The sequence below is a fragment of the Bubalus bubalis genome, chromosome 16, assembly GCF_019923935.1.
Source record: "Bubalus bubalis isolate 160015118507 breed Murrah chromosome 16, NDDB_SH_1, whole genome shotgun sequence".
In the NCBI taxonomy this organism is placed as follows: domain Eukaryota; kingdom Metazoa; phylum Chordata; class Mammalia; order Artiodactyla; family Bovidae; genus Bubalus; species Bubalus bubalis.
The window spans coordinates 52,706,127-52,994,484 of record NC_059172.1 but is presented as its reverse complement, the minus strand read 5'-3'; the positions used below and the strand labels follow the sequence as shown (position 1 = coordinate 52,994,484).

The following is a 288,358-nucleotide window of genomic DNA, read 5'->3' as shown; positions in this document are numbered from 1 at the left end:
TTATCTAAGAACCAAGTACACTGGAAAGAGGCTAGGGAAGGTTAAAACATAATCTTTTACTATTATATTTTTATAAAATATATTAATATACATAATTTATTCCTTTTTGTTGGAGAGGTAAATCTGAATGGGTTTTTCTGTAACTGGTCTCTGTGTAAGGTTGTTCAGTCATTAAATCATGTCCAACTTTTTGGGACCTCATGAACTGCAGCACGCCAGGCTTCCCTGTCTTTCACTGTGTCCCTGAGTTTGCTCAAATGCATGCCTACTGAGTCAGTGATGCCATTCCACCATCTCGTCCCCTCTCCTCTACTTCTCCTGCCCCCAGTCTTTCCCAGCATCAGGATCTTTTCCAGTGAGTCAGCTCTTCACATCAGGTGGCCAAAGTATTATTGGTATAAAGTTGAATTTTCTTTTCATCCTGGATAGTGACCCACTAAATGTTATCTTGGCCTTTCTCTAGCCTCTTCTGCTTTTGGATATATACATGGTTTGATATCTGTTGCTGAGATGCAGTACTTTCATCTTAAAACTTCCATCTCATAGTCTATCCAGAGTGGTCTTTTCTTTTCCACCTAGTGCTGGGACTTCACTGTCTTGGAGGAAGGTTGAGGGTGAGGGTTGTATGGCCTGGCTCTCAGGTAGCTCTACCTTTTTCCTACTCCTGGCAATGGTTTCTCAGGTGTTGGCATAGGAGAAAGAGAAAAAGAAGATAACTTTGTTCTTTGACTGGGCAGTGTTGCAGTCCTGCCCTTGGGTGATCTTGATTCCTATTCTAGCTCCTTGTCTGGGAACTCTAAGTACATGGATGGTTGCTCTCACAGGCCTTACTGACGAACTCCTCCCAAAGCAGCTTCCCTAGTCATTGGTGATGTCTTGTAGGACTTGGCTGTATCTTCCTGCTGACTCCCAGGAGGTGGTCCCATGCTTCACTTCCCTGCTGTTCTGCGGTCGTCAACCTGCTGTGTCAGTTGTAGGGAGATTGTAGCACTTAATCTCTCCAGCTCACTGTGGCCCTCAGACATGTGGGATTATTGTTTGAATCTCTTCAAAACTGACAACAAAGGATGCCACTTCTGTCCCCACTCACTGCTAGTCTCCTGCCTTGTCATCTCTCCAGAGTTCTTGTTTCCACTACATCCAGGAGGCCAACCCACATCTTCTGGTGAGGCAGATGTCAAGAAATGGAATCATTAAATACTTGTCATCTTTTACGGATACCTTCAAACTTTGCAAAGTGATCCTTTCCTGGCTATGGGGAAAAATTCCTCTAAGATGAGGCAGGGAATAGCTCCTCTTCAAAAGCCTAGCAATGACCCTGAACAACTTCTTTCATCAAGTTCTCTCCTCTTATTGACGGGGCTTGACAGGGACACTAATCTGTGGCAGGGCCTCTGAATCATGGTAGCAATGAGATTGAATTACTTTTTCCCCCTTTTTTAGCCATTACTTAACCATTGGTGATGTAGAGCACTTTTGTGGTTCCAGATAATCTAGATAACTCTGACCTGAGAATAGACAAGTATAAACTGCTGAGTACAGGCTAATTCATTACACATTTCTTTGAACTCAATTTAGTGTAACATTACAGCTTTTCTACTGCATACAAGTGCTGCAGGGTGACAAAGGGTCATTATTCCAAGCTTCAAGGTGCTCTAGGCAGGTAGAAATAAGTTTTATAAATATGTAATTTATTGTGGACTGTAGCCCACCAGGGTTCTCTGTCCATGGAATTCTCTAGGCAACAATACTGATGTGGGTAGCCATTCCCTTCTCCAGGGGAATCTTCCAAACCCAGGGAGTCTCTCACATTGCAGGCAGAGTCTTACCATCTGAGCCACCAGGGAAGCCCAGGTCATTATTTTTGGAAAAGTCATTAGATAGGTAGTCAGAAAATTTCTTTTTGGAAGGCCTTGCCACAAATGTTGAGTCTGTACAACGTTTAGCAAGTTGCCTTAGCTCTCTTTGTCTCAACTTTCTTGTTTCTAAAACTAGGATACTGGGCAAGTTGATCTCCAAGGGCTCAGTTCTGATTTTCCTTAACAATATGAATCATAGATATCTGTTTCTTCCTGTTCATGTCCTGTGGCATTAAGGATACCCTCCCTAGTTACTTTCTGCTTTAAATATTTTACCCTTTTCTTGAAAGATATGTAACTCCCCAAAGTTTAAGAATTACTGCAGTGAACATTCTCCCTGATCAGTGAAAGGAAATGATGTCCTGAAGATGTATGAATAGTGCTGAATCTAGACAACCAAGGAGAATTAAAATCTTAACAATACAGGTTTTCCAACCCATGAATATGATATACATCTCCATTTATTTAGATCTTTGATTTCTTTCACAATATTTTTCAATTTTCAGTATTCAGAGTTAGCACATATTTTTAGAAACACTTATACCCAATATTTGGCTTCCTAGGTGATGCTAGCGGTAAAGAACCTACCTGCCAAAGCAGGAAACTTAAGAGATGCAGGTTCAATCCCTGGGTTGGGAAGATGGGAAGATGCCCTGGAGAAGGAAATGGCAACCCACTCCAGTATTCTTGCCTAGAGAATCCCATGGACAGAGGAGCCTGGAGGGCTACAGTCCATGGGGTTTCAAAGAGTCAGATACGACTGAAGTGACTTAGCATGCATACATCCACCCCCAGTGTTACATGGTGTTTGTTTTTTTGGTGATTTTGTAAATGGTATTTTGAAAATATTCAATTTCCAATTATCTGTTAGTGGTATGTAGACATAAAAATGTTTTTTTATATTAATCTGAAACCTTCCTAAACTCACATATTGATTCTAGTAGCTTTTTAAAAAATATATCATCTGTGAATAGAAATAGTTCTTTCCAATATTTTACAACTTTTATTTATTTTTCTCATCTATTGACGGGCTAAGACCTTCGGTATGATGTTGAATACGAGTAGTGAGAGAAGACATCCTTCAGTTCAGTTCAGTCGCTCAGTTGTGTCCGACTCTTTGCGACCCCATGAATTGCAGCACGCCAGGCCTCCCTGTCCATCACCAACTCCCGGAAAGTCTAACACTGTTTCCACTGTTTCCCCATCTATTTCCCATGAAGTGATGGGACCAGATGCCATGATTTTTGTTTTCTGAACGTTGAGCTTTAAGCCAACTTTTTCACTCTCCACTGTCACTTTCATCAAGAGGCTTTTGAGTTCCTCTTCACTTTCTGCCATAAGGGTGGTGTCATCTGCATATCTGAGGTTATTGATATTTCTCCCGGCAATCTTGATTCCAGCTTGTGTTTCTTCCAGTCCAGCATTTCTCATGATGTACTCTGCATATAAGTTAAATAAGCAGGGTGATAATATACAGCCTTGATGTACTCCTTTTCCTATTTGGAACTAGTCTGTTGTTCCATGTCCAGTTCTAACGGTTGCTTCCTGACCTGCTTACAAATTTCTCAAGAGGCAGGTCAGGTGGTCTGGTATTCCCATCTCTTTCAGAATTTTCCACAGTTTCTTGTGATCCACACAGTCAAAGGCTTTGGCATAGTCAATAAAGCAGAAATAGATGTTTTTCTGGAACTCTCTTGCGTTTTCGATGATCCAGTGGATGTTACCTTGTCCCAAAATGTAGGAAGAAAGCATTCAGCCTAATACCTTTAAAGTTTTGTATATAAATTCTTGAGAATTTGTATTATGAAAGAATGTTGCATTTTGTTAAGTACCTTTTGTACACATGTTGAGGTCATCATATTTTTTCCACTTTAGTCTGTTGTTATAGTGAATTACACTGACTTATATTTGACTATTGAGCCAGCTTGGGATTTCTAAGATAAACCTCTCTTGATCATGATATATTATCCTTTTTACATATTGTCATATTTGATTTATTCACATTTTTAAAGGATTTTTGCAACTTGTTCATGGGATCCATTGTACTATAGTTATCTTGTAATGTTTTTGTTTTGAAACAAGAGTAATGCTGTCTTCATGCAGTGAGTTGGAGAGTATTTCAATTGCTTCTATTTTTTGGAAGAACTTGAGTAGAGTTTATGTTATTTCTTTTTTATTAAAATTTATTTATAAGTAATAATACCATTTAAGAATGTTAAAAATATAGACTTCATCACTTTTTCATGCTTTATGGCCTTAGTTCTAATATTTCAGAAATATGTCAAATACTTGTGTAGTTTCTTTATTCTTCTTTTAATGAGTGCCTCTAGTATTTCACCATTAAGTATATTGAAATTTGATATTAGTTTGATATGTTTATTGTGTTAATGAATTAAGTCTTACCTTGCAAAGGTTTGTTTCTATCATAGATTTAGAAGTTTATCAAATTACTTTTCAACATTTATATCTAACAGCTTTATTGAAATGCAATTCATATACTATACTATTTACTATTTAAACTGTAGAATTCAATGGTTTTCAGTATACTCACAGAGTTCTAAAACCACTGCCAGAATCTAATTTTAAAGTTTTTTATCATTCCAAAAAGAAACCCCATGCTCATTAGTGGTCACTCCACATCTCCGTCTCCCATATCCTCTGACAATAATTAATCAACTTTCTGTCTTTATAGATTTGCCTATTCTGGGAATTTAATATAAATGGACTCACATAATATACATTTTTTGTGTGTCTGGCTTATTTCACTTGGCGTGATGTTTTTAAGGTTCATTCATGTTGCAACATGTAACAGTATTTCACTTCCTTTTGTTCTCAAATGATATTTCATTGGATAGATATACTACAGTTTGTTTATTCATTTATCAGCTAATGGACGTTTGGGTTATTTCTACTTTTGTGTATGCTGTTTTGATATGCATGTATACACATACATTTTTCTTTCTCTTGAGTATATACCTAGGAGTTGAAGTAGTGCTAGGTCATATGGTAACTGTATGTTTAATATCTTTGGAGATTTCTAGACCAAAGCATCCTTCCTATTTAAAATTCTGACCAGCAATGGATGAGAGCTTCAATCTAATTCACATTCTTGTCTGTCTTTCTGATTTAGCCATCATGTGGATATCCAGTGGTAGTCGCTTATCAAATATCTGATTTGCAAATATTTTCCCCCATTCTGTGGGTTTGTCTTTTCAGTCTTTTGATGATTTCATTTGCAGCACAAAGGTTTCTTAAAAATATCTATCAAGTCCAATCTATCTAATTTTTTCTTTTTTTTTTTTTCTTTTTTGTTTTTGGTGTTGTATCTGAAAAATCATTGCCTAACCAAAAATCAGATTGATTATATTCTTTGCAGTCAAAGATGGAGAAGCTCTATACAGTCAGCAAAAATAAGACTGGGAACTGACTGTGGCTCAGATCATGAACTCCTTATTGCCAAATTCAGACTTAAATTGAAGAAAGTGGAGAAAACCAGTAGACCATTCAGGTATGACCTAAATCAAATCCCTTATGACTATACAGTGGCAGTAGGAAATAGATTTAAGGGACTAGATCTGATAAAGTGCCTGATGAACTATGGATGGAGGTGCCTGACATTGTACAGGAGACAGGAATCAAGACCATCCATGAGAAAAAGAAATGCAAAAAAGCAAAATGGCTGTCTGAGGAGGCCTTATAAATAGCTGTGAAAAGAAGGGAAGTGAAAAGCAAAGGAGAAAAGGAAAGATAAACCCATTTGAATGCAGAGTTCCAAAGAATAGCAAGGAGAGACAAGAAACCCTTCCTCAGCGATCAATGCAAAGAAATAGAGGAAAATAATAGAATGGGAAAGACTAGAGATCTCTTCAAGAAAATTAGAGATACCAAGGGAACATTTCATGCAAAGATGGGCTCGATAAAGGACAGAAATGGTATGGACCTAACAGAAGCAGAAGATATTAAGAGGTGGCAAGAATACACAGAAGAACTGTACAAAAAAGATCTTCATGACCTAGATAATCATGATGGTATGATCACTGACCTAGAGCCAGATATCCTGGAATGTGAAGTCAAGTGGGCCTCAGGAAGCATCACTACGAACAAAGCTAGTGGAGGTGATGGAATTCCAGTTGAGCTCTTTCAAATCCTGAAAGATGATGCTGTGAAAGTGCTGCACTCAATATGCCAGCAAATTAGGAAAACTCAGCAGTGACCACAGGACTGGAAAAGGTCAGTTTTCATTCCAGTCCCAAAGAAAGGCAATGCCAAAGAATGCTCAAACTACTGCACAGTTGAACTCATCTCACATGCTGGTAAAGTAATGCTTAAAATTCTCCAAGCCAGGTTTCAGTAATACGTGAACCGTGAACTTCCAGATGTTCAAGCTGGTTTTAGAAAAGGCAGAGGAACTAGAGATCAAATTGCCAACATCTGCTGGATCATGGAAAAAGCAAGAGAGTTCCAGAAAAACATCTATTTCCATTTTATTGACTATGCCAAAGCCTTTGACTGTGTGGATCACAATAAACTGTGGAAAATTCTGAAAGAGATGGGAATACCAGACCACCTGAGCTACCTCTTGGGAAACCTATATGCAGGCAGGAAGCAACAGTTAGAACTGGACATGGAACAACAGACTGGTTCCAAATAGGAAAAGGGCATGTCAAGGCTATATATTGTCACCCTGCTTATTTAACTTACATGCAGAGTACATCATGAGAAACGGTGGGCTGAAGGAAGCACAAGCTGGAATCAAGATTGCCGGGAGAAATATCAATAACCTCAAATATGTAGATGACACCACCCTTATGGCAGAAAGAGAAGAAGAACTAAAGAGCCTCTTGATGAAAGTAAAAGAGGAGAGCGAAAAAGTTGGCTTAAAGCTCAACATTCAGAAAACGGAGATCATGGCATCTGGTCCCATCACTTCATGGCAAATAGATGGGGAAACAGTGGAAACAGTGTCAGACTTTATTTTTTGGAGCTCCAAAATCACTGCAGATGGTGATTGCTGCCATGAAATTAAAAGACACTTACTCCTTGGACAGAAAGTTATGACCGACCTAGATAGCATATTCAAAAGCAGAGACATTACTTTGCCAACAAAGTTCCATCTAGTCAAGGCTATGGTTTTTCCAGTGGTCATGTATGGATGTGAGAGTTGGACTGTAAAGAAAGCTGAGAGCCAAAGAATTGATGCTTTTGAACTGTGGTGTTGGAGAAGACTCTTGAGAGTCCCTTGGATAGCAAGGAGATCCAACCAGTCCATCCTAAAGGAGATGAGTCCTGGGTGTTCATTGGAAGGACTGATGCTGAAGCTGAAACTCCAGTACTTTGGCCACCTGATGCGAAGAGCTGACTCATTTGAAAAGACCCTGATGCTGGGAAAGATTGAGGGCAGGAGGAGAAGGGGACGACAGAGGATGAGATGGTTGGATGGCATCACTGACTCGATGCACATGGGTTTGGGTAGACTCCGGGAGTTGGTGATGGACAGGGAGGCCTGGCGTGCTGCAGTTCATGGGGTTGCAAAGAGTCAGACATGACTGAGCGACTGAACTGAAGTGAACTGAACCAAAGGTCATGAAGATTTTCTCTCTTTTATAAAAAATTTTATAGTTTCAGTTCTAACATTCTTGTCTATAATCTATTTTGAGTTAATTTTTTACATAGTGTAAGGAAGAGGTCCAATTTTATTCTCTTAAATGTAGATATTAATTTTTTCCAGTACCATTTGTTGAAAAGACCATTCGTTCTCCATTTAAATCTTGGCATCCTTGTCTAAAATCAATTGGCCTTAACTTTAAGGGTGTACTTCCAGCCTAATTCTATTCCATTGGTTTATATATCTATTTTTATTCCATTAGCACACTATTTTGATTACTGTAGCTTTGTAGTATACTTTGGAATCAAGAAATGCTGTTATTCAGTTGCTCAGTTGTGTCCAGCTCTTTGAAACTCCTGGACTGAAGCAAGCCAGGCTTCCCTGTCCTTCACCATCTCCTGAAGTTTGCTGAAACTCATGTTCACTGAGCTGGTGATGCCATCCAACCATCTTGTCCTCTGTCATCGCCTTCTCCTCCTGCCTTCAATCTTTCCCAGCATCGGGGTCTTTTCCAATGAGTCAGCTCTTTGCATCAGGTGGCTTAAGTATTGGAGCTTCACATCAGTTCTCCCAATGAATATTCAGGGTTGATTTCCTTTAGGATTGACTGGTTTGATCTCCTTGCTGTCCAAGGGACTCTCAAAAGTCTTCTTCAGCATCACAGTTCAATTGTGATGCTGGCATCAATTCTTTGGCCCTCAGCCTCTTTAATTGTCCAGCTCTCACATCCATACATGACTACTGGAAAAACCATAGCTTTGACTATACAGACCTTTGTAGGCAAAGTAATATATCTGCATTTTAATACATTGTCTAATTTTGTCATTGCTTTTCTTCCAAGGAGCACGCATCTTTTAATTTCATGGCTCTAGTCACCATCCACAGTGATTTTGGAGCCCAAGAAAATAAAGTCTGTCACTGCTTTCATTGTTTCCCCATCTATTTGCATTGAAGTGATGCGACCGGAAGCCATGATCTATTTAAGCTTTCTCACTCTCCTCTTTCACCTTCATCAAGAGGCTCTTTAGTTCCTCTTTGCTTTCTGCCATAGGGTGGTGTCATCTGCATATCTGAGGTTACTGATATTTCTCCCGGCAATCTTGATTCCAGCTTGTGATTCATCCAGCGTGGCATTTCGCATGTGTAGTCTTCACATAAGTTAAATAAGCAGGGTGACACTATACAGCCTTGACGTACTTCTTTCCCAATTGTTCCCAACTCCTTTCCCAGTCCATTGTTCCATGTCTGGTTCTAACTGTTGCTTCTTGACTGCATACAGATTTCATAGGAGACAGGTAAAGTGGTAGTCCCATCTCTTTCAGAATTTTTCACAGTTTGTTGTGATCCACCCAGTCAAAGGCTTTAGTTAGTCAATGAAGCTGAAATAGATTTTTTCTGGAATTCTCTAGATTTTTCTATGATCCAGTGCTGGCAATTTGGTCTCTGGTTCCTGTGCCTTTTCTAAATCCAGCTTGAACATCTGGAAGTTTTTGGTTCACATACTGTTGAAGCCTAGCTTGAAGGATTTTGAGCATTACTTTGCTATCATGTGAAATGAGTACAATTGTACAGTAGTTTCAACATTCTTTGGCATTGCCTTTCTTTGGGATGGAATTGAAAACTGACCTTTTCCTCTCCTGTGGCCACTGCTGAGTTTTTCAAATTTGCTGGTATATTGCATGCAGCACTTTAACAGTATCATCTTTTAGGATTTGAAATAACTCAGCTGGAATTCCATCACCTTCACTAGCTTTGTTAGTAGTGATGCTTCCTAAGGCCCACTTGACGTCACACTAGAAGATGTCTGGCTCTAGGTGAGTGATCATACAATTGTGGTTATCTGGATCATTAAGATCCTTTTCTGAGTAGTTCTGTGTATTCTTGCCACCACTTCATAACATCTTCTGCTTCTGTTAGGTCCATATGCTTTCTGTCCTTTATTCTGTCCTTTATCTTTGCATGAAATGTTCCCTTGGTATCTCTAATTTTCTTAAAGAGATCTCTAGTGTTTCCCATTCTATTGTTTTCCTCTTTGCATTTATTTGCATTGTTCACTCAAAAAGGCTTTCTCATCTTTCCTCACTAATCTCTGGAACTCTGTGTTCAGATGGGTATATCTTTCCTTTTCCTCTTTGCCTTTCTCTTCTCTTCTTTTCTCAGCTATTTGTAAGGCCTCTTCATACAACCATTTTGCCTCTTTGCTTTTCTTTTTCTTGGGGATGGTTTTGATCACTACCTCCTGCACAAAGTTATGAACCTCCATCCTTAGTTCTTCAGGCACTCTGTATCAGATCTAATCGCTTGAATCTATTTGTCACTTCCCCTATATAATAGTAAGGGATTTGATTTAGGTCATACCTAAATGGTGTAATGGAATCAAGAAATATAGGTCCGTCAATGTTCTTTTCTCAAGATTGTTTTTGTCTGTTCTTGATCTTCAAAAATTATTGATGTAATAATTTATATAGTGACTGTTCTGATAATCATCATTATTGATCATCATTTTTGAAACCATAAAGGAAAAAATAAGGATATTTGACCAAAAAACTCTATATGTGACAAAGTATTGTAAATCAGTCTGAAAGGCAAACAAAGTATAAAAATATTTGCAAATTATGTGAAAGCCAATGCATCAATATGCTTTATAAAGCATTGCAGTAAGTTAACTAGTAAAGTTAATGTAGTAAGGAACAAGATAAACATTCAAATTTAGAAATGGCACAGGAAGTGAACAGATAATTTATGAGAGAAATTCCAATGGCTACTTGCTCATTGGAATAAGCAATTAGATAAGCTAATTGCTTATCTCAGCTTATTGCTTAGATAAAAAGTTCAAGTTCATAATAATGAAAGAAATTGGTATTAAAACAACAAAATATTTCTTTTTCTCACTTTCCTAATAAGTGTATATATTTTTCAGTGACAATAATCAGTGCTGGTAAAGATTATTTAAACAGAAACTCAGGTCTTATTTCTGGCAAGTGAAACTGGAGCCACCTCACTGGAGGGTGATTTGGCAGTGCTTGTTGAGGGTCATATATGCTCACATTCCTTGATCAAGTAATCTCATTTCAAGATTTGCTTATTGAACAAAAAATCAGAGAATTTTGCAGAGATTTATATACAAACACACCACAGTATTTGTTATTGTAGGGAAAAACTGGGAAATACAGTGGTTGACTAAAGGTGAATAATTAAATAATTGTGGTTTAGTTATATAAGTAGATACCATAGAGACATTAAAAATAAATAATTCAAAGTAAAGTTATGAGACAAATGCTCCTGACAATAAATTTTTAGGAGCATTTTGTCTCATCTGTAGTATTTGGTGGCACACAACTATAAATGCTTTCATTTTCCTCCATTTATTATTAAAAATGGACAGAACTACTAGGAGAAATCAGCAAGCCTATAATTAGAAAGATTTTAACTCTTCATTTTCAGTCATTAAACAATTAGAAAACATGCTCACTTATCTGAAGGGTACCATTGAGCACAGGGTTCTTTAGATTTAGATGAAAATACATTTTATCAATTGAGAGGGAGAAAAATGAAAATTCTAATCAAGTTTAGAAGAAAGATGTGCATTTCTGAGAGTAGTCAGAGACTCAAAAGCTTTCATAACACTTCAGAGGGCGGGTTTTGTGTTATAGTTGGGGTGCCTGAGAATTGTTATCAGTGACATCCATGGTGGCAAGATTTCTTCCCAGCCAGGATCTCTGGTTATAAGGAACCATGGTTAGCTACAGTGTCCTGCTTCATGGGTAGGCAAACTCAAATAACTGTCTTCCTTGAATGATGGTCTATCTCTTAATCATAGGAAAATATTAAATGAAGGATAGAAATATTTAAGAGACTAAAAACCATAATATTAATAATTTTATAATAATAAAGGACCTGCATACATAATATATTTCATATACTTTAAATGTTTTATAGAACATATCTCTTAGATTCATTGCATTATAACTTCAATTTGAATAATATGATTGAGTAATTAATTTAGACTTGCAGGTTTGAGTTGAAATGTTATGCAAAGTATTAGACTATATAGGAAGATTTTAGGGTCACCATATTTTTAAATTATAAGAATTATTTAATATACATAAGAATTATTTAGTACTCATAAAGGTTCTGTTTGTGGAGTCACAGAACTGAATATTAGAAAGGAATCAGAATATATTACATCTACAAATTTAGCTTAACATAGTTGAAGTGCCTAATTAACTATAGTCATAAGTGGGAGCAAACATTATTTATAGATCCTTAAAAATTATTGTTAAACTTATCAGACATATAAATGACTATAAGATTTGTAATTTGCACTTAATGGGGTGTTTGAATTTATAAGTTAAGTAAATTGAATATCAGTCAAACCTTTTAAACCAAAAATAATCTTTTCTATGGGCAGAAGCTCCCTCAAGAGCATTAAAACCCTTCATGTGAAAATGTTCAAACTTCTCTTTTTTGCCTCTTCACAATGTCTTGGGCAGATACTGCTCCTATTCATTTTCAGTTACTAGCAAGTGCAGTCCCATCCAGGGAATTTAATTTGTTTTAAAATTTCAATTTAATTTCCAATTTAATGCTCATCTCCAATCTTCCTTCACCCCAGCAATTGCAAAGCTTTAGCCCAAAGCACTGTTTTTTTCCTTCTTGCTCCATGCATGCCATTTGGAGCTTCTTCCTGCACTGGCCTGGTGGGAGAACTAGGTCTTCTATCTCAAAGGAAAGGATGAGAAAATGCCACACACTCCCCATGAGGCTTGTGAATCATATTTCTAGTCAATTCTTTGACTTCTAACCCAAATCCTTCTTTCTGTTAGTAATCTTTTTATGCACCCACCAGTCTATACAGCATGTTTTTGTGTGTATGTGTGCCTGTTACATGATTGGGGCAGAGAACCGTGAGGAGGTACCTCACTCCTAACAATTTCAGCTTTTATTTGGGGGTGGGGGTAGGGGATGGGTGGGAACTTGGGGTACTTGATTGGCCTTTGTCCTCAGCATAAGTTTCCAGCTGCCAATTACAGGGTAATAGGAAGAAAAGAGAAACCGAGCAATGGTTAACTATCTCTGAAGGGTGGGATCATTGATCTTGTTTATCTTTATGTTAAGAAAAAGTTTTAAATGGCATCCAAAAAGAGATATGAAACTTGAGCTCTTTTTGTAATAGTTATAGAAATTGTACACATATTGGGTAAAGTATGAAAGCATTTTTAACTTGAAGAGGAACTGTGTTTTGTATACTTTGAAGTTAAGAGATGTCTTCTCTTGAGTATCTTCTCAAGAGACTCTTGTGATTTGGGTCTTAGCACTCGGTATTCAGACATTCCCAAGTGTCTAGAGTGCCTTTCAGGCATCTGAGGTGATTACCTTGAGAAGGAACCTGTGAGGGGAAACTTCTAATGGGAGACAACGAAGCAAAGTAATGACTTCCTGAATGAAGGGCTAGCAGGTTGGAGGCAAAGGCTGACGTGTCCTTGAAAAGAGCAGAAAGCCAGCTTCTCCAGGATTCTCTTCATCAGCCAAAGGGTGTGGGGGAATCAAATACATGGGCTGAGAAACTTGAAAGCAGGAGAGGATGGGATGAGGACACTTAGAACACCTAGTATTACCCCACAAATTACTCATCTCCTGTGGATGGTCTCTATGACGCAAGCGTTACTTCCTGTCTTGTTTTTTAAGCGCCTGGTGATCCACAATGAGGGTTGTTGGAGGAAAGACACAGCAGACTGGCTGATGTCAGAGGAATGAAAGAGGATGACCTGTCAGCAACACAAACATTAGTTTCTGTGTCTGACTGGCTCTGAGTGTGAAAATGTCAGAACTGGGCTCTGCCCCGAGATGCTGAGGAGGTGTGATGTTAGTGCCGATGACACAGACGAAGTCAGCAAGCGGATTTGGCAGCAGACTCTCCAGTGCAGCTCCAGCCTTCTTCTGGGGTCCGGTGGTGGCTTGAGTAGCTGTTACAGAGACGTCTGAATGAAATTTCACCCCTAATCTTGTGGTTTCCAGTTGCAGATCCAACTGTTCAAGGAGCTGGTGTGAGCTGATTCCTGAACTGAGAATTTGTCCAATGCTTTGAAGGGGTGTTGGGTTGTGGTGGGGCAAGTACTCAGTTCTGAATTAGAATTGTCTGGTTACTTTACCATCTTCTTCTTCACACTATGAACTTCTTGAGGCAAGAATAACATTCATTATCTTCATATCACCTGGCACAAAATAAGTGATCAGTGACAGTTTAAAAAAACAAAACAAAAACGAATAACCTTCCTAAGAGGTGACAATGGTTGAAGTGTTGGCTTTCAGCTTTGTTCCAGGCAGCATCTGTGGCATCTCTATTTTTCCTTTCTTCTTTGACCATCTCTTGGGGACATCATTTGGTATTATCAAAATTTCAGGGCAAATGTGATATATTTGGGGTCTTCCATGTTAGTCACTTACCAGAGTCAGAAAATTGGCTCATTCTAAGAACATGGGCTTCCCTGATAGCTCAGTTGGCAAAGAATCCACCTGCAATGCAGGAGACTACTCCAGTTCGATTCCTGGGTCGGGAAGATCCACTGGAGAAGGCATAGGCTAACCACTCCAGTATTGTTAGGCTTCCCTTGTGGTTCAGCTGGTAAAGAATCTGCCTGCAATGTGGGAGACCTGGGTTTGCTCTCTGAGTTGGGAAGATCTTCTGGAGACGGGAAAGGCTTCCCACTCCAGTATTCTGGCCTAGAGAATTCCATGGACTGTATAGTCCAGGGGTCACAAAGAGTTGGACACGACTGAGCGACTTTCACTTCAAGAATAAGTGTTAGTCTGTTTTTTATTTCGCACTGACAGTGTAAGGGGTGGGCCAGTTCATCAGCTTTAAACTAACAATAGACCAGGCAGTCCAACTTGTCAACATTAATGTGTATCAGAAGTCACATTCAGAAAATTTTTCATTGGGGGAATTTGAAAACTGACTTCTTTCAGCCAAGAAACTATTCATTGGTATTGGAGAGGATGGAAATGAAATTAATGCCACTGGGCTGGTATTACTTTGCACACCTCTGCTCCATTCTCAAGAGCTGGAAGCTAACACTTCCCAAAGGACTAAAAAAACCTTTTTTTTGTGGGAGGACAACATCAATAATTGCTGACTAGGAGAAACTCTTGTCTTCTCCCTCTTCGTGTGACTAACTTTGGAAATAGGTGTATTTCCTCCTGAATAATCTCAAATGATTTGGTCACCATTTTTTAAATTTAATTTTTATTTTATGTTAGAGTATAGTTGATTTCAATGTGTATTAGTTTCAGGTGTGCAGCAAAATATATACATCCATCCATTTCTTTCAGATTCTTTTCCCATTTAAGATATTACAGAATATTGAGTACAGTTCTCTGTGCTATACAGTAGGTCTTTGTTGATTATTTAATATATAGTAGTGTGTATATGCTAATCTCAAACACCTAATTTATCCCTGCCCCCAACTGTCCTCATTTGGTAACCATAAGTTTGTTTCCAGAGTCTGTGAGTCTATTTACATTTTGTAGATAAGTTCATTTGCAACACATTTTTAGATTTTACATGTAAATGATACCATATGACATCTTTGATATCGTATGAAATGTCTTTCTCAGTCTGACTTACACTTTTAGTATGATAATCTGTAGGTCTACCCATGTTGCTATAAATGAGTTGCTTCTTTTTTATGGCTGAGTAATATTCCATTGTATATACGTACCACATCTTTTTTATCCATTCCTCCATCGATGGACACTTAGGATGCTTCCCTGTCTTGACTACTGTAGATAGCACTGCAATACATATTGGGGTGCATGTATCTTTTGAATTGTGGTTTTCTCTGGATACATGCCCAGGAGTGGGCATATGCTGGATCATATATGTCACCATTAATAGTATCATGTTATGGTTTCTCAGGAACACCACGGACTGGCACTCATAGGTAGAGTTGTCAGCAACTTCATAATGCCTTTGGTCTTGAAGTGAGTCTTCAGCCTTGGACAGACAAAGCTGATGAACTGTGCCAAGGAGTTGCTCCTTTAACTGTATGCTGGTTACAAAGTGTGACTGGGAAGAGATGATGATGATTCAGGAGAAGTGGTGTTGCAAGTCCAAGAGTGGATGAAATTCTGGAAGCCAAGGCTTCAAGGAGAAAAAAAACTGGGGGAGAAACCCTTCTCATCCCAGGGTTCCACTGACCCTAGCCCCTGGAATGTTGCTTCCTCCCTGTGGGTTACAGAGACATTCTCTCTCCCAAACTCTAGCCTGAGATGGAAACCTTTCCCTCACATTCCACTCAGTCCCATTTTTTCATGCTATGAAAACTGTTTAATCCTCTCCTACACAGCACTCTTTGCTGCCTTGCCTTTATCTGCCACGGTAACGTGTCAAGATAAATCTTAACACAATTTCTTTTCTTTTTTGTGTGTGATTTTATATCCTTGACATTAGGGTGAAGATATTTTTCTTTTAAACAACTCCTGGCAATTCTCTGCCCTTTTGTTCTGCTTGGATCTGAGCACCCTGTCATTTCTTTGCGGTCCTCGGTTTTATTTTTGCTCTGGCAGCCCTGGAAATCATGGCATCTCGTTCAGTCATGTCAGCTATGAAACTCTCATGAGCCACTTTATCCTTCTTCCACAAACTGCAGAAGAAACTCGAATTCCTCTGATGTTGCTGCATTTGGGCAGATCTTTGCAGCAGTGGAGGTTACTGAATGGATTCCAGTGATGTTCCCTCTCCATGTTTTCACCAACAAGGCTTTTCTTGCATTTTACTTCACCTGGACAGTCTCTTGGCTTTGTGCATCCCAGTTTAACATTCCTCAGTAACTGCTTAATTGTTTCTAAAGCAACAGCCAGCTCAGCCCTCCTCAGTAGACCTTTTGGGTTCAGCATCCTGGGCTCCTTGATTCCCCTTGACCTGGCTCTTCTTCCTTCCCGTGAGCCCATAGCATGGAGCCCTGGAGCAGTTGAAGGAGTATTATTATTATTATAATAGAAGGAGAAGACCTTTCATGCTCGGTAGTAAACATGTGACTTTGGGCAAGTTATAGCACTTCCCTTGGCATTTGTTTTTTCCTTCTAAACACGTGACCTAGATCAGATTATCTTTAAGGTGACTTCCCTACTGGGGAGACATGTTGTGAAATGTTGGGGTCTCTCGAAAACCATACACTGCTCAGTGGGAAGTTAGTTGAATCAGTTGGCAGTAGTCCATGATGATAACAATTACAATTACCTCAATTTCTGATCCAATGGGTTAACGATTTTCTACAACACTCTACTTAATACCACCTTAAGATACACTGAGTGATTTAACCAGTTTTGTTTACTACCATCTCCAACCAGTTCATATTGTTTGGCCCATCCCTGACTAATGAAAAAAAGCTTCATTTAAAAAATAAAATAAGCCATCATTCATTTACCTATTCCCTAATTTGTTCACCAAAGGACCATGCTAGACACTTTGCATGCCTCAAAGAATGTACACTCAAGCTAACTTAATTTCATTGGTTAAACTCTGTCTAGAAACAGGGTTAAAAAAAAAAATAACAGTTCTTGTGTTATTTTAAGCAGCAGAAATTTTGAAACTCATGAAAGATTAATTCAACTTGGAATGATTCTGTCAGGCTGGCCCTGGTTTCCCTTGAAATTCTGTGCATGCTCACTCACTAAGTTGTGTCCAACTCTTTGCAACCCCGTGGACTATAGCCTACCACGCTCCATGGAATTTTCCAGGCAAGAATACTGGTGTGGGTTGCCATGCCCTCCTTCAGAGGATCTTCCTGACCCAGGGATCAAACTCAAGTCTCTTGAGTTTCCTGCATTGGCGGGTGGGTTCTTTACCACTGCACCACCTGGGAAGCCCTCCCTTGTAATTTGGTGAAGTGAAAGTCACTCAGTCATGTCTGCCTCTTTGCGACCCAATGGACTGCAATCCATGGAATCCTCCAGGCCAGAATACTGGAGAGGGTAGCCTATCCCTTCTCTAGAGGATCTTTCCAACCCAGGAATCGAACCGAGGTCTCCTGCATTGTAGGCAGATTCTTTACCAACTGAGCTATGAGGGAAGCCCTTGTAATTGGTGTGATCCAATTCATTGGGATCGGAGAAGGCAATGGCACCCCACTCCAGTACTCTTGCCTGGAAAATCCCATGGACGGAGGAGCCTGGTCGGCTGCAGTCCATGGGGTCGCTAAGAGTAGGACACGACTGAGCGTCTTCACTTTCACTTTTCACTTTCCTGCATTGGAGAAGGAAATGGCAACCCACTCCAGTGTTCTTGCCTGGAGAATCCCAGGGTTGGGGAGCCTGGTGGGCTGCCGTCTATGGGGTCGCACAGAGTCGGACACAACTGAAGCGACTTAGCAGCAGCAGCAGCAGCAGCAGCAATTCATTGGGATCAATATTAGGGGGTTGCTGGGAGACACTGGCTTCACTAACATCTCAATATGCTTTGAGAATGTTACTTTTTATTACTGATATGATGAGTTGGCTATGAATAGATTTGTAATTCTGACACTAAGGAATAGAAAATATTTACATTTCAGGTAGATTTTTCTTAGCCCTCTTCATAAACAGAAAGGGGAATTCAATAGGAAATATATGTGAAAATGTGCATTGATGGTAAAGTATCATCATTATTACCATCTAAGTTGCCAAAATTTGGTAATGGGGGCGGGGTAAATATGTCAGATATGCCTGAAGAGTGTTAGATAATCAATTATACAACTGTTGGGATTGCCCCATGCATGCATCTCCTGATTCAAAAAGATAGCCTTCTCCCCTTGCATAAAGGAGAACTACTTAGTGTGGTGACTTATATTGTAGAATTTGAGATCCAATGTGATTTTTATGGGTCAAGAGCACATTTTCAGGGGATGTAACTTTGACTTTGAAGGAAATGATCCAAACGAGAGAGAAATGAAATAAGATAGTCAGAAAGACATCAGGTGAAAATACTCCTTGCCTAAGTAGAGAGTAAGAAAATAACCATAATTATCATCTACTTGCAAAAATAAAGCAAGGTTAAACCCCCACATGTGTCTCTTTTCACCACCACCTCCTCCTCTCCTGTGCGTATCTTGCCATAATCCCAGGCTAGGATTTCTCCACTCCAGCTGCACACCGATAGCTAATTTTGTTGACTTCCACTTCTGAGTCTGCATCTCCATCTTTCCTCAACAGCTGGAATGTTCTCCTTGTTTCTAGTCATGTCTCCACAATGCACCCTTTCCTACAAAACTTCTGCAGGATACCCCTCCAAACCATTGCTTTCTTTGGACTTTGAAGCATCCTTCACATATCCTTGGCTCCTCTTGCCCCTAGACTTTAAGTTCTTAGAGAGAATCATCACATTTCTTTGTCTTTCCTTACCATACTTAGTGCTGCCTGTTGAGTCATTTGAGCAGTTAGTGGGCAATGTTTTGGACAGAGAAACAATCTTAGAGTAGAGCAGTTAAGTGTCAGCAAGATACAATCCCAGGCTATGTAATGCCTTGCAATGCCTGCTGTTGAAAGGAAAAGACATTTTGGGGTGACATCTGATCCCCTCATCCCCTAAAAAACACAAAGGGGTCTAAACGTCAGCCAGGTTTTATGTTACTGACAGGCAAGCTTTCTACTTCAGTGATTTCAGAAATCGTGTGGATTGTTCTTTGTCTCAGAAAGAATTCATTTTCAAAATGCTGATGGCCTCAGCTCTGGCTGGTGGCCAGCTTCAGGAAGTGTGGTTCACAAGTCATCAAGGACTGTGCATACTCCACATTCCTTGGGTAATGCAATTCTGGACCCAAATCGATTCCAGAAGTCTGATCTTCCAAAAGGGGCCAAGGCTCTGAGCTTGGTGAACAGTCTCCCTCCAGGAGCCCTCGTGCCCACCACCCCAATCAGGCTGGAGGGGTTAAATCAGCCAATCAAGGGGCTAAGCGAGCAGTTTGGTGAGACCAAAGTTGCAGGGATCTGAACAAGCTGATGAGCTTGGCAGCTCGTGTTTGAAGAATTTGTTTCATGTTTTGGATAAAGTCTGGGAATTTATCCTTCAAAATTCCTCAGATTTAGTAACATGTCAATGCACTGTGTTAATGCAAGGAGTTTTTCTTTTTCTTTTCTTCTTCTTCTTTTTTTTTTCTTTTTAAGGTTAAAAGCCGCCTTCCTTTTTAAGTATGAGTAATCCATCCAAATCCTGCCTAAGGGAACAAAAGGGGTGCCGGTAATTTTCTCTTTCACAAAATGCAGAGACTTCCTCTCTGTCTTCTCCAAGTACTATTCTATGAACTGAAGGGAAATTACACTTCTCAGCATTGAAAAAGAGATTATGCAAAATGAGAAGGTAAAGCCAATCACCATAATACAAATACCAGCTTAATTCTTGCATCGAGGAGCGCCTGTGCCTTTTCTTTCCAGATGTGGGTGTACATAGACGTCTACCTTTTTTTTTTTTTTTGAAGTTGTATTATCTGGTTATTTTTTAGAGCTCACACTAAACAGAAACCTCAGTAGGACACCATGAGGTCCAGCTCTGTACTTGAGATCTTAGAAAACTCTCTTCCTTCTCTTAAATAGGGAGCATCTCTCCTGAATCTCCTCACTGGGTACATCAAAACTCAAAGGTTTCTATTTTAGGTAGAAATTAACCAAACAGAAAATGGTGAGAGACAGAGGCTGAGCAGACCATGCCAAAGAAAAGAATGTGTTGGCCAAAAAATTTGTTCGTTTTGCTACGGAAAACCTCGAATGAACTTTTTGGCCAACCCAATAATAGTAGGATAACATTGGATTTGGAGAATGATAAGCAGCTCAAAATGATTCGATATCTAATGGTTACCACTCACAAACTACTATGTGCCAAGCCCTGGGCAAAGGGCATTGTGTATATTTTCTCCTTTAAGCTTACAGACTCTGTGAAGATAGTTATCTCTGGTTATAAATATGGACACTGAAATTGAGAGTGGGTAAATCATTTGCTCAAAGTCCAGACATTTAGTGAGGGATAGACATGGCATTCAAACCCAGGTATATCTGGTTTCAACACTACTGGGGGTGAGGATTCTACCTGTGGAGTTCTGCAGAAGTCAGATGCCAGACAAGGGAATGTGGAATTTATCCTGTAGACAGTATGTGATGGGAAGAGAATAAAGTTATTTGGGAGGAAAGATTACTTTGTTGGCCATGTGTAGGAGAAATTGAAGGGCAGTGAGGTGAGTTCATATTTTAATTTAGTACTCACATCATTCTGCTTTATATTAAAGTCAGCCGTTTTTGCAATTACTTTCCTGGTGGATAGGGGCTATATTTAATTCTTTATCCCTCTCAGAGCATATCGTAGTGAATGAATGAATAAATGAATGCAGTTGTAACTTAAAGTTTCTGTATATGGCAAGGAGACCAAATGAAGTCACCTACTCCATTTGCTAATCCCTAAAATGTCAATATAAGTAAACAATTGGCATTAACTTCGGGAAGACATGAAGTATGAATATGCAGCTAATAATAGGAGAAAGATCCCTAACATGGAAAAAAACCTCAGTCTTTAGGAGACTCAGATTTGAACACCAGCTCTACCATTTGTTATGTGTGGTTAGGCAAATCTCTCCACCTTTCTGAGCTAGAGTTTTCTCATCTCTATAATGAGAGTAATCTTTTAAGAAAACACCAGTGATTCAGACAAAGCATAACAAGAAATTCTGGATACTAGTCATGTTTGATTTATTGATCTAGACAATGGTTATATGAGTGTGTTCATTCTTTATATATCCTGGAAACCATTGTTAGACATACGATTTGTAAATATTTTCTTCTTATTTATGATTTGTTTTTTCATACTCTTAAGAGGTCTTCCAAAGAGCAAATATTTTAAATTTTGATGAAGTCCAATTTATTGACTTTTCTTTTATGGGTCATGGCTTTGGTATTATGTCTAAGAAGTCTTTGCCTAATCCTTCATCATAAAGATTTTCTTCAGCATTTCTCTCTAAAAGTGTTATAGTTTTAGGTGTTGCACGTAGATAAATGATCCATTTTGGGTAATTTCTGCATAAGGTGTGAATGTTTTGTTTTGCCTATGAATGTTTAATTATTCCAACATTTACTGAAAATGTATCCTTCCTTTATTGAAATGCTTTTGCATTTTGTTAAAAACTAGTTGGCCATGTAAGTGTGGGTCTAATTTGGATTCTTTACTTTGCTCCATTAATCTATGTGACTATCCCTTTGCCAATACCACACTGTTTTGATTATTTTATCTACATATTAAGCCAAAATCAGGTCATGTTATTCCTCTGTATTCACTCTCAAATATTGCTTTTGTTGTTGTAGTTTGTTTGCTGTTGCTGTCACTTCAGTCGTGTCCGACTCTGTGTGACCCCATAGACGGCAGCCCACCAGGCTCCCCGTCCCTGGGATTCTCCAGGCAAGAACACTGGAGTGGGTTGCCATTTCCTTCTCCAATGCATGAAAGTGAAAAGTCAAAGGGAAGTCACTCAGTCGTGTCTGACTCTTAGCAACCCCATGGACTGCAGCCTTCCAGGCTCCTCCGTCCATGAGATTTTCCAGGCTATCTTTTATATAAATTTTAGCATCAGCTTATTTATATCTTCTGGATCTTTGATAGAAATTGTGTTAAGTCCATAGATAAATTTAGGGAAAATTGATACGTTTATTATGTTGAGTCTTCTCATTGCTGAATATAGTGAAACTTTTCATTTATTTAAATATTTATTGACTTCTTTCATTTAGCATTTCCTAGATTTTAACTTAGAGATTCTACATATGTTTTACTAGATTTATAACTTCATATTTCATTTGGTGGTGACTGTAATTGTTTGATATTTTAAATTTTATTTTCCAATTTTTCATTGCCAAGATCGGATTCTTTACCAGCTGAGCCACTTCCATTAACATGGAAACCCATGTTAATATCTAAATATGTTGAATTTGTGTGTTGACCTTAGCCCTGTGACTTTATGAAACTCTTTAGTTCCGTGAGTTGGTTTTTGGGGTTTTTTTTGGTAGATTATTGGAGTTTTCTATGTAGAAAATCATGTCATCTGAAAATAGAAAAAAATATTATTTCTTCCTTCCTTTCATTTCCTTTTCCTGCTTGACTGTATTGGCTAAAACTTTTAGTACTATGTTAAATAGAAGTGATGAGAACAGACTTTATAGTTGATCATAATTGGTGAAAGCATTCTTTCACCATTAAGTATGATATTAATTTCAGGTTAACATCAAGTCTTTATCAGATTGAGAAAGTTTTATTCTATTCCTACTTTTGTGAGAATTTTTATTATGAATGTTATTAAAATTTCTCAAATGCTTTTTTCTGAATCAACTGATACAATCGTATTATTTTTCTCCTTTATAGAGTATTAAATGCTGGATTATACTGGCTGATTATTCAATACTAAATCGATCTTGGATTTCAGGACTATACCCCTCTTGGTCATCATGTGAAAGTCACAAAGTCATTTCCAGCTCTTTGTGACCCCATGGACTGTAGTCCATGGAATTCTCCAGGCCAGAATACTGGAGTGGGTAGCCTTTCCATTCTCCAGGGAATCTTCCCAACCCAGGGATCAAACCCAGGTCTCCCACATTGCAGGTAGATTCTTTTTTTTTTTTTGGCCTTTAACTTTTTAAAATTAATTTATTTTTTAATTGAAGGATAACTGCTTTATAGAATTTTGTTGTTTTCTGTCAAACCTCAACATGAATCAGCCATAGGTATACATATATCCCCTCCGTTTTGAACCTCCCTCCCATCTCTCTCCCCATCCCACCCCTCTAGGTTGATACAGAGCCCCTGTTTGAGTTTCCTGAGCCATACAGCAAATTCCCGCTGGCTTATCTATTTTACATATGGTGATATAAGTTTCCATGTTACACTTTCCATCCATCTCACCCTCTCTTCCCCTCTCCCCATGTCCATAAGTCTATTCTCTATGTCTGTTTCTCCATTGCTGCCCTGTAAATAAATTCTTCAGTATCATTTTTCTAGATTCTATATATATGCATTAGAATACAATATTTACCTTTCTCTTTCTGACTCACTTCACTCTGTATAACAGGTTCTAGGTTCATCCACCTCATCAGAACTGACTCAAATGCATTTCTTCTTATGCTTGATTACACAGTATCCCACTGTATATGTACCACAGCTTTTTTATCCATTCATCTGTTGATGGACATCTAGGTTGCTTCCATGTTCTAGCTATTGTAAATAGTGCTGCAATGAACAATGGGATACATGTGTCTTTTCCAGTTTTGGTTTGCTCAGGGTATATGCCTAGGAGTGGGATTGCTGGATCATATGGTGGTTTTATTCCTAGATTTTAAGGAATCTCCATACTGTCTTCCATAGTGGCTGTATCAGTTTACATTCCCACCAACAGTGCAAGAGTGTTCTCTTTTCTCCACAACATCTCCAGCATTTATTATTTGTAGACTTTTTGATGATAGCCTTTTTGACTGGTGTGAGGTGATATCTCGTTGTAGTTTTGATTTGCATTTCTCTAATAATGAGCAATGTTGAGCATCTTTTCATGTGTTTGTTATCCATCTATATGTCTTCTTTCGAGAAATGTCTGTTTAGGTCTTTTTCCCACTTTGGGGTTGGGTTGTTTGTTTTTCTGGCATTTAGTTGTATGAGCTGCTTGTATATTTTGGAAATTAATCCTTTGTCAGTTGTTTCATTTGCTATTATTTTCTCCCATTCTGAGGGTTGTCTTTTTTCACCTTGCTTATAGTTTCCTTTGCTGTGCAAAAGCTTTTAAGTTTAATCAGGTCCCACTTGTTTACTTTTGTTTTTATTTCCATTACTCTAGGAGGTGAGTCATAGAGGATCTTGCTTTGATTTATCTCATTGAGTGTTCTGCCTATGTTTTCCTCTAAGAGTTTTATAGTTTCTGGTCTTACATTTATGTCTTTAATCCATTTTGAGTTTATCTTTGTGTATGGTGTTAGAAAGTGTGCTAATTTCATTCTTTTACATGTAGCTGTCCACTCTTCCCAGCACCATTTATTAAAGAGGCTGTCTTTGCCCCATTGTATATTCTTGCCTCCTTTGTCAAAAATAAGGTACCCATTGGTGCATGGGTTTATTTCTGGGCTTTCTATCTTGTTCCATTGGCCTATATTTCTGTTTTTGTGCCAGTACCATACTGTCTTGATGACTGTAGCTTTGTAGTGTAATCTGAAGTCAGGATGGCTGATTCCTCCAGCTTCATTCTTCTTTCTCAAGACTGCTTTGGCTATTTGAGGTCTTTTATGTTTCCATATGAATTGTGAAATTTTTTGCTCTAGTTCTGTGAAAAATGCTATTGGAAATTTGATAGGGATCACATTGAATCTGTAGATTGAATTTGGTAATATAGTCATTTTCACAATATTGATTCTTCCTACCCAGGAACATGGAGTATCTCTCCATCTGTTTATGTCATCTTTGATTTCTTTTATTAGTGTTTTATAATTTTCTGTGTACAGTTTGTCTTCTTAGGTAAGTTTATTCCTAGATAATTAATTCTTTTTGTTGCAGTGGTGAATAGGATTGACTCCTTAATTTCTCTTTCTGATTTTTCATTGTTAGTATATATAAATGCAAAGAATTTCTGTGTATTGATTTTGTATCCTGCAACTTTGCTAAATTCACTGATTAGCTCTAGAAATTTTTGATACTATCTTTAGGGTTTTCTATGTACAGTATCATGTCATCTGCAAACAGAACTTTACTTCTTCTTTTCTGATCTGGATTTCTTTTATTTCTTTTTCTTCTCTGATTGCTGTAGCTAGGACTTCCAGAACTATGTTGAATAATAGTGGTGAAAGTGGACACCCTTGTCTTCTTCCTGATCTAAGGGGAAATGTTTTCAGTTTTTCACCATTGACAATGATGTTGCTGTAGGCTTATTATATAATGCCTTTACTATGTTGAAGTAAGTTCCTTTTATGCACTTTTTTTTTGAAGAGTTTTAATCATAAATGGGTACTGAATTTTGTGAAATGCTTTTTCTGTATCTATTGAGATTATCATATGGTTTTTATCTTTCAATTTGTTAATATGGTGTATCACATTGATTGATTTGTGTATATTGAAGAATCCTTGCATTTCTGGAATAAACCCAACTTGATCATGGTGTATGAGCTTTTTGATGTGTTGCTGAACTCTGTTTGCTAAAATGTGTTGAGGATTTTTGCATGTATGTTCATTAGTGATATTGGCCTGTAGTTTTTTGTGTGTGTGTGTGTTGTCTTTGTCTGGTTTTGGTATCAGGGTGATGGTGGCCTCATAGAATGAGTTTGGAAGTGTTCCTTCCTCTGCAATTTTTTGAAAGGGTTTTAGAAGGATAGGGATTATCTCTTCTCTAAATGCTTGATAGAATTCTCCTGTGAAGCCATCTGGTTCTGGGCTTTTGTTTTTTTGGGAGATTTTTGATCGCAGCTTCAATTTTAGTGCCTGTAATTGGGTTGTTCATAATTTCTATTTCTTCCTGGTTCAGTCTTGGAAGATTGAACTTTTCTAAGAATCTGTCCATTTCTTCCAGGTTATCCATTTTATTGCCATGTAGTTGTTCATAATAGTCTCTTATAATCCTTTGTATTTCTGCATTGTCTGTTGTAACTTCTCCTTTTTCATTTTTAATTTTGTTGATTTGATTCTTCTCTCTTTTTTTCTTGATGAGTCTGGTCAAAGGTTTGTCAATTTTGTTTATCTTCTCAAAGAAATAGCTTTTAGTTTTATTAATCTTCACTATTGTTTTTCATTTCTTTTTCATTTATTTCTGCTCAGATCTTTATGATTTCTTTCCTTCTACTAATTTTGGGGTTTTTCTGTTCTTCTTTTTCCAGTTGTTTTAGGTGTAAAGTTAGGTTGTCTATTCGATGTTTTTCTTGTTTCTTGAGGTAGGATTGTATATTTACCAGTTAAGAACAAAACTAACTAAAGCACAAATTGGAAAACAAAACTAAAGCGAGGTACCAAGGGGGGAATAAAGCAATGAAAACAAAATTAACAAATGTGTTGAGAGGAGAGAAAAGAAAGACAGACTAGATATGCAAAGTTAAATAGAGGTAGATGAAGATTTATATACATTAAAGATTAACTGCAAGGGGAAAAGAAGAGTAGGGAAGGCAGACAAAGGAATAAATGTAGAAAATATATAATATGTTTAAAAAAATTAAAAATTAAAATTATAAAAAAGAGGGAAAAAATGGAAGAAGAAAGAAAAGGGGTGGGGGGAGGGGGAGGAAAACTGCAGAACTGCAAAAGCCCAATGTAGAGGCAGCAGTTTATAACAACAATAAAAAGTGTGATTGAATATACACATATACATATACGTCCATAAGCAAAATCAAAACAGTCCAACAAAAATAAAGTACAATAGATTGACCCAGTGAACAAAGGAAACCAAAAATTATATCTACTAGAACAAAACTAACTAAAGCACAAAATGGAAAACAAAACGAAAGCAAGGTGCCAATTGGGGAATAAAGCAATGAAAACAAAACTAACATATGTTGAGAGGAAAGGAAAGAAAGAACAGATATGAAAAGTTAAATAGAGGTAGATAAAGAAGATTTATATACATTAAAGATTATCTGCAAGGGGAAAAGAACAGTAGGAAAAGCAAACAAAGGAATACAATAAAAAATAATAATAGGTTTAAAAAATTAAAATTGAAAAAAGAGAAAAGTAAAAAGGGGGGGAGGGGAACTCCACAAAATTGCAAAAGCCCAACGTAGAGGCAGAGGTTTTTAACAACAATAAAAAATGTGACTGAGGAAAAAAAAAAAGCTCAAAAGCTTAATTAGATTTCGTAGTGCTAATAAAAATGACAACTACAACCGGGATGGGGGCAGGGGGAGGAAAGAAAAGAAAAAAGCCCAAAAGAATCTACAGAACAAGTCAAAACATGAGAATAATAACTGTTTTTCTTGAGGCACTGCTGTCAGAGTCTTTCCCTCGCTTGGAGTCACAGTCCACCTCGCCTCCCTAGGATGCCCTCTAATGCTGTGCTGATCTCTGGACCTGTGGGGGCAACTCAGATTCTAATCTGGTCCTACTCCTGTGTGTTCTTATCTCCAATGTCCACAGCTATCAAAGCTAGTGCATTTTCTTTTGTGGGAGCTCTCAATGACCTTTTATATATTGCACAGACAGAGTCTGCCTAGTTGATCATGTGGATTTAATCTATAGTTTATACAGCTGGTGGGAAGGTTTTGGATCTTCTTCCTTAGCCACACTGCCCCTGGGTTTCAGTTGTGGTTTTATTTTTACCTCTGCATGTGGGTCGTCCACTGGGTTTTGCTCCTGAGGCTGCCCTGGAGGACTTGGGTTTGCCCCTGTGCAGGCCAGGTGTAGAGGTGGTGCAGCTGCTTGGGTCACAGGGGTTCTGGCAGCACCAGGTACTCAGGGGAGTTGGTGGTTAGGGCAGCAGGAAATATAGTGCTCTAGAAGGGTATGGCAACCAGTATTGGCCAATACGCTCCAGTATGCTTCCCTGGAAAACACCCTCCCTGACAGAGAAACCTGCAGTCTGTAGGGTCGCAAAGAGTCAGACACTACTACACTACTGAGAGAGTCACTTCCTAGGCAGGTTGATAAGAAGTCTGGGGTCCTCGAGGAGAGAGGGGTCTGGGGCTCTTGAAGAGGAGATTGGGGTCTGGAATTCTCGAGGAGGAAAGGACAAACTTTTTTTTTTTTCTCTACATTCCTTAGTCTTAGTCACATAAAACATTTTTTCTTTAAGCCTGGAACTGATGATTATACAACAAACAACTCAGTTTAAACTCTGCACTAGGGATTATATAACAACAATGTATCCTACTTGAGGACAGTTTCTCCTTGCTGAGAACCTTCTGGCTAATCCTGTTATCTTAAAATGTAAATTATGGGAGTGGGTCTAGTAAGATCTTTACAATCTTGACAGGTTCTTTTGATTTATTATAATAACTAATTTAAAAAGTATATAACTTCCTTGCTAAAGACTAGCAGGGGGGCACTCTCCACCCCCCTTCTGATGTCTATGTCATAAGCTTTCTCTGTCACTTTTTCACTTTAATAAAACTCTACTACACAAAAGCTCTTGAGTGATCAAGCCTGGTCCTTGCTCCAGAGTTAAATCTTTGGAGATCCAACACCATTCACCATAAGCTATCACCTTGGGGGCTTGTCTGGGACCTTCAGGATAAGGTAAGAACACTCAGAGCTCCAGCCTCTCTGCTTTTTCAGTATGCATGTTTTCTACTTTACTTTACTAACTCTATGGTGTGCTTGTGTGTGACCCTATGCACATAGATGCAAGACTTTTTGCCTGTGGCAGCTCTGCCCCAGTGAGAGTTGAATGTGAAGGTGGCGCAGCTGCTTGGCTTGCAGGGACCCTGGCAGCACCAAGTGTGCAGGGACACAGACTGCCTCCGCCACAGGAGTTATGGCCCTATCAGAGTCTTTTCTCCGGCCTGTTGTAGCTGGCGATCAGAAGGCCTCTTGGGCCAGTCTTTCTCCCTAGCTCTGCCTGTTCAGGCACTTAAAAGGCTCCCTTGCCTGGGGTCCTTCTCTGTTGTTCCACGTGTCAGGCACATAGAGGGGCCCCCCTGGCTGGGGTCCTACTCTGTAGTTTGGCATATCAGTCACTTAAAGGGGCACCCTGGGTGGGGTCCTGCTCTGTAGTTCAGTGTGTCAGGCGTTTGATGGGCCAGCCTCTCTATTGTTCAGCTGCCGATGCTGGTGAGTGGGGAGAAAGAGGCTATGGTGACGGCTCCATCCCTTAAGTGTGACTCAGCAGTATCACCTTGCTTCCAGGGCTGCCCAGCTTTCCTCCACAGACACGTCCCTCCACAATCTCCTTCCTCACCTCCTCTCCATCTGTCTCTCCACAGTCAACAGCAGCCCTTGCCCTGGGATTGCTCCACAATCCCTAAACTCCAGCTCCCAGCCACTGCACCTTCCAGGGGACCTGTATCTGTGTCCGGGGTATGTGTGGCTGTGGCAAGGACTGTCTGATTCTCATTCCATCTAGGCTGCCACAGCTCAACTCTTTCACTCTCAGCCTTAAATGTTTCTCGTCTGACTCAGACAATTGCCCCTAATGTGGGGATCAGACCCCTGCTTCAGTTCCCCCACCTGCCGAGGGCAGGTCTAGTCCTACTAACACCCCTATTCCCCCCCTAGTTCATCCTACCGAGTTTTGTGTGGTTCTATATATTCTTTGGCCTTCCCTGGTGGCTCAGATGGTAAAGCGTCTGCCTACAATGCGGGAGACCTGGGTTCGACCCCTGGGTCAGGAAGATCCCCTGAAGAAGGAAATGGCAGCCCACTCCAGTATTCTTGCCTGGAAAATCCCACGGACGGAGGAGCTTGGTTGGCTACTGTCCATGGGGTCGCAAAGAGTCGGACACGGCTGAGCGACTTCACTATCACTATCACTATATATTCTTTTCCTCTGGTCAGTTACACCCGTCCCCTCTCAGCTGGTGTTCTACATGCACTTCTGTGTCTGAAGGTGTATTCCTGACGTATCCGTGGAGAGAGATATACTCCACGTCCACCTACTCCTCCGCCATCTTGCTCTCCCTTCAGGTAGATTCTTTACCAGCTGAGCCACAAGGGAAGCCCCATAGTATAGTACTATACTATATTATTATTATATGTTTCTGGATTTGCCAATATTTTGATGAGGATTTTTTGCATCTTTGTTTAGAGGGATATTATCTGTAATTTTCCTTTTTATAAATTATGAATTCAATTTCTTTAATGTTATAGGACTGTACAGGTTGTCTGTTTTGTTTTAGGTGAGTTTGGCATAGTGTATGATTTTTGAGGTATCAGATAAGTTTATCTAAACTGTCAAATTTATGTGTGTGGAGATATTTTAATGTTCTGTTAACCTTTCAATGTCTGTGAGAACTATAGTGATAGTCCCTCTTTTATTCCAAATATTGGTAATGTATGTTTTTTGTCAGGTTTACAGTTTAACTAATTTTTAAAAAAGAGTTCCATTTTAGATTTGATTGATTTTTCTCTATTGTTTTAAATTTTATTGATTTCTTCACTTTATTATCCCCTCTGTTCTTTTGCTTTGGGCTCTTTTTTTTTTTACTTTTTTGAGGTGGATTTTTCAGAATATTATTTGATACATTTTTATTTTGCAATGTAATCCTTTGGTGCTATAAATTTTCATTAAGGAGTAGTTTAGCTGCTTCCCGTGTATTTTAATGTGTCATATTTTCATTTAAATTCAGTTCAATATATTTTAAAATTTGTTTTGAGATTTCCTGTTTGAGCCTTGATTTATTTAGAAATATGTTATTTAATTTCCAAGTGTTTGGACTTTTCTATTATATTTCTTGCATTGATTTCTGGTTTGATTCTATGACAGTAATATAGTTTGCATTATTTCAGTTCTTTAAAATTTATTAATGTTCATTTTATGACTCAGGGTATGGAGGATCAGACATTAAAGAGTCTGCCTGCAGTGCAGGAGACTTGGGTTCAATTTCTGGGTTGGGAAGATCCCCTGGAGAAGGAAATGGCAACCCACTCCAGTATTCTTGCCTGGAGGATTCCTTGAATGGAGGAGCCTGGCAGGCTACAGTCTATGGGGTGGCAAAGAGTCAGATGTGACAGAAAATTTTACTTCTCTTCAAGTACATGATCTATGGTAATAACTATAGGCCAATATCACTGATGAACATAGATGCAAAAATCCTCAACAAAATTCTAGAAGACAGAATCCAACAACATATTAAAAAGATCATATATCACGACCAAGTGGGCTTTATCCCAGGGATGCAAGGATTCTTCAATATTCATAAATCAATCAATGTGATACACCACATTAACAAATTGAAAGATAAAAACCATGATTATCTCAATAGATGCAGAGGAAGCCTTTGACAAAATTCACCATCCATTTATGATAAAAAATAAAACACCCTCCAGAAAGCAGGCATAGAAGGAATATACCTCAACATAATAAAAGCCATATATGATAAACCCACAGCAAGCATTATCCTTAATGGTGAAAAATTGAAAGCATTTCCCCTAAAGTCAGGAACAAGACAAGAGTGCCCACTTTCACCACTATTATTCAACATAGTTTTGGAAGTTTTAGACACAGCAATCAGAGAAGAAAAAGAAATAAAAGGAATCCAGATTGGAAAAGAAGAAGTAAAACTTCTCACTGTTTGCAGATGACATGATCCTCTACTTAGAAAACCCTAGATACCACCAGAAAATTACTAAAGCTAATCAATAAATATAGTCAAGTTGCATGATATAAAATTAACACACAGAAATCCCTTGCATTCCTATACACTAACAATGAGAAAACAGAAAGAGAAATTAAGGAAACAACTCCATTCACCATTGCAAGGAAAAGAATAAAATACTTAGGAACATATCTACCTAAAGAAACAAAGACCTATATATATAAAACTATAAAACACTGATGAAAGAAATCAAAGATGACATGAATAGATGGAGAAATAGACCATGTTCATGGATCGGAAGAGTCAATATAGTGAAAATTGGTATACTACCCAAAGTGAAGTCGCTCAGTCGTGTCCAACTCTTTGTGACCCCATGGACTGTAGCCTATCAGGCTCCTCTGTCCATGGGATTTTCCAGGCAAGAGTGCTGGAGTGGATTGCTGTTTCCTTCTCCAGCAATCTATAGATTTAATGCAATCCCTATCAAGCTGCCACTGATATTTTTCAGAGGACTACAACAAATAATTTCACAATTTGTATGGAAATACAAAAAACCTCAAATAGCCAAAGCAATCTTGAGAAAGAAGAATGGAACTGAAGGAATCAACCTGCCTGACTTCAGACTATACTACAAAGCTACAGTCATCAAGACAGTATGGTACTGGCACAAAGACAGAAATATAGATCAATGGAACAAAATAGAAAGCCCAGAGATAAATCCACACACCTATGGACACCTTATCTTTGACAAAGGAGGCAAGAATATAAAATGGAGAAAAGACAATCTCTTTAACAAGTAGTGCTGGCCAACTGGTCAACCACTTGTAAAAGAATGAAACTAACACTTTCTAACACCATACACAAAAACATGGGCAAAACACTCTCTGACATAAATCACAGCAGGATCCTCTATGACCCACCTTCCAGAGTAATGGAAATAAAAGCAAAAATAAACAAATGGGACCTAATTAAACTTAAAAGACTTTGCACAACAAAGGAAACTATAAGCAAGGTGAAAAGACAGCCTTCAGAATGGGAGAAAACAATAGCAAATGAAGCAACTGACAAAGAATTAATCTCAAAAATATACAAGCAGCTCATGCAGCTCAATTCCAGAAAAATAAATGACCCAATCCAAAAATGGGCCAAAGAACTAAACAGACATTTCTCCAAAGAAGACATACAAATGGCTAACAAGCACATGAAAAGCTGCTCAACATCACTCATTATCAGAGAAATGTGAATCAAAACCACAATGAGGTACCATCTCACACTGGTCAGAATGACTGTTATCAAAAAGTCTACAAACAATAAATGCTGGAGAGGGTGCAGAGAAAAGGGAACCCTCTTACACTGTTGGTGGGAATGCAAACTAGTACAGCCACTATGGGGAACAGTGTAGAGATTCCTTAAAAAACTGGAAATAGAACTGCCATACAACCCAGCAATCCCACTGCTGGGCATACACACTGAGGAAACCAGAATTGAAAGAGACATGTGTACCCCTATGTTCATTGCAGCACTGTTTACAGTAGCTAGGACATGGAAGCAACCTAGATGTCCCCCGGCAGATGAATGGATAAGAAAGCTGTGGTACATATACACAATGGAATATATTACTCAGCTATTAAAAAGAATATATTGGAATCAGTTCTAATGAGGTGGATGAAATTGGAGCCTATTATATAGAGTGAAGTAAGTCAAAAAGAAAAACACCAATATAGTATATTAATGCATATATGTGGAATTTAGAAAGATGGTAATGATGACCCTATATGTGAGACAGCAAAAGAGACACAGTGGTAAAGAATAGACTTTTGGACTCTGTGGGAGAAGGCGAGGTTGGGATGATTTGAGAGAATAGCATTGAAACATGTATATTACCATATGTGAAATAGATTGCCAGTCCAGGTTCGATTCATGAGACAGGGCGCTCAGAATCGGTGCACTGCGATGACCCTGAGGGATGGGATGAGGAGGGAGGTGGGAGGTGGGTTCAGGATGGGGGACACATGTACAACCCATGGCTGATTCACGTGAATGTATGGCAAAACCCACTACAATATTGTAATTAGCCTCCAATTAAAATAAATAATTTACAAAAAATAAAAGTTAATTTTATGTGTCAACTTGACTGGATCATGGGATGACCAGATATTTGGTTAAATATTATTTCTAGTTGTGTCTGTGAAAATGTTTATGGATGAAATTAGCATTTAGATTGATGGATTCAGTAAATCGATTTGCCCTCCATGGTGGTGGGCATCATTCAGTCTGTTAAGAGCCTGAACAGAAGATGTAGGTGGAAGGAGAAAGAATTCAATCTTTCACACCTAATTGCTTGAGTTGAAATGTTGGCCCTTCGTATCCTTGCTGGTCCTGATTCTCAAGCCTTCAGACTAAGACTGAATTAGGCCACCAGTTTTCCTGAGCCCCCAACTGACAGAAGGCAAATGTGGGACTTCTCCAGCCTATATAATTGCATGATTGTGTGAGTCAATTTGTCATACCTGTAATGTATACACACAAACACACAGTTGATTCTTGAACAACACAGCAGTTAGGGGCGCCAACCCTATGCACGTTTGAAAATCCATGTATAACTTTTTAATCACCCCTCTGTATCTGTGATTCTGCAGTTGCTGATTCAACTAACCTGGGATTACACAGTACTGTAGTATTTACTATAAAAAAAATCTGCATATAAAGAACCCATGCAGTTCAAACCCATGTTGTTCAAGGGTCAACTGTATTCTGTAATACTATACACAGAATGCATATTATATATGTGTGTTTATATATATGCATGCATGCTCAGTCACTAAGTCATGTCTGACTCTTCGTGACCCATGGACTGTAGACTGCCAGGCTGCTCTGGCCATGGGATTTCCCAGGCAGGATACTAGGGTGGGTTGCAGTTTTCTTCTGCAGGGGATCTTTCTGACCCAGGAATCAAAGCCATGTCTCCTGCATTAGCAGGCAGATTCTTTATCATTGAGCCAGCAGGGAAGCCCATGTATATATATATAGTATGTTTTAAACTAATATCTGTTTTTTTCTAACTGAAGTATAATTGATTTGCAGTATTATATTAGTTCAGGTGTATAACATAGTGATTCAAAACTTTTATAGTGTATACTCCATTTAAAGTTATTATCAAATATGTCTATTTTTCCTATGCTGTGCAATATATTATTGCAGTTCATTTATTTTACACATCAGTTCAGTTCAGTCGCTCAGTCGTGTCCGACTCTTTGCGATCCCATGAATCACAGCACGCCAGGCCTCCCTGTCCATCACCAACTCCGGAGTTCACTCAAACTCATGTCCATCGAGTCGGTGATGCCATCCAGCCATCTCATCCTCTGTCGTCCCCTTCTCCTCCTGCCCCCAATCCCTCCCAGCATCAGAGTCTTTTCCAATGAGTCAACTCTTTGCATGAGGTGGCCAAAGTATTGGAGTTTCAGCTTTAGCATCAGTCCTTCCAAAGAACACCCAGGACTGATCTCCTTTAGAATGGACTGGTTGGATCTCCCTGCTGTCCAAGGGACTCTTAAGAGTCTTCTCCAACACCACAGTTCAAAAGCATCAATTTTTTGGCTCTCAGCTTTCTTTATAGTCCAACTCTTACATCCATACATGACCACTGGAAAAACCATAGCCTTGACTAGACGGACCTTTGTTGGCAAAGTAATGTCTCTGCTTTTCAATATGCTATCCAGGTTGGTCATAACTTTCCTTCCAAGGAGTAAGCATCTTTTAATTTCATGGCTGCAGTCACCATCTGCAGTGATTTTGGAGCCCAGAAAAATAAAGTCTGACACTGTTTCCACTGTTTCCCCATCTATTTGCCATGAAGTGATGGGACCAGATGCCATGATCTTCGTTTGTAATTCTTAACCCCCTAATGTTTTTTTGCACCTCTTCCCTTCCCTGTCCCTACTGACAACCATTCATTTGTTCTCTATACCCGTGAGTCTGTTTTGTTATATTCATTCATTTTATTTTTTAGATTTCACATACAAGTAATAATACACAGTATTGTCTTTGTCTGACTTATTCCACTTAGCATAAGACCCTCCAGGTCCTTTTGTGCTGTTGCAAATGGCAAAATTTCATTCTTTTTATATATATATATATATATATATATATATATATATATATATATATATATCAGAGAAGGCAATGGCACCCCACTCCAGTACTCTTGCCTGGAAAATTCCATGGACGGAGGAGCCTGGTAGGCTGCAGTCCATGGAATCACTGAGAGTCAGACACGACTGAGTGACTTCACTTTCACCTTTCACTTTCATGCATTGGAGAGGGAAATGGCAGCCCACTCCAGTGTTCTTGCCTGGAGAATCCCAGGGACGGGGGAGCCTGGTGGGCTGCCGCCTATGGGGTCGCAAAGAGTCGGACACAACTGAAGTGACTTAGCAGCAGCAGCAGCAGCATACCATATTTTCTTTATCCATTCATCTGTCAATGGACATTTAAGTTGCTTCCATATATTGGCTATTGGCTGCTAAGAACACTGGGTGCGTGTATCTTTTTAAATTAATACCTCTGTATTCTTGAATGTTCCATGAGCAGTTGAAAATAATGTATATTCTGTTCGTGTAGGGGGAGTGTCTGTAAACCTTTCTTCTCATTAGGTGAAAGTATTCCAGTTTTCTAGTCATGCTGACACGCTGCCTAGTGGTTCAGTTACTAAGAGAGAGGTTCTGAAGACTCCAACGATGTATTTAAATTTTTCTATTTCTCTCTTCTGTTTTTGCTTCAGGCATTTTGCAGCTCTCTTTTTTTGGTACATATACATTTAAGATTGTATCTTCTTAGTGAATTAACTTGCTTATCATTATGTAATGTTTTTGTCTGTGTTAATTTTCTGTGCTCCAAAGATTATTTTGTCTCATATTAATATAGTCTCTTCAGCTTTCTATCGTTTTATGTTTGTGTGTTTTTCCCTGTTATTTATCATTAATCTACTGCTATAATTATATTTGAAATGAGTTTCTTATAGATAGCATATGGTTGAATTTTGATACCTCCACTCCACCACCATATTTTTTGGTATCTTTAGAGGATTCACTTTTAATAAATTTTCTGACTCAATGATTTAAACCCACCATTTAACTTTTTGATTCCTTCTGTTTTACATTCCTGTTTTTTTACATTCTCCTATCTTTATGTGGGATACCTGAACTTTTAAACACTTCTATTTTAATTTACAAATAGGTTTTGTTTTTTCACTGTTGTTCTTCTAGTGTATCTCTATAGTTATTTTAATGGTTGCTTCTGGAATAATAATATATATGTATAGCTTTTTTGCAGTCTGCTAGTATCAACATCTGTTCATGGGGTTCTCAAGACAAGAATACTGAAGTGGTTTGCCATTCCCTTCCCCAGTGGACCACATTCTGTCAGACCTCTCCACCATGACCTGTCTGTCTTGGGTGGCCCCACACGTCATGGCTTAGTTTCACTGAGTTAGACAAGGCTGTGGTCCGTGTGATCAGATTGGCTAGTTGTCTGTGATTGTGGTTTCAGTCTGTCTGCCCTCTGATGCCCTCTCTCAGTGCCTACCATCTTACTTGGGTTTCTCTTACCTTGGACGTGGGGTATCTCTTCACAGTTGCTCCAGCAAAGCATAGCCGCTGCTCCTTACCTTGGATATGAGGTAGCTCTTCTCGACCACAGCCCCTGACCTTGGACGTGGGGTAGCTCCTCTCAGCCACGCTTCTGCTCCATTGCAGCCGCCTTGCTTCTGCCTTCAGTATTCTTGCCTTGAGAACCCCATGAACAGTATGAAAAGGCAAAAAGATAGGACACTGAAAGATGAACTCCTCAGGTCAGTAGGTGCCCAATATTGCTACTGGAGATCATTGGGGGAAAAAACTCCAGAAAGAATGAAGGGATGCAGCGAAAACAAAAACAACACACAATTGTGGATGGAACTGGTGATAGAAGCAAGATTCAATGCTATAAAGAACAATATTGCCTAGGAACCTGGAATGTTAGGTCCATGAATCAAAGCAAATTGGAAGTGGTCAAACGGGAGATGGCAAGAGTAAACATCAACATTCTAGGAATCAGCAAACTAAGATGGACTGGAATGGGTGAATTTAACTCATGACAATGGCACTCCACTCCAGTACTGTTGTCTGGAAAATCCCATGGAGGGAGGAGCCTGGTGGGCTGCAGTTCATGGGGTTGCTAAGAGTCAGACATGACTGAGTGACTTTACTTTCACTTTTCACTTTCATGCATTGGAGAAGGAAATGGCAACCCACTCCAGTGTTCTTGTCTGAAGAATCCCAGGGACGGGGGAGCCTGGTGGCTGCCATCTATGGGGTCGCCCAGAGTCGGACATGACTGAAGCGACTTAGCAGCAGCAGCAGCAGCAGCAGCAGACCATTATATCTGCTACTGTGGGCAGGAATCCCTAGAAGAAATGGAGTAGCCTTCATGGTCAACAAAAGAGTCTGAAATGCAGTACTTGGATGCAATCTCAAAAACGACAGAATGATCTCTGTTCGTTTCCAAGGAAAACCATTCAATATCACAGTAATCCAAGTCTATGCCCTGACCAGTAACGCTGAAGAAGCTGAAGTTGAACAGTTCCATGAAGACCTACAAGACCTTCTATAACTAACACCCAAGAAAGATGTCCTTTTCATTATAGGGGACTGGAATGCAAAAGTAGGAAGTCAAGAAACACCTGGGGTAACAGGCAAATCTGGCCTTGGAATCCAGAATGAAGCAGGGCAAAGGCTAATAGAGTTCTGCCAAGAGAACACACTGGTAATAGCAAACACCCTCTTCCAACAACACAAGAGAAGACTCTACACATGGACATCACCAGATGGTCAACACCGAAATCAGATTGATTATATTCTTTGCAGCCAAAGATGGAGAAGCTCTATACAGTCAGCAAAAACAAGACCGGAAGCTGACTGTGGCTCAGATCATGAACTCCTTATTGGCAAATTCAGACTTAAATTGAAGAAAGTGGGGGAAAACCACTAGACCATTCAGGTATGACCTAAATCAAATCCCTTATACTATACAGTGGAAGTGAGAAATAGATTTAAGGGACTAGATCTGATAGAGTGCCTGATGAACTATGGACGGAGGTTCATGACATTGTACAGGAGACAGGAATCAAGACCATCCCCAAGAAAAAGAAATGCAAAAAAGCAAAATGGCTGCTGAGGAGGCCTTACAAATAGCTGTGAAAAGAAGGGAAGTGAAAAGCAAAGATATAAGCATCTGAATGCAGAGTTCCAAAGAATAGCAAGGAGAGATAAGTGGTTATGTATGCATGTGAGAGTTAGTATAAAGACAGTTGAGTACTGAAGAATTGATGCTTTTGAACTGTGATGTTGGAGAAGACTCTTGAGAGTCCCTGGGACTACAAGGAGATCCAACTAGTCTATCCTAAAGGAGATCAGTCCTGGGTGTTCATTGGTAGGACTGATGTTGAAGCTGAAACTCCAATACTTTGGCCACCTGATGCGAAGAGACCCTAATGCTGGGAAAGATTGAGGGCAGGAGGAAAAGGGGATGACAGAGGATGAGATGGTTGGATGGCATCACCGACTCAGTGGACATGGGTTTGGGTAGACTCCAGGAGTTGGTGATGGACAGGGAGGCCTGGCGTGCTGTGGTTCATGGGGTTGCAAAGAGTCAGACACAACTCAGCAACTGAACTGAACTTAGTATCAACATTTTACCACTTCAAATAGAATTGTAAATACCTAATCATCCATGCATTCACTTCCTCTCTTGCCTTCATGATATAGCTTTTTTAATTAAAAAAAATTTTTTTTACAATTTTAAAAGTTACTTTCCATTTACAGCTATTACATGATATAATTGTCTTAATGTTACATTGAAAACTATATAAGACAATGTTATAATTTTAATTATCAATACAATCATATCAAGAGGTGAAAAATCATATGTTATATCTAGCCATATATTTGCTCTTGGTATTGCTTTTTTTCTTCCCCTAATGCTGATGAGTAGTTTTGTTGTGTAGTTGCCAATTTGTGTCCAACTCTTTTGTGACTCCATGCCTGCCAAGCTCCTCTGTCCTTGGGATTTCCCAGGCAAGAAAGCTGGAGTGGGTTGCCATTTCCTTCTCCAGGGGATCTTCCCACCCAGGGATTGAACCTCAGTTTCATGTATTGCAGGCAGATTTTCTTACCACTGAGCTAACTGGGAAGCCCCCTAATGCTAATAGTTTCCTTCTCTTATTATTTCCTTCTTTGTCTTAAGAGTTTCCTTAGCCATTTTTTTCAAAGTAGGTCTATGTACTGTGTGCTCAGGTGCTTCAGTCGTGTCCAACTCTTTGCGACCCTATGGACTATAGCCTGCCAGGCTCCTCTGTCCAGATTCTCCAGGCAGGAATACTGGAGTGGGTTGTCACTTCCTTCTCCAGTAGGTCTGCTGACAATAAATTCTCTTTGCTTTTCTTCATTTGAGAATACCATTATTTCACCATTCTTACGGAAGGATATTTTCACTGAATACATAATTCTGAGGTGACAGTTCTTTCTTTCAGGACTTGAAAAATGTTGTGCCACTCCTTTATGGCCTCCATGTGTAGGAAATCTGTCATCATTCAAATTTTCTTGTATAGGTAACGCAAAATTTCTCTCTGCACTCAAGATTATTTACCTTGCTTTTAGTTTTTGAATGTTTGATTATGATGTTCTTGATGTGGAGTTTTGGAGTTTATTTTGCTTGGGATTCACTCAGTCTCTTGAGTCTACAGGTTTATATGTTTCACCAAAATTGATAAATTTTAGGCCATATTTCTCAGGTATTTTTTTCAACCTCACTTTCTTTCTCCTTTCCTTCTGTGACTTGAATGACTGGCTAAGTATTTATTATTGTCCACAGATGTCTCCTCCCTCCACCCCCCCAGAAAAAAAATCCAAGTACTCAGAGAATTTACAGGTGAGCTCAAGGAAGAGATCATTCTTGTTTTATATAACACACAAGGTCAGGTGTTTTTCCCAGTCACATTCGGAGGGAAATGGAACCTTGAATCCAAATTCCAGGTAAAGGCAGCACCATAAAATTATAGATCTGTTTTATTTATGAACACAAATGCAAAGATGTAAACTTACACAGACTGAAATAAACAGTGTATTAAAAAAAATAGCTCATTAATAAAGTAGGATTTTTACCTTAAATGGAAGAAAAAACAGTCATGTGATTATCTCAGTAGATTCAGGGGAAAAAGAAAAGTATGACCATGTTTAAAATCTACTTATAATTTAAAACTATCAAATAATAGGAGTTAAAGAGAACATTAATATTATAAATGAGTTAAAACACATTTGTTAATGTTAAATGAATTAAAACTCATTTGTTAATGAGTTAAAAACACATCAAACATGTTCAATAGGAACATTTTTTATGCATAGGAATAAAACAAGAATACCTATGATCATTGTTACTGCTCAAAACAGAACTCATATAATATGAAAAGAAAAAGAAGGAAAATGTATAATACTAGGAAAAGGAAAACTAAAACTGTTGTTATTCACAGATGATAAAATTATAGAGAAAATATTACTAAATCAGGTATTAGTATTAATAAGAAAGTTCTGTAAAAATGAAAATGATCTTCTACATAAATATTAAACAATTACAAAAATAGAAAGTAAAATAACATTTAGAACAGCATTAAAACATGACGTACTGAGGAATTAATGGAACTCTAATGCTTTATATGAGATATTTGAAAACTCAAAAGGATATAGAAGAATTATAGTGCTTAGTCACTCAGTTGTGTCCAACCCTGCGACCCCATGGACTGTAGCCCACCAGGTTCTTCTGTCCACGGGGATTCTCCATTCAAGAACACTGGAGTGGGTTGCCATGCCCTCCTCCAGGATATCTTCCCAACCCAGGAATCAAACCCGGGTCTCCCACATTGCAGGTGGATTCTTTACCATCTGAGCCACCAGGAAAGCTCAGAAGAGTTATATAAACTATATTTGTAGATGGAATGAGTTAATACTCAATATTTTTTCAAATTTATTCTCTATTCAGTGACATTAAAATTAATTAAATTTCCAGTAAGATATTTTTGGGGAAAAGCCAAAATTAATTTAAATTAGGATTCATGAATGAATGAGGCCTGGGCTCAGTCAACTTTCATAAAAAAAATCAAAGAGAAGTGACTACTGTGTGATCTATAAGATACTATAAGGCATATGAATTTAAAACAAAAGGATATACTGGTACAAGAACAGACAAAACAGAATATATAGTTTAAATACAGAGCATGTGTCTATATAGAAATGATATATTATGGAGGTGGCAGTAAAATCAGTGGGGAAAGGATTTATCATAAAATGTATAGTGCAAATAAAACTGGCTCACTTTTTACAGAAGAATAAAATTTGATTTTTACCTCATGCCATTTACAAAGTTGAGTGGAAGACAAATTAAAATTTAAATGTAAACTATAAAACTGCAGAGCTAATAGAAAAAAAAAAATCAGACTATATTTGTGACCTTGAAGTGAGAAAGAACTTCTTAAATAAGACCTCAGAAGCAAAAAACAACTAGTGGAAAATTGGTAGATCTGAGTAAAACCACTCAGAATAAATGTTTAGCACTTTCTTATGTAGTTAAACATATGATTAGCTTATGACCGAACAATTCCTGTCCTGGGTATTTACCCTAGCTAAATTAAAACATATATTCACACAAATACTTGTACATTAATGTTCTCAGGCCTTATTTATAAAAGCTTCAAACTGGAAACAACTCAAATATACATCAGCAGGAGAATGGATAAATACACTAAAGCAAACAGCTTAGAGCCCCAAAACCTTATGCTGGTTAAAATAAGCAATACCTATGATTCCATGTATATAAATTTCTAGAACATGCTAAATTAAACTACAATAACAGCAGATTAGTGGTTTCTTGAGACCAAGGGTGAGGTACTGACTTTAAAAGGTATGAAAGAGTTTTTTGAAGTGATAGACATGTGTCTTGATTGTATGTGGTTACATAGGTAATTTATTTGTCAAAAATTATTGAACTGTGCAGGGCTTCCCAGATGGCTCAATGGTAAAGAATTCACCTGCCAAGCAGGAGACATGGGTTCGATTCCTAGGTTGGGAAGATTCCTTGGAGAAGGAAATTGCAGCCTGATACAGTATTCTTGCCTGGGAAATCCCATGGACAGAGGAGCCTGTGGGTGACAGTCCATTGGGTTCAAAGAGTCGGAGCATGATTCAGCAACTAAACAACTATAATTGAACTGTGCACATGAAAGGTACATTTACTGTATGTAAATTGTACTTCAGTAAAGTTAATTTAAAAAGTAAAAATTATAAGACAAAAAATGATGAGTCTGAGTACATCAAAATAAATTATTATTGTTCCATGAAGGACACCATAAACAAAATTAACAGAACACCTTGGATCACGTGAGTAACAGATTGGGAGAGAGATTTTGGTGTCAAAATTACTAGGTTAATATCTAGAAAGATCAAAGAGCCAATGAACTTTGCTAATCAACCTTACAAATGAGAAACCCAGTTTAAAAATGGGAAGTGTATTAAGTTGCATGGTCACAGAAAGTTCAAATATCCAACAAATATATAAGGAAATGCTCAACTTCACTAGTAATTAGAAAAAATAAAATTGAAACAAAAATACAGTGACATTTAATATCCAGCAGATTGGTAAACATTAGGAAGTTATACAATACCAAACATTTGACAAGAATGAGGGGAATAAAAATTTTCGTGTTTTTCTCAGTAATGAAAACTGGTATATCCATTCTAGAGACAAATCTAGCAATATTTCAATTAATTAATATTTTGAGTATTAAAAATGGACCAGAAACTATCTTAGATGCTGAGGAAGTCAACAGTGAGTGAAAAAATATAAAAGTATTTGCCTTCATTAAGCTTATTATTTAGTGGAGAGAGAAGATGATAAAATCAAACATAAAATGAACATGTATCAGTTCAGTTCAGTTCAGTCACTAAGTCGTGTCTGACTCTTTGCGACCCCATGAATCGCAGCACGCCAGGCCTTCCTGTCCATCACCAACTCCTGGAGTTCACTCAGACTCACGTCCATCGAGTCAGTGATGCCATCCAGCCATCTCATCCTCTGTCGTCCCCTTCTCTTCCTGCCCCCAATCCCTCCCAGCATCAGAGTCTTTTCCAATGAGTCAACTCTTCACATGAGGTGGCCAAAGTACTGGAATTTCAGCTTTAGCATCATTCCTTCCAAAGAAATCCCAAGGCTGATCGTCAGATGATGGTAAATAGCATGGAGAAAAGAAAGACAGGATAATGTGTTAGGATATGGCTAGAGGAAAAGGAAACAGTTACAATTTTAAATTTAGGGGCTAGGGAAGATTTCATTGAGAAGGAAAGGTTGGAGCTCAGACCTGTGAGGGATAAACCATGTAATCCTGGAGAAGTGAGTCCAAGCCAGAGTCAACAGCAAACACAAAGGCCTGAATTGATACCATGCTTAAGGTGTTTGAGAAACAGCAAGGTTAGTATGGCTTGATCTAAGGAAGTAAGGGGAGAATAAGAGGAAATGAAGTAAGAGAGATAAATAGGGGCAGATAACAAGGGCATTGTATGTATTTGAAGACTTTGGGTTACACTCTGAGTAAGATGGGAAGTTATTTGAAGGTTTTGTGGAAGGAGTTCTTACTGGAAAATAGGTGTGTATATAGCTAAAGATTCAGCATTTCTGTTACTGGCTAAATTCCACAGAAAAAACCAGGACACAGACGCATAAGACATGTACAAGAATTTTTTTTGAGATTTTTTGGTGCAAGTGAGCAATAGAAGACAATTGAGGTGTCCTTCACTGAGAGAAGAAATATGTAAAACCCTTTCAAAAGTCAGTATAACAGAGAGAGATATATATAGCTCCTAAATAGCATTGTTGCTCAGTTATTTCAGTTCTGTCCAACTGTAGCCTGCCAAGCTCCTCTGTCCATGGGATTCTCCAGGCAAGAGTACTGGAGTAGGTTGCCATGTCCTCCAGGGGATCTTCCCAACCCAGGGATGGAACCGGCATCTCTTAAATTTCCTGCCTTTGCAGGCAGGTTCTTTACCACTAGCGCCACCTGGGAAGCTCTAAATAGTGTTGAATGAAAGAGAAACAGAATGAGATCTGTTGTACAGTACAATATATACAACCTGAAAATACAAATATACCTAAGGAAACACTATTTTTCAAATTTACAAAAATATGCAAGGATGTGAATGACTTAGAGTGGGTGTCTTTGAGGAGGTTATGAGAATGAAACGGGAATTGGGGGCTATAAAAGAAAAACAAATGTTTACAAAGTAAAAAGGCTCATGGAGAGGTGAAAACAATCATCTTCAATGCTCTCTCAGAAAGAGCAGTTGATTTTTCCTCTTCGAAATAAAAAACTCTTTTTTTATTATTATTATAGGAAAGTTTGAAAAACAGCACATCACCCTGTAGCCATCATCCAGCCTCCAAAATCGTTAAGGCCAATCTATGCCCACTTGCACCCTCATTCACTTTCCTCTGCTTGTTTTTATTTATTTTTTGAGCATTTTAAATCAACTTTTTCTTCGAGCTCTGATTTACATACCTAATAAAATGCACTCGTGTATATTTTGATGAAATTTGAGTATAACACCACCACAATTGAGTTATAGAATATTCCATCATTGAAAAAAAATTCCAGAACCTCATTCAAATCAATCTCCCATCAGCACCCCTAGGCAACCACTGATCTGCCTCCTGTCACTATAGATTATATTTGGCTTTTCTAGACTTATGTCCACAAGCAGCATAAAGTTTCCTTTGTGTTCATGTTTCCCTTTGAATTCTTTTTTTTTTTAATTACTTTATTTTTGGCTGTGTTGGGTCTTTGTTACGATGCACAGGCTTTTCTCCAGTTGCAGAGAGCAGGGGCTACTCTCTAGCTGCAGTGCACGGGCTTCTCATTGTGGTGGCTTCTCTTCCTGCAGAGCATGGGCTCTCGGGAACGGAGGCTTCAGTAGCTGCTGCACGTGGGCTCAGTAGTTGCGGCTCACAGGCTTAGTTGCCCTTTGGCATGTGGGATCTTCCCGGACCAGGGATTGAACCTGTGTCCCCTGCACTGCAAGGTGATTCTTAACCATTGGACCACCAAGGAAGCCCCCTTTATAGTCTTTTACATATTTATAATAGTAGTTATAAAGTGTTTTCTGCTAACTTTGACATATAGAATTTCTTTAAAACATTTTTATTGAAGTATAGTTGATTTATAATGTTGAGCAACCTCTGCTATATAGCATAGTGACTCAGTTACACACACAGAGACAGTCTTATATATATATATATATATATGTGTGTGTGTGTGTGTGTGTGTGTTTCCATTATGGTTTAGCACAAGATATTCAATATAGTTACCTCTGATATACATTAGGACCTTGTTGTTTATCCATTCTATATGTAATAGTTTGCATCTACAAACTCCCAATCCATCTCTCTCCCTCCCTCCCTCCCCCTTGGCAACCACAACTCTGTTCTCTTCATCTATGAGTCTATTTCTGTTTTGTAGACAGGTTCATTTGTGCCATATTTTATTCCACATATCAGTGATACTATATACTTGTCTTTCTCTTTCTGACTTACTTCATTTAGTATCACAATCTCTAGTTGCATCCATGTTGCTGCAAATGGCATTCTTTAAGGTTAACAGTATTCAGTTGTATATATGTACCACATCCTCTTTATTCATTCATCTGTTTATAACAATTTAGCTTGTTTCAATGTTTTGGCTATTTTGAACAGTGCTGCTATGAACATAGGAATGCATGTATTTTTTTTTTTTTTACTGGAGTATAGTTGCTTTACAATGTGTTTGTTTCTGCTGTACAGCAAAGTGACTCAGCCACACATATACTTTTATCCCGTTTCCTTGGATTTCCTTTCCATTTAGGTCACCAGAGAGCATTGAGTAGAGTTCCCTGTGCTATACAGTTGGTTCTCATTAATTTTTTTTTTATACACAGTAAGGTATATATGCCAATCCCAATCTCCCAACCCATCCAACCTGGCCCCCCTTATTCCCTTGGTGTCCATACCTTTGTTCTCTACATTTGTGGGCCTCTATTTCTGCTTTGCAGTTAAGTTCTAAATCTGTATACCATTTTCTAGATTTTGTATATATGCACGAATATATGATATTTGTTTTTCTCTTTCTGACTCACTTTACTCGGTATGACAGTCTCTAGGTCCATCCACATCCCTGCAAATAGCTCAATTTTGTTCCTTTTTATGGCTAATATTCCTTTGTCCATATGTACCACATCTTCTTATCCATTCCTCTGTTGATGGACATTCAGGTTGCTTCCACGTCCTGCTATGTAAATAGTGCTGTAGTGAACATTGGGGTGCACGTAATTAAATCTTTAACTATAATTTTGTCCAGGTATATTCCCAGGAGTGTGAGTGCTGATCTATGGTAATTCTATTTTTAGTTTTCTGAGATACCTCCATATTGTTTTCCATAGTTGCTGTACCAACTCACATTCCCACAAACAGTGCAGGAAAGTTCCCTTTTCTCCACATCTTCTCCAGTATTTGCTATTTGTAGACTTTTTAATGATGGCCATTCTGAGCGCTGTGTGGTGGTACCTCATTGTAGTTTTGATTTGCATTTCTCTAATAGTGATAGTGAGAATTTTATGACATACGTATCATTTCTGGATCTTCTGGATCTGTTTCCAATGCCTGATTTTGTTGCTGGATAGAAGTAACATTTTCCTTCTCCATATGTCTAAAGATGCTTGATTGGATGTGAGACCTCAGATGCTATTTGTTGAGCATCTGGGTTTTGTTACCTTTATTTAACAGTGTTGGGTTTTATTCTGGCAAGTAGTTAATTTACTTCTGGATCAGACTGGTTCCTTGAGGTTTGTTTCTAAGCCTTGTTAGAGTGATTTTGGAGCTTTTACGCTAGAGTGATTTTCATCTCACCATTAAGACAGCATATTTCTGTGCCTCTATGAAATTCTCTTAAGTGTTTAAGGAGGTTTCTCTCACTTGTTATGATGTAATTTGAATGTCTCCCAGTCCTGGGTGAGTCCTGGTAGCTGTTTGGTGTATAGCTCCCTGGTAATTGGTTGCCCCTTAGTGTTCTTTACCAAGGTCATGTAGGCTTACGCTACACATCCATAGTTTAGTATTCATATAAAACTCAAGATCTCGTTCCAGATTTCTGGAGGTCTTTCTCAGCATAACTCCTTTCTCTCAAGTACTCCAACTTGTCCATTCCAGCCACCTCAGCTTCCCCACACTTGGAGCTCTATCTCATCAACTCAACAAGAACGCTTTTTCCACTAAAGGATCTGCCTCCTAGCTTTGTGCACTGCAATATGTCTTCAGACAAAAAGCAAAAACAATTGTTGGGCTTACTTCATTTTTTTCTTTTCTTTTAGGGTTATAGTCTGTATTTATCTCCTATATTTTGACCAATTTTCTAGTTATTAAAGTAAGAGATCTAGTCTAATACTACTTACTCTATCATTGGCCCAAACAGAAATCTCAGAAATCTTGAGTAGCAAACTTTTTAAAAGAAAACTGAGTCTCTACCAAGGGTCACTGGTATTATATCCTTCTGTTTTCAATTCTTTTTATCTGTATAGAACTATCAGTATTTTAGGGTTGTGCCAGAGTTTCAACCTCTGTTATAGTATTTTGAAGCAAATCTAAGGTGGATATTATTTGTAAATATTTTATAAATGTATGATGTACTCTTAAAACATAGAGCCTATTTTAAAAATTATAACTCCATGATCATATCTAAAATATTCAACAATAATTCCTCCTGTCAAATATCCATTGTTCAAATATCCAACCAATTAAATTTTAAATTTTTTCTTTTAAAAATCAGGATTCAAACAAGATTCACAAGTTGAAATTGTTGTGTCTTTTAAGACTTTTTAAATCTCCATGTTAATGCTCCATTTCTTTTGTATTTCTTTTGAAGTATGTTGTTTTACTCCTGTAGGATTTCCCACAGGCAAATATATTTTGTAGCAAAATAGTTTACTATGTATTTTAACGTGTTCCTTTAATAAGTGCTTCCTATTAGTTGTTGGAGAGAGAAGTCACAGTTAACTACTGTAATTCATGTTGTTCTTCATTTTTTAAGTTCTATTTTTTATCATCTTCTTCCAAGTGTTATTTTTTCAATTAATTAATTGGACATTTTTTGTTTTACTCTATGGTTCCGTATAGTTTTCCTCTTGCTGTTATGTACAGCCTACATCTTTAACTTTCTCTAGTTAGTCAGCTTGCTATTGGATTTGCAATTATTGAGCAAATCTCTCTGTCCAGAATTATCTACATGATACAGAGGAATGGCATATGACACATTGAATACCCTCTTTACAGCATGGAAATGCTTGCTGAAGGATCCCCAAGCAGACATGAAGGCCAAATAAATGCAGTACACATATTACAATTGTTCTCTGTGTGCATGCTTATTTGATCTTTGTGTCGAATATGTTGCTCTTTTAAGGTATGTTAGTTTCCCATTAGTTGCTTAGTACAGAATTAACAGGTTCAGTTTAAGAATCCAAGAGGCCTTTCTTAAGCTTAATCTGTGGTTCCAGGCCAACCCAATGCATTGGAAGAGCCCTGGATTTTAATCAGAAACCCTGGGGTCAGGCTCTGGCTCTCATTCCGGCTTGCTAGTGAATCAGATAGTCATTAAAGAGATTGTAAAATAAGCTCTGAGCACAGGGAACACCTCTATTCTCCAATCCAGGCAGATCTTCGGATGCACAGATTCACCTTGACAGCACATTGTGAGTTTCTTCCCATGATGAGATGACTGAAGTGTAAAGAAGTCAAAGAATTAGCTGAAATTTATAAAGTTAGAAAAGTGAAGCTGGCATTTGAATTCAAACAGCCTAATTCCAGAAGATCAAGCCCTGAGCCTTTGGAGTGGGAGCACTGACTCCAAGATCCTAGATGACTAGAGAACTAACCCTCAGTTCAGTTCAGTTCAGTCACCCAGTTGTGTCCGACTCTTTGCAACCCCATGAATTGCAGCACGCCAGGCCTCCCTGTCCATCACCAACTCCCGGAGTTCACTCAGACTCATGTCCATCGAGTCAGTGATGCCATCCAGCCATCTCATCCTCTGTCGTCCCCTTCTCCTCCTGCCCCCAATCCCTCCCAGCATCAGAGTCTTTTCCAATGAGTCAAGTCTTCGCATGAGGTGGCCAAAGTACTGGAGTTTCAGCTTCAACATCATTCCCTGAAAGAACACCCAGGGCTGATCTCCTTCAGAATGGACTGGTTGGATCTCCTTGCAGTCCAAGGGACTCTCAAGAGTCTTCTCCAACACCACAGTTCAAAAGCATCAATTCCTCAGCGCTCAGCCTTCTTCACAGTCCAACTCTACCATCCATACATGACTACTGGAAAAACCATAGCCTTGACTAGATGGACCTTTGTTGGCAAAGTAGTGTCTATGCTTTTGAATATGCTATCTAGGCTGGTCATAACTTTCCTTCCAAGGAGTAAGTGCCTTTTAATTTCATGGCTGCAGTTACCATCTGCAGTGATTTTGGAGCTCCAAAAAATAAAGTCTGACACTGTTTCCCCATCTATTTCCCATGAAGTGATGGGACCAGATGCCATGATCTTCATTTTCTGAATGTTGAGCTTTAAGCCAACTTTTTCACTCTCCAGTTTCACTTTCATCAAGAGACTTTTTAGTTCCTCTTCACTTTCTGCCATAAGGATGGTGTCATCTGCATATCTGAGGTGATTGATATTTCTCCTGGCAATCTTGATTCCAGCTTGTGCTTCTTCCAGCCCAGCGTTTCTCATGATATACTCTGAATAGAAGTTAAATAAGCAGGGTGGCAATATACAGCCTTGACGTACTCCTTTTCCTATTTGGAACCAGTCTGTTGTTCCATGTCCAGTTCTAACTGTTGCTTCCTGACCTGCATATAGGTTTCTCAAGAGGCAGGTCAGGTGGTCTGGTATTCCCATCTCTTTCAGAATTTTCCACAGTTTCTTGTGATCCACACAGTCAAAGGCTTTGGCATAGTCAATAAAGCAGATATAGATGTTTTTCTGGAACTCTCTTGCTTTTTCCATGATTCAGCAGATGTTGGCAATTTGATCTCTGGTTTCTCTGCCTTTTCTAAAAGCAGCTTGAACACCTGGAAGTTCACGGTTCACGTATTGCTGAAGCCTGGCTTGGAGAATTTTGAGCATTACTTTACTAGCGTGTGAGATGAGTGCAATTGTGTGGTAGTTTGAGCATTCTTTGGCATTGCCTTTCTTTGGGATTGGAATGAAAACTGACCTTTTCCAGTCCTGTGGGCACTGCTGAGTTTTCCAAATTTGCTGACATATTGAGTGCAACACTTCCACAGCATCATCTTTTAGGATTTGAAATAGCTCAATTGGAATTCCATCACCTCCACTAGCTTTGTTCGTAGTGATGCTTTCTAAGGCCCACTTGACTACACATTCCAGGATGTCTGGCGCTAGTGATCACACCATCGTGATTATCTGGGTTGTGAAGATCTTTTTTGTACAGTTCTTCTGTGTATTCTTGCCACCTCTTCTTAATATCTTCTGCTTCTGTTAGGTCCATACCATTTCTGTCCTTTATCGAGCCCATCTTTGCATGAAATGTTCCCTTGGTGTCTCTAATTTTCTTGAAGAGATCTCTAGTTTTTCCCATTCTATTATTTTCCTCTATTTCTTTGCATTGATTGCTGAGGAAGGCTTTCTTATCTCTTCTTGCTATTCTTTTGAACTCTGCATTCAGATGCTTGTATCTTTCCTTTTCTCCTTTGCTTTTCACTTCTCTTCTTTTCACAGCTATTTGTAGGCCTCCCCAGACAGCCATTTTGCTTTTTTGCATTTCTTTGCCATGGGGATTGTGTTGATCCCTGTCTCCTGTGCAATGTCACGAATCTCTGTCCTTAGTTCATCAGGCACTCTATCTATCAGATCTAGTCCCTTAAATCTATTTCTCACTTCCACTGTATAATCATAAGGGATTTGATTTAGGTCATACCTGAATGGTCTAGTGGTTTCCCCCACTTTCTTCAATTTAAGTCTGAATTTGCCAATAAGGAGCTCATGATCTGAGCCACAGTCAGCTCCCGGTCTTGTTTTTGCTGACTGTATAGAGCTTCTCCATCTTTGGCTGCAAAGAATATAATCAATCTGATTTCGGTGTTGACCATCTGGTGATGTCCATGTATAGAGTCTTCTCTTGTGTTGTTGGAAGATGGTGTTTGCTATGACCAGTGCGTTCTCTTGGCAAAATTCTATTAGCCTTTGCCCTGCTTCATTCCATATTCCAAGGCCAAATTTGCCTGTTACCCCAGGTGTTTCTTGACTTCCTACTTTTGCATTCCAGTCCCCTATAATGAAAAGTACATCTTTCTTGGGTGTTAGTTCTAAAAGGTCTTGTAGGTCTTCATAGAACTGTTCAACTTCAGCTTCTTCAGCGTTACTGGTTGGGGCATAGACTTGGATTACTGTGATATTGAATGGTTTGCCTTGGAAACGAACAGAGATCATTCTGTCGTTTTTGAGATTGCATCCAAGTACTGCATTTCAGACTCTTTTGTTGACCATGAAGGCTACTCCATTTCTTCTAAGGGATTCCTGCCTAGAGTAGTAGATATAATGGTCAACTGAGTTAAATTCATGCATTCCAGTCCATTTTAGTTCGCTGATTCCTAGAATGTCGACGTTCACTCTTGCCATCTCCTGTTTGACCACTTCCAATTTGCCTTGATTCATGGACCTGACATTCCAGGTTCCTATGCAATATTCCTCTTTACAGCATCGAACCTTGCTCCTATCACCAGTCACATCCACAACTGGGTATTGTTTTTGCTTTGGCTCCATCCCTTCATTCTTTCTGGAGTTATTTCTCCACTGATCTCCAGTAGCATATTGGGTACCTAATGACCTGGGGAGTTCCTCTTTCAGTATCCTATCATTTTGCCTTCTCATACTGTTCATGGGGTTCTCAATGCAAGAATACTGAAGTGGTTTGCCATTCCCTTCTCCAGTGGACCACATTTTATCAGACCTCTCCACCATGACCCGCCCGTCTTGGGTGGCTCCACAGGGCATGGCTTAGTTTCATTGAGTTAGACAAGGCTGTGGTCCTAGTGTGATTAGATTGACTAGTTTTCTGTGCTTATGGTTTCAGTGTGTCTGCCCTCTGATGCCCTCTTGCAACACCTACCGTCTTACTTGGGTTTCTCTTACCTTGGACATTGGGTATCTCTTCACGACTGCTCCAAAGCACAGCTGCTGCTCCTTACCTTGGACGAGGGGTATCTCCTCACTGCTGCCCATCCTGACCTTGAATGTGGAGTAGCTCCTATAGGCCTTCCTGTGCCCTCGCAGCCACAGCTCCTTGGACATGGGGTAGCTCCTCCCGGCGGCCAGCCCTGGCCTCAGGCATGGGGTAGCTCCTCCCGGCCAATGCCCCTGACCTCGGATGCAGGGTAGCTCCTCTCAGCCGTACCTCCGTTGCAGCCTGGCACTCTCAGCCCTTGCCCCTGACCTCGGACATGGGGTAGTTCCTCTTGGCCACCGCCCCTTGGGCATGGGGTCCTCCCAGCTTCTGCCCCTGACCTCGGACGTGGGGTAGCTCCTCTCGGCTGCGCTTGTGCGCCGTCGCAGCCGCCTGCTAACTAACCCTGCTGCTGCTGCTGCTAAGTCGCTTCAGTCGTGTCTGACTCTGTGCGACTCCAGAGACGGCAGCCCACCAGGCTCCCCCGTCCCTGGGATCCTCCAGGCAAGAACAGTGGAGTGGGTTGCCATTTCCTTCTCCAATCTAACTAACCCTACTACTGCTACTGCTAAATCACTTCAGTCGTGTCCGACTCTGTGCGACCCCATAGACGGCAGCCCACCAGGCTCCCCCGTCCCTGGGATTCTCCAGGCAAGAATACTGGAGTGGGTTGCCATTTCCTTCTCCAGTGCATGAAAGTGAAAAGTGAAAGTGAAGTCGTTACCCTAGGGAGTATCAAATAGTGAGAACTCACACACAGGAAACCACTTGAATATAAGACCTGGCGTCACCCAACCACCAGTAGCACCCTGTGCAGGATGCCTCATCTAAACAACAAACAAAACAAAAATACAAACCCAATCATCAGCAGACAGGATTACCACCTCATTCAGCCTTTGTACTTCCATCAAAGGAAAAACAAACAAGCAAACAAAAACTCAGCACAAATCTTACCCTATACGAAGCTTACACAAACCACTGGATCAATCTTAGGAGGGCAGAAACCAAAAGGAAGAAAGAATTCAACCTTGAAGCCTGGGAAAAGGAGACCTCAAACACAATAAGTTAAAAAAAAAAATAACCAAAAGGCAAAGAAATACTACACAAATGAAGGAACGAATTAGAAATACAGAAGTCCAAATATATGAAGAGGAAATAGTCAAACTACCCAAGGCTTGCTAACCTACAACTACCTGAACCTTTGTTTCCATATCTTTAACACAGGAATAATAGAACTTATTTTAAGCAACTCATGGGGTTATAGCAAAGGACTAGGTTGGTATTTGTAAAACTGCTTTACAACAGTGTTGTCCAAAAGAAACATAATGTGAGCCACAGAAGGAACTTAATTTTTTCTAAGCCATGTTAAATAAAAGTAAGAAGAGTCTGGTAAATTTAACTTTAATTATATATTTTATTCAATTCAACATAAGCAAAATATTATAATTTCAACAAGTTTCCAATTTGAAAAAACTATTTAGGAGATATTTCACATTTTTTTTTATGCTAAGGTTTTGAATCCAGTGTAACACTTACAACAGGTCCCAATTTGGATGCTAAATTTTAACCAAAAATACCTGATATGTATTTCGATTGCATAATATTTACAATTGAGTAAGTGGATGTGTATCCCCCAATTTTCCCAAACATAAAAAAGTTTTTCAATAATTGAATCGAATACTGGTTTTTAAATTAAAATTAGCTAAAATTCCATAAAATTAGAAATGCCTTAGTCACATCAGCCACAGTTCAATGGCTTAACAGTCATGCACAGTTAGTGGCTATCATATTGGATAGTGCCCCTGTATCAACTGTTGAGCTTTATGTATCTGACAGCTTTTACAGAAGTTCTTAAATCTCAGTTGGATGGTACACTGTTTCTTTCATTCTGGGCCTCCACGTTAGAGACATGAATTTCCTTTGCTTTGACCTACAAAAGAATTTCCCAAGGAAAACCTCCCAGCTTTCCCGACAGTTGGATAACAGTTTGCTTCCATTTCAGTAATCAGAATTTATTTTGTCTAAGAGTCACTACACTTTCTGGGAAATAAATACATCTCTAAGAGCAGGGGGAAGATGACCAAAATAGACTGTTTTTAAAGAGCTGAGAAATCGATTCCTGGTAGTAATGCAATCTCGAATACACGAAACCATTAGTGCAAGGAGCCCACAACGAGGTCAGGATCTATTCTGAGCCATGGAGGACCGAGCTCCCAAGTGACTTCAGTGTATTACCAAGAGCAGACTGATTCCGGGTAAGGCCAAACCCATCATCTCAGGGGGAGGGGCATCACGTGGGGTCACCTCAGGTGTCTGGGATCTCCTGGCAGAGGTGAGTCGGGGCAATGGGGCATCGGTGATGGACACTCGACCCCAAGCATCTTTTTTTTTTTTTTTTTGCAAGAATTCATCACAGAATTTGATACCAAGCTATTTTTCTCTTCCTTCTTATTTGAGTAACAGACTAGAAACTCTTCACAGTTTTTCTTTGCCTCCACGGAGAATCTTTGATCTGAAAGAACCTACTGCATTCAGTAGATTGGACTGTTTACATGAACATTTATCTAGCAGTTACCATATCCCAAACATTTTTCTAAGTGCTTTAAATTAATTCTTGCAACAAACTTATCAGATAGTTTTATAAGGCCCACGTTACAGATGAGAAAACTGAGGCAGAGAAAGCTGAAATAACTTGCACAAAGTGGTACTGCTTGTAAGTGATGGGGAAGGGATAGGAACCCAGACAATCTAGGTTTCTGACCAATCGGTAAACCCCATGGTCCATGCAGCTACTGGATGTGGGTCAGAGGCTGGACTTCCAAGCTCAGCCCAGAGTGCCAAGCCTTGCATCCAGTCACTAGGAATTCAGATGCTGTCTTCCCTCATTAACTGGTGAAATCAGAGGGGAGCTCAGAAACCCACCTGCCTCTCCCACTGTGTCCTGATCCTCTAAAACCAGGGTCCCCAACCTCCAGAATCTAATGTCTGATGACCAGAGGTGGAGCTGATGTAATAAGAATAATAGAGATAAATGCACAATGAATATAACGTGCCTGAATCATCCTAAATCCCCCATTCCACCTCCCTGGCCTATGAAAAAATTGTCTTCCAGGAAACCTGTCCCTGGTGCCAAAAAGGATGGGGACCACTGCTCTAGAATGTCCTCCATCTCTACAGCCTCTAACACAGTTCTACTCATCTTTAAAGCTCAGCTCAAAACACACCTTCTCCATTAGGTTTCTTAAATCTCTACAGTTAAAACTACTCCCTTTTTCATCTCCCAACCTCTTCCAGATTAATCTCTATTGTAGTTTTCTGTAAGTTGCCTTGACTTACAAAGCTGTCTCTCCTCCTTGGCTATGAGACCCCGGAGGATGGGAAGTTCATATTATTCATTTTTTTAAAGATTTTTAAAAATTTTATTTATTTTTGGTTGTGCTGGGTCTTTGTTGTCGTGAGGGCTTTTTTCTAGTTGTGGAGAGTGGGGGCTACTCTTTGCTGCAGCGTTCAGGCTTCTTATCGTGCTGGCTTCTCTTTTTTGTAGGGCAGGGGCTCTACGTGTAGGGGCTTCAGTAGTTGGGGCTCACATGGCTCCCAGGCTCTAGAGCACAGCCCCAGTAGTCATGGTGCATGGACTTAGTTGCTTTGTAGCATGTGGGATCTTCCCAGACTACGGCTCAAACCTGTGTTCCCTGCCCTGGCAGGTGGATTCTTTACCACTGAGCCACCAGAGAAGCCTCATCTTATTCATTTTTGTACCCCCCACAGCACCTAGCATTTGCTTTCTAGCACTCCATAAATATTCATTACTAATTCATCACTACTTCTATATTTCTAATTTGAATAGAAATATAATGTATTGGAAACTGTATTATAGTGGGTTTCAAGAAACTTAAATTCTAAACTTGCTTCTGTCACCAAATAGCTATATACATTTGGGCAATTCATTTTACCTCTCTGAGCCTTAGTTGTCTGTAATTGGATGAGATAATCTCTAAGGCCTCATGACATTTATGGAATGGGCTATTATTTGCTCTGAATTTATGGACACAAAAGGTTTTAAACAAGTCCCTGAAGGCTCTTTCATATATTCTGCGATCACTCCAGAGCTACGGGGGTGAGGTGCTTCTAAACAGGAACACATGAGAGGGGTCAGCAGAAGCAGCCCCTTGAGACAGGCCAAGTCTGACTGGTTGGTTATGCTTTAAAATTTCAGCCTGGTTAAAAGCCTGGATCTTATAGGAAAGGACCCTACATAGAGTGGTGGATACAGTAGAAGACAGCTTCAGGAAATAGTAGAGAGGGTTCTGTCCTCAGTGTGCTTAGTATGCAGTAGGAATCACTGGCTAGCTAGGCTTCCTTTGAGAACACCCTAGAAATAGCATGCAGATAAGAGGTATGCACAGACAGGTGATAAGGCCATCGGAAAGCAGAAGATAACAAGTGTTGGTGAGAATGCAGAGAAACTGGGACCCATTTATGTTGTTGGTAAGAACATAAAATGATATGGCTACTATGGAGAGCAGTATCGTAGTTCCTCTAAAAATTAAAAATAAGACTACCATATGATCCAGCAATCCCACTTTTGGGTATATACCCCCTCAAAATTCAAATCAGGATCTTGAAGAAATACCTGTACTCTGATGTTCACAGCAGTGCTACTCCCAACAGCTAAGATATGAAAATGCCTCCAATGAATGGATCAAGAAATTAGGTACATACACACAATGAAATATCATTCAGCCTTTTAAAAAAAGGGAATCTTGCTATTTTGGACAACAGGGATGAATCCAGAGGACACTATGCTAAGTGAAATCAACCAGTTACAGAAGGACAAACACTACCTGTTATCATGTATGTGAGAAATGTAAAACAGTCAAATTCATAGAAGCAGAGGATAGAATGGTGGTGACTAGGGCCTGAGGGATGGGACAAATAGGGAATTACTGTTCAATTGGTATAGAGTTTCAGTAACACAAGATGAATGTGCTCTGAGGATGTTATATAATACAGTGCCTATACTTATAAATACTGTATTGTATACTTATATTTTGTTAAGAGAGCTATCTTAAGCGTTCTGATAAAAAAAAAAAAAAAAAAGGACACAGGGAAACTTTCGGAGTCATGGATATGGTGGTAGTTTCCTAGGCATTTTTGGGCATGTGACCAAACTCACCAAATTGTATATGTTAAATATATGCAGGGGTTTTTGTGTATCAGTTATTATTATTATTAGCAAGGAAACTTTAAAAAGTCATTCATGATCTTGGCAACCTAAAAATAAAAATGGTTTTCAAACCTTAAAAAAGGAAAAGATTGGGTCTGGCTGGATACCCCACTCACAGCTAACATTTAAGAACAAACAAAGAAGGCTAAAAGGCAGGAAACAGTGGGATTAGGGGATGAAATATTTGTCTGGGCCAAATAGTTTCAAAGTTTCTAAATGTCAAATACAAATTTCTAAGATACAAAATGTCGGATTTTAAGTTTATGTATTAAAAAAAAATATTTGGCTGCACTGGGGCTTAGTTGCAGCCCCGTATCTGTGGTCTTTGCTGCAGCATGAGAGAGCTTTAGTTGCAGATGTGAACTTTTAGTTACAGCACGTGGGATCTAGTTCCCTGATCAGGGATTGAACCCAGGCCTCCTGCACTGGTAGCTAGAAGCCGGAGCCACTGGACCACCAGGGAAATCTCAAGTGTATGTATCTTAAAATCACTTGTTAGTGATTTATCCTGATTATCAGAGCCATGAAACAGTGACTGGTCTTACATCCTCGATGAAGAAAGGCAGGGAAGTTTTTGTTTTCATTCCCCCACTGGCATGTGGGCTCTAAACTCCTGTCTTCTCTCAGCACTTGGAAGGTGAATCACTTGACCTTGCTGGATCTTTGTAGCAGCTTCTGTAAAACAAAGGCTTTATTGTAAAGATCCCTAACATCCCTTTTAGCTGGACAAAAGGTTGGTGACAGGTATTTTCCTCCACTAGACTATGTTGTCGTGCAGTTGCTAAGTTGTGCCTGACTAATTGTGACCCAATGGACTGCAGCATGCCAGGCTTCCCTGTCCTTCACTATCTCCTGGAGTTTGCTCAAACTCATGTCCATTAAGTTGATGATGCTCTCCAACCATCTCATCCTCTGTCATTCCCGTCTCCTGCCTTATGTCTTTCTCGGTATCAGGGTCTTTTCCAGTGAGTTGGCTCTTGGCATCAGAGGGCCAAAGTATTGAAGGTTCAGCAACAGTTCCTTCCAGTGAATATTCAGGGTTGATTTCCTTTAGGATTGACTGATTTGATCTCCTTGCAGTCCAAGGGACTCTCGAGTCTCTTCTCCAGCACCACAGTTCAAAAGCATCACTAGACCATAAACCCCTGGAGTGCCAGACTGTGCTTTACCTATCTCTTTAGAGCCAGGTGCCAGCAAAGTTCCTGACATGTACTGGGGGCTCAATCAGTGCTGGTTGAATTGAACTGAATTGAATATAATAAATGAGGAGGCATGAAGTGAGAACCAGAAAGTTAATTTAAAAAATGGAAGCAAGCTTTCCCTTCTCTCTGTGGACAAAAGCTGGGAAGAGACCATTTTGGTAACAGGTAAAAACCCAGACTGAAGAAGACTGAAATGTACACCCCATCAGCTGGGCAACAGAAACCCCTGGGGTATACAAATATTTGGAGAAAGGTTATTGATTATAAAGTAAGAGTGCTGATAAATTACAAAGAATAAATATAACCAAAATAGGTATATAATATTAAGCCTTGCTATTGGGCTTTCCTTGTGGCTCAGCTGGTAAAGAATCTGCCTGCAATGTGGGAGACCTGGGTTCGATCCCTGGGTTGGGAAGATCCTCTGGAGAAGGGAAAGGCTATGTACTCTGGCATTCTGGCCTGGAGAATCCCATGGACTGTATAGTCTATGGGGTCACAAAGAGTTGGACACAACTGAATGACTTTTACTTTTTACTTTCATACTTCAGCCAAGTATAGCAAAGTTGGATCTGATGTGAAGAGCCAACTCACTGGAAAAGATCCTGATGTTGGGAAAAATTAAAAGTAAAAGGAGAAGGGAGCAGCAGAGGATAAGATAGTTAGATAGCATCACTGAGTAAATGGACATGAATTTGACCAAATTCCAGGATATAATGAAGGATAGGGAAGCCTAGCATGGTGTAATCCATGGGATTGGAAAGAGTTGAAGCAATTTAGCAACTGATCAACAATACAATAATCCCTTAAAAATTAGTGGAAAAGCTTTCAAATTGTTGCTTAGATTTTTGAGATGTTCATAATTATTTTTCAGTAGGTAATGCACGCACAGAGGATCCAATTTAAAAGATTTTAAAAGCTATTATTAGCAGTATCGATTTTATCTCTTTATAGACCATTAGTTACTTGGATAAAAAAGTTTACTTTGTGTTTAAAGCAACCTCTGAGCGGAAATGCCGGTTAGCCTTTCTGATACTGTACCACCAGGGGCTGAAAGGCAGACCCTTCCATACAGCTGTGGAGTTGGCTGGCAGGTGAGATGTTGGCATCTAGATGCTGAGTAAGGCAAGAGTGACGGTGTTATCCCATCATACAGAATGGGTACCTGAGGCCTAGAAAGAAGATACTTTGCACAAGATCACTTAGTCACTGGTGGGGGACTTCCCTGGTCATCCAGTGGTTGAGAATCCGCCTTGCAAGGCAGGGGACATGGGTTTGGTCCCTGCTCAGGGAACTAAGATCCCGTATGCCACAGGGAAACCAAGCTTGTGTACTGCATCTAAGATCCAGCTGGGAAAGGCAGCTAAAACAAAAAAAGACATTGGTGGAACCCATCTGGGAAAGGCAGCTAGCCTCATTCTGCTGCTTTATTAGGCGCTTTATTTACCTTCTCGTCTTCCAGCCCAGGGCAGTTTCTTGGGACGTGCCCTGCCCAGCCTTCCTACTAAACTGTCCAGGAGACTTGGATCCTTCTTTCCCTTTGGAGAGGAGTTTTAGGGCTCTACAGCACTAAAACTGGGCTCTTGCAGCCCAGTGCAGTCCAGGGGGATGTGCACTGCCATCCTGGGGTCAGGACAGGCTCAGCACCTGCCTGCAGAGGCAAGAAGTCTCCTCTGACAGATGCTTATGAGTTTCAGGGCACAGTCAGATTCTCTTCAGAGAGGAGAGCACATTGGGATCTCGGGTTAGAAACAGGTCCCATTTCCTCATGTTGATTGAATTCTCTCCATCACAGACTTTATCTCTGGGTCCTCAGAAGAAGGACTTGCTAGCTCAAGAATGTGCCCAGTTGAACTTGATTTACTCTTCATAAAAGACTCAGAAGGGAAGTTGACTTTTTACCCATTCTCTCCTCGAAGCCATCAAAAGAATTATGAAATCGTTTCCAGATCATGAATTAACGTTCAGCTCTTTCGCCCTCCTCTCCCATGGTGCAGAAGCCAGGCGGGCGGGTTTCCTCCTCTCTGTGCGAGCATCATGGCCATTGCAGGACTCTGCTGCCTTCCTCTCTGCGCGGCTGTCTTCACCACACTCCATGCCCCAGGATCTGGTCCACCTGCACGAGTGGAGGAAACAAACCTGAAACACAGGCGTAGGGACTGTCCTTGTGTGTCCAAATGAGAGAGAGACTGTAAAGACAGTGTGATGGGGCAAGTTTTGAGGTTGTAATTCTGCAGAAAGGCAAGTCCCCTAGGAGGCCAGGGGTCTACATACCGAACTTCTGTCTCCCTCCGCAGCAGAACCACGTCCACGCACTGAATACACTGTCTTTATTGTGAGGGCTTCCGCCTTGCTCCAATCAACACGTTTCTTTAACCCCTTTAAGATGAACTTGTTAGAGGTGTCTCCACTACCATGTGTTTCTAACTTCCTCTGATTAATTACGAGGCTTGGAAATGTGTGTGTGTTTCAGACACTGTGCTGTGGGTGATCGTGGCGCTGAGCAAGTTCACTTCTTCAATGTTTAATGCTGAACTATTTTCTACTCTTGAGGTAGATGGGGAGAAGGGGCTTTGCATAGCCATGAATGTGTATTTTCATCTCTACTACTTTCTGCCCTGTATTGCTAACCTACTTGACTTCGTCCACCTTCAGCCAGATAGAAGAGTGAAAAGAGGCCAAGACACGGTGGGGGGTGGGGGGGTCATTGCTATTTAGGTAGGTACTGAAAGGAGGCGTTACTAAACTGTCCAGGAGACTTGGATCCTTCATTCCCTTTGGAGAGGAAAGTTTTAGGGCTCTGTGCCACGGTGATTTATCATAGATAGCAAAAATACTGGGTTGCCCAAAAGTTAGCTCAGGTTTGTCCGTAAGATGTTATGGAAACACCTGAACGAATTTTTTGGCCAACCCACTATCTGTTGTCCAATGTAGTGCTAAGCTCTCTGCCTGCCTGTTCTGCAGAGCTATAAAGGGAAAAGCTTTCCCAGAGTTTTCTGGGAAAGGCCAGTGTACCCTGGCCAACTGAGCCTACGTTTAGGTGTTTCTCCGGTTCCCTAAATACCCATTTTCTGTCTGGCCTCCAGACAGCTAATCTAATCTACTTTATTTTGCTTCTCATAATTTCATTATTGGATGTAACCCTGTCCCAAAGTCTGGGCCTGTCGCGCCCGTGAAGCTTCTCCAATACCCTTTATAGTTCTTTCATTGATTCATTTACCCAATAAGTATTTGTCATCTCTGTGCTGGTTGCTGGTTATCCGAGGATGTAAAAGAGAAATATTTTCCCTTCATACCTTTGAAATGTATTGTTCAACCTCAAAGTTGTTTGTGGAACAAGAAATTGAAAACATGATGAGTGTGGTACTGATATACAGGGGGCTAAGGGAACACACGGTGTGTGTGTGCTGTGCTTCAGTCGTGCCAGATCTGTGACCCATGGACTGTAGCCCACCGGGCTCCTCTGTCCATGGCATTCTCTAGCATGAATACTGAAGTGGGTTTCCATGCCCTTTTCCAAGGAATCTTCCAGACCCAGGGATCACACCGCTGTCTCTTATACAGATTGCAAACGTGATAAGTATGGTACAGATATGTAGGGGCCTAGGGGCCAAAGAGTCCAAAATCCAGTACTTGGATGCAATCTCAAAAATGACAGAATGATCTCTGTTCGTTTCCAAGGCAAACCATTCAATATCACAGTAATCCAAGTCTATGCCCTGACCAGTAATGCTGAAGAAGCTGAAGTTGAACGGTTCTATGAAGACCAACAAGACCTCTTAGAACATCCAAAAAAGATGTCCTTTTTTATAGGGGACTGGAATGCAAATGTAGGAAGTCAAGAAACACCTGGGGTAACAGGCAAATTTGGCCTTGGAATACGGAATGAAGCAGGGCAAAGGCTAATAGAGTTTTGCCAAGAGAACACACTGGTCATAGCAAACACCATCTTCCAACAACACAAGAGAAGACTCTACACATGGACATCACCAGATGGTCAACACCAATATTAGATTGATTATATTCTTTGCAGCCAAAGATGGAGAAGCTCTATACAGTCAGCAAAAACAAGACCGGAAGCTGACTATGGCTCAGATCATGAACTCCTTATTGCCAAATTCAGCCTTAAATTGAAGAAAGTAGGGAAAACTATACCATTCAGGTATGACCCAAATCAAATTCTTTATGATTATAAAGTGGAAGTGAGAAATAGATCTGATAGATAGAGTGCCTGATGAACTATGGACAGAGGTTCGTGATATTGTACAGGAGACAGGGATCAAGACCATCCTCATGGAAAATAAATGCAAAAAAGCAAAATGGCTGTCTGGGGAGGCCTTACAAATAGCTGTGAAAAGAAGAGAAGTGAAAAGCAAAGGAGCAAAGGAAAGATACAAGCATCTGAATGCAGAGTTCCAAAGAATAGCAAGAAGAGATAAGAAAGGCTTCTTCAGCGATCAATGCAAAGAAATAGAGGAAAACAACAGAATGGGAAAGACTAGAGATCTCTTCCAGAAAATTAGAGATATCAAGGGAACATTTCATGCAGAGATGGCTCGATAAAGGACAGAAATGGTATGGACCTAACAGAAGCAGAAGATATTAAGAAGAGGTGGCAAGAATACACAGAAGAACTGTACAAAAAATATCTTCATGACCAAGATAACCACAATGGTGTGATCACTCACCTAGAGCCAGACATCCTGGAATGTGAAGTCAAGTGGGCCTTAGAAAGCATCACTACGAACAAAGCTAGTGGAGGTGAAGGCATTCCAGTGGAGCTATTTCAAATCCTGAAAGATGATGCTGTGAAAGTGCTGCACTCAATATGCCAGCAAATTTGGAAAACTCAGCAGTGCCCACAGGACTGGAAAAGGTCAGTTTTCATTCCAGTCCCAAAGAAAGGCAATGCCAAAGAATGCCCCAACTACCGCACAATTGCACTCATCTCACATGTTAGTAAAGTAATGCTCAAAATTCTCCAAGCCAGGCTTCAGCAATACATGAAATGTGAACTTCCTGATGTTCAAGCTGGTTTTAGAAAAGGCAGAGGAACCAGAGATCAAATTGCCAACATCCGCTGAATCATTGAAAAAGCAAGAGAGTTCCAGAAAAACATCTATTTCGGCTTTATTGACTATGCGAAAGCCTTTGACTGTGTGGATCACAAGAAATTGTGGAAAATTCTGAAAGAGATGGGAATACCAGACCACCTGACCTGCCCCTTGAGAAACCTATATGCAGGTCAGGAAGCAACAGTTAGAACTGGACATGAAACAACAGACTGGTTCCAAATAGGAAAAGGAGTACGTCAAGGCTGTATATTGCCACCCTGCTTATTTAACTTCTATTCAGAGTATATCATGAGAAACACTGGGCTGAAGGAAGCACAAGCTGGAATCAAGATTGCCAGGAGAAATATCAGTCACCTCAGATATGCAGATGACACCACCCTTATGGCAAAAAGTGAAGAGGAACTAAAAAGCCTCTTGATGAAAGTGAAAGAGGAGAGTGAAAAAGTTGGCTTAAAGCTCAACATTCAGAAAACTAAGATCATGGCATCTGGTCCCATCACTTCATGGGAAATAGATGGGGAAACAGTGGAAACAGTGTCAGACTTTATTTTTTGGAGCTCCAAAATCACTGCAGACGGTGATTGCAGCCATGAAATTATAAGATGCTTACTCCTTTGAAGGAAAGTTATGACCAGCCTAGAGAGCATATTCAAAAGCAGAGACAGTACTTTGCCAACAAAGGTCCGTCTAGTCAAGGCTATGGTTTTTCCAGTAGTCATGTATGGATGTGAGAGTTGGACTATAAAGAAAGCTGAGTGCCAAAGAGTTGATGGTTTTGAACTGTGGTGTTGGAGAAGACTCCTGAGAGTCCCTTGGACTGCAAGGAGATTCAACTAGTCCATCCTAAAGGAGATCAGTCCTGGGTGTTCATTGGAGGGCCTAATGTTGAAGCTGAAGCTCCAATACTTTGGCCGCCTGATGTGGAGAGCTGACTCATTTGAAAAGACCCTGATGCTGGGAAAGATTGAGGGCAGGTGGAGAAGGGGACAACAGAGGATGAGATAGTTGGATGGCATCACCGACACAATGGACATAGGTTTGGGTGGACTCTGGGAGTTGGTGAGGGACAGGGAGGCCTGGCATGCTGCGGTTCATGGGGTCACAAAGTGTCAGACACGACTGAGTGACTGAAATGAACTGAAGAGGGACACATCGGAAGACACTTAATCCCGAATGCAGATGAATCAGGAATGGCCCCCCCTGACAAAATCCCATTTATCTTAAAAGGATGAACTCACAAGAGTGCAGGTAGATAGGAGTCATGTGTGTGAAAGTTTTGAGGTAGAAAGGAGAAAGTGTATTGAAGGTAACAGAAGGCCCGTGTGGTTAGGATAGAATAATAGCCAGTATTAATTTGGCATTTAATGTACCAGGCCATGTTCAAAGCAGTTGACACATTTCAATTTTTTTTTTAACCTTCACATTAAGTCTATGATAAGGTAATTGAGAACACAGAGGAGTTAAGTAACTTTCCCAGGGCCACACAGCTAGGACATAACGTAACTGGGATATAAGCCAAGACATCCTGGCTCTAATCCCTGCCCTCTGAACACAGCATCAAACTTCAGAGATAGCATAGGGAGGGCAGATGAGGACCATATCACACCATTCAGGAAGAGGAGACTGAAGATTGCAAGTCAATGTAGACCACACTGAAAGTTCAACACAGCACCTAGGTCTGCTACATACTAATTTCAGTCCTTTTCTCCATATGAAAATTGGGGAATCCACTAAGACTCTAGGGTTCCCAGGTGGCCTAGTGGTAAAGAATCGGCCTGCCAATGCAGGTGATATAAGAAAGGTGGCTTTGTTCCCTGGCTCAGGAAGATTCCCTGGAGTAGAAAATGGCAACCTACTCCAGTACTCTTGCCTGGAAAATTCCATGGACAGAGTAGCCTGGTGGGCTACAGTCCATGGGGTTGCAAGGAGTCTGACACAACTGAGCATGCACACACTGAGAATCCAGCTCCAGGTTACACACTGGAGAAAGAGAGGAAGCAGTCCAACTAGTCCAGGGCTAATAATTCCCTTCCCCCATAACTTTGAGGGAAAGAAGAGGTTTGTGTGGAATGGAGAACTGAAGGATTCACACAGCAAGGTGTACTTGAAGTGGCCTGCAGGAATCATTAGGGTCTAGACTAAAAAAAAAAAAAAAACCAATGGAATGGTTGGCCATGCCTTTTAATTCTTTTGTTTTTTTTCAGCATGCACTTATCATGTATCTTCTCCCTGCCTGGTTTTCTGCTAGAAGCTGAAGCTAGGGCAGTGAATTGGACAAGTGAAATAGAAACCAGCATGAGCAAGGGGACGGGATGCATGTGAGCAAGTCTGTGACTGTGGGTGACAAAGAAGAGACTAGCTGGCACCCAAGGGTCATGGGGAAAGTTAATTGGAGCTGGGCTTCGGAGATGGGAAATGAGGACAGGGAGATAAAGCAAGTGATTGTTGAAGGTTCTATCAGTGTTGAATGGGATTTCTCTTCTTCCTAACTGATAATGAGAAGCCCTCACTAGTTCTTGGGTAGGAAAGAAAAACAATTTGTTTCTAGAATGCTTTGTCTGGCAGCTCTGCACAGGCCACACTGGATAGTGAAGAGACCCAAGTGTTAGTACAATGTTAGGGTGGGCAGGAGAAGCAAGGAACAGAGAAGTAGATCTGAATGCCATTTACTGTTTTTAACATTTTTTGAATGATTTGTTTGAAGTAGAGCTGATTTACAGTATTTTATTAGCTTCAGGGGTACCACATAGTGATTCAATAATTTTGTAGATTACACTCCATTTGAAGTTATAAAATATTGGCTATATTCCTGGTTTTATAAAATATATCTTTGTAGCTTATTTATCCTACACAGAGCAGTTTGGATCCGTTAGTTTCCTGCCCCTATCTCGCCCCTCCCCTGCCCTATCCCATTTATTTAAAATGGTCTTTTAAAAACTACCTTATAGTCGAGAATAGTTGGTTAACAATGTTGTGTTAGTTTCAGGTGTACAGCAAAGCAATTCAGTTAGACATGTATCTGTTCTTTTTCAAAATCTTTCCCCATTTAGGTTATTTAAAAATATTGGGTAGAGTTCCCTGTGCTGTACAGAAGGTCCTTGTTGATGATCTATTTTATATACAGTAAGTGTGCAGATGCTAATTCCTAATTTATCCCTTCTCCCCTACCTTTTCCCTTTGGTAACTCTTAAGTTCGTTTTTGAATTCACTGAGTCTGTTCCTGTTTTGTAAATAACTTCATTTGTATCATTTTTTAGATTCCACATATAAGTGATACCATATGATATGTCTTTGTCTGACTTCATTTAGTACGATACTCTCTAGGTTCATCCATGGTGCTGCAAATGGCATTATTTCATTTTTATGACTGAGTACTATTCCTTTGTATATATGTACATCTTTATCCATTCATGTGTCAATGGATTTAGGCTGTTCCCATGTCTTGGCTACTGTAAATAGTGCTGCTCTGAACATTAGGGTGCATTTATCTTTTTGAATTAGAATTTTCATATTTTTCTGGATATATGTCCAAGAGTGGTAACTCTATTTTTAGTTTAAGGAACCTCCATAGTGGCTGTACCAACTTATATTCCTACCAACAGTGTAGTAGGGCTCCTTTCTTCACACCCTCTCCAGCATTTATTGTTTGTAGACTTTTTGATGATGGCCATTCTGACTGTGTAAGGTGAGATACCTCATTGCTGTTTTGCTTTGCACTTCTCTAATAATTAGTGATGTTGAGCATCTTTTCATGTGCTTTTTGGCCTTCTGTATGTCTTTGGAGAAATGTCTGTTTAGATCTTCTGCCCATTTTTTGATTGGGTTGCCTGTTAAATATCATTTACTCTTATTTCTCACTTTTCTTACATACTCTTTAAAATTGTAAATTAGGTTGTCCTCTCATACTTGGAAATCAAGGGTAAACCAGCTTCTCTTGGTCTCTAAAAGTAGACAAGATTTCTGGTTGATAGCTCGGATCAGTTTTATTAACCCAAAACTACCTCTCAACTTGGCACCTCTTCAGCCAGAAACAAACATATTATTCACCCTGGATTGTCCTGAAAGGGGTAAGAGAAATGAGTGTAATTTAAGGAGACGGTCCTTAATTAAATGAGCCACTTGGTAAACTTCAATGGCTGCCTTGTTTTGGCTAGGCAATTTTTTTAAATTTTAATATACTTTTCCAAATCTTCTTGTTTGTTGGAGAGTTTATCATAGTTGGCTTTTACCTGGTAAATTTTTATTTAATCTGTGGCGGATGCTGTGTCAGGTTGACCGGATTTCAGGATAGGCATTGTACCCTCCTGCCAAAGCAGTGAATGCAGCCCGTTGTGTGGTGAGTTCTCAGCGTGACACACAGTACCCAGGATTTCAGTGCAGCCAGAGGGGTGAATAGGGTAGATTTTTTTATTTGCATGCACAAAGTCTCCCTCCTCCAACTACCCCTCTGAGTGGGCTTTCCTCCACTCCACATGTATATTTTCACTATTAACCTAATGTCACACATTTTGTCGGTTACCATTATATTATGTGTGGGTAGAGATGCTGTAGCAATGAGTGACTGCTGCATGTAGTCAAACAGATCAATCCAGAATGATCGTATGATTTTAGTGAACACCCTGCATCACCACTTACCACTTGTAGAACTGAGGGAGTGTCTGTGTGTGTATACACACACACACACACACACACACACAAAATCTGGTTTCGCCCCCAACATTTTTTCCCCTGTGGCATTGCAGAACTCTGGAACCGAAAGGAATTTACAGATGAGAAAGTTTATCTGCATTATTTAAAGACAAAGAAACTGAGGCCTAGACAGGAAAGGGGGCCAGATGCCACAGGCCACAGAGCTAATAAGGAAGTTCAGGGATTGAAACACAGATTTCCAGATCCTGGCCTCTCTGTGTATCTCACCATGTTAAATCCTCATACTTGATTCTTAAAGAAACATGGATCTTCAAGACTGGAGACCCATGTGAAAAAGCACATGAAAAGATACTCAACATCACTAATTATTAGAGAACTGTGACTTCCCTGGTGGCTCAGATGGTAAAGCGTCTGCCTACAATGCAGGAGACCTGGGTTTGATCCCTGGGTTGGGAGAATCCCCTGGAGAAGGAAATGGCAACCCACTCCAGTGTTCTTGCCTGGAAAATTCCATGGACAGAGGAGCCTGGTAGGCCACAGTCCATGGGGTCGCAAAGAGTCGGACATGACTGAGCGACTTCACTTCACTTTGCAAATCAAAACTACAATGAGGTATCACCTTACACTAGTCAGAATGGCCATCATCAAAAAGTCTACAAACGATAGATGCTGGAGAGGATGTGGAGAAAAGGGAACTCTCCTACACTCATGGTGACTTACAGTGTTGAAAAAAAAAAAAACCCATTAATTTAGAAGTTATCTGCAAAGATATGCCCTGAACTCAGGTCTCTGGACTCCCAGACCAGAGCCATTTAACTGTTCTGTGGTAGAGGTATTGAGTGCTGTTTAGATGTACTTGGAAATGTATAGTGAAAATAGTTTTAAAAATTCCCTGAACCCTATACCCTGTAGTTCTTGGCCTCTTCAAGCTCTGACCTCATCATCTGATTGCTGTCTATATTTTTCTTAAACAAGTTGAGGAACTGTAGAGAAGTGGCTTAGAGTGTGCTGAGACAGCCCAGTGATTTGATATTATAACACTTCCAGTCAACAGAGTTAATTACTTCAAATGTGCAGCTTAAGTGTAGCCATTGAATGAGATCAGAATCAGTTCCTGGAAATCAGGCTTTGATAATGAGAGCTTTGCAAGGCAAGAGCCACAGTGAAGAGGAAGCAGCCCAGTGGGGTTCTAATATCTTGGTGCCACATTGCCCCTGTCAGGGTTGACTGAAAGGGAAGTGGGTATCTTGTCCTACCCTCCTTGACCTGCTCATTATAGAAGCCCCCTAGTATTTCCAAGCAGGAGCTACACAGGGCTGCCCACTTCAGAATCCTGTCCCCCATGGGTTGTCTTCCCATGGCAACCCTCTGTATGCTGGACTGTTCTTCTCTACCTACCCTCAGTACCCCTTCTTCCACCCCCGCTGGCCTGTTTTGGGTTCCAGCTCTATCTTCTGCTCTCCTTTGTGATGGTCAGGGGTCTCACTCACTGGTCTATTTGAGGACATTACTGTTAAAATATGGAGAATTTATCATTTGTGGGATCTGCAACTCTGTCAGTCAGCTAGGGCTGCCATAAGCATATATAACACTTTTGACTGGGTGACTTAAACAAAAGAAATGTGTTTTCCCATAGTTCTGGAGGGTGAAAGTCCAAGATCAAGGTGCTGGCAGGGTGGACTTATCCTGGAGGTTCTCCCTTTAACTTGCAGAAGGTCACCTTCTTATAGTATATTTACATGGCTAAAATTTCTCTGTGCACAGGCATCCCTGGTGTCTGTCTCCTCTTATAAGGACACCAGTCATATTGGATTAGGGCCTGGCTCTTATGACCTCATTTAACCTTAGTTGTCTCCCTAAAGCTCTCATCTCCCAGTACAGCCATATTGGGGATTAGGTACTATAACCTGTGAATTTTGCAGAGGCAAGACTGAGTCCATAACAGGACCACAGGTAGGTTCCTCTCTAATAGAGATGTCTGCAGCCTTATCTCAGAGCAGTAACTCTCTGACAGCAACTGTGTATGTCATCTCTGCAGGCAAGTGAGGAATGTGATTTGGACAGAGACCTCTACCCCTGTATACACATCTCCAAGGCTGCCTACAAATGAAGCCACATCTGAACAACTAAAGATCTGCATTCCAAATCTCCAGGTGATAGATAAGTTGAATGATAAAACCTCCTGCCCAGGTGGCATTTTCAGTAGACTCAGAGAAATACCAAAGGGATGTGCCCATAGTCCTCACCAGTTAGCCAGTTTCATTCAGTTTGATGAGTTGGATTTCATTTTAATTATTTGGAATGTAGGAAGATGTATTATATATGGGTTAGTTATATATAAATGTGAGTGTTATGTATGTATGAAAATATGTTTTTTCACTCTAAGCTTTGAAAAGGTTACAGAAAGTTCATATGTTAGACTAGATGCTAGAGACCAAGGTCAGCACAGTCAGGGGTATCACTGTGCATCATGAGGCCACTGACTATGCCAGTGAGCCAGGCATCTGCATTAGGCACCAATAATAATGATAATAGTTAACTGTGAACAAACCATGATTTTTATCTGTCTTCACTGTGACTCTGTGAGGGTGGTGTTCTGTTATTCCCACTTTATAGAACGGGAACCGAGGCGTACTTTGCTCAGGGTCAGACAACTACTAAGTGTGGAAGGAGTACCTGTTTGATAATGAAATGCAGGTATTGTGCTCACTCTGAATAAAACACAAACACTTAGTGATGAAAAACGGCAAGGAACTTCCCTGCCGCTCCACTGATGAGGACTTCACCCTCCAATGCAGGGGGCTGGGTTCCATCCCTGGTTGGAGAGCTAAGATCCCACATGCCCCAGTAGCCAAAAATAAAAATAAAAACATAAAACAGAAGCAATATTGTAAAAAATTCAATAAAGACTTAAAAAAAAAAGAAAAGCAGGGATAATCCATGTTGTTGTCTCAGTGTTGCAGCATTTGAAAGATTGAGGTGATTGGTTGGAGGATAAGTTGCTGGAGAAACCCCAAAGAGACGAGACCTGAGCCAAACCTTGAAACATAAGTAAAATTCAGAGAGGAAATGGTGCCTCTCTGGTGGTGGGGAAAGAGAGTATGCTAAACCGGAAGCATGTGCTGAGTCGCTTCAGTCGTGTCCAACTCTGCGATGCCATGGACTATAGCCCACCAGGCTCCTCTGGTCCATGGGATTCTCCAGGCAAGAATACTGGAGTGCGTTGCCATTTCCTTCTCCAGATGATCTTCCTGACCCAGGGATCATACCTGAGTCTCCTATGGCTCCTGTATTGCAGGCAGATTCCTTACCACTGAGCCACCGGGGAAGCAGAACTGGAGGCAGAAATGGCAAATTGAGTGGAGAGAACCAGAAGACTTTCTGGCAAGCTTTATGTAAAGGTTTGGAAATACAAATGAAGAGAGGCTGTGTTCCTATTTGTCAAGACAAACTCTGGACTCCACCTTGAAGGGGAAGCAAAGCTTGTGTTGAATCTGAGTGGCTTGGATCTAGACTGGTCAGTTTTCACAGACAGCAGTTCACCTGCATCCGAGAAGTGAGCTTTTTAGTCAATATGTAGGAATTTGTCTATTGAAACTGTTTTAATAGCCAATAGCCACTAGCCCTTCTGCTTATTGAAAAATAATAAATGTCAGGAACATAAAAAAAAATATTTCTGTAGCTTTTTGTAGCTTTGCTCTTTCATGGGTGCAGATGGACTTGAATGAAATTGTTGTTTGTTTGTGCCACAGTCTGAGTGAAAGTGTGAACCGGAAAAAACTTTCTACACAATCATTCATCTTACGTTCTCAGTAAAAAACATGCTTCACATTGTCAGTTCAGATTTTGAGACTCCCATGACACAGGCTCAATTACCTTGAAGTCATTGAATTCTCATCCATTAGATGAAGATGTATATGAAGATGACCTCAGAATTCCTTATTTCCCAACATATGTGTCCTCTTTCTTCGTGGATTTACATGATCCACCACTTTAGTTATGTCAGTGGGGGTATCTGTGTGTTTCCAACCAAAGGCAGCTTCTTACACGTTTCTGGATCTCTTATATAGATCTAAATGCTCACATTGCCTTTTTCCTAAACTAGATTTCTCTTCTCTTAGGAGATGAAGTAATAGAGAACAGAGGACTTTGGTGAGAACTTTTATTACACAGTAATTTTACATTTAAGAAATGGTTTCACAGAGATGGTATCAGAAGTAACAGGAATAAGTTGTTGTGAAAGTGAGAGCATTACCACTATGATATTGGATGTGAGGATAGTAGACAGCCAGAGGAGGGAAAGCTGGTTGGGAAATTCTCAAAATTCTAGTCCGTAGGGTAAATCTTTAAGGGAGGGGTGCTTGGAGACAATAGGCTTTGTGATGGAATCATGTTAAACCAGCATGTCCTCAAACTGTCATTCTATAAAATGGACAAAACCCAATTTCTCATATCATCAAATGTCATTTTCTGAGCACCACTTCCTGTGTCAGGGAAGGGAAATATCAAGGAATATAAGTGATGGTCCCAGTCTAGGAGATCATGGTTTACTTCTGGAGGCTTAGACCTAACTCAAGCATAATTAACATAAAATACATAGCAATTTATAGGAAATCCTAAACCATCACCCAGAACCCAACAGTTTGCAAATATATGCTGTGCATCAGAATCAGCTGGGGGCTTGTGAAAGGACAGAGTCTCAGGCTGTATTCCTGGAAATTCTGAGTTGGAGCCTTTGCTTCTCGGTTGTTTTTTGTTTTTTTAATAAGCTCCAGGTCCATTAAAGACTGCTGGTGAAGACAATAAGGGTATGGGGGAGTGGGGTGGACTATCACTTTGGGCTGGGGCATAATGGAAACCACACCCCTCCACCCCCAGCATTGAGCACAGAGGTGGAAGATACAGGTTCATAGAGCTGAGGGTATATGTACGTGGAGACAATCGGGGTGGAGTGAGGGGGTTTAATAGGAGGTGGTGTCCACTGGGTAAATGCCTGGATGGCCTGTGGACTAACTCCACTCTGTGAGAGCAGGAAGAGAAGACTGGCTTGGTTCTTTCAGACAGGGATCTTGATGGTCTGGCAAGGCTAGTGGAAGGGAGAAGAAAGTAGGTATTGGATCTTTTATTGGGCACTCACCTGGTAAAGCTCCTTGGGAGAAAGAGGAGGGTGGATGGGTGCCTATGTCTTTTTCCCTCCCTGTCTGCTCAGTGAAGCTAACTGATCTCTAGCACAATGTACTAGGTGTACATTAAAGGGTGTACTTTAAACAAAACACTAAGATTAGCCAATCCACTTACCTCCCCCAAAGGAGCTCGCTCACCCAGAGGAAGCCTGACAAATGACCACGTAAAATATTATGCTTTTAAGAAGGTCCCTTATATCTCAGAGAGTCAATAGTCCATTATGTCAGTTCCCATCCACTGGCTTCTTTCTCAGCTATTTATATTTCCATTTAGTTGAAGCATAGGCAAAGCTCACCAAGGCCCAGAAAATTAGAGTTATCAGAGCCTCGTTAGTTATCTCTTCTACAACCATCTATCTTTTTCATTCCACCCACTCTGGGCCCAGCAGTTTGGCTCCTGCTTTCACTTCCTTTTGAGACTTTCCAGTGTGAGGTCCTGCTTTTTCCAATGTCTCCACTGCTGATCCTTTGACTATATCTTTTCCTCTTCTGTTCTTCTGGTATTTGTTTTTTTCATGGGGAGAAGAGAAGAGAAGAATGAAGACTTGGTGAGAGAAAACATTTTCTGTACTGGTTTTCCTGCATTCTGTTGTCTTCTCTATTTTTTTTTTAATTTAAATTTATTTATTTTAATTGGAGGCAAATTACTTTACAATATTGTATCGGTTTTGCCATACATCAACATGAATCTGCCACGGGTGTACACATGTTCCCAATCCTGAACCTCCCTCCCACCTCCCTCCCCATACCATCCCTCTGGGTCATCCCAGTGCACCAGCCCCAAGCATCCTGTATCCTGCATTGAACCTGGACTGGCAATTCGTTTCTTATATGATATTATACATGTTTCAATGCCATTCTCCCAAATCATCCCACCCTCTCCCTCTCCCACAGAGTCCAAAAGACTGTTCTATACATCTGTGTCTCTTTTGCTGTCTAGCATACAGGGTTATGGTTACCATCTTTCTAAATTCCATATATATGCATTAGTATACTGTATTGGTGTTTTTCTTTCTGGCTTACTTCACTCTGTATAATCGGCTTCAGTTTCATCCACCTCATTAGAACTGATTCAAATGTATTCTTTTCAATGGCTGAGTAATACTCCATTGTGTATATGTACCACAGCTTTCTTATCCATTCATCTGCTGATGGACATCTAGGCTGCTTCCATGTCCTGGCTATTATAAACAGTGCTGTGATGAACATTGGGGTACATGTGTCTCTTTCAATTCTGGTTTCCTCAGTGTGTATGCCCAGCAGTGGGATTGCTGGGTCATAAGGCAGTTCTATTTCCAGTTTTTTAAGGAATCTCCACACTGTTCTCCATAGTGGCTGTACTAGTTTGCATTCCCACCAACAGTGTAAGAGGGTTCCCTTTTCTCCACACCCCCTCCAGCATTTATTGCTTGTAGACTTTTGGATCGCAGCCATTCTGACTGGTGTGAAATGGTACCTCATAGTGGTTTTGATTTGCATTTCTCTGATAATGAGTGATGTTGAGCATCTTTTCATGTGTTTGTTAGCCATCTGTATGTCTTCTATGGAGAAATGTCTATTTAGTTCTTTGGCCCATTTTTTATTGGGTCGTTTATTTTTCTGGAATTGAGCTGCAGGAGTTGCTTGTATATTTTTGAGATTTTACTTCTCTGTTTACATCCTATACCTTGCACACTCATTGGTCTGTGTGCTCAGTCATGTCCCACTCTTTGTGACCCCTGGACTATAGCCTGCCAGGCTCCTCTGTCCATGGACTTTTCCAGGCAAGAATTCTGGAGTGGGTAGCCATTTCCTTCTCCAGGCGATCTTCCTGACCCAGGGATTGAACCCAGGTCTCCTGCATTACAGGCAGATTCTTTACCATCTGAGCTTCCAACGAAGTCCTCTTGCTGGCCTAATCTTCCTTAAACAGCACTCAGAATCACAGGAGCTAGGACAGGTATATATTGACACTGAGATAAACTGCCTTGAAAAATAAAGTTAGGGAGTAAGAAGAGATACTTGAAAAGGGGAACTTACCATCACAAAGACAATCTGTTCCACTGCTGAACAGCATGGATGGTTGAGAAAATATTCCTTTGTTCAGTGCTATGAGGATGATCTCAGAACTGTCCAGCTATTTTTGCCTTCTGAAGTTACACAAAATATATCACATTGTTCTTTTACAGTATAGAACTCTGTATGTATGTAGAATTTCCACACACATACATGTACACAATCATACATACACACAGAGCCTCAAAGTCTTCTCTTTTCCAGCTAAGCACCTCTGCTGCTGCTGCTGCTAAGTCGCCTGATTCATGTCCAACTCTGTGCGACCCCATGGACTGCAGCCCACCAGGCTCCTCCATCCATGGGAGTTTCCAGGCAAGAGTACTGGAGTGGGGAGCCACTGCCTTCTCTGAAGCACCTCTAGTTCTTGCAATTATGACTCAACAATTTCCATCTCACTTACTGTCCTTTTGACCAACTCAGGTCATAAAACTGTGAACTCAAGATACAGTCAGACCACACAACCTAGAAAGGACTTTTCCTCCCTTTTATTGGGTACTGTGCTTTTGTTCAAACACCCTAGCTTACATTAGCATTTTGAAAGCCAGTGACACTGTTGATACCTATCATGCTTGCAGTCAACTAAGATCTATAGACTTGCAATCTAAGTTAAGGACTTGAAAGACATCTCTGTTCAATTTAATCTTGTGAGTTTGGCCCATATTGTCTTCTGGCAAGATCTTTCTAGATGATGATTCTTTCAGCAATGGCTTTCCTTCCTAACTTTGTGTAATCTCCAATTTGATAAGAAAATTGTCGATTTTTTTTTTCATAATATATTGTTGAGTATAACTAATAAGTTAAAAACAGTTTTATAATGCAATCTTACTTTACTGAAAATACCCGTTATTTGTACAAAAACAATCTGGATGAAGATATACTAAAATGTTAACAGTCCTTATCTCTGATTATAAGACTTACAATTTTTAATTTCTGGTTATACCTTTGTCTGATTTACTAAATTAGTTACTTTTAAAAGGAGTCCTTCTAACTGAAAAGACTGGTTTTGATTGTATGGTATCTATTGTTACCTAATTGCTGTGAGTTTCTTGAGTCTTTAACTTGACAAAGTTTCTTGAGAACAGGGAAGCTGTGCTTCATAATCTCCCAAGGAGCTGGCACAAAGCTTGACTGACTGGGTTTGCTTTTAAATTAACTTGTCCTTCCTCCAGTGCTGAAGGTATGGCCTTTGGTTTGACTTTTCTCTCATTCATATCAATGTCTTAAAATAATGGGAACACATGTTTTATCTACATCAACACTTAAGCAAATAAGGCTGATTCATTTACTGGTGAATGATTATTCAGTGGGTTAACAAATCTATTGAGCCAATTGAAAGCCTATTATTTTGATTTACCATGGTTCGCTCAAAATTCTACAATGTAAACATAAATAATGGAATAATTTTGGTGAGAGACTATTGGTGAACCCTCCAAGTACTGTTTTATTGAGACAAGCACTGTGCTAAGAATTCCTACAAATGGAGATGAAGACAGGACTCTTGATGTCAACTCTGGGAGATGGTGAGGGACAGGGAGACCTGGCGGGCTGCCGTCCATGGGGTCACAAGGAGTCGGGCGTGACTAGGCAACTGAACAACAGCAGCAGTTGGTGAGGTAAGACTTCCAAGAGCAAAAAGATGTCAGGGTACATATTGGGACATTGATTGGTGTTTGATACTGTCTTTAGGTATTCATTACATTTCTCTCTTCAACAGAGCATTTGGTCAAGGAGAATGAGGGGTGAGAATAGGACTTTGTTCTCCAGTTGTAACCCCTAGAAGATAACAAACTGAAACTCATAGAAAAGTTATTCATATACATTTTTTCTACATATTTGTTTTAGAAAAATGTAGAAATTACAATTTTTCTATTAGGTAGAAATAATTTACTATGGCAAGTAATCCCCTCCCCTTCTCAGTCTTCCTTGCTCCCTGCATCCCACAGTGCTGTCCGCTCTGTATCCGTGAGGCAGACTCGGTGAACCATGGTTCTTCCATCTCCCACTGCTTTCCCGTTATCTGGGGTCTCTGGGAAAGATGGGCTGAGAAGGTCCTTTGTCCTTCAGTAACCACACACAGTTTACATGGAAAATCTGACTGATAAAGCCATGTGTGCTCACAAAAGGCAAAAACCATGAGGAGGTACTACAAAATTATCTAATTTATATATGTCATTAACTTGTAACCAATGCTTCACTCTTAAAGTCTGGTATGCAAAGAGTTGACTCATTGGAAAAGACTCTGATGCTGGGAGGGATTGGGGGCAGGAGGGGAAGGGGATGACAGAGGATGAGATGGCTGGATGGCATCACTGACTCGATGGATGTGAGTCTGAGTGAACTCCGGGGGTTGGTAATGGACAGGGAGTCCTGGTGTGCTGTGATTCATGGGGTCGCACAGATTTGGACACGACTGAGCAACTGAACTGAACTGAACCCCTCCTTAGGTAAGGATCTTTTTTTCCCTTCATTCTTATCGACTTTTCTCATTCTTGAAAAGCCGAAAAACTGGCCTAGAAAATGAATGACTCTTTCCCTCTCTGCCTTTCTCTCTCTATTCTTCCTTCCCTCCCTTCCTCTTAGACTATAATTCTATTGAATCCTCCAAACAACAAAGAAAAAGAAGAATTATTACCTTCTCTTTAAGTTTCAGATTTTTCACCTTTAAGAAGGAGAAGAAAAGTCCCCAAATTTGCACAGCTAGTGAGGGGCAGAGGCATGGTTCAAAGAGACATCTTTCTACTCCAAAGCTAGTATCAACCAAATAATAGGTACCAGCAGGGCAGGTACTGGCCTCCATCTCTCTCCTTCTAGGACCTGATATAGATCTTGGCAGAGGATGATCACCAATAAATTTTCTTTGAATTGCATTTTAGTTTGGATCTCAGAACCCTGAGTTGGACAGAACCTCACATGTCACCCAGTACCTTGCTCGCATAAGGCAGGGACGCACCTGCCAATCTGGAAGGAATGGGTCTTATTTAATTCTCTTTGCTTCTCTCATCACCCCTGAACAGCTCTTCAGGCCAGAGTCCTATACCATGAAGCATGCTGATTTGTCTTTTAACTAACTTAATTTTTTTTTCATATAAATAAGATTAATATATTTTCATTATAGAAAATAAGCTCAGTAAAAAGAAAATTTTAAACCATACAGATATTTTTAAACAAAAATGCAGTCATATGATACAAACTTTTATAACCAATTCCTTCACTCAACAATGTATTGTAAACATCTTGCAATGTTAATGATTATAGATGAATATCATCTTCAATGATCCCATAGCTTTGTGCTTCATGGATGGCTGGATAAATTATCAGTCATTAGCTAGTTCCTTGCAGATTAATATTTAGATAACAACTCTAAAAACTTTCAAATAAATGGTTTCTAGATGATGTCATTCATCCAGAGATTTGCTAGCAGGAGTGCAAGAGTCACTCATTTCTCAAGTTTGCTTCACTTTAAGTCTAGGCCATACTATATATGCACAGTGGATCAGAGAAGAAGACATTTTTGTGTGTATATGGAAATATTACATTTAACTTGGTACACTGTAGCACAAAATGTATCAAATGGTTAAAGTATAAAGAGTTCAGATGTAAAACTCAGAATTAATTTAAGATGACATATATATAGAATCAGTTCCAAAAGCAACACCCTATCATATATGGAAATATGTTTTAATGTGAGAAAAATGTATAAATAGTGTTCTAATATTATGATCAACAAGGTAATGCTTATTTAACTTATGGGAAATAATGTATTTGTTAATTTAATGTTTTATATTTCCTTCTTCCTACTTCTTTTTGGGGGAAATGATAAAAGTGTTTTCTACCTATGAATTTTTGTGTATCAGACAAGATACAACATGAAAAACAAACAGAAGGCATTTAACACAGAGAGCTAGTTATAAAAGATGAAGAGATGAAATCGATGTTGATCCAATAGAGAGAACCATATGGTACTACCAGCACCACCAAAGAAGGATTGCTGACACCAAAGTTAGAATCATCAAAGCAATGAAGCCACTTCCACAGTTGCTGCCAGAAGCCAAAGAAGAAAAGGAGGGATAATAATAACTTTTCTCTACTCCCAGTATGTGGAACCCATTAGAAAGGCAGTTGCACAAAAGTCTGAGCAGTGTATGGACAGTCAGGTATGGGAATGACAGACAATAGATAAATAACTGACACTATTACCTTCCTACCACTTGGTAACATGGAGGAAGCTTCATATGGATCACAGCCTTGTCTGACCCAATGAAACTATGAGCCACCCAAGATGGATGGGTCACATTCAAGAGTTCTGATAAAACGTAGTCCACTGGAGAAGGGAATGGCAAACCACTTCGGCGTTCTTGTCTTGAGAACCCCATGGACAATATGAAAAGGCAAAAAGGATGCTGAAAGATGAACTCTCCAGGTTGGTAGGTGCCCAATATTTTACTGGAGAAGAGTGAAGAAATAACTCCAGAAAGAATGAAGAGGCTGAGCCAAAGTGGAAACAACGCCCAGTTGTGGATGTGATTGGTGGTGAAAGTGAAGTCCAATGCTGTAAAGAGCAATATTGCATAGGAACCTGTAATGTTAGGTCCATGAATCAATGTAAATTGGAAGTGGTCAATCAGAAGATGGCAAGAGTGAGCATTGACATTTTAGGAATCGGTGAACTAAAATGGACTGATATGGGTGAATTTAACTAGATGACCATTATATCTGCTACTGTGGGCAAGAATCCCTTAGAAGAAATGGAGTAGCCCTTATAGTCAACAAGAGTCTGAAATGCAGTACTTGGGTGCAATCTCAAAAACGACAAAATGATCTCTGTTCATTTCCAGGGGAAACCATTCAATATCACAGTAATCCAAGTCTATGTCCCAACCACGAATGTTGAAGAAGCTGAATGGTTCTATGAAGACCTACAAGACTGTCTAGAACTAACACCAAAAAAAGATGTCCTTTTTCATCATAGGGGATTGGAATGCAAAAGTAGAAGTCAAGGGATACCCGAAGTAACACAAATTTGGCCTTGGAGTATAAAATGAAGCAGGGCAAAGGCTAACAGAGTTTTGCCAAGAGAACACATTGGTCATAGCAAACACCCTCTTCCAAAAACACAAGAGACAACTCTATACATGGACATCACCAGATGGTCAATAGTGAAATCAGACTGATAATATTCTTTGCAGCTGAAGATGGAGAAGCTCTATACAGTCAGCAAAAACAAGACCAGGAGCTGACTATTGCTCAAATCATGAACTCCTTGTTGAAAAACTCAGACTTAAATTGAAAAAACTAGGGAAAACCACTAGACCATGCAGGTATGACCTAAATCAAATCCCTTATGACTATACAGTGGAGGTGACAAGTAGATTCAAGGGATTACATCTGACAGAGTGCCTGAAAAACTATGGATGGAGGTTCACAACACTGTACAGGAGGCAGTGATCAAAAGCATCTCCAAGAAAAAGAAATGTAAAAATGCAAAATGGTTATCTGAGGAGGCCTTACAAATAACCGAGAATAAAAGACTAGTGAAAGGCAAAGGAAAAAAGGAAAGATATACCCATCTGAATGCAGAGTTCCAAAGAATAGAAGGAGAGACAAGAAAGCCTTCCTAAGTGTACAATGGAAAGAAATAGATGAAAACAATGGGAAACAATAGAGGAAAAGAATGGGAAAGACTAGAAATCTCTTCAAGACAGTTGGAGTTACCAAGGGAATATTTCATGCAAAGATAGGGACAATAAAAGACAGAAATGGTATGGTCCTAACAGAAGCAGAAGATATTAAGAAAAGATGGCAAGAATACACAGAAGAACTATACAAAAAAGATCTTCATGACCCAGATAACTACACTGGTGTGATCACTCACCTAGAGCCAGACATCTTGGAGTGTGAAGTCAAGTGGGCCTTAGGAAGCATCACTATGAACAAAACTAGTGGATGTGATGGAATTCCAGCTGAGCTATTTTAAATCCTAAAAGATGATGCCATGAAAGTGCTGCACTCAATATGCCAGTAAATTTTGAAAATTCAGCAGTGGCCATGAGACTGAAAATGATCAGTTTTCATTCCATTCCCAAAGAAGGGCAATGCCAAAGAATGCTCAAACTACCACACAATTGCACTCATTTGACATGATAGCAAAGTAATGCTCAAAATCCTTCAAGCTAGGCTTCAACAGTATGTGAACGTAGAACTTTCAAATGTACAAGCTGAATTTAGAAAAGGCAAATCATAGAAAAAGCAAGAGAATTCCAGAAAAACATCTACTTCTGCTTCACCAATTATGCTAAAGCCTTTGACTGTGTGGATCATGACAGACTGTGGAAAACTCTTTAAAAAATGGGGATACAAGAACACCTTACCTGCCACCTGTGAAATCTTTATGCATGCCAAGAAGCCACAGTTAGAACCAGACATGGAACAACAGACTGGTTTCAAATAGGGAAAGGAGTACTTCAAGGCTGTATATTTTCACCTTGCTTATTTAATATGCTGAGTACATGTGAAATGCCAGGCATTCTGGAATCAAGACTGCCAGGAGAAATATCAGCAACTTCAGATATGCAGATGACACTACTCATGCAGAAAGTGAAGAGGAACAAAAGAATGTCTTGATGAAAGTGAAAGAGGAGAGTGAAAAAGTTGGCTTAAAACTCAACATTCAAAAACTGAATATCATGGCATCCAGTCGCATCACTTCATGGCAAATAGATGGGGAAACAGCAGAAACAGTGGCTGACTTTATTTTCTTGGGCTCCAAAATCACTGCAGATGGTGACTGCAGCCATGAAATTAAAAGATGCTCCTTGGAAGGAAAGTGATGACCAACCTAGACAGCATATTAAAAAGCAGAGACATTACTTTGCCAAAAAAGGTCTGTCCAATCAAAGCTATGGTTTTTCCAGTAGTCTTATAGGGATGTGAGAGTTGGACCATAAAAAAAGGCTGAGTGCTGAAGAATTGATACTTTTGAATGTGGTGTTAGAGGAGAGCCTTGACAGTCCTTTACACTGCATGGAGATCAAAGCAGTCAATCCTAAAGGAAATCAACCCTGAATATTCATTGGAAGGACTAATGTTGAAGCTGAAGCGCCAATACGTTGGCTACCTGATGTGAAGAACCTATTCATTAGAAAGGACCCTGATGCCGGAAAAGATTGAATGCAGGAGGAGAAAGGGACAATAGAGAATGAGATGGTTGGATGGCATCATCAGCTCAGTGGACATGATTTTCAGCAAGCTCTGGGAGATGGTGAAGGACATGGAAGCCTGGTATGCTGCAGTCCATGGGGTCACAAAGAGTCAGACACAACTGAGTGACTGAATAACAACAGCTAAAGCAACTAGAGAAAGAAAAATGAACAAAACCCAAAGGTAGAAGAAAAGAAATCATAAAGATCAGAGCAGAAATAAATGAATTGTAGGCTAAAAAAATAATAGAAAAGGTCAATGAAACAAAAAGCAGGTGTTTTTTTGAACAAAATTGATCAACCTTTAGCCAGATTCATTAAGGAAAAAAGATGAGGGCCCAAGTCAATAAAATCAGAAATGAAAAAGAAGTTATAACTGACACCATAGAAATACAAAGGATCTTAAGAGATTAATATGAAAAATGTAATGCCAACAAAATGGACAACCTAGAAGAAATGGACAAATTATTTGAAAGGTGCAATCTCTCAAGACTGAACCAGGAAGCAATAGGACCCCAGGGATGCAAAGACTTTTTAATATCTGCAAATTAATCAACATGTTATATACCACATTTACAAACTGAAGAATAAATACCGTATGATCACCTCAATAGATGCAGAAAAAGCTTTAGACAAAATTTAACGAACACTTATGATAAAAACTCTCCAGAAAGTGGGCATACAGGGAAAAAGTTAGTGCAGTTTCTCAGTGATGTCCAACTCTTTGAGACCCAATGGATTGCAGCACGCCAGGCCTCCTGGTCCATCACCAACTCCCGGACTTTACTCAAACTCATGTCCATTGAATCGGTGATGCCACCCAACCATCTCATCTTCTGTCATTCCCTTCTCCTCCTGTCTTCAATCTTTCCCAACATCAGGAACTTTTCAAATGAGTCAGCTCTTTGCATCAGGTAGCCAAAGTATTGGAGTTTCAGCTTCAACATCAGTCCTTCCAATGAACACCCAGGATTGATCTCCCTTAGGATGGACTGGTTGGATCTCCTTGCAGTTCAAGAGACTCTCAAGAGTCTTCTCCCACACCACAGTTCAAAAGCATCAATTCTTCGGCACTCAGCTTTCTCTATAGTCCAACTCTTACATCCATACATGACTACTGGAAAAACCATAGCTTTGACTAGATGGACCTTTGTTGGCAGAGTAATGTCTCTGCTTTTTAATATGCTGTCTAGGCTGGTCATAACTTTTCTTCCAAGGTGTAAGCATCTTTCATGGCTGCAGTCACCATCTGCAGCAATTTTGGAGCCCCCCAAAATAAAATCTATCACTGTTTCCACTGTTTCCCCATCTATTTGCCATGAAGTGATGGGACCAGATGCCATGATATTAATTATCTGAATGTTGAGTTTTAATCCAACTTTTTTCACTCTCCTTTTTCACTTTCATCAAGAGGTCCTTTAGTTCTTCTTCACTTTCTGCCATAAGCGTGGTGTCATCTGCATATCTGAGGTTATTGATATATTTCCCAGCTCTCTTGATTCCAGTCTGTGCTTCCTTCAGCCCAGCATTTCTCATGATGTACTCTGCATAGAAGTTAAATGAGCAGGATGACAATATACAGCCTCGATGTACTCCTTTCATAATTTGGAACCAGTCTGTTGTTCCATGTCCAGTTCTAACTGTTGCTTCCTGACCTGCATACAGATTTCTCAAGAGGCAGGTGAGGTGGTCTGGTTTTCCCATCTCTTTAAGAATTTTCTGCAGTTTCTTGTGATCCACAATGTCAAAGGCTTTGGCATAGTCAATACAGTAGAAATTGATGTTTTTCTGGAACTCTCTTGCTTTTTCCGTGATCCAGCAGATGTTGGCAATTTGATCTCTGGTTCCTCTGCCTTTTCTAAAACCAGCTTGAACATCTGGAAGTTCTCGGTTCACGTATTGCTGAAGCCTGGCTTGGAGAATTTTGAGCATGGCTTTACTAGCGTGTGAGATGAGTGCAATTGTGCGGTAGTTTGAGCATTCTTTGGCATTGTCTTTCTTTGGGATTGGAATGAAAACTGACCTTTTCCTGTCCTGTGGCCACTGCTGAGTTTTCCAACTTTGCTGGCATATTGAGTGCAGCACTTTCACAGCATCATCTTTCAGGATTTGAAATAGCTCAGCTGGAATTCCATCACCTCCACTAGCTTTGTTCGTAGTGATGCTTCCTAAGGCCCACTTGACTCACATTTCAGGATGTCTGGCTCTAGGTGAGTGATCATACACCATCGTGAATAACTAGATCGTAAAGGTCTTTTTTGCATAGTTCTTCTGTGTATTCTTCTTAATATCTTCTGTTTCTGTTAGGTGCATACCATTTCTGTCCTTTATTGTGCCCATCTTTGCATGAAATGTTCCCTTGGTATCTCTGATTTTCTTGATCTCTAGTCTTTCCTATTCTATTGTTTTCCTCTATTTCTTTGTACTGATCACTGACTGAGGAAGGCTTTCTTGTCTCTCCTTTCTATTCTTTGGAACTCTGCATTCAAATGGGTATATCTTTCCTTTTCTCATTTGCTTTTCACTTCCCTTCTTTTCACAGCTATTTGTAAGGCTTCCTCAGACAGCCATTTTTCTCTTTTGCATTTCTTTTTCTTGGGGATGGTCTTGATCCCTGTCTCCTGTACAATGTCATGAACCTCCACCCATAGTTCTTCAGGCACTCTATCAGATCTAATCCCTTGAATCTATTTGTCACTTTCACTGTATAATTGTAAGGGATTTGGTTTAGGTCATACCTGAATGGTCTAGTGGTTTTCCCTACTTTCTTCAATTGAAGTCTGAATTTTTCAATAAGGAGTTCATGATCTGAGGCACAGTCAGCTCTTGGTCTTGTTTTTGCTGACTGTATAGAGCTTCTCCATCTCTGGCTGCAAAGAAATAATCAATCTGATTTTGGTGTTGACCATCTGGTGATGTCCATGTGTAGTCTTCTCTTGTGAGGGAACAAACCTTAACATAATAAGGGCCATATATGACAAACACACAGCCATCATCGTACTCAATGGTGAAAAACTGAAAGCATCCCCTCTAAGATCAGGAACAGGGTAAGGATTCCCATACTTGCCACTTTTATTCAAAACAGAACTAGATTTCACAGAAATAGAACAAATAATTTTAAAATTTATATGGAAATACAAAAGACCCAAAATAGCTGAGACAATCCTGAGAAAGAACAGAGCTAGAGGGATCATGCTCCCTGACTTGAGACTATAGTAATCAAAATAGTTTGGTTCTGGAACAAAAACAGACTCAAAGGTCAATGGAATAGGAGAGAAAGCCCAAAAATAAACCCATATACTTACAGTCAATTAATCTATGACAAAGGAAGAAAGACTATACAATGGAGAAAAGAGAGTCTCTTCAATAAGTGGTGCTGGAAAAACTGGACAGCTACATGTAAAGTAATGAAGTCAGAACATTCTCTAACAATCATATACAAAAATAAAATGGATTAAAGGCCTAAATGTAAGGCCAGATACTATAAAACTCCAAGAGGAAAACATAACAGGTAGAACATTCTCACATAAATTGCATCAATATTTTTTGGATCTGTCTCCTAGAGTAATGGAAATAAAAGCAAAAATAAACAAATGGGACCTAATTAAACTTATAGGATTTTGCACAGCAAAGCAAACCATAAACCAGATGAAAAGACAACCTATGGAAGAAAATATTTGCAAATCATGCAACCAACAGGGTTTACTTTCTAAAACATATAAACAGCTCATACAGCTCAATATCAAAAAGGGAGCAACGCAATCAAAAAATAGGCAGAAGACTTAAAGTAGATGTTTCTCCAAAGGAGATGGCTAACTTGCACATGATAAGATTATCAACACCACTAGTTATTACAGAAATGCAAATCAAAACTTCAATGCAGTATCACCTCACACTAGTCAGAATGGCCATTATCAAAAAGTCTACAAACAGTTAATTCTGAGGAGGGTATGCAGAAAAGGGAACCCTCCTACACTGTTGGTGGGAATATAAATTGGTGCAGTCACTATAGAGAACAGTATGAAGGTCCCTTAAAAAAACAAAGAGTTACCATAGGATCTAGCAATCCCACGCCAGGGCATATATCCAGAAAAGATGAAAATTCTAATTGAAAAGGTCCATGAGCCCCAATGTTCACAGAGGCACTATTTACAATAGTTAAGGCATAGAAGCAACCTAAATATCTGTTGACAGAAGAATGGATAAAGAAGATACAGTATATATGTATAGAATGGAATATTCCCAGCCATAAAAAAAGAATGAAATAATACCATTTGCAGCAACATGGACAGACCTACAGATTATCATATGAAGACAGGAAAAGACAAGTACGATTATCACTTATGTATGGAATCTAAAAAAAGATACAAAATCAATTTATTTACAAAACAGAAATAGACTCATGCATAGAAAAAAACATGGTTATCAAAGTGGAAAGGGCGGGGATAAATCAGGAGTTTGGTATTAACAGAAGCTACTTTATATAAAATAAACAACAAGGTCCTACTGTGTAGCTCAGGGAACTATATTCAACATGTTGTAATAACCTATAATGGAAAATAATCTGAAAAAGATACATATGTGTGTGTGATTCTCAGAATCACTTTGCTATACACCTGGAAAAAAAAAAAAAAATGCAACACATAAAAAAAAGAGCAAGTCCAGGCCTGAGTTTGGGCAAACCGTAGATTTCTTAGAGGAGGCTAGTGGGCCCAAGACTTCTTACCCCAACTTCTGAATCCACCCTTTTCTCCTCATCCATACCCCAAACTCCAGGGTTAGCATGGTGTTAAGAGCCACCATTTAACTTCTCTGAGTACCCCAAGACAGCCACATACAACTTGTACTACACAGCCAACGGCATGGAGGGGTGGGGGCAGTAGTCACTGAGGCTGGCCCAAGAGGAGGTGTTTGTAAACTGAGCACTGGGGAAGGGCATAGAGAAGCAGAAGAGAAAAGAGAACTACAGCTACTTACCTATCTCTTAAAAACTCATACATAGCCCTTGAACGAATGACTGAAAACTTCAGTCATTCACTTTTTTCATTTGATGCATATAGAAGGCCAACTGTGTGTTGTTCACTCTGCTGGGTCCTGGGGATACACTGGTGAGTAATTAAAATTGTATAAAAAGCTGTAACACAAGCAGGAATCACTCCACCCACAAACTTCTATAAGATCCTACCTCTTAGTACCTTCCTCATACTCTTGAACATCCTATGATGTAAAGGCAATTCCATTTTACAGATAGATATACTGAGGCCTAGGGAGACTCACTGACTTCTCAAGCTTACATCGGGAGTTAAAATATTCTATTGGACTAAGAACACTGAGCAGCAGGCTGTTTAATGAATATTGCCTCCTTCCTCCTCATCCTCTCTCACTCCACATCCCCAGGTGAGTGGAATTGTATGCCAGAGAATGGCTATAAGAACAAAAGTCACTGATGTTGCAGCTTTTGATCTGACAGCCTCAAATGAGATATCTCTGTCCATGTAGCTGATATACTGGAAGTCCATGTAGAAAAGACATATCTGGCCATAATAAGTCATATCAAGCTATGTGTTGCACTGTGGGGCCACCACCTGGGGTAGCTGAGGTGAGGTCTGCAAAGAGTTTTTCTACCTGGGACAGACTCTCTTGCTCTGAGAGTGAGTCTAGCATGATGGGTAAGGATAGGTACCCTCTTCAGCAACAACAAAATGTTGCCACTGTTATTGGCCAAGGGCCAGTAGAGGGCTTCTATGATCACTGTGACTCTTTTGGGTCCTGTGGTGACTGTCATTTAGTGGCTTCATGGTCTTCCCCATAAAGCTTATGCTGTAGTGTTTCCCAGAATCCAGTCGATCACTATCTGGGTCAGACTTGTGAGGTCAGAGGAAGATCCTTGGTGGAAAGAAAGCTCCCTCACTGTAATTCTGACATGGGCCAGGATCTTATGGACTTCTACCTTGTGATGATGGTAGGCTTATCAAGGATACAGTCCTGGGAAAACACTTGTGTTTGAACCTCAACATTCAGGACCTTCTTGTGATTGACCACTGAGGAGATGCTGATGAATAGGTAATTCCAGTGACATACCCTTTCTCCTTAAAACATCAAAGCATATTGCCTTAGAGGGTATAGGGGTTATGGCCATCCTGTTGGGATGGACCAACAACTTGGGAACAGACTTTGCCTCCACAGAGATGTGACAACCACAGAGCAAAGAGCAGGCCCTACTCAACATCCAGTGCAGACTCTGATCAGCACACCACCAATCACACCACCTGTCAAGGGGATAACAGCCAGCACATACCGAGGAAATATTTGGCAGGCATCCATACTAAAAACAGCCCTGGCACCAAAAATGTTAGACTCATGCAGGCTACTCAGCGAAACTGCCATATAAAAAACACAGTAGATAACCATTTTCCCTAAATTCATAGAGTTAGAGAAATAGAACTAAAATGAAGAAACAGAGGAGCCACTCCCAATTAAAAGAACAAGGAAAAATCCCCTAAAAGAACAAACGATGAAACAGACCTCTCCAGTCTGCCAAATCCCAAATTCAAAAAGAAAGTAATAAACATACTGAATGAATTAAGAAAGACCAGGGGGCACTAGCGGTAAAGAACCCACCTGCCAATGCAGGAGACATAGAGATGCAGGTTCAACCCCTGGGTGGGAAAGGTCCCCTGGAGGAGGGCATGGCAGCCCATTCCAGTATTCTTTCCTGGAGAATCCCATGGGCAGAGAAGCCTGGTGAGCTGCAGTCTATAGAGTCACAAAGAGCTGGACATCACTGAAGCGACTTAACACGCATGCACACACATGCAAACAACAACAGGAATGCAGATAACTGTAACAAGGCACTAGAAACAACAAAGAGGAGTCCATCAAAATTAGAAAACTCACTTGCCATGATGAGAGCTGAACTAAAGGCAATAAATAAAAAACTAATATTGTAGAAGGGGAACAAGTAATCTGAAAGATAGAATACTTAAAACCAGACTATCAGAACAGCAGGCAGAAAGCCAAACCAAAATAAATAGATAAATAAAAGCAATATGAGTCTATGAAATAAAGTGAGCCAATATACACATATTAGGAATCACAGAAGAAAAAGAAAGAGAAAGGGGATAAAAATGTATTTGTAGAAATTGTGACTGAAAACTTCCCAGACCTAAAGAAGGAAACAAATATCCAGGTACAGGAAGCACCAAACAAGATGAGCCCAAACAGACATACACTAAGATATATTATAATTAAAATGACAAAAGCTAAAGACAGGATTCGAAAGGCAAAGAGAAAAAAATAGTTTTACAACAGAACCCACATAAGGCTATCAGCTGATTTCTCTACAGAAACACTGCAGGCTAGAAGAAAGTGGCAAGATGTATTCAAACTCCTGGAAGGAAAATACCTGTAACATAGGATACTCTACCCAGCAAGATTATCATTTAGAATAGGAGAGATAATACATTTATCAGAAAAGCAGAAACTAAAAGACTACAGCAATACTAAACATATACTAAAAGAAATAGTGAAAGGCCTTCTCTAAATAGAAGAGCAGCAAGAATCTATAGAAAAGACAAAATCATAATTGGAAAGTAAATCATTTAAATAAACCAAGATATAGATTTTTTTTTAATTGTGAAAGCAATGATAACTACAATGAACAAAAAAAAAAAGGATAAACATTAAGATGTTAAAGAGGATATCAAAGATCATATAATGTGGGGCAGGGAGTAAGAAACTGTAGGGTTTTTGTTTTTTTTTAGAATCTGTTTGAGCCTATATGACTACCAAAATAAAACAAATAGATGTAGTAATGGGTTAACATACTTCAAAATCACTGTAACCACAAATCAAAAGCAAATAACAGAGTCACAAAAAATAAAAATAAGAGAATTCAAACATAACAGAAAACCATCAAACCACAAAAGAAAAAATAACAACAAAATGAGAGGAACAAAGAAATACAAAATCAACTGGAAAGCAATGTTTAAAATGGCAATAAATACATGCCAATAATTGCCTTGGATAACAACGGACTAAATGCTCTGATCAAAAGACAAAGAGTGGCTGATTAGATAATAAAACAAGAGCCTACAATATGCTTCCTACAAAGGACCCACTTTAGGGTGAAGGACTCACCATAGATTGAATGTGAAGGGATGAAAAAAAGATATTTCATGACAAGAAAGTGAGCATAGCAATACTTAGACAAAGCAGCCTTTAAAACAAAGGCCTTAAAGAAAAAAACAACACATTATATAGTGATGAAAGGATCAATACAAGGATATCATACTCATTAACATCCAAGCATTCAATATAGGAGCACCTAAATACATAATACAAATACAATGGACATAAAAGGAGAAGCTAACAGAAATAAATTAATAGTAGGAGACTTTAACACTGCACTGACATCAATAGACAGATCTTCCAGACATATAATCACTAAGGCATCAGAGATCCTAAATGACAAAATAGAACAATCAGACTTAATTGATGTTTTCAGGACATTATATCTAAAAAACACAAAATACACATTCTTTTCAGGTGCACCTAGAAAATTCTCTAAGATAGACTGCATACTAGGTCATAAAACAAGCCTCAACAAATTTAAGAGGATATAAATTATTTCAAGTATCTTCCCTGACCATAGTAGCATGAAACTAGAAATCAATCACAGAAATAGAAATGAGAAAAAAAAATGAAAACACAGAGACTAAATGAAAGTGAAATTTGCTCAGTCGTGTTCAACTCTTTGTGACCCCATGGACTGTACAGTCCATGGAATTCTCCAAGCCAGAATACTGGAGTGGGTAGTCTTTCCCCTCTTCAGGGGATCTTCCCAACCCACGGATCAAACCCAGGTCTCCCACACTGCAGGTGCATTCTTTACCAGCTGAACCACAAGGGAATCCCAAGAATAGTGGAGTGAGTAGCCTATCTCTTCTCCAGCGGATGTTCCCAACCCAGGAATCGAACTGGGGTCTCCTGCATTGCAGGCGGATTCTTTACCAACTGAGCTATCAGGGAAGCCCCTAAATTACATGCTCCTAAAAACCCAATGGGTCAACAATGAAATCAAAGAGAAAATTAAAATATATCTTGAGACAGTGAAAATGAAAACACAAGCATACAAAATCTATGAGTGCAGCAAAAGCAGTTCTAGTAGGTAAGTTCATAGTGATACAGGCCTTCCTCAAAAGACAAGAAAAATCTCAAATAAATAATCTAATTCACTACCTAAAAGAATTAGAAGAACAAACAAAAGAAGACAAACAAAACTTTATTATTTCCCACAGAAGGAAGGAAATAATAAATATTAGGAAATAAATAAAATAGAGATTTTTTAAAATTGAGAATAATTAATAAAACCAAGAGCCGGTTTTTTTTGAAAGGGTAAATAAAATTGACAAACTTCTTTCTAAATTCACCAAGAAGAAAAGATAGAGGAACAAAATAAACAAAAAAAGAAATGAAGAAGGAGAAATAACCAACACCACAGAAATACAAAAAAATCCATAAGAATATTATGAACAATTATATGGTAAAATACCAAACAACCTGGAAGAAATGGACAATTTCTTGAAACAAATAGCCTACCAAAAGTGAATCAAGAAGACATAAATAAACAGACCAACCACAGGAAGTAAGAGAGAGAATTTGTAATTTTAAAAAATTCTGCTAACAAAAGTCCAGGACCATATAGCTTCACTGAGGGAGTCCAACAAAAGTACAAAGAACTTATACCAACCCTTCTCAAACTCTTCCAAAAGACTGAAGAGGGAACACTTCCAAAGTCTTTCTATGAATCCACCATCACCCTGATACCAAAACTAGACAAAGACACTACCAAAAAAAAAAAAAAAAAAAAATTACAGGCCAGTATCTTTGATGATAGATGCAAAAATTCTTGACAAAATACTAGCAAATGAATCCAACAACACATAAAAAGATTGTACACCATGATCAAGTTGGATTCAACCCAGAATCACCAGGATGCTTTGATATATGTAAATCAATGTGATACATCACATCAATAAAAAATAAAAGTTACATGATCATCTTAATATATGCAGGAAAAACATTTGATGAAATTCAACATCCATTTATGGTAAAAAAAAAAAAATCTCTTACCAAAGTATGTATAGAAGGAACATATCTCAACATAATAAAAATTATTTGACAAAATCATAGTCAACATGGTACTAAATGCTCAAAAGCAGAAAGTCTTCCTGCTAACATCTGGAACAAGATAAGGATGCCCACTATCACTTGTATTTAACACATTATCAACCAGAGATGTATTAATACATCTTTTGTTACCTGAACGTTATTGACTGGAGACTTTTCAATATTAGCTTACATAACAAATTGCCAGCCACAGGCATTAGTTTCTGATTAGTTTCTGATAGCATTGGAAGTCTTAGCCACAACAATCAAACAATAAAAAGAAATAAAAGGCATCCAGATTGGAAGGGAAGAGGTAAAAATGTCGTTACATGCAGATGACCTGATACTGTATGTATTAAAAACCCCAAACACTCCACACAGAAACTATTAGGACGGATAAGTGAAGTCAGCAAGGTAGCAGAATTCAGAATTAACATGCTTAAGGCTGTTGTATTTCTTTATAGTAACAATGAAATATCAGAAAGGGATAGTTTAAAAATATCCCTTTTAAAATAGCATCAAAACATAAAATGCTTAGGAATACACCTGACCAAGGAGGTGAAAGAATTATACCCTGAGAACTATAAAACACTGATAAAAGAAACTGAAGATGTTTCAAAGAAATGGAAAGATATCCCATGCTCTTGAATTGGAGGAATTAATATTGCTAAAATGGCCATACTACCTAAAGCAATCTACAGATTTAATACAAGCCATATCAAATAATCCATGACATTTTTCATAGAACTAGAACAAATAATCCTAAAATTTATATGGAACCATAAAAGACCCAAAATTACCAAAGAAATCCTTAGGAAAAAGAATAAAGCTGGTGGCATAACCCTCCCAGACTTCATACAACACTACAAAACGAATAGAAATTCAAACAGTATAACACTGGCACAAAAACAGACATATGGATCAATGGGACAGAAGAGTGCCCAGAAACAAACCCACACACCCACACACAATGTTTTGCCTTTTCATACTGTTCATGGGGTTCTCAAGGCAAGAATACTGAAGTGGTTTGCCATTCCCTTCTCCGGTGGACCACGTTTTGTCAGAACTCTGCACCATGACCCGTCAGTCTTGGGTGGCCCCACATGGCATGGCTCATTGTTTCACTGAGTTAGAGAAGGCTGTGGTCCATGTGATCAGATTGGTTAGTTTTCTGTGGTTGTGGTTTTCAGTCTGTCTGCCCTCTGTTGGAGAAGGATAAGAGGCTTATGGAAGCTTCCTGATGGGAGAGACTGAGTGAGGGGGAAACTCTGTCTTGTTCATCCTTAAGGAAATCAGTCCTGAGTATTCATTGGAAGGACTGATGCTGAAGCTGAAACTCCAATACTCTGGCCACCTGATGCGAAGAACTGATTTGTTTGAAAAGACCTTGATGCTGGAAAAGATTGAAGGTGGAGGAGAAAGGGAAGACAGAGGATGAGATGGTTGGATGGCATCGCCGACTCAGTGGACATGCGTTTAAGTAAACTCCAGGAGTTGGTGATGGACAGGGAAGCCTGGCGTGCTGCAGTCCATGGGGTTGCAAACAGTCAGACATGACTGAGCAACTGAGCTGAACTGAACACACAACTAATGTTCAACAAAGGAGACAAGAATATACAATGGAGAAAATAGAGTCTCTTCAGCAAGTAGTGTTGGGAAAGCTGGACAGCTGGACAAGTGTGTGTAAATCAATGAAGTCAGAACACCATATACAAAAGCAAACTCAAAACTTATATTAAAAACTTAAATGTAAGACATGATACAGTAATACTCTTAGAAGAGAACATAGACAAATCATTGTCTGACATAAATCATAACAATGTTTTCTTAGATCAGTCCCCCAAGGTAACAAAAATAAAGGCAAAAATAAACAAATGGGATCTCAAACTTACAAGTTTTTGCATAGACAAGAAAACCATAAATAACATGAAAAGACAATCAACAGAGTGGGAGAAAACATTTGCAAATGATGTGACTGATAAGAACTTAATTTCCAAAATATACAATAGAAACAGCTCATACAACATCAAAAAACAAACAACCCAATCACAAACTGGGCAGAAGACCTAGACATTTCTCCAAAGAAGACATACAGATGGCCAACAGGTGTATAAAAAGATGTTCAACATTACTAATTATTAGAGAACCGCAAATCAAAACTCTATTGAAGTATCACTTCACACCACTCAGAATGGCCATCATTAAGCAGTCTACAAATAATACATGCTGGCGAGGGTGTGGAGAAAAAGGAACCCTCCTACACTGTCGGTGGGAATGTAAATTGGCACAGCTACTCTGAAGGATGGTATAGAGGTTCCTTGAAAAACTAAAGATAGTGTTGCTATATAACCCAGAAATCCCACTCCTACACATAAATCTGGAAAAGATGAATACTAATTTAAAAAGATATGTGCACTCCACTATTCAGAGCAGCACTATTTATAATAGCCAAGACATGGAAGCAACCTAAGTGTCCATCAACAGATGAAAGGATAAAGAAGATGTGGTACATCCATAACAATGGAGTATCAATCCACCCCCCCCCCAAAAAAGAGTGAAATAATGCTATTTGCAACAACATGGATGGACCGAGAGATTATCAATACTAAGTGATGTATGTCAGACAGAGACAAGTATCGTATGATATCACTTCTATGTGGAATCTAAAAAATGAAGAAATTGACTTATTTAGGAAACAGAAACAGACCCATAGACATAGAAAACAAACTTATGGTTACCATAGGGGAAAGGCAGGACAGATAAATTAGGAATTTGAGGTTAGCAGATACAAACTACTGTATATAAAATAAATGAACAACAAGGTCCTACTCTATAGCACAGGGAACTATATTCAATATCTTTTAATAAACTATAATGGAAAAGAATAAATAAATAGGAAGTCAAGACCTCTATTTGATGTATCAATGACTAGAAAAACCCTATAGGACTTCTGAAATCTTTTGGTTATCTATTGTTCTTGTCCTGTGTTGGTGGTCATCTGAAGGAAGTGTAGGAAAGAGGGGAGCCAAGGTTACTATACTCTCCTCCACCGCCAGCTTTAGAGGGAAAAGAACTTGAGGATGGAAGTATGTTTTTCTGAAAGGAGAAGAGAAATAGCTGAGAGTCTTTGACATCTTCAGGAAGAAAGGGGTGGGGGAAGGGAAAACGGAGAAGCACCAGCTCGGGACTAAGAAAGCTGCCCACAGACTTAGCCGTCTGCTTCTGTACATGAGACCAGTGGTTAACCCCAGGGCTTCAGAATTCTACAGACCCAGAGTCAAGTGCTGCCTTGTCCATTCCCCAGATGTGTTCCTTGGATAGATTATGTAATCCTCCACTTCTCACTTATGAAACAGCATAGCAACAATAAGAACAAAGATTAAAAATAATGAAGTCTACCTCCTAGAGTTATTGTGAGAATTAAATAAAATAATGTGCCTGGTATAGGATTTGACATGCAATAAATGGTAGTTTTTAGAAAAGTAGCTTCTTCCCAGAGATATATTGACTCTTTGGACCCCAATGGTCCTATTCAATAAACAGTAAATTCTGGTATCCATTTACCCAAGTTCTAGCCCTCCAGGCTGCTAAATAGATCTTCGACACTAGAAGGTCCTCTATGCCAGGTCATGAGAAGGGTACATCAGTTTATTCCAAGATGGTGGGGTGCCATTTAAAGCCAAGAAACTCAAATAAGACCCAAAGGAAAGAAATCTGCTAATGAGCCCATCAAGATAAAGAGGTAAGAGTGTCAGCTTCTGACCATCTGTCTTGTTCTGGCAGCTCTTGCTCTCCAGACCCCACCCCCTGTGCCTCATCTAAAACTTGCCAATGCCATTGATTTGTATTAATCTGATAGAGCATTCATTACCTCAAGTACCAACCTGTCACTGTTTGCTTAGCTTGCATGAAATCAGAGCTATGCAAAAATCAATGTGTGAAATCTTTGTATCAACATGTAAGAAATAAAAAGGTTTATGCTGGCAGATGCAGGTTTTTGGACAGATTAAAACTGACAAATTGGCATGATCCCCAATGAAGGCCATGATGAGGTGCGGTGAAATGTTAAAGGTTTTGAAAATGGCATGCTGAGGGAAGAAATGCATTGCTGTCGGGGAAGAAACAGGAAAAGAGAGTGTTGTTTATAAGAAAGGACTTTTGGGTTTGCACAAACACTGATGACTTTTTCTGAAGAACTGACTTGTTTTAAGCAGGGCTGGCTTGGTGTTATTATCCCCCCAGGAACTAATAAGAAAAACAAGGGGTTAATGACTTGAGCAAAGTCACCATGTGCCATGGCAGTACTAGGAGAGTGGAAGAGCTTAAATGTTCATTTCCCCTGCTCACTGAACCATCTGACTTTCAGAGGTAGAGACTTTCACCTCTCGCCCTCTATACATCTTTTCCCTCCAAGAAATGACTCAGGGAACCCTTCCCATTCAAACAGTCACGTGCCCCCGGACAGAATTCTAAAGCAGATTGATCAGGGCAGGCATTTGCATATTTTGCGCAACTCATGCTGGGTTCTGAACCCAACTTATAAGACGCTCATGCATTGGGTAAAATGTCTTAGCTTTGATTGAAAGAATACCTTTAATAAAGGTAATAGCCAACTTAATAAAGAAGCCACTTCTGTTTATGACATACACTCCACTGTATGTACGCATATACAAAGCACCACAGCACTCCATAAACTGTGACAAAATTTTCTTTTAATTTTGATTCCCCATGTCTCACAGCATACTTGTGGACCATCTGCTTTCAACACCATTGGATTGTGTATGCACCAGGAATGCAAATTCCTTTTGTAAAAAATAGTAGCCAAGAAGGGTAAATAAACATGCTGTTGCTGAAGAAAAAGGAATCCATTCCGAATAACTCAAAGACCTTTGACAGCACATGTGTGAAAACCAAAGAGAAATCACCTTTGACAAATATGGAGGACAATGCAGTGAAATAAACAGGTCTGGAATCAGACTTGAGCTTGAATCTTGTCCCTACCACTCACTGGCATGAGATGATTTTTTTTAAAAGGTCAATTTTCTAACCTTTTCTGATCCTGTAAAGTAACAGTAAGATTTTATAGGAGTTTTGTGAAGATTTGGTGAGAAAAGGCAGGTGGAAAATCTAACATTTTGCCTGAAATATAGTATACTCCCAACACAGATTTGTTTTCCATTGGATCCTTCATCATTATGGACAATTATCTGAATCACAATCTCCACCCTTTAGAGTGGATACTATATAAATGCTATGATTAGTACTTTGTTATCTAGATGCACATATTTCTCAACTCTAAAAATCTTCAATCATCAGAACAATGGAGACACAGTCGAGTAAATAAAACCAACCTTTGTAACCATCTGACCAGAATCCCTCAGTATGCCTGTTGGTTGCTACACCAGTAATTCTTTCTTCCACTGGCCCTTTTTGTCCTGGTGATCCACTGCTGCATTTCCCTGGTGGCTCAGTGGTAAAGAACCCGCCTGCAAATCCAGGAGATGTGCTTTCAATCCTTGGGTCAGGAAGATCCCCTGGAGAAGGAAATGTCAACGTTATCCAGTATTCTTGCCTGAAAAATCCCATAGACAGAGGAGTCTGGTGGGCTATACAGTTCATGGGGTTGCAAAGAGTTAGACACAACTTAGCAACAAAACAACAACAATCTATTGCTGCATAGCAAGTCACCCCAACGCTTAGTTAACTAAAACAATACCAATAATTTATTTTGCCCTCAAATTTGCAATTGGGGCAAAGCTCAGTTTGGAAGGATTGTCTGCTCCATGTGGCTTCATCTGGGTAGCTCTAATGAGAGCTGAAAGATCTACTTCCATAGGGCCATTAGTTGCTGCTTGATGTTAGCAAGAAGCTCAGCTGGGGCCAATGGCTAGGGGCCTCAGTTTCTCTTCACACAGACCTCTCTGTGTTGCCTCGTCTTTCTTGTAGTACAACAGCTGGCTTCTAAGAACAAGTATCCAGAGAGAGGGAGAACCAGATAGCAGCAATACCACTTTTTGTGACCTAACCTTGGAAGTCACATAATGTCACTTTTGTCATACTCTGTTAGTTGAGGCAGTTACAAAGCCCTGCCGGGTTTATGGGAAGGAGTCACAGATTCTGCCTCTTGAAGGGGAACGATAAGTTACTGGAAGAACATGTGGGATGGGAAATATTGTTATGGCTATTTTTGGAAAATAGAATGTGCCCCTTTTTTGCAGGTCTTTTCATTACCATCTTGGTTCACATCTTTAATACTAACATTTTATAACACCTTATAAAAAAATAAGCCAAAAATTGATTAAAGACCTAAATGTAAGACCATATACCATAAAACTAGAGGAAAACATAGGCTGGACAATTTTTGACATAAATCACAGCAATATTTTTTTGGATCCATCTCCAAAGTAAGGATTTAAAAGTGAAAATTAACAAATGAGACCTAATTAAACTTAAAACCTTCTGCACAACAAAGGAAACCATTGACAAAGTGAAAAGACAACCTACTTAATGGGAGAAAATATTTACTAATGATATGACTGATAAGGGATTAATATCCAACATATGTAAACAGCTCATACAACTGAACATCAAATAAACACACAACTCAATTGCAAATGGACAGATCTGAATAGACATTTTGCCAAAGAGGAAATGCAAATAACCAACAGGTACAGGAAAAGATGCTCAACATCACTAATCATCAAGAAAACGCAAATCAAAACCACAATGAGATATCACCTCACGGCTATCAGCATGGCTATCATTGAAAAGAAGACAAACGACAAATGGTTCCAAAGATGTGGGGGAAAAGGAGCCCTTGTACACTGTTGGTGGGAATGTAAATTAGTGCCATTGTGGAAAACAGCATGGAGATTTCTCATAAAGCTAAAACCAGAACTACCATATGACTCAGCAATTCCACTCCTGAGTATATACCCAAAAACAAACAAAAAAACAAAAACACTAATTTGAAAAGATACATGCACCTCAGTGTTCATAGCAGCATTATTTACAATTGCCAACATATAGAAGCAATCTTAGTGTCCACCAACATTCATCATCAACATATGAATTGATAGGGAAAAAATATATATACATACACACAATCCATATGGACAATCATACAGCAGAATACTACTCAGTCATAAAAAGGAACAAAATTTTGCCATTTGCAGCAAAAGGGATAACTTGGAGGGCATTACACTTAGTGAAACAAATCATAGAGAAAGACTGATATTGTATGAGATCACTTATATGTAGAATCTAAGAAGTACAACAAACTAGTGAATATAACAAAAAAGAAGCGACTCAAGAGATATAGAGAACAAACTAGCAGCGATGCCATTCAGCCATCTCATCCTCTATCATCCCCTTCTCCTCCCGCCCTCAAGCTTTCCCAGCATCAGGGTCTTTTCAAATGAGTCAGCTCTTCGCATCAGGTGGCCAAAGTATTGGAATTTCAGCTTCAACATCAGTCCTTCCAATGAACACCCAGGACTGATCTCCTTTAGGATGGACTGGTTGGATCTCTTTGCAGTCCAAGGGACTCTCAAGAGTCCTCTCCAACACCACAGTTCAAAAGCATCAATTCTTCTGCACTCAGCTTTCTTTATAGTCCAACTCTCACATCCATACATGACTACTGGAAAAACCATAGTCTTGACTAGATGGACCTTTGTTGGCAGAGTAATATCTCTGCTTTTTAATATGCTATCTAGGCTGGTCATAACTTTCCTTCAAAGGAGTATCTTTTCATTTCACGGCTGCAATCACCATCTGCAGTGATTTTAGAGCCCCCCAAAATAAAGTCAGCCCCTGTTTCCACTGTTTCCCCATCTATTTCCCTTGAAGTGATGGGACCGGATGCCATGATCTTAGTTTTCTGAACGTTGAGCTTTAAGCCAACTTTTTCACTCTCCTCTTTCACTTTCATCAAGAGGCTCTTTAGTTCTTCTTCACTTTCTGCCATAAGGGTGGTGTCATCTGCATCTCTGAGGTGATTGATATTTCCCCTGGCAATCTTGATTCCAGCTTGTGCTTCTTCCAGCCCAGCATTTCTCATGATGTACTCTGCATATAAGTTAAATAAGCAGGGTGACAATATACAGCCTTGACATACTCCTTTTCCTATTTGGAACCAGTCTGTTGTTTCATGTCCAATTCTAACTGTTGCTTCCTGACCTGCATATAGGTTTCTCAAGAGGCAAGTGAGGTGGTCTGGTATTCCCATCTCTTAAAATTGTATAAAAAATAAAATTGAATTTTAAAAAAAAACAACTTTTATTACTAACTTGCTAGAACTAGGACTTGTCTCCTCCTGTTTGCTTTTCATATCTCCTACTCTCTCCTATATTGAATTACACTCTTAAAACTAGAAAAGAAAATTCTGATTATTCTGCACCCTCACCCCACTCTAAAACCCTCTTTGCCCATTGCCTATTCATCTTTTAACATTACACTCAGTGATTCTACACTCTTCATGATCTGGATACAACTTTGCAGCCCTAGCTTATTCTGGTCCCATACATAGAGTATAATCACTCAGTAAAATTAAATAATATTCCATTTTCTTGAGGCAAACCTGTGAGGTGGAAAGACCATCGAGTCAGACTTTGGAGTCAGTCAGAGCTAGGTTAAAATCAGCTATTCTCCTTGGCTGCTGCTGCTCAGATGCTCAGTCATGTCCAACATTTGCAACCCCATGGACTGTAACCCACCAGGTTCCTCTGTCCATGGGATTCTCCCAGCAAGAATACTGGAGTGAGTTGCCATTTCCTCCTCCAGGAGATCTTCCCCATCCAGGGACTGAACTTGTGTCTCCTACACTTGGAGGTGGATTCTTTACCACTAGCGCCATCTGGGAAGCACATGCCACTAGGCTGAATCCTTTGTAAAATGAGCCTAGTAATTCTTATCTTTGGGCTTCCCAGGTGGCGCTAGTGGTAAAGAACCCTCCTGGATCCTTCCTCATTGGGGGCCAGTTGATACTTTTCCAATCAATGAAGGCATTTTGGGGTTCCTTCTAACATTCTGCCTAATCAGTTAACTTATTAATTCTATTAAATGTATACCTTTCAAATTAGATTTCTATTTAGCAGATGATTTACTTAACCAATCAATAGGAAAGTTCCAAGAATTGCAATCTCCCTATTTCCAATAATTTGCAGAGTGTTGGAGAGGTCATCTCTCTCATCTATATCAGAAGCAGCAGATCTATGGCAAGCAAGCCAAGCCATTAAACTTAACCTTTTAAGCAGTTATCCACACTAAGAATAGCTCACCATTACAGCACATTCAATTTTTAATGGAGTTACACTGAAGTTATTCTTCATTCTGGGATAGACTTTGCTTTAATGCTGGTGTCTCCCCATGTCTCCTATAAGCCATCCATCCAAGCCTCTCTGATGATGTTCTGCTATTTTACCATTCCTCAGTGTGTTTAAAAATGGTAAAGTCCACAGAGACAGGCAGTTTGGGCATCCACATTCAAAGACTGACATTTCTGTGCCTTTGGGAAGCTGAGGGCAAAGAAATAATGCCCTCTCTCTAATCTTGTTCACCAAGCCCCAATCCTGCTTTCAAAATTCTGAAAGTTAGTTAGTTAAGTCGTTCAGTCGTGTCCGACTCTTTGCAACCCCGTGGACTGTAGCCCATCAGGCTCCTCCGTCCATGGGATTCTCCAGGCAAGAATACTGGAGTGGGTTGCCATTTCCTTTTCCAAATTCTGACCCCACTCTTATTCCCTCCATGAAACCTTTCCTAATTTAACTTCATTCAATCTCATTGCTCAATTTGCTCTACAAAATAAATAACATTTCTTTAGCACTTCCTGTCAGACCCTGTGCTAAGCACTTTATATTATTTCCTTTACTCCTCAAAATAACCCTGTGGAAATGGTATGATTATTCTGATTTCATACATAATGCTGCAGAAGCTCAGAGTTGAGTGAAACCTGTCTGTGTCACACTGCACGTATGGAGCTGAAGCTGGAAATCAGATCTATCTACCTCCACAGCCCCTCTGCTCACCCTGGGATGTGGGGTCAGTTTCCTGCTTCCTACTCCACCACCAATTCCACAATTCTTGTGACTGAAGAAAGACTTTCCATATGTTCACAGTTTTCAATGAGTCTTCATGGCCATTCCCTTGCATATCTTTTAGGGGGAACACTGACCGAAACTGCCTGCCCTGGCCAGACAAGAGGGCAGCCACTTGTATGAGCTATCTTAACAACAGGAGGTCCTGGTAAGGAATGAGGAATTAACAAGTTGTCACCAACCAGAAGAATTTGGGAAAGGTCAAGAGAGAGGACTTCCCTGGTGATACAATGGATAGGAATCCTCCTGTCAATTCAGGGGACATGGGTTCGATTCCTGGTTTGGGAAGATTCCACATAACATGGGGCAACTGAAGCTCACTCGCTGCAACTACTAAGCCCACGCTTTAGAGTCCAAGAGCCACAACTACTGAAACCCAAGTGCTCTAGAGCCAGTGCTCCAAAACAAGAGAAGCCACCACAATGAGAAGCCCTTGGGCCACAACAAAGAGTAGCCCCACAACTCACCACGACTAGAGAAAGCCTGCTTGCAGCAACAAAGACCCAGCACAACCAACAAGAAATAAATTATTAAAAAGAAGAGAGATGCCAGCCCACACATCCTATCAACCTCCCAGAATCCTTCTCACTGGAATCCATCTTGGCTGAGCAACGCACATGCCGCCAGGAAGGACTCTGAGTCAGAATGATTGGTCAGAGACAACACAGAAACTAACCCCATCACCATAAAACCTGAGACCGCGAGCCAAGTGGCAGAATCGTTCTCCTGGCTTCCCTTACCTGCCTGCTCTCCACCCAGCTACCCGTTCCCAGCAGTGTCTTGCTTTGTCAGCACGTGTGTCTCGTCTTAGCAATTCACTTCCAAGTGTTAGACAAGAGCCCACTCTTGGGCCCTGGAAGAGGTCCCCCTTCTTGCAGCATATTTGCCTCTCTTTTCCTTAGACTAAGAATTGCAAAGATAAGAAATATATGGTCAGTGAACCAGGGCTTTATTTTCTTGCCAGGAAGCACCTCTGGTGCAGTAGAGTGTTGATGCATCATGGTTTCAGGTCCGGCTCTTGGTTTCCCCTGTTCTAATCTGTGCCAGTGTTAGTCCAGCCATTTCCTTATCTTTAAAATGATGGTTATTATACCTAGAGTGGAACTTGCCTGTGCACAAATGTTAGGTAAAGCACCATAAAGATGCAAAGCATTCTTTTATGTCATCTCTCAAAGCCCCTGCAGAGACTTTTGTTTGCAGAGGCTGATAAGTCATTTGTGATCATTTTAGAGTCCTGGGAGAACAGTGCCCCAAGTATGCAAAGTAACCCCTCAGAGGAGCCTGGGGTTCATGCCTGGGTTCCCACTGGGTGGTAGAGAGCCAATCAACACATGCCCAGAGCTGTTTCCTCCCCGGAACAATGGGAACGTGGGATGGTGGGACTGGCAAGGGGCCAGGCAGCTGTTCTCTGAATCCTCAAAGGACAGCAGTGGTCTCCTGTTGCAGGGAGAAGGATTTAAGTTAAACCTGAGGAAGTATTTCCTGAGTACAGGCTCTGTGAAGCTCTGGAATGCAAGGTTAAGGAAGGCTGGAATGTCCTTTGGAAATGCAGGGGGAAAAAAGAACAAAAACCTAATCTATCTGAATGCTGTGTTGCCTGGAGGCAGAAGAATGGATTAGTTCCTTTCAGACCAAGGAGTTAATATTGAGAAAAAAGATCTGCTTCGTGTCTCCTCTCACCTTGCATAATAGAACACTTCTTTTCAGGGCTGGTAAGAAGTGACTCATATACTAGACCCTGATAATCATCCCAACACCTCTCCGCTTTGCAAACATCTGGTCCAGCAGTCAACATTGTTTCATATGGGGAGGGGTCAGTGTGGGGCTGACTCTGTCCATGGAGTTCTGTGGAAAGCATGTGTTCCCAGGAGTAACATCCTGACACCTAAGAAAGCTTGTGGGTGTGCTCAGTCATGTCTGACTCTTGGTGACCCTGTTGACTATAACCTGCCAAGCTCCTCTGTCCATGGGATTTCTCAGGCAAGAATGCTGGAGCCGGTTGCCATTTCCTCCTCCAGGGAATCTTCCCAACCCAGGGATCGAACCCCGTCTCCTGCATTGGTAGGTGGATTCTTTACAACTGTGCCTCCTGGGAAGCCCAAGAGAGCTTTCACAGCCCAAATATATGATGGAATATGCCACATGACCTTCTCAAGGTTGTTCTTACAGGGAGCACTTAACTGTGGGTTTTGCTTTGCAGCTGCCACATAAGGCTTCCAACAATCAGTAAACAATATTGGTTGTATGAGTTGTTGTTCAGTTGCTAAGTTGTGCCCAACTCTTTGCAACCCCATGGACTGCAGCATACCAGGCTCCCCATGCTGTACTATCTCCTGGAGTTTGCTCAGATTCGTGCCCATTGAGTTGGTGATGCTATCTAACCATTGTGAGTACGAATGTACAAAAACCTTTCCCAATTGTCTCATTCCTGCCAACAGAGAATATATTTAATTCAGTCATTGGGAAAAACTTCAAACAAAAGGGAAACGAAGCTTTTGAAAGGTGCAACATGTGTGAGCTCTGAGCCCAGAGAATCATGAACCTTCAGCAACTCAGGAGTTGCCAACCCACAATGGTGAAGAATGTCTCATTTCACCACACAATGTGGCAGGTATATCAAGGAAAGACACAGCCCCACAAAATAACTTGCAAGGCTGCCTCTTTTTCTTTTTTTTAAAACTTCTTAGTGTCTCTGAGATACAGTTGGTCCAGGTGGGTGATGCGAGTGATAGGAAGTGATACAATTTACAATAAATGTTTAGTTTCCAAGGTTTGACCCCTGCCCCTCTCAGGTCAGACTTATTTAATTATTGTTAGGTGGTGCTAGTTTGCTCCAGTGAAAGTCACTTAGTCGTGTCTGACTCTTTGCGACTCCATGGAATTCTCCAGGTCACAATACTGGAGCGGGTAGCCTTCCCTGGTGGCTCAGCTAATAAAGAATCCGCTTGCAATGCAGGAGACCTGGGTTCAATCCCTGGGTTGGGAAGATCCCCTGGAGAAGGGAATAGCTACCCACCCCAGTATTCTGGCCTAAAGAATTCCAAGGACTGTATAGTCCATGGGGTCGCAAAGAGTTGGACACGACAGAACGACTTTCACTTCACATGGTGCTAGTGGCAAAGAACCTGCCTGTTACACAGGAGAAACAAGAAATGCAGGTTCGATTCCTTGGTCAGGAAGATCCACTGGAGGACAGCACAGCAAATCACTTCAGTATTCTGGACTGGAGAATGCCAGGGACAGAGGAGCCTGGCAGGCTGCAGTCCAAGGGTCACACAGAGTCAGACACAACTGAAGTGACTTAACACACAAACACATTAGTCCATGGATCAGGATCATTTGCTTGGTTCTCAAAGACAACATTAAGTTAGGAATTCTTAACTTGGCTTCTGCAGATGGGTTTGAGGAGTCTTTGAACCTATTAAAATTATGTTCAAAATATCATGTTTCTGTGCCCTTTTCTGGAGGAGATGACCTAAAATCTTGCTTCATATTCTCTTGGGGGTTTGTGATTATAAAATACTGCAGTCGGCCAAAAATGTTGTTCAGGTTTTTCCATAAGATGTTCCTGAATGAACATTTTGGCCAACCCCAAATAAAGAACTATCACATTTAAGGCAAACCCTTCAATCACCCATCTGCCCACAGATCTTCCTGTCCTGTCTCTAGGTCTCTCCTCAATGACTTGCTGAGGGAGGCCCCTCCTCTCGATGGCAGAATGTGAGCAGGAGTGGTGCAATGCACAAGTCAGACAAGCTGAAGGGATTTGTTATCAGATGCAGCAGACTAGGGAGACTATCCGGGTGGCCGCGAGGGTCTCTTTCAATTCTAAGATTCTAGGACTCAGTGAACTGTGACCCAGAAACAAGAATCTGTGGCCATAGAATAGGCATTTTAAGACCCTGGTGGCTCTAACAGCAAAGAATCTGCCTGTAATGTGGGAGACCCAGGTTCAATATCCCTGGGTCAGGAAGATCTCCTGGAGAAGGGAATGGTAACCCACTCCAGTATTCTTGCCTGGAGAATTCCTAGGACAGGGGAACCTGGCAGGCTACAGTCCATGGGGTTGCAAAGAGTTGGACACAACTGAGCTACTAACACTTACTTACTTAACAGGCAAGTAATACTTACTTATTTATACAGCTTTTCCTTTAAGGGAAACTGAGAAATATCAATAACCTCAGATATGTAGATGACACCACCCTTATGGCAGAAAGTGAAGAGGAACTAAAAAGCCTCTTGATGAAGGTGAAAAAGGAGAGTGAAAAAGTTCGCTTAAAACTCAATATTCAGAAAATGAAGATTATGGCATCCAGTCCCATCACTTCATGGCAAATAGATGGGGAAACAGTGTCAGACTTTATTTTTTTTAGGCTCCAAAATCACTGCAGATGGTTACTGCAGCCATGAAATTAAAAGACGCTTACTCCTTGGAAGAAAAGTTATGACCAACCTAGATAGCATATTGAAAAGCAGAGACATTACTTTGCCAACAAAGGTCCGTCTAGTCAAGGCTATGGTTTTTCCTGTGATCATGTATGGATGTGAGAGTTGGACTGTGAAGAAAGCTGAGTGCCGAAGAATTGATGCTTTTGAACTGTGGTGTTGGAGAAGACTCTTGAGAGTCCCTTGGACTGCAAGGAGATCCAACCAGTCCATTCTGAAGGAGATCAGCCCTGGGATTTCTTTGAAAGGAATGATGCTAAAGCTGAAACTCCAGTACTTTGGCCACCTCATGCGAAGAGTTGATTCATTGGAAAAGACTCTGATGCTGGGAGGGATTGGGGGCAGGAGGAGAAGGGGACGACAGAGGATGAGATGGCTGGATGGCATCACTGACTCCATGGATGTGAGTCTGAGTGAACTCTGGGTGATGGTGATGGACAGGGAGGCCTGGCGTGCTGCGATTCATGGGGTCGCAGAGAGTCAGACACGACTGAGCGACTGAACTGAACTGTCACCCTCATTGTCTGCTTGCTCTTCAGAGGACTGAATCTGACAAGTAGAATCAGAGATGGAGTGTGTTGGCTACAGGGACAGGCTCAGGGGGATCTCAGCACCAAGGAATACAAAAAGTGGGTGGATAGATGACATACTCAGGGGGCCAAGCAAATGGTCTTAGAAAAGGTGGGTGCTGCTAGTGTGAGGTCTCTGGGCAAGAATATGCCTGGGATCTAACTGGAAAAGGTCTGTATGAGACCAGAATCACTTTGAAAGAGTTGATAATCCTGTTGCCTTTCCTCTTATTTCCCTTAAATGGAATTGAGAATTTGGCTACAGCCCTGCACCTGCCACTTCTGGTCCCACTCGGCTTTGGTAGGAACAAATGTTCCAGAGCAGTATAAACACCAATAAAGCATCGTGGTGTGGTTACTCCATCTGCATCCAAAACTTCTTCATCTTCTGGGCTCTGACCACGGAGGGGGCAGGGCATCCAAGCAATGACTGAGTCAGTAGCCACAGCCCAGCAACACAAGCAGAGATCAATGGAAAGTTACAACAAATCCCTGATGCTCAGCGGAAGGAACAACAAAAGCCTAGCATGACAGAGACAGGAGGAGGAGTAGCTTAATTATTAATTTGTTCAAAAAATGTTAATGTTCTTACCATGTAAACAGATCTGTAGCACTGCATGAGCCACTGTGGGAGAATATGTCCTTGAGGAACTTGCAAGCCCCTTTCATAGAACATAATGCTTTGAAAGCTGAAGTGCAGAGAGCCCAATTAACTAACTGGATCCAGCCAGTAACAGAGACGGGAAAGATCCCTCTTTGGGGATGGTCAAGAAGGGCTTTACGGAGGTGGTAAGGGTATAAGTGATGTTAGAAGATGGATAAGATTTGGAGAAGGTAGGTAAGAGGAAAATGCCAGGTTAGGAGGGAAAAGATGAGCATGGCGTAGAGTATGAAAATATCAGGTATTATTGATCAGTAGTGAGTTAGCATGAAGCAGAATGGCAACCCACTCCAGTATTCTTGCCCAGAGAATTTCATGGACAGAGGAGCCTGGCAGGCTACAGTCCATGGGGTCACAATGAGTTGGACATGACTGAGCAACCCATACACACACATACAATTCTGAAAGACATTAAATGTCATGTATAAGGATTTAGATTTGACCTCATAGGCAAGAGCTTCCAAAACTTTTTTTTTTTTAATTTTATTTTTAAACTTTACATAACTGTATTAGTTTTGCCAAATATCAAAATGAATCCGCCACAGGTATACATAATGTAAGTAACACTTAACAAGGATTTCTTTTTCACCCTCCCTTTCCCCCCATTCCTTCCCTTCCTTCTCTTTCTCCTTTTATTTTTCTAAACTTAATTTTTAAAATTTACAACGATGACTATGTACATTTCATTTATGGCTGAACCATGTAGTATACTGGGATTACAACATTTCCACCCTGGAATTAACAACTGTACTATTTTATTCTATTTTAAAACTTATTTTCAATGTGCTTGAAAACATACCCTCAGGCTTTACTTAAGGGCTAAGTCTTTTCTCAGAACTTTGTTAAAACATACCAGGCACTCGCTGTTTCATGTTTTTCTGGGACACATCTCTGTAGCCCTCTGGGTCTATGTGCCAATCAGGACCTGATGCTTCCTAGATCCTGCTCTCTGACATTTCCCCTTAATCATCTGGGTACACCTTCTACTCCACCAATTTCTTGACTGGTTTGAGTAATGGGTACATGGGTCAAAACTTATCTGTTAATATTTACAAGCCTAGTAGGAAAAGGTGCCCAGATATCTCACTGTTCCATGTGTAGGTCTCTATTATATCCCCTCTTTTACTTACACATCACATAATCAACTTGCCTGCTCTTCTGTGTCCACAGTCATCCTGGTTCATCCTCTCCAAGAGAATACACATTTAATATTCTACCTTTAGTCTACTTCTCATGTATACTTTTCACTCATTTTAATTGTTCAACCCCACCTTCTTCTGCAATTTCAGAGGCATTTGGAATTTCCAACTCCTAAGCCCTAATCAAGTTTTTTGGTGCAAAACAGCTTCAACACTGCAAATCATGAGTCAGTTATTGCTCTCTGTTGGCTTTCTATCTAAAATTTTGACATTTTATCTCTTTTCAGTCCAGTCTTATAAGAACATGTGCCCTTTCTAGCCTTCTGCTATTGTCTTTGTGGGACTACAAGAGGGAGCAGAATTAAACATGATGTTTTAATCCATCACTATGATACCATGAAATTAAAAGATGCTTCCTCTTTGGAAGAAAAGCTATGACAAACATAGCATATTAAAAAGCAGAAGACATTACTTTGCCCACAAAGGTCCATACAGTCAAAGATATGGTTTTTCCAGCAGTCAAGTACGGATGTGAGAGTTGAGAAAGCTGAGCACTGAAGAATTGATACTTTTGAGCTGTGGTGTTGGGGAAGACTCTTGAGAATCCCTTGTACTGAAAGGAGATCAAACCAGTCAATCCTAAAGAAAATCAGTCCTGAGTATTCATTGGAAGGACTGATGCTGAAGCTCCAATACTTTGGCCACCTGATGCCACTCACTGGAAAAGACCCTGATGCTGGGAAAGATTGAAGGCAGGAGGAGATGGGGATGACAGAGGATGAGATGATTGGATGGCAAGCTCCAAGAGATGGTGAAGGACAGGGAAGCCTGGTGTGCTACAGTCCATGGGGTGGCAAAAAGTTGACATGACTGAGTGACTGAACAACAACAATAACCCTGAACTCAAGACAATTTCTATAGATAACAGACGTTTCACATTTGGAAGACAGTAACACATACACATGCCAGACATATTCTTTCAGTCCAGAGATAAATTGAAATACGTATATGGGTATGTATCTCTGTGCCATTTTCACAGAAACACTACAAAATCACAAGCTAAGACAATATCATCATACTGCCATAAGCAACTGAGAGCTACCAGAAGCTTTGAAAGGGAGACATGCAGGATTTTAAAAGATAGTTCTTCAGAAAGTAGGGTAAAGGATAAATTGAATGTAGGAAGGGCTAAAGAGAAAGGCAAGAATAGAGCTGGGCATAAGATAATAAGGTCTACACGGGAGGTGGAGGTGGGATAAGGGTCATCCATTCAATCAACCATTTATATTTAGAGAGAAAACAGTAAATGCCAGGCATTTTGCCAAGTCCCGGGTTTATAACTGTGGTAGGCTGTATTTTCTAAAGATGGCCATGTGAATGGATGTGTCTCAGCCTACGTGCTCTTCTTATATTGTGATTTGACAATCCTCTATGGGGTTGAGAGATGGATTCTATTCCCTTTCCTTTGCATATGGGTGGTCTAGGACTATGGCAAAAGTGGCACAGTGAGACGAGGCTAGGTGATAAAAGGTAATAACAGTTTTTGCCTAGTTCACTGTCTCTTGGGACAATCCTCTGGGAGTCCTGAGTAGCCAAGTAAGGTGTGTGACTACTCCAAAGCTGCCATGAAGGACAGACCATGAGGCTAGGCCAAAGAGAGATGGAGACCTGCCCAAAGGGCCCCAGCTGTTGGGAGTTTTTCAGCCTTGGCATCAGTCCCGTGTATAACAAAACCTTGGAGACAATCCCAATCCCAGCCCTGAATACTACTGATGTCTCTACTCTGACAGTGGTTGTGGAGAGCCCCAATGGCAACGACATAGCTGAGCCCAGTGAAACCCCAGAACTGTGTGAGCGAGAATGATAATAAAAAATTATTGTTTCAAGCCACTGAGTTTTGAGGTGGCTTGTTAGACCACCATTGAGGAAAGTAAATACGTAATTACAGCACAGTGTGATAAATCTCCTGATGGCTGATTTGATGCTGTGCGGCTGAAACAGTGGGGAGGAAATGCCAGAGTCTGCTGGCACAGGGTGGGAGGGGAGGTGGGAAAGGCAGGGGCGTGTGTGCAAGAGAGGTGATGCAGGAGCTGTGACTGTAAAAATGAGGAGGTGAATGTCACCTACACTCTGGAAATGGATAGAAGGAGAGAGGCAGGAGAAAACAAGAAAGGATGGATAGCCCTTTGAGATCACCTGGGTATGAGGCAGGGAACGAGGAAGAGAGGTTATAAATGGCTATGAGGGGACTTCCCTGGCTGTCCAGTGGTTGACACTCTGTGCTTCCAAGGCAGGTGGTGCCAGTTTGGGGAACTAAGACCCCACATGCCACATGGTGTGGCCAAAAAATAAAAATAAGAAAATAAGAAAAATAGCTATGAGGTCTTACTCTCTTCCTCTTATTCATTTAAAGATGTTCTAGTACCACTGGCCACTGCCTACACAACCTCTTTGGCCTTACTGAGATTAACTTTACCTGAATTGGATCAAAATTTACAGTGTTCAATAAGAGTCTTTATTGGTAGAAACAAGGCAAAGCCTGGAATCCAGAGGTGCCATAGTGCTACCACTAATAACTAGCATGTGACCTCCTCTCTCTCTGCAAGATTAAAGGATTCGCTGCACTCATCACAAAGCTTGGCTCGATCACATCTGTGATTCATGCTCTGAGCACTGTCTCTGCGCCTGCCTGGGATTGGGGCCATGTCCTTCCGGGCACACACACCTACATCAGTGTTGAGATAAAAGGGGCTCTCTCCCTAGTCCCTTGGTTTATTTACCTCCAGGCACTAGCCCATTACTAAGAGAGATGTTGCCAGAGGTGAGGGGTGGAGAAAGGGAAGGAGGTGGCTGTGGAGGAGATGAGAACAGAAATAAGCATTTTCCTGGAAAAGGACTTCTTGGAATTTCTGTCTGATCTGGTGTGCGGAAGACAACTTAATTAAGAGACAGTGCTTAATGACAAGGAAGGAAAACGTTCCTTATCTGGTAGATTCCTTTGCTGATGGAATCTTCCAGCTCACCCTGGCTAAGTCTAGCATTGACTGTGCTAGAAAGATTTATAACCATGAAAGATCTAACATCAAATTGCAGGGCAGCAGATTTGGGCACAGACTGTAGCCATCCCATCATTTTGGATACTCCTCTAATGTGGAAGCCCACCTGCAAGTGTGTATCCAGGGCTTTCCCAGAAGATGGAGGTGTTTCTCACCATCACACTTCCTGGCCATACACATCTCCACCCCACACAACAGTCATGTTTATTCTCAAAGCACAGCATCCTCTTTTCATGTCTTTTGTGCTCCTGAATTTCTCTTTCTTCCCTTCCTCATCTAACAAATTCATCCTCATCCTCGGAAGCAGACTTCAAGGGTACTTTCTCTATAAAAAAGGTGGAATTGATTGTTCATACTTGATGCTGCCTTAGTCCATTGGCATTGGGACCAGAGAGACATGATTCTGGAGGTGAATCTTGATTCTGATTCATGATTCTGAATCAGAATCAAATCTGATTCTGGAGGTGACTAATTCTATGATTTGGGGTATGGCAGTCATATTAGGTTTCTAGGCTTTCTGTAACAAAGGACCATAAACTAGGATAGCCAAAAACCACTGAAATTTATTGTCTCACAGGTCTGGAGGCTTTAAGTCCAAAATCAAGGTGTCAGCAAGGCCAGGCTCCCTCAGAATGATCTGGGAGGAGATTCCTTCTTGTCTCTCCTAGCTCCTGGTATTTGTAACCCTTGGTATTTCTTGACTTGTAGGGGTACCAGTCCAGTCTCTGCCTGCATTGTCACAGGGCCATCTTCTCCCTCTGTGTCTCCACATTGTCTCCTTTCTGTGCATGTCTGTCTCTGTGTTTGAATTTGTTGTTGTTCAGTCGCTAAGTCATGTCCAACTGTGACCCCATGGACTGCAGAATGCCAGGCCTCCCTGTCCTTCACCATCTCCTGGAGTTTGCTCAACTCATGTCCATTGAGTTGGTGATGCCATCCAACCATCTCATCCCTTGTTGCCCCTTTCTCCTGCCTTCAGTCTTTCCCAGCATTAGGATCTTTTCTAATAAGTTGGCTCTTCACATCAGGTGGCCAAAGTATTGGAGCTTCAGCATCAGTCCTTTCAATGAGTATTCAAGGTTGATTTCTTTTAGGATTGACTGGTGTGATCTTGGATTAGGGCCCACCTTAACGACATCATCTGAACTTGGCTACATCTCCAAAGACCCTAATTCCAAATAAGGTCAGATGCACAGGTATTGTGGGTTAAGACTTCACCATATTTTGGGGGGAGGACACAATCCATCCTGTAAGGACAGTTAATCTTGCGAAGCTATAGTTTTCTTATCTATAAAGTGAAGGATTAAAGTAGTATCCAAGTCAAAGAGGGACTGTTGGTAGGGGCGGGTGGGGGTGGGGGGCATGGTACAGGACATGAGGCTTCACAGATAGCCTTCAACAAGACATGGTCCTCATTCAGGAAATTATCCACTTGCTGAGGAGCAGGCCAGCTTTGCATTCTCTACTCCATCATCCAAAGGGTATCTTTACCTTGAGATTTTTCACTAAACTCACTGTGACAGCCGTAGTACAGAAACCCATCTGAGGCCTGGGTGATGAGGGCAGTGATAATTAGTAAAAGATCACCAAAGCCTAGGTGTCTTCAAAGAAGAGAAGCTGAAACATGGTCTGACCTTTTCTTTCATCTCAAACTATGGCTGATACAAGTTTGAGGTTATGAATGGAGCTGGCAGTCTCTTTATACTAAAAACACGTATCATCTAAAGGAGAAGCCACTGACTTAACTTACTTCCTCCTTGTATGATTCATGAAAAATGAAAGTGAAAGTTGCTCAGCTATGTCCAAATCTTTGCAACCCCGTGGACTATACAGTCTCTGGAATTCTCTAGGCCATAATACTGGAGTGGGTAGCCTTTCCCTTCTCCAGGGGGTCTTCCCAACCCAGGGATCGAACTCAGGTCTCCCACATTGCAGGTGGATTCTTTACCCAGCTGAGCCACAAGGGAAGCCCAAGAATACTGGAGTGGATAGCCTACCCTTCTCCAGGGGATCTTCCCAACCCAGGAATTGAACCAGGGTCTCCTGGATTGCAGGAGGATTCTCTACCAACTGAGCTATCAGGGAAGTCCATGGGAGAGACTATTTTGGAGGCTTCCCAGGAAGCACCTTGATTCTCACTCCGGAGATCCCCAGGATTTCAGTACCTGAAGCCCTAACAGAGGGCTGGCTGGGCTAAGACTTCCCTTTGTGTCTACTGCTTGGGCCCAGACTCAATAAAGTGGCCTGGCTCATGGGAAGACGTGCTGAGGGTGAAGAGAGTCACCTGACCATCATGCTTATGCCCAGCCTTCCCAGCCCTAAGGAAACATCTTAGGGTCCTGACGATTCCTTCACAGCAGTGCTCAAATGCAAGCCATCAGCAAAAATTTATTTCATCTGGGGATCCCTTCTAGTCAAGTCTCAGCTTACCTTTGCTACACAATCATTCTTTGGCCTTTGAAATCAGTAATAGTCAAAGCAATAAAGGCTAATTTTATGCTCTAGAACTTGACAGTGAAAAATATTTTAGGTGATGGTCTGTGACTGGTTGATTTAGGAAACCAGCAAACCTGACAGCTGAACATAACGCAACACTACAGGAGTGATGGGATGATCATATGCTCTGCTTTACACCACACAAGGCAACTGAAATGCAATTCAGCAGATCCAATGTAGCTCTGGTTGCTGTTTGTTTGTTTTTTTTTTTCTTTTAAGAAATAAACATTTCAAAGTATTTCCAGGTTAGCCACTTATATAGGTCAAATTTTAAAAATAATGTAGTTGATTTTTGCAGTTAAGAATACAGGCTTTTTGATACTAAATGCCTGAGTTCAGGGGCACACTCAGCTGTTTGCTAACTACATGACTTTGGACAGGTCAGTTATATGGATGCCTCAGTTTCTTCAGCTGCAAAATGGAGATAATCATAATCCTCTCATAGGGTTGATGTAAAGATTAATTGAAAAAAGATACTCTGCAGAGCACCTGGCCCAGAATAAATGCTCAAGTTTTAACACTGTTATTCCTCCCTCCCTCTCTTTCTTCTTTGTATATTGATAACATAGATACAAGGCAGGGAGTAAAAAGATGAATCAGACCATTTCTGCCACTGAGGCATTAATGGTGTAATATGGGAAGGCAAGCTTTTTAATAAGAACCGTATACATAGAGACCCTGAGACAGAAGTATGTACGCTCACTGTGGGGGCACAAAGGAAAGCCTTGTGGCAAACTAAGCAGAGGACACACAGCTTGTCGTCCTGACTGAAGCGTGGGATGAAGTTCTCTATCAGGCAGGTGCTTACCCTGTGGGTATGGAAACCAGGCTGGGAGGGCAAGATTTCAATATAATCCCCCATCAACTACTTCTCAATTCCTTCCTCTCTTCACAGCCATGCTTCCAGAAATGCTCTAATGCTGTCTTCCTACCACCAGATTTCCCCTCACTCTCACATCTACCGTGTGCTCAGTCGCTTTAGTCATGTCCGACTCTTTGTGACCCCTTGGACTGTAGCCCACTAGGCTCCTCTGTCCATGAGATTCTCCAGGCAAGGATACTGGAGTGGGTTGTCAGGCCGTCCTCCAAGGGATGTTACTGACCCAGGGGTCAGACCCACACCTCCTGTATCTCCTGCATTGGCAAGTGGATTCCTTACTGTTGACCCACTGGGAAAGCCCCAAACCTACTGCAGTTCCATTTCTATTTCCACTCCTCCACCATAACTTCTCTTCTGTAACCCAACTTCAATGCTTTCTTTTAAATTCTCTTACTCTGTTGTTTTTGATTGACTTTCTGATTTCTTTTTGTTGACTCTCTCCTGTGTGACAACTGGAACTCTATTTTTTTTTTTCTGTTTTTCCTTTCTTTCTACTTTCTCTTCTTTTCCACCTGCCCCATAGTTCTGCATTTCTGCATGGTTCCTTTTTTTAAGATGTGTGTTTTTTCTTGGCCATTGCACACTCCCAGACTGATCTCAGCAATGATATCGATTGTACCTTCAGCTCAGTTCCCTCTCCTAGACGATGGAGCCACACCTCCTGGATGTTTTCACTTGGATAGACTATAGCACCTCAGCCTCAACATGTGTTCTTGGTTTAAATTCATTACATTACTCTCCTTGGTAAATCAGGCTAGAGACCTGGGATCTCGAGGTTTCCCATTCAGGTCCTCTCAACTCTGTGAACAAAATGTCTCTCAAATTTATCATCCTTTGCTGCCCTGCAAAAGCAGTGTTTTCACTCTAACCTTCATCATCTTACCTCACCTCACTACAACAGACATCTGCTGCTGCTGCTAAGTCGCTTCAGTCATGTCCGACTCTGTGCGACCCCAGAGACGGCAGCCCACCAGGCTCCCCCGTCCCTGGGATTCTCCAGGCAAGAACACTGGAGTGGGTTGCCATTTCCTTCTCCATTGCGTGAAAGTGAAAAGTGAAGTCGCTCAGTCGAGTCCGACTCTTAGCGACCTCATGGACTGCGGCCTACCAGGCTCCTCTGTCCATGGGATTTTCCAGGCAAGAGTACTGGAGTGGGTTGCCATTGCCTTCTCCGACCGACTCCTGACTGACCTGTTAATATCTCCAAATTTTTCCTTTGTCTGGACTATTGACCTCTATTGTCAGTCATCTTAGATGCACATCTGATCAAGGCACACCCTTGCTGAAAACTCTTTTGAACTGATTATTAGTTCAGAAAAATGTCCAAATTCCTTACTTCAAAGTTCTTTACAATTTGACTTCTACTTGCCTTTCTAGCCTAGTTCCTCCAAAACTCTGAAATATAACAACCCTTTATGGGATAATTTTGTCTCCCCTGCAAATTCATGTTGAAATCCTAACTCCCAGAATGTGACCATATTTGGAGATCAGGTCCTTAAGAGAGGTAATTAAGTTAAAAATAGAGCCATTAGGGCCTTAACCTAATAGACTGGTGTCTTTATAAAATAAAGCAGTTAAGTACACTAACAATTGACTGTCCAAAAGAAAAATTAAGCAAACAATTCTATTTACAATAGCATCAAAAATAATAGAATACTTAGGAATAAAGTTGACCAAGAAGGTGAAAGAGCTGTGCACTGAAAATTATAAGACAATGATGAAAGAAATCAAAAAAGATACAAATGGAAAGATAGCCTGTGCTCATGGACTGAAATAATATTATTAAAATGTCTATACTACCTAAAGTGATCTACAGATTCAATGCAATCCCTATCAAAAATACCATGCATTTTTCATAGATATAGAAAAAAATAACCCTAAGATTCCTGTGGAACCACATACAAACTGAACAGCCTAAGCAATATTGAGAAAGCTGAACAAAGTTGGAGGCCATCACATTTCTTGATTTCAATGTATATTATAAAACAGTAATAATCAAAGCAGTATGGTACTGGCATAAGTACAGACACATAGACCAATGGAGCAGAACAGGGAGTTCAGAAATAAAGCCACACATGTATGGTAAACTTATTTTTTAATGAAAGTATCAAGAATATATAATGGGGAAAGACAAGCTTCTTCAATAAAAGGTGTTGGGAAAACTGGACAGCCACATGTAAAACAGTGAAATTGGACCCTATTTTATACCACAAAATTAACTCAAAATGGATTAAGGACTTAAATGGAAGACCTGAAACCATAAACCTCACAGAACAAAACATAGGATAACCTTAACATTAATCTTGGCAATGATTTTTTAGCTATAACACTAAAGGCACAAGCAACAATAAATAAATGAATGGGACTACATTATACTAAAACAGATGCTTTTACAGCAAACATTCAACAGAATGAAAAGAGGCAATCTATGAAATGGGATAAAATGTTTTCAAATCATATATCTGATAAGCAGTTAATATCCAAAATATATAATGAACTCATACAACTCGATAACAAACTAAAATAAAATAAGCTGATTAAAAGTTTGGCAAAAGACTTGAACAGACATTTTCCCAAAGAAGACGTACAAATGGCCAACAGTTATAAGAAAAGGTGTTCAATATCATTAATTATCAGAGAAATGCAAATCAAAACCAAAGTGAGATATCAGTTCACATCTATTAGGATAGCTATTAGCAAAAAGACAAGAGATAACAAAGGTTGGCAAGGATATGGAGGAAAGTGAACACTTGTACATTGTTGGTAGAGATGTAAGTTGTTACAACCACCATGGAAAACAGTATGGAGATTTCTCAAAAAATAAAAAACAGAGCTACAACATGTTTCATCAATCTCACTTCTGGGTATATATCCAAAGAAAATGAAATCAGTATTTCAAAAAGGTATCTACATTCCTACAGTCACTGTAGCATTATGCACAATAGCCAAGATACAGAAACAACTTGTCAATGGATTCAGCAAAGAAAATGTGCTATATACACATGGTGGAATATTATTCAGCCATAAATAGGAAGAAATAATGTCATTTGCAATAACATGGATAAACCTGGAGGACATCATGCTAAGTGAAATAAGCCAGACACAGATAAACAAATATTGCAATATCTCACTTACATGTTGAATCTTAAAAAAGTCATATCCATAGAATCAGAGAGTAGAATAGTGGTTTCCAGGGGCTAGGGGTGGGGGGATGTTAGTCAAGGAGTACAAATTTCCAACATGGTGATTGTAGTTCATTATACTCTGTTATATACTTAAAACTGCTAGGAGGGTTGATCTTAAGTGTTCTTACCACACACACAAAGGTAATCATGTGAGGTGACGGATGTGTTAATTAACTTGATTGTGGTAACCATTTTGCAATGTATATGCATATCAAATCAAGTTGTACACCCTAAAAAGTAAACAAACGGGCCGTATTTCCCAAGATGGAAAAATAAATCGGCTTCACTGCTTACAAAAAAAAAATAATAAAATAAAGAAATCATGTGTGTGTCACATATACTTACAGAGAAAGACCATGTGAAGAAACAGAGACAAGACAGCCATCTACAAGCCAAAGAGAAAGGCCTCATAAGAAACCAACCCTATACACATTGATCTTGGACTTCTAGCTGCTACCAGGATTGTAAGAAAATAAACTTCTATTGTTTAAGCCCCCCAGTCCCTGTGGTGCTTTGTTATGGCAGTCCTAGAAAACTAACACACAGCCTATAAGACTATTCAGTCTAGACTACTCCGATTTTGGAAAACACCCACACTTTTACTGATGCAATTTCTTCCACCGAGTGTCCTTTTCTAGCCAGTATTTATCTTTGAAAATATTTTATCTCTATCTCAAAGTATTTCTCAAAAGCTTATGCCCATCAAAGCTAGAAGGAATTTTTCCCTCCTTTTGTACTCTGCTCTTACTTCTAATAAAGCAACCACCACATTATTGTTCTGTTTTTCCTGAAAATTGTGCCAATGCTAGAAGATAAGTGCAGAATGACAAGGACAGTCAAGTTATGCCTGATGGTTGTTTGGAGTGATGTAATGACTGTGTTGGTGGAAATGTGGGGAAGGCGATAGAACAGATGGATCTTAATAGTTAATTAATTTTAGGAAGTCAAGGTCAAAGTCCAGATGAATGATGAAGTCTGGATTTCTGACTTGGACCGCCTGGTGGATGGTGGTTCCAGTAGCTTTATGTAGGGAGTTCTCAAGGAGAAGGGGCCTTGGGAGACAAGGTAGTTTGGTGTTGCTTGTGAGTAACTTCGGACATCTAGGAGAGTGGGTCCTATATGCAGATGAACGTGCAAATCTTCATTTCTGGAGAGAAATGTATCTAAGAGCTGGCCTTGTAATATTTTTTAACTCTTATTTTGATAAGCTCTGGATCCTTAGGCACAGTTTCTATCAAAAAAAAAAAAAAAAAAAAACTATCCCGCAGAAACTTGAGGACCAAGATAATGCTAAGAATGTGGAAAAAGGGACAAAAATATCAGAGTGAATCCTACAAATAACCAAGAAGCTCTGGGAAGACTGCCTTCCAAAATTTGTTCTCTTGTCCAGTAACCACAAAACCTAAAATCCTACCATCAGTGACATTATTTATCAATTCTTATTGAAGGTGTTTCTGAGTTAAGATGAGAAGCAAGGGACGTTCAGAGGAGGTAAAATTATTGGCTCCCAAGTTCTGCTGTTCTCTGAAGCTGGGGAAGGGTTCTGTGACCATGGAGCCCCATCAGAAATTGAGGGACAGAAGTGATGAACGGTAAAGGAGACCCAGAATAACGCCCTACCTGGACTAACCAGCTGCCCACCACAGCAGCAGGCTTAGGTCAGATAATGAGAAATCAGAAGGCCCCTGCTGCCAACCAAATCTCCCTCTCAACTATTTGTGCAGATAATCTGGCCAGGAATAGAGGGAACTACCCCAACAGACTGTGATGGAGAGCTGACAGATCAAGGGGAGAACAGCATGCCACCAATACGACAGCATGGAGAGCAAAACATGTTGGCTCTCTAATGAGAATCCGCCTTGCTACCACTGCTCTTGCATTTACGTTCCCCAGAGCAGCTCAGCCTCACTTGCCAAAAGTGGCAGGGGGTGGGAAGGCTGTTGGCCTCATGCCCACCTGGGTACCTGCTGGGAGAATTTTGCACATGCTGCTAAGTGCCCAGTGGCACTGAGGACTTCCATTTACATTCTTAATTACCCTGAAATTCAGCCACATGGTCCTTCTGCCTGTCTGGACCAGTGCTTGATGGCAGCTGGTGTTAGAAACTTACTGTGCTCCAACAGCCCTTGAGTTCTATCCTTCCTCTGTCGGGGAGGGACCTCCCAAGTCAGTGAGAAGAACATACATGTATGTGTGCAAGTCTACGGGTGCACATGTGTGCCTGGGCTTATGTGTGTAATTCTTGGTTCCAGATACTTGCATGTATATATATCTTTAGGGGAGGTAGTGGGGTACATGCTCATTACAGGGAGTTTCCCTCGACTATTGATGACTATGGGAGAATGTTTAAAGCTTTCTCCAGGAACCAGAAATTTTCCAATCTTAATTTGAGGAAGCACAGAAATATACATATTGATAATAACTGGTTGCATTTATCTTTCCTGAAAGAGGCAAAGTTTTTGGTATGTTGTTTCTGGATTTGAAAGTAGAGTGGAAGGAAGTGAGGTCGCAGGTGTTTGGGGAAATTTTTGATCCTTCCTGCACAAAATTTCTCCACATTCCCCTTCCTTTGATTTTGTCTGGGGAGGAAGATTTTGAAATGGGTATTTGTGGGGTGTGCAATTCCATACACACACACTCCTATGCCCGTGTATGTACACACATGCATTAACATGCTCACTCAATATCTAACAATGTGCAAAATGTCTTGCTAGAAACTTTGGGGAAGGAAAAAGCAGTTTTCCATTCATCTTCAAAAATCCTCAAACTCTGTTAAACTGGAAAAATATAGTAGAAAGCAGTAAGTGTTAGAAGCCAAGCATCTAGTAAGGTCATTGTGTGGGGAAGAAGTTTAGAGATGGAGGGAGTTACTCTCAAGCCAGTGGTCAGGGAAGACTGGGGAGGGAGGACCTGCAGCATGGACCTCTTCAAGTACGCAGAGACCATCCTCTGATATGTATGTTACTGAAAACTGCCACTGGGGGAAATAATGGAAGAGGGTAAACTGATAATAACAGATGCGGGCAGTTACAAAGTTCCCAGTATCTCACAATGTCCTATAGCCATTGTCCATACATCAAAGAGCGACCCCTCTACTAATTCAGTAGGTGACCACCCTCCTGGAGTTCTGCTCTCCTTTCTGAGTTCATGCGGAGGTCTCATTCTGACTTCACAAGGAGATCCCTGAAGACTTTTTCTCTTGGCAACACTAAAACTAAAGAGCCAATCAGAGGAGATGAACAAATAGGTAACAGTTACTATCCATTCAAAATGCTTTCTTATTTGAATATTCCTTTTATCGTGCATGCCTGTTCAGTCACTCAGTTTTGTCCGAATCTTTGTGACTCCATGGGCTGTAGCCCACCAGGCTCCACTGTCCATGAAATTTTCTAAGCAAGAATACTGGGAGTGTATTGCCATTTCCTACTCCAGGGGATACTCCCAACTCAGGGGTTGAACTCACACCTCTTGCGTCTCCTGCATTAGCAGGCAGATTCCTTACCACTGTGCCACACTTGGGATGCCCCTTTTATTACTTTAAATCATTGAATAAAACCTTCATTAATCATCTATAAATTCTCAGGCACTGAGCTAGGCACTACCCACAAAATGCTTAGCCCTGAAACAGTCATAGAAAACCAGCAGGACACGTGATGGGATAATTATGTGTATAGAATGCTCTGGGAAGTCCTGAGGGGACTTTCAAGAAAGCTGGAAATTAAGGGTGGCTTTATGGAGAAGGAGAAACTTTGGCTGAGTTTATTTTTTTCTGAGTTTTGAAGGAACGTTGGTTAACTTGATGAAAGGGGAATTGTGTCAAATGTGATAAAATTGTACTGTATTGGTAAACATGATGCCAATGGAATAGCCGCTGCTGCTTTCAATTAGAATCTCTGTAGGACATGGCTTCAAACTTATTTGCTGGACAGACTAGTTCAGTGCTACCAATCTGATGGTTTATCTCACAGCACCAAATAGCACCGAGACAAAGGTTATAAAGAACTATTAATTTTTAAAATATGATGGAATCAAGAATAGTTCAAGTCATACAATTGTTTACATTTTTAGATAGCAGAACGAAGGGTTTGATGATATAATGTAATATATTTGGTTATAAAATTGAGGGCAGAAATCAAGAATATTGAAAATATTCTTGAAAAATACTTTAAAAGTTCAGGTCATTTTAACAAAGACCAAGGAGTGCTGTATGTGTGCTTAGGGGGACGATGGTTCACAAAAGCACGTTAAATTATCCCTGAATGAGTATATCAAAGAAGAAATAAAAATTAAAATTGCAGTCCACTGATGACAATGAAACCTGTTTACCAAAACTTATGGGATATGGCCAAAGTTCTAATTAGAAGTAATCCATTGCCTAAAGTGATTTAGTTATGAAAATTACATGATCATTTTTTCAAGTAGCTAGAAAACTTAAATCAATCTAAGGAAAGCAGAAGGAAGAAAACAGTAAAGATGACAACAGAAATAAGTAAATTAGAAATCAGAAAAATTCATCAGAGGAAATTTTCATCAGGAAGTAAAGAAAAAAATGCAACACATTTAAAATAAACGAATGAAAAAAAATGTAATGCTGCACATGTATATATGTCATATTAACGCAATTTTAATGAAAATGATGTATGTGAAACTTCACAGCACTTTGAAAAACACAATACAATGGTAAATATCTAGGGAGCTTACAAATTATCAAAGTTGATTCAAAGAGAATGGAAATTTTGAACAGATGAAATAATATGGCAAACATTTCAAAGAATTATTAAGGAATTATTCTATCAAATAAAAGTTTTAGGGACAGAGATTCCTACTGATGAGTTCTCTTAATGCTAAAAGTAATGTAAACTGTAAATTCAAGAACAGAGAAAATAGTGAACATATTTAATTCATTTACTAAATAATTAAATAAATTAAATAATAACCTAAATAAATTTAATAAATGAACATTTCTAATTTACTTACTATAAACTGATATCAAAAAATCTTATCTATATTGCATATAATAATACTATGGAATTCCAAATTATGAATGTGGATATAAAAAGTCCAAACTAAAACACTGATAATTAAATACACAATGGAATATTACTCAGCCATAAAAAAGAACACATTTGAGTCAGTTCTAATGAGGTGAAGTGAGTCAGAAAGAGAAACACCAATACAGCATATTAACGCATATATATGGAATTTAGAAAGACAGTAATGACCATCCTATACGCAAGGCAGCAAAAGAGACACAGATGTAAAGAACAGACTTATGGACTATGTGGGAGAAGGCAAGGGTGGGATGATATGAGAGGATAACACTGAAACATGTATATTCCCACATGTAAAATAGATGCCCAGTGCAAGTTCCATGCATGAAGTAGGGCACTCAAAGCCAGTGCTGGGGTGGGGAGGGAGGTGGAAGCGGGGTTCAGGATGGGAGACACATGTGCACCTGTGGCTGATTTATGTCCATGTATGGCAAAACCCACAATATTTTAAAGTAATTATCCTCCAATTAAAATAAACTAATTAATTAAAAAATAAGTAATAAACAAAATAGACTAATAAATGAAGTTAAATAGTATGGCTAAAAAAAAAATTTTTTTTTGACATGTAAGAGTAAATTCCTGAATCAAAGAATCCAAGTCTGTTTAAATGCTATGTCTCTCAATAAGTCAAACCATGAAAGGCTACATGACCATATCAATCATATCTGATAAAATTTAGTATCCAATATTGAAAAAGAAAACTATAGTGTAGTAGAACAGACAGTATGCTTTCTTAATATTAAAAAGTCTGTATCTTAAACCAATTACAAATATCTAGCTCATTAAAACTGACAAGAGTTTGTAAGAGGTAAGATGCTTATATATGAAATATAAATAAGTAAAATTATTCAAAAGGAAGAAACTTGATATATCTTCCAAAATATTTTAGAATAATTTATAATAATTTAGCACTTGGTCAAGTGGTGGATCTCAAAGTACATATATGATATTCAACTACTTTGTATTATAAATATTTATAAAATATAAAGAATAAAAGAATTTGCTTAAAGCATTGTATGAATATAAATATAACAGACTATAATATGTGAAAATTTTATATTAAAAAACCAAAAAAATCAATATAAAATCATATTAAAAATTAAACCCAAATTGGTCAAGCACCAAGCACATAAATAAATAGGCTATCCTCCTCAGACAGTAAAGAATCCCCCTACAACGCAGAAGATGCAGGTTTGATCCCTGGGTCCGGAAGATCCCCTGGAGAAGGGAATGGCCACCTACTCCAGTATTCTTGCCTGGGAAATCCCATGGACAGAGGAGCTTAGCAGGCTAAAGTCCATGAGGTCGTAAAGAGTTGGACACGACTGAGTGACTAACACACTCTAAAAATGAAAACAAATCCTTAATGAGTGTAAGAAGCAAAGTATTCCATTTCACCAGAAATCAGAAGAAAAGAAATATAATGAAATACTATTTTCTACCTGTCAAACCAATGAAATTTTTAAAAATAGTAATTTATTTTGAAGAGAATGTTGAGAAAGTGCTCTTATGAATCATTGTTAAAATGAAAATGGCTACTGATGTTCTAGAAAGTGATTCGAAAATAAAGAACCACACAGAAATTTTTACCATTGGTCCTGATAATTCTACTCATAAGAATATATCCTCAGGAAATTATGAGAAATGTCTGAAAAGATTGTATATAAGGCCCTCCATCGTGAGTTTATTATAGCAAATTATTAGAGGCAATCAAAATGTCTAATAATAAATAGGAGTCTGGCATAATTATGATAATGTCCATATGAGGTAACATTTTTCAGACCATTACAAATCACGTTTGCATAAAATAGTTAATGATGTGGAAGAATGCACATAATGTAATTTATATTTATATATAGAGAGGGAGAGAAAGAGAAAAGCTAAGAGTAAGCTCACCAAAATATTAACAATTCTAAATCTCTTTGTGAGAGGTTTACAAATTACTTAAAAATTTTTACATTTTCTTCATGTTCTAAAATTTTAAAAACGTCAGTCAGACCAAAAGCTTGAAGAACATTCCTGATGATAGTTTCTTTTGGCCAGGATCAAAAAGAACTCTGTCTGCCATGGCATATACTTTATGGCTAGCGTATTTGTACTACCTTTTTTTTTCACTCTGACTTCTGATTTTATTTCATAAATTTACATTGATAAAGTTTCTCTACCCCTGTATCTGATTCAATACTTTGTGGAATGAAACAAGGGACTAAACAAATAGGCAAATGGGAAGAAATGTGAATCATGTGTCCTAAGTGATTTTCATACTACATTCTATTCCCTGAGTCTAGAACATAGCCTTGGAGCCTTCTGCTCGGAGGTCAGAGACTTATTCTTCTGTGTCTGATTAAATGGCTCAAGAGAGAATGCTCATGGGCCACTGACTGTCAAACTCAGAGCTCCTGGGGGCTGTAGTCCTTCTTAAGCTTACGTCAGTGTTAGGTAAAAAGCAGTGAAACCTGAGAGAGAAGGCATGGGCAAGTCCCACTACATCTTCTTTGATGCCTAGAACTGTGGCTAGAATCTGATCAATGTTGAAGTCAGAGGACCTTTCTTGTTACTGAAATCCTTTTAGCTATGGACCAGGTTTCTCCACAAGGTTCAGGTTTTTGTTTTGTTTTGTTTTTTAATCTTTTTAATGTTAGAGATTAAAGCTAAATTTTAGCTAAGTTTGAAGGAAGATTCACAAATCACTTTTGAGAGAGAGATGGAGAAAGAGAGGGAGAGACAGAGGGAAGGAGAGAGACAGAGGGAGAGGTGGAGAGAGATGGAGAGGGAGAGAGGAAGGGACAGAGGGAAAGAAAGATCATTTTATGAAATACTTGACATAATGTTACTCTGGTAAGTCTGAAGAAGTGTGAGTCACTACACAACCATTCTCTCAACTCAGAACAAAAATCTTCACGGAATTACTGTGCTTTTAATACAAAGAATTGGGTGTTTGGCATTCCACAGTGCTTTGTGGTATCATGCCAACCAGGGGAGCCACTCATGAAAACAGCATATTGTTGAATTGTGAGTCTCAGCTCTCTTGGGTTGATAAATGGCAGTCCATCTTTTAAGACCCTTCCTGAGTTAAGAAAAGATTATCGAATTAAGGTGTGTCTGGAATAGTTTAAACATTTAATGTAATTTACATTTTATACCTGGGATTAGTTTGGAAGCTGGGTGACTGTAGAAAAAAAGTTTTTTTCATTAATAGGAAAAGATGTAATGTCAAATCACTTACACATGAAGGTTAAGTTTATTTGGAAGACAGACTTTAACAGTGTGGCAATTCTTGGCGTTAATACTGAAGGAAATTATGACCCACTGTCTGGAAGTGTGCTTGTGTGGGAGTATGTGTCTATGTACATGTGAGATTCATTTGCTGTTAGAGGAGCAAGAGTTGAGTAAGCAGGAAGCAAACAACAGCTCTGTTCCTTAACAGGTGGGGTCACAATCTATCAGGGTTGACTGCTTAGAAAGTCATGGAACCAAAGCTAAATGTCACTTTGTTTCCTACTTGAGTTTCAACACTATCTGCCCTTCTCCCCTCCTTCCTCAAGATTTCCCTCTACCCTTCCCTCTTTTCATAATATACCATTTTGTTTCATACTTCTTTGCAGCAATAAAAAGCCCCAAAGCAATGTTAAAGCCAGATTTAACTAGCTGGTTTAATTCTAATAGATTTTGTATTTATTTGTTTCTACATTGACTTGGCCTCCTTACTATTCTCCACTCTACTTGGAAAAAGATTTTTCATTGTATGGCCCTATGCTTTGCATTTTCTTTCTCAAAAAAAAAAAAAAAAAAAAAGGAAGATTATGTGAGAAAAAAAAAAAAAAAAAAACAAAATAATAACATGATATGGATTCAGGAAGATTTAGTCCAAAATTCTTTTTTCTTTTTTTTTTTGCTCAGACAAGGAACTTGAATCTCAAACCTAAGGAAGGTATTATTGTTCTTTAAAAACAGTCATTTTGGGAGAAAAATATCCTAAAACTGTTAGGAATATTGAAATATCACTTTCCTTTCTCATTATATTCAGTAGAACACACTGTATCATTGACATTTATGCTTGCTGCGGTAACAAGTAAACCCCTAATTACATAAAGGTTCAAACACCAAAGAAGTTTACTTTGCTTTCAGATAAAGAATAAAATAGGTGTTCCTAATTGATGCTCAACTCTCTCCCAAATGGTGATTCAAGGACCCGTATGTCTTCCATCTACTATTCCATCATCAACACTTTGGCTTCCAAAACTGTCATTATTAATCTGTGTCAAGTTACTAGAAGAGGAAAGAACAAGAAGAATGGTATGTGAAAGATTTCTTAGGACCAAGCGTTCAAGCCCATCTTCACTAAGGTTCACTTAGGTTCAGACTCCACTGGCTTGAACTCAGTCACATGGCCACATCAAACAGAAAAGGAAAGAGCGGGTATGGTCCAGCTATGTGGCAAGGGAAAAGAGGAAACAGGCTTAGTGAACACCTTGCTATTCTCCATTTTCAACTGAAAATTCTACTTGCTTAGAGCACTTTCAGTGATGTTATGCTTCATGAGCAAATGTATTGCAGCATGGTGTGGAGATATGATATGGCTATTTAAAAAATCGTGAATCAGAGCACAGCCTCTGTACAACACTAGAGTGTCTCAAAAGGTATAAATCTTCCTTTGCATCCATTTCAAATGAAAAATGGAGGATGGGGTTTCATGATAGGATTAATGGACATCTGAAGACAACTGTTTGGGGACCAAGACTAGAGTAGAGGAGGGAGTAATGCATAGGCAGCAGAGCATCTTTCTGTTGAGACGTTACGGTCGGTGGGAGCACTAGAAACTTTGTTGTTCCAGCTGTTATACTAGATAAGATCTAGGCATGCTGACAACCATTATCAACAGAATATAGTAATGGCAGCAGACCCAGAATTAAAAATCAAAAGATTGAGCAGTTGTGTTCATCTGTTCCAAAGTCTATATATTTCCTTCTATCACTTTGCTCCACTCGGGCAAACTGATTTATAAGTTATAGTCACTTAGCCACCATTAATTTCACTAAGGGCATTTCACACTTGTACAATAAATGTTTGAATTAAGACATTTCTTTCTTCCGAAATTGAATTGCATGTTAACTGGTTATTGGCTGTTGCTGGTGGTCCACACAATTACAGATAAGAGCATTGATCTGGCAAGAAAACAAATTGGCTCTTAAAAGAAGGCAGTTTGGATTTGACAGCTACAGATGATTAGGTGTCTCACTAATGGATGCTGTGTATCACCATCAGAGGTGTGAGAGATCTGCAAACACTTTCTCTCAACTGCCTACTTCTACCCGGAAAGGTTGCTTTAATCTGCCTTCTCCTATCCATGCACATTAGCAGAATCCATTGATAGGGGATAAAGCCCCAAGTTACCTGGATGATTCATGAGTTTTGAGATAGGCAGAAGTTACTAAGAGAAATCTTGGTTCAATCAGGTAGCATCCAAAGTGATTCTGGTTTCAACTACAAATGCCTGACAGACAACAAGTACAAACAAGCTCAGCCACACGTGACAAAGTAACTTCCCTCAGGGATGGTAGACCAGCAAGGGTATTCCTCCAGAGATTCCATTCTATTGTAGGAACCCAGATTCTGGACACCCTGGCTAGAGGATATCTAATGTTATGTCCCCTAATGTGATGTAGGTAGTTTGCCCAGTAATTGGTTTGCTGGCTTTTAGGACTTGATCAAACCTAGACAGCATATTAAAAAGCAGAGACATTACTTTGCCAACAAAGGTCTGCATAGTCAAAGCTATGGTTTTTCCAGTAGTCATGCATGGATGTGAGAGTTGGACCATAAAGCAGCCTGAGCACTGAAGGATTGATACTTTTGAATTGTGGTGTTGAAGAAGACTCTTGAGGATCCTTTGGACTGCAAGGAGATCAAAACCAGTCAATCCTAAAGGAAAGCAACCCTGAATATTCATTAGAAGGACTGATGCTGAAGCTCCAATACTTTGGCCAACTGATGCAAAAAACTGACTCATTGGAAAAGATCCTGATGATGGGAAAGACTGAAGGCAGGAGGAGAAGGGGATGGGGATGACAGAGGATGAGATGGTTGGATGGCATCACTGACTCAATGGACATGAGTTTAAGCAAACTCTGGGAGATGATGAAGGACAGGGAAGTCTGGTGTGTTGCCGTCCATGAGGTCGCAAAGAGTCAGATGTGACTGAACAACAAGAGACTTGATCTTAGCTCAAACACTTTCAGGGAGAATGACTCAGGTCTTGTTCTATCTAGTGACCTCAAGACAGAGACAGAACCCCCTGCTTCCAGGACACGAGTATCAGCAGCTTGACCTCCACCCTTCTCTATCCTAGGCAAGGTAGGGGGCCTCTGGTGAACAATTCAGCACTGCCAATCTGATATCTCAGGCACCCCCAGTAGAAGCCATTTTGGGGTAGATTACGTTGACTTTTAAGAGTCATCTATACAACTCCTCCAGTGTAAGATGATCTCATTGTAAAACTCTCTCTGTCCCTCAGGGGAGTGATAAGCCGCATTCTGTTTAAGAGCTTCAGGTCAAAGTCCAGACCCCCAGCTCTTGCCTTTATTCCAGCTCTGGATACATATGAAAGAGGCTATTACTTTCCAGGGGTCAAGCTTTCAGATCTTAGCCCATCGAGAAGATAATAAAAAAGCACTTGTAGTTGGATTTTATTCATCATTTATATAATCACTGAAATTGCAGATGAAATAGGCCATTATGTCATCCTGCCTCTCTTGTTAGCCAGTGTGTATGTATTTTCTCTTTTATAACATCCCATAAAAGCATCCTACACAGGGTTAGATCATAATAGTCTCTCAGCCATTTGTGGCAAGTGCAAAATACTCCAAATGAGTTGAGTTTCTGCCTGATTTCCATCTGGAAGGTTCTGGAGATGGCTCAGTCTGAGCAGCCATGCCTTTTTCCTCATCCCTCTTGACCTCCATCTCTGTGATGGAAGCAGGACCAACTCTTTCTGGACAGTGGTACAGGACATGTGTCATTAAGGGCTCTGACAGAAGAAATTCAGATAGTTCTCTGGCCATATTTGTCAAGCAGGAATATGTGGAATCTCTGTGGGAGGCTAGAGACATATTCTTAGAAAGTCAAAAAACATTTAAAAAAAAATTTTTATTGGAGTATAATTGTTTTACAACATCATGTTAGTTTCTGCTGTACAATGAAGTGAGTCAGTTCTATGTGCACATATATCCTCTCCCTCTTGGACCTCCCTCCCTCCATCCCGCCCCTCTAAGCCATCACAGAGCACTGAGCTGAGCTCCCTGTGCTATGCAGCAGCTTCCCACTAGCTATCTGTTTTACATATGGTACTTAATGAGAAATTTTCTATGTTATATTTTCAGTTTGATGATCTGAAAAACACACATGCACATATTCTGGGGCATCTGAAAGACCTCAGAATTGACAACTGCTACGTGATTCCAGAGCTCCAGTTGCATTTGTGTTGGAGCCAAGTGGTATGTTTCACTAATGAGAAGGGGGTGAGGTAGAATTCACTTGCACTGTAGTGAAAACCAGAGGACTTCAATGTATACTAAAGAAGCGGTGGCTTCTCAGAATTTTCATGGAGAGAAGTACTGTAGTGATGGGGTCATTGCATAACAGGTGACAGCAGAGGCAGACCAAACTTGAAAGCGAGTATATACACCACAGCACTTGGAATTACAGTCACATTCTGAGCAAAAATTAATTTTACCAAGTTGTCATATGGCATACTAAATTAATGCTAATGATTCTGGTATTAGTTTAGTTTTATTTGCAAATTAATTTTGACTGTATTGCTTAAGGGTTAATATGCATAAGGAGTTTATGCTTAGTTTAATGGTTATATATATCTAAGAAACATTAAAATAAAATGAATTGGAGTCAACATGGGGCTACATGACAGTTGTTTTCCTCTAAAAAGACATCTAAATGCTGTTCAAGTAGAAGAAGTATTGCTTTATAGGATTATCTTGTCTTTCTGAGGACTACATTCATTCTGTTTATATCTCCAATAGCTATCCACAGAAAGCATCAGTTCCTATTTTCAGTGAATTTTGAAGACTGGACCATATCTAAGAAGGAGAAAATTATTTTCTTTCATCTTTTTTCTTGCAGGGTGTTCTGGCCATATCACTATGTGATGGACCTCCTATGGACCTCTCTGAACAATTGCTCACAAATATTGAGGACTAAGAAAAATGGATGAATTATATACTGTATGCCCTTCCTTCCGTCCTCTGATAAAGGTACAAATAGTCTTTTGATAACAACCTGTCTCATAAAAAGTATTCAATAAGCTGAATGAGAGAATGAACCCAGGTCAACAACAAGAAGTCACTGAGGCATGAAACAGACATCAGCTATCAGTTAGTTGGTCAGAGAATATTCCAATAGCATGGAAGACATCTTCCAAAGCAGTCTGTGGAAAGCTCCCTGATGCGCAGTCTATTAAGTGGGGTTCCCGGGAGCCTGGTGTAGATTAAGCTCCTTATTTCATGTTATAAATTAAAACAGAAGAAATCTAGTCCACTAGTCCTCCAGGCAAATGCTTGATTGTTCTTTGTAGGAATCCCCTGACAATGTTAGAGTAGGTGGGTTTTAGAGGGAGTGAATCATCTGGAGATTTATCTAGGCAGGTAGAATAAAATAATGAGCAGAAAGGTGCTCAAGGGAGCCGTTGGGAAAGAATTATGCCAAGAATACAGAGAATGCAAGAGGGAGGAGGAAGATGGGCTAGGCAAGAGGCTGGGAAAGGTTACGTTAACTCACCTCTATTGCATGCCCTCTTTTTACATCTTTCTCAATGAAAAGATAAAAAGAATTGATGGAGCCTGAGATGCCAGCCATAGGCACTCACATCCTGGTTTCTCTTTGCTACCACGTGGAATCTGAAAAAAATGGCATAGACAATATTATTTACAAAGCAGAAGAGAGATACAGATGTAGAGAACACATGTATGGATACCAAAGGGGAAAGGGTGGGTGATGAGATGAATTGGGAGATTGGGACTGACATAAAAACATTATTGATACTATGCATAAAATAGATAATTAATGAGAATAGCACCAAGAACTCCACTCAGTGCTCTGTGGTGACCTAAATGGGATGGAAATCAAAAAAAGAGGGGATATATGTATACATGCAACTGATTCACTTTGCTGTACAGTAGAAATGAGCACAACATTGTAAAGCAACCATACGCCAATAAAGATTTTTAAAAAATTTTTTTGAAGTAGCATGGTATGAAGGATAACTTGTTTTGAAGAAATGTCTTATCTTCCATTGATCACTCAGCTCTGGGTGGGTGAGGACATCTACCTGGTGAGTCACAGCAGGAGAGTAGGAGCTGATGGCCCTGACTGTACCTGAGCTGATGCAACGGGCGGATGGAGCTTTATCTCCAGCTTAGAAAATCAGATCAGATCAGATCAGTTGCTCAGTTGTGTCCGACTCTTTGCGACCCCATGAATTGCAGCACGCCAGGCCTCCCTGTCCATCACCAACTCCCGGAGTTCACTGAGACTCACATCCCTCGAGTCAGTGATGCCATCCAGCCATCTCATCCTCTGTCATCCCCTTCTCCTCCTGCCCCCAATCCATCCCAGCATCAGAGTCTTTTCCAATGAGTCAACTCTTCGCACGAGGTGGCCAAAGTTCTGGAGTTTCAGCTTTAGCATCATTCCTTCCAAAGAAATCCCAGGGTTGATCTCCTTCAGAATGGACTGGTTGGATCTCCTTGCAGTCCAAGGGACTCTCAAGAGTCTTCTCCAACACCACATTTCAAAGGCATCATCAATTCTTCAGCACTCAGCCTTCTTTACAGTCCAACTCTCACATCCATACATGACCACAGGAAAAACCATAGCCTTGACTAGATGAACCTTTGTTGGCAAAGTAATGTCTCTGCTTTTCAATATGCTATCTAGGTTGGTCATAACTTTCCTTCCAAGGAGTAAGCATCTTTTAATTTCATGGCTGCAGTCACCATCTGCAGTGATTTTGGAGCCCAGAAAAATAAAGTCTGACACTGTTTCCACTGTTTCCCCATCTATTTGCCACGAAGTGATGGAACCGGATGCCATGATCTTCGTCTTCTGAATGTTGAGCTTTAAGCCAACTTTTTCACTCTCCACTTTCACTTTCATCAAGAGGCTTTTGAGTTCCTCTTTACTTTCTGCCATAAGGGTGGTGTCATCTGCATATCTGAGGTTATTGATATTTCTCCTGGCAATCTTGATTCCAGCTTGTGTTTCTTCCAGTCCAGCGTTTCTCATGATATACTCTGCATATAAGTTAAATAAGCAGGGTGACAATATACAGCCTTGACGTACTCCTTTTCCTATTTGGAGCCAGTCTGTTGTTCCATGTCCAGTTCTAACTGTTGCTTCCTGACCTGCATACAAATTTCTCAAGAGGCAGATCAGGTGGACAATTCACTTGTCTAAATAAAAGTAGGGGTGCTCCTTACTTGGGGACTATTACTGAAATATGTCTGTCCTTAAATTACTTTGAACTTCTGAAAGGACAAGTTCTCGTGAAACTCTTCCTTTATTATCTAGGTTAGGGACTGTCTCCACTCCATGTTCTTCGGCTGGCCCCCCTCTTATCATACACATTTGGGAATATTATTATTAAACAAGTGTTTCCTCTGCTATTTCTCTTGTACTCTCAGACATTTCTTCAATTTCGAAAAAAAAAAAATGGATTTGATGTCTGAACAAGCGGGGAGTTCATTTTTCTTTCCTTCCGCTTACCGTGGGATGTTCTATGTATGACTTGGTCTCATTGAACTGCTTTTCCCTCATCTATAAATTGGGACAGTCTGAACAATCTTGCAAGATTTTTGAGGTTAAGATGCGTAAATGCAGTCTGTGAACTGTAAAGGGTCATTCAAATGCCAAGTACCGGAAACTCGCAGTTAATTAAGCAGAATCACTATTCAGAGTCATCAAACCAAGAAGTCTTTGTTTTTAGGGGCTTTATGACATTATCTTTGCTGGTTCCTTGACTCTGTGCTTCCTGACTCTCCCTGACTCAGACACAAAGTTTTCAGGTGGGATGCTGAGTGCACTGGAGTCCACTGAGTGCTGAGTGCACTGGAGTGCACTCAGTTACCTGAGTCCCTTCCCCTTTTTGAGGGAGTCTCAATCACTGACACTGTCAATGTCCTTGTATATTTAAGGCTGAACATGGAGGCAAGAGGAGCCTGGTGGGCTGCAGTCCATGGGGTCGCGAAGAGTCAGACACACCAGAGCAACTTCCCTTTCACTTTTCACTTTCATGCACTGGAGAAGGAAATGGCAACCCACTCCAGTGTTCTTGCCTGGAGAATCCCAGGGACAGGGGAGCCTGGTGGGCTGCCGTCTATGGGGTCACACAGAGCTGGACACGACTGAAGTGACAGCAGGGGGATGGAGGCAAGAGTGAGACTCTCTGGACAGAGTTCATATTTTTTCTCCTTTGCTCCAATAACATCTTAAACCCACCTTTATATAATATTTATATGACCCTGACTTATATTTGTTTACCCATTTATCTCTCCCACTGGCCAATGAACTCTACGGAAATATGGATTCTTTGTTTGTAATGGCCAGAACATAGTACAGTGTCCAGTGCAGAGTAAAAATTTCCCGGAATTTTCTCCCTTCCTTCCTCATTGACCTCCAGCACTGGCAATTTGGCCATGCCTTCTATTATGACTGAATGCCAACTCTGGTTGCCCCCAGCAATCTGATCATCCTCTAAACTTTAATCACAACCTCTTACCTCGCATTGCTCAAGACCCCACATGGAGTACGCAGCCCGATGATGAGTTCCATTAGTCTGTAATGATCTGCTACTTGCATGTTTCTAAGGAAACTAGTGGAAGTGCTATATATGTGCAAAACAGAGAAAAAAAGAAAAATAGAAGAAAATAAAAAATAAAATTAAAAAGATAGGCCCAGAGGACAGAGGGAGAACTGTTGAAGGAATATTTTGGCATTTGCTTGGCTATAAGGAGGCTAAGTGAAATTAAAGAAAAAAAGAAAAAAGAAAAAAACTCTATTGGTAAAACTTAGCTCAGCTTAGAGACTAGTGTTTCCCAAAGTACATTGCACAGGGACTTCCCTGCTGGTCCAGTGGCTGGGACTCCACACTCCCAGTGGAGGGGACCTGGGTTCGATTCCTGGTCAGGGAACTAGATCACATACGCCACAACTAACAGTTTGCATTCCACAGTTAAAGATCCTGCACGCCACAACAAAGACTGAATATCCTATGTGCTGCAACTAAGGCCTGATGCAGCCATGTAAATAAATAAAACATTTGAAAACAAACAAACAGTACATTGCACAGAAACTAGTTCTGTGGATGTTGTTTGGTGGCTAAGTTGTGTCTGACTCTTTGCAACCCCATTGACTGTAGCCTGCCAGACTCCTCTGTCCATGAGATTTCCCAGGCAAGAATACTGGAGTGGGTTGCCACTTCCTTCTCCAGGGATCCTCCCAACCCAGCAATCGAACCCGTGTTTCTTGCACTGCAGGAAGATTCTTTACCACTCAGCCACCAAATGCTCCATATCAAATAAGTTTATGAGGCACTGTGTTATAAAAAGTTAAACATGTTTCTTTACCCTAGAATACCTAATAGCTTTTTATGTGACAATTTAGCTTAGTCATTTTCAAGAAGGGCTAGTCATACTGCTTTGAACTATTTTTTTGATCACTCTTAACTGGAAAATTCCAAAGGATCAGGTGTTCCTTGACACACATTTTTGGGAAACACTGCCACAGAGATATGTATTTGAATGTTAAGGTGCTTGACAATTGGTTCCAAGGAACCATGGAGTAACATGGGCCCAATCTGCCTGCCAATGCAGGAGACACAGGAGACATGGGTTCAATCCCTGGGTTGGGAAGATTCCCTGAGCAGGAAATGACAACCTACTCTGGTATTCTTGCTTGGAAAAGTCTATGGACAGAGAAGCCTAGCAGGCTACAGTCATGGGTTGCAAAGAGTCAGACACAACTGAGTTACTGAGCACACACATACAATGACAATGTAATTAGCTAGACTCTTGCCTGATTAAACCATGTCTTCAAAGGCTGTGATTAATAGAAGGCTGGCAAGCTGGACATATTATTTCTAGTTGTCTGCCTTTAGACTGTTCATGTTCCTATCCTTATCAACTCATTCATAAACACAAAATTTCACACTTTGCCTCAAAGAAACAACTGATAAAAACAAAAGGTTATATAACAAACAATAATTTACAATGTCCAAGAATTTTGGTTGTTTTCAAAGTCATTAAGAGTTATTGTACAAGACAGTTACGAAAACATATAACTCATCAAACACTATGCCGATAGTTAGTTTCACCAGGTGTAGGGAGACAACAATCCAGCTGCCTGTGTCCTTTCAGACCTGACATTTTAGTGGATACAATAATAAATGAAAGTGTCTCTATGGGACAATAACAAACACAGTGATAGGTTTGGTGACATATAGTGAAATAAAAAGTCAAAGTCAAAGAAACTGAGAATGTCAACCCCCAATAAGCAGCAGCTTAGCTAAAGGATATGGCTTCCAGATGACTCAGTGGTAAAGAATCCACCTGCCAGAACAGGAAATACAGGAGATGCAGGTTCAGTCTCTGGGTAGGGATGATCTCCTGGAGTAGGAAATGGTAACCCACTCCAGTATTCTTGTACCGAGCACGGTACATGACATGGATCTAGAGTTGCATGAGCAAAGGGGAGTGTTATGGGTTGAATTGTGTGTTCCTTTCCAAATTCACATGAAGATCTAATTCCCATAACCTCAGAATGCGATTGTTTTTGCAGATAGCATCTTTCCGGGGTGGGGGGGCAGAAATAGTTGCTTTACAATGTTGTGTTGGTTTCTGCTGTCTAACAATGTGAATCAGCTACATGTATACGTATTTTCTCTCCTTCTTGAACCTCCATCCCACCCATCTAAGTTACCACAGAGCACTGAGCTGAGCTCCATGTACAATACAGCAAGTTCCCACTAGCTGTCTATTTTACACACGGTGGTGTATCAATCCTAATCTCCCAATTCATCCCACCCCACTTGCCCCACATGTCCACTCATCCGTTTTCTATGTTTGCATCCTACTACTGGCATATACCCTGAGAAAACCATAATTAAAAAACGACATATGAACCCCAGTGTTCACTGCAGCACTATTTAAAACATCCAGGATGTGCAAGCAACCTGAATGTTCATTGACAGATGAATGGATAAAGAAGATGTGGTACACATCTTGCAATACACATTGGGATACTACTTAGCCATATAAAGGATCAAACTGAGTCATCTGCAGAGATTATGGGTGAAACTAGAGTCTGTTATACAGAGTGGAGTAAGTCAGAAAGAGAACAGCAAACATTGTATATGGACACATATATGTGGAATCTAGAAAAATGGTACAGATGAACCTATTTGCAGATAGGGTCTGTAAAGTAGTAGTTACATTAAAATGAGGTCATTAGGGTGCTCCTTAATCCAACAAGACTCGTGTCCTCATAAGAATAGGAGATAAGGACACAGAGCTACACAAAGAGAAGAAAGACCAGACGAAGACACAGAAAAGGAAGATGATATATCCAAGCCAGTGGAAGAAACCTCAGGAGAAGCAACCCTGCTACATCTTCATTTCAGACTTCCAGTTCCAAGAATTGTGAGAAAACAGATTTCTGCTGTTTAAGCCTCCCAATTGGTGGTACTTTATTGTGGCAGTCCAGGCAAAGTAACACAGGGAGTGGACCAAGCCCACTAGATGGTAGACCTTTTGAGGAGGAAACCTTGTTCTACATGTCTTTGTATGGAATTGTGCCACATAATAGGGAGCCAGGAACACACTCAATAAATCCATGCTGAATGAAGGAACAGAGTTATCCCTGGGTTAGCAGAGGAAGAGCTAAGACCAATGCATGGAGCAGCCAGTATAAACTGGCTCAACCACGAAGCGGGTGGTTTGCAAGGCACTTAGTGCTCCAGTCATTGGAAGTGTCCATGCAGAGGCTGACTGACTACCTGTTAGGGCTGTTGCAGAAGAGACACCTGAACTGGGTAGGAGGGGTCCTAGAAGACCCTCGATCTTTTCCAAAGATCTCTGATTCTCTAGAAGCAGAAAGTAACTTCTTAACATGTAGATGATTAACCAGTCATGAATGGTCAAAGCCTACAATGAGCATCTTCCAAAGGCTGTGAGAGTCCTGGACCAAGGGAGGACTGCTGAACCACTTTCTAGTGTGTGACTTTTGATGTGTCCTTGTACACGGTATGTGAGCAAATCTTTTCTCATCAGGTTTGGTGTTTTAAAACAAAGGCAAAATGAATGGACAAGTATGAGTGCTGGATGGCAGGGCCTCAATGTGGCAGGAGAGAAGTACATGTGAGCCGGGGGCTCCTGTTCTACATTCTGCTGTGGATCTACATTCTGTAGATGTTTGTCTACAAGATGAGACCTGAGAACTGGAAGTACTCCTTCTTGTCTCTAAACATCTCCTTTGCCAGTCTACTAGGAACTTCATTGGAGATGATTTTTTCCAAAAGATAGTCTCTATTAGCATGAAATCCCTTCATATCTGTGGAGTACCTTTCTGTTTACTGAGCTCCCTCACATGCATTATCTATGATCCTTCATCCATCCATGGTTTTTTTTTCATTTCCATGAATGCATCATGCTTTGGGTGGCACAGAACCTTCTCATGTTATTTTTCCTCTTGGCTAATGCACCCTTCCAAGCACCTGTACTTCTCTTTCCTAGCCATCATCACACCTGTGATGATCTGTTTTTCCTGTAGGCTTTAAGGACAAGAACTAAGTCAGCTTTGCCATCTGCTCCATTTCAAGCTTAGTGTCACATCTGGCACAGAATGAGCACTAACTAAAGCTTATTTGAATAAATGAATGAGTATGAATGGTCTTTACTTCAACCCTGTGATGTTATTATCACTCTTCTATTACCTATAAATTTGGAAAAACTTAATTTGATTGACCCAAATTTCACAAACTGGATACTCAAAATGAAGTCTCCTTAACTCCAGATTAATAACTCATTCCCTTTGTATCACAGTTATCTCTATCAGTAACATGAGCCTGTGTTCTTCAGCACATGAATGATCTTGATGTTGGCTCTGGATATGATTGTCCCATTTGTAACTCAGGGTAGAGATGGAACTGAGAGAAGGGAGTATTCCTAGATGATAAAAAGAGATAAAATATGATGCTTTGGCTTGTGCACACTGCTACATTTATTTTTTAGGAGATGGCATGATGCAAGGTAGGATGGTTTCCTGAGGGTTCTTTACCCACATTTACTTGCTGTCAAGACTTATGCAAAGTTGTTCATCCACAGGGATGAATTCCAGAGGCACTACCATCCTGGTGGATTTGGATCTTCAGTCTATATAGATGCTGACATATAATTAAGCCAATTAGAAATTAGACCCTTGGAACTTAAGGTGTGCTGTATACGCAGGTGTGGGGATTCAGGAACGAGAAAGAGAGTCAGAAAAATGGGGAGAGGAGGTGGCAGCAACCACGGGCAAAGAGGATGACAATCTGCCTGGGCCATGTGGCTGACACCCCGCCTGAAGCTTGTTTTGACTCTTCTCTCACTGCACAACCGGCGCATGCAGATGACTTTACATCTCATAGCAAAATGTGCAACAGCAACGTGCTAAGCAAATGCAAACAAAAATATGCTTCCCCCACTCCAAACAAATCTCTCACACATCGTGATGATGCTGTGGCATGGCGAGAGACGGGCGACCCAGGCCCCTAGCAACCGGATCTGCTCATTGTTGAAACTACTCTCTGGGATCCATAAAAATGCTCTGAGAGACCAACTTCAGCCATATGGGATGACTTGCTATGACTTGGACATGGCCCGCACTGTGATTTCATTCATTCACGCACACGTGGAAATGCGAGCCATCCAATTCACTCAGCATTTATTGTGCATCTACTGTGATCCAAGCAGAGCCAGGCACTAGAGGAGGCGCAATGAAGGACACAGAGACGAGCCCTCTGGATAGCCTTTTAGGAGCTCATAATTTCTCTACTTGTGCTCCTGTATGGCTCTCAGCCCAGGACAGAGTTCACGCTGCTCTCTCCCTATGGTAATCCCTCCCATTCCTAAAAGGCCAGTTGTCAAGCAGCACTTGCTTTCACTTCCTCACCAAGACTCCTCACGGTGAGAATGAGTCACCCTTTTACCAGGGCTCCAACAGCATGAAGTTCCACAGTAGGTTTTTGATCCAAGTGTTGACTATCACCTTAGCTCTCCTGTCTTTATTTCCCCCTACTACTTCCCCCAAACTTGTAGGACCAGATCTTCCCTAATTCAGGGAAAATTCTAACAGGAGGAAAAAGTCTATTAGTGGCCTAAACCTCATAAAAGGGAGCTTTATAATTAAGTTTGTAATTTTGCACTGAAAATCTCTTTTGACTCAAACCATAGCTGCAGGGCTCCAATGTGCCTTTCTCAAGAACTCTTTAATGAACTAGAATAATGACAAGGAATTATGCTACATTCTCCTCTAGGGCAGGAAAGCATGGTGACTAGGAGTGTGGAATTTGAAGTCCAGATTAGGTTGGCTTTACTTTGGGGAAGTTATTTGATATGTCTGTGCCTAGGTTTCCTCATCTTTAAAATGGGGATGATAATAGAGCATATTTCACAGGGTTGGTGTGAGGATTAAATGTATTAATACCTGCAATTACATATGTGGAACACTGCATGGCACTTAAGACACCTATTCAAGAGATGTTAGGTAGCAATTATTCTCCAAATAAAATAATTCTTATCTGGAGAGTACTGTGATATTGCATTATTGATGGTTCTTTCCATATTTATGTTCTGAATGCTTTGAGGCTCACTTTTACAAGAGGCCCCTGTTGGGAATAGATGATTCAAATCCTCCTAGTATTTTTAAGAGTGAGTCATTCGGAGTTAGATCCTACAACTTTGAGTTTCAATAGTTTTACCACGATTGGGTGTCTTTCCTGGAAAAAGTCACTTGGTCTCCCCAATCTTCCATTTCCTTAACTTTGAAAGGAGAGATAAACATACACCCCTCGCAGGCTTGCTGTGATGACTGAATGAGTGTTGTGAGAATAAATTCAGTAAATAACACATGGAAGAATCTAGCATCCTATGTGACTGACTTAATAAATGTTTCATTCTTTTGTTTTAAAAACTAAATGATACACCTGGGATGAGCCCTGAGTATTCTGACGGTGTCAAATACCACTGTGGCTTTCACTGTGCAGGTGTAATCTAACAAGCGCGCGCGCGCGCACACACACACAAACACACACACACACACACACACACACACAGATGTGGATGTAATCTCAAAGCATTTAATTCTCACAATTTAATCCCACCGTATGTGGTAGAACTAGTCGGATGCCTTTTCTAAGATGAATAAGCAAATGAGGACTGTTTTTCAGGCTAGGGCTACTGCCTTTAGTGTGTTTCGTAGTCTTTCCACACATCTATTCTAGTAGTTTTCTTTTCCTTAAAGACTAGGTCCTGTCCCCCAGAGCCCAGTGGATGTCAGGCCTCTACTGTTGCTTTACTCATCACAGTATTCTTCTCTCTGGGACAGATTCGGTCTGCCAAACTTTTGTGGGGAATGGGTTGATCTCATAACCTCACCCTCCACCCTGTCCTCCTCCTAAATGCTCACTAGGTTGTATCTCTGATGCTAAGAATTTCTAAAACCAGGCTTGTTGACCATACTGTCTTGGGTAGTCTGGCTACATTCCACAGAGTCTGCCTCTGCTACCAAATTGGTTCTCCTTTCACGTTTCCTGCCCAGACAGGACATCCAGACCTGGTTCCTCCTAGTCTTCAAGGGGCACGTTGCTTGCTGGGCTCCCAAGGTATTGCAAGTCATGTGGGTTGACTGAAAAAGTGTCTGCATTATCTCTTCCAGGGACTGGGGTTCTGCTTTGTGCGCTAGTGAACCAGAAGGGACCCAAATTATCTGACAGTCCTTAATTCCATAAGGAAAACTTACGTTCATAAAGAGATTATCGTGTAAAGGAAAGGAGCAAGTGACGATGGAAGTACTTAGAGCAGGAAATCATTGAGCTTTGCATCTGGGTCCTTCAGGAGGCTGGCTGTGTCATGGGATTGCCCTGCAGATGAGAAATAAGAGAGCCATGTGCAGTGAAGCTACCTCATGGCTAATGAATGTGGGTTGCCAGGCGATGGGGGGATGCCTGGTCAATGACGCTGGCTCTCACTACAGAACCACTGTGGGGACAAACCGGGACAGATACAAATGACTGGTGTGAAGCTTTTTCTGTACTTAGTGACCACACACTCTTCTTGCCTTTGGAGAATGAAACCCACATTCAATTTTTACAGTAGTTATTTTGAGTGATAATCCACATGGCGAAGAGATGGGGTAGCTTTCAGAAGGGAGTATGAGATGAGAAGGGTGAGCAACTTGGACAAAATGGCAACCGGTATGTAGAAACCAGTACTGCATGTCTCCAGTGGTCACCTAAGCAGTCTTTTCCAAGACCCTCACCTTTGGCCTGTACAGAAGCCCTCTCACTGGGTCAGAGCAAAGAGCAGAACACTGACCATTCATTCTGTAGTATCTCTGCTGACCAAGGGGGGCCAATTAGGTCCAATTGTGATGGAAGTGGGAGGGAAGGTTGCCTCTATTCCTCTGACCCTTAGAGTGATTCCAGCTGTGTCAGACGCCAGAGGGGTGGAGAATGGGGATTATGCTCTGCCTCATGTCCACAGCGAGCCCTGCACAGTGACTGTGCTGTTCCTTCACCTGATACCCTAATGTCCTTCAAAACCACAGGACTGACAATGTCCTAAGACCTCCCACAAATATAGAACTTTACTCCATTTGTCATTTCATAAGGTGGATGTTTGGTGGTAGGAGGAAGAAAGATAAAATATAAACACTAGTTTTTGGTCCAGTGTCTGTTTTGTCTTAAAAGTTAATATCTGTATTGGTTCAGTTCAGTTCAGTCCCTCAGTCATATCTGCACAACCCCATGGATTGCTATATGCCAGGCTTCCCTGTCCATCACCAGCTCCCAGAGCTTACTCAAACTCATGTCCATTGAGTCGGTGATGCCACCCAACCATCTCATCCTCTGTTGTTCCCTTCTCCTCCTGCCTTCAGTCATGCACAGCATCAGGGTCTTTTCGAATGAGGCAGTTCTTCGCATCAGGTGGCCAAAGTATTGGACTTTCAGCTTCAGCATCAGTCCTTCCAATGAATATTCAGGACTGATTTCCTTTAGGATGGACTGGTTGGATCTCCTTGCTATCCAAGGGACTCACAAGAGTCTTCTCCAACACCACAGTTCAAAAGCATCAGTTTTTCAGTGCTCAGCCTTCTTTATAGTCCAACTCTCACATCCATACATGACTACTGGAAAAACCATGGCTTTGACTGGATGGACCTTTGTTGGCAAAGTAATGTCTCTGTATCGGTAAAGGGTGGCAAATGCCAGCTCCACCAGCCACCTCCAAGGCCTGCCTGTTTCTCACTGTGTGTTACAATGAATTAATTCATAAGAGAAACTGCAGAGAAATGCTGAAATCTCATTTATCAGAGTCCTTCCAGGATGCCCAGCTAGTTTCAAATCTAAGAAGCTAGCTAAACGTTAAGGGCCCCCAAAGTACCCTAAAATATATTCATCAACTTCCAGAGATTAAAATCAATGCACTTTAGAAAGGGGGAAGAAAAAAAAAAAAAAAAAAACAGAAAATGCCAGCTGCCTTTGCAAACAGGGGATTGGGAAAGGAACATAATTGCGTCCTTTCCCTCTATGTCCAGGAACTTCGACCGCTACTGTGCTACATCAGGTATGTAATGAAAGACAAATGACAAGGAATCTAAACAGAAGAGGGGAGCTGAAGTAACTGTAGTTTTTATGTTCGGGAGAGCCTGAGAGAGAAAAGGAGCATTGTATCTCGGATTAACAGAACTGCAGGATTTCATTAATGACGGCCCAGCTTTTTAGCAAAAGGAAGATAGTTAGCGCCGTAAAAGAGAACATGACTACAATGTGCTCTGCTAATTGGAAATGTATATTATCTTCAGGCGATGTGTGTGTGGGGAGGGGGCTGGGGAGGTTGAGAAGAGACCCGTATTGAGAGGCTGGCAGGGGAGAACTGGACAGAGGGCGCCCCAGGTTGGGCTGTACCAATGGGGCAGTTAAGGGGCCCTTTCTTGCAGAGATGAACGCCAGGGCCCAGAGCCCCTCCCCCATTCCCTTTTAATTCAGTGGCTACGTGGGGGCTTCTTTGATGGCAGCTTTGAAGTTGGTGGCTTTGAGATTACTCTTCCTCTGTGACCTTGACCACCAGCCATGAGGTTAGGAGGGGGAAGGGAAGGGAAGGAGGAAGGCGCTGGAGTTGGAAAAAAGGAGAGGAAGGGGAGGGGAGAGGAGGGAGGCTGCCCTAAGACATTTCTGCCGCATTCCACGACTTTTCTGATCACTCTGCAAAGTTGAAATATGATTGCAGCCTTTGCACCGGGAAGGAAAGAAACCATTTAAATGAAAAATTAGCTGCCTTAGCAGGTCAAGCACATAGTTACATTAATGTCGTGTAGAACAATAAATCAACTTCGATCTCCAATTGAAAAAATGCTAATTTAGCTCAGCGATTCACTGATTGTACTTTCCTCTGATAGAAATCTTTTCTTTTATTTAATGCGAAGCCTTGATTTGACAGCCTCCTCTAATGGTGCTTGCAGACTCTCAGCATTTCAGTGGAATTCTGATCATGGTTTTAATATTCCGTGCAGCTCTGCCCCCTCTGATTTCACGCGCACACATTAACGAGAGCTGACACTGGAGATTAGACTCAGACAGCTGGAATGCCAGGTCTTTGTTGCGGCATGGACAGGAGCCAACGTCGTTCAACCACAGCCAAGAGGGACCTGGGAAAGTCTTCTTAAGAAGGAGGGGAAGGCGGGGTGGGGGGCTTGAGGGAGGGTGGGAGCGGGGGATGGGGGCCCGAAAGAAAGACAAGGTAGTTTCTGAAGGGCATGGGGAAAGAGATATTTGCAGAAAGCCCTTTTGTCTCTGAAAGGCGCATTTGAATCCATTCTGATTTATTTCGAGGAAGTGGATCATTACAGGGAAATCCCAAATTGGTTGCAGTATTTTTCTGTAAACTCTGAAAATACAAGTGTGATGCATAGACTGGAAATGGCTCCTTACTTCAGCCTGCTCGCCAGCTTGTCTAAGAAACAATGGTGATTCCGAGCCAGAGGAAGAGTGCTTACATAAGGAAATGTGTTCTCCCCTTTGCCTTCAAAAAAATCACTTAGTTCCAGGTGAATAGATGGGGAAATAAAACTAGATTTATGAGCCAAGGCTGCCTGTTCAACTAGTGACTACCCAGGCAAGAAAGGAAGTCTCGTAGCCTAACTGCCTGGATCCTAATAAATTGTTTCCTGATACCAGAAATCAAATAAAGATCCCTGGTTTCATCTAGACCATGAAGCAACTTGTGCTCAGATAGTGTCCACGTTGCAGAGGAAAAGGCAGGGTGCTGCCTGAAACAAGGGCACAACTTTCCCCCCAAAGCAAATGACAGATGACCAAAGTTGCAAAGATGGCACATTAATACTATGTCCCAAAAAAAAAAAAAAAAATTGTTTCTGCTCCCAGGGGGAACCAATTGAGTAGAAATAACAAATGTCCTTCTTGCTAACTGTATCATTAATAATAATCGTACTTTGCATTTTTATAGGATACCAGGATTCTAGACCTTTTATAAATATGCAGAGGGCAAGGCTGAAGAAGAGCAAGGAATATGCCCGTTCCAGGCACATGGATGGGGGTACTGAGGCCCAGGGCCCTGCAGGGTTTACTGGGAATTAAATACCAAAAAAATCACAATGCCGCATGCTGCAGCCAGGGCAGAGAGACATCCAAATACTTTCTCTAACACCCTCTGCTCTTTGCTATAAGCATGGCTTTAGTTCGGTGGTGAGATAAGCTGAACCAGCTTGTATCACATGGGCCTGTTGTTCTTTTTGCCTTTCTGCCTGGTCCTGGTTGGATCACAGCCACTGATGTAGGTTTATTCATTCAACTAGTATTCATCGAGCCATATATATCGAAATATGAGTTAGGAGCATTGATTGAGTGTTTAGTTGTGTCTCACTCTTTGCAACCCCATGGACTATAGCCCGCCAGGCTCCTCTGTCCACGGGATTTCCCAGGCAAGAATACTGGAGTGGGTTGCCATTTCCTGCTCCAGGGGATCTTCCCAACCCAGCGATTGAACTCACATCTCTTGTGTCTCCTGCATTAGCAGGTGGATTCTTTACCACTAGCATCACCTGGAAAGCCAGAAGATATAGATCACATATATCCCTGATAGTTTAATAAAAATGCAGAGGTCAGATCACAGTGTTTAAGAGCAGAGCTTATAACGCAGCATGTATCAAAGTAATTAAAAACAAGTCAGACAAATCTGTCCGTGAATCTCAGTTTTTCTCTATGGACTTTGTGCCATTAGGAAAGTACTTCATTTCTCTCTGTAACTCAGTTTACTTGTCTATAAAATGGGGATTAAAATGAAAAATCCCTTAGTTCATGCCTGACCCATAGTAAGCACTCAATAAATGCTAACTATTGCTATTGTTGTTGCTAGTTTTATATAATTGTTGGGAGGATTTAATAAGAATACACATATGTACATATATACATTCACACACAAACATGCAATCCTTGGTCATAGTAAACACTCACAGTAAATCATTGTAAGCACAAATAAATTCTGGTGATTTTTAAGGAGAACATTAGATTAGAAAATCCTAAAGCTGTTCTATAGACTTCAAACTAATCTCCTTGATAGATGTACGCTTATTTCCAAGATAATGAAAAATTGCTCAAGGCGTTTTTGGACCTCTAATTTAGAATCCTATGTGGACACTCTTAGCACTCTGTCTTAAATATCTTCAAATGTGGCACATCTTCATCTTCAGAGGGTGGATTTCTTGTGGGAAGGTATTAAAAGTTTTCCTGAAGCTGTATCCCATGTATATGGTGGGCAATCAAGCTAGGGGAACATTGTTTTGGAAATAATGTGCATATAAAGGAATTACACTGGTTTTCTTATATGGTTTATAAACTGAATCTGACCACAGTTCCAAGAGGCTTCTGGAGCAAATGCAGCCATTTAAAATTATACACATGGGACAACCTCTAGGGGTGGGATGGGTGTGAGGGAGAAGACATACATATACCTTTGGCCAATTCATGTTGATATATGGCAGAAACCAACACAATATTGTAAAGCAATTATCTTCCAATTAAAAATAAATTTAAATTAAAAAAAATTAAAACACACACATTGTCTGCTGAGGAGAATGCTCAGAAGGGATCACAGATCGTGGTATGTTTGTGGGGAAGAGAATACAGCATTATTTCATGGTCACATTTTATAATCACCTTCCCTGAAGTAGCTGAGAGTGCCTGGCAGAGGAGAAGGACACACCAATGACTTCTTCAGACAGTGCAAACCTGAGGTTCACATCTCTCGACTTGGACCCGTTAGCTTCTGTACAGCTTTAGCCTCTGGTCATTTCCCTAATTTTTTCAGAATTGATTAAGCACCTATTGGGTTTCTGGATAGGTACTAAGGATTAAAGTTTACTAAGCTAAGATCTCTCCCTGCAGGACCGCACACTCTAAGAGGGAAGACAGACAAACAGTCACAACACACACACACACACACACACACGTTGAGTACTGCTGTAGTCAAGTGTGTCAGGCGTGGCTAGAGCTGGGAGGGTTCTGTGTATACACAGCATGCTCAGCATGTGGACTTATCTTAGAGGTGATAGAGACACACAGAGAGTTAAAGCTGGGAAGTAACAGGCTCCCATTTCCATTTCTCTTTTGTTCTATCTAGCCCTATCTGATGCCTGGCCTCCTTGTCTTAAGGACTGGCCATATCTTAGACTCCCTATCCTAGCTCTGAGCACAGCTGAAACACCATTGTGCTTTTTCTTCATCTCTCTCCCTTATTAAGAGGCTCTTTGGCATAGAGAGAGAGGGGAAATCTTTCCTGAGTCCTGCCTCCAGGAAGATTTAGGAGGTGTGATTTATTAGAATTTAAATTATAAAAGGTTTGGGATTGGCTTAAAGAGAATTTTTTTTTTTTTTAAACTTACAATGTCTGAGTCTGTTCCAAGGGCTGTAAACCATGGCAGGCTTCCAGTGGCCCCAGGTAGCACCCTCCATGGTTGCATTACTTACAACTGGTAATAAATGGCTTTGACCAAATTTAGCTGAACAGAATGCTTAAGTGCATAAAGATGGGCAGACTGCTTCTGGTGGTTGGATATCATTGATCATATCAGTAGCAATATTGCATATATGGAATATCCTGGAAGTCAAGGAGCCTAGAGTGGCTTTATTTCTACCTTACTGCTTTGCCTATGTGACACAGAGGCAGGAGTACCACTTGTGCCAATACACCGTCATTGAAATAGATCCGTTTGTTTGCTATGCGCATACAATTATCCTGACTCTGCGTGTTCACTCTGGGTCAGAGCACCTAGAAGTATCTAAATGAGACGTAGGGAACTGCAATTGTCTCCTCAGAGCTGAATTGTCTAGTGGCTTTGGCATGTGTGAACCATTCTGAGTGGTCATGATAACAGCATCTCTTAGAAGGCTGACTCTCAACCTCAGACTTGTACCACATACGTTTCAGGTAGGTTACAAGTATAGCACTTGTGGATAATTTGCTCAGGCTGGTAGAAAATTTAATTGGAAAAAATCTAGAGAGGTTATCTCTAGAATGCAACCCTCATCATATCCTTTCCAGTATGCTTTAGAAAAGTGTAGTTATAGGGAATTTGATAATTTCTGAATAGTCCCTGAAAAATGTGCCATACATGCTAATTTATGTTGATGTCATGAGCGTCCCCATGGAAAAAAAAGGTTGAGAATGACTATGCTAGAAAATGATACTTGGTACAAACATAGGTGTATCATGTATGCAATTCAAATAGAATTTAGTCATTGTGAGGTGAAAAAAGACTACATAATGATGGTGTCTTTCAGGAAATGGGTCTCAAGGTATATTTTTTTTGAGGCTGGTGTCTGTTATTGGATCCAGAAGAATAGGGTACATGCCAAGTAGTCCCTTTGTCCCATTATTATGTAATCTTTAGTTACCTGGATTAGGCCTGCAGGTTTCCCATTGGCTCTGTTTATCTCTGAGCAGTTCCTGGGATTATGAGGGATTACAACTAGAGGTGATGGAGGTCATTAGTATAGGGAATCAAAATTTGTTGAACATCTACTATGCGCTGGTGAAAATGTTAGTCACTCAGTCATGTCAGACTCTTTGCAACCCCATGGACTGTAGCCTGCCAGGCTCCCCTGTGCATGGAATTCTCCAGGCAAGAATGCTGGCATGGGTAGCCATTCCTTTCTCCATTGGATCTTCTCCACCCAGGAATCGAACCCAGATTTCCCTCAATGCAGGCAGATTTTTATTGCAGGAAATCCCCCAAATGCTGGAAGTATATAAATTAAACACATAAATAATTTAATCCTCACAATAATCCTATAAAGTAGGACTTCCCTGGTAATCCAGTGGTTAAGTATCTGCTTTCCAACGCATGGGACAGATTTGATCCCTGATCAGGGAACTAAGATTCCATATGCCATAGGGCAACTAAACCCATACACCACAATCAGAGAAAAGCCCACAGGTCGCAACAAAAGATCCCACTTGCTGCAACCAAGATTTGATGCAGCCAAATATTTTTTTAAAATTCTACAAGGATTTACCCCCATTTTACAAATAAGGATTCTGAGACATAACTGGCCCTCTAGGAGGGAGGAGGGTTCAGGATGGGGAACACATGTATACCTGTGGCGGACTCATTTTGATATTTGGCAAAACTAATACAATTATGTAAAATTTAAAAATAAAATAAAATGTTCAGAGATTAAAAAAAAAGAAATATAGAGGAGTAATTTGAATCCAGATCTTTCTGAATCCCCAAATCCTTGCTTTTTTTCTGCTTTCTTGCTGTGTTCAGTTGCTCAGTCATGTCCAAATCTTTGTGACCTGCAGCACACCAGGCTTCCCTGTCCTTCACTATCTCCTAAACCCATGTCCATTGAGTCGATGATGCCATCCAACCATTTCATTCTGCATGCGTGCCTTTTATAGGGTGGCTATGCATAGTGGGGCACATACATTCTCAGTGGTACCCTTGTAGGGGGAGGATTGGACCCAGTGTAAAATTCAAAGTCTTGGGACCAGTTTCAATAATCAGGGCCAAGTAACGCTTATTCACGGCAACATCTAATGGAATACAAAGGTCAAATCATGTGAAAATGCCAATACTTGACCATTTTTCATCTCTAAAAATGGAAACTTCATTCAACCTAATAAAAGTAGGATCATCAATGCTAACCACACTTAATATTTCTCACGCATAGGACTGAAATAAAAATCTGGCTATTAAAATGGAAAGAGAAAAGGACATTCACTTTGGTTCCCAAAGTTGTGTATCTATGGCTCTAGGCCACCTGGATGGGGTCACCCAGCTCTAGACTTGCAACATCTGCAGAATCAAGCCTCTACAGTGAGAAAGAAGGGGAGAAGTGAACTCCAGCCCACTCATCACATCATCGGCTCTGAGATACGTGGCATAGTACCTCTGCAACTGAAATCACCTGGCTTGCTTTCCAGCCCCGTGTCCCTCTAGGCTTCACAGAAGGCTAGTGACCCAATGTTACAGGCTGAACTGTGTCCTTCAAGGAGATGTGTCCTGACACTGTGGAACATGACTTTATTTGGAAAGAGGCTTGTTGCAGCTTCAATTAGTTAAGATGAAGTGGGACTGGAGTATAGTGGGCCTTTCATCCAGTATGGCTGGTGTCCTTCAGAAGAGAGGAGATGCACAGGGACTAAGTGGCCATGTGACAACAGTGAGGCATCCATAAGTCCAGGAACACCAAGCATGGCAGGAAACACCAGGAACCAGGAGAGGCAAGGAAGGAGCATACCCTACACATTTCAGAGGAAATATGGTCCTGCTGAGACCTTGACTTCAAAAGTCTAGAACTGTGAGGTCAAACGTCTGTTTTAGGCCCTCCAGTTTGTAGTTCTTTATTGTGGAAGTGCTAGCAAACTGTGATGCTCACCTGTTAGGCTCCCTATCTACCCCCTTCTCCTGTTGTCAGTTAAGGAGATGAAGCAAATGAAGTGTTAGTTCCTCAGTCGTGTCCGACTCTTTGTGACTCCATGGACTGTAGCCCACCAGGCTCCTCTGTCCATGGGATTCTCCAGGCAAGAAGACTAGAGTGGGTTGCCACTCCCTTCTCCAGGATCTTCCTGACCCAGGGATTGAACCTGGGTCTCCTGCATTGCAGGCAGATTCTTTACCATCTGAGGCACCAAGGAAACCTGAAGTAAATAAAACTACTGTATAAAAAGGCAAACCTCAGATTTCAGAAAACAAGGCTCACTAGACTTATTTCCGGAGAAGGCAATGGCACCCCACTCCAGTACTCTTGCCTGAAAAATCCCATGGATGGAGGAGCCTGGTAGGCTGCAGTCCATGGGGTCTCTAAGAGTTGGACACGACTGAGCGACTTCACTTTCACTTTTCACTTTCCTGCATTGGAGAAGGAAATGGCAACCCACTCCAGTGTTCTTGCCTGAAGAATCCCAGGGACGGGGGAGCCTGGTGGGCTGCCGTCTATGGGGTCACACAGAGTCGGACACAACTGAAGTGACTTAGCATAGCATAGCATAGATTTATTTCCAGACTGTTCTAAAGAGTTTTTTTTTTTTTAACCCCAAACCTTAAGTTTGAGGGCTACATATGCAGACTGGTGACTTCTTAGCAGGAGGGTTTTATTCAATTTATGACAATCTACAAATTAGATTTACTCTGAGCCTAAGTCATGACCACATGAATTCTGAACAAATGGGCTGCTTTCCCACTGAATGACAAGTTAAGGGAAGTCAGCAAGGCCTTTTCTGGTGAACTGGGATTGGCTTTCACACCATCAGCAATTAATCTGAGTTATGTTGAGTTGAAAATGTTTTGGGGGAAGCACATTATTTTTATGCTCTTATCATCACTAGCAACCAATCCAGGATTCCTTCATCAGGTGAGTCAATCATTAGCTGGATCCAGACACAATATGGTCACACACAGATTCACCCACTGTTTATTGAGTATCTGCCATAAATATCACACACTGGTCCAAAGACTTTGACTGCATGATTCCATCGCCTCTGCACCACAATTTCCATACACAGTTACTTCCATTAAAACACGACAAAAATAAAACTCAGAGAGGTGAAATGACTTGCCAAGAGTTACACCTCCAGTAAGAGGATAATGGTGAGCTTTGGATGAAAAGATCAGACATGGGGATAAAAGAGGGGATAGCTCCCAAGATGTGCCTCACTTGGAGCATTTGAGAAAATCAAGGAGCACGGAGAATACTGGGGACCAAGAACTGGTACTCATGAACCATGGGATATGAGAGAAGAGGTCTGGAGTAGACCCCCGCCACGCCCCATAGCTGTGATCATCAGAGGTCTGAACTTGGAGGCAGAAGATCTGCTGTTCAGCTCTATTGTCTACTGGTCTTATGTCCATGGGCTAGAAACTAAATTTCCCTGGCCTCATTGTTCTAGACTGCAAGATGGGAACAACTATACTCACAACAACACACATACAAATACATAGCAGATATTAGGTAATCAGTAAAATTTAGCTTTCTGTCTTCTTTCCCAATGACACACATCTTGGGCTAGCCCAGAGCTAAAGTCATGTCTTTCTGAGAAACCCTGTGATGCAATGTGCTGTTACAAACTTGATTTTTCAAAAACAGCCATTTTGTTTTACTTTTTAAAATGATGAATAAAATAGTCTCAAAAAAATCACTCATTCAGTCAGCAGATACTGTTTATATATATATACACCAAAATTCTATATATGCCAAGTATGGCTGGATCATAGACAAGGAATTAGAAGATACTGCTCGTCATTGAGAAACAGTCTTTAGCCCTTCATTGAAGCAACAAGGATATACATCTTTTTAGGAGTCTTTTCTGATATGTATTCCTGGTGACTCAGATGTTAAAGAATCTGCCTGCAATGAAGGAGACCAGGGTTCAATCCATGGGTCGGGAAGATCCCCTGGAGAAGGGAATGGCAACCCACTCCAGTATTCTTGCCTGGAAAATCCCATGGACAGAGACGCCTGGTGGGCTACAGTCCGTGGGGTCACAAAGAGTCGGACACAACTGAGCAACTAACACACACACACATTCTCTTCTGATATATATTTCTATGCATACATAATCATAGGGAAGGTATGTTTTGTTTCAATTGCTTCTCATCATTATTTTCTAAACGCTATGCCTTTATCTGTGTGGGGAAAGTCATGCTTCAGCCTCAAGGCCTTTGCATTTCCCTGTATACCTTCATGGCTGGCTTCTTATCTTTCTCAGGCCTCTAATCAAATGTCACATTATCAGACACCTTAATAGAGAGGCTTCCCTGACCACTTGTCTAAAATACTCTCTCGGGACGGCTCTGGTTGTCCAGTGGTTAAGAATTCACCTGCCAATGGAGGGGACATAAGTTCAATCCCTGGTTTAGTAACTAAGATCCTATACAGTGTGGGGCAACTCCACAACTACCGCAGCCGGAGTGCCTAGAGCCCATGCCCCACAACAACGGGAGCCACCGTGATGTGAAGCCCATGCACCATAGCTACAGAATAGCCCCGGCTCACCACAACTAGACAAAGCCCGTGCACAGCAACAAAAATCCAGCGCTGCCAAAAATAAAGTTTTAAAAAAATGTTTTAAGTAAACAAACTACTCTCTCACTACTTGTCTTTCTCTTCCCTTACCATTGCAAATTGACCCATGGATTGTTCATTCTTCCCAACTCAGGGATCAAACCTGGGTCTCCTGCATTACAGGCGGATTCATTACCATCTGAGCCACCAGAGAAGCCCTAGATTGTACATTACCTAACATTATCTCATAGGTGCCTTTATTTATGTGCTGTGCCATGCTCAGTCGTTTAGTCGTGTCTGACTCTTTAAAACCCCATAGACTGCAGCCCCCCAGGCTCTTCTGTTCACGGGATTTTCCAGGCAAGAATATTTGTTGCCATTTCTTACTGCAGGGGATCTTCTGACCCACGGATTGAACCTGTGTCTCCTGTGTCGGCAGGCAGATTCTTTAACCGCACCACCTGGGAAGCCCCACCTCTTATTTAGTGTATCATCTGCATTTCCAGCCCCCTGTCATGGCCACTAGAATGCAGTCAGCATGAGGGGCAAGGCTGCATTTTGTTCTGACATATCCCCCCAAACCTAGAAAAGTACCAGATCCATTGTAAGTACTGAGCAGATGTGCCGTGTTCAACATTTCTGTTGACTATAAAATAAATCATGTAGCTTCCCTTGCATTTCCAGAGTCACAAAAAATTTGCCAGTGAATACCTCCCCCACCAGCTTTACTCACTTTACATTTCCCTCAATATTCAGTAAACCTATGGGCATACTTTATAACTTTTGGTAAGCACTGTCTTCCCTGCCCACCCGTGAGCCCCCGCCCTGCTCCCAGAGTGTGCACCCCTAAATCCCTGAGAGCAGGGGTGTCTCAGAGCATCTCCCAGAAGATGGCTTCTGTCTCTCTCCATTTGTATCTCCAGTACCAAGTTGTATCACAGGGATCTGTAGGCAGTTTTGCCAACAGGCTTGTATTTGCTCCCCAAATTCCACTAATAGCTGTGAATGTGCAAAGGAAGGAAAAGCGAAAAGTTTGATGTGCAATGAATCAAAATTGACTTGGCCTACATTCTGGCATCCTTCCCCAAAGCCACCTGAGACCTCCCACCTTGCTATCATTATCTCTCATTAGAAATGACTCAGGAAGCACAAGGTAAGCAGTTCCAGGATGCTGATTGGATTGGTGGGGCCGTGTGGATAACAAGCCGTATTTCTCTCTTTCTCCTCCTCTCTCTGACTGGCTGTGTAGCAGGACCATTAGTGAGAAATGTTTAGCAGTTAGCAAGAAAGTAATTAGGTCCAGAATTGCACATCAGCAACATTTCTCTACTTTCAAATGGCCAGCACTGAGGATTTTACAATTTATACCTTGGTGCTAAATTAGATCAGATGTCTTTAGCATCTGAAGTTTCAGAGTTGGTTTTTTGTTGTTGTTTTTCATATAATTCAAGGTTCTTCCATACTACCAGGAATGCTACTGGAGGCAGTCACAGTTCTTAGTTCTATTCCTCTATTCTTTCAGGAATTTTCTATGCATAAATAAGCATATATGTATTGTACACTATTCTTTTCTCCCCCTCTGTAAATGGAAGCATTTATTCCACACAATATTCCACTATTCCACACATCATTTTTTGCCCTATGATTTGTCTTGTGGCTCTCCAATATACACAAAGAGATGACCTCAGTTTAAAACCACTACCTGGTATTCAATTCCATGAATGTATCATATTTTATTTTATCAAGCCCCATCAAGGGATATTAATTTGTTGACATTTTTTTGCAATTACAAACAATGTAATAAATCATTTCACACATGTGCGAGTGTATCACCAGGAAAAATTTATAGAGGTGAAACTTCTAGGTCAGAGGATGTGGACTGTTTACATTTTGATAGATCATTACATATGCTCCTCCGTAGGCAAGCTGACAACAAACCCTCCCATACAATTTGGGCAAACACAGGTGAGACTGACTCCCTTCCTGCATCATCATCAACCTTTTCATCTTTGACAGTCTGATTGGCAAACACATTATTTCATGGTTTCCATTTGCATTTCTCATCTATTTAAACACTATTTATATTTCTGTGAATTTGTCAGTTCATGACTTTAGTCTATTACTGTCCTGGGTTATTGGTCATAGGACTTTTAACAAGAAAGTCTGTATGTATTAAAGAGATTAGCCCTTTGGAATATGGGAATATTTTCCCCAGTTTTTGTTCATCTTTAAGTTTTATTTACATTTCATTTTGTGTTGTGCTTAGTCACTCAGTCGTGTCCAACTCCTTGAGACTCACTGGACCATAGTCCACCAGGCTCTTCTGTCCATGGGATTTACCAGGAAAGAAGACTAGAGTGAGTGTCATTTTCTCTTCCAGGAGATCTTCCCAAGCCCAATGTTTGGGCTTCCCAGGTAGCCCAGCAGGTAAAGAATCTGCCTGCAATACAGGAGACATGGGAGATGAGAGTCTGATCCCAGGGTGAGGAAGATCCCCTGGAGGAGGAAATGGCAACCTACTCCAGTATTCCTGCCTGGAAAATCCCATGGACAAAGAAGCCTGGTGGGCTATGATACGAAACACTCGGACACAACTGAATGACCAAGTACACTGCATGAACACCATATTTCATCTACATGCCCAAAAACGTAGTTCCATGCATCACTTCTCCATCCTGAAATTTTTAAAGAAACTTTTATATTGGAGACTAGTTGATTAACAATGTTGTATTAGTTTCAGGTTTACAGTAAAGTCATTACAAATACATGTATCCATTCTTTTTCAAATCCCTTTCCCATTTAGGTTCTTACAGAAGATTGAGCCGAGTTCCCTGTGCTACATAGCAGGTCCTTGCTGGTTCTCTATCTTAAATACACCAGTGTATACATGGCAGTCCCCAACTCCCAAACTATCCCTCCCTGGGAACTGTAAGTTCATTCTCTAAGTCTATGAGTCTGTTTCTGTTTTGTAAACAAGTTCATTAGCATCATTTTTCAAAAATAATCTGCATATAAGTGATATCATATGATAGCTGTCTTTGCTTAGTCTGATGATCTCCAGGCCCATCTTCTTGCTGCAAATGACATTATTTCATTCTTCCATTATCTGAAATTCTTAGGTATTTTAACTTCTTCCTTGTTGTCATTTAAAAAGGGATATTTTCTTCTATTACATTTTCTTTAAATTTTTTATTATGAAATATATTATGAAAAGATAATTTATAAAGGCATAATAATAAAATAGCTGTCAAATGTCTACTATTCAGTTTAATAAGTAGAACATTACTTAGAAAGTTGAACTCCCCATTTATATTTCCACATCACATTCTTCTCATTCTTTCTTAGAAGTAACTATTGTCTGCATTTGGTGTGTATCATTGCTATACATTTTTAAAGTATTTTTACTACATGAGGATGTATTCTTAACACATGGAACTGTTTTGCATATTTTTAACCTTTGCATACATGTATTCTTCTGCATCTTGCTTTGGCTGCCCAATATGTTTGTGAGAATTAATATATACTGATATATATAATTCTAGTTCATTCATGTACATCCTCCTGGAAATGTACATTTAGGGTATCCCTTTTCTCTTTTTCCTACTTGAAACAATGATACTAGGAACATTCTTGTACAGATCTCCTTGTACACAGGGAGAGAGGTTCTTTGGGAGTGGAACTGAATGCTGGTGGGGCAATTCACCAAACTTACCAGATAGTGTCAAGTTGTGTTGAAAGTGCTATGCTTCTACCAGCTATGTTCGGGAGTTTCCTATGTCCCACATCCTGGCTTTCACTTGGTATCATAAAATATTAATTTTTTTCCTATCTGAGGGGTATCAAAAGTATTACACATAATTGAATTTCTGTTAGTGAGTTGCAGCATCTTTCATATGCTCATTAACAGTATATCTGACTTACATGCTTAGTCACGTCTGACTCTGTGACCCCATGAACTGTAGCCCGCCAGGCTCCTCTGTCCATGGAATTCTTCAGGCAAGAATACTGGAGTGGGTAGCCATTCCCTTCTCAGGGGATCTTCCAGATCCAGGCATTGCAGGCAGATTGTTTACCATCTGAGCTACCAGGGAAGCCCCATTAACAATATAGGTTTCTTTTTAAAAATTAATTGCTTGTTCATATCTTTTGCACACTTTTTGATTTATGTCCATTATATTATAAAAGTGTCTTGTGTGGAAGGTTGTATGTCAACTTTGTATATGAATTATGTATCATGTGCATGCGTGCTAAGTCACTTTCGTCACGTCCAACTCTCTGCAACCCCACGGCCCACCAGGCTCCTCTGTCCATGGGATTCTCCAGGCAAGAATACAGGAGTGGTACCATAGTGGTATATGGCATGGTGCCATGATGGTATCGCATCTTTTAATATGTCCTTATAAGAGGTGGACCTTGATTACTCTTTCACTGAGTGTATACAATTTGTGTCTCACTTCCAGTGCAGATGGGATGGTGTGCCGCTTCATAAACTAGATCACAAGAGGCACCATGGCTTCCTGCTCTCTTGCATTTTCTCTGGAAACCAGCTACTATGTTCAGGTAACTCTGTAGAGAGGCCCATGTGGGAAAGAGCAGGGACCAATGTTCAGTGAGAAACTGAGGCCTCCTGCCCACAGCCACGTGAGTGATGTAAATCCTCCAGGCCCTGACAAGCCTTCAGATGCTTGTAACCCTGGCCAACAACATGACCAGAACCAGAACTTGTTGGACCCTGAACCAGAACTTCCTGGCCAAGTTGTTCCTGGATTCCACCCCTCAGAAACTGTATGAGACAATAAATGTGTATTGTTTTAAGCTACTAAATTTTGGGATAATTTGTCACGTAGCAAGAGATAACTAATACATGTATCTTCTGAACTGCTTTACTGTTTCTCATAGTGTTTTTTCAGTTTATCTTCTTGTGTTACTTAAGAATCATAATATTGTCTACATACAATGATAACGGTCTTGACTTTTTAAAAATCAGTTTACTGCTTCCCCATCAAGCCTGTTGCCCCATTTAGGATGAAATTCATGAATTTTGTTATGCTAAGGACATCTATTCATTTATTCTCATCTTATTAACAGTATTTTAAAAATCAATAACAATACTGAACTTTGTCAATTTCCTTTAAAATATCTGAGTATTATGATTTTTCTGCTGAATTATTTTAACAGGACTGTACTTCTGCATTGATATTCATAGGCAAGAGTGATCTTATTTTGCTATCTATTGCTCATGAAATATTGGCTAAGTCTGAGGTTTTTGTGATCTAGCTGATGTTTTTGTAATCAAAAGATTTTCTCATTTTTTTTCTATGTCCTGTAGCAGTGTAAATCAAAGTAGGAAAACTTTTCCAACAAAAGGTCAGAGAGTAAATATATTATGCCTTGTTGGCTGAATGGTCTCAGTCCCCTGATATTCAGCTTAGCAGTGTAGTGGGAAAGCATAAACAAATGAGTGTGACTGTATTCCAATAAAACTTTATTTATGAAAAAAAGAGGTGAACTGAATTTGGTCCATGGCCCATTCCTTGGTATAAATCTGTTTTCTCAAAATTTAATGGGTGTGCAATCTCCAAGGAATCTTGTTAAAACCAGATTTTCCTTCAGTAGGTTTGCAGTGGAACCTGAGAGTGCATTACACACTAGCTCCCAGGTGACACCCATCTGCTGGTCCTCAATCACTCTGAATAGCAAGGCTTTAAATAACACTGAAACCATCTGTTTTTAAAGTTTGGTTGAATTCATTTGTGAAAATATCCAGGTCTAGTTCTTTCAAATTTGTATCTTATGAATATTGGTAGTTTTAAACTTTTGATCTTTCAGGAATTAGCTTTGGCAATTTATAGTTTCCCAGAAAAGTATCCATTTTCAACTAGATTCTCATATTTTTCTGCAAACAACTGAGCAAAGTAGTTATTAATTATTTCCTTCTCTATTTGTGATTACTTATTCTTATTTCTTAATTTAAACACTTGTGCTTTGATTTGTTGTTGTTGTTTAATCACAGTCATGTCCAACTCTTTGTAACCCGATGGATTGTATGTAGCCATCAGGCTCCTCTGTCCATGGGATTCTCCAGACAGGAACACTGGAGTGGGTTGCCGTCTCCTTCTCCAGAGGATCTTCCTGACCCAGGGATCAAACCTATGTCTCCTGCACCGGCAGGGGGATTCTTTACCACTGACCCACCAGGGAAGCCCTATATTAGGTACTGTTTTATCTATTTTATTTTACTTTTCTAAAGGTTTATTTTTTTTAAGTTAAAACATATTTCATTTACAATATTAACAGTGGGTGTACAACATATTGATTCACTATTTTATAAATTATACTCCATTAATACAATCTTAGCTATATGTCCTGTGCTGTGTAATATAGCCTTGGATCTTTTTTATTTCATATATAGTAGCTTATACCTCTTAGCCTCCTACCCCTATCTTGCGCTTCCTCCCATTATTTCAAAAAGATACATGCACTTCAGTGTTCATACTAGCATTATTTATAATAGCCAAAATATGGAAGCAACCTAAGTGTCCATGAACAGATAAGTGGATAAAGAAGATGTAAAATATTACTCAGCCATCAACAAGAATGAAATTTTACCCTTTGCAATGACACACATGGTTCTGGAGGGTAATATGCTTAGTGAAATAAGTCAGACAGAGAAAGATAAATACTGTATGTTACTGATCTATTTCTTGAGTATATTTATTTATTCTACTCTTTCTGGTTTTCCTTTTAAATTTCTGCTTTTATTTTTATTTTGGTTCTTCTGGATTACTTTTTCCCCTGACTTCTTGAGTTTCATACTAAAATCAATCTTTTAGAATCTTTCTTTTATTAATATACACAATATTAAGCCAGGAATATTCCACTGAGTTTTGCTCTAATTTTATCACACACCATAGAGCTTGGTATTATTTTCTACATAGGTATCAATTCTTACCTTGATCGTTTCCTTGACTCAAGAATTATTTAAAGTTTCTAAATTTCCTAGATGGTAGTTTTCTTTTTTTCCCAGTTTTAATTTTATTACTTTTGACCAAAAAATGTTGTCTGTAATAAAAGTCTCTTGGTCTATTATTAACTCAGAGAGGCCTAAAAAAATCTCTCTCTACTGATGAGTTTCTTGTAATTTCTGTAGAATTTGTTTCTGGAACTTGAAGCTGCATTATTTAGTGCATACAGAGTCATGGGAATTTGTCATTGTGGATCATAGCTTTTATCATTTTGGTGTGTCCTCTTCAACTTGCTCAGAGCTTTTCAGGTAACTATTAGTCCCTGGTCCTAGGCTACCTTGTTTCTCGACTCTTCTCAAGTAGAATATCGGGCACCTACTGACCTGGGGAGTTATTCAGTGTCATACTTTTTGCCTTTTCATTTGGACAAAGATTCATGACATTGTACAGGAGGCAGTGCTCAAGACCATCCCCAAGAAAAAGAAATGCAAAAAGGCAAAATGGTTGTCTGAGGAGGCCTTACAAATAGCTGAGAAAAGAAGAAAAGCTAAAGGTAAAGGAGAAAAGGAAGGATATACCCATTTGAATGCAGAGTTCCCAAGAATAGCAAGGAGAGATAAGAAAGCCATCCTCAGCGATCAATGCAAAGAAATAGAGGAAAACAATAGAATGGGAAAGACTAGAGATCTCTTCAAGAAAATCAGAGATACCAAGGGAACATTTCATGCAATAATGGGCACAATAAAGGACAGAAATGGTACGATCCTAGCAGAAACAGAAGATATTAAGAAGTGGCAAGAATACACAGAAGAACTGTATAAAAAAGAACTTCATGACCTAGATAATCACGATGGTGTGATCACTCACCTAGAGCCAGACATCCTGGAATGCAAAGCCACGTGGGCCTTAGCATGCCAGCAAATTTGGAAAACTCAGCAATGGCCACAAGACTGGAAAAGGTCAGTTTTCATTCCAATCCCAAAGAAAGGCAATGCCAAAGAATGTTCAAACTACTGCACAATTGTACTCATCTCACATGCTAGCAAAGTAATGCTCAAAATTCTCCAAGCCAGGCTTCAACAGCGTGTGAACAATGAACTTCGAGATTTTCAAGCTGGATTTAGGAAAGGGAGAGGAACCAGAGATCAAATTGCCAACATCCAATGGATCATCAAAAAAAAAACAGTGAATTCCAGAAAAATGCCTTCTTCTGCTTTCTTTACTACACCAAAGCCTTTGACTTTGTGGATCACAACAAGCTATGGAAAATTCTTCAAGAGATGGGAATACCAGACCACCTGACCTGCCTCCTGAGAAATCTGTATGCAGGTCAAGAAACAGCAGTTAGAACCAAACATGAAACAATGGACTGGTTCCAAATTATGAAAGGAGTACGTCAAGGCTGTATATTGTCACCCTGCTTATTTAACTTCTATGCAGAGTACATCATACAAAATGCTGGGCTGGATGAAGCACAAGCTAGAATCAAGATTGCAGGGAGAAATATCAATAACCTTAGATGTGCAGATGACACCACCCTTGTGGCAGAAGGCAAAGAAGAACTAAAGAGCCTCTAGATGAAGGTGAAAGAGGAGAGTGAAAAAGTTGGCTTAAAACTCAACATTCAGAAAACTAAGACCATGGCATCTGGTCCCATCACTTCATGGCAAATAGATGGGGAAACAATGGAAACAGGGAGAGACTTTATGTTTTTGGGCTCCAAAATCAGATGGTGTCTACAGCCATGAAATTAAAAAAAGCTTGCTCCTTGGAAGAAAAGCTATAACCAACCTAGACAGCGTATTAAAAAGCAGAGACATTACTTTGCCAACAAAGGTCTGTCTGGTCAAAGCCATGGTTTTTCTAGTAGTCATGTATGGTCAGAGTCAGAGTTGAAATATAAAGAAAGCTGAGCGCTGAAGAATTGATGCTTTTGAACTGTGGTGTTGGAGAAGACTCTTGAGAGTCCCTTGGACTGCAAGGAGATCAAACCAGTCAATCCCAAAGGAAATTTGTCCTGAATATTCATTGGAAGGATTGATGCTGAAGCTGACGCTCCAATACTTTGGCCACCTGATGCGAAGAGCTGACTCATTGGAAAAGACCCTGATGCTGTGCATGATTGAAGGCAGGAGGAGAAGGGGACAACAGAGGATGAGATGGTTGGATGGCATCACTAACTCTAAGGACGTGAGTTTGAATAAGCTCCAGGAGTTGGTGAAGGACAGGGAGGCCTGGCATGGTGCAGTCCATGGGGTCACAAAGAGTCAGACATGACTGAGTGACTAAACTGACTCTGAATGAGGCTTCTTTAACTTTCCTTAGCTTATCTATTTTTTAAAATTTATTTTTAATTGGAGTATAATTGCTTTACACTGTTGTGTTAGTTTCTGTTGTACAATGAAGTGAATTACCTATACATCCTCCCCCTTCCACCTCATCCTCATCGCATCTCTCTAAGGCATCACAGAACGGTGAGCTGAGCTCCCTGTGCTCTACAGTAGCTTTCCACTAGCTATCTATTTTACTTATGCTAGTGCATATACGTCAGTGGCACTCTCTCAATGTATCCCACCCTCCTTGCCTCCCCTATGTGTCCACATGTGTGCTCTCTACATCTGTGTCTCTATTCCTGCCCTGGAAACAGGCTCATCTGTACCATTTTTCTAGATTCTATATATACACAATACAATGCGATATTTGTTTTTCTCTTTCTGACTTGCTTCACTGTGAACCTAAATGTCCAACAGTAGATGAATGGATAAAGAAGATGTGATATATATATATATATATATATATATATATATATATATATATATACAATGGAATATTAGCCATAAAAAGGAACAAAACTGGGTCATTTGTAGAGATGCAGATGGGCCTAGAAACTGTTACACAGAGTGAAGTAAAGTCTCTATTTTTGATGAGGCTTCCCTACAGGCCCTGGGCATTTCTGGCTTCTGAAAAAAGTGAATGAAGACCCCAGGTCTGACAGACATTTGCCAACCTGATCTGGCTCCTGGCATAGCAAGGCAGTCACAGTATTACTTCACATCCACTCCCTACTCCCAAACTCAGTCATCCCTATTGGCCCAGACCATACAACTATCTTTCTGCCTCAATTTCCCTTCCAACCTCAGCTCCAAGTCTGCCTTGCCTCAGACTCCATCTGCTTGGCCAGAGCTTGGGGTCTTCACAGCTTGCTACATTGACCTGGCCTGGTAGACTGAACTTCTGCAATAATACTGTCAACAAAACTTTGAAAATTATCTCAATTTCTTCCCGAGCTTGTATTGTCTGTTAGCACGGACCACTGCCTCTCCCCACTGTGGCACCTGCATGATGCATACCTCAGCTGTCCACTCCCTCTGAATACAATGGACCCACCACTTGCTCTTTCCGGGGACAGCCGTGGCAACCAAGCCACCTCACCGGGTTCTCTTCACTGTTCTTTGTCACCAGAGAACAATCTAAGTAATAGGGATGTCTAAGTGATTTATCCCTTGCCTAGGTTTTGACTAAAAACTCTTGGATCTGGCAAATAAGTTTTGGGTATATTACATCTTCTATTTTCCTACAAAATTCATTTGTCACAGTAAGTAAAATTTTTTCATACAACCTGCAGGAGACTGTTGCCATTAGCCTTAGTAAGTTAGGTCTTTTTGACTCTTCAATTAGTTATAATCTTTACTTCCATCTTATTTGTAACCTTTATTTCTCCTCAAAAAGCAAGAGACTAGCAAAGTATTTGGAGAAGGCAATGGCACCCCACTCCAGTACTCTTGCCTGGAAAATCCCACAGATGGAGGAGCCTGGTAGGCTGCAGTCCATGGGGTCGCTAAGAGTTGGACATGACTGAGTGACTTCACTTTCACTTTTCACTTTCATGCATTGGAGAAGGAAATGGCAACCCACTCCAGTGTTCTTGCCTGGAGAATCCCAGGGACGGGGGAGCCTGGTGGGCTGCCGTCTACGGGGTCTCACAGAGTTGGACATGACTGAAGTAACTTAGCAGCAGCAGCAGCAGCAGCAGCAGCAGCAAAGTATTACTGTCCCTGCCCAAAATAACATAAATGCAACAATGATAATAATAATGGCTTACACTTTTTGAACACTGTGTAGTTTCCATACTTTACAGAGATGTCAGTTAATTATCACTGGACTCTTATCAGGTAAATTACACAGTTGTTATCATCATCATCCTCATTTTATAGATCAGGAAACTGACTCAAATAAATTGAGTAAGAAATTTAAGGTTATATAAGTTAAAAGTGGTGGAACAGAAAGGATACCAGGTCTGTGTAACTCCAAAGACTATACCTTTATCCATTATACTATGTTGCTTACTAGCCAATTTTCCCCAAAGCCAAGGAGACTAAATATGTTCTATTGGTTGATAATTTTATGTCCTAGGATGAACTCCATATTACAAAAAGCAAAAGTTTTGGAAGCAAAAGTTCCTGGTCTTTCCCCCAGATTATATTCTAAGAATCAAAGTAATAATAGCAATTTATCAGTTATAGGGCACACAGATGTTTTAAATAACAATTGTATATGTTTACTCTTGGATTTTTAAAAAGCCTTTGCATGAATATAATTGTATTAATTCATGTTTAGAAGATCTTAGACTCAACAGTATTTCATCTATTACCTTTGAACTAGTTCCCTTATAAGACAGTGAAATAGAAAAGGTTATTCTAGCTGCTGTAAGAAACAACTTTCCAAGCTCCAAAGGTTTAAAAAATAAAAATTTGGTTTTGCTCATATAGATTCAAATCAAATGTGCTTCTCAGGCAAACTTCCAACAGCTTCTTTAGGGACCCAGGCTCCTTTCTCCTGGGCTTCCCAGGTGGTGCTAGAGGTAAAGAATCTGCCTATCAATACAGGAGACTCAAAGAGACATGGATTTGATCCCTGGTTAGGGAAGATCTCCTGGAGTAGGAAATTGGGAACCCACTCCAGTTGGACAGAGGATCCTGGCAGACTACAGCCCATCAGGTCACAAAGAGTTGGACACAACTGGGCGTGCATGCAATCAAGGTTCCTTTTTCTATGGCTCCATCCTCTACTAAGTCCTGCTGCTGCTGCTGCTAAGTCGCTTCAGTCATGTCCGACTCTGTGTGACCCCATAGACGGCAGCCCACCAGGCTCCCCCGTCCCTGGGATTCTCCAGGCAAGAACACTGGAGTGGGTTGCCATTTCCTTCTCCAATGCATGAAAGTGAGAAGTGAAAGTGAAGTCGCTCAGTCGTGTCCGACCCTCAGTCACCCCATGGACTGCAGCCCACCAGGCTCCTCCGTCCATGGGATTTTCCAGGCAAGAGTACTGGAGTGGGGTGCCATTGCCTTCTCTGACTAAGTCCTGAGTCATCACCAATCAATATCTCCATTCAGTAGAGAATCTGAAGAGGATGTGGAAGAAGTTTTGTTTTTGCTTTTTTTAAAGGAGAAGCCTAGAAAGAAATCTCTTCTGTATATTTCATTGGCAAGAACTCAGACTCACCATCCCAGGTACCTATAAAGGAGGTTAGAAAAGCTAGTCTGCAGCTCTGATCCCAGAGGGAAGAGAAAGTGTATTCTATGCACACAGCAGGCTCACCCAGACACTTTGAGAACCTCACCAACTTTTTATTTGGAATGAAGAGAGTCCATTCAGATTTCACTTTCTCCCATTCGAGATCTTTGCATGACTATCAGTTCAATTTCTTAATTGAATTCTTCCTTTAAATACATGTGCTGGTTTTAAAAATTTGTTGACTTTCTTTCATTCTCTCTTGCTTAAGAGATGGACCTTTCTTCTTCACCTGCATGTAGGTTACACTTAGTGACTTCACTTGTGGTGAGTCGAATAGAGTAGAAATCATTAGATGTCACTTCTAATACTAGGTAACAAGAAGACTGTGCATTCTGTCTTGGGTACACTTCCCAAACCTCTGAGTCACTTGTTCTGAGAGAGGTCAGCTGTCCTCTCACAAGCAGTGATGGTATGAGGGCACTCGGGCAGCCTACAGAGAACTGTGGGGGATGCTAGCAAGCATGTAAGTGATCTCAGAAGGGGATCCCTCCCCTAGTCAAGCTTGGAGTTAACTGTGACCCCAGCCAATGCCAGGACTTCAACTCGCAAGAGACTCACAGCTAAACTGCTCCTGGATTTCTGGACCACATACATAAATGTCTACTGTTTTAAGCCCCTGAGTTTGAAATAAAAGGTGACATGCAATAGATGACTAATATAATGCATTTTAAAACCTGTTGTATTTTAGCTCCTATGCTATCATGTGGGTCCAGGCATTCTTCCAGAGACAGTAGAATGGTTTTTAAACTTCACTCTTATTTATGTGCAAATCTCTCAGAGTTGATGCTAAGTATTGGCTGTTGGCTCCAGGACTGTGTACTCTGTCACTGGATCCATGTATTCGTGCTGCTGCTGGAGATATGTGAGAATGCTCATTGCCTCCTTTGTGCAAAGTTTCCTCTCAGAGAGGTGTGCCATGCTGGAGAAGTATGGTGCTGATTTTTAGTTTCGAGTATGTTATTCGAACATTCGAGTATGTTAAACTGGGGTTTCATCACATGCTTAAGGAACTCCATTCTCTTCTATTGAGTTGGCCAAAAAGTTCGTCACATTTTTCTGTAATATCTTATGGAAAAACCCCAACAGATTTTTTTTGGCCAACCCAATATTTGGGTTTTACTGGTGTCTCCCATGACCCCATAAAGCCCAGTTCATTCATCTTCCTAAATTAAGGAGCATCACAGAGATGAGAGAATCCATTCTGATTCTGGCCTTGGGTATGGGGGAAACTGCCATTTTTCTATCACATTCTGTTAGCAAGCAGTTTGTTTCAGTTCTCACATTAAGGTTTCATATCAGTCATGCGAGGCCCATAGTCATAGCATCAGTTTTATAGATGCAGCAAGGTAAAGAGCTATGAGGCAGGACAGGCAGAATTTAATCGCAAGTCTGTGACTCCAAATTTCATGCTTTATCAATGAAATCTTCTAGAGCTCCCTTTTCTTATAGGCACAGAGCTATTACATAGTTTATACCAGAAGAAAAAAAAAAAAGAAAATTTCCAGTTGAAACTCAAATGGTTACATCTGAATGTGGAATTTAAACTTCTGTATAAACCCACTGATGGAAGCCTGGCAGGGGCTGAACAACTTGGACTTGGTCTTTTATTTTTTTTTCTTTCGGTAATATAATTACCTTCCAAATTTTTACTTATAAGTCTCTTAGGGCTTTTGCCTTAAAAGAGATCTCAAAGATGATAGAATATATCTCCTTTACTTTATAGATACACTTACTACTTGGGCTTATTTCTGGAGTTAAAAAGTCATCTCTTTCTTCCTCAGCCCAAGTAGACCTGAGCCACTCTGTAAAGGGAGCTGGAGTGCAGACACAGGCTGTAGGGAGAACCACACGGGGCTGTCTGTAGAAGTGTTCTATGCATTTCACTTCCGGTCTCCAAACGCCAGCATCCAAATACTACTCTTGCTTATAGGGTACCATAACTCTTACCCAATGTTCATTCTCAATTTCCACTGGCATTGGGAGGGCATGTGACTGGCCAACAGGAGAGAATTCCATGATGAGGTGTGCAACAGCCATATGATGACAACTCAGTACAGCTCATTGACTCCTCATTCTGTCAATGAACTTGAGACTGGACACACACCCGGTGCTTGGAGACAGTATTAATGCATCAACTCTAAATACTCATTTGCATGCAGAATACATTTAGAACTATTCTGAGCTGAGAATAAAAAGAACCAATACATATTTAATGATGCTCAATAGCACTAAATATATTAGTATTGATTTCTGAAGAAAACACCTATTGACTCAGATTTCTGGTCCTTTGAAGTGTATTGTCTGCCAGTTCCAGCAGGTTTCCTTGCCCTATGTAATGACCAGCTCTGTGACCTTCAGCTCAGAGGAAGACCCCCAAATCTTTCTTCTTAAATGAACATTCTGTGGAAGTTAGAAACTGGTAGGAAAGCTCCACGTGGGGAGAGGGACTAAGATGGCCCTCCGCACTGAGTGGAGCTGGCAGACCTGGGAAGCAATGATTTCCAGCCTTTGTACTAGAACATGGACTGTGCCTGCAGGGGGCCTGCTGTGGGCAGGGCATTGGAATTCCACAAGCAGCGTTCTCAAGAAGGGCTGAAAGGGAGGAGCTGTGGAGTGATTGCCCTAGCTGACCGCAGGGAACTGTGTGGATGACTCAATGATTTGTCTTTTCTGGGTATGGTGGGATGAACTGGAGACAATTCCCAACACCTCGGGAACTCTGCCCTGGCACCCATGTTAGTTGGGCTGATGCAAACCCACCAGCCAGAAAGGTAAAATCTGAATCTCCTCTGAGGTCTTTAGAAATTGTTTTATAATTTTAATATGATATGTTCCCATTCATTTGATTCTAATTTCCCCTGATTCTAATACATTTTTGCCAGATTCAGCATGCCTTCTCTGACAAAGTCTGACTTTTGTGGCATTCTGAGCAGTCTAAGGTGCTGGGTTCAGGTCGCAGTCTCCCCTGGAGGCATGGGGATTCCCAGTACCTCAGCTGGTAAAGAAACTGCCTGCAATGCAGGAGACCCTGGTTTGATTCCTGGGTTGGGAAGTTCCCCTGGAGAAGAGATAGGCTACCCACTCCAGGGATCTTGGGCTTCCCTGATGGCTCAGATGGTAAGGAATTGGCCTGCAATGCTGGAGACCTGGGTTTGATCCCTGGGTTGGGAAGATCCCCTGGAGGAGCGCATAGCAACCCACTCCAGGATTCTGGCCTGGAGAATCCCCATGGACAAAGGAGCCTGGCAGGCTACAGACATGACTAAGCACAGCATAGAAATATTCGCTACTCAGACCTGCCTTTAAAAGAACCACCGCAAGGAGAGCACCTGCCTGACAACCTCCAGATGCTGCACCTTTGGGTCCTCCCGAGTGATGGTGCCAAGACCACAGTCCCTGCGGGGTGCGCCCAGCCAAGGACTAATCACAGGAGGTGACAGAACAGGGCTGTTTCTGCCCAGGGCAGTCCTCCCCTAGTGACCTGTGGTTGGGGCTCCCATCATCCTGCCTGAGACATTCTCTGTGCTCTGGGGCCACTTGAGTCTTCCCACCTCACCCTTGTCTCTTCTCGTTCTCCTTTCACAGGTGTAAGCCCAGAATCGTGATCTCAAGTCTGCCCCTGCTTACTTGTGCTGCCTTATCATGTACACACTTTACCTCCACTAAATCTCTTGCAGGTTTCATTCTGTCTGGCATCTGCTTCTCAGAGGGCCTGCCCTGGTACAGCTCCTTTTCCTGGCCCCTGCACTCAGCATCCTTGCTCACTTTCTCAGGCATTCAAGCCTTACCTCTCTCCAGTCCACCTTGGTCCAACCATCCCTGTGGCTACCGCTTTCAGCTTGTTTCTTCCATTCCAGCACCAGGCCTTCTGAACTCCACACCCACTGGCAAGACAGCCCAATCCCTGTAGGTAAAAGAAGAAAATACCAAAGATCAGGAATAACAGAAATTCTAGTAGCCTTTCCTAATGCTAGTACCACCAGTGTGGAAGAGTGGACTCACAGCCATTTACCAACACCTTCATGGACAGTTACACTTCAGAATGCAGCATATTTTGAATTTTAGAAAGAAGGTGATATGTTGAATATTATGTAATATACCCTAGTGGTCTGTGATAGCAAAAACAGTAATATTTCTACAGCAAGCATAAAATTTTTCACTAAGGTGAAAAAATCGAGTAAAAAACATTTTTAAAAAGATAAACAAGATTAGCTCAAAGTCTACTTAAGATAAGTTTTGCAGTGAAATACATTATTTTTTTTTTAATTTTCCTTTCAGAGCTTTTATATTTCTCAATAGAAAGAAGGTAAATGGTGGATATCTTGAAATTAAAAAAAAAAGCCTCCCACCTATTAAACACCTGCCTTGTGTTGAGCCAGAGTATTCTATAGCATTATTTTATTTAACCTTCACCTCAGTATTGTGAATAGTCATTTTAGCTCCATTTTATACATGAGGAAACTAAATCTCAAGTAACTAGTCCAAGGCCACACAAATAGCAAGCACCAAAGCTAAGATTTGAATCCTAAGGAATCAACCTCCAAAATTATTGGTCATTCCCACTTTGTCACATTGCTCACCCATGTAAGTATCATTTAGCCCTGACTACCCAGTAAGGTATGATGTAATAAGACTGGCCTAGAAGTCAGGAGTCCTGGGAATTAGCACAGATTTCATTCTCCGTAGTCTGTCCTCCTTGAGGCTCCATTTCCTTATACGAAATTGGGGTCAGCAATACCTAATTCACACAGTGGCTTTAATAAGGATCAAAGGATAAATTAGGCGTGGAAACATTTTGTGATCACACTGTGAAGTGCCAAAGAGGATGAACCCGTGATGGTAGTGATGATGGTATAAGCCATTGTTATTGCTGGCACTTCAGAAAACCCTCAGGACTATAAATAATTGTTTACTTGGGAAAGAACTGGGTGGATGCTTCATCTTCCTTGAGCACCAAGGAAGAATTGGAACCTTGAGATGATCTAAGAAAATGGGTTTATTTGCAGTAGTTGTCCTATTTGATTTGGGAAGGAAGAGCTGTTTCTTTTGCACCCTCTAAAGGTTCCACGTTCAAATAAATAATTACACACACACAGAGCAAGGAAAGAAACTTCCAATTTGATTAGCTATGATGCTTACAAGTGAAGTCACTGCCTCTGGAACAAAATTACTGACAGCTCTTTGCCATTAGGACTTTTCTTCAAACTGTCTGGTTTTTGCTTTCTCATTAACATTGCCACATTGTCTATTTCATTAGTCTCTTTTTATGGGTCAGTTACGGGTGGCTGCTGAATAAGGCAGGGAAATAAGAAATGGTTCCAAGGTGGGCACGGTGGGTGGCACAGAATACAACACAGAGTCCTTGCTGGGGAGTGTGGAGTTTTGTGGAGAAAGAGGCTGTGTGATTTCGTGTGTTCAGAATGTAAGGCTGGAGTCATCATCTTTAATTTCAGGTTGAACTGGAAAGATAAACAAGAGGCAGAGGATAATTGATATAGAGGCGATAATAAGTTGCAGTCAGTGTGAGAGATTCTAAATCACCTGAGAAGGTATAGACAGAGTCTAAATCTATGACACAGTGGGAGGTGGGGTGGGGCTGACCACAAAGAGGAGAAGACATAACAGGTGTACTGATGGAAAACAGCATCTCTAGGTTTCAGACATCAAGGGAGGTTCAGGTATCCCTGCATACTGACTTGATGATGTGAAGCATGAAAGGGAGTCTGACCTAGTTTTGAAATTCAGCTCTGCCTTTTAAATATGTGGGGCTTCCCTTGTGGCTCAGCTGGTAGAAAATCTGCCTGCAATGCGGGAGACCTGGGTTCGATCCCTGGGTTGGGAAGATCCCCTGGAGTAGGGAAAGGCCACCCACTCCAGTATTCTGGCTTGGAGAATTCTATGGACTGTATGGTCCATGGGGTCGCAAAGAGTTGGACACAACTGAGAGACTTTCACACTTAAATATGTGACATTGAGTCAGCTACTGAACTACCAAAATTTTAATATATTCATCTCAGAAATGGGGATGTATACAGAATGAAGTAAGTCAGAAAGAGAAAAACAAATATCATATATTAACATATACATATATAGAATCTAGAAAAATGGTGCTGATGAAGCTATTTGCAGGCCAGGAAGAGAGACACAGACATAGAGAATGGACTTGGGAACAAAGTGGGGAAGGAGAGAGTGGGTCGAATTGAGACAGCAGCATTGACATACATGCAGTACCATGTGTTAAACAGGTAGCTAGTAGGACGCTTCTGGATAACACAGGGAGCTCAGCTCGGGGCTCTGTGACAACTTTGAGGGGTGGGATGGGGGGGTGGGAGAGAGGCTCAAGAGGGAGGGGATATATGTAGACTTTTTTCCAGTAGTCATGTATGGAGAATGGGACCATGAAGAAGGCTGAGCACCAAAGAATTGATGCTTTCAAACTGTGGTGCTGGGGAAGACTCTTGAGAGTCCTTTGGATAGAAAGGAGGTCAAACCAGTCAATCCTAAAGGAAATCAATCCTGAATATTATTGCAAGGACTGATGCTGAAGCTCCAATACTTTGGCCACCTGATGCGAAAGGCTGACTCACTGGAAAAGACCCTGAGGCTGGGAAAGATTGAGGCAAGAGGAGAAGGGGATGACAGAGGACAAGATGGTTGGATGGAATCATTGAATCAATGGACGTGAGTCTGAGCAAACTCCAGGAGGTAGTGAAGGACAGGGAAGCTGGGTGTGCTGCAGTTCATGGGGTCGCAAAGAGTCAGACATGACTTGGCAATTAAACAACGATAGCTGATTCACATTGTTGTACAGCAGAAACCAATACAACATTGTAAAGCAAGTATCCTTCAATTAAAAAAATAAAAATTAAAAAAAGAAATGAGGATAGTAATTCCTATATTGTAGGGTGATTGTGAAATGTACAAAACATTTGCAGATGTGTCTAGAACATGGCATATGCTCTATACATGTTAATGATGAATCATCACCAGAATCTTCATGTTCTCAGAAAAGGGAAGTCGGCCTTCAGTTCTAGTTCCAAGTCCCCTGAAAGAAGGTCCTGGAGATTGTCAGTGGCTTCTGAAAATCCCTAGCATTGACAGTGTTATACTAAATCCAGAACTGATTTAATGATTTTATTTAACATCTGAAGTTAATTTGGTTGGTTCAATTATTGGAAATAAGGAAAACAAAAAAAACCTCAACAATGCATGAAGAATCCTCTCAAAACCACACAAGCAAAGGTTGCAGTTGTCTGTCCACTACTTCCCTCTACCCCATAAGCCCTTCATCCAAGGGAATGACAAGAAGTGAAACACATTTGAATCCCATCTATTAATTTTTTCTTTGAGCCACATACATAAAAGTATGTATACATACATATACATATATACTTATACATATATTTAAGTGACCACCTGTCAGAGCAACACCTCTCCCACCCTTTCTTCCCCATCAAATGCTCTGTGCAAGAAAATGACAAGTCTTAGCTCTGAGGACTTGCTTTGATGAGAGCAGTTACTCTACCATCCCAGTAAAGTACTCTATTGGGCAAAGGAGTTAAACATAAGACACTTACCAACAGAAAGGACAAGAGCCTGGCTGTGTCCAGCAATTATTCAGTGTGAGCTATGGTGCACCCTGGCATGAATGACTCTGCTTGCCAAGGATGACAGTAAAACCCTTTGAACCTGCCGGTACTAGCTGATAGGGACCACTTGTTCTGTCACTTACTTGATGTGGGCTTGGAGATGCCCCTTTACTTCCATCTGAGTTTTAGTTTCCTTATGTATAAAATGGAATATTGATAAATGTTTAACCCATTTTATTTTTGATGGGGATTAAAGGAGATGTTTTCAATAAAGCAACATCATAGTGACTGGCATAAGATGTATACTTAGTGTATGTGAGCTGCTAAAATGTTAGCACGTGTGATGTGATGGGAGCAGCAGTAATGGCAGAAGTAATAACACTGGTGGGAAGAGTAGTACGAACAGGAGAGAGAGATTTGCCAGGACGTGGAAGCAACCTAAATGTCTGTCAACAGAAGACTGGATAAAGAAGATGTGGTACATATACACAATGGACTATTACTCAGCCATAACGAGGACCAAAATAGGGTCATCTGTGTAGACATGGATGGACCTAGAGTCTGTCACACAGAGTGACGTGAGTCAGGAACAGAAAAACAAGTATTGTATATTAATGTATATATGTAGAATCCAGAAAAAAGGTACAGATGAACCTATATGCAGGGCAGGAATAGAGGCACAGATGTAGAGAATGGACAAGTGGACATAGTGGTGGAGGAGTAGAGAATGGAATGAATTGGGCTGGTAGCATTGACATGCATACACTCCCATGTGTGAAATAGATAGCTAGTGGGAATTGCTGTATAGCACACGGAGCTCAGCTCAGGGCTCTGTGATGACCTAGACGGGCTGGGATGAGGGATGGGGGTGGGAGGAGGTTTTAAAGGGAGGGGATATATACAGCTGATTCACTCTATTGTACAGCAGAGACTAACACAACATTGTAATGCAATTGTATTCCAATTAAAAAAATCCAAAAGAGAGAGAGATTTGGAAACCACATGAATCTCTTTGCTCTTTCTAGCAGCATGGTTGGCTCATACATCTGTACATCGGAAACTAGACTATTGTTTTACAGATGACATTTCTGCAACAATTTCCTTTTATTTCCCTTTAGCTCTTAGTAAAGTTCAATTTGAAAACTAGAAACCATTACAGCTATTCCAAGAGTTGGGAGGAGCAGAAGCAAGAAGGGGAAGCTGTTCTCTCCTTGGTCAAAGACTAAAGCCAGAACAATAAATACTAAACGTGGGCAGGATTGTGGCAGCAGGAGCCTAAGGTACAGAAGCTGTACCTTCCCAGCTGCCAAACCCCAAACCCAAACTCTTCAGTGATTCCCCGAGGACTTCAGGATAAAACTCTCCTGCCTATGCATGGAGAGCACCAGCATCTTCACCATTTGGCCTTGCCTACCTCTTAAATTCCAACTTTCAGCATCTTCCACCCTCTGCCTCTTCCAGACACAAGGCCATTTCAGATCCTGGTATCTGTTATGCAGCGGCTGTGGCCTGTGTACATGATGAACACCATCAACTCGTCTTTTATTAATAACATGTGCCTCATGCCCCCTATTTTTACAGACTTCCTGAACTTCTCTCTCCTCAATGACTGACCATCTCATACTTGGTGTCCCAAATTTCAAATATTTCTATCAGCATCTGGAAAATGTAATGCCATTTTTATCTTCCTATGAAATTCCTCAAAGTCAGGGACTGTGTCTTACTCGTGTTTGTGCGTCTGACAAATAAAAGGAATGTAATGAATGCTTTCTAAATGAATGATGAAAGGAAGGGAGGGATGGATAGATGGGTGAATAAATTAATAAATAAATGGGTGAGTAAATGGAGAATGAGTAAAACCACAAGTGAAGAGACAATCCTGAAATACTCTAGAAGGGCACTGGCACAGTTTTAGTAATACCTTCTGCCTCCCAATTCCGTCTCTTCACTGCTCAGAACTTGGCAGTTTCTGAATTCTATTTCCTATGCGTCTTGCTCTTTTATGGGGAAGTCAAGATAAGATGCAGCCTTGAGGAACTGGTGGTGATTTGGGTTTTAATTTTACTGATGTGAGATGCTAGGAAAGCATCCATGTGGAACTGTCAAGAAGGTAAATAAAAATACGGTATGCGTACTCAGATAAGAGGTCAAATAGCAATATAGATTTGGGGGGTACTTCCCGGGTGGTCCAATGGCTAAAACTCAGTGCTCCCAATGCACAGGGCCTGGGTTTGATCCCTGGTCGGGGAGCTAGGTCCCAAATGCTGCAACTAATGGTTCACATGCCCCAACGAAGGTCCTGCATGTTGCAACTAAGACCTAGAGCAGCCAAATAGATAAGTATCTAAAAAAAGAGAAAGTATAGATTTGGGAGTCATATAAAGCAGTGATGACTAAACGCAGAAGAAAGAATGAGACTGCCAAGGGGATAAAGGAGATAGTGGCAGTGGAATAAGATAAGGGCTACTTGGGGAACGTGGAGGAAAACAGCAAATAGGACAAAGGAGTCAACCAAACAGTAGGAGGAGCCTTTGTCCTGAAGCCAGAAAGGAGATACTCAAGAAGAAGATAATGGTTAATAATGGTCAATTCCAAGAGACAACAGGTAGGTAGAGGGTTAAGAAGAGGCCATTGGATTTGCCAGTTTACTCAATTATAATTTACCAATTAGTGGAAGAGCTCAGATATAATCTTCAGAACCAGGAAGCGTCCTTGCACAGTCCCAAATTCAGATCAATTCTCATGGAAAGGAAGGAGTTACAAAACTATTCAAACTATTGTTCAAAAATATCAAACTGGCATTTTTGTTCATCAATTCAGATTTAAAATTTAATTTCATGGTACAATGAACTCATACACAGTTATATCTATTAAGGTCACCCACTCTCAACTCATCAGCTTATTCTGGGCATTGATGACAGTAAAACTCTTTAGGAGATAAGAATCAGTGGTTCATACTTCCTGGTGCTCACAGTTTTAATGTGAGCCAAGATTTTCTGACTGTGAAATACTCCATGAAGTTTATCCCCCTACCTTTCCCCTGACTGCTCCTCAATCCATGGTTTTAACAAAACAAATTCTGCAAGAGATTCTCAAAGGTTTGAGGCAAGGGGAGGAAGGGAAGGAAGTTTTTGAATCTTTTCATTGTTTCAAGAAAAGACACCCATATTTTGCTTGAATTATTTGCTTAGCTTCTCATAAAAAATTAATCTATTTCTTCTTTCTGCTGCTCAAAATACTAAGGCCAGAATCCAAGCAGCTTTTACTGTGCTTATTACTATAACAATGGGTGCTTAATTCATGAAATTCTTTTTGTCTCCTACACAATGTAAATCTAGAATTCTCCTTAAAGGCAACACTGCAATTAGGCAGTTTGGATTTAAATTGACCTGTAAATATATGCACACCCAAGGTCAAATGAACAGGGACACACAAGCATGCACATATTTTCCTCTTTCTCTCTCTTTGTGTATTTGTTTTATGTGGATGCTCAGTTGCTCAATCATGTCCAAATCTTTGTGACCCCATGGGCTGTATAGCCACATATATAATATAAATATTTATGTGTTTACATATGCATGTGAGATATATCTATAGTCATACGATGTATACATATATATACATGTGATATAGATATAAGGATGCTAGATATAAATATATCTCACATGTATATATATATCTCACACATATGATGATGAGATAGTTGGATAGAATCACTGACTCAACGGACATGAATTTGAGCAAATTCCGGGAGATGGTGAATGATGAGAAAGCAGTCCATGGGGTCACAAAGAGTCAGACACGACTTGGTGACTGAACGGCAAACATATTTATATAGATATACATATAATTTAATGTGAAAGGTCATGAAAAAAATCTGCCATGTGCAAAACAGATAGCTAGTGGGAACATACTGTATACCACAGGGAGCTCAGCACAGTACTCTGTCCTAGATGGGTGAGGAGGCGGGAGGAGGTCCAAGAGGGCGGGGATATACGTACATATATAGCAGATTCAGAAACTAACAACATTGTAAAGTAACCAAGCCCCAATAAAAAAAATCTACCTGCCCTTCCCCTTAGTTCCTCCCAGAAAATATGCCTTCAATTGTTGAAAATTCAGCACTTTCTGAAACTTAAATTGGGTTAACAGCAAGGCCTGGAGAAGTAGGGGGTAGTAAAACAAAACAAAACCTCAGAAATATTATAAAAGCACAATTAACGTGGAATATTGCAGACCTAGAGAGCTGCATAGGGCTCACTGCTCACCCTATCCAGGCTACACTGTCAAATTTTCTGGATAATTAGCCGGCTCTCCTCCTCCTACTTTTTCATTTCAGCAGAAGTAATTTTTTTATATAATAATTTGAAAAAATACTAAATGCTGATTCTTTTAGTATGTGTGAAATTCTGAATCCCACTTCTCTAAACCAGAATATATCTTTATAATCTCTCAGAGCAGTAAAAATATAACCATGACTATTAAACATCATGTGGCCATGTAAGTATTTAACCCCATAGTCAACAGGTGAACTATGATTAAGGCCTCTTGTTCTGGCAATGCCATGGGAACAAAAATAAATAAGACCTGTCCCCTCCCCTCAAATAGAACACAATCTATTGGAGGAGATTACTCTGCATATAAATAATTATAACACCACGAGATAAACATTAATGGAAGTATGCACATGGCCATGTGAGAGCACCAGAAATGAAGCACGAAATTGCATGGAGATCGCAGGGCAAGACACGTCCCAGCAGAACCTGGAAGAAGAGTAAGAAGGCATCTGACTGGGGGTGGGTAAAGACATCCAGTTAGTGAGAACAGCATTCAGAAAGCTGCAGAAATAGGTCTTGTTTGGGAAATTACAAGTAGCTTGACATTAAGGGAGAGAGATTAAAATAATAAGCTAGAATGAAGGACAAAGGGCTAGTTAGGACATGGTAAAAATGTTTCATGGTTTCCCAAATAGTGAAGAAGGAAGATTTCGAAATTACTTTTCTCATTAGCTAGAAATAGGATATAAGGTACTGAAGCTGACCTGGTTACAAAGAGAAGGATTGGGTCAGTGAAAAGAGGAGATGCCTGGCGACATGTTGGACTCTTGGTTTTGAATCTTTCATTTTCTTGAAAGAAATGTGTCTCGTTCCAATGGCTGGACACTGTGGTTTAGTTTGGCAGATTGCAATGCAGTGATGAAAACAGAGGCCACATTTGGAGGACTTTTCATTGTGGCCAACAGGGAGAAGTAGTCTGAGCTGGGGACCTCACCACACCCCAAAAGGACGAACTTATTTTCTTCCTTTGAGGTGCTGACCACAGGAAAGGCAGCATCCCAAATTGGGAAGGAAAATATGATTTCAAGAGTTTAAAACATCAAGTGACTCTTTCAAACTGTATTTTGATGAGGTAAGGGTAAATGAATGAGAAACATATGGATTCCGTTTTCCTAAAGATTCATACAGATTTAAAATTAAGGAACAAGGAGCTTGAGGCAAAACACACTTTAGACTTAATCCAAACATAACTGTTTGAGAAATTGTTTGAAATTTTCCTAAATATACACAGAAATTCAGTTATGCATCTTTCCATTATGTGCTCTGTGAATTTTACTCAGAATCCAGCCCTTTTGCAAATAATGTCAATGGTGGAGAAATGGCCTATACAGACTTGGGAAAATGTAGTTACCATGTTGGTTACACAGTGACCTCAGATTCATCAATAAAATGTTGGCTCCTAAGCAAGCTTTCAGAGCCCATCCCCCAAAGTCTTATACTGCCTAACAAGCACAGTTCTTAGTGGCTTCCAGAAACAAAGAGTTCATTTCTCATTTTTGTCTTATTCACACTGGCGGTGGGAAGGCTAAGGTTCTCCTCCATGTGCTGCCTTCATTTCAGTCGCTCAGTCATGTCCGACTCTTTGTGATCCCATGGACTGCAGCACGCCAAGCCTCCCTGTCCATCACCAACTCCTGGAGTTTACTCAAACTCATGTCCATTGAGTTGGTGATGTGGCAGCCTCTATCTGGAACACTCTATTCTCAACCCAGAGAGAAGCAAGGCAATGGCAAAACCACAATGTGACTCTTTAGACTTTTGCCTGGATATGGAATAGATCACTTCCACTCATGGTTCATTGGTCAAAGCACATCATACATCCAAACTTGATCTCAGTGAGGTAAGAATATTCTTCCCACAGGGAAAGCATCAGAGAGGTGCCCCTTAGGAAATGACACATGAAAGATGGGCAGCAAAAAAATTGGAAAAAGCAAACAATAGAATCTACAGTATCCATTATCCTTTCGTATGGTTAAAAATTTGAAATTGTATTTACCTGCTTACTTCTTGGAGAAGGCAATGGCACCCCACTCCAGTACTCTTGCCTGGAAAATCCCATGGACGGAGGAGCCTGGTGGGCTGCAGTCCATGGGGTCGCCAAGAGTCAGACACGACTGAACGACTTCACTTTCAATTTTCACTTTCGTGCATTGGAGAGGGAAATGGCAACCCACTCCATGTTCTTGCCTGGAGAATCTCAGGGACGGGGAAGCCTGGTGGGCTTCCATCTACGGGGTCGCACAGAGTCGGACACAACAGCAGCAGCAGCTTACTTCCTCTCTCAATTTGCAATCTGTGTAAGAGCAAAGATCAGATCTTATACTCATCACATAGCAGATGTTGGTACTTAATGGCATTCAGTAGATATTTGTTGGATAAATAAATCTAGTTTCTGCTTCCCCTTCCAAAAATTAGGCATGTCGATATCTGTTCCTTATAGGAATGCTAAGAAGATCAAATTAAATAATGAATTTTCTTTCCTTATTCTCAGGGCATAAAATTGCAGAAACATTTTAGGGCAAATAATTGTGGCAGCTCATAAGACTGGTATGAACAAGTTTGCACTCCAGAAAGGATATTCTTACATACAGTTCTCAGACTTTCCTCCAGTTTCCAGCCTTCTCCCCACAACCACAGCATCAGTGAGTCCCACTGCCAGCAGGAATTGGTTCCTGTATTTTGTCTCTAGGTGAACCTTTTCCATATATCTGGTCACATAGACACAGGGTGCCTTATCAAGGCTCTGGTCTTCTCTAATTAGCAGGATAAGGGTAGTCTTCACTATTCGTCTTTAGATACCCTGGTTGTTGTTGTTCAGTTGTGAAGTCATGTTCGACATTAATTCATCTGTGCCGCTTAAAAATGCCTCTATGAGAACCTCCTTCAGGTTGGATGGAAAGAAGTGGCCTGAGAGCCCAGTGAGAACAACTAATCTGCTGCTGAAGACTTAAGAGATTTTAAAGAAAGGTCTACATGCAGATAGGAGATCCAAGCGGAACCCACATTGTGTTCTCGAATTTCCCAGAGAAACAACTAAGGTTCATGTATGTGTTTCAGACTTGCTTTGAAAACAGGGAGCCAACAGCATCCACAGTACAATAATAGTACTGCTGTTGGGTATCTGGTGCATATTCTGGAGCTTGAAAACAATGTTCATTATTAATCATTGATCAGTTCATTCAACACAAGGAATAAGCTGGATACTTCAATGTGTTTGTTATACTTCTGGGCATCATCACTAAATTGTATGTTTTCATTTTTTTTTTCTTTCTGGATAGAGATTTCATATACCAGTGTCTCTAGTTTCCAAGTACAGAGTTTATCCTTTATGCATTAGGCTCTTTGGGGGTCCTTATTAGGAAGCTCTTTGGGAACCTGAACATTTACCAGTTCCAATCACTCTTTGTTGATACTCAGGGAACCTCTGTCTCAGGAGCACAGAATGCCTTTCTCAGAATGCTACTGAATGAAAGTGAAAGTTGCTCAGTCGTGTCCGACTCTTTGTGACCCCATGGACTATACAGTCCATGGAATTCTCCAGGCCAGAATACTGGAGTGGTAGCCTTTCTCTTCTCTAGAGGATCTTCCCAACCCAGGGATTGAAACCAGGTCTCCCATATTGCAGGCAGATTCTTTACCAGCTGAGCCACAAGGGAAGCCCCAAAATACTGGAGTGGGTAGTCTATCCCTTCTCCAGGGGATCTTCCCAACCCAGGAATCAAACCCAGGGTCTCCTGCATTGCAGGCAGATTCTTTACCAACTGAGCTATCTAGCAACCTTTGAATGACCCATATCTTATCTCCATATTATGGACAAGGATAGTGAAATCTAATGGGACTGTGGATATGCCTGGCTTCTCCTTGAACTTCGCCAATATCCAGAACAACCTGGAGGAGAATGAGTATTCTGATGCCTTCATAGCAGAGGCCATGAAGCTGGGCTTTCCTGCTCTTTGTTTCAGCAACAGCAGAGAGTGATACCCAATGGCTGCCTGCCTGGGCAGATTTTACAACACGGAGAGAGCTAAGGTGCAGGAAGAGAGGATGTGAATAAACACCTCTTCCCCCATGCTTTGCATTGGAAGGGTACTTTTTGAAATTGCTTGATATTGTCCTTTGTACCCCTTAAGTGCTGATTTCTTCCAGGTCCCCTTTTTTAAGCCCTGTTTTCCTTCTATCCATGATATCTGAGTGGCGTTAGAATTCAGTTTGCCTTTGTATTATGACAAACCAGCAAAAGTTCAGCCTACATGTCTCTCCTCTGCCCAGGCTTCTCTTTCTGATGCATAATGGACACCTTCATCTGGGTGTCCTGTTTTTATTTCAAATATAATATATCCCAAATGACACTTCTTAAAATAGTATCTATTTGTTTATTTTTGGCTATGCTGTGTCTTCATTGCTGTGCAGGCTTTTCTCCAGTCGTGGCAAGTGGGGGCTGCTCTCTAGCTGCAGTGCACGAGCTTTTCACTGCAGTGGTTTCTCTTGTGGAGCACAGGCTCTAGGGAGCACCGGCTGCAGGAGTTGCGGCACTCAGGCTCAGTAGCTGCAGTTCCCAGGCTCTAGAACACAGGCTCAATAGTTGTGGTGGTGCATGGGCTTAGCTGCTCCACAGCATGTGGGATCTTCTCCGATCAGGGATTGAACCCATCTCTTCTGCATTAGCAGGCGAATTCTTTACCACTGAGCCACCAGGGAAGCCCCCCAAACTGTCTTTTGTTCTCTTCAAACCTGCTATTCTGTGTGTTCCTTCATACGGGATTGAGTCTTACCTAGTCACTTACCCTGCACTGGCTTTCTCATACTAATGACTGTCATATGGAAATCCTCACTTTTCTCGCCTATACCTTCTGCTAGATTGTGAGTTCTCTGAAAGAATGGCTTTATTATTCATCTCTATAAACCTTCATAATGGAGCCTAAAAAGTGACAGGTTGTAAATGTTTGCATAAAAATGACTGAATAAAGTTAAATATTATCATAACTCATGATGTAATCAAGCGTGGCCTGGTCAGTTTCAGCAGATTTCAAGAAGTCCCAGAAGCATGTGGACATGGGCCTATACTAGTTCATTCAAGAAAGTAGGGGTCAAAAGAAAGCTTAGTCTAACAGCCAGGACACAAAATGTAAAAAGTGTGATACCAGGACACCTAATCTTTAGTAGTGATCCAGGTCCATAGACAATATCAGGATAAATAAAGGCAGGAGCAGGGCACAGCCCCTGGGAGCTAGAGATGAGACAGGCAAAAGTTAAGAGCAAGTGACTGAGTTATTCCCAAGCTGGGAGGAAAGTAGACGGTTCCTGACTCAGGGATTCTGATGGAAGCTTAAAGGGACACTGCTCCTGTGAATGAGGCAGACGTTCAGTGTGTCATTGGCTCAGATCTGGGACCCAAGGGCTGGCTTGGCTGCCCACGAGGTCAACTCATTTCTTGGAGCTGCCAGAATACATGGCTGGGTCTGTGCAAATCCCTGCTATGCTGGTCAGGCTTAGCCTAGCACCCAAGTCGGGGCTGAGGCACCACATGGGAGTTGAGGACTTACGCTGTGAGGAGAAATGCTGCTGCAATAGTCTAAGTGTGGCTGAGTATCAAATCTGATCTGGAACCTGAGTGAGGGTTTATGGGAGCTCTGTATCGCCTCTGCAACTTTTCTGCAGATCTAGAATCATTCCCAAATGAACGGTGTTTGTTTTTGTTTGTCTGTTGAAGTTGGTATAAGGCTGCTGACTTTTATTTCTTTGGAAGTTCTTCTTGGTTTGTTTTTTTAAGACTATCTTCTTTCCAGAGCTATTGGTTTTAAAATTACCTTTATGTATTGATGTGACAGCAGTCATAAAGGAGGGCCTTTACCTGGCAAATAAAAAGCTGACCCTCTTTACGGAATGCATTTTTTTAAAAAAATATCATTTTGGTTTTAAGCGAAATCTAAAAGTCTGGCTACCATTAACATGGGTCCATCCAGTCTTTTTTTTTTTTTTCCTGGCTTTCTTTTCTTTTCTGTTTTTTTTTTTTTTTTTTTTTTTTTGAGGTAGAGTTTATTTATTGTTGAAGTGCTTTGGGGACAAAACATTTATTAAAGATAATTTGTGACCTAGCTAGGCTTCTAATATTTTTCTTTTTTAAAATTTTCTATTAATTTATTTAATTAGAGGATAATTACTTTACAATATTGTGATGGTTTTTCCATATATCAACATGAATTAGCCACAGGTATACCTATTGAATTAAAATTAAGTATTTGGGAGTCTTCCACCAAAAAAAATCAGAGAGGTATACTTTATTCCTTACTAGGAACAGATGCTCCCAAGCCGGCTAGGTTTGTTGCAGAAGATAGAAAGGCATTTACTGGGCAGGTAACTTAGGTAGTCACAAAGGCTGGGCTGGGTTCCTTTCCATGCAGCCAACCTATTCAGGAAATGGGAGTGCTTTTTATTCTATTTCTTACAATCCGATCCTTCTAACCAGGGCGCTGCTGAGAGAAGGGATGAGAGCTCTAGAGAGGAGAAAGGGCAGAGGGAGAGGGAGACTAAGGTGCTGCAGGGCTATAGAACTGCCATCAACCCTTTCTTTGCTGCCGCTTCTTAAACTCATCAGCTGCTGCCTGTCCTTAGATGACCCAGGGAATCTTGTTTCTCGGAGCTGCCAGTTAACAAGTGAGGTTGCCAACGGAAGCCAGTTGCTCTCTTCTGATGCTGAAACTTACAACCTGTCATCTTTTGTTGTCTGCAGAACAGAGAACACAGCCAAGCCGGCAGGGAGAGTCTGTTGTATGAGTCCAGATCTTGTTGGAATGGTGCAATTTATTCACACATATCAAGGAAGAGCAATAAATCCTTACCACTGCCACCTTTCCTCAGTCTCCAAGGGGGTCAGGAAAAATTATGATGGGTATGGGATGGAAGGAACCTAACATGGGGACAACTGTTCCCTATATCTAACCGTAGCACAGTGAATGGACACAAAGGTCGTCATATAGGTGTATTTACTGGCCTGCACATTTAACAGCATCCTTCATGTCTGTCTCTGATCTGTTGGAGAGCACAAAGCTCCCAAATATATTGGCAAGTAGGAAGTGGATAATTCATTGATTGAGAGGATTTCCAACAACCTGAGAGAAAGAAATAGAGCAAAGAGTTAAATAAGTAGAGATGGAAGCATGAAAGAGGAGACCTGGCCACAAGGAGCACAAATTAAAAATCCCTCTTGAGAGTTATTTTATCAGTGTAGATGTGAATGATGGCAAAAAGTCAGTGAGCTGAGCAAGAAAATTGAAATTCTTTGAAAGCAGGGCTGGTCTGTAGTTAGAAGTGAGGAGTACAGAGTTGCCAGGAATTGTAGGATGTCTCTGTTTCATGCATCTTCTCAAGTTATTTGTTGTGTGTGTACGCGTGTGTACGCATGTGCACAGTAGTGTTTGACTCTTTTGTGACCCTAGAGACTGTAGCCCACCAGACTCCTCTGTCCATAGAATTTTCCAGGCAAGAATACAGGAGGGAGTTGCCATTTCCTCCTCCAGGAGATCTTCCCAACCCAGGGATCAAACCCACATCTCTTGAGTCTCCTGCCTTGGCAGGTGGGTTCTTTACTACTAGCGCCACCTGGGAAGTTACTTGTTATCACCCTCTTTCTGTGGGCTTACCTTTGACTGAGCAATGACCAGAAATTCCAGGAAGGTGTCTCAGGTAGCAGCAGCTGAAGAGAGGATTGGAGACCCACCAGGGGCCAAATGGTACATCAGGATGTTCAGGGCAGTCTTCCTGCCCTGAACATTTGATGACTCAAGAGGAAGGTCTTATTTCTAAAGAATAGGCATTAAGTGAGCCTACTTTACCAAGTCCTTAAAGAAAGGCCAATGAGAAAAAGATTTTCTGAAGACAGAGAACACTGTATAAGGACAGAACTGAGGCTCAAAGAAAACACCTAATTCCCACAGCAAGGGTGGGCAAGGGGAAAGCACCCTACGTCAGAAAGAATGACCTGGGATTAAGTCTGAACTTCCTGTGTGTACATCCTGTGATTCTGAGTGAACCCTCTGAGCCAGCTTCCTCTTATATAAAAAGGGAACCTGACCTGGCTTTCTTATTTATGCAAGTGAATTGCAATAAAATCTTTTATGCAAATGGAAATTGTGATTGTATCAGTTGGCCAAAAGTTTGGGTTTTTCCAAAGCATCTTATAGAAAACCTGCAAGAACTTTTTGGCCAAACCAATAATTGTAGACTAGAACCAGAACTGATTTTGTCTGTTGCCTGCCCCCTCCCCGCAAGCTTTCCTCATCATTTGTGAAGCAAAGTGCATGTTTTCTTTTATTTTTATGACTTATATGCAAAGGTTTTATTTGCCCCTTTTAATTTGCCCAGTTACTGATAGGTAGTATTTCTGATGACTAGTCAGGCTGTTAGGATATTGAATTTACAGTGAAGTCCCTCTTGATGGTTCTCCATCGATTTTTTTCCCCACATCTATCACAATTGCTTTAAAGTACCTACAAATTGACTAAAACTCCCTGCTCAACAGTTCTCCTTACCCACAATTCATGTCTTCCAGTATCTTGAAATAATCAATGAGAAACTGTCTATATATTTACATATCTTTGTGTTTACATATATACAAAACAACATCTGTCTCTATGGCAAACCAAACCCTCTGGAAATATTGCACACGAATTCTCTTGGCCTCACTTCAAACTTCACTTGCAAAGAAGGACTAGATATTAAATATTTCCCCCATTTTGTGGATGAAAAACAGAAGACCAGTCCCTCATAGAATGAATATTATAACTGATTCAAATCTAGTTCTCTGGAAACCCAGGCCTCTTATATCGTACACCACAGTCTTTTTCATTTCCATAGGAAGGAATTGATCACGGCTTTCTTTAACCTTTATTTCACTCTTTATGGAAAACTGTAATTTCTGGGCTAAAGGACAGTTTACACTGGGGTCATGGGATGGAAGGAGACAAGAGAAGGGCCTTAATCTACAACAGGTCCGCCCAGCAGCCTCTGGTAACATGTTCTCAGCGGGAGTGTGTGGCCGGTAAATCGATTTGGTGCTGGCCGGTCCTCGAATCTCCCTGCGCTTGATCCTTCGATACCTGTGCCAAACCGGACGCTATAAAAGGCACAGAGTCGGCTACTCTATCACATACCTTCAAGGCATGGCATATGAATCTTAAGGTGCTATGCCGGAAGAAGAGATTTTAAGAGCTCAGGGGAAAAGAAGCATGCCTGCAACCTGCTTTCCACCCACGAGTCAGAGGTAGATGATTGGATGTCATTACAAGAGAATTCCTAAGCCTGGGGACATAATTAACAGAACTGCAGCCACCTGCTGTCAGGTGCCAGCGATGGGGGTAATTAGCAAACCAGGTACCTGAGGGCCACAAGGTCTAAGATGGGAAAGCAGCAGAAAAAAGAGCATTTAAAGCAGCAGAATGAAATCCCAGAAAAGACCTTGTGAATTCAGAATAGCAGTCTGGGAAAAAAAAAAAAAATCAATTGGCTCCTTTATAGGCTGGCGATGCAACAACAACCCTGGTCTGGTGAAATACCTTGGACCTACATGCCTGGGTTGGAGGCTGACCTGACCATGTCCAAAGCCAGTGTCATTGTGCGGCAGGGTTCATCCTTACCATCCCACAAACAAAGAGAAGGGTAGCAATCGATACAGGATAGGACGAAAGCCCAGGAGAGCCAAAAGGAGTTGGCAGGTCATGGCAGAGAGAAGCAAGAGAAACAAAAAAGCCCCGGAGATGTCAGCCTCAGATTTCTCAAACAACACAAAGGATGTTGGATTTCAATGCACACTGCCTGGCTCTGTTCAGGGTATAAAAGGGAACAAGGTGGTCAGTGTTAAAGGAACGAGGGAGAAATGGCTGACGACAGCCTTGGAGCTGAATTAAAAAACACCGAATTAAAGGCGTGTGTATTGAACTGAGGCACTGGGAAGGGGGTGCCCTCCCAAAGACTCTACAATTACCAGACTTGGTACAGAGGCTCCCAGGCAGCAGGACACTCACTCAGCAGTGTCAGGGAGCCCGGAAATGGTCCAGGTCACCCCCTGCCCACAATGCTTCCGTTAGGTGAAGGTTAAGCTCTTTAGCTTATTACTTTGACTTCAGTCCACACTGTCCTCGGGAGACAGAAACTTAGCGAATTTCAGGATTTCTCCCCAGAGTATATTTGATAGTACATGTCAGAGGGAAAGAGGTCAGGGAGAAAGATCCCATCTTTCATCCTGAATCCTTTAAAGATATTAGCCAGTTCCCTAATGTTGCTGACCTTCTCTTCACAGTAGGGAATAAGAATGATGGGATTTCCCTGGTGGTCCGGTGCTTAAGAATCCACCTGTCAATGCAGGGGATACAGGTTCTATCACTGGTCTGGAAACTAAGATCCTAAATGCTACAGGTCAACTAAGGCCATGCATCACAATCAACTACTGAGCCCACGCGTCCTAGAGGCTGTACTCTGCAACAAGAGAAACTGCTGCAGTGAGAAGCCCATGCGCTGCAAAAAGAGAGTGTCCCCTGCTCGCTGCAAATAGAGAAAGCCCACATGCAGCAACAAAGAACCCATGTGCCACAGCAGAGACCCAGCACAGCCAAAACAAAGAATGATGCTCCCCTGAGTTGTGCGAAATGGTGGCTTTGTACCCACAGGCCCTAAGCTAGTTTCTCCTTGAGACTGGTATTGACCACAGTTTCAAGCATGTTTTCAAGCATCTTGGGCTTTGGGTTTGCTGTGCTTGCTCTCTGCTTGAGTTCTTATCTTCCCAGGCTTGGATCACAGACAGAATGTATGTGATCTGGGAATCTCTTGTTACTGTATCCCTAGGTTTCTCTTAACTTCCAGTTCCGATGACCCCCTCCGTCTTGCCTACTCCTGCCGCATCCTTACGTGATGTCTCTTACCTTGTCTTGCCTCCCACAGTCTTGGCATGCCACTGCTTTAGGGAGCATCAGCTGCTCCTGGTCTCATGTGAAGCTGGATACCCGAAGAAGGTGGGAAGGAAAGTCAGGAAAGAAGAAAAGGAAGGTGGAGCACCAAAGCAAGCACTACTCTCAACATGATCTGTTGATGGTAAAAAACCATTAGAAAGCATTCATGGAACAGTTACCAATGAGCTAGCTTGTTGGTTAATGCCTAATGTACTGCACACTCACATTCTTGATTCTTAGGGTTTCAAAATTAAAGCAATCGCAGCTATTTGAAACAACCTTCCCACAAAAGAAATAAATGTATACACTAGGAGGAAATAGGGGTTTCTATGGATTATTCTAATGCATCTTTGAATCATTGAAAATTTCTTCTTTAGTGAATCTTCTAGACCTAGTTCTGTTATTAACAGAAGTATACAGATTTATCCAACTCAAACCTGTTTTCTCACATCTACATTAAAGAAAATTATCTTTAATAATTTATTAGAAGTAACTTTGAAGGGATAAATTCACCAGAAACAAGTAATAAAAAGGCCTGCAGATACCAACATAAGAATCAATGGCAGAGAGTTGGGTTACACAAATGCTATGGTTCTGCCACTCAGCAGTGGTTTCTACATCAAGGTCCTTTATTTCAATTTCCCACAAAATTAACTCTAATATCTCTACAAGCTCTAAAATTCTAAAATCCTATGAATCTAAGAGACTAGAGGCTAAAAGAATCTTAGAAAAATTAAAATACTGAAGGAGTTTTGCTTTAGTGGATTGCTCAGATTAATTCAGTTTTGATCCTTTATAATAATATAGGCCTTTATAGCCACAAAAATGTAGTTGGGAAAAGAGTATCTCTTGGTTAGAAACAGAATTCCTGCCTTCTACATTGAGCGCATTATGAGATAGTTTCTAATTTTATTACAAAGTGAATTTCCTTTATAAGTTTGTTTAGGAAGTTTGATATATTGTTTTAAATGTCATTTTCAAAAACTAAAATTTGGGCCTCTCACATTAACATGGCTACATAACTCAGTAACTCTTCCCCCTGCTTTGCCCTAGAAGTCTTATGAAACAAAAAAGAAAAACTCTGAAAATCCATGTAAAGGCAACTCTATTAAAGTATAATGTATAGATCAGAAACATTGTGCAGGGACTGCTGCCAACAGGTGCTAATGTTGCAATGAAGCCATGGGGTGGGGTTGGGGGGGGGGGTGGGAAAAAAAGCATAGAAAGAGTAACCCAGGAATGAAAAACCTTATGAAAAAAAGGTAGTGAAAATATCTTCTTAAAGGGGAGAGACCTAATCCATTTTTTTAGCCAAATGGGGTGAGAAACTAGGGTGGGGTGCCTTGGTGACAGAAGTCAATATATAAGTAAAATACAAACAAACTAAACAGAAAAGTCTACTTACATATAAAGAAATAAACAATCAGTCTTATTTGTAGAAACCAATCTGTTTCTGTATCAGTTATAAGGCTCCCATATTATCTTTCCTTCTATAGGAACTTCTTTCAAAGAGCAGGTCTAGGAAAATCCAACTCATTCAATATAAATAATAACAAAGAAACTGGAAGACTGCTGATAGAATGATGCCATAATAAAAATCTATGTGCAAAATACCAAAGTTTACCCACAAAAACATAAACCTATTATAAAAAAACACAATTATGTATAATGGAAAGATATGCCATGTTTGTGAATTGGAAAACTCAAATTTGCTGGTCTTCTCAAATTGAGCTATTAATCAAACACAATCTCAATAAAAATCCCAGCAGTATCTGTGATTGAAATAAACAAGTTGATTCTAAAATTAAGATAGAAATGCAAAGAACCAAGAACAGACAAGCCAATCTCAAGAAGAAGGAAAAGTCTAGAGGATTACACTATTTGATTTAAGATTTACTACTGAACTTCTTACTGCTCCCCTTGTCACTCAGCTGGTAAAGAAGGCGCAGTGTGGGAGACCTGGATTGGGAAGATCCCCTGGAGAAGGGAATGGCGACCCACTTCAGTATTCCAGCCTGTAGAATTCCAGTGACTGTATAGTCCATGGGGTCACAAAGAGTCGGACACAACTGAGCAACTAAATGAAACAAATAATGAGCACAGAAACCAATGGAACAGAATACGGTCCTAAAAGAGACTCATATATATATACAGTCAATTATTTTTGACAGTGGTGCTAAGGCAATTCAAAGGGGGAATGAAAAATCCTTTCAACAAATTTTTCTGTTAAAACTGGATAAATATATGCCCCAAATAAAAATAAACATAATACAGGAACTCTACCTTATACTACACACAAAAATAAATTTAAGATGTATCATCTATCTTAAAAACAAAAACTTTACCAACAGACCAAGAATACTCATCAGCCAATGCTGCAACAGAGCAGATGAAACATGTGACCACAAATTGAAAGTGATGAAACAACTTAAAAGAACTATTGTCTTTAAAAAGGAGATCCAAGGCAAAATACAAGAATCCAGAGAAGAGATGACAGGAGGAGATGAAATATGAGGTAGCAGAACTTAAGAATATAGTAAAGGGAAAATTTTCATCACACAAAATCAAAGTTATAAGAAGCATGTTGAAGGATGAATGCTATAGGAGATATAGTTCATAAAACATAAAAATGAAATGTGTTAAAGCACATTAAACACCACAAAGTAAGCTTATGTGAAGCTTACGTTAAGCAGAAGGATGGAATTTTAAAGATAAAATCAGATATTAAGGGGTTAGAAAACAGAAAAACAAATTAATATCTTAAAAAGTTAGCACTTTCACTAAAAAATTAAAATACAATTTAACTTATCAGTGAAAACAGGGATAAAGTGCAAATTTAAAAACAAACAAAAAATTATATAAGCATTAAGAATTAAAGTACTCTTAAGAAAGGACTTTGTTCAATTTTATGTGTTAGTTTTAGCAAACTATGATTTGCCAATCCTGACCCTAGAAGAAATAAAAAATCTAAGTGAATCAATGTCCCCTAGAAGATGTACCCATAAAAAAAAGTACCAGGCATAGTGTGTTTTATAGAAGAATGCTGTCAAAACTTTAAAAAGCATGTAATTTCAATGTTAAACTATTCCAAAGAATGGGAAAAGTAGGAAATTTTGCAAGTTAACTTAAAAAGCTGAACACTAAATTTCAAAATATTTTTCAAGCAAATACTGCATTGAAAAGTTACAAATCAATATCCTTTATAAATATTTTTTCAAATATTCTAACTAAAATATTTGTAAGAAGCTGGTGGAAATATTTTAAAATAGTGTCAATGACTGAGTGGGGTTTACTAAAGGAATGTGAAATTTTTTCAATATTAAAAAATTCCTTGACTTACTTTCTCATCTTAGTAAGTTTCAGTTCAGTCTCTCAGTCGTGTCCAACTCTTTGCGACCCCATGAATCGCAGCACGCCAGGCCTCCCTGTCCATCACCAACCCCCAGAGTTCACTCAAACTCACATCTATCGAGTTGGTGATGCCATCCAGCCATCTCATCCTCTGTTGTCCCCTTCTCCTCCTGCCCCCAATCCCTCCCAGCATCAGAGTCTTTTCCAATGAGTCAACTCTTCGCATCAGGTGGCCAAAGTACTGGAGTTTCAGCTTTAGCATCAGTCCTTCCAATGAATACCTAGGACTGATCTCCTTTAGAATGGACTGGTTGGATCTCCTCCCAGTCCAAGGGACTCTCAAGAGTCTTCTCCAACACCACAGTTCAAAAGCATCAATTCTTCAGCATTCAGCTTTCTTCACAGTGCAACTCTCACATCCATACATGACCACTGGAAAAACCATAGCCTTGACTAGACGGACCTTTGTTGGCAAAGTAATGTCTCTGCTTTTGAATATGCTATCTAGGCTGGTCATAACTTTCCTTCCAATGAGTAAGCGTCTTTTAATTTCATGGCTGCTTCACCATTTAAGGAGAGTCAAATCATGTATTCATAGATAAACAAGACTGACAGAACAGTCAGAACTAGAACTGACAACCAACACCTTACCCCAACATGAGCTAGCAGTAAGACAAAAAGTTTACCCTGAAGATAGTGAAATAACATGGACAGAGATCTCCTCTAAAGCGTAGACACAAGGATGGTTGAAACCTAGGAGAAGAACTCACCTGCAGGTCCCACAAGACAAAAGAAGCCCGTAACCAGGGGAATGTGAAGCCTATCATCTGTTGCAGATTCTGCTAGCAACAGTAAAATACAAACTCAGTCCAATTACTGATGGCATTGAAATAAAACACCTCTATAGACACACACAAATGACCTGACAGGAGCAACATGATGATTTCTGGACATGAATGCTATTTACCTCTATATTTACTGTTCTTCTACATGCAACATCTGGCATTCAATAAATAACTATGAGACAAATAACAAGGAAAACATGACTCATTGTCAAGAGATAGAGCAGTACACATGCAAAAGTTGGTTTGGATGTTGAGTCCAATGACAGTGGCACCTGTTACACACTGAGAGGGCTTGAAAAAGTCTATTGTGAATGTATTAAAAGTCCATCAAGGAGGTCATGCAGGACTCCCGAAGCAATCTGAATTGGTTCAGGAAAGTGAAGGAAAAGAGACCTGCAGAGATTCTATGATGTTTAGGGGATGGGATTGAGGTGGGAATTTCTATAAAGGGACCAAGGCTTGCATAGTTTGAAATTCCCACTGATGCCAAAAATTTCAAAATTATCTCATCAACACACCCAGGGTGGGGCATAAAGAGAAAGAGAAGTGGTAGGCTTGAAAGTTGTCAAGTCAGACATTGAAAATGGAGTCATGCACAATAACATCAAGGATGGAAAGAAGAAAGTTGAAGTAAATCACTGCAGGAGTCTTAAATTATACCTGAAGTGGTCAATTATTATTTGAAGATAGACTGTTGTACTTTAAATATGTGTACTGTATATCCTAGAACAACATTTCTCAACCTAGATACTGCTTACTTGGGGTGCCAGATGATTCTTTGCTGTGAAGGGCCGCCCTGTGTATTGTAGGATGTTAAGATGCACTCTGGACCTCTGCCCACTAAATGCCATAAGAACCCTCACAGTTGTGATGATTAAAAATGTGTTCAAAGACTGCCAAATGTCCTGTAGAAGGCAGAATTTCCCCCGTTGAGAACCACTTCTCTAAAGCAATCACTAATTTTCTTTTTCTAAAAATGAGCCATGACTAATAAGCTAATAATGGAGATAAAACAGAATCAAACTCAACTAATGAAAAGGCAGGCAAAAAAAAAGAAAAGGAAACAAAAAACTATGGGCAACAGATAGAAATTTGCAAGGTTTTACACTTAAACTGAGTCATAGCGGCAAATAAATATCAATGTTCTAATCACTTCAATTAAGAGACATTGATTGCCTTATTGGCTAAAAACATGAGACTCAACTATATGTTATTTACAAGAAACCTTTTTTAAAATATAAAAACTTAGGTTAAAAGCAAAAGGATGGAAGTCATAGTTCATGAAATTACTAATTTAAACAGTTTTTTAATAGCTAGAATGCCTTTATTAATACAAGAGACAAAGTAGACTTCAGAACAAGTACTATTATTAGCAATAAAGAGACATTACATGGTATTAATGTAATACTATTTTAAAAGAATACTGCAGAAAACACAACAAAAAATGATAGTACTAAGAGGAGAAATAGACAAATCCACAGCTATATTTGGAGAAATCAATACTCCTCTCTCATAAGTATGCAGAAGGAAAATCAGTGAGGAAATATGAAACCTGAACTACTGACTTGACCTAGATGATATATATAGAGAATATTTTACCCAAACAACAGAATACTCATTCTTTTTAAAGAATACATCAAACAGTCACCAAAACAGATCACACTCTAGGCTATAAACACACATCAAAATTTAGAAAATAACTGAAATAGACTGTCTTCATAGATTAGGACAATCAATATTGTTAAGAAATTAATTCTCCCAAAATTGAACTGTGTATATATACAATGAAATACTAATAAAATACATAATTCATAGGTATTTTTAATGGATTCTGAAATTTGTTTGGTAATATAAAGTAACTTGGAATAGCCATGAAAACTTTAAAATAGCATAACTTTAAGAAGGCATAAAGCGGGAAGACTTACATGACCTGAGTTCACAATTGAATTGACAAGAGTCAAAACAAGGTTTTGCTACAAAGATAGCCTAAAAATAGATAAATGGAATAAAAGATGGAGTTCTGAAATGCCTACATTGGTCAACTGAATTTAGATAAAGGTGCAAGGCAAGTCAGTAGAAAAATAACAGTCTTTCCAACAAAGGTTCTGGAAGAATCAGATATTCCTATGCAAGCAAGCAAAGAAACAAACCTTCAATTCGTACATTGTATTTACAAAAATTAAATCAAATGGATCATAGACCGAGATAAAAATCTAAAATCATTTTTGAAAAGCTGTAAGAGCCCAAAACTATAAAAAGTCTAAAGAAAATAGAACACTGGATTAGGCAAAGATTTGTTATATATGACACCAAATGCATCATCCATAAAGTAAAAAATTGATTAAGTGGACTTCATTAAAATCAAGAATTTATAAAATTAGTTCAGAACAGTATATAAACAAGCAACTACAACAAGCAAAAACAAAAAGCCCTGAACAAAGAGGAAAATCTGATTTCGAGAGTTGCCATATTCTATTATTCAAAAATGTCCAGTTTTCAATAAAAATTTATGAAACATGGAAAGAAACAAGTAAGTATGGTTCATATCCAGGGGAAAAAACAGACAATAGAAACTGCTGAGGAGGTCCAGAAATTGAATTTAGCAGACATAGATCTTAAAACAGCCATTTTTAAAATGTTCAAAGAACTAAAAAAAAAAAAGAAAAATGTCTAAAGGATGGAAGGAAAAAATGAGATTATGTTTTACCAAATAGAGAATGTTAATAAAGAGATAGAAATTATTTAGAAAGAACCAAATAACAATTTTGGAGTTGAAAATACAACAGTTGAAAGTAAAATTCAATGGAAACACTAAACAGATTTGCGCCAGCAGAAGAATTAGTGAACTTGAAGATAAATCAACTGAAGTTTTCCAATCTGAGGAAATGGGGAAGAGGAAGAATCAAGAAAAACCACACAGTCTTAGAGGCCTTTGGGACATCATTAAGACTAACATGAATAATGGGAACTGCAAAAGAAGGAAGAAAGAAGAAAGGAACAGAAGACAATTAAAGAAATATGATTAAAAACTTCCCAAACTGGATGAAAATCATTAATCTACACATCTAGGAAATTCAACAAACTTTTACTAGGATAAATTCAAAAAGAACCACATCTAGACATATCATTATCATATGCTGCTAAGTCGCTTCAGTCGTGTCCGACTCTGTGCAACCCCATAGACGGCAGCCCACCAGGCTCCCCCGTCCCTGGGATTCTCCAGGCAAGAACACTGGAGTGGGCTGCCATTTCCTTCTCCAATGCATGAAAGTGAAAAGTGAAAGTGAAGTCGCTCAGTCGTGTCCGACTCCTAGCGACCCCACGGACTACAGCCCACCAGGTCCCTCCATCCATGGGATTTTCCAGGCAAGAGTACTGGAGTGGGTTGCCATTGCCTTCTCTGCATTATATTGTTGATAGTAAAAAGGAAGGAAGAAAGGAAGAACTCTTGAAAGCAGCAAGAAAGAAGTGACTCATTGCTTACAAGGAAGACTTAATAAGATTCACAGTTGATTTCTCATCAGAAATCATGGTGGCCAGAAGGCAGTGGAATAGTATATTCAAGATGATGAAAGAAAAACAAACAAAAAACCTGTCAACCATGAACCTACAGCCAGAAAAATCATTCCTCAGAAAAGAGGGAGAAATTAAGAGATTCCAAGATAATCTAGAATTTTTTGCTAGATCTTTCATCAAGAAATATTAAATGAAATCTCTCAGGGTGAAATGAAAGAATCTTAGATGTAATTCAGATTCACACGAATAAACAAAAGACAATATAAATGTATTGGTTTGTAACTCCTATCTAACTGAAAAGACAACTGCATAGGGCAATAATTATAAATCTGTGTTTATAGGCACACAGTATAAAGATTGTGTAAGAGTAAAATAACAGCATAAGGAGGAGCTAGGAATGGAGCTATACAGGAGCCGAGTTTTTGTAAACTGTATTAGTCTGTTTAGGCTTCCATAACAGATTATCACAGACTAGGTTAGGTGCCTTAAACAACAGAAATTTATTTTCTTATAGTTTAAAGGCTGGAATTCCAAGATCAAGGTGGTGTCAGAATTGGTCTCTGGTGAAGCTTCTCTTCCTGCCGTGTAGACAGCTGGCCTCTCACTGTGTCATCTCATGTCCTTTACTCTGTGCACACAAGGAGAGAGCCCTCTGCTGTCTCTTCCTCTAAGGATACCAATCCTATCAAATTAAGAAACCACTCTTATGCCCTTATTTAACCTTGATTACCTCCTTAGAGGCCTTTTTCCATGTACAGTTGTATTGCAGGTTAGGCCTTCAAAATATTAATTTGGGGGAGATATTCATTCAATCCATAACATATACTATTGAAATTAAACTGTAGATTTGAACTAGACTGTTGAAATGAGAATGTTAATCCCTAGGGCAACTTCTAAGAAAATAACTCAAAATAGCAAAAGAGACAAAGGAATGCATTCTAGGAAATATTTTTTAACATAAAAGATGGCATTATGGAGGAAGAAGGAAGAATAGCATGTATTAGACACAGGGAAAACAATACAATACAGACGTAAATCCTGCCTAGTCAATAATTTGATTAAATATAACTAGATTAAACTCTTTAATTAAAAAGCATAGCTTGGCAGAATGTATTTTAAAATGATCAAACTAAGCCTGGAATTTGCTGAGCTTATGGTCCAGAGGCAATTGTTCTTTCCCAAGCATGTTCTACTTTCCATTTTTGATCTTGCCAGTCCTTCAGTTACACATTGAAAACTGTATAATCCTCCAGCTGCCTTTTGCCATGAACTGGAGGAAAGATCAGAACTCTATCTAGCATCCACTCAAAGAAATTCTCTTGTTCCAGGTCCCTGTTAACAATCAGTTCTCATTCAGTTGTATTCCCCCTTATCTATCTTGCCATGTATGTATGTATGTATATAGTATATATTGAAAGATACAGTCAAACTGCATTGTTTAATCTCCTGAGCACAACGTCAAAAAAAAAAAAAAAATGATCAAACTATATGCTATCCACAAAAGACACAGTGTAGATTCAGAGATACAAACTGGATGAAAATAAAAGATTGGAAAATACATATTCCATGCACATAGTAACCAAAAGAGTTTGAGTGACTACACTAATATCAGAAAAAAAGTTTAAGACAAAAACTGTTACTAAAGACAAAGAAGGATATTTTTTAATGATAAAAATGCCTATCCACCAAGAAAATATAACAATCATAAACATATAAACACCTAACAGTAGGGCAAAAACTAGCATAATTTAGGGAGAAAAAAACAATTAAATGATAATAATTGGCAACTTCAATGCCTCATTTTAAAGGATGATTAGAACAACTAGACAGAGAATTAGCAAAGAAAGAGATGACTAGAACAGCACTTAAACCAACTAGACCTAACAGATATGGACAGAACACTCCACTTAAAAATAGCAGAACATGCAGACATAGAGAGTGGACTTTTGGACTTGGGAAAGGAGAATGGAGAGAGTAGCATGGAAACATATACACTGCTGCTACTGCTACTGCTAAGTCGCTCAGTTGCGTCCGACTCTGTGCGACCCCATAGACGGCAGCCCACCAGGCTGCCCCGTCCCTGGGATTCTCCAGGCAAGAACACTGGAGTGGGTTGCCATTTCCTTCTCCAATGCATGAAAGTGAAAAGTGAAAAGGAAGTCACTCAGTCGTATCTGACTCTTAGCGACCCCATGGACTGCAGCCTACCAGGCTCCTGCATCCATGGGATTTTCCAGGCAGGAGTACTGGAGTGGGGTGCCATCACCTTCTCCAACATATACACTACCATATATCAAATAGCCAGTGGAAATTTTCTGTATGACTCAGGGAACTCAAACCAGAGCTCTGTGACAACCTAAAAGGGTGGGATAGGGTGGGAGGTAGGAAGGAGGAGGTTCAAAAGGGAGAGGACATATATATATACTTATGGCTGATTGATGTTGATGTATGGCAGAAACCAACATTATATTTTAAAGCAATTATCCTTCAATTAAAAAATTTTATAAATAGCAGAACAAAATATTCTTCTCTAAGCACCTGAAACATTCTCTAGGATAACCAGATGTTAAACAATAAAACGAGTCTCAAAAAAATATTAAAAAGGAGTGCAATCATTCTCTGACCATTACAGAAAGAAATTAGAAATTAGCAACAAACTCATATATTCACACATATGTGACACAATTAAATGACATATACCCAAATGACCAACATGTCAAAGAAGATACCACAAATGAAGTTAGAAAATACTCTGAAATAAACAAAGGTGAAAGCACAACCATACCAAAACTTCTGGGGTGCAGTTAAAGCTATTCTTAAAGGAAAATCTACACCTGTAAAAATCTACATTACAAAAGATGAAAGATCTCAAATCAATAATCTAAACTTCCGCTGTAGAAACAGAAGAGCAAATTTTGCCACATTTTGAGACAAGACCCATATGCCAAGGATCAGAGAGTAGACTTTAGGACCTGAGGGTGGTTCTGATCTATAGCTAACAAGAAAATGGGTATCTCAGTCATATGACTACAAGGAAATTCACATTTCCAATCACTAAAGAGTTTGGAAAGGGACTATAAATGAGCCTTAGATGAGTTTGTAGTCCCTGTCAACACTCCGCTTACAGCTTTCTGAGACCCTGAGCAGAGAACCCAGCTAGACTATGCCCAAATTTCTGACCCACAGACACTGTGAAGTAACAAATGTATTTTTAAGTTAAAAAAAAAGTAAATCCAAAGAAAGCAAAAGGAAGAAAGTAATAAAATTAGTACAGAAATCAACGAAACAGAATATAGAAACACAGTAGAAAAAAATTAATGAAACCCCAAAGTTAGTTCTTTGAAAAGACCAAGAAAATTAGATAGACCAACCAAGGGAAAAAGTGAGAAAACTGAAATAATTAAAATTGGTGAAGACATTACTACTAATATTTTAGAAGTAAAAAGGATTAAAAGAGAAGAATATGAATAATTAACGTAGATAAAACATAAGTTGTTGTTGTTTAGTCTCTAAGTCATGTTCAACTCTTTTTACAACCTCATAGACTGCAGCCCACCAGTCTCCTCTGGCCATGGGATTTCCCAGGCAAGAATACTGGAGTAGATTGCCATTTCCTTCTCTAGTGGATCTTCCTGACCCAGGGATAGAACCAGCATCTCCTGCTGGGCAGGCAGATTCTTTACCACTGAGCCATCTGGGAAGCCCAAAACATAAGTAGCCTACATGAAACAGAAAAAAGTTTTAGAAATACACAAACTACCAATCCTAACATAAGAAGTAAAAATCTAATCTACGCGTATATATAACAATGGAAGAGAATGAATTAGTAATAAAAAAAAATTTTCCCCCAAAGAAAAGTCCAGAGCTAGACGTCTTTACAGTGAATTCTACCAAACATTTAATGAAAAATTAACATCGATATTTCTTAAATTCTTCCCAAAAAATAGAAGGGAACACTTTCCAATTCACACTATGTATTGAATATTATTCATGCACCAAAAGCAGAAAAAGATATTGCCAGAAAAAATATGTAAACCAATATCCCTTATAAATATAGAGACAGTTTTAGTGAAGTTGCAGAATATAAGATCAATATACAAAAATTAGTTGTATTTTTATACCTTTATAGTGAACATTCCAAAATTTAAATTAAGAAAATAATTGTTATAACAGCATAAAAATAAAATACTTAGGAATAAATTTAGCACAAGTAGCTTGATAATTGCACACTAAAAATCCACAAAACTTTGTTGAAAGATATTAAAGAACACCTAATATATATATGCCCGTGGCTAATTCATGTTGATATATATGGCAGAAACCAACAAAATATTGTAAGGCAATTATCCTCTAATTAAAAAAAAAAACAACTAAATAAATAGATGCCTCACGTTTCATGGATTGGAATATATTATATTATTTGCAGTAATGCTCTCCAAATTGATCTACAGATCTGAGGCAAACTATCAAAATTCCAATGTCTTTTAATGTAAAAATACACATGAAAATGTGAAGAAACCAGAATATTCAGAACACTTAGAGAAAAAGAACAGGAGGATTCACACTGCCTGATTTCAAAACTCACTAAAGCACAGCTATACCAATTTTATGCCAATATAGAACTGGCATAAAAATAGACATAAAGATCAATAAACTACAAACGAGAAGCAAACCTATATATCCATGGTCAGTTGATTTATGACTAGAATGCTAAACAACTGAGAAAAAGAATAAACCTTATAACAAATGGTGCTGGAACAACTGGATATCCACATGCGAAAGACTTAAACTGGACACCTACCTTACACCATTTACAAAAATTAATTCAAATACATCAGACCTACATGTGAAATTAAAACCATAAAACCCTTTGAAGAACACATAGAAGTAAATTTCTGTGACTCTAGACTAGATAAAAGTGGTGCTAGTGGTGAAGAACCTGCCTGTCAATGCAGAAGATGTAAGAGATGTGGGTTCGATCCCTGGGTCAGGAAGATCCCCTGGAAGGGCCATGGCAACCAACTCGAGTAATCTTGCCTGGAGAATCCCATGGACAGAGGAGCCTGGTGGGCTACAGTCCATAGGGTGGCAAAGAGTCAGACACAACTGACACCACTTAGCATGCACGCACAATGGTTTGTTAAACATGTCACTTAAAGTAAATAACCAAAGAGAAAACAGATAAACCAGACTTCAATAAAACTAAAAATTTTGTGAATCAAAGGACACTATCCACAAATTGAAAGGATAATGCACAGAACGGGCATTATCTCTATTTGCAAAGCAGAAATAGAGACACAGACGTAGAGAAAAACACATGGACACCAAGTAGGAAGTGGCATGGGATGAATTGGGAGATTGGGATTGACATACACGGTTGATACTATGCATAAAATAGATAATTAATTAGAACATATAGCACAGCACAGGGAACTCTACTCAGGGCTCCATGGTGACCTAGATGGGAAGGAAATCCATAAAGGAGGAGATCGATGTACATGTACGGCTGATTCAAGCAAACGCTATAAAGCAACTATACTCTAATAAAAATTAGTTTAAAAAATAAAAAGGAAAATATGTGGCAAGGATGTGGACAAACTGGATCCCTGTACCTTGCTGGTGGGAATATAAAACAGTGCCGCTGCTGTGAAAAAACTTTTGTTGGAGTTTCTCAAAAAGTTAGACATGAAGTAAGTAAGTAAGTAAGGTCACTCAGTTGTGCCTGACTCTTTGTGACCCCATGGACTGTAGCCCACCAGGCTCCTCTTGTCCATGGGATTCTCCAAGCAAGAATACTGGAGTGGGTTGCCATTAACCATGTGATATAACAATTCCACTCACAGATACATACCCGTGACAACTGAAAACATATGTTCCCACAAGAATTTGCACATAAATTTCAAGATGTGGAAATAAGCCAAAGGTCCACCAACAGACAAATGGATAATTAAATTATGGTTCATTTGTACTTGAATGCTACTCAGCAACATAGAGGAATGAACCATTAATCCATGGAACAACATAGACTTATCTCAAAATAATTATGCCAATGAAAGAAGCCACCCTAAAAGAGAAAAGAGTATGTGCTGCATGATTCCATTTATATAAAATTCTAGAAAATGCAACCTAATCTCTAGGGACAGAGATCATGTCCTTGGTTGCCTGGGGATGAGCGTTAGAGTTGGGAAGTGTGGGAGAGAAGAATTATAATTAGTCAAGAAGAAATGTTAAGGGGTAATAGATATATTCATTATCCTGATTTTGGTGATGGTTATATACATCTGTCAAAACTTATCAATTTGTGTACTTTTAATACATGCAGTCTACTGTTTTTTAATTATACTTCATTAAGCTGTTCAAATAATTAGAAGAAGACAAAAGTCCCAATTAAAAGATGGGCAAAATATTTGAACAGATATTTCACCAAAGAATAGATACAGATGGCAAATAAGCACATGAAAAGATGTTTAACATTATTAATCATTAAAGAAATGCAAATTAAAGTCACAATGAGATGCTGCTAGACACCTACAAAATGACTCCCCCCCCACCCCCAAAGAAAGATAAAACAAGGGGTTAGAAGGAGTACATATTGACTGTAATTTTCATATATTGTCGGTGTGAATGCAAAATTATATAACCACTTAGGAAAACGGTTTGGAAATCTCTGTTAAACACACGCTTACCGTACAACTCATATTCTTCACTTTTAAATATTTACCTCAAATAAATGAAGGCATAAGCACACACAAAGATATGTAGGTTATTTATAACAAGCTGAAATCTAGAAACATTCCAAATGTTTGTCAACTGGTGAATGGATAAACAAAATGTGGTACATCCATACAGTAGACTCCTCAATTAAAAAAATAAAACTATTCATAAATACAGTAATATGACTATTTCAAAAGAATATAAAAGGATGAAGATACAAAAAAGTTATATATGGTATAATTTCATTTATTCTGGATGAAGCAAAATCATAGGTAAAAATATCAAATCAGGGTTGACAGGGGTGAGGATGTTGCAGAAATTGATTATATAAAGTGTCACAAGGAAACTTTTTGTGGTGTCAAAGATATTCCATATCTTTAATGTGTTCATAATTAGTGAACTGTAATACATTAGTCATAATTTTCCAAGCCCTAGACCTAAAAATCTTAATTTTACTGCATGAAAATTGTACTTCAATAAACCTGATTTTTAAAAAAGTCATCAATCTTTCTTGATTTAAAAAAAAACCTCACTGGGACAACCCAGTGCACCAGCCCAGAGGGATGGAATGGGGAGGGAGGAGGGAGGAGGGTTCAGGATGGGGAACACATGTATACCTGTGGCGGATTCATTTTGATATTTGGCAAAACTAATACAATTATGTAAAGTTTAAAAATAAAATAAAATTTAAAAACAAAAAAAACAAAAAAAAACACCTCAATAAAAGGGTTAGGTACCTTCTTAATGTAATTGAATATTTCCATCTTAGCTCCAATCAACCATCATTCTTAATTGCAATTCCATAGAGGAATTCCCACTAAAAACATAAAGACTGGGTCCACCATCATCACTATTACTTAACACTGTATGGGAGGTACTAGCCAACACAACTGGAACAGAAAAAAAAAAGCTAGCAGTACAAAATTTAAAACAAGGAAGAAGACATACAATCCAGCACTTGAAGGTGTTTGATGATAACCTGAAAAAATCCAAAAGAATAAACTGAATGAAATATAAACAAAAAAACAAGCCAATGCAGATATACAATTAATACATCTATGTAAACAATAGCCAGCTGGAACATTTAATGGAAGAAAAAAAATCCCATTTATAATAGCAACACGAAGATAAAATGCCTAAGAAAATTAACACAAGACATATTAAGGAAACTTTTTAAAATTAACTAGAGATAGCAAAATTTAACAAATGGAAAAACATACATAATTTACATAGGGAGAATCAAGATCATAAAGATGTCAATTTTATCTAATCTAATTAAAAATAATATAATCCCATTAAGATTACCAATATTTTTTAAATGAGTTAATTTTAAAAATTAATATAAAACAATATTTAGAGAATTCTTGAAATGGAAAAGCAATGAAGAGAAATTATCTATTTGATTTCATATGTATTTTAAATCCCACTAGTGCATAAAGAGATCAACAGAGTCAAAGAAAAAAATAAAATTCAGAAATAGAGATAGATATTATACAACAAAAGGGGCATCTCAAACCAGAGAGGGAAACGGAAGAGCCAATAAATGTTTTTGGAACAATGAGATTCACATATCACACTTCAAACAAGGATAAATTCCAAATGGATCAAGATTTAAATATAAAGCATGAAACCATAAAAATACTGAAATAAAACATGGAAGGATTCCATCATAGGCTTGGGTAGGGAAAAGCCAATCTAAATATAAACCAAAATATCCCAATTTTTGAAATTGTTGTATTTGACTACATGAAAGTAAAAGAAAATTTAAGCATGAAAGAACAGCATTAAACAAAGAAAAATATAAATATTAAAACTGAGTTAAAGTATTTCCAACAAATACCCAAAAAAGGAATTTATCTCCCAAATATATAAAGAGCTCCTACATTTTAATAAAAGCCAGTAAGAAAATGAGCAAAGAATATAAAAGGAAGTATAAATTACTTTTAAATACATGAAACTACTCATAAGTAAAATGCAGTTTTAAAACTACACTGAGATACTATTTTTCACTTATCAGATTGTCAAAAATCCAAAAGCGTGATGCAATCGCTCAGTGAGGCTAAGAGTGACTTTCATATATTGCTGGTGGGAATGTAAATGGTTACAACCCCTAGGGAGGGCAATTTAGTAATATCTATTAAAATCACAAATGCATATGCCCTTTGACCCAGCTATTCCACTTCTGGGAATGTATCCTAGAGTTATACTAGGACACATGCAAAATGATATTCACGAATATCTATTGCAGCATTGTTAGTAATAGCAAGAGATTGGAAGCAACCCAAATCTTCCATCAATAGGAGACTGGTTTTTTCATTTAGCTTGCTTTTACTACTTCAAAGTGGGGGAAAAAAAAGGGGGGCGCCCTGGTTCCTAAGGCTAGAGATGAGCTCTCCGGTTATTTAATTCCATTCCTCATTGTTCTGCACTGCCCTTCAATCCTACCGGTCCTTCCAAGGTAGTGGAGCCCTCTCAAGTGGGAGATGGCCTCAGCCAACTTGAGAACATAAGGGTCGTGGGAGGAATAGTCAGAAGAGGGAACAACGTAAAAAAAAAAAAACTCCACCCTCTACCAATTATTATACTAGAACTTCTCCTTGCTGGGGTAAGTTGAGGGGATAACAGAGGGTAGGTGCGAACTTCCCCTAGATCTAAGATGTGCCACTAATATTCATATAAAATCTTGCTTATTTAATTGGAGCAAGATAAGACTAATACTTCTCAAGATGCATGCTTGTCTATTTCAGCGAAGTGGTCCATTTTTTCGTTAATATTCTACAAGTAGGAGGAAATACATGATGGTATTTTTTCCCCAGGTACTGATGTTTATGAATAGTCCTTGAAACCATAATCAGGACAAAAATATTTGCCCAGTGACAGCTTTCTAACCTCAGACAAAATATCTGGAAGATAAAAATAGTGTCCTGAGTGAGGCTGTACAAACTAAGACTATAAAAAAGATGGAAAATGCTAAAGTGAGAGGTTTTTCTTCATCTACATTTATCTCTATTTCTTGTTAAGAACTGCATTTTTGTTTAAAAAAATTTTGTCGCTGTCTGCTTTCTGCTTGTCTGCTGGCCTTGATTTTTAATTTGGGTAAATACAAATTCTTCAAAATCTCTGAATTCAAAATCCAGAGTAAAGGAGAGGAATCACCCTGGACCACAGATACAACAATTTTGCTGGATGGTCCTAGTTTGAATAGAAATCACTTTGTGTAAAAAGGCTCATTTTAAGTGGGTCAATCTGTATTCGTTGTATCACTTGAAACACTGAGGACACATTTTTGTGTATCTAGTGTTTGGGGACTTTTTGGGAACACACTATATTTATACTCTATTAAACTGGGTCAGCTCCTTTGTTGGGACAATCCCAGAGGGAGCTATACATTTCACCTAAAGATAGCAAGAGGAATGCTGGTATTTTACTCATTTGTCTATTCCAGCTCATTCTGCTGAAGTCTAACCTAGTAATGTCCTGTGTTCCAGTGGATAAACAGTGAATCATTCATTTAAAGATATTTCTTTAGTGTCTAGTGTAAGTTGTTCATTGTGCTTGGTGTTATGAGAACTATGAATTCCATCTGTCAAGGAGATCTCTCTCTAAAAGGGTAGTAAAGCATATATTCATAACTACAAAAAGGGCAGAAAGATGAGTTAGGTAAGGCTGTTGAGTCAGAGGTTCAGACTCCTCAAAAGAGGAGTGTCGGAGGTCAGTTCCTCAAAAGAAAGTGTCCTACAGGAAGGTAGAAACAGACTTATACTGAAGAGAGCTCAAGCATAGACACACACACACACACACACACACACACACACACACACACACAGATTTTAGGTTTTAGTGGTAGCAGAGGAAACTCTAGAAAGAAAAATAAAACAAGATCTTGACTCACACACAGATCTTCCCGATTAAAACAAATAACAAACAAGATGTGATTTCTGACACTTTTCAGCATGTGTGTGCTCAGTTGCTGTCATGTCTCACTCTTTGGGATCCCATGGACTCCTCTGTCCACAGGTTTTCCCAGTAAAAATCCTGGAGTGGGTTGCCATTTCCTCCTCTAGGGCATCTTCCCAAACCAGGGATCAAACCCACACCTCTGGCATCTCCTGCACTGGCAAGGTGGATTCTTTACCACTGTGCCACCTGGGAAGCCCCCTTCCCTTTTTAAGCATATTTTAATTCAAAAATTATTTTTACAATATTTATATAAATAAAAATATCATCAGAACATCATCAAAACTATGGTGATGGACTGAACTTTGCATGTAATAGGCTACAGATTTAGGGAGTTAGAGTTCACTGTTTCTTGCAGCATTTAGTTCCACACACTCAGGGAATAATACTGAATTCTGGTTTTGTATTTTAATTAGGGCACTAACAGATGATCAAATTAAAACAGACAAAATGTCTAAAAATCAGGTTAGGTGAAGAATGCCAATTCAAATGAGTTGTTCACCTTTGAAAAGAGAAGGTTTAACCCAATGAGAGCTATCTTAAAATTATTGTGGTGTTTATTTTTTTTATTTTTTTTTAATTTTTAAATTTTATTTTATTTTTAAACTTTACATAATTGTATTAGTTTTGCCAAATATCAAAATGAATCCGCCACAGGTATACATGTGTTCCCCATCCTGAACCCTCCTCCCTCCTCCCTCCCCATACCATCCCTCTGGGTCGTCCCAGTGCACCAGCCCCAAGCATCCAGTATCGTGCATCAAACCTGGACTGGCAACTCGTTTCATACATGATATTTTACATGTTTCAATGCCATGTGGTGTTTATTTATTGTTATTATTATGTCATATTATTTATCATTATTCTAGAAACCAGAAATAGGGAAGTCACAGTGAAATTCCAAGGAACCAGTTTGTAGCTTATGCTGCAGAATGGCTTGCTAGCAATTACAGCTCTTCAGGCACAAGCTAAGGTGCTTTATATATTTGTGAGCAACTTAAGGAGCAGTTGAATGACATGTGATTAGAGATGCTACAGATGAGATGCTTCTCAAACTTGAAGGTGCATTTGAATCACCCAGAGTCTTTTAAAATGCTGCCAGTCAGCAAATATATTATGAGCACCAAGGATACAGAGAATTTTCCTTCACTGTATAGAAATTTTTGAATTAGACAGAATTTAAATCCCTTCCATTTTGAAAAGTCCATTATTTTGTCATTTATTTGCATCTCAATGCAAAATATTTAATAAGTGCTATGGAACTAAATGAAAGTCAGGGTCCCTGAGGTATTAAATTCCACAAGCAGGAGAATGCATAGCACATTTGGAGTACAACAGCTTGATCACAAGGAATGGTACTGGTAGGAGAAACATTGTCGAGATAGGCTTAGAGGCAGTCCAAGTTTCTGCAGTAAATATTAAGAACTCCCTGTATCCTGGGGATACTGGTCCAGATTTGCATTCACCTGTAAAGTAACACACCCTTAGGATAGTGGATTAAATATATACATATATTTCTTTTTCCCTGTAAATAAAAAAGGTCCAGGATTAGTCCAGGCTTGGTATGACAGTTCCATGAAGTCAGAGACTCAGTCTCTTTCTGTCTTTCTGTTTAACCACCTTCAGAGCTAACACCCACCCTCAATTCAGAACAGAGTTCCAGCCATATGGTCACATTCCAGCATCGGAAAGGGGAATGATGAACTTGCTCCTTTTGAAAGAAACAACGCAAAAGATACATAAGATTCTGCTTATGTCTCATGGGGCAGACCTTGGTCACATGACATAATGCAATTGCTAGGAAACCCGGGAAAGGTGGGTTTCTGAGTTAATAGATGGTCTAGGGTTTTGTTCCTGAGAAATAATGCATGGATTGCTGGACACTGGGAGTCATCTAATAGTCTCTACCAAAAAATGGTGACTCAAGAAATAATTTTGAGTTGAAAGAGGATACCTGCAGAGCACTAGTTTTGAAAGATAACATGGAAGTAATACAAAGAATGAACTAAAGGCTGAGAGAGTCTGCAGTCAAGATGGCTGGTTTCTAGATGTAAAGAAAACCTGGGGATGTCGGACTAAACCAGAGAAGTAACAGATGAATTGGAAAGAGAAGGGATTGCAGGATGGTCATTACAAAGCTAAGATTGATCTGTGGTTGGTCTAGGTAGAAAGGGAGAGAGAGGAACCTAGATTACCTGTGAGGTTTAGGACCTAGGTGCCTTAGAAAATGACAAAATCAACCGCAGAAACAGAGATGGCAAAAATAAAGCCAATGTGTTGAGGCAGAAAAGGAGTTCTGTTTCAGATACACTGGGTTTGCTGTGATAATGGAGCATCCAAGAAGAAATGTGGAAGTGTCTAGATCCCTCACGGCTAAGAGTATAAGACTCTGGCTCAGGAGACAATTGAGTGTTGAAGGAATGGCTTTTAAGGTTTTTCATATACTCCACACTTCCGCTTGCATGTGTGTGAGTCATCTTACACTCTATGAGTCCAAAACGGAATTCTCATCCACCTTTACTCCACTTGAGGCATTGAGAACACAGAGAAGGTTGGTCTATTTTAATATTCATTCCAACAAATTACTAATGCATAGGTAAATATACTGAGAAGAAGTTAGAATAAAACTCTAAAATCACATGTAAATTGAAATTATCTACTCTGAGAATGGTCCCCTCTGAATTTTTAATTATTTCCTACAATCCAGTCTTTGGATGCCTTCAAATTTAATTCATCCATCTGCTTAAGGTAATGATAACCCATAAAAAGCAAAGTATCCCAAAATAACCAGCTTCCACAGCACTTGTGGACACACTCAATTTTCTAAATATCAACTCTATACACATCTGTTAATTGAAGTGCAGACAAAGTTTCCTGCTTTTTCTCTGGCTAAGAATATGATTTTCCCTTGCCAATATCTTTCTAATGCCAGAGGTCAAGGCATATATTAACCCATTCTGAACCTGCCTTCAAGTGGTTAATGAAAGATTCCTAGAACAAGAGCCTTGACCTTAGCTGAGCTGCATTTTTAAAATTGGATTGGATTCTCCTCTTCCTTCCTTTGTTCCTTTAGGCTCCAACCAGAGAAAGAAGCCAGTTGAGCTCCTGGGACATATTAACTACAACATGTTTTGGCCAACCATGTCTTGGTGTTTCAATCTGTTCATGTCATCCTTTTATTGTCCTACACCACAGAGCATCACATGGACCAACTCTCTGGGAGTCTCCTATTTGCAATTAGCCAGGAGAAGACAACCAACTTCATGTGGGTAGGGAACTCCTGGCGTGTTAAGTCACAAAACAGAGGATTCCTTTTCTACATTCCTAAAGTGCACGACACCCCACAGACAAGTGGATAAAGTCCAGACCTTTCTCCACAGGCATTCTGGTCTTTGGGCAAAGAGTGAAACTCGTCACCAAAGCAGAAAGCTGGAACTGTTTTGAAAAATCTAAAAATACAATACAGCTTTCTTGTTAATAGTGTCACACTGATGCATAGAGATTTGTGATGAACAAAGTGCTCTTGCTTTATACTCACCGTCCTTTAAGACAGGCGCGGTGAGTGCTATGTTCTTGTCGAGATGAGAACAGGATGCTGCGAGTGCTCAGTGGCTTGCTCAAGGCCACACAGGTGACACTTGAGCAGAACTGAGGCAGGTCCTCCATTCTTAACCTCTCTCTTTCCTTTTCCCTCCAGTAAAATAATCTCCTGCTGTTTATTTACCCACCACGTGGTGTAGTAGACTCCTCTAAGCTAAGGTTGTCAAGTATGTGAGCTTCGTAGACTCAAACTGCACGTCTGAATTTATTCCATTCCTTTCTCCCACTCACACAAACAGCATTTCCTTCTCACCCCCAAAACACCTTTAGTCTAAGCTAAGACTTCACCATTTACACTTGGCTGCCAGACTGCTCATGTTACTCCTTGCACAGCTTCTTCCTCCCCTACTTTATCTATCTGCACTGAAGATAGATGTCATTGCTCCTTCCTTATAACTGTCTTAACATCATAGTTAATCATGTACTCACACTAATGAGATAACAGACCTAGGGAGCTAGCACAGAGTCCAGGACATTGTGTATATTCAATACATGTCATCAATGCTGCTGCTGATGGCTCTTCTGTCAGTATTTTAACTCAAATTATAAAGGATACTTTCTTTGTATTTGGCACAATATCCATCACATGGTAAGAAATCATTTGATATTTTTTATTTAATGATATGTTATCAATACAGTTATTATATAGATAGTTCAGTTCAGTCACTCAGTCGTGTCCGACTCTTTGCTCACGCATGAACCACAGCACACCAGGCCTCCCTGTCCATCACCAACTCCCAGAGTTCACCCAAACTCTTGTCCATCGAGTCAGTGATGCCATCCATCCATCTCATCCTCTGTCGTCCCCTTCTCCTCCTGCCCCCAATCCCTCCCAGCATCAGGGTCTTTTCAAATGAGTCAGTTCTTCACATCAGGTGGCCAAAGTATTGGGAGTTTCAGCTTCAACATCAGTCCTTCCAATGAACACCCAGGACTGGTCTCCTTTAGGATGGACTGGTTGGATCTCCTTGCAGTCCAAGAGACTCTCAAGAGTCTTCTCCAACACCACAGTCCAAAAGCATCAATTTTTCAGTGCTCAGCTTTCTTTATAGTCCAACTCTCACATCCATACATGACTACTGGAAAAACCATAGCCTTGACTCGACGGACCTTTGTTGGCAAAGTAATGTCTCTGCTTTTCAATATGCTGTCAAGGTTAGCCATAACTTTCCTTCCAAGGAGTAAGCATCTTTTAATGGCTACAATCACCATCGGTAGTGATTTTGGAGCCCCCCAAAAATAAAGTCAGCCACTGTTTCCACTGTTTCCCCATCTATTTGCCATGAAGTGATGGGACTAGATGCCATGATCTTCGTTTTCTGAATGTTGAGCTTTAAGCCAACTTTTTCACGCTCCTCTTTCACTTTCATCAAGAGGGTCTTTAGTTCTTCTTTACTTTCTGCTATAAGGATGGTGTCATCTGCATATCTGAGGTTATTGATATTTCTCCTGGCAATAATAAAGGCAATATTTATATTAGCTTATAAAGGAGCAGGAAGAGATAGATATAAGGAACTGTAGCAGTGGTTGTTTTCAAGTCATGTAGCTGAATCACAAGCACATAGTATTTATGAGTTTGAAATGACATTGGAGAGCATCTAGTATTGTTGTTGTTCAGTCATCCAACTCAGTTCAGTTGCTAAGTTGTGTCCGACTCTTTGAGAACCAATAGACTGCAGCACACCAGGCTTCCCTGTCCTTCACTCTCTCCTGAGTTTGCTGAAACTCCTGTTCATTGAGTCAGTGATGCCTTCCAACCATCTCACCCTCTGTCACCCCCTTCTCCTCCTGCCCTCAATCTTTCCCAGCATCAGGGTCTAGTCTAGGGTTCCTCAAAGTGTGGGCTCCCAACCAGCAGCAGAGCCTGGGAACTTGTTAGAAAGACCAACTCCAGCCTCACTCAAGACTTCTCAGAACAGAAATTCTGGGTGTGGGACCAGAGATCTATGTTTTTACAGGCCCCTGGGTGATTGTGAAACACAGTAAAGTTTAAGAAAATCACTGATCACGTCCAATCATCTAACTCTGACTAGAGAATAAAGGCACAGTGAGTTCCGGGACAGGGCTGGCGGTCACACAGCTAGTTAATGGCAGTGAAGTGAGAACAGCCCTCTCAGACTACTTGACCTTAATATTCTCCCTCCCCCCATTACTATTGCCTCCTTTTTTCCTGAAGTTTCTTACCCAGTTCCTAATAGAATAATTACACTGAAAGTTCTGCTGTAGCTATAAGGGCTTGCTAGAGTGCCAGCAATTCTTGACAACAGGAACCCCACGTGCATCTTCCAGCTCACCTACTGCTCTCAGAATAGCTATCTGTGGCAGCTGCTTTGTGGTCTGCCTCAGTGTTCAAGCCAAGGACATGGGTTCCCAGCCAATAACTGAGCATGGCATGAGTACTAGAGCCTGGCCATTCCTGCCCACTGCAAGATTCCTCTCTGGTCAGTCTTCCTCCTGGTGTAGCCTCTGGGCTGGCGGAGATGCTCAGAGCTGCCACACATTCTGAGACTGGCTCTCCCCTTCCCCTGCCCTTTCACAGGACTCAATTTCCAGATGAGTAGAATGAGGTTGCAAGAATTCATCGCTCACACACAATTGGGAAATGATGAATAGCTGCTCTGTTGTTAGTAGTAGCAAGATTATCACCCTTTCAAGGTTATTATGCTTAAGTGAAGACACTGACATAAACGTGTATGGCAGAGACATCTGTTGCTTAGGGAACATCCAGGTGATCACCTATATTTTCACCCCAGGTGGGCGACGTGACAGATTCTCACCAATGTGCTATGAGCAGAAGCAATGCATTTTCAATTTAGGCCAACACACAGAAGAATAAGTGTCATCTATGGCTGGCACGGCAAACTCCAAAGGCATGTGTTAAGATGCTGGTGTTGTTATAAGCCTGTGATTTGCAAGCTAATATGGAACCCAGCCCCCAGCTAAGCCACACCAGATATTATCATGTGACAAGAAATAAAGTTTTTGAGTGTTAAGAACTGAGATTCGGGGGTTGATTTGTTACTACTGCTTAAACTATCCTATCCTGACTAAAACAATATGCTTTGTAAAATATATGTCACGGTGAAAATGAAAGACTTTTTCATTTAACTGCTTATTTTTACCATTATTCTTGACTGTACTTGGGAGAAAATGTAAACCTGAACATATAATTCAAAGACAGAAGAAAAAGAAAACTCAATTTAGGAATAACATTCTCAAACTGAAGGTAGGAAAATTCAGTCACTGGAGGTAAATCTTATTTGGGAATTCTTACTGGAAAAGAAAATCTTAAGAGTTATAGTTGAAAATAATATCCTGAGTTAATTATAAATCAGACACAGAGCCCTTCAAGAGTTACAGTCTCATGATGTGTCAGAAGATAGTTTTTCTCACTTTAGTTCGCTAGAGTGAAATGATTGGTATTATTCAAATTCATTATTTCTCTGAACTGGACTAAAAGTAGTACAGGACATTTCTAAAGTGGAGCCAGTTTCTGTGCAAGTTGAAGTGCGTGCACTGGGGGTGGCTATAGGGAAAGGCAGCTGTTTTTCACCTTTTCTATAGTTGGTATGTTGATTAGCTGGCGATTCTTGTATTCCAGCCCTTAGAACACAACCAACCTGCAGAAGGGTCTGGCAATGACCAGTCAGTCAGAACAAAGAAGAATGAAAAGGTCAGAACAGGAGAAGGGCCAGATTTCACAGCCTAGATAACATTTTAAGTTTCACCTCCTCATTGCCATTGGAGAAATGGCAGGGAATAGAATTGGTTATTGTGTTGCCTTTTCAGGGATAAGATTTCAACCTGAAATATCTTGGAGCCAACATCTTGGATTCAGAAGCAGACAAGTGAATGCTTCTGTGTCTCTTTAGGATAACTTGGAACTTCTAAGTGACATAAACTAGAAAATCAGTTTCTAGCATATCACTTCTTAACTACTCTAGTGTATATGTATGTATATGTGTGTGTGTGCACATGTGCGTGCATCTGAGCGTTCATGCATTTGTGCTCAGTCATGTCCGACTCTTTGTGACCCCATGGACTGTAGCCCACCAGGCTCCTCTGTCCATGGAATTTCCCAGGCAAGAATACTGAAGTGGATTGCCATTTTTTTACTCCAGGGGATCTTCTTGACCCAGAGATGGAACCCACGTCTCCTGTGTCTCATGCAGTGCAGGTGGATTCTTTACCCACTGAGCCAAGGAAGCCCTCACTACTCTCGGGCACTCATAATTTACACTGGAGAAAGGCCCAGGTCCTTCACTCTGTGGTTTGCCATCAATTAAGGAACGAATTGCAGTTATTCTTATGGCAAAAGTGGAGGAGTGAATTCAAGGGCTCTGAAAGCCGGCTGCATTAAATAAATAATTGGAATGAAACAAAGATGTAGTGATGACTCCTACACGGTGAAAAGGCAGTAGAATGGGGGTAGTTGTAAGTCTATTGCTTTTAAGCTAAAAATCCGTACTCTATCTTGTTTCCTTTTTAAGAAGTTATGTATAAAATGTGTAGCCTCTTATCTGGGTACAGATTCCACAGAATCTTGTATCTTCAGAAACAACTGGTCTCACCATCCCCCTTCCTCATCCCTCCTCCCCTCCCTGCCTTCCTTTATCTTTTCCTTCCTTCCGGCAGGATTATTAGCCTGCGTAGCTGTTTACTAATGTGGCTTTAATCTTAAAGCCATGGGATAATTTGGTCCATATATAAAATGGGAGAAAAAAAATGACAGGAAGCTTTGCTATGTTAGATTCAACACAAAAACAAAAAGTTAAGATACACAGGAATAAAACCTGACGCTTCTCTGTCACTTTAAGTCTTCATTTGGTACTGCTGACTCTTTAGAAGTTAGAACACCTATGCCTAACTCCCAAATCGCCTGATTTCCTGGGCACCTGGACTTCAGATTCAGGGAAAAATTTATGTGCACTTTCCATATATATGCCAGGTATCAACCCAAGTGTTTTCACATATGCCACCTTATTTCATTATTATAAAAAGTTCAAAGAGGCTAGAATAACTACAGACTGGCTTGCACGGGACACTGCTCACTTCCCGGCATTCCTGTCAGTTGGCACTCCTTTACTCTTCAAATGAACGCCGCAGTCATCCTACACAGGGTTGGTGTTATTAGAACATTCTATTTATAGGTTTCTCTGATTCCCTTACTGATTAAAATGGGATGCTTGAGTAGATAACATTGAAAGTCCCTTCTAGCTCTAATGTCTATGATTCCTGGCACGTTTATAGATATCTTTGCATCAAAGCTTTCTATCTGCTTCAGAAGTCTGTTAGGGTAAGGACTTTGCCTCAGCATCTTGTCAACACTGAAAAGGGCAAAGGGACCCTTCACTTGAGTACAAGAAATAAGATTTCTAGGGCAGAATGAATTGTGGGGGAAATGCCTACTAAGTTTACACACATTAATGATGCAGCACCACCTGTGAAGTCATCAACAGTCCTCATAAGTGCACAGAAGAGGATATACCAATGACCGCAGGGCAATATGTACCTAAAGTAAGCAGCTAGTATCTGTTGAGTAATAATATGGTAAAATCGAATACATTTAGGTTCAGAATCATTGCAACAATTAAGAATTATGAACTGTTTCCATCGTTAGTTACTTTTGTTATGTCTATTTTCCTTTCATATGTTGGCTAACATTCTATCAAGAACATAATTTTCACTTTGGGCACAGGCAACTTCCTAGGAAGCTTGTTTTAGGGAGAAAGTTCGGGCTTTGGGTATAATACCTGACTTTTAATCCTGGCCCTGCCAGTTATTCAAATACACGCTGCTCGACCTTTGAAGCTCAGTGTCCTCATTTATAAAACAAGAACAATGCAAACTTGGAGAATCATCCTGAAAATTCAATAAGGTAGTGCTGGCACACGAAGGCCCTAAGAAAATATCTGTACTTCCAAACTGTCCCTAAACAGGTGTCTAGATGTAATATATCAAATATGCATTGCAGCATGAATCCTGTCATTCTGAGCTTATATCTCTCACGGGTCAATGGCTGTGCAGATACCGGTAGGTAGGATTTCACCAGACGATGGCTTTACGATTAAGCTGCAAATGGCAACTTGGTTTCCAGCTTTGTCTTACATGGCAGTTCTTAAGGGAAGATTCTCTGCCTGCTCCACGGCTGTCTATAAGTCTGTTGATGCTCCAAGGCTGAACATAATGTTCTATTTACAGAGGATGCTTACTAAAGGCAATCTGTCATCAGTGCCTCAAGTCCAAAATAGCCTTCCAAGTGTAATTCACATGACTGTCAAGCTAAGAGAAAGCTAGGATCAGATCTCACCTGTGGTATTGGATTTTGTTCTAGATACCATACTTCAAAAGCATCACATGTGCAGTCTTAGGATTAATGAGCCTGGAATGATTCGAGAGTCAAATTGTGAACAGCTGTAGCCAGGAAGAATGTTTAAAAGTGTTTGGGGATACATGTTACTGTGATGAGAGCACTTTTTTTTTTTTTTTTGGCCTGGAAATGACCAATTTGGGACTAAAAGGAACAGAATATTCTTTCCTTCTGGAAACACAATACAGACGGAACAGAGAGGCATCTGAGGAACAGACAGACACAGAGACAGTAAAATGCAGAAGCACTTAGGGAGAACAAATCATTTCCAGAATAAAAAGTAATTGGTAGCAGACTCTTCATAGTACATATCAGAAGTATTTCTCTACACCCAGTGTAAGTCTTGCTGTTTCAAGTAAATGTTAAACAACTGCATCATAAAGATTGATGGATTTTTGCATTTTTTTTTATAATCAGGGTACACCTAAAGCAGAATCACCTGGGACAAAGGCAATTAACATGAGGAATCAGAGTAACGGTGGCTCCAGTAGGTGTCTTGGTGGGAGGGTGGTTTTTACCTTTCAGCATCTCCATCATTTTCTAAAGCTACCCTAAACAAAAATAATAATCTCTGACATAGATAAATCCATGCACCTGTGGACACCTTATCTTTGACAAAGGAAGCAAAAATATACAATGGAGAAAAGACAGTCTCTTTAACAAGTAGTGCTGGGAAAACTGATCAACCACATAAAGAATGAAACTAGAACTATTTCTAACACCATACACAAAAATAAACTCAAAATGGATTAAAGATCTAAATGTAAGACCAGAAACTATGAAACTCTTAGAGGAAAACATAGGCAGAACACTCTCTGACATAAATCACAGCAAGATCCTCTATGACCCACCTCCCAGAGTAAGGGAAATAAAAATAAACAAAGGGACCTAATCAAACTTAAAAGCTTTTACACAATGAAGGAAACAACAAGCAAGGTGAAAAGGCAGTCTTCAGAATGGGAGATAATAATAGCAAATGAAACAACTGACAAAGAATTAATCTCCAAAATATACAAGTAGCTCACGAAGCACAATACCAGAAAAATGAACAACCCAATCAAAAAGTGGGCAAAAGAACTAAACAGACATTTCTCCAAAGAAGGCATATAGATGGCTAATAAACACATGAAAAGATGCCCAACATCACTCATTACTAGAGAAATGCAAATCAAAACCACAATGAGGTATCATCTCACGCTGGTCAGAGTGGCTGCCACCAAAAAGTCTATAAACAATAAATGCTGGAGAGGGTGTGGAGAAAAAGGAACCCTCTTACACTGTTAGTGGGAATGCAAACTAGTACAGCCACTATGGAGAACAGTGTGGAGATTCCTTAAAAAACTGGTAATAGAACTGCCATACAACCCCCCACCAAGCAATCCCACTGCTGGGCATACATGCCAAGGAAACCAGAATTGAAAGAGAAACATGTACCCCCAATGTTCATCGCAGCATTGTTTACAATAGCTAGGACATGGAAGTAACCTAGTCGTTCATTGGCAGGCGAATGAATAAGGAAGTTGTGGTACATATACACAAGGGAATATTACTCAGCTATAAAAAAGAATACATTTGAGTCAGTTCTAATGAGGTGTATGAAACTGGAGCGAATTTACAAAGTAAAGTAAGTCAGAAAGAGAAATACCAATACTGTATATTAATGAATATATATGGAATTTAGAAAAGAGAGTAATGATGATCTATATGCAAGGCAGCAAAAGAGACACAGATGTAAAAACAGACTTTTGTATTCTTTGGAGGGCAAGATGGGATGATTTGAGAGAAGAGCACTGAAACATGTGTATTACCATGTGTAAAATAGATGACCAGTGCAAGTTCAATGCATGAAGCAGGGCACTCAAAGCTGGTGCTCTAGGACAACACAGAGGGATGGGGTAGGGAAGAAGGTGGGAAGGAGTTTTAGGATGGAGAGACATGTGCACCCATGGCTGATTCATGTCAATTATGGCAAAAACCATCACAATATTGCAATTATCCTCCAATTAAAATAAATAAATAAATTAAAAAAAAAACAATAATCTCTGATATGGACAATGGATAACTTCTTAATCTTAGGTGAAGTGTGAGTCAAAGTATCTTTGCATGCATGCTAAGTTGCTTCAGTCATGTCTAACTCTTTGAAACCCACAGGGCTCCTCTGTCCATGGGATTCTCCAGGCAAGAATGCTGAAGTGGGTTGTCATGCCCTCCTCCAGGGGATCTCCCCAACCCAGGGATCAAACCCACATTTCTTACATCTCCTGCATTGGCAGGCAGGTTCTTTACTGCTAGTGCAATCTGGGAAGCCCAAAAGTATCTTTAGAGAACCTTATTACATGAACTGATCTGTCCTATACAATGTAAATAAAAATATAATATGCTATGCTGACAGAGTTTCAGAATAAATCCTCTAGTTTCTATTTCTAACGTTACTCCCTTTCCCCACCACCCTCAACCCAATCTCCACTAAGGACACTGAAATCATCATGGAGTCTCCTAGATAATTCGCCAAGCCTTCCAGAGCACTCCCACAGTACTGACTGGGTTCTGGACTGACTGAGCTTGATCATCACTATTTCATGACATCTAAAAATGCTCATTATCAAATTTACAGAAAATTGCATGAGATTTTATTCTATTGTATGAATTAGTGAATCTCATTTAACCCCTATCCTTATTAATCTTTTTTTTTACTTTTCTAAAGCTTCATTTAAATTTAAGAGTATATGGATATCTCTAACATTTTTAATCATTCCAGTCTGGATTCTGATGCCAAAATGGGGAAATTTTCCTAATATCACTTCCAAAATGTGGGTGTGTAACTCAAATGTATGGTGAGTCACCAACTAGACGATAAAGCAATTCAAAACTCTATTCTATAGTTAATGATAAAAGGAACTAAGGATATTTAGCCCAAAGAAGTAAATGCTCCTGGTAGCTATTTTAAATACCTAAAAGGTTATGGAGTAGAAGGAAGACTTGGATTGTTCTAAACGACACTAAACAATGCAACTAAAGTAAAAGGTAAAAACTACACTGAAATATATCTGCTCATGAAAGGTCTATGTAATAGTAATAGCACAGGAAGAAATGGAAGGTAGAAGTGGAAGGCAATGAGTTTAAGGACAGAGTAGGAATTTGGCAGAGAAGGAGTGTGAAAGTTTCCAACATCAAATTGACATGTAGACAATAAATCCATTCCAATCTGAGAGGCAATAGCTCTAAGGGAATAAAACGAAGATGAGGAGTCAGGTGTCAGGCTGGCCAAAAAAATGTTTTGGGTTTTTTTTACCTTTTTGGCCAACCCAACATCTGAGTCACAGAAGATGGGAAAGTATAAAAGAAGAAATCCATAGAATTGTAGAGAAGTTTTCTGCCAGAGAAGACCCAAATCACACAGAGATGAGAAGACGGATCCTACTCATGAATAATACCTAAAGCACTGGGATTGGGAAGCCAGGCTCTAACACTGTGTATATATCAAAAGCAACCAAACACTAAGAAAGAGACATATAGTGGTCCAAATAATATGAAATCTGAGCACATTAATATTTCTGTCAATGCAACCAAGAATGTTATGGCATATGTGTTGCTAGGAATGACAGAAGCTATTACTGAAATAAGATTAGAATCTGTTTGAAATATCAACACAAGCATTATAGTTGGTAACATTCCCATCTAAAATAGATGACACATGCTATACAATCAGCTTACTAGGGGGAAGAGCATACAAAATTACAGATGAGATTATTTGGTTCTATATTGATTTTTCCCTTAGGAGTTTTAGATTAGCTGTCAAATCAATTCGTTTTCCTCAATTCCAAGTACAGTATCAAATTTCTCTGTTTTTTTTTTTTTTTGGAAAGAAGTGGGTTATGTCTGGGTTTCCTTCTATTTCTTACAACCACCAGGGTGTAAATCGATTGGCCAAATAAATGGGTAAATGAGCTGTAAATAATGCCCAGGGTTGGGGTGGAGATGCTCCTCCTGTCTCATCTTTCCAGCAATGGTCGGGGCTGTCTTATTTCTCAGCTGGGTCAGTACAGTGTGAGTGTTCCAGGTTTTACAAATCCCTTAAGGAGCAAAACATAGTAAGAGGATATTTAAAAATTGAAGTCTGTTTACCTTATCTTCCCCAGCGTCTAATGATTCAAGAATCATCAAGAACTTACTATAATGCTGTCTTTAGATAAGGCTGTTACCCAAGAAAGAGTTAAATTCTTCACCTTGGAGCTCTTATGTAAATGTGGGCGGATCTAAAGTAGGAAAAATAGTTTTGAAAGCCATGACTTTTATTGCAAGAACCATATATTTTAACTAGAAGAATTGACTTCCTTGGCTTTAAATGTGGAAGAGGCAAGGCCTAGAAGATTCGAAATACAGCAAGAACAGATGGGTAACATAAGCAGAAAGAGACAGGAAGTCGAAGGAAGGCTCAGGGAAATGCTAGAAACACTGTGGCAGAAATGAAGAATGACTTTATAGTCTCATCAGCATGGCCGAAGAAAGACTCAGTCAACTTGCTGCTACTGCTAAGTCACTTCAGTCGTGTCCAACACTGTGTGACCCCATAGACGGCAGCCCACCAGGCTCCCCGTCCCTGGGATTCTCCAGGCAAGAACACTGGAGTGGGTTGCCATTTCCTTCTCCAATGCAAGAAAGTGAAAAGTGAAAGTGAAGTGTCAATACTTCAAACTGCAAAAATTAAACCAGAAAGAGAAGAGAGAAAAAAGTGGAAAAGAATATTCAAAAACTGTAGGACAATTACAAAACATGTCAGAAGCATAATGAGAATACCAGAAGGAGACAAAAGAGAGAAAGGAAGATGGGAAGGAAGGGGGAAGAAAGGAAAGAGAGAAAGAAAATATTTGAAATAATATTGGACAAGCATTTTCCACAATAAACAACAGGCACCAAACCACAGATCTAGGACGCTCACACAACACCAACCATGATAAATACAAAAAAAAAGACAAAGAAAATCTTGAAAGAATCAAGGGGGAAAACTTCACCTCACTTACAGAGGAAAAGCGGATAAAAATTACATGAAACTTTTCTTCACAAACAAGACAAGAGGGGAGTAAAGTGAAATATTGAAAGTGTTTTTTAAAAAATCCCCATGTCTAGTAAAATTATCCTTCAGAAGTAAAGGAGAAATAAAGACGTTTTCAGACAAACAAAAATTTAGAGAATTTGTTGCTAGTGGATCTGCCATGTAAAATATGTTAAAAGAAATTCTCAGAGAGAAGAAAAAGGATAGAGATCAGAAACCCATACCTACATAAAGAGAAAAATATCAGGGAAAGAATAAATGAAGGTAAAATATTTTCTTAATCTTAATTGATCTAACAGATAATAGCTTGTCCAAAATAATAATAGTGACAATGTGTCTGGAAATTACAGTCTATCTCTAAGTGAAATAAAAGACAGCAAAGCTATAAGGGACAGGAGGAAAGAATTGAGAATATTCTGTTATAAGTTACTTGCACTACCTATGAAGGAATATAGTATTCTTTGAACATGGATTTGCATTAGTTACAAATGGATGCTGCAAACTTGAAGGTAACCACAAAACAAACAAAATCCCATGGTTACACGCACCATAAGCCGAAGAGTAAGGTAGACTGTGTGGAAACACTAGGAACCATTGTTTAAGAACAGTTTGATCAAAGAAGGAAGACGGGATAGATTAGCAGGCATGCCCTTCAGTCCCTGAGAAGTGGCCCATGTCCCAGCTGTGGTTGGCGATAACAGGATAGTAGAATCCATGACAGAAATACCAGATGAGCTGAGAGGAGTTCAAAACAGAATGCATCGTCTTCTAATTTGTCATATGCTGTCTGGGAGACTGCACGCTTCACAGAGAAATTCCAGCACCAATATGGCCTTTGATGATAGAGCAGTGACTGCTGAAGAAAATCAACAGGTGGACCTGAGAGGAGCTCTAAGCCTCTCCAACCAAGACATGGCATGAGAAAGGCGGCTGAGAATTCAAAGCCACTCAAGAGGCGCTTCACCACTGGGATGAGGGGGACACAAGTGCGTGGGATTTTTAACTGGAGGCTGTGGAGAGCCGGCCATAAGAAGTAGCTAAATTTTAGTTTCTGTTTCCACACATCAGGGTATGGCCTCATTCTACTTCATGAGCTCTCTCTGTCTCCTTCAAAATCTTACTGGGAAAAGCCTAATCTCCACAATTCCCAAAACACATTGCAGAACTGAGAGGATTGTTCATTGTTTAGCTTATTCCTGAACAGAGAGAGATTTCACAGGCCACCCACCAGTCTATGGATCGATTACTCCCAAGTCTGTTATTCAGACTTAGTGAAGCTGGACACAGGACCTCTGGGTTGAAAATATGGCTGTCCAGGATGCTCCTTTGGTCCTTTGGGAAGACCTGTATGCAGAGGTCTCCCTGAGAAAAGACTGTGGTCATGGCAGGCACAATAGTTGACCTTGACCTGCCCAATGATAGACAGATGGATTTTAGATAGATAGACATCAAGCAAACCTAGTCTGTAATCAAAAATCTATGGTACAAGGAAATCATAGGTACAAAAATAATAATGTATACAGTAAGGTTTAGAAGTTATGGTGGTAGTACTTTTCTTTACCCTTTTTATGTCATTCTTTACACAATTTATTGGTAAAGAACCTGCCTGCCAATGCAGGAGCCATAAGAGGTGCAAGTTCAATCCCTGGGTCAGGAAGATTCCCTGGAGGAGGGCATGGAAACCCACTCTGGTATTCTTGCCTGGAGAATCCCAGAGACAGAGGAGCCTGGAGGGCTACAGTCCATAGGATAAGAACGAGTAGGACACAAATGAAGTGATTTAGCACACACACACAAAATTCATGTCAATATTAATGATAAGCTAACATTTGCTAAATATGTACTATATATTTGGCATGCTTTATATATAACAATTCCCACAATCAGCGCCTTGAGAGATGGACACTGATATCACGTACCACTAATGTAGAAATTAGGTCTGATAAGTTTAGTAATTCATACACATAGTTTTCTGTTTATAGGAAACATTTGCACATATACTTTTCTCACAAAATGACCTTGGTTGCACTTGGGAACAAATTCATTTGCAAGAGCAAAGTTAAAAGGGTAATTTAGAGATAAAAAGAAAGAAAGGAACTAAAATAAGAGGGGAAAAAAACCTACCAGAAGCTTATTTTAGATGTAGCACTTTCATGAGAACAATTAAACTTGAGGCGAAACCCTAAGGAATCCTGTGAAGCTGTAACTGAAACTTACACCTCTCTGAGATGTGACTTTTTAAAATCTTGATCTATAAGAGGAAGGAGTTCACTGGGGAACAGAAAAGTTGAATTTTTTGCTTGGTTTTGTAACTTCCTTACTGCAGAACCTCAACTAAGTACCCTAACCTTTCTGGCATAATAGACACCACCACTAATAAGCTGTTATTCATCAAACGCTTTTATGTTTATCAAATGCTTTTATGAAAACAGAATTAACGGACAGGAAGGGACTTGATTTTTTGGATGGGCAAGTCTGAGTCCTTAGCCTGAAGACCAGAGACAAAGGATTATGTATGTCATGGGACAAGAATGCGAAAGTGAGAGAGTCCTTGTGAATCCTCAAGGAATCCAATAATCAAGGTCATGAGCACATAAGTATAGTGCATATCCTGCTATATGGGAAATCTTCGGTAAATAAATCAGACAGCAGAATCACTTCCCCTCCTCCCACCCTGACCCAAGGATTACAAATAGGATTCATCTCATGTGTCAATTCACACCAATTACCAGCAGTCTGGGGTCTTGTGTAGCGAGATTGGTGACTTTGTCCAGGCCAAAGAGGAAAGAATACTAAAGGTTAGCAAGGCTGTAGGTGAGATAGAGCAGGGTTATGTGGGTAGAAGAAACTTGCAAACGCCAAGATTGCTTTGGAAGTACAAAGAAATGGCTTGCAAGTCTTACTTTGTCACTTGACTATGTGACCTAGGACATTCCAAGTCTCAGCTTCTTTGTGTATACAACGAAGTACCGAATGCCTACACCCTGTGCTGTTGCAGGTACGTCATCGTATTGGGTTGGCCAAAAGGTTCGCTGGGTTTTTCCATAACATCTTATGGGAAAATCTGAATGAACATTTTGGCCAACCTATATAAAGCCCCAAGCACAGTATCTGACAAATAGTAAGTAGTTGATCAACATACATTAGCTGCCTTGACTGGCTAACTTCTTCAACAGATTCCACAGTAGCCAGGAGGTTTTTGGTACTGTGATCATTGTAAACAAGTATCCAGCAATCATGTGTTTGGGACAATTCTCGACTTCTCTCGTCTCGGAAGACACCCCCTAATACTTATTATTATTTAATACTTATTAAATTTTTACCATTTCATGTGCAACTTCACCCCTTAGATTTACATATTTCTTATCTTCTTCTGCTCTCCTTCCCATACTTTTCCTCTGCTTTTTGGATTTCCATTATCACTGGATGGTACTAGGCTTTACCTAGAGCCTCAATACACAAAACCTGGAAATCAAGCATGCCTCTGAAGGCTACCGTTTTAATAAAAAGAATCTGAGAATGAAGGGATCAAGGAAAGCCTGTTGTAAGGTCACCCCACTAGAGATGTGGTCTATTTTCTAAAGAACCTGTATCCAGTCCCCCTGCAGCTGAGTCAGCCACAAGCTTCCAAATCACCCTGGAAGTAGCTTTTTGAAGGCCTTCAAATACCCACTTGACGGTTCAGCTCCACTGTATGAGTGAATCAATGGATACAGTCAAATGTTGCTTTCCTTTTCCTTTATATTGGGTTCCCCTAGACCTCCCAGCCTCCCCCTGCCCTTTGCTGCATGCATGAGCAGAAAGGGCCTCCCAGAGCCTATCTGCAAAAGGATTTTTCTGCTTGAGGTAACCTGAGGTCAGAAAACCACGCAGCTGTCAGCTCCCAGTTACAGGCTGAAGGGAAGAGAAGCCTGACGCTTGGGTATGAGGCTCCCACTCGGTCAACCTCCTCACCAACATCTTAACTGAACAATAACCACAATTGATAGAAGAAAGAACAAAGCGACTTCCCAAATATTTCTCTTTTTTTCCCTTTCTGCCCAGTATGCCATGTTTCCTGTTTCTCTAGTAATGAAAATGTGTTCATCTGTCAAACGGAAAGCTGCCCCACTGTCTTTAGGTGCAGAGAACTTCAATCATAGCAGCTGCTGCGACCAGACCCAGAGCCAAGCTCCTCATTTGTTTTGGCTAACGCTGCAGAATCAGTTTAGGCATCCCCTAGAACAAAATGGTGCACGGGAACAGAGCCAAGCGAGGGAAGAGAAGCAGCAAAGTTGCAACAGATTATTTGTCTGCTAAAACAGAAGGAGAAAGATATCAAAACCTGGAGCCATTTGAGTCCAGCCTCCCTAGCATATTCTCTATTTGCAACACAGATGATTTCCTCTAATATGGTTCAACAGGTGCTAAACTGTAGCTTTTCTCAAGATTAATCATTGCAGCCTTGGCAATGAAGAATTGGGAAGGAACAAGGCAGCTCCCATAATTCTTAGTCTATTTCTACTGGGTACCATATATATACATTTGTGTGTGTGTATATATGTGTGTGTGTGTGTGTGTGTGTGTAGTGCTTGTTAATGGTAATCTTAATGAAGAAAAATGTCACCCTTCATGTTCCCAAAAGATGCAGGCATACCTGTATCTCAGGCATAAACTACACGGGTAGGAAATTATGTTTGTTTTTGTGTCTTTAACTTAGACTGTGAGCGCCTTAAAGTAAGTCTTACTTAACTCTCATTTTCCAAAATTAACACACACTCGGCACCCAAGAAATACGGGTTAAATGGCTTATGTGTTGAATTAAATTGCATAAATGTAAAACATGTCTGTCTTTCAATTTCATTAGGGAGGTTTGAGTAAGTATGTCTATTTTTGGCAATGTACCAGCACTGTTTATCTGCAAAGCTCCACCTACATTTCTATCTTCACCCATTTGAGACAAAGACCAAGACCATCCAGACATAAATTATTTAATGGGCTCATTAAGCCAAATCCACTTTGTGGCTCAGTTGGCCCTGCTAGCTGAGAAAAGAGTAGAGCTTGGAAACATGATAATACTTGACTTTTTTTCCCCGATTTATCAAAAATGGCTAACTTTGAACTTCCATTTGGATATTGTAGATCTGATTAGAGCAGGGGAATAACGAAGTCAAACTCTAAGAAGGACAAAAATGGAATTAAATGGAAATCTCAGAATACTTCAAAGCCTCAACAACAGGTATCAGGAGACTGAACAGTTTTTATGGGGTTATTCTCCTGTTGTGTAGTCTTGTGTCCTCAGAAGTATCTCAGTTGGGTACTTCTCTATTGTAGTTGTTTAGTTGCTCAGTCGTGTCTGACTCTTTGTAACCCCATGAACTGCAGCATGCCAGGCTTCCCTGTTCGTCACTACCTCCCTGAGTTTGTTCAGGACAAGATAAATCAATATCCAGTATGGGTAGTGTGGTGCTCTGCTGCTTGAATTTCCAAGTCTTACATTAAGGTAGTGATGAGGGGACTGCCCTAGTGGTCCAGTGGTTAAGAATCTACCTTGCAATGCAGGAGATGTGGGTTTCATCTCTGGTTGGGGAACTAAAATTCCACATGCCATGGGGCAGCTAAGCCCATGAGCTCTAGAGCCTGTGCTATGCAACTAGAGAAGTCTGTGTGCCGCAACAAAAGATCCGGCATGCCACAGCTAAGACCTGATGCACCTAAATAAACAAGATAATAGATAAATACATTTACAAAATTTTTAAAAGTGGTGAGGAGGAGTCAACGAATAGATTATCCCTAAAGCCTGGAGTGTTTCCAGTGTGCGCTAAGACACGAGCTGGGAAACTGAGGGAGGAAGAATCCTTTGCTCTAAGTGAGTAGCAAGCACTACCTTGTATGCCTTTATTCCAAACGACAGGGCTGGCTGGGTTGAGGGCATCACAGGAGGAGCCAAAGATAAGAGGACCAGTGTCCCTGCTCCGTCGCTAGAAACAGCCAGATCTGCTCAAACACTCTCTGCAGGAGGAGAGAACTGAACCGCCTTCACCTAACCCAATGCTCCTTTCCCCAAACCCATGCTCTTTTCACATTATTTCAACAGTAAAATAGTCAATTTATTTTGTTTGGCACATTGTGTTCTGCACACAAACTGATCTGATAACATTTGGTTGAGATTATTAAATTGAGCAAAATATTGGAGGAGGGTTGTTTATTTCTGTGGTGCCATACAGTTCGGGGAAAATGATTTTCATTTCATATTATTTCACGTATTTCTGTTTTTTGACAACACTGCGGCATCTAGCCATAAATGAAACTAGTTAAACATCCAGGTAATTTAACTCCATCTTCTCAAATATTAGATTTAGGAACATTGGGATAATAAAATAAAGGTTTCTTATCTCCAGATGGATATTTGGCATCCTGTAGTCACAGCCTATGTACAGTAACACTTTAAGAATTAACATTATTGGAGTGGGAATAGAAGAATGATATGACTCTTCAGCATAAATGTGACATTTATGTCAAATAAGCATTGGATTGAAATAAACCAATTTAATTTCCAAAAACTGATTGCACTTAGCAGAAAATTCTGCATAATGCATGTAAACCTGTGACATTGCCCCATAAGCCAAACTCTTTGAATTACTACTGAAGATTTCAGTCCAATCCAACCAAATGCATTATATAGGCATGTGTATATGTGTGCAAAAATCTGAAGCCTCTGAGACAAAAGGTCTTAACATAGCAGGTGTCAACTTTTCATCAGAACAATGGTGGGAACCCTAAGTTGGAATCGTACATACTTAAACCAATTTGTTCCAGTGAAATACACTCAAGTATCAAATGCTTATTGGAGGAGAGACCACATATGTCTTCTTCTGTGCAAGTCTGTCCCTGTTTATTTTCCCTCCTTTAAGTATGCCCTGGTGTTCCAGAGTATTTCCTTAAGACTGAAGCTTAGCTATCTGTGGTATGGGGACAGGATTGGGAAGAACCTGACCCAGTTTCTTCAGGGATTAGTTCTTGAAGTCCTGGGAAGCGTATTTAAAGTGGCTTACAAATGGGTGAGAATTCTCGCCTGACATTTGAGACTGAAAACCCGTGATGGGAATCGGTTTGGACTCTAAAGCCATAACTCGAGTATTAACACTAGGTGCCTCCTCTTAATCACCAGATGAGAACTGCCTGTGAATTCAATGCTGCAGTGGTTGGCCACATGGAATGGAATTTAAAACGTTGAAAAACATCTATAGCATTGAATACATTGTCGAGGGTAGTCTTGTTAAGTTAGCCACACAGGACTCTGCAATCATACTCAACTACAAAAGCATTGTAATAACCATTGGCCCCCTCCCCATATAGGAGTTCTACAACCCTTGGAGTGTGACATATTATAATTATCAACAGGTTTCATTATCAAAAACTTTGGTTAAACCAGAGACTTGATTCTACCTCTACTCAAATCTCAAGAAAGTGATCTTGAAGGATGTCAACAACTCTGAAGCTTTATGTTCTAAGACAGTGGTTCTCAAACTGTGCTGTATCAGGACCCTTAACCCTCTAAGAGATACCTGAAGAATTTTCCTTTCTGTGGATTATATCTATCAATATTTACCATAATCAAAATTAAAATTAATCATTAAGATTGACTCACTTAGAAATAATGACAATAAACCCATTATAGGTTTCCCTAAAACATATTTTTGGAAAAATATATTTTGCTAAAAACAATAGAGAACATTGTTTCACAGTTTTGCAAATGTGTGTGTGATTCAGATGTGTGACTGCATTTCACTTAAGATATCAAACTTCATATTGTTTTGGGTAACCGCACACTGTATATTCAAGGAGTGAAAAAGACACACAATATTTTACAGTTACTATGAAAACTGTTTGGACCCCTGGGCTGCCTGCAAAAGGGACCACCACACATACCCAAACTACTCTTTGAGAACAAGCATTCTTAAAAGGAAAATGGAGTCTAACAATGGCAGCAGTAATAATTACAAATCATCAGTCAGTTCAGTCGCTCAGTCGTGTCCGACTCTTTGCAACCCCATGGATTGCAGCACGCCAGGCCTTCCTGTCCATCACCAACTCCCAGAGCTTACTCAAACTCATGTCCATTGATAGGTGATGCCATCCAACCATCTCATCCTCTGTTGTCCCCTTCTCCTCCTGCCTTCAATCTTTCCTAGCATCAGGGTCTTTTCCAAGGAGTCAGTTCTTTGCCACAAGTGGCCAAAGTATTGGAGTTTCAGCTTCAGCATCAATCCTTCCAATGAATACTCAGAACTGATTTCCTTTAGGAGTGACTGGTTGGATCTCCTTGCAGTCCAAGGGACTCTCAAGAGTCTTCTCCAACACCACAGTGCTCGGTTTTCTTTACAGTTCAACTCTCACATCCATACATGACTACTGGAAAAACTATGGCTTTGACTAGACAGATCTTTGTTGGCAAAGTAATGTCTCTGCTATTTAATATGTTGTCTAAGTTGCTCATTGCTTTCCTTCCAAGGAGTAAGCGTCATTTTTTTTTTTTTTTAATATTGAGGGTTTGTTTTTTTTTTTACTTTACAATATTGTATTGGTTTTGCCATACATCAATATGAATCCACCACGGGTGTACACGTGTTCACAATTGTGAACCCCCTTCCCACCTTCCTCCCCGTACCATCCCTCTGGGTCATCCCAGTGCACCAGCCCCAAGCATCCTGTATCCTGCATCAAACTTGGACTGGCGATATGTTTCATATATGATATTATACATGTTTCAATGCCATTCTCCCAAATCATCCCACCCTCTCCCTCTCCCACAGAGTCCAAAAGACTGTTCTACACATCTGTGTCTCTTTTGCTGTCTCGCATACAGGGTTATCCTTACCATCTTTCTTAATTCCATATATATGCGTTAGTATACTGTATTGGTGTTTTTCTTTCTGGCTTACTTCACTCTGTATAATAGGCTCCAGTTTCATCCACCTCATTAGAACTGATTCAAATGTATTCTTTTTAATGGCTGAGTAATACTCCATTGTGTATATGTACCACAGCTTTCTTATCCATTCATCTGCTGATGGACATCTAGGTTGCTTCCATGTCCTGGCTATTATAAACAGTGCTGCGATGAACACTGGGGTACACGTGTCTCTTTCAATTCTGGTTTCCTCGGTGTGTATGCCCAGCAGTGGGATTGCTGGGTCATAAGGCAGTTCTATTTCCAGTTTTTTAAGGAATCTCCACACTGTTCTCCATAGTGGCTGTACTAGTTTGCATTCCCACCAACAGTGTAAGAGGGTTCCCTTTTCTCCACACCCTCTCCAGCATTTATTGCTTGTAGACTTTTGGATCGCAGCCATTCTGACTGGCGTGAAATGGTACCTCATTGTGGTTTTGATTTGCATTTCTCTGATAATGAGTGATGTTGAGCATCTTTTCATGTGTTTGTTAGCCATCTGTATGTCTTCTTTGGAGAAATGTCTATTTAGTTCTTTGGCCCATTTTTTTATTGGGTCGTTTATTTTTCTGGAATTGAGCTGCAGGAGTTGCTTGTACATTTTTGAGATTAGCTGTCAGTTGCTTCGTTTGCTATTATTTTCTCCCATTCTGAAGGCTGTCTTTCACCTTGCTTATAGTTTCCTTTGTTGTAGAGAAGCTTTTAATTTTAATTAGGTCCCATTTGTTTATTAATTTCATGGCTGCAATCACCATCTGCAATGATTTTGGAGCCCAAAAAATAAAGTCAGCCACTGTTTCCACTGTTTCCCCATCTATTTGCCATGAAGTGATGGGACCAGATACCATGATCTTAGTTTTCCAAATGTTGAGTTTTAAGCCAACTTTTTCACTCTCCTCTTTCACTTTCATCTAGAGGCTCTTTAGTTCTCTTCACCTTCTGCCATAAGGGTAGTGTCATCTGCATATCTGAGGTTATTGATATTTCTCTCTGCAGTCTTGATTCCAGCTTGTGCTTCATCAAGCCTGGCATTTTGCATGATGTACTCTGCATGTAAGGTAAATAAGCAGGGTGACAATATACAACCTTGATGTACTCCTTTCATAATTTGGAACCAGACCATTGTTTCATATCTGGTTCTAACTGTTGTTTCTTGACCTGCATACAGATTTCTCAGGAGGCAGTTCAGGTCAGGTGGTCTGGTACTCCCATCTCTTTAAGAATTTTCCACAATTTGTTGTGATTCACACAGTCAAAGGTTTTGGCATAGTCAATAAAGCAGAAGTAGATGTTTTTCTGGAACTCTCTTGCTTTTTCAATGATCCAACGGATGTTGGCAATTTGATCTCTGGTTCCTCCACCTTTCCTAAATCCAGCTTGAACATCTGGAAGTTCACGGTTCACATACTGTTGAAGCCTGGCTTGGAGAATTTTGAGCATTACTTTGCTAGCATGTGAGATGAGTGCAATTGAACATTCTTTGTGATTGTAATGAAAACTGACCTTTTCCAGTCCTGTGGCCATTGCTGAGTTTTCCAAATTTGCTGGCATATTGAGGCAGCACTTTCACAGAATCATCTTTCAGGATTTGAAACAGCTCAACTGGAATTTCATCACCTCCACTAACTTTGTTGATAGTGATGCTTCCTAAGGCCCACGTGGCCTTGCATTCCACGATGTCTGGTTCTAGGTAAGTGATCACACCATCATGATTATCTGGGTCATGAAGATCTTTTTTGTATAGTTCTTCTGTGTATTCTTGCCACCTCTTCTTAATATCTTCTGCTTCTGTTAGGTTCATACAATTTCTGTCCTTTATTGTGGCCATCTTTGCATGAAAAGTTCCCTTGATGTCTCTAATGTTATTGCAGAGATCTCTAGTCTTTCCCATTCTATTATTTTCCTCTATTTCTTTGCATTGATCACTGAGAAAGGCGTTATTATCTCTCCTTGCTATTCTTTGGAACTCTGCATTCAAATAGGTATATCTTTCATTTTCTCCTTTGCCTTTAGCTTCTCTTCTCTTCTCAGCTATTTGTAAGGCCTCCTCAGACAACCATTTTGCCTTTTTGCATTTCTTTTTCTTGGGATGGTCTTGATCCGTGCCTCCCGTACAATGTCACAAACTTCCATCCATAGTTCTTCAGGCACTCTGTCCATCAGATCTAATCCCTTAAATCTAATTCTCACTTCTACTGTATAATTGTAAGGGATTTGATTTCTGTCATACCTGAATGATCTAGTGGTTTTCCCTACTTTAAGTCTAAATTTTGCAGTAAGGAGTTTATGATATGAGCCACAGTCAGCTCCCAGTCTTGTCTTTGCTGACTGTATAGAGCTTCTCCATCTTTGGCTGCAAAGAATATAGTCAATCTGATTTTGGTGTTGACCATCTGGTGATGACCATGTGTAGTCTTCTCGTCTTGTTGGAAGAGGGTGTTTGCTGTGACCAGTGCATTCTCTTGGCAAAACTCTGTTAGCCTTTGTCCTCTTTCATTTTGTACTCCAAGGCCAAATTTGCCTGTTACTCCAGGAAGTCAAATTTGACTTCCTACTTTTGCATTCCAGTCCCCTATAAATGAAAAGGACAGTTTTTTTTTGGTGTTCGTTCTAGAAGGTTCTGTAGGTCTTCATAGAACAGTTCAACTTCAGCTTCTTCAGTTGAAGAGACTGTATTATAATTCTCTGTATTATAATTACAGATAATACTATTTAAATTCTTAAATTCTTACTCTGTGCCTGGCCCTAACTTAAGTGTGTTTCATTTAATAGTATCACATTTAATCCTTGTAGCACTTCCTGAGCTAGATATTACATAACTTGTTTTCATTTTTCAGATGAGAACACTGAAGCAGAAAGTAGTAGAGTGAGTTTTTCAAGATCTTATAGCTCATAAATGGTTGTTGCTATTGTTCAGTCACTAAGTTGTGTCCGACTCTTTGGGACCCCATAAACTGCAGCATGCCAGGCTTCCCTGTTCTTTACTATCTCCCAGAGTTTGCTCAAACTTATGTACATTGAGTCATAAATGGTGGAGTCAGGATAAGAACACAGGTACAGTCCTATGAGATCAACAACAGGACTTCCCTGGTGGCACAGGGGATAAGAATCTGCCTGCCAATGCAGGTTTGATTCCTGCTTGCGGAACTAAAATTCCACATGCTACAGAGCAACGAAGCCCATGCACCACAACTACAGAGTCTGTGCTCTAGAGCTCATGAGCTGCAACTACTGAACCCATGAGCTACAACTACTGAAGCCTGAGCCTAGAGCCTGTGCTCCAGAAGAGAAGCCATGGCCACGAGAAGAGTAGCCTCCACTCGCCTCAACTAGAGAAAGCCCACACGAAACAACGATGACCCAGCACAATCAAAAAATAAATTTTTTAAAAGATCAACAATAGTTGTGCTAGTAGTAGTCATATTTAGCACTTATGAAGTATTGACTATGTAAATTGTTGGTTATCATACATTAATTGTCTCTTTCTGTCTTCACAACAGATCTATGACATACTTAGTATCCTCATCATTTTTTAGATAAGGAGACTGAGACTTGACTAAGATCATATTTTATGCTATGGGAAAATTATATAAGGTCTCTAATTATAAAGGTTTTTGGTTTAAGTAGGCAATTATGCTAATATTAGGTGAGGTGATCTGATGCTTCATTTAACTGGCACCATGGCAGAATGAGGTAGTCACCTCTGCAGAAGTAAGTTTTCCAGACAAGCTCATTTTTACTACTTTGTGGGCCTAAATTTTTAAAGTACGGGTATAACCGTATGAAGGTAAGGAGTCGTGAACATCAGTTTTGATTCTGTGCCTTCCTTTGGCAATGGGCCAGAGGCTCCTGAGGGTTATAGGCCTCTTTTTCCTTACTAAATAATTCAAGGATGCTTTATATGTTGCATGTGGGTTTTCTTCTGTAGTTTGTAGCTTTTCATTTTGAATATTTTTGTCTTCTCCTTGTCAAACCAATACTTTTTTTTTCCCCCTCAAAAGAATCCTTGAGCTTGGGCCCATTTCTAGACATCTCTCTTTTGGTGACCTATATATACTATTCCTCTCTGTGCTGGTAAGAAAATAGAATACCAAGTTTGCTTGTATGTTGTATAAAATAAGAGCAAAACCTGAGTTCCTAGACCTTTCATGTGTTTTGATGGTTCCAAATGCTTCCTCGGCTCACTTGGACCTGACCGGCCCTGCGCAGATAAATCAGGGCGCTGCATGGGCTTTGTTCCAACAAGTGAGATGTTCCTAAGAGACCACGGCTTTTGAGACTTTGGAAGTTTTAATGCCATTTGTTATGAGGACAATTTGCTTACGGGCTTTCTTTTCATGTATTTTTACATTTGAGATCTCTGCTCTTAACTCCACTTTTAAAAATCCTTTAGAGGAAACCAAATATGCCTTGTTCCAATTCCAATAAGGTTGCTTTGAATGTTTTGAACTTGCAGTCATGGTTGAGACGACCTAATTTGAAACACATTTGGAAGTTCAGCTGAGCCTAACCTAAGTAGTTTCAATGATTTCTCATAAGAGTTCACTTTTTTGTTGTTGTTTTTTGTCTAAATTCAAGCCCCTGTATAGTTTATATTCTTCTGTAGTTGAGATGTTGATCTGAGAAAAAATAGTGAAGCCATCAAAATCATATTAGAAAGAGAGAAAAGGGGAAAAAAAGGAAAGGAGAAAAAAAGAGAAAGAGGAAATGTTTGAGAAGGAAAAGAAACACAAAGCACTGTTCTGTAGACTAAAATCAGTTCAATAAACAATGATAGGCGCTAAGAATAAGTCTAAGGGTCAGACATGTAAATCCTCCCAATCACGCTCACAATAAAGTTTAAGTTCTGGGCCTGATCACTTGCCTACACCTTTAGGCTCTTCTCCCACCCCTCTTGGCCTTGTAATATATGTAGCAGCCTTCCAACGACCGTGGTGCTGGCCCGCACTCCAAATCCACAGGTGTGGGACATTCTTCTGTTTTGAATGTCCCTATGACCTCTGCCTTTTAAATCAGGCAAACTCTTAGTCATTCTTCGAAACACAGTAGAAGTATGACCACTTCTGAGAAAGTTCTCTCTCTTCTCCAAGACACAGCTACTGAACCATGCTGGACACTGGATGTCACCATGTCCATTTTTGTACTCCTACTGTATCTTCTGGAGTATTTTTCTTACAAAAAAAAATCCATATGTTTACTAATTTGCAAGCTCTTAAATAAAGTTTATTTATCATTACTGTTGTCATGATACTGGACACATAACAGACAAACAATACATACAGATTAAGTTTAAATTTGAGTTATAAGAGAGTTCTTGTTCTTTGGGAACTCACAGACTAGTGGTGATATAGATTCATGAATTTGAAATTCTAACACGAGATGAGCTACAACCAAGGTTCTAATAGGGTGAATGCATTGATTCTTTAATTAGATCATCTGTTGGAAAGTTTATACAACTTAGGTCTTGATTGAAGAGACATGTCTGCTAATATCAAAACTCAAGCTGACTCAGAAATAAACCCTTACATATACGGTCAAAAATCTTTGATAAGAGTGCCAAGACCATTCAGTGGAGAAAGGACACTGTTTTCAACAAATGTTGTTAGGGAAACTGAACATCCATGTGCAAAAGAATGAAATTGAACACTTACCTTATACCTTAAATAAAAATCAATCCAAAATGGAATAAAGACCTAAATGTAAGAGCTAAAATCATAAAACTCTTAGAAGTAAACACAGGAGAAAAGCTTCAAAACATTGGATTTGGCAATAATTTATTGGATATAATACCAGAAACACAGGCAATAACTACAAGAAAAATAGATAAATTGGACTACATCAAAATTAAAGAGTTTTACACAAAGAACACTATCAACAGAGTGAAAGGCAACCCATGGAATGGAAAAAATATTTACATGTCATATGTCTGATAAAAGGTTAATATTCAGAAGGTAGAAAGAACTCTGACAACTCAACAATCACCAAAAACAATCCAATTTAAAAATGGGCAACAACTTGAACAGATACATTTCTCTAAAGAAGACATACAACTGGCCAATAAGCGCACAAGAAGATGCTAAATATCCCAAGGAAATTGCAAATCTACAACGAAATACCACTTTACACCCATTAAGATGGCTACCATTAAAAATAAACAAACATAAAAAAACAAAAAAGAAAATAAGAATTATTGGCAAGGATGTGGGGAAATTGTGCGCTGCTTGCAAAATGGTGCAGCCATTATGAAACAGTGTGGTTTCGCCAAAAATTAAAAAGTTACCCCATGACCCAACAATTCCGCTTTGGGATATATATCCAAAAGAAGTGAAATCAAAGACTTAGATATTTTTATGCTCATGTTTATAGCAGCATTATATTCACAGCAACCAAAACACAGAAAACTGTCGTGTCCACTGCCAGATGAACGGATAAACAAAATTATATAAATCAAATACCAGACTTATATTTGATAAGCCTTAAAAAGGAAAGAAACGGACACGTGCTACAACATGGCTGAACATTAAAGACATCATTCTAAATGAAATAAGCCAGATGCAAAAGGACATATAATGAATGGATCCACTTACCTGAGATATCCAGAGACGTCTAATTCAAAGTGGCAGGAAGAGATGGTTGTTGGTCTCTGGAGGGAGGAAAACCAGGGAGTTTCTGTTTAGCGGCTACAGAGTTTCAGCTGGGAAAGACAAAATAATTGTGGAGATGGATGGCGGCGATGGTTATACACCAGTGTGAGTGTGCTTAATGTCACAGACCTGTTCCCTTAAACACGGTTAAAACGGTAAATGTTACTTTATAAGATGGGGCTAGTGTGGTAAAGAACCTGTTGGCGAATGCAGGGGACCTAAGTGATGTGGAATTTCATTCCTGAGTCAGGAAGATCCCCTGGAGAAGGGCTTGGCAACCCATTCCAGTATTCTTGCCTGGAGAGTCCCCATGGGCAGAGGAGCCTGGCGGGCTATAGTCCATGGGGTCACAAAGAGTCAAACACAACTGAAGTGAGCATTCATAGATATATTGCCACAATTTCAGAAAATTTTAAAAAAAGCAAAAATATTCCTGTCATGTTTATCACCCTCTTGTTTACCTGTTACCTTATAGGCTGAATGCATGAACACACTGAAAAAGCTGATGAGCATCTGACTTCCATTTAGTTATGTTAAGCAAGGTGGAAGGGAAGAAATCCGCTTGGTGCCATCATGCTGGAGGTTTGCGGACAAATCTCAGCTTAGAACCCAGGTGAACTGGCTCCCGACCCCATACAGTGCCCTAGAGGCACTGTCATTCCCTAGTGAGGAGCAGGTAGACGTTTGGGACATGTCCAAGCTTTGGGCTCCTGATGTAGGCCTTGGGAGAAGACACTTCTAAGGCGCCTTAGCTAGGCCTTTCCTCCCCTGACTGGAGCGTCTGAACTTACTATGGGCATTGAAAGTTACCATTCCACGGCCAAAAAGGGATAAACTCAACTGGCTGTGATTCAGGACTGAAAAAGGAAAGCTTCATCTTCACCAGCGAGCATCCTTTCACCTTCCTCCTCCACCCAGGAAATGCAACAAACGCCATCTCTGGGGTCGCACAGAGTCGGACACGACTGAAGCGACTTAGCAGGAGCAGCAGCAGCAACTGGGTCAGAGGTTTCTTTCCTCCCTACGCCCACCCCACCTCCTAATGCAGTGCAGGCGCGGAAGCGGTCCATCCAGGCGCTGAGAGGAGGGGTGAGGACAACAACATTCCTGAGGAATTCAAGCTCTTAAATCTACTTCTGTTCATTCGCCAGTTTTTGGTTATGGTAGGGGATCAGCAAACTTTTCCTGCAAAGTGTCAGATAGTAAATATTTTAGGGTTAGGAGGCTGTAGGGTCTCTCTTGCAATTATTCAGCGTTGCTCCTATAGTACAAAATGGGTCTAGAGACACATGAATGGATATACTTGTGTTCCAATAAAACTTTAATTGTGGAGATTAAAATTTGAATTGTATATAATTTTAACGTGTCTCAAAATATTATTTAAAATTTTTTTCAACCACTTGAAAAAAAATTATTAGCTTGTGGGCCTCACCATATTTGGCCTATAGTACTTCATTTGTTCACCCCAGGCCTAAATACTTTTAATCTTCCTACTTTAAAAAATTAATCTAGCTCACTTGTTCTTGAAGGGAAAGGACTTAGGGGTAATTTATTCAATGAAGTTCAGCAGAACGTGGTGGTTAAGAGCATAGACTCCAGGAACAGAATGGGTGGGTTTAAACACCAGCTTCTACCACTCACAAGCTGTTACGGAATTACTTAGACTCTCTAAACCTGTGTCTCCTCATTTACAAATTGAAGCTGACAATAGAACCCAACTAGCAAGGTTGTTCGGAGAAGGCAACGGCACCCCACTCCAGTACTCTTGCCTGGAAAATCCCATGGATGGAGGAGTCTGGTGGGCTGCAGTCCATGGGGTCGCTAAGAGTTGGACACGACTGAGCGACTTCACTTTCACTTTTCACTTTCATGCATTGGAGACGGAAATGGCAACCCACTTCAGTGTTCTTGCCTGGAGAATCCCAGGGACGGGGGAGCCTGGTGGGCTGCCGTCTATGGGGTCACATAGAGTCAGACACAACTGAAGCAACTTAGCAGCAGCAGCAGCAAGGTTGTTGGGTTTCCCAGGTGATGCTGATGGTGAAGAACCCACCTGCCAATGCAGGAGACCTAAGAGATGTGGGTTCGACACCTGGATTGGGAAGATCTCCTGGAGGAGGAAGTGGCAACCCTTTCCAGTATTCTTGCCTGGAGAATCCCATGAACAGAGGAGCCTGGCAGGCTATAGTGCATAGGGTGGCACAGAGTCAGACACTACTGAAGTGACTTAGCATGCACACAGCAAGGTTGTTATAAGGCTTAAATGAATCTATACATGTTGAATGCTTAGATCAGTACCTGGTGCCTTATAAACGTCAGCTATCTGCTCCATGATGCCAAGCCTGGAATTAGGTCCTTTATTCCATGTATGATGGCCATTTGATAAGCAACAGATTTCATACAGGTAAGGCAACTTGCTCAAGGTTAAAGCAATGGCTGGTTTTAACCCACGTGATCTGCTGTGGTCCAGGTGTCTCCCTTTCACTCAAACCATACTGTCTCCTCATTCCCTTCAGAGATACTCCTGCCATTTTGGACATTGCAGACCCTGTATTTACAACAAATTCCCTTTCTCTCTTGCTGCCATTATTCTTCTGTTGGTTCTCCTCTGATTTTCTCTGCTGTTCTCAGGGGCTTCTCTTTCTTCCCTTATCTCTGTAAGTTTGGGCTTCTCCTTGGAAGGAAAGTTATGACCAACCTAGATAGCATATTCAAAAGCAGAGACATTACTTTGCCAGCAAAGGTCCGTCTAGTCAAGGCTATGGTTTTTCCAGTGGTCATGTATGGATATGAGAGTTGGACTGTGAAGAAGGCTGAGCACCGAAGAATTGATGCTTTTGAATTGTGGTGTTGGAGAAGACTCTTGAGAGTCCCTTGGACTGCAAGGAGATCCAACCAGTCCATTCTGAAAGAGATCAACCCTGGGATTTCTTTGGAAGGAATGATGCTAAAGCTGAAACTCCAGTACTTTGGCCACCTTATGCGAAGAGTTGACTCATTGGAAAAGACTCTGATGCTGGGAGGGATTGGGGGCAGGAGGAGAAGGGGACGACAGAGGATGAGATGGCTGGATGGCATCACTGACTCGATGGACGTGAGTCTGAGTGAACTCTGGGAGTTGGTGATGGACAGGGAGGCCTGGCGTGCTGCAATTCATGGGGTCGCAAAGAGTCGGACATGACTGAGCGACTGATCTGATCTGATCTGATCTGATTGCTCAGGTCAAAGACATTTACAACAGTCCTCTAAGGTCTCATTCATGGTCCTGGCTTCAATTAGGAACAATCACCTTTTTGTAAACAAATCCCACAGATAGTTGTGACCTATCTTCCCAGCCGCAATTTTTTTTTTTTTTTTTTTTTTTTTTAGGGATATTGATTTTATTTTATTTTATTTATTTTTTTATTTTTTTATTTTTTAAATTTTATTTTATTTTTAATGTGCTGGACTCAGATAGTTCCAGAGGGCATCATGACGGATAGATTTCAACCTTACACTGATGTGGCTTCACTTTTGAGCACTGCCACTCATCACTGTGGGATCCTGGGAGAATCATACATCCACCCTGAGCCTCGGTTTAGACATCAGTAACACAGAGGTAATAATAGTAACCACTGAACAGAGTTGTTGTAAAGATAAAATGCTATGAATGACAAAATCAAGAGGGCTATTCACTCTTTTTTTTATTCATTCAACAAGCATCTACTGACCACCTTCAGAGGTCCTATTCAGTGCATTCCAGATAGTGGATGATGTTACTAAAGCCCTATATCTCTTCACTTCAGCATCTCTCCTTGGAGACGTGCTCTTCTCTATATTTGCCCTCTGCCCACCTTCCAGTCTTCTAGATTTCAGCCTATAATTCTTAGTAACGCTACTTGCTGTCACACCCTACCTTCCAAATATCAAATCTTGCTTCTCTTTTTCTTTCTCTCTTTCCCTTTTCCACTGTTACCATCCTAGAACTAAACCCGGATGATCTCAAACCTAGATTCTTCTTCCAAGCCAATCCTCAAATTTTTATTTTATTTCAATTTGGAAATTAGCATCCAGGAGAGTTTTGGACAGGGAAGGAAAAGGATCAGAGGAGTCATGCTTCCTGAAGCTTAATTTGCACTCCCCATGAATTGAAGTAGAAAGAGGCCAAAAAAGAGACAGATGAGGAGCTTTTAAAACTTAAATATGAATTGATAAAGACTTAAAGGTGCTGACATTAGGTTTGGAAAGGAGAAAGAGGAGGCTGTAAGAGGGATTTTTGAGGTGTCTGTGTGGGACTGAAATGGATGTGGGTTTTCAACACGTAACCCCAATTTAGAGGCTTAGTAACTAGAAGACTAATGATACTTTTTCACAACTTTTGCAGCATCTGTTTATCATCTCTGCTCCTCATTTCTGTAATTTCACCTACAGTCTGGTGTAGGTTATTTCAAGTATGACTGTCTTTCTCTTCCATTAGGTTATGAGCTCCATAAACCATGGTTAATGTTTCTTCATCCTTTTCTTTTTATTTCAAAATTTGCTTATCCTAAGTCTAGGCAATGGTGGTAAGTGCTTTAAAATATCCATGGCTAATTGAGTGACTGGACGGTATTCTAGGGTAGGTGGCTGTTTTCTTCCCCAGAGTATTAGATTTAGGTCAGCTAGGTCAGTTTGTTGCTGAACTAAGCCTATTCCATGAAGAAACATATATATCCTTGTTCAAACATTTAGATGACTCACAACATTTCTTTTTATGAGTGAACTCTAACCCTCATGAAAGCTCCCATAAGAACCTGGTGATCCACCGCCATTGAGCCTGAGACAGAGGAAGTAGTGGTGATGTCCTGAAGCCTGAGGGCTTAGCAGACCCTCTCAATGGAAAGGGCTGTTCATTTTTCTGCATCCCTTGTCCTCATATATGTACTTCACCTGCCTGAGGCTTTCGCCTCTTAACTGATAAACACTTGTGTGTGTGCTATGTCACTTCAGTCGTGTCTGACTCTTTGTGACCCCATAGACTGTAGCCCGCCAGGCTCCTCTGTCCATGGGATTCTCCAGGCAAGAATACTGGAGTGGGCTGCCATGCCCTCCTCCAGGGGATCTTCCCGACCCAGGGATCAAACCTGCGTCTCTTATGTCTCCTGCATTGGCAGGCAGGTTCTTTACCACTGGTGCCACCAGGGAAGCCAGCACTACACCAAAAAGATGCCTGTTCCCTGACCCACTTCCTATAAGACAAGGTCAGCTCATGTTGCATTTAGGCTATGTAGCAGGTCCAGGGAAATAGTCTCGTGATTCCTTGAAGCTCAGCTTCAAACAGTGTGGCATACGTACAAGGTTCCGGAAACCCACAGCTGCAGGCAGAGCAGGCTAGTCTGTGGCAGGAGCGCACATGGGTGGGTCTTCCTGAGCAGCCTCTGAGCAGATGGCCAGTCTAAGCATCCGGGCGCAAATCACTCCAGTCACATCTGAAAACCAAACAAGATTCTTTAGAACCGTGAAGTCTGGAGAGTGTTATGGGTTCTGTGCGATATCAGAGAAATTGTTTCACATCCTTCCTTCTGAGTAGGAAAAAAAACAAAAAACAAAAACAGAGCAGTAGCCAGGATCAAGAAGATCAAGGCTAAAAAGTAAGCCTCACATCGGTGGGAGGCTGGGGTCCTAGAAAAGGAGAAGGTAGGAGTCTAGAGCCAATTTAAAAAGTAAGAAGTTCTCTGCTAAGCTGGGAGTAAAGGAGAATATCCAGGGGTACAACTAGGCAAAATCACGAGGCAGATGACAGACTGGGGGAGAGGAATGATTTTAGTCTTGCTGGCATCTCCAAGTTATCTTGGGGCTGGTGACCTAATCAACAGAAAGAACTGACTGACTTTCCAGAATGGTGGAGTCAGAGGCTCTCCTAGCAAACACAGGCCTAGGTTTAAGTTCTGCATCTACACTTAACCTGGGTGTGACCTTGGAAAGGCACCTCACCTCACAAGGCTAGGATTCCTCATCTGCAAAATGGGTAGGATATGCCTATTCTCGGGGTTATTGTGAAGGTTAAATGAATTAATGGATGAAAGACTCAGCTTAACCTAGTCCGGCATGGCAAATAGGACATTCAATCAATATATGCTCTTTTATCTTTCTCTCTCTCTGCTTTTCACAGGGCAGATAGGGCTCCCAAAACCCCATAAAGGGCAGAATTCTTTCATTGTTGCCTCTACGCAGAGAGGAGAGAGGCTTGTCAAGAACCGTGAAGGATCTGAAACATTACATACTTTTAAGCTTACAAGTTAACCTAACATGTTTTCATGGATGCTGAAAAAAATGCACAAGACTCTCCTGGATCAGAGAAGAAGGACTTGATTACTTGTAGTGCAGCAAGCAACATGAGTAGCATCATATTTGCGTTGCTTCCCCAGGTCCTAATTCCACAGGGCAATGGGAAGACAGCCAGGTGGTGGCTGAGCACACTGTGGGGTGTACTACAGGAGAGGAGCCTGAGCTTAGAGAACCCCAGTTTTGTCTAATGAAGAGTCAGCATACCTGCCCTGTGCTCCGGGCTCTTTCTTTCTTTCGATGCTATTTGCTGTAGAGACATCCTTGAAAAGAGAGAATGAAGGCAGTCACTGCTCCTGCTTGCCAGACATAAAAAATGTGAGACAGACACATGGAAAACCATTTCCCCAAAGGCATAACAGAAGTAGTCCATTTCCTTTCTGTCCTTCTACCAGGCTCATTAACAGAGGCAGGCTTTCTGTACAACATCACTTTGCTCTGTGAACATGGGCGTTTCCCACATCACATGTGCCCTGCATCCCATTCCTCTTCACCTCCTCCCATCATGTGGTGCACCCCCACCAAGAACTTTTGGTACCCATCGTGAGTGGCTATGAGCAGTGGCAGAGCCCACAGCTGTGCAGGCTGCTGGCAACCGGGGACAGGACTTTGCCCTGGGAATCGAGTTTAAGCTTCCATGAAGAATGTGAGAAGAGAGGAGTTGAGGCAAGGAAAAAAAGCCAAGAGAGGGAGAGAAACATCTCTCCTCTTCTCTCCACACTTGGCCAACAGTTGATCCCAGCTTGGAGGTGAAAACTGAGCCAAACTGGTTTCACTGACTTGGAGCAGGAAATTTCAAGAGTCTCATATATCCCCCTTCAGGTGCACAGGCCCAGGGCCAGCTGGATGCCTGCTAGAGGCCACCTACATGGAGTTATTCAAGGGACAACATGAACTCCACCTGCTTTCAAATATCGCTCTGCACCTGACATTTCCATTATGGTCTCTCCTCCAGGAAAGACGTGGTCCCAAAAGGACCCTGTTCCAATATAAACATGCTCTCTGGGAGAAACAACCTCGGCTATTTATAAATTCTCTCAGAGGTGGCCCATGCATTGAACACACACGTTTGGAGCACCAACTCCATGCCTGACATTGTGTGAGGCACTGGCCTTCAAGTGTGATCAGCTGTAGTCCTTGCCCAGAGGAAAAAGGCAATTCAGATGCAAAGTTACATGCTTCTTGAATTACAAGAATTACAGGTTGACAGAGCAGCATAGAGAAGGGGTACGTCATCTTAGTTCAGAAGACCAAGAGGTGTTTTTAATGGGAGTTCATTTTAATCTGAGATGCTATGGGTTAAGTGTTTCTCATCTCTATTTTAGAGGTGAAGTGACTGAAGCGTAAAGAATCAAAATGGCTTACCTGATGTTCCTTGCTGTGTAAGTGACAAGATCAAGACACATACATATTTTGACAACAGTTTAGTGGGTTATGGTTATTAAAGTTTTCTCATGTTGTTGTTCAGTTGCTGAGTTGTGTCTGATTCTTTGGGACCCCATGGACTGCAGCCTGCCAGGCTTCCCTGTCCTTCACTTCCCAGCGTTTTGCTCATAGGGCCTTAGGAGACAGTATCTATGAAAGCTGAATCTTAACTGGGGTGGGAGATAGAGAGGGATCAGGTGAAAACAAGCATGTGGGTGGGGTAGGGAGCAAGGTCCAGAGGAAGTAACACTGCTTGGGAAAGGCCAGCCCAGTGGTTGCGTGCTAGGGCCATGGAGGAGGAGTAGATGAGGCCTGAAAACAGTGGATATTGTGATGGAGGATTTTGGGGTGAAAAAAATTTTGAATAAGAAGTTTTAAAGGAGAAGTTATGACAGAAAGTTTTATGTGAGCAGCAAAACCTAATTGTCCCTAACTTACAGTTTTGCCCAAATCAGTGCTCCATGTAATAGCCATTGTCACTACTCCAGGAAGCAGGAGTCCAGCACTTTCTGAATACCCAGAGAAAAGAGGGAGAATTTACTCAGAGTAGCCAGCTCCATGCTGGACTCTTCACAGGAGCTGAACAAGGGATTTCCCTAGTTCTTCTCCAACATCCCCTCTTTCCACCCTCTGTCAAGGCTTGTTCTGTTCCAGAAGGAGTTCAAGTATCAGAGGATGAGAATTTACTTCTCCACTATGCCTTGACCCCATAGGAGCCTGAAGTTCCCTGCTAATGGCCTTGGCATTTGGAATGAGCACAGTGACTTGTGTACCTTAGCAGGAGACCCAGTTCTGAAACAAGAACAGAAAAAAGTGGAAACTATTTTGAGTTGGACCAGGGTTTATATCATATACTATGGCTTGAAACTTCCTCTGACTCTTAAAGCCAAGCCAAACTCGTCTGAGTTTCAAATATCACCATTTAGCAGTTGATGGGCCTGGGCCTCCTTCTCTTCCGACTGAACTCTCGGCCAACCTAGGCAGCATTTGGATTCAATTTGAGATAGAAAAATTGGGTGAGCTCCTTGCCAAATTCCTGTGAATCTGTGTCAAACTCAGTGATTTAGGCTAAGAGTTGGGGTGTGGCTGAGTCCCTGAAGGAATTCTGTGGTTGCATAATCCACAGGAAATGAAGCAAAGGGTATTTTCAAAACTACCTCCAAGGAAGTGGGCTGTAGAACATCAGTCTTATGGGCCCTAGATTTCAGAGCTTTCGCCACAGAATTTAAGTGTTCCCACTGAACTTAATGGTCTTCCAGGACTTGCTTAGCCATCTGTTCATTTTTCTTCCCCATCACCCCCAACCTATATGTTATTACCTATTTTGAATGAGAAGAAATGAGTACATAGGGATAATTAATTTCTTCCTCCAGGTCAAGAAGATGGAGAAACTGGACTGCAGACCTTACTTGATGTGTGTAACCCATCAAAAACTTGGTCTCTGAACCCTTCAAAGTTTGTTTTTCTTTTGTTATATAGGACAAGTGACTACAATGCCAACACAGAAGTCACAATAAATCTAGAGAGATGGGAATGCCATTTATCAGTTCTTTTGAAAGATGAATCTAGAGAGGAGATTTTTCAGGTGATGAGTTTTTTAGCCATGCTCTCAAGAATGGTACCCTTTAAGGAAGGGAAGCAGGACTGGGCAAAGGGCTGCATTCACAAGTGCGGGCTTAACTGATGCCACAGGGAAATCTGGAGCACTGAAAAGCTATGAATGGTTGTCTGGAACCATGGTTGTCTGTGGTATCAGATCTGGGCAGTCATTAGATGTGATCCTCTCTGGGGAGGGGACATGACTTTGGGCAAGGAAGTCTCCTTTGACAGAAAGCAATTTCCAGGGAAGGCTCAGTTGTGGGAAGTAGGTGGCACCTTGGTTCTAAAAGGAACCACAGCATCCACTATGGGAGGAAAAGTAGAACTATATGCCAAGGACCCAGAGTTCTGGGATCAGTTTTATTGTGGTCATGTCCAAAGTGATGAAAAATTGTTCCTAGAACAAGGAATGGGGCCCACTGACATCTAAGACTCCAAAGACTGAAGAGGCAGAGACCCAGAAGACGGTACCCAGAGGTAAACCACTCCATGATCCTGCAAGTTTATATAGGAAATAACTCAGGTTTGAAGGATGGTGGGAAACAATCCAGAGCAGACAAAAGAGTCAGCCTGTAAAAAAGAACATGATTTAGCTAAGTGCCGGGGTCCAGCCCCGGCTGATCCAGGGTATTCGAAGCGGGGACGGCGTCGGCGACCTATTTAATTATTTATTCATCAAAGATATAAACAGTAATAGAATGAGGATAGCTCAGTAGGAAAATTCAGTGGAGAAAAGAGGCTGAGTAGCTTGGTTTATGCGGGGGACCAATAAAACTTCAAGACAAGAAGCTTGCACCACTTACGTAGGCCGCAGGCATCCTTCCGTTCTCCCGAAGGAGAGGAGACACTGAGGCCTCCCCGGTCGGATCTTAGAAGCCCAGGCAAAATTAGTAAGCTTGGTGGGTTCCGCGCTCCAGATGGAGACTCAGCCAGAGTGAGAGAGAGAGAGACATGGGGAGACCAGTATTTCGAGAAACTGATCCCAATTCTTTATTTTCCATGGTCTACTTTTATACACTGAGATGTTATGCAAAAGTCACGCGGGGTCAGCAGTCCTGACTTTTATCAAAGTCAGGTGCTTCATACAAATGTATACAGAGGTCTTAGGGGTGTTACATCATCTTCTGGCCAGGGGGGCCTGCTGACAATTTATGACCCTCTCCTTGTGACAGCAGTCAGTCAACCAGGACACTTATTTCTCCAGGGGTGATTATTCTTAAACAGACACCACCCAAATAAAGTTACATTCCTATAGGGTGAGGGTGTAGTGGGTTTTAGTTAAGGAAAGAATTTACTTAGCCTAAGGTCTAACGTGATTTATATCAAAGGTTAATACTTATTTCTTCTATATATTCATTAATGTGTGTTAAGGGCAGGGGATATGGAGTCTTAGCAACAAACATTGGCTCAACAAATGAAAAAAACCCTTCACCAATACAATTTCTAATCAGCCCATTATACTTATACTAATAGCTTTCTAACTTTTCTAAGGAACCTGTTTTTAGAAGGTTTAAAGCATCTCGTGCCTCTCACAGTTGGGAGGCTGTGAGCAATCACATGTGGCTGGACAAGCCTGTCAGGCAGGCTAGAGAAACTTCAGAGGAGTTTGTAGGTTAAAACACTCCTATCACACCCAGGAATTATTATTAACTGGAGCTCTAAGTTAACTCCTTCTCCGAAAGAGGTGGTGGGGGACAGCCCCCCGTAAAGTCAGAGGTGTAGGGGAGAGCGCAAAGTAGTAAAGTAGGCAGGCTCTGGTTATGGGGGTAGATGCTTGATGATTTCCAGGGGGACTCCTGAGGCTCGATCCCGCCTTTGTGTATGTCCAGCCTCCTTCCTCATGACCTTTGCCATGGGCGGAGTGCCTCACGCTGGCCCCCAACAGCTAAGAAAACTGTGGAAGTTTCCAGAACTAATTGAAAATATATAAACCTTGAGTTATTTCTGAAGCATCCTGGAGTCCCTACTTTCTTCCCAAAAGCTGCTATGAGGGTTCCCAGAGGCTTAGCCTGAGTGCTAACATGGTACCCCCAAGGCCAGCCTGGCCACTGGAAGATCCCTAGGGTAGGGGTCAGGAGACCTGAGTTTGGGAATCCAATTGGCAAATTGGGTGACTTTGACCCAACTGATTCTTTATCTTTACCTATTTTCCTCATGTCTTCCCAAAACTAAAATTACTGAAAGATGCACTCATTGTCCTGCACTAGATAACAAAGTGAGCATTTACATTTTTTAAAACATGGAAAAACATGAAGGGGGATTCAAAAACAGGCTTCCTCATCCTCTTTTCTCTCCTGTTCCTGTCCTCTACACTAACTTTTTATGGCATGACTATTATGCTGTTTAGACACTTCTTTTCATTTGTTATTATTTTCATTTTTGTTAACATTTCTTTAGTTTAGTTCAGTTCAGTTGCTCAGTCATGTCCAACTCCTTGCAACCCCATGGACTGCAGCACTCCAGGCCTCCCTGTCCATTACCAACTCCTGGAGCTTGCTCAAACTCATGTCCATCAAGTTGGTGATGCCATCCAACCATCTTATCCTCTGTCGACCCCTTCTCTTCCTGCCTTCAACTTTTCCCAGCATCAGGGTCTTTGCCAATGAGTCAGTTCTTCGCATCAGGTGGCCAAAGTACTGGAGCTTCGGCTTCAGCATCAGTCCTTCAAATGAATATTATTATTTCCTTTAGGATTGACTGGTTTGATCTCCTTGCAGTCCAAGGGACTCTCAAGAGTCTTCTCCAACACCACAGTTCAAAAGCATCAATTCTTTGGTGTTCAACTTTCTTCATAGTCCAACTCTGACATCCATACATGACTACTGGAAAAACCATAGCTTTAACATCTCTTCACCTTGAGCAAATTCTTTTTTCAGACCAACTCATTGTTCTGTGAACATGTCTGGTGTTTTCTAACCCGTATATTCCTGCCAAAGTTATTTCAGCCACTGAGAATCCCATCCTGTCCATTTCAGAGCTCTCAAAAAAGTGCTGTTTGATCATTAAAACCTATCTCCATGGCACTTGTACCTGGTCCTGAAGTAATATCACCCACAATCCATCATAGTTACCCACTAACTTCCATTCATTCATTCACTAAACCTCCTTTTTAAAATCGTTTCTATTTCTTTCCCTTCTTTATCCTAAACTAGGTAAGAGAGACTTGGACTCAAATTTAGTCTCTCCCAGTGACTAGCTTTGTTATCTTAAATCAGTAATGGGCCTGTCCAAGCCTTAGTCTTCTTATCTGTAAAACAAAACCAATAATGATAACTATCCTACTGGATGAGATGATATTTAGTATAGGCATTTTATAAACCTATGTATGTTCAGTTGAAGATGGTGTAGGATGGGGCTGGTGTGCATTAGCTGAGGACTAACTCCCCACAGCATTAGCAATAGGTCCTGATTCCACACAGTGCCAGTGCCAATGGCCTGGGAGCAATAAAGAGCGCTGAGGTCATTTGTTTTAACTACCAGTGTAACTCCACTGAAGAGAATAACCTGATTTTTTCAAAAATGTAGAGTGGAAAATTGTCCACACTAATTTACAAGACTGAATTATATTCCAGTCAGCACTTAATTATTCATATGGGCATTTTCCACTTCTAGGTTATCAGTGGAATTCTTTCCCCTCGATTTCAGGCTCCTTCTCCCTGCCACCCAGCATGTGGCTGGGCCACATCCCCCTTCAGCTATTTAGTGTGGGCTTAGGGAATGCAAACTCATTTTAACTTTTTCCTGAGTGCAACATCCCTGGGAAGGAAAATCTGAATCCCCAAAAGCCATACAAAGCATTCCAAAGTAAAATATAAGGAACATTTTGATTGTTTTTCTGTTTTGGATTATCTGTGCCACTATTCATTTCCTTTTTTGTGAATAATCAAGAACTGGCTATATTATGGTTAACAGGACTTTCAAATTGCTGAGAAAACTCTGCAGGGCACTGAAAAGTTTTAAGGGTAAATTCATAATCCCCAATATTTTACACTTAATAGCACATACTGCTACAAGGGGAGTAGAAGAGGTAGGGAGTTCCAACAGTTCTAACTTCAGATATTTTTTTAAGGGCATTTCAGCCTCAGCTGTTTCAAATCATATCAAGCCAGTGCTGATTAAAATCAGATAAGGCCCCCAAGACAGAGAGGAAAGGAAAAAGAAAACTCCATCTTGAACTGCAAAGAATTTTTTTTCGATCAACTTATACAAATGTATAAAAAGAAGAAAAGAAAGATTATTATTATTTTTTTTTTTTTAGCCAAGGAATTTCTTAGCAGCGTTAAGCCAAATGCAGGCCCCACACCCTTTAATCATTTTAACCCCAGCCATCTGAATGTCCTGGATCGTGTGCTCCAAGCTCTGATAAGCACACAGCAAAAATAAGCTAAATGGAACATTCTTATTGCCTCATGATCTTTAGAGTCCACATTATTAAGGCACTTATCCAAATATTGCATACGGGTTATCTTTAACTCCAGCTTCAAGGGACCTAAGGCCACCTAGTCAGTAATGGAGGGGCTCTGAAATCCAGAGGCAGCTTGTGGTGGAACAGGGGATTTGAGCTGGAATTCCAAGCCCTTGGGCCCTTTCCTTGGTTGTATGCTCCCAACTTAACTCCAGCAAGACCTTAAAAACTCTCAGGAAAGCAGACTCATGGCTTTTTCCTTTGCAAGGTTGAATTCAAGGCAATATAAACAAATTCATTTCGTTTGTCTAGTTCTCTGCTGTACTAAGCACAAGTAATTAAGATATGGGGTACAAAGATGAATACAATGTAATTCCTGCCTTCACACAGCTCACAGTCAGAAAAGGATGCTCAAGAGCTTGAACTTTCACCATTAACTCTGCTAGGGCACAGTTAACGCCTCTACTTTCAAGAATGCCTTTCTTCAGAGGAAATTGACACACCTCAGAAGTCTTGACTCCTTCAACCCCCACTGACCTTTGCTTCCTTTGCGTTATTACTGTTAAACAATAAAAATGAAATGATAATAGTGCAAGCTACTTTGCCTTCCTTAAAAATAATAATAACAGCTAACCTTCTTTAATTTTTTAAAGACTGTTTTGATGTGGACCATTTTTAAAGTCTTTATTGAATTTGTTACAATATTGCTTCTGGTTTCATGGCCAGGAGGCATGTGGGATCTCGACCAGGGATCCAGCCCGTATTTTCTGTATTGGAAGGTGAAGTCTTAATGACTGGACCTCCAGGGAAGTCCTATAGCTATCTAGCATTTATGATATGCTAGGCATTCGTGCCTAACATTTTACATATATAGCCTCACTCAGGGAATCTTCACAACAGCTCTTTGATTTATATAATTTTATTAGCATGTTGTATTTTATAGATGAGGAAATTTCAACTTGGAAAATTCACTGTGTCCATGATCACACAGCATGTAGGATTGAAACTCTTGTTTTCTCTATGCCAAGGTTCAGGTTCTTAACCTCTGTGTTATCCAGTCTTCCCAAGAATGTCATTCTCCCATTACAATATCATAATTTTACAGAGTGCTTTACAGATGCATATAGAGCTTATTCCTTGATATCAGGTCATTTAATTACAACAGTCTTGTGTGGTTATTTTAGTGTTTCATTTGTTTTTTTCTGTTCTCTACTAGGGCATGGAGATTTGCAGCAGATAGGAGTTAAAGGAAAGAAAGGAAAATTAAGGAAGAAAGGGAGAGAGGGAAAAAAGACAATTTGCTGATGGAGAAATTTAAGGTCAGGGAGAGGTCACATTATTGACCAGAAATGTATTAATATGTCTTTTGTAACCCAAATGTTATTGTCTGGAGATGTATCAATATGTTTTTAAAGTGATACAATTAATACCACAATGCAAAGATCTGAAGAAGGAAATGACAACCCACTCCAGTATTCTTGCCTAGAGAATCCCATGGACAGAGGAGCCTGGCAGGCTACGGTCCACAGAGTCACAAGAGTCAGACACGACTTAGCAACTAAACCAACCAAATAATTGATCAAGGGTTTGTTATACAACTTATGATTGTTGTTATCATTCACATTTTGTTCTGTTAGGTTTTTGTTCCAACTTTGTGTATATTATAAATGTGAAAATTTTAAAAATGATGCATTGGGAAGTTTTGAGTAAAGAAGAATTTCATGCAGATACTTTCTCTGATTGTCCAACCAACATATTTACTAGTGTCTAGAAGAGTACAGTTCTTCAGAATACAGTTCTGATTCAGACTATGTGAATATTAGACTAATAAAAAGACAAAAAAAAAAAAACCTTACTGATTGGTTGTGATATGGAAAGTGAAAATGAAAGTCACAATGTTGGAGAATACTCCTTTGCTTCTACAGAAGAGTAGATTGAAGATAACATTTGATGAAAATTAGAAGACTTCGTGGCTCAGACTCTATCTTCCTGCAATGCTGGAAACCCAGATTCAATCGCTGGGTCAGGAAGATCCCCTTGAGAAGGGAATGGTTACCCACTCCAATATTCTCGCCTAGGAAATTCCATGGACAGAAGAGCCTGGCAGGCTACAGTCCTTGGGGTCACAAAGAGTTAGACATGATTGAGCGACTAATACAACAACAACAGGTATGTCAGGTGTAACTATTTAATGTAATAACCCACAAAGTGTAAATGAAATAGAATTAATTTTTGGCCAGCCAAAGTAAAAATCACCTGCCATAGGCAATAGTTTCTGCAAAAATCCCCCACTAAGAAATGAGTTAAGCAACTGGTCTGAAGTTGTAAGAAGTCAGTTACAGAATGAGAAACAGAACCCAGCTCTTGGATTCCAGACTTTACCATCTTTTCACTGAGTTATTGATTTGGAGGATAAAGGCACAGTATTCTTTTTTTGGATATAAGTGTGGGGTGAAGAGAGATGAGAAACTATATCATATCAAGGTAAGAAAATTAGCTTTAGGGCACCCACTAATTCTCTGCAGGAAAGAAAAAAGGTGTCTGACATGATAAAGTCACATGATTTAGGCAGGGTCTATTGTTGTTCACGGTAAAAGTCATATACCAAGCATTGCACACATAGATGGAGGGGGTGAGAGATGGGGATCTCAGAGATATGCATGAGAAGAATGTGAGAATGCATGAAGAAGAAGCATTAAATACCTAGGATCACAGCAAAGGCAGTACTACTGTGAATTGTAATGAAATAGAGAAGGCTGATAAAGGAGTCAGAGATTAAGAATTTGTTCTGAATGCCAAGGCAAAGAAAGCTAATGGTTGTTGCTATTAGGCTAGGACCTTCTGGAAGAGTATTTCTTTGTCTTGCCCAATACCTCAATGTGCTTCTTTAACTTATATGCAGAGTACATCATGAGAAATGCTGGGCTGGAAGAAGCACAAGCTGGAATTAAGATTGCTGGGAGAAATATCAATAACCTCAGATATGCAGAAGGCACCACCCTTATGGCAGAAAGTGAAGAGGAACTCAAAAGCCTCTTGATGAAAGTGAAAGTGGAGAGTGAAAAAGCTGGCTTAAAGCTCAACATTCAGAAAATGAAGATCATGGCATCCGGTCCCATCACTTCATGGGAAATAGATGGAGAAACAGTGGAAACAGTGTCAGACTTTATTTTTCTGGGCTCCAAAATCACTGCAGATGGTGATTGCAACAATAAAATTAAAAGACGCTTACTCCTTGGAAGAAAAGTTATGACCAACCTAGATAGCATATTAAAAAGCAGAGACATTACTTTGCCAACAAAGGTCCATCTAATCAAGGCTATGGTTTTTTCAGTAGTCATGTATGGATGTGAGAGTTGGACTGTGAAGAAAGCTGAGTGCCAAAGAATTGATGCTTTTGAACTGTGGTGTTGGAGAAGACTCTTGAGAGTCCCTTGGACTGCAAGGAGATCCAACCAGTCCATTCTAAAGGAGATCAGCCCTGGGTATTCTTTGGAAGGACTGATGCTAAAGCTGAAACACCAATACTTTGGCCACCTCATGCGAAGAGTTGACTTATTGGAAAAGAGTCTGATGCTGGCAGGGATTGGGGGCAGGAGGAGAAGGGGACGACAGAGGATGAGATGGCTGGATGGTATCACCAACTTGATGGACATGAGTTTGGGTGGACTCCAGGAGTTGGTGATGGACAGGGAGGCCTAGCAGCTGTGATTCATGGGGTCGCAAAGAGTCGGACACGACTGAGCGACTGAACTGAACTGAACTGAATACCTAACCCCTAGAGTTCCTTGACTCTGGATTCTTTTATAAACACATTTTTAATAATCAAAGGACTTCCCAGGTGGCAGAAGAACTAAAGAGCCTCTTGATAAAAGTGAAAGAGGAGAGTGAAAAAGTTGGCTTAAAGTTCAACAGTCAGAAAACAAAGATCATGATATTCGGTCCCATCAGTTCATGGTGAATAGATAGAAATATAGTGGGAACAGTGGCAGACTTTATTTTTGGGGCTCCAAAATCACTGCAGATGATGACTGCAGCCATGAAATTAAAAGGCGTTTACTCCTTGGAAGGAAAGTTATGCCCAAACTAGACAGCATATTAAAAAGCAGAGACGATACTTTGCCAACAAAGGTCCGTCTAGTCAAGGCTATGGTTTTTCCAGTAGTCATGTATGGATGAGTTCAGTTCAGTTCAGTCGCTCAGTCATGTCCGATCTTTGCAACTCCATGAATTGCGGGATGCCAGGTCTCCCTGTCCATCATCAACTCCCAGAGTTTACTCAAACTTATGTCCATCGAGTCAGTGATGCCATCCAGCCATCTCATCCTCTGTCGTCCCCTTCTCCTCCTGCCCCCAATCCCTCCCAGCATCAGACTCTTTTCCAATGAGTCAACTCTTCGCATGAGGTGGCCAAAGTATTGGAGTTTCAGCTTTAGCATCAGTCCTTCCAATGAACACCCAGGACTGATCTCCTTTAGGATGGACTGGTTGGATCTCCTTGCAGTCCAAGGGACTCTCAAGAGTCTTCTCCAACACCACAGTTCAAAAGCATCAATTCTTTGGCACTCAGCTTTCTTCACAGTCCAACTCTCACATCCATACATGACTACTGGAAAAACCATAGCCTTGATTAGATGGACCTTTGTTGGCAAAGTAATGTCTCTGCTGTTTAATATGCTATCTAGGTTGGTCATAACTTTCCTTCCAAGGAGCAAGCGTCTTTTAATTTTATTGTTGCAATCACCATCTGCAGTGATTTTGGAGCCCAGAAAAATAAAGTCTGACACTGTTTCCACTGTTTCTCCATTTCCTGTGAAGTGATGGGACCAGATGCCATGATCTTCGTTTTCTGAATGTTGAGCTTTAAGCCAACTTTTTCACTCTCCACTTTCACTTTCATCAAGAGGCTTTTGAGTTCCTCTTCACTTTCTGCCATAAGGGTGGTGTCATCTGCATATCTGAGGTTATTGATATTTCTCCCAGCAATCTTGATTCCAGCTTGTGCTTCTTCCAGCCCAGCGTTTCTCATGATGTACTCTGCAGATAAGTTAAATAAGCAGGGTGACAATATACAGTCTTGACATACTTCTTTTCTTATTTGGAACCAGTCTGTTTTCCATCTCCTGTTCTAACTGTTGCTTCCTGACCCGCATGTAGGTTTCTCAAGAGGCAGGTCAGGTGGTCTGGTATTCCCATCTCTTTCAGAATTTTCCACAGTTTATTGTGATCCACACAGTCAAAGGCTTTGGCATAGTCAATAAAGCAGAAATAGATGTTTTTCTGGAACTCTCTTGCTTTTTCCATGATCCAGCGGATGTTGGCAATTTGATATCTGGTTCCTCTGCCGTTTCTAAAACCAGCTTGAACATCAGGAAGTTCACGGTTCACGTATTGCTGAAGCCTGGCTTGGAGAATTTTAAGCATTACTTTACTAGAGTGTGAGATGAGTGCAATTGTACGGTAGTTTGAGCATTCTTTGGCATTGCCTTTCTTTGGGATTGAAATGAAAACTGACCTTTTCCAGTCCTGTGGCCACTGCTGAGTTTTCCAAATTTGCTGGCATATTGAGTGCAGCACTTTCACAGCATCATCTTTCAGGATTTGAAATAGCTCAGCTGGAATTCCATCACCTCCACTAGCTTTGTTCGTAGTGATGCTTTCTAAGGCCCACTTGACTTCACATTCCAGGATGTCTGGCTCTAGGTGAGTGATCATACCATCGTGATTATCTGGGTCATGAAGCTCTTTTTTCTACAGTTATTCTGTGTATTCTTGCCACTTTTTCTTAGTATATTCTACTTCTGTTAGGTCCATGTCATTTCTGTCCTTTATTGAGCCCATCTTTACATGAAATGTTCCCTTGGTATCTCTAATTTTCTTGAAGAGATCTCTAGTCTTTCCCATTCTGTTGTTTTTCTCTATTTCTTTACATTGATCACTGAGGAAGTCTTTCTTCTCTCCTTGCTATTGTTTGTACCTCTGCATTCAGATGCATATATCTTTCCTTTTCTCCTTTGCTTTTCACCTCTCTTCTTTTCACAGCTATTTGTAAGGCCTCCTCAGACAGCCATTTTGGTTTTTTGCATTTATTTTTCTTGGGAATGGTCTTGATCTTTGTCTCTTGTAAAATGTCACAAACCTCCGTCCATAGTTCATCAGGCACTCTGTCTATCAGATCTAGTCCTTTAAATCTATTTCTCACTTCCACTGTATAATCATAAGGGATTTGATTTAGGTCATACCTGAATGGTCTAGTGGTTTTCCCTACTTTCTTCAATTTAGGTCTGAATTTGGCAATAAGGAGTTCATGATCTGAGCCACAGTCAGCTCCTGATCTTGTTTTTACTGACTGTGTATAGCTTCTCCATCTTTGGCTACAAAGAATATAATCAATCTGATTTCAATGTTGACCATCTGGTGATGTTCAAGAAAACTGAGTGCTGAAGAATTGATGCTTTTGAACTCTGGTATTGGAGAAGACTCTTGAGAGTCCCTTGGCCTGCAAGGAGAGCCAACCTGTCCATTGTAAAGGAAATGAGTCCTGAATATTCATTGGGAGGACTGATGTTGAAGCTGAAACTCCAGTACTGTGGCCACCTGATGTAAAGAATTGACTCATTTGAAAAGACCCTGATGCTGGGAAAGACTGAAGGCAGGAGGAGAAGGTGATGACAGAGGATGAGATGGTTGGATGGCATCACTGACTCAATGGACATGAGTTTGAGTAACTCCGGGAGTTGGTGATGGACAGGGAGGCCTGGTGTGCTGCAGTCCATGGGGTCACAAAGACATGACTGAGAGACTGAACTGACTGAGGTGGCACTAGTGGTAAAGAGCCCATCTGCCATGCAGGAGACATAAGAAACTCAGGTTCAGTCGCTGGGTCAGGAAGATCCCCTGGAGGAAGGCATGGCAACCCACTCCAGTATTCTTGCCTGGAGAATCCCCCATGTACAGGGGAGCCTGGTGGGCTACAGTTTATAGGGTTGCAAAGAATCAGACATTACTGAAGTGACTTAGCATGCACACACATAATAAAAGGAGAGCGTGATATCAAATTTAAGGGTAAAAAATCACCCATACATGACTGGAAGGAAAAAAGTAGATGTTGTATTAACAGTAGGTTTGGAAAAAGTAAAGAAGAATGGGCAGAAACAAACACAACTCTACAAGGAAGAATCAAATAATCAGTGGAGAGGACTTGACTGTGGCTGGATTATCTAGCCTTTTTAGTTCCCTCACCAAACCTCAACCAAATAGCTGTTCTAATCCTGTCTCCACCTCCTACCTTAAAAGTTTACATAGCCTAATGACTGTCTTCTTAGACATGAAACTGCCATACCTATCCTTTCCTAAGCTTTTAACCCTGAAACTTCGAAATATTAATAAGGAAAACATAACCAATGGAAAAATCTCCTAAGTCTAGTTCTATTCTCTATACGTTCTTCTCATTAAGTCCATGTAGCTGTTGTCTGTTTCAGATTATAAAACTGTAGAGTGGAATAACTATGACATATATTCTTTTAGAATGACTCCCAGTAAAGATACATAAGCCTTTGTTGTTGTTCAGTCACTCAGTCGTGTCTGACTCTTTGGACCCCATGGACTGAAGCACACCAGGCCTCCCTGTCCTTCACCATCTCCTGGGGCTTGCTCAAATTCAGGTCCATTGAATCAGAGATGCCATCCAACCATCTTGTCCTCTGTCATCCCCTTTTCCTCTTGCCTTCAATCTTTCCCAGCATCAGAGTTTTTTCTAATGAGTCAACTCTTCACATCAGGTGGCCAGAGTATTGGAGTTTCAGCACCAGTCCTAAAGAATATTCAGGATTGATTTCCTTTAGGATTGACTGGTTTCATCTCCTTGCAGTCCAAGGGACTCTCAAGAGTCTTCTTCAACACCACAGCTCAAAAGCATCAGTTCTTCCATGTTAAGCCTTCTTTATGGTCCAACTCTCACATCCATATATGGCTACTGGAGAAACCATAACTTGGACCATATGGACCTTTGTGGGCAAAGTAATTTCTCTGCTTTTTAACACAATGTTTAGGTTTGTCATAGCCTTTCTTCCAAGAACCAAGTATCTTTTCATTTCATGGCTTCTAAGGTTGGTTCATAATGAGGCTGAAAAGGAAAATGACAATGATAGTCACCATGAGGGTAGACATTGGGATTACCTGGGCCATGGGGAGGATGGTTAGCCTCTAGCTGCATCATAGAACACAGGCAGCCTGATGTAGACAAAAGACTGAGTCTTGGAGTATGAGACAGAGGCGAATTCTAATCTTGCTCCTTCTCATCCTGTGACCACAGCAGAGGGTTTATTCCATGGCCTTACGACATGACTGAGGTCTACTCCTTCCAGATACGAACTATATGCATTTGTGCATGCTAAGTCACTTTAGTCATATCCAACTCTGTGAGACCCTATGGACTGTAGCCTGCCAGGCTCCTCTGTCCATTGGATTCTCCAGGAAGGAATGGAGAATCCTGGAATGGGTTGCAATGCCCTCCTCCAGGGGATCTTCTCAACCCAGGGATCAAATCTGCATCTCTTATGTCTCCTGTGTTGGCAGGCAGATTCTTTACCACGAGAGCCACCTGGGAAACCCCCAGCTAAGAACTATATCTGTTAGGGGAAGCACACTGATTGAAACCGCCCACCCTGGTCAGGCATCATAGTAACCATTTGCATGAGTTGTTTCACGACAGGAGGTCCTGATAAGGAACACAGAACTAATAAGCCGCCACCAACCAGAAAAGTTCGGGAAAGGTCAAAAGGAGACACCATGTGTCCGACCACCTCCCAGAATCTTTCTTTCTGGCATCCATCTTGGCTGAACAAGGCATGCACCACCAGGAAGGACTCTGAGTCAGATGATTGGCTAAAGACAACCCGGAAAGTAATCCCATCACCATAAAACCCGAGACTGCAGAGCTGGTAGAGCTGTTCTCCTGGGTTCCCTTACCCTCCTGCTCTCTGCCCGGGTGCCCTTTCCCAATAAAATCTCTTGCTTTGTCAGCACATGTGTCTCCTCGGACAATTCATTTCTGAGTGTTAGACAAGAGCCCAGTTTCGGGCCCTGGAAGGGGGCAACAAATGGTGATTCTGGTAGGGACTCTTCTTCGTTGAGACTGACATCCTGACCACTCAGGATACTCAGGGACCAGCTTGCCTGCCAGTGGACCAGACCCAACAGCCACAACTGGAACCTTTTTGTCCCTGGTCTCCTCCTGACGTGGACAACTGGCTAGAGTGCCCTGACCAGTAAGGAACAAGAGACTTTATGGACCTCTCACCCCATCCCTCTCTCTTTCCTCTCCTTAACCCATCCTATCCTTCCCTTTTTTTCTAGTTCCCCCATCCTGGATGCAGGAATCTGGTTGAAGGGCCTCAGCCTGAGCTGAGGATTGGAGACTGATCCCCTCCTCTTGGCAGAGAACTCGAAGTCAGGTTCTGATCTGCTCTGATTTCTGGTAGGGCCGAGTTCCAGTTCTCCCTTCTCTGGAGGCCCAGGGTAAAGTCCCGTAATGCCTGGGTATCTGCAGGTGGCAGGAGATGTCTGTTTGGCCACCCCTTTTGCCCCCCTCCCGCCTCCTCCCCCTTCTTCTTTCAACCTGGCTTCCTTTCCTCCCTTTGAAATCTTTGAAGACCTGAGATATTTTCCTTTACTCTGTTAGTACTTGGATCTGAAGTTCTGTGTCTCTATAGGAGGTTTTCTGAGAGACTGTATTCTTGTATTTAAGGGAGTGTCTGATGAGGACTGCCAGGTTTATATGTGTGTTTTAACTCTGTGTTCTGTGTTGTGATTTTTGATGGCCATTTTGCTTTGTCTGGCCACCATTTGGTTTAGACCTGCCACCATTTTGTTAGAACTTGATTTTCTTTCCCTGTGCCTTGAGACCAGGGCTCTCAGGAACATTTATCTAGACCATGTCTAACTCCTAAGACTGAGGAAAAATGGGGAAAAGACTTTAAATTTTTTATTTATTGCAACTGTTTTTTTATAAACTAGTAAATTTTATATTGTAATATCTAATTCATGACTAAACTTAGAAAATGAAGCTAGATCTTGCATTGTGTCTGTCTTAATATGTCTTGGTATGTCTTTGTCTCAGTAATATTTTTGAGGTTAATTTGTAAATGAGTTCTATTTAATTGGCTTAAAGAAAGGTAAGCACTTACAAATCAAAAAATTATAAATTAAACAATAAATTCCAGGCTCATGTGAACTGGTAAATATTCACTATTAAATACCTGATATTAATGTTTCTTTGTTGACCTATCTAATATAGACATATCTTAGAGTAATTAACATTAAGTAGAATATTTTCATTGTAACTAGGTTTAATATAAATTAAATATTATCATATCTGTTATAAGTTTGTCAACAAGGAAATTACCTCAAATGAAGAAACTTCTAAAAAAAATGTAAATGATATATGAGCTTTTATATAAACTCTATTAAGCATAATTATTCTTTAGGACTATCTGTCTAAAATAGTCTCTCCAGATTGGAGTAACTTGAATTTCTAAGGGTTCTGCTAAGTGTGCTAAGTTTTGGAAGTCTATTGAATAGTTAAGTAATTTCCAAATAAAATAAGATTTTAAAACATTTACTACTAAACACTAATTTCCTTTACAGAGAAACTAAAGAGATTTGGGACTATAAATGAATAATGTTTGGTGCCATCCTAAAATGTTCTAAGAAAGCAAGGGTTTTAGAAATTACCACTGGTATTTATGCTCATCAATCTATAAAATGCTAATGTAAAACAGTTCTTGGTTGCTAAAGCAAAGTAGGAAGTGTGTTTTCAGTTAAAAAAAAAAAAGTACTAAAAAATACTAAAAAGAGTTATGCATGATCAGGATTTTATAAAATTGGATTACAATTAGATAAATGGATTTTGTTAGGAATGACAAGACCATAGAAAAACTGGTTAGAGCCAACTAGGTCCAAGATGGAGGAGTCAGCTTTCACTCTAGTTGAGCCTCAGTATCTACACCTATTGTGACATGGCAACTAGCTAAGTGATACACCCATCAACATAGACTAAATCTGACCAAATGTTCTAAAGCCTTTTAATTGATTTTTTTGACAAAACTTCCTAAGTCAAATTCTTTTGAATTTCCTTTGCTCTCTAGCTAACTTTGGGGTGCTTCAGAGGGCCCCTGAAACACCCCAAAGAGAGAGATTAAACTAATTGTGTTTGGTTGGTTAAATTTCATGAAAAATATTATCAAGTGAGTAATAAATCGTCTAATGTTATAATGTAGGATAAAATTACTAATATAGATATCCTAGAAATTATATGGCATTCTTAACATTCTGCTATGTCCTGGTATTCTAATGGAAAATGTAATGACTTTACAAAAGTTAACAAAAGGACTGAATGAACCAGTGAATATGCTTATAGCTTTTATGGTTTCTATCTGAAAAATTACGGGTTTGAATCTTGTGTTTTCTGGGGGTATGGAAAATCTTCCTCTCAAACCAATTATGACAATAATTTGGTAAAATTATATGTTATAAACAAAACAATTATATTTTCTCTCTATCTGACTCCTCCAGAAATTGGAAACTCTTAGGTTTCCAGTAAGTTTATCAATGAGTTAGGAAGGTTATCTCACTAACAGGTACAAAAATCTCAAGAAATTTTTGAGACCTTAAAAAGGGAAGAATTCACCTAGATTTGTTAGGCAAAATCTGTGATAAGCCTTTGGTGTGAGTTTCCCAGCCCTGTTTTATTTTAAAGGTTCAGTCTGAGACTCTATAAATGTTTCAGCAAAATAAAAAGTCTATGATCAATTATGGTTATATAAATCATCAGACCAAAATTAGTGAGAACAGACCTATTTTGCAAACAAGCTAGCCTTAATTTGGTTATATTTGATAAAAATGAGGGTAAATTTAGGGAGAAAAAGATGTTTCAATAAATGTTAAATCCCAGTTTGTTAATGGAGGTCTGCATCTAGTAAGACTCATTTCTTGGATAGTTCTTTGCTGTTATGTGATATTAATGTAAAATTTAATTGAATTCTTAAAGAACACCCTAAGTTTGTTCCTGAAGTTTATCTCAGTGATCTAATCTTTGGATGAAGATCAAATGCCTCATGACCTGCAACCAGGACTGGAAAAAGACATAACTGAAGGGACTGTCTCCAACCTGGATGGAAGGACTTTTTTATCAGGTACTCTTAACTAGCTCTGGGACTTCCCTGGTGGCTCAGATGGTAAAATGTCTGCCTACAGTGCGGGAGACCTGGGTTCTATTCCTGGGTCAGGAAGATCCTCTGGAGAAGGAAATGGAAACCTACTCCAGTACTCTTGTCTGGAAAATCCTATGGACAGAGGAGTGTAGTAGGCTACAGTCCATGGGGTCGCAAAGAGTCAGACAGGACTGAGCGACTTCACTTCACTTCACTTCAGTTTTAACTAGCTCATGCACAATGAAACTAAAGGGAAATTAACTCTTAGATTAATTCCCACTTCCAAAGGCCCCTACACTAGACTGGTCTATAGAGAAGACAGCTGACCTGATCTCACCTTAAAATAATGCTCAAACAGAGGAGAAACTGCAGTACACCAGGATGAGAAGACAATGACATCAGAGGTAGACAGCTTGCCCAAGATGCTGGACCTGATTCTTATGATCATTTATAATGTTTTCTTGACTTCTTGGACCTTTGCATATGAATCAAATGCTTTTTTATCATAGGCCTGATCCTATGCTAGTTTTAGAAATCAATCCAATTGTTGGGTTTGTGGCCAATTACCTGTGTCTAGTTCTGGATTACCTTGGTAAATTTCTCTACTACAAGGCTCTAACTGGTTGGCCCTGAGAAAATTTACTTAAAAAAATTATGTCATATTCAGGTCACTATTGATATTACTAGATGGGATTACTAGATGGCCCTCACCAGGCCAATTAATAATGCCTGCTCTGACTCTGGCCATAAATTTGAGCTTTCTTCTATTGCTCAAGCTCAATCAGAGCAACAAGCAAAGTTTCAGCAAAGGAGGGAAAATCTCCCACAATTATGGAATGAATTTATATAGATAACGCCAGGCTATGGTAATTTAGGTTTAAAGTCTCCTCTATGTTGGAAACAATTAATTCATACTAAGAATAATCAGTCTAGTAATACTAGAAAACTGAGCTTTGTGCCTTATAGACTGCCAATATGTAATTTTCCTGGAAGATAAAGATTCCTACAGAGTAGACTAAGTCAGATAACCTGGGATATACTGGGCTACATCTAATGGAAGCTCTTAAGTCTTACTTGTGACTTTACTAATACTGTTAGCTATGTTATTTGTATTTCACCTGTTTTACAAAATTGCTGTTTCTTACACTGTCAAATATGTGACTGATGCCTCTGATAAAATAATATATAGTTCCATGTGAGATCGATGATGGTAACAGTGTAACTCTAGATATGGGAAGAAGCAACAAGAGGGGATGTTTTCCTGGACCAAGAGGCTAGTAAGATAGGTGGTCCAGAGAATTTTGGATTCTGTTTTATGGCTTAGTCCAGTAACATCACATTGAGGGACCTGTCAACAAAATCTTTGTCAAACCTGAGAATGGACATTCTCAGCACCATGGGATAAAATGGTCATGAAATGCCCCCCTCAAAATCATGGCCAAGTTTATGAACAAAAAGGGGCTCTGCCAACTGAAAACTGACACTTGCCATCTACGTCTACAAAGATTAAATCATGGCCACTGCAACTGCTGACCTTCAACTCCCCTGAAAGGAATTCAGGGTGAAAATCAGGAATGAGGCACTCTGTGCTCTGGGAAAAACTGGCAGAACAGGCCTTCAGATAATTAGATCTTTTCAGGAGAAGATTTTATGAGTCCCAATTCCTGCATCTTCTCATACCTAGAGAAACATTGACATCATTAATGGTGACATCTACTTTGGCTATTAAGGAAAATTTTACATTAAAAGTCCAAATAGAGTAGCTATGATTCAGATGTCCTAGGAAATAACTAGGTGATACTATGGGTGTAATTTCAGATTAGACGTTGTATTGCCAAACACTTGAGTTTTCTGAGTCGTGTCAGGCTTAGATGTCAGCATTCTCAAAACAATGTCTGCTGGAAGCTAGTAACTGCAACCTTACTTTTTATAAAACTAGGCAACTAGCTACCTGGCTACAAGTCTCCCCAAAGTGCCAGGTCCAGAGTGGGTTTCAGGCCTATTCTTCTAAAAAGAAATGAGATTTATTTTGTCTGTTAAAATTCCAGTTATCCGTCCTCCAGCTACTTCTAATTGGGTCTGTTACAACAAAATGGCAGATCAAGGGATTGAGATTTTAATCATATAAGGCTCAGATCTAGGACTTGGAACTCAGGAATACTTCCAATTCAGTGTCTATTCTGCAAGCTATGCCCCATTTTGACAAGAAGTTATCACAGTCTTAGTTGCCCTGTTCCCTAAATTAAAACCAAGCAGGACTCTGTGGGGCTCTGGAGTACAGATCTGTTCTGTGTTCTCCATTTCTTGTCTGTAGGATATAGGCTTCCTTTAGCCTCCTTGACCTTCCCTGAGTTCCAAAGAGTGGATTCAACCAATTGCTAATCAGGGAAGGGAAGGGATACAGAAACAAAGGAGAAACAATCAATTAGTGGTACAGCCTTGAGACAGGGTCCTGTTTCCTACTCAAAGAAATATGCATAACAATGTCTTTGAGTTTTACAGAACTGGAGCCCCCATCCAGGTGGAAGATGGTGACTTCAGACTAAACACAAGATTCCTGGAGCACAGCTCTGTTGCCTCACCACCAACCAATCAAAAAAAAAGAAAAAGAAAAAAGAAGGTCACAAACCCTGCAGCCCTCACCCCAAATGTTGCCTCCTGTTTCTGGGGACCAGTGATGACCATCCTGTTAGGTCTCCGGTTTGGCCCCTGTCTATTTCATCTCTGAGAGGCGCCAACAGTTTCAAACTAAAGTGCTATTATTACAAGGGTGAATGCTGGTTTCAGTCAAGGCAAAAAATACCTTGACTTAGATCAGGTAGAGAGAGACTTCTGCTCTGCTAGGCAGGCCTACACCCGTGCACAGCAGGAAGAAGTTACAGAAGAAAGAGACCTCCACCCCAATTCTCAAAAAGTATCTTGAGTGTGAAGTCTCTCCGGGGGAGAGGGGGGGAGGGGGAGGGTTGTTAGGGGAAGCACACTGATTGAAACCGACCAGGCATCATAGTAACTATTTGCATACGTTGTTTCACGACAGGAGGTCCTGGTAAGGAACACAGAACTAATAATCGGCCACCAACCAGAAGAGTTCAGGAAAGGTCAAAAGGAGACACCACGTGTCCGACCACCACCCAGAATCCTTCTCTCTGGCATCCATCTTGGCTGAACAAGGCATGCACCACCAGGAAGGACTCTGAGTCAGATGATTGGCTAAAGACAACCCGGAAAGTAATCCCATCACCATAAAACCCGAGACTGCAGAGCTGGTAGAGCTCTTCTCCTGGGTTCCCTTACCCTCCTGCTCTCCACCCGGGTGCCCTTTCCCAATAAAATCTCTTGCTTTGTCAGCACATGTGTCTCCTCGGACAGTTCATTTCTGAATGTTAGACAAGAGCCCAGTTTCGGGCCCTGGAAGGGGTCCCCCAACTCTGTGCGACCCTATGGACTGGAGCCTGCCAGGCTTCTCTGTCCATCGGTTCTCCAGGCAAGAATACTGGAATGAGTTGCCATGCCCTCCTCCAGGGGATCTTCTCAACCCAGGGATCAAATCTGTGTCTCTTATGTCTCCTGTGTTGGCAGGCAGGTTCTTTATCACGAGAGCTACCTGGGAAGCTCCCAGATAAGAACTATATCCATGTCTAAATATTTAAACTATGGATAGATTTTTAAACTTCACCTTGGAAATTTTCAGAAGTATTCTACGTGCTTAAGAAGAGGACAAAACAAACAAGAAAACTTCTTTAAAAAAAAAAAAAAGCAAATGGCAACCGACTTAAGGGAAAAACAAAAACCAAAAATCAAATCAGACACAAAACTAGAAGGGAAAAATCCAAAAGAGTATTTTTCCCCCCACCCTGGATTTCAAGAGTGGGGTGATAAGTGCTCAGCAAAATGCATTTTAAGGAAGATTCAAAAGACAGACACCAGTTATAAAATGTATGTTTTCCTTACAAAAGTATGGCAAGGAGCCTCCCTCCACATGGCATGGTGCATTTTCTGAAAATCAATCAAATCCTCTCATTCAGTGGAAGCCCAATCGCATTGTCTGCCCCTTCCTCCAGAAGCCGATTTCTGCCAGGTAGAAAATGAAGTTTCCTTTCCTCTCCTCTCAGACACAATGCTGCAGCATGGCAGAACTGTTGTTCTGTGTGGGAAACCAACTTCCTGTCTCAATAAACGAGCACACACAGGCTTTTCTGGACACATAATGGAGCCTTTTTTATTTTATACAAAAATCATTCCACACTTAACACATCAATGAAGCCACTTAAGCTCTACTGCATCTGAATTAAAGAGGAATTGTGTGATCAAAGGGTGTGAAAAGAACCACACAGGGCGTTCCTCAGATCCTCTACTTTTGTTACATTTGATACATAACAAACCCAATAAATATGCTTATCCCGGGAGCAAGTTTCATTATCTCATACCCTTAAGCCTGGTGAAAGTATTTCTGTATTACCCTTCATGCTACTGCATCCAATTCTATACTGACAATTTGGGAGAGAAATGAAAAATATTGGCATGTTTCAAGGGGCTGAAGGTGAAGGTGGGGGTATAAATAATTTTCTTTTGTGGGTTTGTTTGCTCCTGTTTCACTGAATACAAATGTATATGTATACACAAGCATATAAAGGTATATGCTGCATCTATATATATATACCCACTATTGGTAAAATATAAACATAACTAACTATTGGTAAAATATAAACATAAATATACAATAGTATGTTACTATACACACACAAACACCCTCACACGCAAACACGGGAACTTGTTTTCTTATCAAATAATGAAACATAAAGCAAAAAAGACATGATGAAAAGTCTTTAATTCCCAGAATTGAATAGGTGAAGAGAACATTCTGTAATCCTTTTACAGTTTTTCATGCTGTGAACATAGCTTCTGTGAAGGTTATTACATATTTAATATTCACTGTATTCTTTTAATATCATGCATTCTAGGGATACTGAAAAATTTCTAAAGAGAGTTCAGGCATCCTCTCAAGGCATGTATCACAGCTACACACGTCCTAAAATGTATTTTGGGAATAAGAATTTAAGTACTATTAAAGTGTGTCTCCCATGTCTTTGCATAAAAACATGAAATGTGAAACATGCAGTCAATGAATTAAAGTTGACTGAACACATTATTTTTTAAATTGATGTAAGCAAACCAATATTGGATTGAGATATATTCCTTGAGCTATCACCTGTATGGTTGAACTATTGAACAAGCACCCCAAATTATTCAGATAAAAATTCTCTCATTGAAGAAAAAAAGTTTAAGTCAGAATTAATTCATTCAGATAGCATCTGTGGAGTGCCAGTTTTGAGTCAGCCGCTGTTCTAGGCACAAGAGTCAATGATTAAAAAGACACGCAGCCTTCTCTGCTTGTAGTCCAATAAGAAAGAGAAATGTCTGGATAAATAATGACAATGCAAAGAGAAACAGTAATTCTCATGAAGTGCCCTGTAAACGCATAGTGAGGATTACAACTGTTTAGTACAGGGAAGTCAGCAAACATATCCTCAAAAGCGTTAATGCTTGAGCCTGATCTTAAAGATGGATGGGAGAATAGAAAGTTTATCAGTCAGAGAAATTAGAAGAAAAACACGTCAGGGACAAGGCATATGAACAAAGACATGCTGAAATCATGAAAAAGCATGCATGTATGCATGCTAAGTCGCTCCAATGTGTCTGCTAGTCTCCTCTGTCCATGGGATTCCCCAGGCAAGATTACCGGAGTGGGTTGCCATGCCCTCCTCCAGGGGATCTTTCCCACCCAGGAATGGAGAACTCTGGTCGCCTGCATTACAGGCAGATTCTTTACCGCTGAGCCACCAGGGAAGCCCATGAAAAAGCATAAGCACTTTTAATTGGTGCATCATTTGTGTAGTTGGATTTTAGAATTCACTTAGTGAAAAGAAGTAACAGATGAGGTTGGGGTGATAGGGTGGGGCCAAATAACAGAGGGACCTGAATGCTTTATTAGGGCACTTGGACTGTGCTCTTGAAAGCATCGAGGAACCAGTAGGTCTTAATAGACCAAGTGATCTGAATTAGATTTATAATTTGTCCCAGTGAGATGTCCATATGAACCAACCTTCGAATAATGACTCAGGTCTGGCAATCTATATATCTCTAAATAATTGTCAGTTGCATTTTTCTTTTCTTGCACTTAGTGGTTTGGCATTGCATGTGCCAACCATGCAGATGACCAACTGAGAGGCTTAGTTTATATCCAGATGTCTCCAGTGTTGTGTAGACGATCACAAACATTGAAAGAAAAAATATTCCGTGAGGGTGAAAGTCCCTGTACCATGCGTCCCAAATAAATCTTTGTGGAGGGTATCACTAATAGCAGTTCCACTCTGTCTAAACACAGTTATTAAGATCAGATGACCATCTGTTTTCTGCTACAGTTGATGTCATGCAAACCTTTTCCATGGAACCTAGGCACTGTTCTCTGTTGCATAGACAAATAAAACTCCATAAATAACCGTAAAAATAACAACATATGATTCAGTCATACATTCTCTTCTTGATTAATTTTGGATGAGTATGTGCCCTGGGTGCAGATACAACCTATTGCTCCCCAATCTGCCTTTCTTTGTGGAAAAATAAACCAATAAGGCTTTTTGGCCCTTCCCTAACCCTACCCTGAATTTCCTGTCAACTTTCACTTACACTCACATAAAGCATTGATGTTTCATTTTGCTTCTGAATGATGTACAGAGTCCCTTTTCTTCCTTATTTTCATTTGGGGTTTATGTGTCCATGAATTGTATGGCCTGTACTTGAAATAAGATTCTAAATGTGGTCTGAGGCAGGCTCTTTCACTCAACAGTCTGTAAGAACTTGAAAATAATGAGAAGGGAATTTTCCAGTAAAAAATAACTACAAACATGACACTTTGATGTGATAAGTACAGGAAAATCACAAGTGTTGACTACAGAGGGAATGAGCTCATGGAAGGAAATGTTCACTCTATTGTGGACTTTTCAAGGTCTGATCATGATGAGATCCATCCACTCATTCTAATCAATATACTTAAGGGATAGAGACACAAAGAGAAAGATTTTCAGAGGAAGAAAACAACCAGGAAAGTGAAGGGATATGAAAACAGTAAAAGGATCCAAGAAGCTTTCATCTAGAGAAAAACATCCAAGTGATCTCAAGAATCAGGTCCTAAAACTTCCAGAATGATGTTGGATAAAAGGATTCAGTGTATTATGTATATTGTATCTTGAAAAAGGTACAATGGAAGAAACACAGATAAATATTGGGTAGATATAAGGAGCAATCATTTAAAATTAAGAGTCATCTGCACAAAGGACCAATTAAGGAAAGGGTTTTACAGGTGCAGAATTACTCAGACACAGGATGGAACTCCAAAGGACATGAGTGGGATGATTCCAGAATTAGATGAGTTCTTAGATTTCTAAGATATGACCCACCTGGTGGTTCAGAGGGTAAAGAATCTGCCTGCAATGCAAGAGACCCGGGTTTGATCCCTGGATCAGGAAGATCCCCTGGAGAAGGGAATGAATATCCACTCCGGTATTGTTGCCTGGAGAATTCCATGGATAGAGGAGCCTGATGGACTATAGTCCAAGGGGTCGCAAAGAGTCGGACACAACTGAGCGACTAACAGATTTTCAGCATCCCACCCAATAATTCTAATTGATCTGAATCTACTGATTTTCCTTTAATTCAGCCCAAGATTCTGAGTGGCAGGGCCTTCTCTTCTCAGCATGAATATGACCCCTGCTGCTACTGGCTTGGTCAGCACTATGAAACAGACCTCAGTTCTGGGTGTGACATTTATTTGGAAGTACCATCCTTTCAGCCTCAGTTCAGTTCAGTTGGTCAGTCATGTCCGACTCTTTGCGACCCCATGAACCGCAGCACACCAGGCTTCCCTGTCCATCACTAACTGCCAGAGTCTGCCCAAACCCATGTCCATTGAGTCGGTGATGCCATCCAATCATCTCATGCTCTGGGGTCCCCTTCTCCTTCTGCCCTCAATCTTTTCTAGAATTAGGGTCTTTTCAAATGAGTCAGCTCTTTGCATCAGAAGGTCAAAATACTGGAGTTTCAGCTTCAACATCAGCCCTTCCAATGAACACCCAGGATTGATCTCCTTTAGGATGGACTGGTTGGATCTCCTTGCAGTCCAAGGGACTCTCAAGAGTCTTCTCCAGCATCACAGTTCAAAAGCATCAATTCTTCGGCACTCAGCCTTCTTCACAGTCCAACTCTCACATCCATACATGACCACTGGAAAAACCATAGCCTTGACTAGACAGATCTTTGTTGACAACGTCATGTCTCTGCTTTTCAATATGCTATCTAGGTTGGTCATAACTTTCCTTCCAAGGAGTAAGCATCTTTTAATTTCATGGCTGCAATCACCATCTGCAGTGATTTTGGAGTCCCAAAAAATGAAGTCTGACACTGTTTCCCCATCTATTTGCCATGAAGTGATAGGACCGGATGCCGTGATCTTAGTTTTCTGAATGTTGAGCTTTAAGCAAACTTTTTCACTCTCCTCTTTCACTTTCATCAAGAGCCTCTTTAGTTCTTCACTTTCCGCCATAAGGGTGGTGTCATCTGCATATCTGAGGTTATTGACATTTCTCCCGGCAATCTTAATTCCAGCTTGTGCTTCTTCCAGCCCAGCGTTTTTCATGATGTACTCTGCATAGAAGTTATGCAGGGTGACAATATACAGCCTTGACATTCTCCTTTTCCTATTTGGAACAGTCTGTTGTTCCATGTCCAGTTCTAACTGTTGCTTCCTGACCTGTATACAGATTTCTCAAGAGGCAGGTCAGGTGGTCTGGTATTCCCATTTCTTTCAGAATTTTTCCCAGCTTATTGTGATCCACACAGTCAACGGCTTTGGCATAGTCAATAAAGCAGAAATAGATGTCTGGATTGTTTGTTTTATTGACTTGCTTTGTTTTGCTTCAGTAATCTGACACCAGCTTCTGAGTGATGCTCTCATTCGACGGTTTGATTTTAGCATTTTTGATCTTGAACTCTATCACACAAAGAAACAAAAAGGACCACAGCCAGATCTTCCTTGTATAGATGTAATTTATGGCATTGAAAATTGAGTATGGGATTTTTACATAGGTAATAACACAATCCATTTTTCAAAATGATCACCATTTTAGTGGAATGTTTTCTTTTCAAAGGTTTTTGTCCAGTTTTACACACTTTAGCCTCAAACCATAAACCTGAAGCCAATTAAGGGTGTATAGCAAATTGGGACGGAGAAGGCAATGGCACCCCACTCCAGTACTCTTGCCTGGAAAATCCCATGGATGGAGGAGCCTGGTGGGCTGCAGTCCATGGGGTGGCTAAGAGTCAGACTGAGCGACTTCACTTTCACTTTTCACTTTCATGCATTGTAGAAGGAAATGGCAACCCACTCCAGTGTTCTTGCTTGGAGAATCCCGGGGACAGGGGAGCCTGGTGGGCTGCCATCTATGGGGTCACACAGAGTCAGACACGACTGAAGTGACTTAGCAGCAGCAGCAGCAAATTGGGAAAAGCTTAGAAGTTCTGATGTGGATTACTAATCTCTTGGGAAATTCAGTCAATTAGTCAGTGACCTATTTCATCTACAGCACAATAACTCTACTAACACTACTCCCCACCACACACACACACACACACACAGGGTTATTAACTTATACTGTGAGAAAGTTGTAGGACCAATTTACAAGCCATTTTGATTTTTCAGGTTTGGAATTTCCCTATAAGTACCCAAATTTTAGGAGATGAGTTACCTCACAAAGAACAAACTTTCTTGTCAAGAAAAGGAAGCTTAAACAGGTGTCAAGCACACTCCTGCACCTAAGCATTTTGATGAATGAACAGTAAATGAATCACAGGCATATGAAATTACATTACGAATTACATTTTGCTCTATGTACTTACATGTTTCAACATGAAGGGGTAACAAGTTGGAAGCTTTGTTCCTGATTCTTGAAAACCAAACTTATCTGAACACACCATCTGAGCCCACTTGAAGGTTAATGTCCCCTTATTTCTGATGCTGATTATTTCCTTTTGTGGCTTTCCATTACTGAAATATTTTCACATTTCCAGAAAATTCACATTGGTGTTGATAGGAGTGGATGAAATGACCTCTGTACATTCTTTTGAGTCTAACAATCCATCATTCTTTTTTTGTTGAAAGATTTTTTTTTGATGTGGACTATTTTTACCGCCTTTATTGAATTTGTTACAATATTGCTTCTGTTTTATGTTTCAGTTTTTTGGCTGTGAGGTATGTAGTATCCTAGTTCCCCAACCAGGGATCAAACCTGCACCCCCTGCAATGTCTTAATCACCAGACAGCCAGGGAAGCCCCTGTCATTCTGTTTAATTGAAGTAAGTCATATTGATTCCATATAAGTCTACTAGGCCATACACCCAGCATATGGTGGAGAGAGGCGGAGAGGACATTGTTATCTATTAGTGAAAGAAAAAGAAGTTGAATTAGAAGTTCTTGCGTTTCAGGGGACTTCCCTGATGGTCTAGTGGCTGAGACTCCTTGCTTGCAATGCAGGGAGCCCAGGTTTGATTCCTGGTGAGGGAACTAGATCCCACATGCCGCAACTAAGACCTGGAGCGGCCAAATAGTAAATAAATAAATAATCACAATTTTACAATTTTTAAAAATGTATGTATTTATTTATTTTTGGCTGTGCTGGGTCTCTATTGTCACGCAAGCTTTTCCCTAGCTGCGGTGAGCTGGGGCTGTTCTCCAGTTGCCATGCGTGGGCTTCTCATGGAGGCGTCTTCTCTTGTCGCGGGGCACAAGCTCTAGCACTGGCAGGCTTCAGTAGACTCAGCACATGGGCTCAGTAGTTGCAACTCCCAGGCTCTGGAGCACAGGCTCAGTAGTTGTGACATGCAGGCTTAGTTGTCCCACTGCATGTGGGATCTTCCCAGACCAGGGATTGAACCACTGTCTCCTGCACTAGCAGCTGGATTCTTTATCACTGAGCCACCAGGGAAGCCCCAATTAAAGTATTTTGTTTTTTGTTTTTTTTTTTTCAAAAAAAAGTTCTTGAATTTTGGAGAACTGGAAACAATACCTATTCCCTCAACAAGCCTTAATTGAAAGCCTAGTAGGTGCTGGGCATTACGATACAAAGCTACAGTCCTCCTTCTAAAGGAGTCCTTTGTCCAGTGAGGAAGACAGACCAGGAAGCAGGTCATGTTAACACAGTGTGAGATATCATGACAGGAATATGTGTGGGGAACCCTGGGAACAAAAAAGAGGGGAATCTGAACTCTAACAGGGGTGGAAGAGGACTGGCAATTCTTTCCAGAGGCATTGATGCTCAGGCCAAAGACTCAAGGATAACAAGAATTTAAGTCAGGAACTAAAGAGTAGTGGAGGGTAAGGATGTGCAGAGTCAGGCAGGTATGAGATACCATGTGTTTGGAGAGACTTCAGTATGGATATTATGCGGGGTTTCAGTTTCCAGTTGTGGGGTAGGGAAATCCGAGGCTGGCAAAGTAGATAGGAGGCCGGATCACAAAGGGCCTTGTCTTCTACATTAGGAAGCACAAGTCAGATGCTGGCTTTAGCTCACATTTGTCTTTCACTGTTATCACTCAAGTTGAACTTATATACTGTTGTCATCTGGGTTAACCAACTGTCTTCATACTGTTACGTTTTTCTTTCAGCTATGTATTTCCTTTAAAAATCATGCAATTTGGGACTTCCTCAGCAGTTCAGTGGTTAAGACTCTACGCTTCCAATGCAGGGGAAGTGGGTTCAATCCCTGATCAGGGAACTAGATACCACATGCCATGCCACATAGGCCAAAAAAAAAATAATCATATAATTTATCCTACAGGAAATAAGGGTATGAGAGGGAGTGGGTGGAGATTTACTACTCAGTCCTAAACCCTGACAGAAGCATGGTCCTGTCTGAATCTCCATTGTTGGTCAATTTGGCCTGGTCCTTTCTCATCCCCTGGCCTTGGTTTCCATTCAGGCAAAGTGAGATCAGTGTGATCTATTTCAGATGTGCTTTATGTCATTTGGAGAAAAGTTGTGATTTGACTACAAATGCTCTCATGTTCCTCATTAGACTGTATGAATAATTCACAACCAACATCATCAACATCATCATCCCAGGGTGGATTATATTTGGAATTTTTATGTGGACCAATTCTCAAGCCAGACTGCTGTGATTCATCACAACTTCTGATGACATTTTGAAGAGGTAAAGAAAAGGAAACACAAGGATGTCTTTCAGAGATGAAGAAAGGAAGAAGGAATAAAACAGTATTAGGAAGTTACAGAAATAGACCAAAAACACAGTGGGTAGTTGCATATGTGTGTATGTGATACACACTCAATAAGAGACTTAGATTGCAGATACAGAGGAAGAGTTTTATGTCACCATCTGATACCATGACTCAAAATCTCTACCCACCTTTTCCTGTTCTGGAGGCAATCTTCATAAATAAATGGTCATGTGTATTGAATACTTTCTGTAAACTAAGGGCACTAGGCATTTTGACATCATCCTTGCAATCTCTCCAAAAGGTAGGTTCTTATTATCTCCATTTTACAGTGAGAATTTTAAGGTTTGAGAGGTTTGGCAATGTTACCAAGGACCCACAGTTAGTGAGTGGCAGCTGGAAGTCTAAATAAGATGTTCCTTTCATGCACTGTTGGTGGGAATGTAAATTGGTGCAGCCACTGTGAAAAACTGTAAGGAGGCGCCTCAAAAAAATAAAAATAGAACTATTATATGATCCAGCAACTCTGGGGGGAAAAAAAACATTAATTTTAAAAAGTGCATGCACCCCATGTCCACAGCAGTATCATTAACAATTGTCAAAGTATGCAACCAACCTAAGTATATATCAACATATGAATGAAGAAAGATGTGGTAAATATACACAATGGAATACTATTCAGCCATAAAAAATAATTAAATTTTGCCATTTGCAGCAACATTGGATGGACTTGGAGGGCATTGTGCTAAGGGTAATCATTCAGATAAATACTGTATGACATCACGTATACATGGAATCTTAAAGAAAAATACAGCATACTAGTGAATACAACAAAAGAGAAACTGGCTCACAGATTTGGAGAACAAACTAGCAGTTACCAGTGGGGAGAGGGGAGAGGGGAGGATAAGCAAAGGTAGAGGGAAATCGGGTTATTATGGGATTATATGAAATCATGTTTGTGAAACTTGAAAATTGTGAAGCACTATAGAATCTAGGGAATCTTTCATTTAATTAAAATAAATAAATAAAACAGTAAGAAAAATAATCATACTAGACTAACTGTGATTGTTATTTGACAAGATAAGGAATGAGTTAAAAAATTATTTCCCTCCAAAACAACCCTTTCTCAAAAAACCCCCAAACACAAAATGAAGTCTTCCTGGATGCATAACTCTTTACTAGTCTGCCTTGGTCCCTCCACCAGTTAATTGTTTCAGTGACTGATTTTTCAAATAAGGGGACAACTGGGGATAAGGATACAAGAACTCTGCCACACGTGAGATTTAGTAAAAAGACCTGAGAAGTAAAGTCAGGACAGGTGGGGGAATCACAACTTTCTGAGCCCTTTCCATGGTGAGTAGAAGCAGTTGAGTAAGATGTCCTGACCCTTGGTCCACACTTGCAGTGTGAAAATGTGCCCTTTCTGCCCCCACCCAGCCCAACAGTTTTACCACACTTCGGCTTCATGACTAAGTATTTCTTCTTTTTGAGCAGGTGGGATAGTGAGGCAGCAGGAAAAGAAAAGACGAGTTTTATTCAATTGGACCGTAAGAGAAAGTCCAATTCTACTTCAAAAGAAGCACTTGCACATTAAGAAGCATTTCCCCCGTGTTTTTGGAAGAAAAATCCAAAGAACAGTCAAGTCAGGGACTTGTTTAACTGCCTAGTAGGAGCTGTTATCAGAACAAAGATGAAAACATAGGGACTAGAAATGTGCATACCCAAAAGTACTACAGACTTCCTTCTTCTTTTTTAGAAAAATGGTGTAAAAAGACACGTAAGATAAAATTTTTAATCATTAATCATTTTTACATATGCAGTTCAGTAGTATTAAGTGCATCCTCATCACTGTGAAATCACACTACTCATCTCCAGAATTCTCTCATCTTATAAAGCAAACTGCAACCATTAAGCACTAATCCCCAACATTCCTCCCTCCACCAGCCCCTGACAACGTCCATTCGTAAAAACTTTCTGTCTTTATGAGTTTGATTTCTCTAGGAACCTCCTATCTGTGGAATCATATTGTACTTGCCCTTTCATGACTGCATTATTTCACTTGGCATAATCTCATCAAGGTTTCTCCCAGTTGCAATGTATGTCAGAATTTTCTTCCTTTTTATGGCTGAATAATATTCCATTGCATTTACACACCATGCTTTGTTTATTCCCTCGTTCCTTTTTTCTTTTGCACAGTCTGTTGGAAAAATATCAGCCATGCGAGTCTGAGTATTGGGCTTCAGGTTGTCTTGAAGGAGTAGAGGGGACACAGACTGTATCTCCCAAGTTCATGTCTTTGCCCTTCAACTCATCTATCTGACAGCTGGGGCAGAGAGCAGGACCCCATGGACAGGGGTTTGGGTCAGCAGCCTGTCCCTTTCTATGGGTTTCAACTCTTCCTTCATCAATCCCGCTACCCAACCAAGCATTAAACTGTGGCTAATTCAGGGCCACATAAAATTATCCCAAGGCCTTCAGACATTAAGCTCAGGTATCAGACTCCACTAAGGCTTAGGGAAGAAGGGAGAGAGAAGCCAGAGCACAGCATTCAGACTGTTGGGCCTTGAAGAGCCAGTAGAGGACCCTTTGCAGGTTTCCATGACCCTCACTCCAGACCATGCAAAGTTTCTGCTACATCCAGTCATTCTCCTCTCAGGATTCTCATCTTCTCTCACATGGTGTTCCCAATCCTCCCCTTTCCCTCCTGCCTCACCTCAATTAAGTCATCTCTCAAATCCCTCATAAAAAATGAAGCCCCGTAAACACAGAAAAATCTATGGTGAATGTAAGCTTCAGTTCCAGTTCTTCTACACCAAGGTGAATTGACCTCAAGTTCCTAAAACCAGCTGGTTGACTTCACCTCTATTCCTCTTCATATTTTATAAGAACAGAGGCCATTGCACCGAAGTTAAGGTATATATGTCAATGCACAGGCCTGCTAGCTGAAACAATTCTCTTTTATGTCTACCTCGTCCTTCTTCACTTATCCATCAGGCTTATTATAAAATGATATTATAATTTTTCTGAGAAAAAATGAAAGAAAACTTATGTGGAGTAATATACCGTATTGCACCTGGTAGACTCAATATTATAAAGATTTCCACTCTCTCCAAATTAACATATATATCTCTTTTTGTGACTGTGGATAACTTTGGTGTGACTCTCTTGCTCATGATGCTTATTCTCAGGTGGTTTTTAAACAATATCTGATGAATATCCTCTTAGTATACTTGTTGGCCTGCTTATTCCTTTGGTTTTAGAGGAGCCAGCCAAAAGATAGTTTTTCTCTATTATCTTCATTCTTTAACCATTTTAAAATTGGAGTATAGTTAATTTGCAGTGTTGTGTTAGTTTCAAGTATGCAGCAAAGTGATCATTTATATATATATATAATGAATAATATATATTGAATAAAAAGATAAATACATTAAAATATAAATATAATAAATATTTATAAGTTGAATAAACATATAAATATAATATAATAATATAACTATAATATTATATAATATAAATATATGAATTAAATAGAATTTGAATAAATATATAAATATATACTGAATAAATAAATTCATTTATATATAAATATACATTTTCTTTTTCAGATTCTCCATTATACTTAAGAAAGTATCCTCTAATGAAAGTATCCCTTCTATTATTTTTATTTTTAAATTTCTAGGTAGACTTTACCTACTGAGAGAGTCTCCACGGAGCCCCCTTGGTTCCAGAGAGGCTTTCTTCCTTACGCTAAACTGAAATAATTTTGCTCTTAGCTATTCTTTTAAGACTCAGGATGTGTGGTGGTATTACTCGGCCTCCATCAATTTTAAATACAGTCTTATGCTCAAGTTGGATGAACAACTTGCCTTTTAAGTGTCAAGTTTTTTGAAAAAATATGATATTAGCATGTGTTACATAGAAAGTTCATTATTTAATTACCAGCAAACATAATTCTGACTCATTGGAAAAGTCCCTGATGCTGGGAAGGATTGAGGGCGTCAGAGGATGAGATTGCAGGATGGCATCCCTGATGCAATGGACATGAACTTGGGAGTACTAGCAAACTTTGGGAGATGGTGAGGGACAGGAAGATCTGGCATGCTGCAGTCCATGAGGTCAAAGAGTCGGACATGACTGGGCGACTGAACAACAATAACAACAAACATAATTCTTCAAGTGTCTTTATGACATCAAAACAATTGGTCAGTTTCATGGAAAAAGAAACTCAGCCAAAAAAGACGGCATAAACAAAACTGACTACTAAATATTTTTACTTTCCAATTATTGTATTTCCTTCATGTTGCTATGACATATTTGGGCTTCAAGGGCAAACTAATATTTAACAGAATTTTTAAATGCACACATTTATATTTGTGTATGCATATGTATCCTTTATTAATAATACATAGACATCCCAAGATATCAATGAATTATTGCAGAAAAATACATAGTATATATTGTATCTATCAGTTCAGTTCAGTTCAGTCTCTCAGTCGAGTCCGACTCTTTGTGACCCCATGAATCGCAGCACGCTAGGCCTCCCTGTCCATCACCAAATCCCAGAGTTCACCCAGACTATTGTCCATCAAGTCAGTGATGCCATCCAGCCATCTCATCCTCTGTCGTCCCCTTCTCCTCCTGCCCCCAATCCCTCCCAGCATCAGACTCTTTTCCAATGAGTCAATTCTTCGCATGAGGTGGCCAAAGTACTGGAGTTTCAGCTTCAGCATCATTCCTTCCAAAGAAATCCCAGGGCTGATCTCCTTCAGAATGGACTGGTTGGATCTCCTTGCAGTCCAAGGGACTCTCAAGAGTCTTCTCCAACACCACAGTTCAAAAGCATCAATTCTTCGGCGCTCAGCCTTCTTCACCGTCCAAATCTCACATCCATACATGACCTTGACTAGACGGACCTTTGTTGGCAAAGTAATGTCTCTGCTTTTGAATATGCTATCTAGGTTGGTCATAACTTTTCTTCCAAAAAGTAAGTGTCTTTTAATTTCATGGCTGCAGTCACCATCTGCAGTGATTTTGGAGCCCAGAAAAATAAAGTCTGACACTGTTTCCACTGTTTCCCCATCTATTTCCCATGAAGTGATGGGACCGGATGCCATGATCTTCGTTTTCTGAATGTTGAGCTTTAAGCCAACTTTTTCACTCTTCACTTTCACTTTCATCAAGAGGCTTTTGAGTTCCTCTTCACTTTCTGCCATAAGTGTGGTATCATCTGCATATCTGAGGTTATTGATATTTCTCCCGGCAATCTTGATTCCAGCTTGTGCTTCTTCCAGTCCAGCATTTCTCATGATGTACTCTGCATAGAAGTTAAATAAGCAGGGTGACAATATGCAGCCTTGACGTACTCCTTTTCCTAGTTGGAACCAGTTTGTTGCTCCCTGTCCAGTTCTAACTGTTGCTTCCTGACCTGCATACAGATTTCTCAAGAGGCAGATCAGGTGGTCTGGTATTCCCATCTCTTTCAGAATTTTCCACAGTTTATTGTGATCCACACAGTCAAAGGCTTTGGCATAGTCAATAAAGCAGAAATAGATGTTTTTCTGGAACTCTCTTGCTTTTTCCATGATCCAGCAGATGTTGGAAATTTGATCTCTAGTTCCTCTGCCTTTTCTAAAACCAGCTTGACCATCAGGAAGTTCACAGTTCACATATTGCTGAAGCCTGGCTTGGAGAATTTTGAGCATTACTTTACTAGTGTGTGAGATGAGTGCAATTGTGCAGTAGTTTGAGCATTTTTGGCATTGCCTTTCTTTGGGATCAGAATGAAAACTGACCTTTTCCAGTCCTGTGGCCACTGCTGAGTTTTCCAAATTTGCTGGCATATTGAGTGCAGCACTTTCACAGCATCATCTTTCAGGATTTGAAATAGCTCAACTGGAATTCTATCACCTCCACTAGCTTTGTTCGTAGTGATGCTTTCTATAGTAATTATATTTACTGGAACTATAGCTGTAATATTTGAAATATTTAGATGCAATTTCCCATAAAATGCAAAAACATCTGCATTTTTTCCTATAATATGGCATCTGTTAAAGTATCATCCAGAACAAATATAAAAGCAGCCTGACCAGGTCTGAATTCTTGCTAATCTCAGGTGAAGGAGAACATTTGCTATTGATAAAGCCAGTTAATCTCCAGAGTACAACTTGAGCTTTATGTTCTTTTAGATGAGAATCACAGAAATTGATTGGCATTCACTTCCCATACAAGCTTTAAGTACCAGCTGCAATGAGCTCTATGACTGTGATTCAATGTACTATACTTTCAGTCTCCATGAACAGAGAGATTCCAAAGCTGATAAAAATGAATTATCTTCTTTCTTTAATTTTGAAAATGCCTTACCAACATTAACTAATTAACAGATGCATTTGATGGGAAATATACACCATCTTGTAGTCTATCACCCAGAGGGATCTTCAGTTGTATGTGATGTGATACATCTCTATACAATGGAAAATTAACTTAGCTCTTAATGGTAATACTGGAAGCTATGTAGAAACTGAGATTCAGTCTATGCAGCACTAAAAAAAAGATTCCTTTATCCATTACTTAGGCCAAAGACATGATGACTTCAAAAAATAACCAACCCATAGTGTTTGCTCATAGCTGAGACTGATTTTAAGGTTTTGTGTGTGTGTGTGTGTGTGTGTGTGTGTGTGTGAGTCGCTCAGTTGTGTCTGACTCTTTGTGAACCCATGGACTGTAGCCTGCCAGGCTCCTCTGTCCATGGAATTCTCCAGGCAAGAATACTGGAGTGGGTAGCCATTCATGTCTCCAGGGGGGGTTTTCAACCCAGGGATCAAACCCAGTTCTCTGGCACTGCAAGCAGATTCTTTACCGTCTGAGCCACCAGGTCAGCAAGTATAACATGCAGTAATGACTACTACCAATGCAACTCCACTTTGAGGAAAGAGAAAGTTTTCTTTGGCCAGGTGACTTTTTTCTTTGAGATAAATGACAGCTTTCATGTCTCTGGAATGGGAGATTGAGAAGATGGTTTCTCAAATTCTTGATTTGTCTAATATGTAGGTAATGAAAACGGTCATCTATATGCACATCTTGACACAGACATAGGTTTTCTCTAAAAGATATTCTATCATGTGCCAACAGTTCATCATGGTTTTTCTAACACCTAATATAGTTTCTGGTACTCAAAGTGTGTTTGCTAAATGACTAACTAGATCAGTGACACCCAATAAATATTCACATTTACATTATCAAAGAAGTCTATGTATTTGCAACCTCTATTTTGATCATGTTTACTAGGGTATTACTTGGTACTAAAAATTTACAAGGCATTAAGAACTAGTCACACTAGGAGAATCCTCCAGGCAAACTGCTAAATATATCTGTTTCATAGAAATTAGGTTTAAAAAATGTTATGGGCTTCCCTGGTGGCTGAGATGGTAAAGAATCTGCCTGCATTGCAGAAGACTAGGGTTTGATCCCTGGGTCAGGAAGATCCCCTGGAGAAGGGAATGGCTACCCACTCCAGTATTCTTGCCTGGAGAATTCCATGGACAGAGGAGCCTGGTGGGGTACAGTCCATGAGCATGCCAAGAGTTGGACACAACTGAGCGACTAACACTTTCAATGTATGGTTCAACATAATGGATACATTTCTGGTTCCAGCTGCTTACAAGTTAATGCATATGGATTTTTATTACCTGAACAATAGGAATCCATGTGCATCAAATAAATCCATATTTGTTCCATTGACCTGGGAACCCCATCTGGTGTCTCACAAATACTGTAAACCATGTCCTTTCTGAATCAACCATATGAATGCAAAGAACAAACCTGCTTTATATCCCAGTTCATATAAAGACTAGGTCTATTAGGTTATAACTAACTCTGATTAACTCTCCCGCCAATAGAATTATTCTCCACCTTAGATGAATAACATTTGTGAAAAGAGATATACTTTAGTATTAAAGAAAACAGAAAAACATGCTTTCATTCTGTTCTGATAGCTGTAATTCCCACAGGCCTCAAAAAGGTCCAAGCTATCCAAAATTTACATGAAAAAGAAAATTGATAAGATTGCATGCATAAAACTAAAAGATTGTTGCCCCTTATGATTGCTGACATTCCATTATACACATGTCCACACATATAGACACACATTTATATTTACACAAATGCACACACATAAACAAATTTACTAGAGTACAATTACTGAAGTAATCTTTCTTTTTTGTTTATTTTTTTTTTTCAGGTAAAGGCTATTTAGAGATCTTGTTATGAAGAAAAACTTTCATATCTTTTCTTCAAAGCACTTGATGGCCAAAATGATTTAGCATTAAAATACTTGCTGACCAGTGATAATTGAGTAACTGGTATAGGACTATAAAACTAGAGAAAATACGTGAAATGACTATTTTCGATTGTTGAAAAACAATCAGCACTGAACCATGATTACTGTGCGGAAAGAGCTAAATTACGTGAGCTCCATGACTTCCCTGGCGTTCTGCTTACAGGCACTTTCTGAAGCGTAGTGTAAGGAAGGGGAAGTCAGAAAACAATGGTCTTGCTTGGCTAAAGAGAAAGAGAACGAGTTTGGAGTTCCTGTGTTGGAACTTGTGGGTCAGGATACCAGCTACAAGGGAACTGTACAGAGAAGGAGCTTCAGAAATCTATATTGGAAGCACTTGAGTGTTTGAACACAAAGCTTGCCATGTGCAAAACAAGAAGCCAATAGGTCATGTGCAGAACAGCTACCTAGCAAAGACAATTACTAGGGAGATAAAAACTACTAAGGAACTGTGAGTAGAATAAGTACTGGAACTTGTGCAATGATGAGGCACATTCAGGTTCTAGCTCCTGAGTGTAGAGACCTCCCAGAGAAGTCACAGTGCTTGGAAGAGAGGCCAGAAAAGCCATGCCTTAGAAGAAGGAAAAATTTATCCCCAGCTTAAAAGTTATCCTAGACTTGTCCTAACAAAGTTTAAAAAAAAAAGACCCAAAAGAATCAAGCTGCCTTGATTTAATTTCTTCCCAGGGAAAAATTTAATATTCAATTTAAAAAGAAAATGAAGGCCAGATACTCAACAACATGAAATCTATAATGTTTAGCATCAACTCAGAAATTACTACATATAAAAAACCTGGAAAGTATGACCCATAACCAGGAGAAGAATTAGTCAATAAAAACATACACAGAAATGACAGAGATAATAGAATTATTTAGCAGATATGGACTATAAAACAAGTATTATAAATGAGTTCAAAGATTTAAATAAAATATGGATAAAGTAAAAGAAACACAATAAAGCATGGAAATTTTATGAAAGAACATAAAAAGATCAAAAAGAAATCCTAGAATTAAAAAAAAAAAGAATCTGCAGTAAAAATTTCATTGGATGATCTTAACTCAGCAAAGGGAAAGATCAGTGAATTTGAAGAGAGGAAAATAGAGATTAGCTAAACTTAAACACCGACAGGAAAAGGTTGAAAAACTGATAGAGTCTCAGTGTAGAAGTTAAGTGCATGATAGCAATAGGAAAAATAAATGGGGAAAACTTTAAGTTCCTATGT

General features: G+C 40.2%; 1 long non-coding RNA gene across 5 annotated transcripts; it reads right to left on the bottom strand.

Annotated features, from left to right (window-relative positions):
* Positions 1-73,320: 73,320 nt before the first annotated feature.
* On the bottom strand, positions 73,321-242,406 carry LOC112579690. Of its 5 annotated transcripts, XR_006545358.2 has the most exons (6): positions 241,369-242,406; positions 240,521-240,627; positions 172,518-172,633; positions 134,134-134,252; positions 99,115-99,297; positions 73,321-74,839 (listed from the first exon to the last, which is right to left on the bottom strand). It is a non-coding gene; the product is annotated as an uncharacterized LOC112579690 (long non-coding RNA). The 5 variants fall into 5 exon arrangements; XR_006545357.2 differs by lacking the exon at positions 73,321-74,839 and having other exon boundaries at positions 98,459-99,297; XR_006545361.2 differs by lacking the exon at positions 73,321-74,839 and having other exon boundaries at positions 98,459-99,297; positions 241,388-242,406.
* Between the last annotated feature and the right edge of the window lie 45,952 nt (positions 242,407-288,358).